This window comes from Copadichromis virginalis, linkage group LG7 (genome assembly GCF_057382275.1).
Source record: "Copadichromis virginalis isolate Kocher_CV1m ecotype Utaka linkage group LG7, C_Virginalis_male_GT1.1, whole genome shotgun sequence".
Classification (NCBI taxonomy): Eukaryota; Metazoa; Chordata; class Actinopteri; order Cichliformes; family Cichlidae; genus Copadichromis; species Copadichromis virginalis.
The window spans coordinates 23,933,015-24,221,372 of record NC_140624.1 but is presented as its reverse complement, the minus strand read 5'-3'; the positions used below and the strand labels follow the sequence as shown (position 1 = coordinate 24,221,372).

General features: G+C 39.6%; 4 protein-coding genes and 2 long non-coding RNA genes across 11 annotated transcripts; 4 read left to right on the top strand and 2 right to left on the bottom strand.

Annotated features, from left to right (window-relative positions):
• Positions 1–48,825: 48,825 nt before the first annotated feature.
• On the top strand, positions 48,826–196,991 carry LOC146705070 (alpha-1,3-mannosyl-glycoprotein 4-beta-N-acetylglucosaminyltransferase C-like). 2 transcript variants are annotated; one of them, XM_085462624.1, is made up of 7 exons: positions 48,826–49,186; positions 93,499–93,740; positions 126,675–126,745; positions 141,095–141,178; positions 190,115–190,266; positions 191,557–191,704; positions 192,378–196,991. In XM_085462624.1, exons 5-7 carry the CDS (start codon positions 190,138–190,140, stop codon positions 193,532–193,534), a joined length of 1,434 nt encoding a protein of 477 aa, XP_085318750.1. In that variant the 5' UTR covers positions 48,826–49,186; positions 93,499–93,740; positions 126,675–126,745; positions 141,095–141,178; positions 190,115–190,137; the 3' UTR covers positions 193,535–196,991. The 2 variants fall into 2 exon arrangements, with proteins under 2 accessions (XP_085318750.1, XP_085318751.1); XM_085462625.1 differs by lacking the exon at positions 93,499–93,740.
• A 1,436-nt stretch (positions 196,992–198,427) lies between these two features.
• LOC146705069 (uncharacterized) lies at positions 198,428–198,971 on the bottom strand. Its single transcript, XR_014921679.1, has 2 exons — positions 198,693–198,971; positions 198,428–198,602 (listed from the first exon to the last, which is right to left on the bottom strand). It is a non-coding gene; the product is annotated as an uncharacterized LOC146705069 (long non-coding RNA).
• Positions 198,972–212,370: 13,399 nt separating this feature from the next.
• On the bottom strand, positions 212,371–217,578 carry nts (neurotensin). Of its 2 annotated transcripts, none has more exons than XM_085465164.1 (4): positions 217,288–217,578; positions 215,729–215,790; positions 213,538–213,735; positions 212,371–212,814 (listed from the first exon to the last, which is right to left on the bottom strand). In XM_085465164.1, the coding sequence occupies exons 1-4, from the start codon at positions 217,346–217,348 to the stop codon at positions 212,671–212,673; spliced, it is 465 nt and encodes a 154-aa protein (XP_085321290.1). In that variant the 5' UTR covers positions 217,349–217,578; the 3' UTR covers positions 212,371–212,670. The 2 variants fall into 2 exon arrangements, with proteins under 2 accessions (XP_085321290.1, XP_085321291.1); XM_085465165.1 differs by lacking the exon at positions 217,288–217,578 and adding an exon at positions 216,149–216,250.
• Positions 217,579–221,217: 3,639 nt separating this feature from the next.
• On the top strand, positions 221,218–226,509 carry LOC146705067 (uncharacterized). 3 transcript variants are annotated; one of them, XR_014921281.1, is made up of 4 exons: positions 221,218–221,288; positions 222,742–222,930; positions 223,277–223,373; positions 225,639–226,509. It is a non-coding gene; the product is annotated as an uncharacterized LOC146705067 (long non-coding RNA). The 3 variants fall into 3 exon arrangements; XR_014921280.1 differs by having other exon boundaries at positions 222,742–222,944; XR_014921282.1 differs by lacking the exon at positions 221,218–221,288 and adding an exon at positions 221,316–221,810 and having other exon boundaries at positions 222,742–222,944.
• A 2,732-nt stretch (positions 226,510–229,241) lies between these two features.
• Positions 229,242–245,442, top strand: rassf9 (Ras association domain family member 9). Its single transcript, XM_085462622.1, has 2 exons — positions 229,242–229,483; positions 241,408–245,442. The coding sequence occupies exons 1-2, from the start codon at positions 229,437–229,439 to the stop codon at positions 242,666–242,668; spliced, it is 1,308 nt and encodes a 435-aa protein (XP_085318748.1). The 5' UTR covers positions 229,242–229,436; the 3' UTR covers positions 242,669–245,442.
• A 25,446-nt stretch (positions 245,443–270,888) lies between these two features.
• LOC146705065 (uncharacterized) lies at positions 270,889–273,863 on the top strand. Of its 2 annotated transcripts, XM_085462620.1 has the most exons (4): positions 270,889–271,010; positions 272,446–272,601; positions 272,835–272,930; positions 273,063–273,863. In XM_085462620.1, the coding sequence occupies exons 2-4, from the start codon at positions 272,530–272,532 to the stop codon at positions 273,300–273,302; spliced, it is 408 nt and encodes a 135-aa protein (XP_085318746.1). In that variant the 5' UTR covers positions 270,889–271,010; positions 272,446–272,529; the 3' UTR covers positions 273,303–273,863. The 2 variants fall into 2 exon arrangements, with proteins under 2 accessions (XP_085318746.1, XP_085318747.1); XM_085462621.1 differs by lacking the exon at positions 270,889–271,010 and having other exon boundaries at positions 272,436–272,601.
• Positions 273,864–288,358: the final 14,495 nt, after the last annotated feature.

The window sequence follows — 288,358 nt, the reverse complement described above, 5'->3', positions numbered from 1 at the left end:
TGGGAAGACACTCTGTACGCAGACAGCCAGTAGTCCTCGACTTAATCAAAGCATGAACAGATATTTTATAGCATCAGGGTTTGATTTACTGACGCCCCTTCATGCGTCACAGATACATTTTATACATAGATTTATACAAGATGATCTTCTGGCTTTTACCCCAGAAGATCATCTTCTATTTTCATGGCTGGCCCTTCCTGTCTACCTTTCAGTTCTTGTCTTGTTCCTCTTTCTTGCCGAGACAACAAGGAACGGTTCCTCTTTTACCGAGACACTTTTGCAGTTACAGCCAGACATGAGTAACCTCTTCTCTAAATAAATCTAACTAATGTGTGTGTGTGTGTGTTGACCTCACATGCTCTCTGTGTCACCTGTTGCACTTCTGACCTTTCACCAGAACGGAGGCTCACTGAGACTATGTGTATGTCTTCTACTAAATAAATGTTTTAATCAAGAACCTCTACTAAACATAATAACTGTGTGCATAAGCATCTTAAGGCCTTCTTAAAGCTATCTGTTACTTTGTTAAAGCAATGATCATTTTAAATAACCTAGTGATTCAAATGGCCTCGTCTGGGCTGCTCCTCAGAATAACTTAGACTTTGCTTTCACTTCTGCAAAACTCTCTGCAAGCCTGTTTCCTGTCCTGTTACTTTTAGCCTTTCTGAAAGACACACTGTTTAACCCCTGAATGCAATATAAACTCCAGATTATATTATTAATGCAATGGTAATGATGACAATTATTTAACAATAGCGGTAAAATAATTTCCCTGCTCCACAGCACCAAATTGCAACAACAGTTGCATCAAACTATTTTCCATTGCAAGGTAAACATGCTTCAATAATACAGAGAAAACAGAAAGAACCCCAACAGTCAGATGGCCCGCTAAGACCAAACACTTTGGCGACAGCGGGAAGGAAAAACTCCCTTTTAACCTCCAGGAGAACCAAGCTCAGGAAGGGGCAGCCGTGTGCCGTATTTGGGGTGAGGGGAGGAAGACAGGACGAAGACACACTGTGGAAGAGAGCCAGAGAAGAATAACTATGGATTAAATGAGTGGTGGTGTATAAACATAAACAACTGTAATGCAGCTGTATGAGTAATGGCAACATGATAACTTCAGCTTAGTAGCTAAAAACAAATGTTTACAGCGGTACCAAAGAATAACGAGTACAGTATTTACAAACCAAGTGATGCTGACATAGTTTTAATCTTACAAGTTAAAACAAAAGGTCGATTATACAGAAACAGAAAGGAAATATTAACCAGATCTTTCTTTAAAATCTATTCAGATATTGTAGATAAGCACAAATCATGCTTTGTGCATGTCATACAGCTCAGGAAAGGGCTGACAGACCTCACTGACTAGGAGCAACATTTCCCATAATTGGGAAAACAGCCCTGCATCCTCTGACCATGAAGCCACATTGATTTTCTATTTATCCATCCCTCTGTTCCTGCAATTCAGTAGTGCAGCCACTGCAGAGGAGAAGCAGCTCCCAGAATGTCTCACCTCCTCTGGGAGCAGCTGCACTCTGAGAAAGAGATGCTCCTGATGTAAACAGCAGGTTGGTGTGGATGTGTGTTTGTTAGTATGTGCTTGGATGTATGCGCCCTGGCTTCATCTGTCTTGCTCTTCATGTTAAGGGCAATGACTCATGCTACAGCAAGGGCCAAGAGACAAACATGGCACAAGCTGCAAGACCACCTGCTGGGCTGGAGAGCAGGGCAAAGGGAAGTGGCTCCATCTGACATCCATCTCGACTCTGATTCATTATCATCTTTATATGAGCAAAAGGTTGCCGTCTGTAGATTCGGTGGAAATAGCGTGTGATGCATTTGTCCGCCTACTATCCCCAAAGGCTCAGCAAACCTTCCCTCCCTCGCTGCCAGCTCTAAGCACTGTTATTTAGAGTGATGCATTTCCCTCTGCCTTCTTGCTGGAGTGGACTCTTCATCACCTACACAAACTCACACACACCAACAGTGGCATTCACGGCGTGAAGACACACATGATGGCTAACGCAAACAGACACACTAACACAAACCTACATAAACATCAGTGGCACTAGTGTGTAGTGCAGGAATTGGAGCACACATGTCAAAGTGTCCAGGGGCAGCAGATCCTCTCCTATGCAGCACAACTTTATTTGAAACAGCTTCGTACTTTGCTAAAGCAAAAGTCAAAGTCCTCCTGCTGACACTCTCTGACTGTGCACATACTGAAGGCAAAAGTTTCTAGGTTAAGGTTTTTCTGAAGAAACAGACATATAATTTTCTTGCTTAGCAGTGGGGAAAGTCTCAGTGGTTGCGTAAACTGAGGAGATCTGAAGTATATGTTTCTCGTGTATAAGATGTATTGTACCTTAGATTTAGAAAAAGGTAATAATCATGTTGGTTAACTCAGTAACTCACACTTTAGCCCAGAAGATTAACGCATCAATGTGAATGACCAACATTCGTGTTTGGTCAGAAATAATACATTTTGACTTATTTTAACCAGAAGGTGTTTAATTTATCACCACTGAATGCTCTTCTTACACACGTTTTTCAATTAATGTAAATAAATAAACAATCTGTATCATAAGTTGCAAATATACTGATACTGAACATAATGTTCACTGACATAAATATTTATTTTTTCTACTGAAATATCATGACTGTCAGTACAACATGAATCTGCAGGCCAAAAATGCTTTCATTCATTTCTTTTCTCATATTCAGCATTTTTCAAGGTTACATCTGACAGTATGTGATTAAGGTTAAGGAAAGATGAAGGCCTGGTCTAATACAGTGACAGTCTGCGATGACTTGAGACATTATGAATTTGTCCATGTTTAACCAGACTCCTGAACTTTTCTTAACCTCAAAGAGCTTTGGGGAGTCAGCCAGGACTATTTTGCACACCCAACCGTCCACTTCCGATTCCTAAAGCCAAATCTAATGAAGTTCATAAACATTTATTTATGAAAAGTTATTCAGCTACCAATCTTCTAAACCAGAGCTTCCCAAAGTGTGGGGCCCGCCTCCCGGGGGGGGGGGGGGGGGGGGGGGGCGCAGAGCCATTGCAGGAGGGGCACGGTATGAAAAGGAAAAAAAAACAAACACTGCTAGCACGGGGCACACAAACGCAAAGTAGGAGTTGAAGCGTCGCTGAATATGTTTCCAAACCAACTTCATTCTAAGCCAAAGACTAGAAAATCTGGTGAAGCATATCTGCCCTTTGGTTTCACCTGCACATGTGCCGAGGTAGGTCTCAGAATTGGTTTTCCCTTCCTCGGGAGCAGCGCTGGGCTCTTCAAATCACAGACACACAGTATCCCACATTCTTGATTTTTAGTTCACAAACACTTCTTATAATGACTAACTACTCCTGACATTTTGGAGATGTTAGCTCTTTATACAGTAAAGTTACAGCTGGATACAAATAATATCAGGCTGATCCTGCCACGATTTGTTTGTTCAAATCACAGACAAACAGTATCCCACGGTTGTTTATGTTTTTGAACCCATTTTGCACAGAGAGGCATTTTTTGAAAAATGTATTGATAGCAATGTTGAATATTATTACACAGGAAAAAAACAACTACACGTAAAATAATCACACCGTGACGCCTCTGCCTTTCTAAATAGAGGGACAGTAACTGCGTGTGTGTATGTAATCGTGTAAAACGCTTACATACAGATTAACAGTAACAATATTTTGTCTCTATCTGCCATTCTGCAATTCATCTCATGTAAACAATAATGTGGCGCACAGCATGACGTGAAAAAAGGTACAGACGAACTCTGTATTCCTCGTCCACACATAAACACAAAAAAGGAGTTTTAAAAAATCTCGTTTTCGGTGATTGGAAACGCCGTTTACGTGTGGATGAAACAGCTGCGTTTTCAAAAATACCCGTGTAGGTGCGGACGTAGCGTAAAAGAGTTAGTAGTTTACTTTCTTTCTACCTGTAATTTATTGCAGATTACTTGTATTTGCTTAATCGTTTACTAAGTAAGGCGCTATATAAATACAGGCCATTTACCATTTAAATGTTTGAGGTGTGAAATAAACGGCAATGGAGCAAAATATGGGTGTGTGTGGTTGGAGGATATGTTGGGGGTGGTGGGGGGGAGGGGGACATTTTTCTTGTAAAACAAAGGGGGGCCCAGTAAAAAAAGTTTAGGAACTGCTGTTCTAAACATTACAAATATACGATACAGACTTGCATTACAATAATGATTTTGAAAAAAATGTCACTGCTGGAATATACTTAAATACATATATTCAATATCTGGACATTGAAGGTGTTTTTGATTTACTTCAGTATTTCTAATGCAAGAAACTTTATACTTGTACACCGCTGCAGATGGAAGGAAAATTTTATTTTATAAATAATTTTTTTTTTATAACCTTTCAATGCAGATGATGAACGGCATTTTTCTTCACAGTGAGTGACTTTGAATTTTTCCTTTTTGTTTTTTTTGGATGGAGCACAGTTTTATGGGTTGAGAAGACTTTCGTGTATCCCAAGTTAAGTGCATTATTTGAAGGCCATGCTTGGAATCACCAGAAAGCACCTTCACTAACTCTAAATTTAGGATAGCTTTTCATAGCTCATTAATATTTTCGCTACAGATTTTATTCAATGGCAATGTTAACATATAATCATCTTGTAGAATATGATGCATTAGCGTATACTAGGGGTGTCAAACATAAGGCTCAGGGGCCAGAATCGGCCCTTCAAAGAGTCCTATCTGGCCCACTGGAAAGCTTTAGAAAATGTAAAGGAGTGCATAGAACTGTATGTCAGACGTTTTGCAGCTTTTCTTGTCAATAAAGTCTACAGCTGCATTGCCATCCATACCACACATGCTACAGCAGTTAAGTCATAGATAAGCAATTAAATGACAGAAAAGTTTTGCTTTTCCACTAGTGATACAGCACAAATACAGGACAATTTGGGTAATAAACTATCATAACTAACTAACTAACTAACTAACTAACTAACTAACTAACTAACTAACTATTTTCTGTCTTTTTACGAACTTCTCGTGTAAAGGAACTGAGAACTACTGTTAAATTGCACTTCTTTTACTTATATTAAAATGTCTAAGGGATTAAATGTTTAGTAAACTGTATTTGCACTGACAGAAAGGGCAGTTCGACTAGTCCAACCCACTTGAGATGAGGGTGGACTGTATCTGTCCCACACTGTAAAATGAGACTGAGCTATCCATCAAGTACAATCTTGAATACTCTAGTAATATGCAACTATTAAACATATTAAACACAACACAATTATGTAAAATGATTGTTAGTCTACATAAAAATGTTTACCTACAGGTAAGTTTTTCAGTGCAGTCTCTTTACTTTTATTATCATTATTTTCACACTAAGGCCACTGTTAGTGTTTCTTCAGATAATCCAAAGGAGACATCCACCTGGTTACAAATAAAGAGTCACTTTTATGAAGAAAAAGGTGAGTGAGAAGAAACGCAGAAGTGCATCTTGTTCACGTCTCTCTTCTAGTTTGAATTGGGGAATACAGGACTATAAAATGCACAGACAAGTAACTGAGTAATAGAACAGGGGTAAATTTAAGTAAGGCTGAGAAAGAAATCCTAAAGTCTTTTTAAAACTGAGACACATAAAGCAAAGAGAGATTTAAAAAAAAAAAAAAAGGTATATCGAGGAAAAATAAAATTTTCAAAAAGTGTAGACATAAAAGAAAATATAACATCTCATGTTAGTGTCTTGCTCAGTCTTTGAGACTCACTGAGAGCTCATATTGTTCTCTGTTGTAGTTTATCTCTTGTGATAGAAATAGACAGTCACACAAAGAGATGCGAGTTAAAGTTTGGATCTCAGCTTGAACATCTGGAAAATGAAGGTCTTTGCTTCAGGATAGAGTTCTTCGGATTTCTGCTCTGTTTTGGTTGAAGTTCTTCAGCTTTTCTAAGCAGCTCTTCTAGCCATATGGACCCATCTGCATTTCAGGGTCTGGCAGTCAGCGAGACACTCTGAGGAGCCTCCTTTAATGTTTCAGCATCCAGCAGCCTGGCTCTATAATTTTCCAGCCAGTGTGGCGGAGGGAGCTAAAGTGCTAAATTGCTGTCTGGAGATACTCAGGGATTCCTAAAAAAAGTAACCCCCTGATATGTTCGTGTGCAGGACTGCGCAACCTAGTGCATATTTAATCCCTAGTTAATCAGTGCAGGCGATAGTGCATGTAAACAGATTAGTCTGACCCTTATTCATCCATAACAGGGCAGATCAATGTCTGTCCATTTTGCTGGAGGAGATCACTGACATGTAACTGACGTGGTCCTTTACTTACCAATAAGATTTTTATAGAAAATGTAATTTTGATTCTAGTCTGCTATTATCTGCCTAATCCTTAGGCGGAATATCATCACTGTCTGGTGAGGACCATGTAGCACTTAAAATAAATAAATAAACAAAATTCTAAATTACGTTTTTTCTGAAAAAAAAAAAAGATCGGTAAAGTTCTTCCCTATCTGGAAACTAAAGATCCTAACAAAATGAAAATATTCTATGCAGATGTTATAGCTAGTGCTGTATATGAGCGCTTGAAAGCATGTAGAAAGCATGTAACTTTCATAAAGTTTCACGCCGCGAGAGAACATGAAACTCAAATTTTTGTAGCTCCAGAGACGAGTCCTCAGTCGCTGCACCCCTGGGAACATGCAGATTGTGAACAGAGAAAAGAGATGGAAATAGTTCCTTTAACAGATGGAAATAGATTTTTTTTGTTTTTTGTTAAATTAGTATCAAACTAAAATGCTACAAAGGGATTAAGGTGTTAGCAATGGTCAAACTGTACAATACACCATGTAAGGTTGCTCACAGTGCACAAAATATGACAATGGGATGAAAAACTGTCATCTCACAGCAACAGACACTGACATTAGAAATCTGCAGCCCTTTTAACATTTTTTTTTACTGGGTGTAACTTTTTTTTGGCTGCAATTCCCGGGTCATAGATTTACAGTTTTCATAAGCAATTTTAATCTTTTTTCAGATCGATACTTTGAAGTTGTTGCTCCTGTCAGTGACTTCTGACGCTCATCTTCCCTGTCACATATCATTTTCTGTAAAAGCAGTTTTTAATCTGTGTTCAGTTTGAAATAACTGAAAGTAAAAACATATAGAAGTGTCACTCGCCTCCATACCATTATATCGAATGTTAAATTCAAAAGGGAGTATTAGCCCAAGTATTAGAGTTCTTTTGTAGTCACAGAGGCTCAAGAAGAGGACTAATACACATAATCCTTAGAAGTTCCTTTATTCTGCCACCTTGCCTCTTTGTTGCCAAAAATAGACATCTCTTTTCTATTTTCAGATGTTTTGTTTTTTTGTTTTATAAAGTGAAACAGATCAACATACTCAAATAAAAAAAAAAGAAAGAAAACAACCTGAGCTACTCTTCAGAGATTACAACCAGAGGATGAGGCGCAAAATGCAGGAATATGATTAAAACCAAAGCAAGTAGCTGGGGTCAGAAGTCGTTTCACTTGCTAACTGAATATTCATCAATTTCACCCTTAAACCGTGCAGTGATTAATTGAACCTCCAGTGTGATTAAAATATGAATGCGTTCCTTTCAAAGCCTAAACTCTCAGGGGTGGCACATCCAAACTGAGCAGCTCATGTTTAATGCATGAGCTACTTATTGGTTTATCTTGGTGAGACCACTTACTCCTGCCAGGTAGTTTCTTTCCTCACTGTTCACCTCCACGAGCATAAATCACCAAGAGTTGTTTGTTCGTGGCCTCACTGTTTACCCCAGTCAGGTGTCTTTAGAGGCAAAAAATATAAAAGTCAATGCTGCTAATGAAAGAGGGGAAAAAAATGTGCAGAGCGTGCCATTTTTGGGAGCGCACAGAAGCTCCTTCATTGCCCTGGGCGTTGTGTCTCGGCCCAGTTGTGCAGCCAACCAACCTGTGGTTCTGTCCCACTTTCTGCCCTCATCCGTCACACTGAAAGTGTTACAGACTCTGATTCATTTCCCATGAATCCCATTTATTCCTCCCAGGCCGCTGTGTCATCACTGCAGACTTACCTGCTCTATCGTGCTGGAAGCAGGCAGGCTGCATTTGAATATTTCATTATAGCATGATAATACTTTAAATATGCCACAGGATATGATTTATACAGGTCACAGAAGATGTTCACACATTTCTGTGCCTGGGTGTAATTGCCACAGGTTGCGATCAGTGACCTGACATGAGAATGTAGTTTTATATGATGAATTATCAACTGTTAGAAAAGGGTTTGTTCCCTGAGAACAGTATATTTTTTATTCTTCTTGCAGATACCAAAACACATATGTGCATGAACCTGTAGCATTTACATTCACTAAGAGGAGCTGTAAAAAAAAAAAAAGGAAGGAAGAAAGAAAGAAAAAAAGAAAAGAACAAGAAACAAGCGCTGTGTTAATTTCTCTTCAAAATGATTAGTGGATTGGGGTGTTAATTTGACCCTTGAGGAGCTACACTTAGACAGAGACTCCCTGAGAGCCCCAGAAGAAGTCATCCATAAACCACACATCACCCAGCGGTTAGCCAGCCTGTCCCCTTCCTCCATACACTTCAGCTGCAGTCTGCTGTGGAAAGAAATTGAGCCCAACGTAATTGAATTCACATTATTCCCTAAAGAGCAAGAAAGAAAGAGAGGAAAAGATGACAAATAAGATGATAATGAAAAAAAAATCCAATTAAATCCTGACATTGTTGCTTAAAAACATGTTGTCCTTGTTGAGCACACAGCATCACACAAACATGTAGCATGATTACATGTTTCTCACATTTGAAAGAAAAGACAACAGATTTTTCAAACCCATTTCAGAAGATTTTGGGATGCTGTGTAAAACGCAGATTAAAACAGACTGCAGTGATTTGCAAAGCTCATGCAGCCATAGTTTATTCACAATAGAACATAAACAATGTATCAAATGCATTAGAAACACATTAGCTCATTTTGAATTTGATGGCAGCACAAAAAAAAAAAAAGTTGGGACATGGGCAACAAAAGTCTGGAAAAGCAAAACACCTGGAGGAACATTTGGCAGCTCCTTAGGTTACTTGACAAGAGGTCAGTAAGACGATTAGGTGAAAAAAGAGGGTCTGAGAGAGACAGGGCTTTTTTAGAAGTAAAGATGCTCAGTGTTACCAGTCTCCACAAAACTGTATATAGAAGCTACTCAGCTTGCACATCTGGATAGGCCCCATCTTTGGTGAGCCATGTGAATTGTAGCCTCCTGTTTCCTGTTCTTCGCTTACAGGAATGACCCATCCTGACCTTCTGCCACTACAGCCCAACTCTTTCAAGGTTCAACGCTGTACATTCAAAGAGTGGTTATGTGAATTACTGTTGCCTTCACTCAAAGCAGTCAGGCCATTATCTGACCTCTGGCATCAGCAAGGCATTTTCACCCAGAGAGCTGCCGCTCATTTGACATTTCCCTCTTTTGGACCCCTCTCTGTAAATCCGAGAGATATGAGGTGTTGGAAAATCCCAGCAAGCAGTTTCTGAAGCAGACTAGCACCGTCAACCATGTCATATTAGAAGTCAACTAAATCTCCTTTCATTAGCATTCTGTTTGAACTTCAGCAAGTTCACTTGAACATGACCATTTGTGTAAATATACTGAGTTACCGTCACGTGACTGTCTGATTAGATGTTTGTGCCAATTTGCTGTTGAACAGCCATATCTAATGAGGTGACCAGTGAGTGTAATTTCACTAAGATGCCAAAGCTTTGTAATGGCTTACATGATTGAAAAACCCAAGCTACCATAGGCCCAGGTGGATGGAGAACCTCTCATTATGTTCTCCTCTCCTTACTGTGTTTAATACTGCTATTTTTAATTTATTTTGTGTTTTTTCCTCTTAGGTTTTTTTTCATACCCTTTCTGCGGGTACACTATATAAACTATATGGGCCATACCTCTTAATCACTGAATTCACGTATTTTCAGTCCCAGTGTCCTATTGTAAAAGTCACGCCCCAAGCTATGCAATCTGCAAATGAGCTATTAGATCTGAACTGTGTTTGATGTCCTGTTTTACCTGGCTTTTAAAGAAACACCAACATTAGTGGTGAAAAAAAAGTAGACCACATTAAAACACATAAATCAACAAGGCATTTCTCAGGACAGATAGTGTCTAATATCTCAACTGCTCACTAATTTGACTGACTGAGATTCCAGATACACTGACTCTAATATAAGTGGCCACGGGAGAAACTGGTGGCCTGAGGGAAACACACACCGAGTTAGTAAGTGAAGGTTCATTGGTCATGATCAGGAACACCCTCAGAATGTCAAATGACTGCTGATGGCTGGATTTTTGTTTTGAGCTAAACCTGAAATACTTTTGTAACTAAAGCTTAGTCTAGCCAAAATCCTTTGCTTGATTATTAAACTTTTTTTCCCCAGCTGAAGTATAAAATGATTAAAAGGAAGAATTCCCCATTGATTTCCTGTTGGAAGCATCCTGAGACATGTTTTGTTTATTGCTATTCTGCAAATCAGTGGAGCACAGCAGGAAGAGAGCAATTACAAATGCAAATTCCCAATAAGGGCCTGGAAGGTATGTTGAAAGGTCCTCCAAAGGATATAATTACAGCCTGACTTGATTACATATAAAAAAGAGATGAGGAAGAAATATTGCTGAATTATTCAAGCAAACAAAAAACCCTCCAAGCCTGTGAGAAGGAAGAACTCACAGGCTTGAAGAAGAAGAAGAATTTTTTGTCTATCCTCAACTTAAAGATTGACATCAGTGCAATGATTACATACAAATCCTATCTTGATTGTTTGCCTAATGCATTTTTGGTTATTTCTCTCTAAACGCTTCATGTTCCTCATCAAAAATGCATCTCCACTAGAGGAAAATCATATCTTTTTTTTTCCAATAAATGAAGCTAGAACTGAGTTTTTATGAGGCCATCAAGCCACATTATACATTTTTTATTACCACTCCCCCTAACATTAGCTGAGATTAATGTGAAGTGGAGTCGTTGATTAAACTTCTCTCCAACTGGTCAGGAGTCACCATCAACCTCTTCACTCTTCTCTTCAGTGCCTGAACTGAGATGAGCGAGGCTAAAGTAGAATTTATTTAGTGTGAAACACCACAAGAAACCATTTAAACCCAAACCTTTGGCTTGGGTGTGTCTTTGTCATTTTGTCATATATTGGCTTTGAATGTCTGAAATGATTATTAACTTATACCCACTTCATGATTTTAAATTTGTAAAAAGGGCAGGGCAGCCTGTATCTGCAGCTGCTTTCTAAAGAATGTATTTATTCCATTGTATTAAATTAGTTTTATTTATATATATATATATATATATATATATATATATATATATATATATATATATATATATATATATATATATATATTTACACATATATATACACATATACATATATATATATATATATACACATATACATATATATATATATATATATATATATATATATATATATATATATATATATATATATTTACACATATATATACACATATACATATATATATATATATATATATATATATATATATATATATATATATATATATATGGGTTGCATCCTTCTCCCATATGCTCTTCCAGTATTGCTCCGTCTCCAGCCTTGGTGGTGCTGTTCTCTTATTGTTCCCTTGCCACTGAGAGTACACCTTTGCTGGTTCTGTGGAGAACAGCTGGTTTATTCTCCTGCCTTCTATCTCTCTGGTGTACCTCCTCAAGCGGCTGGCCAAGGCTGTGAGTCTTTGCTTGGCAGTTTCCAAGGCCTCAGGTATGGACAGCTTGCTGTATTTCTTAGGCACCTTATTTGTCGCACCTTGCTGCAACTCCGTTAGTTGGCTAACCTCCCTCCGTGCTACTTTGATCTTGCCCTCTAGCCTCCTTCTCCATGGAGGGTACTGCCCCTTGTCGCTTTTCAACTTGTAGCCAAGCATCTCACTGATCACTGCTGCCGTATTGTAGATCAGCTTGTTAGTGTCGTAATCGTGGTTGTAGGTATTGCCCGTAGTGCTGCATTAACATCATCTAGCAGACCTTCTGAGGGTACTTCACGTAATCTTGGTAACCGGCTACGGGGGATCCAGGTTTCAAGCTTGGCCATGACGGCAATGCTCAGTGGCTAGAGGATCTGAGGGCAGACCACAGCGACCTCCCTGAACAGGGTCCAGTAACCATCACAGTGGCAGATATCCAAGAAAGGGTCTCCAGTATGAAGAGTTGGACAGCACCAGGGCCCGACATGGTTCACGCCTACTGGCTGAAGAAGCTGACTGCACTCCACGAGCGTCTGGCAGCACAAATGAACCAGCTGCTAGTTAACGAGAGACACCCGGAATGGCTAACTGAAGGCCGGACGGTCCTGATCCCCAAGGACCCCAAGAAGGGACTGGTCCCCTCCAACTACCGACCAATAACCTGCCTCAGTACTACATGGAAGCTCCTGTCAGGCATCATATCGGCTAAGATGAACAGGCACATGGGTCAATACATGAGCGGGACACAGAAAGGAATTGGCAAGAATACCAGAGGCGAAAAACACCAGCTACTGGTAGACAGAACAATCAGCCGAGACTGCAAGACCAGACTGACCAACCTGTGCACTGCCTGGATTGATTACAAGAAGGCCTATGACTCAATGCCCCACAGCTGGATACTGGAATGCCTAGAATTGTACAAGATCAATGGGACCCTAAGAGCCTTCATCAGGAACTCAATGGGGATGTGGCGTACAACACTAGAGGCCAACTCCAAGCCCATAGCACAAGTCACCATCAAGTGCGGGATCTACCAAGGAGATGCTCTGTCCCCACTGCTGTTCTGCATAGGCCTGAACCCCCTCAGTGAGATCATTAACAAGACTGGCTACGGATACCGACTACGGAACGGAGCAGTTGTCAGCCACCTCCTGTACATGGATGACATCAAGCTGTATGCCAAGAGTGAACGAGACATCGATTCACTGATCCACACTACCAGGCTATACAGCAATGACATTGGAATGTCGTTCGGACTGGAGAAGTGTAGTCGGATGGTATCAAAGAGAGGGAAGGTAGTCAGAACTGAGGGGATTGAACTACCAGAAGGCAACATTGCAGACATAGAGGACAGTTACAAGTACCTGGGGATCCCGCAGGCGAATGGGAACCATGAAGAGGCCGCTAGAAAGGCTGCAACCACCAAGTACCTGCAGAGGGTCAGGCAAGTCCTGAGGAGTCAGCTGAATGGTAAGAACAAGATCCGGGCCATCAACACGTACGCCCTGCCCGTGATCAGGTACCCTGCTGGGGTAATAGGCTGGCCAAAGGAGGAGATAGAAGCCACTGACATAAAGACAAGAAAGCTCCTTACCATGCATGGAGGGTTTCACCCCAAGTCCAGCACCCTGAGGCTGTACGCTAAGCGGAAGGAAGGGGGCCGGGGACTGGTGAGTGTCAGCACCACAGTCCAGGATGAGACAAGGAACATCCAAGAATACATTGGGAAGATGGCCCCAACTGACCGAGTGCTCAGTGAATACCTCAGGCAGCAGAAACCCAAGAAAGAGGAGGGAGACGAGGAACCATCATGGAAGGACAGGCCCCTGCACGGTATGTACCACCGGCAGATAGAGGAGGTGGCTGATATCCAGAAATCCTACCAGTGGCTGGACAAAGCTGGACTGAAAGACAGCACAGAGGCACTAATCATGGCAGCACAAGAACAAGCTCTGAGCACAAGATCCACAGAGGCTGGGGTCTATCACACCAGGCAAGACCCCAGGTGCAGGCTGTGTAAAGATGCCCCAGAGACAATCCAGCACATAACAGCAGGGTGCAAGATGCTAGCAGGCAAGGCATACATGGAACGCCACAACCAAGTGGCCGGCATAGTGTACAGGAACATCTGTGCCGAGTATAACCTGGAAGTCCCGAGGTCAAAATGGGAGATGCCCCCAAGGGTGGTGGAGAATGACCGAGCTAAGATCCTGTGGGACTTCCAGATACAGACGGACAAAATGGTGGTGGCTAACCAACCGGACATAGTGGTGGTAGACAAACAGAAGAAGACGGCCGTAGTGATCGATGTAGCGGTTCCGAATGACAGCAATATCAGGAAGAAGGAACACGAGAAGCTGGAGAAATACCAAGGGCTCAGAGAAGAGCTCGAGAGGATGTGGAGGGTGAAGGTAATGGTGGTCCCCGTGGTAATCGGAGCACTAGGTGCGGTGACTCCCAAGCTAGGCGAGTGGCTCCAGCAGATCCCGGGAATAACATCGGAGATCTCTGTCCAGAAGAGCGCAGTCCTGGGAACAGCTAAGATACTGCGCAGGACCCTCAAGCTCCCAGGCCTCTGGTAGAGGACCCGAGCTTGAAGGATAAACCGCCCGCAGGGGCGTGCTGGGTGTTTTCATATTAGGGGTGCAACGATACACCGATCGGTTCGGTTCGATACTTTGGTGTCACGGATATTTTTCGATACAAAAAAATGTTCATGCTTTTTTAATTTTTCATTTATTAAAATTATAAATATATATTTTAACTCAAACGTACAGTTTTTAAATTTAATGTTGCTGAAACAGCAAAGGGATAAAATAATAAATCTATCTGATTGAGGAATCACTCATCTTTGGAAAAGAGAGTTTATTACAGAGAAATGGCTCTTTCCAAAATAAAAACTATACTATACGCTTCTTCTGGGCTATATTCTCAGCAGCATATTAAACATATCAGGTCCCCATAAGGAGAATCATGTGCTAACGGCTGTCTAAATGACTCGGGTAAAGTTTGTAGCATGCGTGCTTCTTGTTTTTGTCTGCTTCCACTTGTCTTTGCACTAGGATGATGTCGGCGTAAATGTGCAGTCATATTCATTGTGTTCCCACTAGTGCTGTCAGCGCTAATCTGAAATTACGTTAATGCCACAACACGGCAAATCTCCATTAACGAGCTACCGCAGATCGCCGGTGCGTGGGGCTGGACGGCGTCAACACGTTAACGAGCTAACTGCGCTAACGCAGTAGTTCCCACCATGTAAAAATATATGTCAATGCTTTTGCATTCTTGCACCCCTAATATATATATATATATATATATACATATATAAACCACTGAAAAGGTCAAATCTGGTCTAATTTCAAATTTCATTTGACCACATTCCATTAAAATTTACATACACAAGCTACATACATACAGAGTGTAGTTAAAAGTATGTTACATGAACAAGGCAACACACCACAGCATTTATAGGCTAAGCTACTTTGCAGTGCTGGTCCCTAGTTGGCCATTTACAGACTGCATATAAAAGCCTAGTGGTACGTGGATATGAAACTGGAAATTCTTATTGTAAATCAAGCTACATCGTCCAGACTGAGAGGGGGTGGGACCATCAGCACACAGTTCAAGCATCTGGGAGGCATGCAGAACTTGCACATCTTTAAAGGCACTGTTACTGAGCAACATGTGCTACCATCAAGACAAGATCTTTCAAAAGGGCTTTACATCTGCCACTCCAGCACAGTCATTAAAAGTTTTATTCTCAAAGTTCTTCCCAAAATGTTCATAAACATTCTAAAAAAGCAAATAAATGATGCAGAGTCATAAATATGGCCCTGTCATAACTTTTTGAAGCAACATTTCTCAGTTTCAGAATCTGGTATTTGGTTTTTGGATAATTTGTTGAGGATTTACAATATATACATATGTATATACTTGAATGAACTTTACAGAGTACCAGTTTCTTTGGAAATAGAATTGTAGGAAACAATAACACACCGTTTTACTGAGGCTAGTTTACACTATTGGATAAAACTAGTCTCAGTAAAACCGGACCTTTACTAGATTCCTGGATGCTTCTGATGACCTGAAGACCTTATTGCTTAACTTCAAACTTTTTTCTAAGCTCCAACTCAGCAAAACTAGCCTCAGTAAAACTAGACATTAAAGTGCTGAGTTAAGTATATATTAAGGCTATATCTTAGCTTGTCTGATTTTTAAGTTTTTCAGTGGGGTTCTTCCTCTTAGGAATATGAAATAGAAAACTTATTTAAGGCAAAGCCATGTCAAGGAAACTCAAGTTATAAAGAATTAATCTTATGCAGACAACAGAGGCAACAATAGTGGGCCTCACTCAAAGAGGATCTGCGGGAAGGGAGAGTGCTAATGGATGTTTCTGTCAATTTCTGGATGTTTTCACAGGCTTACCTGTCCCGGCACAGTGCTGGATCAAGAGAGGGGGGTGCTGGTGGGCAGAGTTCAGAGATAGAGAGAAAGCAACTCAGCAGAAAGTGGGCAGGCAGGCAGGTGGATTCCAGGTATGTCACTGTTTCAAAGGAGAGTTTCAACCAGTATGACAAGGCAGTTCTGAGCTGGCTGTGACTGTTTAGTTCTAGAGATTTATTAGTCTTTTATTTATCCAGGTAAAAAATCTCATTGAGATTAAATATTTCATTTCTAAGAGAGACCTGGTATCATGGCAACAAAAGTCAAAATACATGTACTTCATAAGTACATAACATTGAAAACAAATACAATATTGTTGTTATGTTACCATACAACAGATGGTAACAGGTAGGTTTCTTCAAAAGGGAGAGGCAAGAATTCCAGAGAGTTACTAGACGGAAGAAAATATATGGGAATAGCTTTTTGAACGTCAGCAGCTTTAGTGACAAAACGTTGCCCAAAGGGCGTAGAGACAACGATCTGACGGAGAATCACCACCATAGCCGAGCCTTAAGTACCCCAGCAGGTGTGCAGCAGCGAGTACGGGAAACAGCAGCTCTGCCCAGCTCTCCACCTGAGAGCGAGAGCAAGAGTGAGGGAGAAAAAAATGAAACGGGGGGAAAAAACCCAGCCTGCCCCGGATCTTACCCATACCATTAAAAAAAAGAGTCTTTAAGGACTATCAAATCACTTTTATCATGGCTCTGCTGATTTGTCTCACAAAATGCCAAAAAAATGAATAAAGAGATAAAATAAAAAGGAAATAAGGAAAGGAAAGGAAGTTCTGTCAAAAATGAAAAAATTCTAATGACCTTTAAGCAATATTGCAGAACTTTAATTTCTACATTTCAGTTGTGCTTAACAAAAGGAGGTGTCCGGTGTATCAACACAGAAATAGAGAAGATTAATCTCTGTGACCCATTTGGAGCAGTTTATGTGTGACTGAAGAAGTCAGTGTGACCTTTGGTGTAATGGTATGAATGCAGATAATGATGCTCTGCAGGGAGCCTCGTGTGTAAATTAGGGCTGCTTTTCAGTTTGTTATGGAGCATAATCAAGATTGTGCTCTGGCACCTCTGGATGGAAATTAGCATGGCTGAGGCGGTGAACTGTGAAGGGCTGGGGCATCTCGAGGACAGGTGCTCGCTCATACAGATAAGCTAACTCACTGATACACTTCCCATGTGCACAGACACACTTATTCACTTTGAGGCACATGCACTTGACCTACAGTGATGTTGTTCATCCAAGGTCTCGCTTCCTTTGAGATAAAGAATTCGAAATGTCGAGGGAGTCCAGTGACGTTTAGATCAGCAGGTACTTTTTAAACAGGTTACAGCAAGTGTTTAGTGTTGATTCAATACTAAGATCCTTTAAGTTGAAACCTGTAGTGTTGTGACTTCCTCTGGCAACGAGTAGGCAGGAGTAATGTTAGTGGGACAATGGTGTCCCACTAACTGTATTTGCATTAAAAAAGCCTGGCAATAGATTTACACCTTCATGTTGCTGACTCTTTTCTCAGGGATTCATAAGTAAAGTTATTCCTGCAGATTGTCAGGCTAGTTTTTTTGTTTCTATCAGACCTTCTATACACCTTATTCACAGGAGACAGGTACATGGCAATTAGACACCAGCATCCCTCACTGTACAAGTGTTTTATCTGCCTCTCTCTCAGCTTATAATTAAACTTATTTTTTGTCCACCGTACTGCCAATTAAATGTTTTATGAGAACAGAAACTCCTCCTTGAAATGTTGTTTTATGCTGCTGTAAGAAAAATGTTTCAAGCATGTATGTAAATGCCTCTGCATCGAAATGGCTATGTAAATTGAGAGTTTGTATAATGGAAAATTATGCATGTGAGGATGGCAACGCTAGAAAAAAGCAAGCATGCTCGATACACTTTTAAACGGAAGATTGAGGCTTAGAAGTAACACGAAGAGAATGATGCACACATCTCTTCCTTCTTATCAACTGCCACCCTCCTTGATCTGGCAAAGCCATGCCGAGGATCAAATGTGCTTACGAGCTGCCCTCTTTTCATTACCCATCATGTCAGCGTATGTCTCAGCATCTGACACCTGCACACCAAGCCCCCTGAGCCTCTGCTTTTTACACTGCACCTATTTTCACCTTCCCAACTGCCAATTGCAACCCCCCAAATCCCCCCTTCCACCTCCACCCTACCGCACTACTACTACTCCTTCTATTTGAACCTGTTATATTGCTCATTCAGCAAATTACTATTCATGCATGGAACAGTTTCTGCTTCAGGGATGTAGTCGTCCATCTGCACCACTTTATTGTTCACTCACAGCACAGCTTTTTGTGGAGAAGGAAGCATATTCTGTTCATGTCCACTCACCCTCAGCATTCCGGCAAAGGAGGACATGGTTTATCTGCCTGCCCTGCAGCGTGTTACTCAACAAGGACCTAGAGATGTTGTGTCACCTGAAGATGTGTATGAACTTGGTCCTTCTATTAAAGCAGTCCTATTGTTTTTGCCTTTTTCCCCTTAATCTGTTTCTGAGATAGTGCTGGAGCTGTTTGAGAAACAGAGCGGAGGGAGAGAATGCTAAGAGAATTTGTTTTGTCTCCATGCCAACATGTGGGGCCAGAGGTGGATATTTTAGCATTACAAAATATCAGTGGATTAAAAGATGGCCTGCATGCTGCCAAGGAAGGGCTTTAGTAAACTGAGTGGAAAAATACAGCACCTGTAAAACATGGTGCAATACATACTACAACATGTCAATTTTTTTGCGGGAGTTCACTGTTTGTGTGTCACGTCTTTTTTCATACAACTTGCCTCACATTTAATTTGTACAAATCGGGCAGATATTTTTGTCCAAAGCAGTGCACGAAGGCGCTATCTTCCAGGAGAATTTACATGTACAAAGGTGAATAAGTGCTGTTGGAAGAAGTGCTTCATTTTTATTATCAAGTGGTTCGAAGGCAAGAATTAGATTTTTCTGGGTTTTGCTAGTCATTATCCTTAGGCCTTCCAATTTCTGCCTTTCAGAGATGTTGCATTATATGTAAGATTTTTTTCTGTACCTCATTTCTGCATAGCAAGAAGCAGAATATGCCACAAATTAAGCTAACATGAACATTGCCCTCAAGTAAGCAAGTCTGAGAGAAAAAATAGCAATTTTAAGAGAGACCTGTGGTGACATGAAACAGCAATAATAAGTGTTTTTAGAAAATATAAAAGAGAGAATAATTTCATCACCTCGTGTGCAGTCAGTCATACTGCAGACAAAGCGAAGCCATTCACTTATCTTACATCACTTTAAAGCTGATGGATGTTAGCTTCCTGACCTTCCAGGCTCCTGGTTACCCAAGTGACCCTCTAATGTATTACCAGGTTATATTAGTAGCTTCATTTGTTTACATGAAAGCTGAGAAAATCTTATCTCAGGTCCTGCCCATTTTTTGTCATCTGCAGTTATTTTGGCCATGCTCACCTGAGTGTCACTTAGTCTATGTTGTTGCCATGTGGGTGCAAATTACTTAATGTTTGTAGCTTATGGCCCTAGTCACACAGCACACACACACACACACACACACACACACACACACACACACACATTAAATCTATTATTTCAGGCTCACTGAAACACATCAGGCAGTCACTTTGGAAAGGTTGAATTGTAACAATGAAAAATAAGAATTTTTATATAGTTTGCTCATTTTGTACAAAGAACCAAAAAATGTTCACTAATCAATATGAAGAAGAATTTTATGTGTTATGTTCTTCAGTTTCACTCTGAATATTTAAACTCAGGTTACCTGAAGTAGTTTCCGTCATACTTACTGAACAGTATGTAGTGAACCTTGAACCTTGAACCTTGAAAGCCAAAAGCTAATCTCTGTGGGCAGCAGTTTCTGTGCTGTTTTCAATTTCTGTTTGGCCGGTCATTATGTATTACAGTTTTTTACAGACGCTAGGACACATTTCCCAATACTTAGGTCACTTTTGCAAAACACTTCACACAATCCTCCTAACTGACCATCAGCTTGGCAAAGCAGTTCATTCCACATTCAAAATGCACTACAACTACCAAAACACTTCATTCAGGTCTCAAATAAACTCATTCTTCCAGAACACTAGCAAAGGTTGACAGCCGACAAACACACTTTGTCACCCACAAAACAATGACCTAAAAAACACTAACAACATGTAGCATTACACAGTGTTTTCTTGTGTAAAACAAGGACACATCTCTGTTTATAATTTCAATATATGTTACTGGAATGAATCAGACATCATGCAGAATTCGTTAATATTTGTTTATGTATTTTTATTTTTTTGCACTAAGTAATCCCAAAATACAAGAATTCGTATACACACCATCCACTGATACACATACAATAGTAATGCTAATCTACTCGGTCTTCTCTATTTGGCCACAGGTTCTCATGTCATCTAGGGCAATACACCTAGGAAATAATCTTCTGGCATGCCAGAATTGAAGGAGTTGAAAAATTGAAGGAGTAACACCTGTGTAGATGTTCATCTACAATGAGAATAAGCTGTGGCTGGTTAAACTGCATTTTTAGATTTAAAATATGTTTCAATAAAATATTGCTGTTGGATTTTGCTGTCTTTTTAAGTTTTGCATTATGTTATTGTTTTGGCCATAAGTTTAACAGTTTTGAAAACAGTATGTAAGCACATGCAAAATGTCCTGTCCGTACAAAGGTTTTTGGCAGTTGTTGTGTCTGAGTGAGAAGATAATTCATGAAATTTGAGAGATGTAGTCATTGAATGCATTTTGTGCCAAAACAATGATAACTGGTCCTCAGTTTAGCCCACATAGACTTCTGTTGTGCTCACTGTGTGAGGAGTTTTGCAAACGTGACCTAAGTATTGAGAAATGTGTCCTAGCGTCTGTAAAAAACTGTAATGGCACTAAATTAATATTAACTTATAAAAATGAAACTTGTTGTCAGTTGCTGTCATTCTTTTGCTCTCCACATCCAACAAATCCTTCCTCAGATATCACTGATTAATATCAACACAAGCAGGCTAAAAACCAGAATGCTTCAGGTACGGAAAATCTTGCCCCTTTTCTATAGATTCATTTACTGAATGCTTCAATAAAAATCTTTTGCAATGAAACATTGTTGTCCCAATGCTTAGATGATGTCATTTAAGTTTGTTGATGTTATCATGAAGCCTTAAATAGGGACTGGAACTGGGCCACAGAAGCACAAATTCGAAGCAACAAACAAAAAAGAATACAGCAGCTTTATTATAGTGGTGTTGCTGTCAGATCATATTATTATATTTATAAGTTCAAGTTCACGTAGATGTCTTCAGCTGTAGGCATAATATTTGTTCTCTCTGTAGTATCATGAATAAAAATCGCCATGAACACACATGCACACAGTTTTGTTTGTTTTACCTTCACTGTTTTGCATTTCAATTTGACATTTGCATTTGTTTTAAATTCTTGAGGGTCAAATATTAAAAACACATTTCATCTATCATTGAAGCATCTTTCCTGCACTCTTAGTTCTGGTAATGGGATACACTTCCTTCTTGTTATCTACCTCATCTGCTTACTTAACTGACCCATCAAGTCAATTCACATCAATTTAGTTTTACTTATATAGTGCTAAATCACAGCAAAAGTCACCCAAAGGTGCTTTGCATTGTAAGCTAAATACTATGCATAGTTTTTAAATCAATACACCCACAACAATTTATGTAAGCATACAGTACTTAATAAATGTTTACTTTATCCCACCTCAAAGCAATACAGATCACATATATGGTTAATAGCCTTTTAGGGGTTTTTTTCCCCTGGAGGTGTCTATGGGTGTTTTTTGCTTTCATTCAGTTGTTAACTATAAGCATCAGTGTTCAGAATCTCACCTCAATGCATTTGCATTGTTAATGAGTTAATGAGATGTTTCGTTCTCTGATCCAAAGCGTTTGTCTTCCATTGTAGAAATACCATTAATCCATTACTTACAGGTGGGTATTAAGTCCATGTGACACCTTTAGTAGTGTGGGGTGTACAGTTCAGTTTTAAGAGCAAAGACTCACCCTCGAGAAAAAGGAAGCGGGACAATGCCATCTTGGCCCTAAGCACTGTGGATATATATTTATAGTATTTACCAATTGTGCCCAGATCTTTTCGTCCAGCTCCTGTCTGTGTGCTTTCATTGTAGAACTGACGAACTCTTGGAAAGATACCACTGATGAAGTAAATGAGAAGAAAAGGCTGCGGTATGCCAACTTATTAGCTGAAGCAGAGGAGAGAGGATGGGATGTGAGGGTGGATCTATTGGAAGTGGGCTGCAGGGGCTTTGTTGCCAGCTCAACCATAAGGCTCCTGAAGGAGTTGGGGATAAGAGGGCAGGCTCGAAGAAAGGAAATAAAAGAGCTTGCCACTAACACAGAAAGGAGCATTCATTGGCTTTGGTTAATGTGGAAGACAGTGTGGACTGCAAAAGGACCACGTGAAACTACCATGTGACACGCACCAAGGTCTGATCAGCCTGTGGTGGGCCAGCCTCGGATGAGGGTATGTTGTAATAAACACCCAAAACACTCAATGAGTCCGGGGTATACAGATGATGTGTCAAACTGTCAACTTACAGAAGAGCTGCGATGTCCCATGTGGATTTGTAACACCTAAGGCCAGTCGAAACACAGGATTAGCTGGAGTGCTTGCCCCAGTTCCAACCCACCCAAGAATTGTTCTGATTATTTTAGGGATTCTAACACCCAGTGCTATCAAGCAATGTACACACAAAACATGCTACACGCATGCATATATGTGCTACCACAAGCTGTATAATATATCTTCAATCACAATGTACACCTGCAAGCAGGTGTTCTTCACATAACAATACAGATATAGACTCACATATACATAAACACGTGTATGTGAAGTTCAGAGAAAAGCGAGGTTGAAAAGAGAAATTTGTGTACTCATGGCCATGTCAATGGTCATTATAAGATTGGGGAAACCTGCAGTTAGCTGAGATTGCAGAAGTCACTTGGATGTGACGAAACATTTCTCCAATTAAAAACGTTACGTCCAGATGAACAGAATCAACTTTTTGGCACCAGGACTTTTCTTATTGCTTGCTGCCAAGCCAGTCTGAGTGAATGGGGTAGAAGGGCCTTAGTTAGGGAGGTGATCAAGAGCCCAGTGGTCACTCAGACAGAACTCAGATTAAACCTTTATGGTAGGGTGGCCCGACGAAGTCACTCCTCAGTAAAAGGCGCATGAAAAAGAAGGAATTACTCTTGGGACCACTTTGCCCAACAAAGTATTGAGAAAAGGCCGTGAATACTTCTGTTTATGATATATATACTTAAAGATATAATATAGAATACAATCATAATGATAAGGATGGTGTTATATGGATGAAAAATGGCACTCAACAACCCACGATATAAAAAATATCAGTGAAAATCCGTAAGGGCAAAGATGGCTCCTGCTCCTGCCCCAAAGAGCCAATCAACAGCTGATTCAGAAACATATGAGCCCATTGTGTTGTGGGACTGATGCAAGCAAACAATGGAAATTTATGACCGTTTTAAATGCTGGTGGACCTATACCTTTTTATACACTAATCAGTAGATACATGTTGTTATCACTTTTCTTGGCTTACTGTACCTATAATAAAATGGTGTATAATTTAAATTACACTACCAAGTTTAAAAAGTGTGGTAAAATAACTTGCCTGCTGCTACAGTAATGTGGGGAATTTGCTAATAACGACATTCATTTTGACTTCTTGACATTTTATAAACAATTTATACATTATTTTCCGCATGACTATACCGAATCTAAAAACTAAAGGCTCCTTTTCCCATTACTTTTTAAAAGAACATTTATTACACAAACATTGTTTGTAGTATTACAGTACGAAATATCATTAAGCTGCTCACATGACACGCAAAATAATTCAGTTGGAACAAAAATTGGATTCAGATCAACTTGCTTTATCAACTGCCATGATCATCATCTGCATTTTCTTAATAGGCCTGTTCCTCTGCAAAATAAAGAAATTTCACTCTCACAAGCGTGTTCACTCATTTTAAGGGATGACATGCTTCTAATGAAGATGACATTATGCCTTGCACAATGGAGATCCATTTAGACAAAAATGTATCTGTCACCCTGAACACTCATTTATCAAGGAAATAGTATGCATCTGTGTATATGTGTGTGTGTGTGTGTGTGTGTGTGTGTGTGTGTGTGTGTGTGTGCGTGCCTGTGTTTCCCATTACATGACAGTGAAATTCTAATAAGCTGGTGTTAACATGTGACTATACATCTAAAGCAAGTAATGTCGATTTATATTAGCACCCCACACAGACGAAGATCACAAAAGCTTTATAGAGCATACATTAACAGAAAAAAATAACTGCATATATATATATATATATATATATATATATATGCACATTTATATATTACACAAACCTTTCAAATTATCTTAGTAACAATATACCTGTTAAAAATGTATACTACATAAAGTATCTGCATTGGACCCGAGCCACACAAGTCTAGAGACAGTGACCAGTAGGTATTACCTGACCAGTTGGATAGCTCCAGGTTGTTGGCAGTCTAATAATAAAAATGGTTGACATACGAAAAATCTCCTTGTGATTACATAGTTTACATGGAAGCTGGTAACTTGTCTATACACGCAAACTGGCAGCTGTGTGGGAGCATAACTGTGAAAAGTGTGATGCAAACCACAAGCAGAGAATGTTTTCCTTCAAAGTGAAAGTTGTGCTTTACTGCTGCTACCAACCTGCTTCAAAAGTCAAGTTTTTAGTTTGTTCTCTTTTTCCAGTTTATGTCGTACTTTCTTAATTTTTACAGTCACTGCCAAGTTGGTGAATGTTTATAGACGCATCAGCATTTTCCACACAAACTATGGGCAAGGGGCCAATTTGTCAGGCTCCAAAGAAAACACAAGAAGGTTTAGGGTGCAGCAAGCGCTTTGCAGCTGATTTCATGTAGCAACAGACAGCAACCTCCAGCAACCAGAGCAGCGACAGGAGGTTCCAAGGGGACTGATGACAGGCCTCTGTGTGACAGTTGGTCAGTTAAAAGAATCTACAGAATCTGAAAATATCGGTAGAGCAGTCCACAGGTCAGACTGTAAAGCTCAGTTAACTCATCTTTGGATGGTTACACGTGACAGATGTGTATTTGGACTAACTAAGCAAAATGAGGGATGATGAAGATGACACGTGCGATGATACGATGAGCGTTTGCATGCTTTGTATGGAAAGATCACAATTTTAAATTATATCCTGAATGCAACTTGGAGCCCTGTGAAGAGATATAAATAATGGGGTGATATAATACTGTCTGTTTGTCCTATTAAGTACTCCAGCACGAGCATTCTTGATAGCATGCAAGTGATCAAAGGCTGACTCACTAAGTGAGAAGAAAAGTGCATTAGAGTAATCAATGCTAGGAGAAATAACAACATGCATAAGCGTCTTTAGCTCTTTGTAAAATATAGGTCTCAGTTTATTGATCCCAGAGAAAAAAACAAGTTCTACAATCAAAATTAACCCCCATTTAAACATACATATATAGTGTACTATGTAGTTGTATTGCACATCTAATGTGATGGTGATTATGGTTTATGTGCATCTTTGTGTGTGTTTCGGAGAAACTAGGGAACACTCATGGACATTATTGGCCACGACAGCTCTGGAGCTGAGCCCAGCCTTGAGCCACGTTAACTGATGCGTCAGGTGTTAGCATTTCTTTTTCCTACCATCTTGTCAGATCAACAGACAGATACAGTAAGTCAAGCTGTGCCAAGCAAATCCAAACCAGGCCTTTTCCACTCCACTGCTTTCAGCACACCAGTTTCTGCACTTGGTCAGCACTGACTGTCCCCCACCCGCATATTTTTGGGGGCTGTCAGAAGAGCACAGGGCATATCTAAAAGAGGCAACAAATTGGACAAGATTCTGAATCAGCTACTGGAAAAAGGATAAAAAAAGAATCTTATTGATTTAGGTTACTTTTATTCAACAAATCAGAATAATTTGAATCTTTACAAGGAACATTTACCTGAATTTATCATTTGGAAATAAATATTCCTAGACCTATATAAAATCTTTTAGAAATGATGCTATTGTGAATGGAGTGACAGAACAGATAAGAAAAAATAGATAGAAAAGACGTGTGGTATTGCTCGACAAAGACAAATCCAGATCATATAAATTCAGCAACGTTCATTGCTTCAGCAATAACAGGAGAAATGAAATAAACACTATAACCACTCCATTCACTGGTGTACTGTCGAGAAGGACAATTCCACTCTATCGTATTGATCTAACTATATTGCCACAACATGCTCCAGTGCCTTCCTTACATTTGTAAATGGATGAGCACTTGTAATCTCTAAATTCAGACACAGATTGCAGCCCTTTTTCACCAAAGGTTTATTGCTCACAAACGTAATATATTACAACAGCGCATCATGTCACACTTGCCTCAGGTACAGCAATGTACTGATTAGCAACAGGTGATTAGGATGAGGATAACACTTGGGCCAGACAGTATTTTGTCATGATTCTAATCCACGTGAAGATTGCATAATTAATCAAATAGTTTCTGCCTGACTATACACCACAAGGTGTGACTTAGGCATTTCTAGGTTGCAAACTAGAAATCTGATCCACTTCAGCATGTGATAGCAGAGCTAGGTGGTACCCCCACCCCCTCCCCTGATTTGGATGTTTATATCCAAGTCAGAAGAAGGAATTGTTGCCTGTCATATGTCTACGAGGGACATCATTTGTAACACTGATGATATTTTCATTTTCATCTTAGCTCTTTGAACTTCAACCTTTTGTTAGTTGGTCTTTCACAGGTGATTTCCGATGTACTGCAGGGACTTAAAAAGGAGAAGAGGTAAAAAAAAGGTTTTTCTTTCTTGCTGACTGGTAGGAGAACAAGTGAGCAGCTGAAGGAAGCTGAAGCTGTATACTGCATTGAGGATTGTCATATGATGTCATAGACACATTACTCAAGAGTTGGCAGCCATATTGGATTTGATACAACAACAAGTTGCAAGGTGTACTGCCCCATGCAGGGTTTCCTGGTTGTTACTGGCTGTTGCTATTTAAAACTGGTTGCAGAAGCTGCTGCACCAAAATCCTCCTAGTTATAGCTTTCCTTGCAATGCATTGCTTGCAAGGAGATCACTACAGTTTGCTTTTGATTATCATATCTGTCTTTTAAATTCACGCTAACTACTAGCCAAGTGGTAGTAAAACTTAAAAAAGTATGATGCAAAACCTGAAATGGAGGAGACTTGCATTTAAAGTAAAAAAAAAAACTACTTTAATGTTGCAGCCAATATGTTCCAAAGGACAAAAGTTTTACTATGAAGGCAAACAGTCTCCATTTTTGTGTCAATCTTAGCTAATTATAGGCCAATCCAAACTTCCTTTTCCTGAAAAGGAAGAGGGTGTCCTGATGGTCGTACTGGTGCTCAAGCACCCTCTGGGAGCACCCTCTGTCCTATACTGGGAGACTTCAAAGCTTATAGACATAAGAGTGTACAAAAGTGCACGTGGCACCAGGACATCCTAGGCCACAGGTCGATGATCCATTTTGTAATCATGTCGTCAGAGCTGCGGCCATATGTTCTGGACACTCGGATGAAGAGAGGGCCTGAGCTGTTAACTGATCACCACATGGTGGTGAGTTGGATCAGGTGGTATGATATGGATCAGGTGATTGACACATGGAAGGATCCTGGACAGACCTCCACAAGATCTTCAACACACACCAGCGGCAGAGCTTCTACAGCATTCCGAGGAATACTGAGGACACTGAGTCCGAATGGACCCTGTTTTAGCACCTCCATTGCTGAAACAGCTGCACTGAGCTGTGGCCGCCAGGTGGTTGGCGCCTGTCGTGGTGTTAATCCCTGAATCAAATGGTGGACACCAGAGTTGAAGGGAGCCACCAGTCCGAAGGAGGAGTTTTGGTTAGCCTGTGGGACTTGAAAGGCAGCTGACAGGTACCAACAGGCCAAGTGGAATGCGACTCAGGCAGTGATTGAAGCAAAAACTTGGGTGTGGAAGGAGTTCGGAAAAAGACTTTCTGACTGCCTTGAAGAAATTTTGCTAAACTGTTAGGCAACTCAGAAGAGGAAAGCGGTGCTCTACCTGCATTGTGTATAGTGCGGGTTGAGCACTGCTGACTTCAACAGAGAAAATTGTCAGGTTGTGGAGCAATCACGTCGAGGACCTCCTTAATCACACTGGCATGTCTCTTCCTTGGCACTCACGCCTCCTTAATCGTACTGGAGGAAGCAGAGTCTGGGGAGGAGGGAGACGATCTCCTGGGGTGAGGTCACTAAGACAGTTAAACAATTCCTTGGTGACAGGGGCCCTGGGGTTGATGAGGTTCGCCCTGAGTTCCTGAAGGCTCTGGATGTTGTAGGGCTCTCTTGATTGACACGCCTCTACAATGTTGAGTGGAAATCAGGGGCAGTACCTCTGGACTGGCAGACTTGAGTGGTGGAATCTTTAAGGAAGGTGGGTAATGGATTCTGCCAGTGACGCCCTGTGTAACAAATTCTGTTGATAATTTTTATGGATAGAATTTTCTATCCATAAAAATTATGGATAGACCGCTTGGGTGGTCACAGAATCTCATCTCTGCTTTTGCAGAGGATGTGGTTCTGTTGGCTTCAAGTGAAGGACTCCAGCTCGTACTGGAATGGTTCATAGCCGAGTGTGAAGCAGTGGAAATGAGAATCAGCACCTCCAAATCAGAGGCCATGGTCCTCAGCTGGAAAAGGGTTGAGAAGAGAATGGATGGATGGACGGACGGATGGATGAATGGATGGGTGGATGAATGGATGAATGGATGGATGGATGGATGGATGATTTGTTCTTGCATTTGCACAATAACTAAGACCCGTTTATGTATTTGTTACTTGTAGGCTGGACTATTGTAATTCATTATTATCTGGATGTCCTAGAAACTCCCTGAAAAACCTTCAGTTGATCCGAAATACTACAGCAAGAATACTGACAGCCATTAGAAAGAGAGAGCATATTTCTGCCATATTGGCTTTTCATCACTGATTCATAATCTGGCTCCATCATATCTTAAAGACCTCTTAGTACCGCATCACCCCAATAGTGTGCTTCGCTCTCCTGGCTTACTTGTAGTTCCTAGCATATTTAACAGTGGGAAGAAAGGCAGAACCTTCAGCTTTCAGGCCCCTGTTCTGTGGACCAAGCTCCCAGTGTGGATTCAAGAGATGGACGCCTTCTGTACTTCTAAAATCAAGCTATCCAGCAATCACTTGCAACCAGTCGGGGAACATTCATTTTTCCCTTGGGTTCACTGGGCCAAAATGACAGAAAAGTTAACATCACATGTTTAGTGGTCATATGTCTGCAAAAACCTCAGTAACAGGACAAAGATGATCAGACAAAAACACTGATACTGAGAGTGATACAGTATATACAGTATATTCATGGTGATATGGGTAGTTGTTATTCTCATGGGAGTGAGCAGCAACAGTGCAGATGACTGTGTGGTGAGGTCAAAAGAAAGTGTAAGACTGGAAAGATAGAAAGGGAATGCAATCATTGACACATAAACTGAATGTAGCTCCAAGACCATTTGGTTGCTTAAGAAAAAGTCCTTTGTTGTCTTGTACATATATCTAGTAAGATCTCTCTTTACCATTTCTCACTGCACTACATATATAGAATACATTAAATAATAACTTATGTGAACGATGCATGGACACAAACATGCTACTTGCTAATACAAACTTTGTCAGAGACAATATCAGATTTTTAGAGTTCAGACAGTCAGATCATTTCTTCAACAAGTTAACAGGATCTGAACAGGATCTGATATCTTTCTTTCCTCCCAATCGACAATTTCTAAAGTGCTAATGCATACACAAACACCTGAACAGACACACACACACAGAGGCATTTGACATCCCCAGAGTCCGCCATTATACACAGCTTCATTTGAACACAGTCCTGGGGATGAATAATGATGCAGAAGTGTGAGCACTTTGTCTGCTCACAGCAAGAGCAGCTCAGCTTACTTTCTGAGAGGCTGTCAGGGTAGTCAGCATTTCTCTTGTCATTGGACAACAGCACCCTGCTCTTAACATAAACCAACACAGACACATTTGCATCAGTATACACAAGGGACTTTTTCTGCCTACATCTACTCCTGAAACATTAACCCTTGATATTCAATATTTATTGCAAACGTAACCTCTTTGCTACCAATGTAGCCTTATCTTATAGAAAATGTTTGTATTTTTAAAGATATATAAAATATAAAAATGTTGTTTATGTAGGTTTTTAGCAAAATGACAGCAGATATTGGGGTGGACGCCACAATTCAACTTTTTTGCACATAACAGACATTTGTGAAGTTTGGAATTAGACAGATGTGACTTTGTGGTGAGAAATCCTTAACAGTGACCCTTCCCATAACCTTAACATATTGCGTCCTTACTCTGTCCAAACTGATCTTATATTAAAGGTTGAAAACTCAAGGTGATTTTCAAAGCCTAGCTAGTTACACACATACACACAATATGTGTCTACCCTGGACTCAGTGGGAGCCACTTTTTGAAGACTTCTTATTTGTATTTCAAGGTTGCACACTGCTCACATTGCTGGAGGGCAATGTCTTTGTGTTGATGGCACATTGGAGTTCATGGCAGAAACAGTGAAGTCACTCTGCTGTAAAATGAACAGCAAAATGAAAAGTTTGTAATTTCTTTAATAGTAAATGTAGATTATGTTTTCGGCTTCTATAGAGGAAAGATGGGCATGCTGCAGAGAGTGCACTGCTTGAATTAAATGTGAGACCGTATTATTACTTGAGAGACATTAAATTATTTTCCATTTACTGCAGTTTCATTTGCAGTGGGGTTTTTTTTTTTAGGTTTTATGTTTTCATTTTTTGAAAAAAGTAAATAATCCATCATGCCAACATTCAGAAGATAAATGCTGGCTAATAACACTCTCAGGAAAATAGCTGTTTTTCCCCATAATTTCTTTTTTTGTGACAATCCGCATTTTCATATTTTCCTCACGAGGAATGCAGAATCTGTAGAAGAGGTAAAGAGAAAAAACTTCAGGTTTTGCTTTAGGAAAACATACCAGAAATATGATTTCAGGGTTTTTAATTTAATTTAATTAATTTAATTTAATTTCATTATCTTGCACAAATGAGTCCTCCAAAATACACCATTTGAGAGCAGTTCAGTAATTATAAAATGCAATCATAAATGTCTTAGGAAAATAAGGCTCTGTTATACTTTTCAGCTGTGCCAGTCTTTCTAATATCGTGTACCTCGTCTGAATGCGGTAAACACCATCAATCTAGGTTAAAGAAAACATGAAAATTACAGAAACCATCTGAGGCCAGTAATAAGATATTATTTCAGTGTTCAGTGAAAAAAATAAATAAATAAATGTGCTACTAAAGTTAAAGAAAAAAAAGTCTCATTGTCTGTTTCATGGTGCATCATGGGTTCTTGTGCTTCAGGCATCCAGTCACATCATTTTGTAACTCTGAAATGTGGCACAGCTGTCGAAGCTAACAAAACTCCTCGAGTGTGTAAAGAGGTGATTAAATACACTTTCTTCTGCTTTATGAGACTTTGACGCGATACTAAGTTCATCTTCATTCACTGATCCTCAGGGCAATTTAAATGAAAGTGTTGAAAAGGGGTTATTGAGGTCAGGAAAGCAAATTTAAGAAATAAATATGAAGGTAATAAATTAACAAATAAAACGTATGTATCTTCATCATTTCGAACTTATATGTTTGATCTCCAAAGAGTTATAAGAAGTATCTTTTTTTTAAAGAGAAGAGGATTTACAAAATGCATCAATCCTGGTGTTGATTTAGGGTTAAAAGGACAAAATTTGTGTATTTAATTATGGTTACTAGAAAATAAAAAGGAGTAAATACGTTATTCCTATAATTTACTCACTTTGTCATTGAAAAGAGGAATGAAGTTGTCATGAAAACTGTGGCTGTAAGATGACTCTAAGAGCCTACTTGTTTTTTGTATTTTGTCCTGTACTTTCTTATTTAACTCCTACTGCTCCTCTATATGACATGAGGGGGGCTATAGCCTATAATATAATAATATATAGCCTAATATAAATTTAAAGCTATTTATACATGTAAATGTCTTTTCTTCACACAAACAAGTTACATAATGTCAAAAAACAACTAACTTTACCTTTCTGGGAATTAACATGACATTTTTGTTTTAGTCAAACATAAGATTCAGACTTGGAGATTGTGGCGGAGCCTTTAAAAACATTTTGAAATGGAAATAAAAGTCATGTCCTCTCTATATATCACATGTGTCTACAGCAGGTAGTGGGCTTTTTAATTACTTCCTCTTTTTCTAATTAGCAGGCGTTCTTGGAATTTTGTGCTGACAAGAAGAAAATAAACATTAGCAATCAATTATAAAGGGGTGTAGCTTTTGAAGCTCAAGGAAAACAGCAAAATGAAAAGTTTTTTCATTTCTTTGTTTACAAAAATATTAAACCTAAGCATATTTCTGGAGAGCTTAGCTGAATCTGTCATCTAGAAAGCAGTCATAGCTGACTTCTCTTTTTGAAACAAGTCAACCAGAGGTCACTGGAGCAGCGGTATTGCCATAGAAACTCATTCTGCGTGATATGAAACAAACATGGCCACCATGGTCATCCATCATCTCTCTAGTGAATCCCATCCATCATCGCAGACGCATGCTGACATCCACTTTGCTCTGGTTCCTCTCGGCTGGAGTGTGATTGGACGGTGTTAGGGAGCTGAGCTGCCTAAGTACACGGGTGCTTTCATGCTTGCAGAGCAGTGAAATGCCCAAACTGTACAACCTGACAGAAACACACTAATTTAGAAATCTATAGAGATGGGATTCATCAACCTTGGAATTCGGTTCACAAGAAAGATTTCTTTTTTCTCCTTTCAGACAAAAAGCAGTGTGATGACCATGAACACAACAGTAAAGTATTTTCTGATACACACCAGTGTATGTGGGTTTTTTTGTTTTTGTTTTTTAGGAAGATGAAAAATTCACTTTACCAGAGTTTTGGTGAGAAACATCAAAACTGGATAATTCCTACAGGGAAACACGTTACTACAGAAAATTTCAAACCACGTTAATAGCTCAATGCACTCCCCTTTCCTTCCCTTGAAGTTCACAAGCATTAATACATACTCAAAATATAGTTCAAATGTTGAAAAAATACATTTATATCTGTAGTAAATGAAAAGCAAATGTACTTTTGTTCAGAAAAAAAACTTTTTAAAAGTTTGTTCGTCCATGCATCCATTTACCCCGTGCTGGTGACTTACAAGAACTGCTATATCATTTTGCAGTCATGTAATTATAAAAAGCCATCCATCCATCCATGCTTGGTTTTTGTTTTATTTAAATTTTTCTGTTGGGGGAGGGGTGGTTTTAAAATGGAGTTTTGCAGCAATCTGACACTTCTAAGGCAGGAAAAAGAAGAAGGATGTGATTTAACAGAGAAAAGTGAACAAAAGCACTTGAGTTACAGATGCACACATGTCAAAGTTTCATCACAATGTCAGCAGACATTTACTGTAACAAAGTGACAGACTCAAAGCTGATTCCATGAGCAACTTACATTATTTATCTCTGCCATTAATAGTAAAAAGAAAACTACTGATGCTGACATTTCCTCAGCTGACAACAACAGTGCAAAGTGCCTTTTCTTTTCAACTTTCAGATAGACTACGTTTTTTCAGAGATGAAAGCAGCATGACTGGACCAGAACCCATCAAGGCATCCAGATAAGATCCAGCAGGAGATAAGTCAGAGTGAGCCCTTCATACAGGGTACAAAGAAAAGAAAAGCGCCAGTTTCAAATGCTTTTCTTTGAAATTCCACTGAATAAAATGACATTTGAATAACATAGCTATCTACATCTTTGGGAGTTCTGGGTTGTGAAGCTGGTTTTTATCACACCTCATTGTCAAACCATCTCCATAGGATGAATACCTAAAACACCTAAAACAGCCCCACATGCAATAGACACCTGTCATTTATGAATCAGTATTCTTATGATGTGCTGTGATGAGAAAGAAACTGTTCAGTGGGGAAACAAGATGAGAGTGCCTCAATGTTTGTGATGCAGAGCGCCAATCAATTAAGTGGATAAGATGTGAATGATTACTCTAAGAGAGTGGCAACTTAATAGCAACATAGACTTCTGCCAATTACGTTAATTACTTCATTTAATTTACAATGGTTTGTTGCAGATGGTGCATTAGCGTTGTGGCTAACAGGAATGGTGGACAGAGTGAAATCACGTAAATATAAACAGACCCCATTTTACTGAAACTTTGGTAAATGGACTGATTCTTATATAGCGCTTTCCTACTCTCCCGGAGTACTCAAAGCGCTCTATACAACATGCCTCATTCACCCATTCACACACACACTCATACAAGCACTTCTAAACTCAAGTGCAGCTAATAAACATTAACGCTCCGAGGGCAACCTTCCGATCAGTAGCTGATCTGCAGTGTTGGGAAGGTTACTTTTAAAATGTATTCCATTACAGAATACAGAATACATGCCCCAAAATGTATTCTGTAACGTATTCCGTTACGTTACTCAATGACAGTAACGTATTCTGAATACTTTGGATTACTTAATATATTATCATGCTTTTTACAACAACGTGAATGTACTATTGCTGTGTGATTTATTACTATTACTGAAGGTCCGCGACTCCGAACTGTAGTAAAGGGACCTCTGACTAATACGGCGGGGTCGCTGTCGGCTCGTAGCCCAAAACTAGCTTTACTTTGTTGTGTGGGTCAACTTTTCTTGCGAGAGACAGAGAGAGGTGTTGAAAGGCTGCTCCAACGGAACTTATTGTTTTCAGAGGAAAACACGAACACGGTGTACAGTCGAGTCTTAATAGCTTACTTACAACTGGGCTCGTCAGGCACTCTTCTTGGCTGCAGTGGTTATTATTATATTTACATGCTTCCAGCTCCCGTTTTTCCTCGATGACAACTCGTACCTTTCCACTCCCCTTTTTCTCCCTCCTCGCGCTCACAGACCCATAACGTGTATGGCAATCCATTCTCCCTGCAACACGGACTACACTGCCCATGATGCTACATTCTTTAGAGCTATGCTTGTAGCATTCTGCCTGTTAGCTTAGCACAACAACAACAACAACGAAAAGGCGCTCTCTCACCCAGGAAACACACAGTCGCATAGAGAGAGAGAGAGAGCGTCGCCCTGTAACCATGGCAACCGTAACGCTGCCGCCTGGAACAACAGCACGTAGCTGTCAAACAAAACCCAAACAGTCCTGACCAGCGACAATATGAAACAGGAAAGTACCGCAGTGTAATCCATTTATTTCAACAAAGTAACTGTATTCTAAATACCACCTTTTTAAACGGTAACTGTAACGGAATACAGTTACTCATATTTTGTATTTTAAATACGTAACGGCGGTACATGTATTCCGTTACTCCCCAACACTGCTGATCTGCTCTACGACCTGAGCCACAGCCACCTTTGAATTTAAAAGTTGAACAAAACATGAGCCACCTTTTTAAATTTTGAAGATGTTTAGCTTGTGTATTTTTCACTGCTAAGATAAGTGCAGACAATGGGTAGATTATGTGTTCCTACCTTGTACAGCTTATACTACTGACAGCTTCATATTGGATGTGAAAAAAATCACGACCAGCTGTTTTAACTGTATGTGACTGCAGGTATGTATTTTATCTAATAATTCGCATACCGCCAGAACAGGAGCACAGAGGATGCAGTCTCCATCGCACTGCACTCTGTCCTCTCACACCTGGACAACAACACCTACGCCAGAATGCTGTTTATAGACTTCAGTTCAGCGTTCAATACAATCCACCCCTCACAACTCATCAGGGAACTGACAGACCTGGGCATCAGTTCCCTCATCTGCAAATGGTTACTGGACTTCCTGACCAACCGCCCCCAACATGTCCAGCTGGATAACCGCTGCTCATCTACAATCACGATGAACACCGGTGTACCACAAGGCTGTGTGATGAGCCCTTTCCTCTACTCCCTCTTCACCCACGACTGCAGACCTGCTGATGGTTCCAACACCATCATTAAGTTTGCAGATGACACCACGGTGATTGGCCTCATCAGTGACAACGATGAGGCCGCCTACAGGGAGGAGGTGGATCGTCTGGCTGAGTGGTGCGACAGAAACAACCTGCTGCTTAACACCGAGAAGACCAAGGAGCTCATCGTGGACTACAGGAGGAATGCTGACCCACATCCACCCATCCACATTAAGGGGACGGCAGTGGAGCGTGTGAGCAGCTTCAAGTTCCTGGGAGTTCACATCTCCGAGGATCTCACCTGGACGACCAACTGCTCCAAGCTGGTCAAGAAGGCTCACCAGCGCCTCTTCTTCTTGAGGACTCTGAGGAAGAACCACCTGTCCTCAGACATCCTGGTGAACTTCTATCGCTGCACCATCGAGAGCATCCTGACCAACTGTATAACAGTCTGGTACAGGAACTGCTCTGCCTCAGACCGGAAGGCGTTGCAGAGGGTCGTGAAAACTGCCCAACGCATCGCCGGAGCACCACTTCCTGCCATAAAAGACATCTACAGGAAGCAGTGTCTGAAAAGGGCTGGGAAAATCATCAAAGACCCCAGTCACCCATCACATGGACTCTTCACCCTCCTGCCCTCTGGGAGGCGCCACAGGAGCCTCCGGACTAAGACCACCAGGTACCGGAACAGCTTCTTCCCCACAGCTGTCAGACTCCTGAACTCTGCCTCCTGACATCTGACCCACGTTAAACTCATGGACTGAACATACACACACACACAATGGACAACTGTACCCTCAAACACACAATAATAACATGGACTGAACCACCACTCACAACCACTAGCACTTTATATAGCCTCTGTAGGAATTATATCTCACTTATCTTAACTGCACTACTGTATAGCTCTGTGTAAATAATCATTCTGTACATTCGATAATCTTTAATCCTACAACCGTTTACAACTTGCATAGTTCCCATTTCTGTATAGCTGTATATCCCAGATTCTGTAAAGTTATTTATTTCATATTCTGTATAGTTTTTCATATTTATATCCTGTTCATATCCTGTACATAGCTTGTACTCACTACAGCCTGTACATACTTATAGTTATAGAATATTCACAACATACTTCATACCGTGTACATTAAAACATACCATAATAGACCCATTTCTGTAATATACTCACATATCTTTATTGTTGCTAATATATATTGTAATATATCTATATCACTAAAGCACTTCTGGATGGATGCAAACTGCATTTCGTTGCCCTGTACCTGTGCATGTGCAATGACAATAAAGTTGAATTCTATTCTATTCTATTCTATTCTATTCTATTCTAACACTGAATTTTTTTCTTGTGATAATATGAGGTCAATTTTTCATCCAACCTTTCATCTGTCCCAGCTGTAATTGTTGTTTCTTGCTCAGCATGCAAACATGTTAAACATGTTAAACATTACACTGTTGTACATTAGCTGTTAGTGTTGGGACTGACACCACATTAACATATTAACCACACTACAGTTTTACCAAACTTTGTAGTTCAGATTTAATGATGTTTATTTTTTCATTTGTTTGTTTACATTAACAGAACAATTTCAAAGATCCATAATTCAATAAGTAAATAGAAAGTAAGAAAGGCTGAAGTTCCCTTTTATTTAATATATGTAAATGGTTTTGCAGGTAATTATTGTGGTATAGTACCAAAAAAAAGTTATCAGTGAGAGGGTTTAATTTCTTTGAACAGATGTATATGAAGGTCATCACCCTCACAATCATTATCATTATCGTCTTAATTATTACCTCAATCAGCATTATCATTATCAGTAATACCCCACTCTCATCCCTGTCACTGTCTCCCCAGTCAAAGCTTTAAGAGGCTTCATATCATAAGGAAGTCAAGTAATAAATATTTATTGGATTTCAGACTCCGTCTTTTTTTCTCGAGGTTAATTATTCAGGAAAAAAAATTGTCATTTGTACATCCTGGTTTTGCATATATAGTAAATGTGCAAGAGAAATCATTATGTTTTAACAGACTTCTGGGTCACCCAGGTAATTTGGTAGAGGCTGAGCTATGCTAACTGTCGTAGCATACTTCCCAGAATCACATTAGTGTATACTGTAATGGGTTACCAGGTAATCTAAGAAAGGACGGAGCAGAAAGATTGCTGCCGTATTCAAAAACGTCAATAGAATTAACAAAATGCTGATCTGGATCCTGTTAGTCAGAGGTAGTGAATATGTCCTTACAATAGATTTTTCATATAATTGCCTGATTACTTGCATATTTTCTTGCCATTTTACTCAAGTGCTTCCATTCTAAAGCCCTGCGTACTTGGCCTGTTATTCAAAAACAAGGTGTGCCATTTTTTTGAAGGTTGCTAAGCATAGCCTTTCTCTACTAAGACTTAATATATCATTTGTTCTGCTTTATTTCTACTGCATCAACATGTCTTCCTATGTTTTCATGTCTTTTGATTATCCTAATTGTAGAGAGCACTTTGGTTAACACTTGTTGTTTTAAATGTGCTATATAGATAAATTTGACTTTGCCTGTCCAGATGGAGAACAGATGGAGAAGAGTGGAGGTCTTCACTAGTGCCCCAACGACTTCACTTCAGGTATAAGGACAAGTGAAGTGAATGGCCTGATGGTGAACACTGGTGACATTTCTTTTTTCAACACGACTCAATAAAATATGATTTGATGATATTTGGTCTGTTTACAATTTTAATGTAATTTTTTTTATCTCACACCCTATTCCCCGCCCCCTAAAATAGATAACCTGAAAGGTAAATTTAACATATGTTATTTTACTTCTATTTTATTCTTTTCCTATAAGATTTATAATGATTTACACCTAATTATACTTTTTATGGGTTTGACAAGCCATTAAAGTTCATGATGACTGTTGAGCAGCCAAATACTTTTTTTTTCCAAGTTAAATGCAAATACCCACTGCATTATATAAACTGTCATAAAAAAACAAAAAGTATAAATGATAATGATAGCTTTACATCCCTGCCAGATCAGCCAGTGTCAGGTCAGCTTAAAACTGCTCATTTGAGTTTATTGTGATTGGCAGAACATAGATTGATCTACCCCACTCCCTGGCAGTGAACTTTAACACTGCAATAGGCAGTGGACCACAGTGTGATGCAAATGCACGCCTACACTCTGTTACCCCGGTGGACAAGTGTCAACACTTTCTGTGAATATTGATCTTTGGACAACACTGGATTTAATATGCTTTGTACTTGTCAACAGCCACAAGAGAAGCATCGCCTTGGCTCTACTTACTGTGATTTGATGAACGTTTTGCCTTAAACTGAGAGGAGAAGTTCTATTTTGAGCACACACAGCAGCATCACAAGGCTTACACAAATATGCCATCCAATTGTAAATGCAATGATCTATCACAATGCCAATTCTGATTCGTTTTTTGGGTTTTTATTACAGTTTAAAATAATACTTTGTTGACTTGATTAACATCATTCTTTAGTATTTAGCTTAACAGCATTTATGAACATAAGTCGATAGACATACATGACAACGATATTTATACATCCGTTTTTAGATTATTTTATAATGTACAACAGAGGTTGCACAGGTAGTCCAACACATCAAGTCCAACACAAAAGCACTTTGAATCACCTTGTTATTGAATTGTGCTATACAAATAAACTTGCCTTGCCTTGCCATTGCCAGAAGATTTGTCGTGTCTCCCAGCAGAGTCTCAGGAATGAGGAAAAGATTGTAGGAGAGCTGGACAGGGACATTGAAGGTCCTAATCCCATGAGCAGAATGGTATCTGCTCCTTGGTGCAAGGAGGAACAGGATGACCTCCAGCAGGCCACTGGAGTGGGCTACCATCCTTGTTTGGTTGGGTATACACCCTGAATTCAATTAGGCCCTACCCTGAAGCTGTGGGTCCTGGGTTCCTTCTGGTGCACAACAATGCATAGGAGAACTACCAAGAACTACCTTCATACTGTGGCAATAGTGTGAAGGTAGTTCTTGGAGTTGGAAAAATACATATCATTGCTCATCCATGCTCATCTGACCTAATCCCAGTAGAACACTTCTGGGACATTATGTATTAGTCCTTCTGAGGCTTCAAACTGTCCTGGAGCACAGTGATGCATCCTTTCACACTTAACATATCACTCAGTCCATTTCAGTGTAGATATCCCGCACGAGGGTTTTCCCATTGAGATCTGATTCTGTGTTCTAAGTGTTCCTCTCCTTCGGGATTAATAAAGTATTCTGATTCTGATTTAATTTTGTTTGAGCAGTGTAGACTGATAAAACGAGACAGCAATTTAAATTACACATGTCTGGTCAATACTAGACCCTTCAATAAAGTCAGCATTGGTGCAGTCACTGATGCAGTGTATGTGACTGCTGCATTACTGCTTTTAAAGTAAAAATGTGTGGCATTTTCATCTGTCAGAGTCCTTGCTATTTATTTCTCTCTTGTCTGATCATTACAGCTTTTTCAGCCGTCATATACGACATGATAGCTTTCACAGTTTTACAGTTTTATAGTGATAGCAACATTATCACCATGGACATATAAAGCTATAGATACGTCTTCAACAGGAAAGCCATGGGGAAATAATTTCACAGCAATGTGCTCACTGTTTGACAGGTCCTCTGGGAAATGCAGCTCAGCAACATCACATTAAAAAAAAAACTGAAAATGCTATCAAATATTTAATATATTCTGTGAAATATATTTAATTAATTTATATTAAATAAAATTACTTTTCAACACAAGCAAAAGGGCAGCACGGTGGCATGGTGGCACTGTTGCCTCACTTCAAGAAGATCCTGAGTTCAATCCCACCATCAGGCCGGGGTCTTTCTGTGTGGCGTTTACATGTTCTCACTGTGTTTGCGTGGGTTCTCCCCGGGTACTCCGGGTTCCTCCTACAGTCCAAAGACATGCAGTTAGTGGGGTTAGGTTAACTGAAATCACTAAATTGCCCAAAGGTGTGAATGGGGGAGTGAATGTGACTGGTTGTTTGTGTCTATGTGTTAGACCTGCAACTATGAGGTGCCGTAAGGGACATTATTACTGAAACGCTCTCACACAGTGTGAGAGCGTTTCAGTAGTGTGTGTGAGAGCTAAAATTTCAGTAGTGTGTGTGAGAGCGTTTCAGTTGTGTGAGAGCGTTTCAGTAATAATGTCCCTTACGGCACCTCATATGCAACAGACTGGCGACCTGTCCAGGGTGTACCCCGCCTCTCACACTAAGACAGCTGGGATAGCGCCAGTGCCCCCCGTGACCCTGAAAAGAATAAGCAGAAACGAATGGATGGAACACAAACAATATTGCTGCTATTTATGACCATCCTCTTAATTATCACTAATCTTGCTTCTGTGGGTTTTTCTTTTTTTTTTTAGTAATTTTTTAGCTAATAGCTAAAAGCTGAAAAGCTAATGATTATATAGTGAAGAAACAGAAAAATTTAATAGCTATAGGGCCAGATTTTTTTAAGAGTTTGTGGTGTGAAAAACAAAAGATCCTTTAGAGATATGTTCATCAGTTTGACAGAAATATGCTAATATTGGTCTATGCCTGCCTGTTACAAATTTGCTTGCTAAACCATTAACATAACATGCCATGGATTCACGACCCCCAAAATGTTTCATATACAGATGAAGTATTATTCATTAGTAGCCAATATCAGTTAGCAATGACAGTTTTCTTGGGTGTTTTGTTTTGTGTTATTTTGTGATGCTTTCAGTTCTCTTGTGTAGAGCTACAACAAATGGACCTTGTTAGCTGCTTAGAGCAGAAGTGGACAACCTCTGCTCCTTTCTTGTCTTTTTGCTTTTTGTCTCTCTTATTGACTCTTGCTGTACACAATTATTTAAAGTGTTTCCTTTGTTTCATCACATTATATATTCATGTGCAAATGCCTCTCTCTCAGTCTCTCAGCCAGAGCAAGTTAATGTGAATCTACATTATTTATCCCTGAGCTGAATGAAGAGTTCTAGCTTCCCCAATTCACTGGAATATTACTTGTCCCAAAGTGTCAACACAAGCTCGGTTGTCGACATAATTACATCACATTATTAAATAGCCTAGCGTCATGCCTCATTCAGTTTTTGCATTTCTGCTTGTCTTTCTCTCATTTTATTAAACCCCATACTTTAATATTTCTTCAGTATCCAAGTGGCAGTTACTGATACTTGTCTAAAAATGTCCCCATCCGCAGCCTAAAGGTTTAACATTTATTTACATCACCTTCCAAATGAACAATTACTGGTGAAGGTAAAATTTGCCAAGCATGGTGGGTGGTGATTGTATGCCACACCAGTAATCAAAGGTAAAAATCTTCTCAGATTAAAGCAAGCACTTGCACAGTCCTCGTTGTGTCGATGTGCTGTCAGCTCAGCATGATGATAAATGTTTACGGCACTACATTAAGAGGAAATTACCTCTTTTTGCTAGAGGCCAGATCATTCATTCACAGGCGTAGCATGCCCATCGTCAGCCCTGTCGTAAATTAGTTTGCACCTTTCAGTAGGAAGAAAGGTGGGGAGGATTAGGAAGATCAATCTTTCAGACGGGCAGTTAAAATCATTATTTGGCTTCCTGCAGGACACAGGTTGCGCTAAGGAGTGACAAATTGTACCACACTGTCATAAACATCCCTATTCATGGCAACCCTGGGGTACGGTCGCTTTGTGTTCCTCTGTATGGAGATGACCAAAATAACATAGGGGAAGAGAGGAGACTGAGTTAGTGAGGTTATTAAGGCTTCTGGACCTCCACAGTTATTCTTAAGGAGAGAACATAACAAGCCCACTGTGGCTTTTCTAGCCAAAGATTTACAGTGTATTTTAAAAAATCCAGCCATATCTCCACAGAATCTATTATTTTGACTCCATCTCCTCTGTCAAGGTTGGGAACAGAGTTGAATGAAAGTCTTCCTCAGGCATTGCTTTGTGCATCATCTGTCTAAAATTAATCACAATTAGTTTGTTTTAAAGATGTTTTAAAAAGTCTTCATCGCTCTGTGACTGACAACGGTTGCATTCACGTTTTGTTTTGTTTTTTAAAGTAGAGATTTGGGTTTTTAATAAATATAGATCTAAACACTTTCCACACTGATACAATTCAGACCCACAGCAATCACTGCTCGGCCACATCATCTGTTTGCTAATCCAGTTAATCTTTCCATTGGCAACTGTTCTCGGAATGATGCTTTCCCTGTTATTTTAGGAGAACGATTAAGCATTGTGGAATTAACAATGGCTTAACCTCTTCACAAGATTCCTTTACATCCCCCTTGCAGAAGGCTTGGGAAAGTTTTCAATGCGGAGCTCTCCTGCTCTTGCTTCCTGCAGTGAAAACAATGTGAACCAAGATGTTCGGACCAATTACCAGATATAATTCACTGCACAAATGATACTGGGAGAAAAGGGCCTTTCGTCCTCTATTGTGAAATCTTGAATTCTTGTTAAGCGTTTGTTTGGCTGACGTGAATTATCTAGTGTTGTCCTTTCAGCACATAATACACCTTGTACTGTACATGCTCTGTGAGATATGAGGCACACGGTTCTTGTTAAATAAAAAAGCTTAATTATTGGTAATTAAGCTTTTTTAATTACAAGTAAGATCAATTTCCCTCTTTTGTAGCTCAGTAATGACTCATTCCAGGAAATCAATTGATATATTAAGAGGGCAACAGTAAAGTTACTGGAAGGACTTAAAAATAGACCAGATATTTTGCATACTTTGCACAAAGCACAAACCCATAAATTCAAATTAATGCATGGCGACTGGGCCAAACCTCTATGAAAGAATATATGGATCAAATTTAATATATTTGCTGTGTACTGTAGGTTACTGAGGTTTGCTGAAACATGCAGAGTATCTAGTGTCCTTTTTTCACGTGAATACAGCACAGGCCTATCATTACTGTAATTACTGCACTATGTCATCATGCTTTGTTTTTGGTGATAGCCACACTGTTGAATGATGAGAATAATACTTTCTCATTTAAACAAGATGTTTTTTGGATTAAACTTGTGTGAGGAGGAACTAGCAAGATGGTGTTATGTTTCAACCAGGCCCACAGCTTCATGCTTGAGATGGATTGCATCCCAAAGACTGGTCTTTGTCAGTCCATATATCAATAGATTGCTCAAGCGTACAGCTGAAAGCCTCTAAATGTTCATCTATATAAATGTTCTAAGGCAAACTGAGATCCATCCAGTCTTCGATCAGATCAGGCTGTGATCAATAATCTGCAGGCATTGTGAAATGATGTAAAATCATGTCAGATGAGGCCAGTTTGTGCAGCCTGCTTTCTGCTTCAAGTGATCTACTCATTTTTACCTCAGGACTTAATATAGTGTATGCATGTTTGTAATATTTTTGCATAACTCATTCTATCCACCCAGCTGTCTGTAGTAAAATATAATTTTTATTCTGTATAAGGATAAGATAAGAAGAATTCATAGATGTTGTGTTAACAATATTTGTTTTTGTAAAAGTAGTCACGAAGCAGTAAAGGACTTATCGTGATATTATGTAAGTCCATGAAACAGAAGTTAGTTCACATAAGAAATTTCTTTTGCATTGTCACCCTCCCTTAACCCCAACTAGTCGCAGCAGATGGCCGCCCCTCCCTGAGAATGGAAGTTTCTTTCTGTTAAAAGGGACTTTTTCCTTCCCACTGTGTGCTCATAGGGGGTCTTCTGATTTCTCTGTATTATTGTAGGCTCTTAATTTTTCAGAATAAAGCACCTTGAGCCAACTGTGTAGATAGATAGATAGATAGATAGATAGATAGATAGATAGATAGATAGATAGATAGATAGATAGATAGATAGATAGATAGATAGATAGATAGATAGATAGATAGATAGATATTTGTATTTCTTGCTGCTAAATTGTTTACAGTTGGTATATCAGAGCAAAGCCATTTCTCATACAAGAAGTTATGTGATCAACGCGTCCTGGTAGAATATTTACGATGGTGGCTTTAAAACAATAAATGATGTTAACAAAAATTTTCTTCTCAGCCATGTATATATTATATTGGCATACATTGCAACCACTTTGAAATGGAGTTTGATTTGTTTGGTTGTTTTGTTCTCTTTTTATAACAGTTTATAGAGCTTTTTTTAAAGCTTATAAGAACATAAGCTCTTCATAGTGTTTTAAAAGAAACTAAAAAAAATCAGGTCACATCTATGTTGATAATCAAGTTATGAATGCAGGCGATAAAATAATTTGAGTATTTTCTCCCTTTAAACTAAACTCTGACCTGGACATGGAAACAAGAAGTATCTGATTTCAGTGTCGAGAAAAGTATCAAATGTGTATGTAGTCCAGCTCTATTAAACCTCAAGAGAGCCAAACCAGATTCTCTTTCCCTGAGGTGCATAAAAACTTCTCTCTCTTCTTAGTTTTGTGCTGAAATAATCTCTGCTGAGAGCTGAGGGGCTGGAGAGGGCTTAGGATAAGTCAGAATGACAATTAGTGGAATGACACATCTTGACACATCAGACCTCCAAACACCCACTAATGAATCATAGGAGCATGTCCAGAAATAGCCCCTGCAGCCCCCGCAAAAGAACAGCCGAACGCCTGTGTCAACTCTGTTTTGCATCCTAACCTGAAACGGTATCCTTAAGCCATTTGTACTATCCTCTCATATATCAGGTATTTTAAGCAGAGGACCAGCGACTGATATTTTGGATTTGCTCAGTGAATTAATCAGAAAACAAAACAAAACACTTCTATCAATAATGAATTTCACAGCACTCTTAAAGTGGCATTAAAGCAAGTCGAACATCCTACTGATGCTTACAGAAAACTCAAACCTAAAACCCCAAATGCATTATATCTGACACACTCACTTACTTTTAAGCAATAAATTGCATAAAGATACCAGATGTAGCACAAATGATACAAATAAATCCAAATTTATATTTTGCTATTTTTTTTTTTTTTTGCATTTGTCAGAAGGTTCAGGTAACACTAAGCTTTTCACATTTAGAGTTCTTTAGCAATTATTTCATGGTTCACACTTTTAAGGGCTAATATGTGGACATGCATGTTAAGAAGTCCTGCCTGTCAGTAGAATATTTCAACACTGCTGTCAGAAGTGAAATACAAGAAAATACAATATTCGGTGACACAAGATTATATGCGACTCATGAGATCGCCTTACCTTACCCGCATCATCTATCAGTAACCATTTAATTTGTTTCAAAATGGATTAATAATTCAAATGTTTCTGTGGTTCATTTGTTATATACAGTGAAACAGTCGTTGATGACCACTGTTGGGGTTGGTGTTAGTCCCTCTGCTGTGTTCGTTCCTCATTTATTATGTAAGAGGCTGCTGTAAATGACCAGCAACAGGCTTGTGTGAATGCATAAAATAAAAGGCAGATCCCCTGTGCCCATGCCACACTGCAAGCATGCCCCTGTATTAGAACTAAACATGGAAGGCTGTTTACATTATTCTAAGAACCTCCAAAACTGTGAGGGGGAAGGGCTATTTCACGTCAGTGTAAGTCTCTACCACATCTTTCTGCATTCTCCGACGGTCTGTTTAGCTGCACAGACCTACAGCACCCTGTCTCTGGTTTAAAAGTACTAGTCTTTGGTGACTTTCCTGGTTAGGAGTCAGACAGTTACCATAAGAATATCAGTCAGTCACATATCATATGAACATATTATATTCTCATAATATGTGGGGGGATGAAATTATAACCACAGAGAAGGCAATTCTAATTTTTCTTGCTACCTTATTTTAATCGGAAAATGATAAATTTTTACAAAAAAAAAAAAAAAAGAAGCGCTTGCATCAGTGAACTTTATTAAAAAATGTTTTTTAAAAATGTACCAAAATACACTGAAATGCTTTTCTTGAGTAAAGACGTCTTATTTTCCACATTATATCTGCTGGAAAAGGAATGAAAACTTTGCCAAAGCCCAAATGTTAAGAGATGTACTGTTATCAAGCTAAACTTCCCACCGTTTTTGTATCACTTGCAGCGCTGATGTGATTTAGGAATATAGTACTAAGTAACAGTGGCTGTTTTTCTTTGTGTACCACAAAATAAATATTTACATCAACAGTGATACACAACTAAATGCTATAATGAAGGCATTTTCATGCACATTTACACCCCAGTATTATTCAGGAGGCTCAGTATTTCCATTTGGGCCATGAAAACAGTGTTTCCCATCTGGTATAAGCTCCCTTCACAATTATGTGCTGGGATAGGCTCAGGATATCCTAATGTTATTTTGCTGTCACACTAAGTTCTTTATCCATAATAATATCCAAAGTATTCAGCTCAATTATGTGTGCTGAGGTATTTGTGATTAGGATATGAATATGCATATAAACAGCTTAGCCCAAAAATGACCTCAAATGGAGCGTGAGCTGGTACCCAGCATTTTCTCTGAGTGACTGTGTTCTTTCGTGCAAAGTCATTTTCAGTGAAAATTTCCAATCAGCTTGACTTAATAGGCCCACCATGGATACTTGTGATTATAAACAGGCTAATATTTTCATGCTGCATATTTCTTTACTGATTAATGTCAGGGCTTTCACGCTGATATCAAAGTCACATTTTATGGATGATTAATTTTCTGCTTAGATATTGAGCAATTTATACATATAGTCAGAAGTCTGAAACTATACAGGCTCAAAACACAATCAAATTATTTTTCAATTTGACAGCTGTCATCATAAATCAGTTAAAGATGGTTTGAATCCTTTTTCCCACTTATTAATGTATTGCGATTTCAGTTATTGAATAGATAGATAGATAGATAGATAGATAGATAGATAGATAGATAGATAGATAGATAGATAGATAGATAGATAGATAGATAGATAGATAGATAGATAGATAGATAGACAGACATAAATGATATGAATATATGAATATATGGAAAATGGCAAAAGATAGTGCTTTCCAATCCAGGGCTCGGGGTCTTTAGGTTATTTCTGAGAGGTCACTATCAAATGAGATCTGAATTGATTTCTTTCACATAAAAATGTGAGCAATATGGCTCTAAGTTTAGTCAACGATTTCTTCTCTAACCTGGCGCACTCTACATCATGTAGAGGGTTTCTAAGCAAATTGCTGTTATTTGTTAAACTTCTCCCAGAGGAGGAGGGGGGTTGGACAAATGCTCATCTCTGTTGGATCAGAGATGGGATCTCCTAAAATGTTATCAGCGCCCCTGGACCCGAGAGTTATAGCCTGTGAGGTATGTCTCATAATCGGTGCATTTTGAATAGGACACATGCACTCTGTCTTGTGATAACGGTTGAATCCTGGAGCGTTCGTGCCACGCATGCACCACTGGAGCGCACGAACCCAGTCGCACCGCCCTCCTGTCCGCCTGCTGCCGGGAGGAGCTGAGGAGAGAGCAGACCGGAGCGCAGCGGTACCTTAGGGATGTGGCAGCAATGTTTTATGCTTAGAAATAACCTTCGAAATTGGCAAAGTTTGTCTTTTACTAGAGCTAAAAGAGAATATCAAACCGCGTGTGAGAGAAAAAACAAATGTCCATCGGTCGTTAGAGAAATTTCTTACGGTGCCTGCCCGCCTCCCTGGGCTCTGTCGTAGGAGATTACGAAGCGCATCGGAGCCGGTGTCCGCGCCAGTCTAACCATCAGAAGATAAGAAAGAGAAACAAAGAGAAAAACAAAGAGGTCGTTGGCTCTGCAGAGCCCCCGCTGACACCTGCCTTCGGTCCACGGTAGAGTCTGCCGGTGTGGAGGTGAGTGCAGATGTCATGTTTGTGGGATGTTGGCTGGTTTGATATCCAGTTGAGGTGACGGATGCTGAAGGTAAGGCCACGTGGGTACACTGATAACTGTACCAGCACGCTTGTTCTGGTTCTTATCAAGCTCTGCACAGCATGTCACCGAGATGCGAACCAAGTCATAACTTTTGCACATTACAGCCTCCCTCGCTGCACAGGCGTCACAGCATGTGGGGTTGCGTGTCTGATAACATCAAAAATGCAATAAGTCACACTCGGAGAGCGTGTGTGCAATTTCTATCCAGCCTAGCAACCAGGCAGCACCAGAGGGAAGGAGTTCACATCTTTAACTGTCTTAAAACACGCTGTGGGAGGCTTTTATTTATTTATTTATTTATTATCTTTTTTTTTAATCTAAAGAAATCACATAAACATCCGTGACATGCGATGTCATAGCTTCGGGCTGTGCCATATTTAAAAGATCATGGCTCAGAATTCGGTAATATTGATATTAGGTTAATAAACCATAGCCATCTATTGGAATATCAAGCACGTTTTAAATTGTTCAAAAATGTAAAAAATCTTCTACAAAAGGCTTGTTGTTATGAAGGTTTGGTATTTAAAAAAAAAACAAAACACAAATTATTATTATAAATTAAATGTCTTTGGACTATTTTCTGACCAAAGTAAGAAGTTTGGACAATTTCTTTTGTGTGTCTTCTTGTAAACTTCTTCACATTTTAAAGACTTAGTCGTTGTGTAACTGTAGTATTCAGTAGGTTATATAATTACATTTTAATTGGCTGAAACTGTTCTGCAAATCAAAACAGCATCTGCATCACCTGAATAATATAACTCAATAAAAGGAGCAATAAATATGAATATGAGTGTATTATTTCAAAGCATGAACAACTTTGTCACATACTATGATATCCACAATATGAAAAGCACAAGATGCGATTGCACTTCTGAAAGGCTGAATTAAAACTCTAACAGTAAGGCTTCACCAAAGGCATGCATTGTCCTTAAAGTCATCAAAGAATTGCATCATCTGCCAGAGTTGCTCATGGCCTGCGGTGCGAATGACAGCTCCATGGCTCATCTGAAAGGCCTGTAGCAAAACAGCAGCTCATTACAAGAGCAGCGGCTCGGGCTTCCTCTGGCGGGAGGCTGCTGGCTCATTAGGGGTCACAGAGGGGCGAGTCTCCCACTATGAGCTGCAACTTGTTACCACGGCACTTTGTGAAATCACTGGTATTTGGAATGAATTCATTTTTACAGAAAAACTGAAGAGACGCACAAAAACCAGTATAAAACTTGTGCTATAAATACAGTAGCTTTCAGTTTAAAGCTACAGTAAAAATGAACAAAACCCCAATGTGTGTACATATGTATGTCTATCTATCTATCTATCTATCTATATATATATATATATATATATATATATATGTATATATATATATATATATATATATATATATATATATATATATATATATATATATATATATATTTCATATATAGACACCTCTCTCCTAAATCCCTCCCATCAAACAAGCATGTCTAATATATGTGAAAATAAAGCCGATGCGATTGGCTTCACAGAATGTTCAACCCAGTGTGCGACTATCTTTATTCTATTTGATTTGATTTGATTTTATTGATTAGCATTCAAATTCAAATCTCAGTGAAAACAGTGAAAAAACAAACAAACAAACAGTGAAAACAGAACAAAAATCTACCATAAAGAAAGAAAGCATGAGACAAGGCTAATCAAAAGGTATTGGCTGAAGCATTTGCTTATTACGCCAACCCTTTTCACAAAATATCTTATCTATTCCATTTGTATTCTTTATACTTCTTTATTTTACTCATCTGATCTGGTCTGAAAAGACCTGTAATTGGCCAGCCTGACACTACATTTTTCCTCAAGTCTGAAAGTAGAGCCCAAAGGAGGAGAGAGAGTCGACTTCTCTCTAAGGCCTCTTGAATAACATATTGCTTATCCCAGCTTTAACAAGGCATCTTTGGTCATGGAAGTAGGCTTTGAATTAGATATATGGAACAACAACAACAACAAAATAGAATACTTCATCACTTCATCATGACATTAAAAAGAAAAATAAATAAATAAATAAATAAATAAATTATCCACTTACATACTGCAGGAGATGGTGCTTCTGATTGTCCAGTCCTCAGTGTAAATATGTGAAGTAGGACATTTCTGATTATTCAGTGTATAATGTTGCAACTGTTATCAGCTCGAAAATAAAATAAAAAAAACATTGTCAACCAGAAGACAGCAGAAGAGACAGGGCCAACTCCACAGAAGTCATCAAATAAAAATCACAGTGTACATACATTTACATAAGCTGTCTGACTGGTCACTGACCCACTGTTCAAGCCTACTACATGAAGACTTCATGAACATAAACTTTACACTGCCCTGTTTGGTACAGTAATACTAGGCAAATCTCACTCTTAAGTGTGAGCATGGAGTAGAAGTCTGGCTAGAACCAACAATGGAACTACACCCCCCCCACCCGCTCCACTCCTCCGCCTCCACCAGTTTATAAAATGACTAGACTCCCAAAAAAAATGAGTCATGCTTTTACATTCATTTCTACTGTCCAAGCAATTTAAATAAAGTCATACTTCTTTAAAGGGATAGAGAAACTGTGTGCTCAGGCAGAACGTAAACCTAAAATGCTCTAATCCTTTCTGCTTTCTGAATGGAATTACATGCAGGCTTATTTCTGTTGCCTTGCCACAGTTAATACAGACGTTCTATGTAGTGAAGATGGAAGTGTCCATCCTAGTAAGACATTTACACTTGAATCCATTCTCAGCTGTTTTTTTCCAAACATTGTCGGTATGACTTCACTCTTACTATAGCTTATTTGAGAATTTTCTAGAACTGGCAAGCGCAACTGAAAATGCTGTGAGGATATCCCTCCTATCGTTAGACTGTTTTCAGCTTCCAAAATAAAAGAAGCACTAATTAGATTTTTAAAAGAGTAACTTTATCCCTGTGTAAGATGCACTGAACTTTTAGCTGTCTGGAGACACTGAAAATTGCCACAGCATCCGCTAGTCTGGGCAGCCACTCACTTGATTTATCCGTGAAAGGTTAGACAAATGCCATAAATAATTGTTAGTCTGCCTCCTGACCATACTATTCCCCCTAGTGACTTACCATGTTGATTTTCTGAGGTGGCGCAGGTCATGGATTTCTGGGCAGCTCGAATCTATTGGACAGCCACTGAGCTTTGCTGTGACATGAAGGATGTGAGGTGTAAGCGTTGGAGTATGAAGGCTGCTTCAGTGATAGTGGGATCTTAGCTCTGGTATATGTTCAGTTGCTGTGAAGAAAAATCTTAATGTCAGTGCAATGACTGAATGACTGAGTTGCTGACTGGTTTCCTGGCTGGCTGAATGAGTGAAAAAATGGACTTTACTTACAGCATGCTTAACATCGATGCCAAGATTAGCACAGGAAGGAGATGAAACACTCTAGGCATGAATCCAGACTGTATATTCATACACTCAGAGATGCACTGATGTTGCTGTCAAGTGCTTAGCCGGTTCAGTGAGCATTGTGATGCAAAGCTTGAATATCATGTTTATTAAGAGAGGAGAGGAGGGGTCTCTGGCTGTGGGTATAATATTCAGCCCCATGTGCTCAGCATGTTTTCTTTGTTTTGTTTTGTTTTTATATCAGAGTGTTTAATTGAATTCACCTTAAATGTTGGCAGCTGTTCCTGGAGTTAAATGCAAAATTGACGTTTTATTTTAAATTGTACAGGACTTGGATGAATGTATTTAAGTTGCATGACATAAAAAAAGTCCCAAACAAATTAAAGCTATTTGAATTGAATCCACTTGTGGTTACATGTTTTAAAAAATTTTTTCCAACCATAGCAGAAAGAGTCGGCTTTAATGTGACAGTACTGAGCTACAAAATAGTTCAAGCAAGAACAGCTTATTAAATCCATACCAGGAAAAATACTTATACCTATTAGCTGAATTAAGTCTTATGTTTGGAGACTGACCCGAAACTCAGTGAAGTGTTCTTTTGCCTTTGTCCTGTTTACAACTATTTTCCTGCAGTTTTTCTCCTTGTGCTGCTCATTTATTATAATGTGACTTCTGGCCCAGTGGTGGCCAAGAAGAGTCATGCTCACAGTTTATTGCTGGATTTAGATTAATGAAGATAGACTATTCATTTTATAGGAAAATTTAGGTATTTCTAAAACTAGGCCCATTTTCTGGCATTTTTCATGGTCTAATATATTACATGGACCAAAAAACCTTTGGAATTGGTTCTATATTGCGTGAGATCATTATGACCTCAAAGTCCTGTCAGTGTAATCCCATGGAACAGCTGTCCATGTCAAAGTAAAGGTACTTGTTTTTTGCAGTGACAGGCTCAGATTGTTGAGCCAAAACATCAATATTATGGAAAGCATTACTACAGAGATCTGTCTAACATATTTCAGAAGTCAAGCTCATGTAGAAGTCTTGCTCTGAAATCTCACAGGAGTTGAGTTGTTGCAGGAAGACAACAAGACAACAAGAGTTGCAGAGAGCTAAAAGGCTCTCTGCAAAGAGAAGTGGAAAGGTATGTGTGTGTGTATATATATATATATATATATATATGTATATATATATATATATATATATATATATATATATTTGTGTGTGTGTGTGTGTGTGTGTGTGTGTGTGTGTGTGTGTAGAGAGAGACTACAGTAAAGTCAAGTTAGAGTAAAAAACAAATCGCATGTGGCTACTCTTTTTCTAAATTGTGGCAAACATAGCAATCAATACTGGTTCAATATCCTATTAACAACTTACAAATTTACAAAACAAAAAGAAATACCAAAATTTTCTTTAAAGGATTTATCTGTTGTGTTTGGAATATAGTCATCACCCAACAGTGCCTCTTTGTAACCTCTTTGGGTTTGGCTTGTAGTACCATAATGTATAAAACATTTAATTCTAATTAAAACTGTGCATATTAAAAATCTGATGTAATGACTAACCATACTCTTATACTCATCAAGTCAATAAAAATAACCTGAAGTGTATTGTCTCCCAATTATCATTTGACAGTATAAACCCAAGGCAACAGTTCTTCACAACAACACAGATTCCCATCCTAATGATAGTAGTGTTTACGTATGAACCCAAAACATGTAACCCTCACTGCTCATCACTGCCTTTGTTACCTGTTGAAGTTGTGGCTCTGGCTGCTGAACTGGGGTCAGCATTCAGCTTTATTATCACTTTGTGCTCTTGGCTAGCTTGGCTAGTATGTTAGTGTACTGTCTGTGCATATGCTTGCAAAGAGCTCAAGTTATGATTGCAGGACAATACAGTTGCTTCCACCCTTAATGCTGTTTGCCCTTTATCATTGTGCTATTGTGCTTTTGTGCAATAAAAGTAAAAGTAATGTCCATATTTCCATTCCTGAAAAACTGTAGACCACCCCACTATTACCCCCGTCCTGCACATGAAATGAAATCAGATGATTGAAGCAGAATGAAAAAGGCAACTTTGTTTGATGTTTTTTTGCTTTCTACGCATCCATCATGCAGGTAACTGAGAAGCTTTTCTAATGCAAGTAACAAATTGTAGCTGGAGTGTAATTAGTAAATTTTGTACATTAACGCATTACATTACTGCTTTACTGAAAAATGTGATTACACCCAACGCTTGCTTCATAAAATGATGTGAATACCAAGGAGCAAGACAGCATTACACTGTGGGGAACATCATCTACAATTTTCAAACAACTGCTAGTTTGTTCAGAAGTGGAACCTCAGTCGTTTCAAGGGCAAACTATTCTGTAGGCACTCTGCTACTGTTATTGTTACCAAACATTCACAACGAAGATATGCATGGGTGCCAGTAAAAGGGTTTTTTTTTTAAAGTAATGTGTTCTAAGTGGAAGGATCACAGAGACTTTCTGTCACAACAACATTAAACATGTTTGCTGTGGACCAGAAACTATTTTAATATGTGAGGTCTTCTTTCCTAAAGTTGAAATTGATCAAGAAGTGTACAATTTCTTTTAGGGATATAATCATTCTAAGCACATTAACGAGGTAAGATTATGAAATTTTCTAGTCAACATGGAACCTCTTGTGGGGGATGTTAAAATGTGTAGCACAAGCATGAAAGACTTTAAACATTGCACATAGCTAAATTATTTTTTCAGGTTAGTCAGCTATTTCATGTACTTACTTTGTCACGTCTCTAAATATTCATTTTTTAAATGCATCAGGTCTGTTTAAAGTGTATGAAATTACTTTAGCGGTATGTTTTATTCTAACAGTTAGAGAGCATTTTAGAGAGCAGAGCTGAGATGTAATATACAGTGTATTAGAGTTGTAAGAGACTTCTTGCTATCTCTGATAAAGACTGTAGAGATGATAATGGGCACTAATGTATTGCTAGACAGCAGCACCGAAGTGCCGAAGAATCAAAGCAAGACAGTGAATTCCCTTATGAAATATGCATCAATGACAATGAAATAAGACCAAAGGCAAGCTGTGTTTGTTTGGAAAATAGGGTGGAGTGCTGGTTGAAATAGGTTGCATAACCATACCATATTGCCATTCCTTTTTTGAAAATCTTCACACCAGCTGCTGATGAAGACACAAGCAGCTTTGATCAGCAAGAGTAGGTGCACTAACATTGACAGTGCAGATGTGGACCTGAAGGCAACTGACGCTGCCTGTCTTCTTGATTTATTTGTTTATTTATCCTAAAATAGTTTTTTTGCTATACATTTCTGTTTGGAAATTCAACCGAGGTAAATATTTTAAAGTTGAGTTTGATTGGTTAATTTCGTCCTAAGAAGTTTTGCTTTACTTCCCCACACTTAACAGTTAAAACTGTTAAAAGTGGTAAAAAGTATCGTGGGCCAGCCTGTTTTTTTAATATTCCGAGTGAATCATTTATATACAAATGCTGCCAGTTTATGCAGGTGTTATGCAAAACACATTCCAGGACACATTAAAGCTTTTATGAACTGCTTGTAGATTTTCTCCTAATAGAGTCACAAGGATTATCAAATAAATGACTGAAGAAGTGGCTGCATGTGCTGGTATTTTCAGTTAATAGGTCTGAGTGAGCTATTAAAAGCTGCTCACTAAAAGCTCAGATTGACAAAAGGTGCAAACTGCAAAACTCAGCATATGCACAAGGTGCCTTGGGAAGGAAATTCAAATAGCACAGTTGATGCACCTGCAATTGAAGCTGTTCGTTGCCATCACTAATTTATCAGTGTAATTTCAGGTAACACAGGTGTTCAGACAGTATGTGTAAGTCTGAAGACTTCTGCTGGATTTGATTCATAATGTGCTTCTGTAAATTTTCCTAAAATATTTTGACACATTTCTAACAGAATAATTTGAATAATACAGGTTGCCGGTTCAAGGCACACAGTCCTTTTTGGAGTTGTGTTAGGAAGGACATCTCAAACCCAAATTTAAACATGTGAAGTCACTCACTGTGGTGACCAGGCAGCAACCAAAAGGAGCTTTACAAATAAATACATTTAGTAGGTGATTGTTACACAGTTATATTTGACATCGAGTCTTTAGCAATGTAATTGACAATGACACCTGAAGCCGTTTGAATTTGATATATTTGATTTCTTTTTCCTTTTTAATAGAACACAAATATTGTCAAGACTTACACTGTCATAGCCTCCTGTTCAGGTGGAGCCCTTGTTACTTCAGTTTTTTTGTAGCTTTATTTTGAAATTGCTCCATTTGTTCATCTTTTAAAAGCTCAAAGCTTTGGTTTAAATGGTTATAAGATGATAAAATTAGCATTGTAACACTAGTTCATTACTAAGTAACAACATTTAATAACATTAGTCACTATGTACCACTGTGCACTACTTTCACTGTCCAACAAACAAAATATTTTCAGTCCTTAAAGGGTAAATTTTAAGGGATTAAAGAGCTCCCTATTCAGTGAGATTACATTGCTGGATTTAAATAAATGTCCAACTGTGATGACGCTGTTTGGAAAACTTGATGTTTTGAAGATTACCCTTAGTATTTTGGGCCTAAACCAAAATAGAAAATGTGCTTAAACATGCCCAGCACCAGGGGAGTGGTTTACATGTCATATTCTTTACACAGCAATTTAAAACAAAAAAGAGGTGCATCTAATGGTTGGAAGGATGCTTGAATGACTTGAACACATCAAACCTTAAGAACAAACCAAATCAATAACTTCTGTTATTTTTGACCTGAGTATTACATTAAAAAGCACTGATTTACCTTTTATTATTATGCCTAATGACTGATATATGAACAATATATTGTTTTTGTGGAAAGAAGATTTGATGAAGAAATCATAAATGGACACATTTCCTTTACGTAAGAGCTGTTCTACCAATCACACTGCTATCTAACTGCTTACTTGTCTCTTTTTTGAAAAATATGATTTCCCTGTTTGAATTAGTTAGAGGCCACACATACCTCCAGACCTCTTGATGCTGACAGATTTGTTCAGTTGCCAAAAGACTGATAAATGCAGGAGATTACTCGATAGCCTTTCATTTATGCCGTGTATATCGCCAGATACACACACACACATACACAGTGTCAACAGGGTGTCTCTAAGAAAACCTAATATTGCTCCTTCTGCAAGCTTCGCTACTTTAGGTACACATCTGCCGTCACCCTTTAAATTGAGCTCATGAATTATGGATGTCTGTCCCGCTGCTTCAACCCCTAAACTGTAATTAGTTTTGCCCAACACTTCTCATCATGACACACTTTGTGAGCTGCAAGAACAGAGAGGGGGCAGGGTTGAGGGGGTGTGAATACATTGTTCCTTTAAGACAGCAAAACAGGAGACCGGAGAAGAATAAGGTGGAATGAACCAATAAGAAACCATGGTTTGCAGAAGCTGTTAGTGACACCTTGACGAGGAGAGTAAGGCTGTGAGGGATAAAGAGGAAGGTGTGGTGGGACTTTTGGAGTGTGGGTGGGGGCTCTTGAGCTAGTCAGCAGATGCAGAAGACAGACTGGAGGGGGGGGTGGAACAGAATAATGAAAGAAAGAATGTCCACGCGCAGAAGTGAGAACACAAAACTATTGCCAGGCTACTCACTGCCATTACAATGATTGTTTATCCCACTTTTCTGAACGCCAATTATCTGTTCCCGCATGAATCATGGAGATCATTTAGACTGGTGGCGTGCGCAGAGCACCAGCAGAGCTCCCTCACGATACAAACACGGTAGGAATGACTGAGTGCAGAGGTGCATTTACATGCTTTAGGCAGGTGAGTGTGTGCTGATTATTTTCATGATGGTGCTGCTGCGAATGAGCGACGTGGTTCGATTCTCTGCATGCTGCTCCATATGTATGTTATTCCTAGTCTCATTGTCTTAACAGAGGAATATCCGAGTGCTCTCTGGCTGTGTGTCTCTCTATCTCACACTGTGCCTCTGCTCCCTTTCAAATGAAAATCCCTGATGTCCCTGTGGTGTTCAATACTCTGCTCCTCCACTCTGTAATTAGTGTGAATGCTTGAAAAGCATTCACAGTATTGTTCTTCTAATCTTTATTATTATATTTTATCTATTCCGTACGTTTTTTGAAAGCCTACTCCTTCAAAACCGTTCAACTTAGAAAAACCATTCAAACATCGTTAGATTCCTATTATTTTGGACAACATTGCTTCTATTTTTCTCATTTTTAACATTTATATTTTTAATTTTATTCAACTTTATTCAACAAAAATTTCCCATGTATTTCAATGGGGAGACCCTTCAAATTCTCATTCAACTTACTCATTTTTAAACTCTTACTACTTCAACATACGTTGACATAGAGCCACCATTCAAACTTTAAAACGAAGACAAGACATTCAACTATTCAACTTGTATTTATCTTTTCAATATCTATTATACTTTTTCTTCAGTTCCAGTTTAAGTTTCATGATGTTTTTTCACCCGTTTCAGAGTTTATAATGGGTGTGTATGGGACGGAATGTTGGGGCTAGAGTGAGGCAGCTCAACTGCTAGAGTGAGAGGAGCAAAAAAAATAATCTTAAAATCTTTTTTAAAACTGCTGCTGTGTCCACAGCGTTTGCTCTACAGGTATGATTTTACCCTCAAAACGTAGCCATGGCTGTCCTCTTTCATCCAATGTGTTTACTATTGTACTAGGTGTTATGGTTCTTTCATAAATGTCACCAATGCACAGCCTCCTCCCTCCAACTCTTCCATAGACTCTAATGTTAAAATGGCTCAGAAGGTTCGTTTGAAAATCAGAAGAGCATGGTGTCTTTCCACTGTCACCACGTCCATATAATAAACTCCACAGACATGAAAACTGAGAATTTGGTAGACTAGACATTGCTGTCGCTCACAGTGAAAGAATTTTGTCAATACGACTTTTACTTTTCATTTGGGAACGATTTGTTTGGGCCTGACTTTTCTGTTCATTTTAAGCAGCAAAAGTGAGGCGCATGTCTGTGTCCGTGTGTATGGAGCCATTGGGTGCGGTCACTATAGCAACCAGGCTCACACCTGCCTGCTTAACGAGCTCTCTCTGCCACTCTGCCAAAATTAATCTTAAGCACTTCTCTTTCAACTGCTGCTGTGTCCACAGTGTTAAAGCCATCATTTTACCCTCAAAACGTCGCCATCGTTGTTCTTTTTCCAACATCTTGTCTTTCAAAGCTCAGAGATGTAAACTTTTTAAACTGTGTGGGTCCAAGTGGAGGGATCACATTTTAGTCATTCAGTGATTCAAAGAATATGACCTTTTAATATTCTTTCAGATGTTTTCTGACTCTAAATGTTCTTTTCTCATTTCTTAGGTTTTTCTAATTTACAATTAAAACATTTTCAGCTTTTTTCCAACTTCTTCTTCTGTGTAACCTTCAGCTTTTAGCAGTTCAGCACTTTTGTTTTCAGGTTAAATTCGGGTTTTTTTTTTATCTCATTCAAAATTTTTAACTTAAATTCAGTAATTATTTCATTTCAATGCATACATTCAGATTCAAGCATTCACACTGCAGTTTCTTCAGAAAATGCACTTTCTAGTTAGTGTGAATGCTTGAAAAGCATTCACAGTATTGTTATTCGAATCTTTATTATTATTAGTGTGAATGCTTGAAAAGCATTCACAGTATTGTTCTTCTAATCTTTAAACTATTTTATTATCTATTCCGTACGTTTTTTGTACTCTATCTCCTTCAAAACCGTTAAACTTAGAAAAACCATTCAAACACCGTTAGATTCCTCTTCTTTTGGACATGACTGCTTCTATTTTTCTCATTTTTAACATTTATATTTTTAAAATTATTCAACTTTTTTCAACAAAAATTTCCCATGTATTTCAATGGAGAGACGCTTCAAATTCTCATTCAACTTACTCTTCTTTAAACTGTATCTACTTCCACATACATTGACATAGAGCCACCATTCAAACTTTAAAACGAAGACAAGACGTTCAACTATCCAACTTGTATTTATCTTTTCAATATCTATTATACTTTTTCTTCAGTTCCAGTTTAAGTTTCATGATGTCTTTTCACCCGTTTCAGAGTTTATAATGGGTGTGTATGGGACGGAATGTTGGGGCTAGAGTGAGACAGCTCAACTGCTAGAGTGAGAGGAGCAAAAAAATTAATCTTAAAATCTTTTTTAAAACTGCTGCTGTGTCCACAGCGTTTACTGTACAGGTATGATTTTACCCTCAAAACGTAGCCATCGCTGTCCTCTTTCATCCAATGTGTTTACTATTGTACTAGGTGTTATGGTTCTTTCATAAATGTCACCAATGCACAGCCTCCTCCCTCCAACTCTTCCATAGACTCTAATGTTAAAATGGCTCAGAAGGTTCGTTTGAAAATCAGAAGTACAGGGTGTCTTTACACTGTCACCACGTCCATATAATATACTCCACAGGCATGAAAACTGAGAATTCAGTAGACTAGACATTGCTGTCGCTCACGGTGAAAGAATTTCGTCAATACGACTTGTACTTTTCATTTGGGAGCGATTTGTTTGGGGCTGACTTTTCTGTTCATTTTAAGCAGCAAAAGTGAGGTGCATGTCTGTGTCCGTGTATGGAGCCATTGGGTGCAGTCACTATAGCAACCAGGCTCACACCTGCCTGCTTAACGAGCTCTCTCTCTCACTCTGCCAAGATTCATCTTAAACACTTCTCTTTCAACTGCTGCTGTGTCCACAGTGTTTGCTCTACAGCCATCATTTTACCCTCAAAACGTATCCATCGTTCTTCTCTTTCCAACACCGTGTCTTTCAAAAGCTCAGAGATGTAAACCTTTAAAACTGTGTGGATCCAAGTGGAGGGCTCACATTTTAGTCATTCAGTGATTCAAAGAATATGAACTTTTAATATTCATTCAGGTGTTTTCTGACTCTAAAGTTTCTTTTCTCATTTCTTAGATTTTTCTAATTTACAATTAAAACATTTTCAGCTTTTTTCCAACTTCTTCTTCTGTGTAACCTTCAGCTTTTAGCAGTTCAGCACTTTTGTTTTCACGTTAAATTCGGGTTTTTTTTTTTTTTATCATTCAACATTTTTAACTCAAAATTCAGCAATTAATTCATTTCAGTGCATACATTCAGATTCAAGCATTCACACTGCAGTTTCTTCAGAAAATGCACTTTCTAGTTAGTGTGAATGCTTGAAAAGCATTCACAGTATTGTTATTCGAATCTTTATTATTATTATTATTATTATATTTTATCTATTCCGTACGTTTTTTGTAATCCTATAACTTCAAAACCGTTCAACTTAGAAAAAACATTCAAACACCGTTAGATTCCTATTCTTTTGGACAACACTGCTTCTATTTTTCATATTTTTAACATTTATATTTTTAATTTTATTCAACTTTATTCAACAAAAATTTATAATGTATTTCAATGGGGAGACCCTTCAAATCCTCATTCAACTTACTCATTTTTAAACTCTTACTACTTCCACATACATTGACATAGAGCCACCATTCAAACTTTAAAACGAAGACAAGACATTCAACTATTCAACTTGTATTTATCTTTTCAATATCTATTATACTTTTTCTTCAGTTCCAGTTTAAGTTTCATAATGTTTTTTCACCCGTTTCAGAGTTTATAATGGGTGTGTATGGGACGGAATGTTGGGGCTAGAGTGAGGCAGCTCAACTGCTAGAGTGAGAGGAGCAAAAAAATTAATCTTAAAATATTTTTTAAAACTGCTGCTGTGTCCACAGCGTTTGCTCTACAGGTATGACTTTACCCTCAAAACGTAGCCATGGCTGTCCTCTTTCATCCAATGTGTTTACTATTGTACTAGGTGTTATGGTTCTTTCATAAATGTCACCAATGCACAGCCTCCTCCCTCCAACTCTTCCATAGACTCTAATGTTAAAATGGCTCAGAAGGTTGGTTTGAAAATCAGAAGAGCATGGTGTTTTTACACTGTCACCACGTCCATATATTAAACTCCACAGGCATGAAAACTGAGAATTAGGTAGACTAGACATTGCTGTCGCTCACGGTGAAAGAATTTTGTCAATACGACCTATACTTTTCATTTGGGAGCGATTTGTTTCGGCCTGACTTTTCTGTTCATTTTAAGCAGCAAAAGTGAGGCGCATGTCTGTGTACGTGTGTATGGAGCCATTGGGTGCAGTCACTATAGCAACCAGGCTCACACCTGCCTGCTTAACGAGCTCTGCCTGCCACTCTGCCAAGATTTATCTTAAACACTTCTCTTTCAACTGCTGCTGTGTCCACAGTGTTAAAGCCATCATTTTACCCTCAAAACGTAGCCATCGTTGTTCTCTTTCCAACACTGTTTTTCAAAGCTCAGACTTTTACATTTTTTAAACTGTGTGGATCCAAGCAGAGGGATCAGATTTTAGTCATTCAGTGATTCAAAGAATATGACCTTTTAATATTCATTCAGATGTTTTCTGACTCTAAATGTTCTTTTCTCATTTCTTAGGGTTTTCTAATTTACATTTAAAACATTTTCAGTTTTTTTCCAACTTCTTCTTCTGTGTAACGTTCAGCTTTTAGCAGTTCAGCACCTTTGTTTTCAGGTTAAATTCGTTTTTTTTTTTTTGTTTTTTTTTAATCTCATTCAATATTTTTAACTCAAAATTCAGCAATTAATTCATTTCAGTGCATACATTCAGATTCAAGCATTCACACTGCAGTTTCTTCAGAAAATGCACTTTCTAGTTAGTGTGAATGCTTGAAAAGCATTCACAGTATTGTTATTCTAATCTTTATTATTAGTGTGAATGCTTGAAAAGCATTCACAGTATTGTTCTTCTAATCTTTATTCTATTTTATTATTATGGATTCCGTACGTTTTTTGTAATCTATCTCCTTCAAAACCGTTCAACTTAGAAAAACCATTCAAACACCATTAGATTCCTATTCTTTTGGACATGACTGCTTCTATTTTTCTCATTTTTAACATTTATATTTTTAATTTTATTCAACTTTTTTCAACAAAAATTTCCCATGTATTTCAATGGGGAGACCCTTCAAATTCTCATTCAACTTCCTCCTCTTTAAACTGTATCTACTTCCACATACATTGACATAGAGCCACCATTCAAACTTTAAAACGAAGACAAGACATTCAACTATTCAACTTGTATTTATCTTTTCAATATCTATTATACTTTTTCTTCAGTTCCAGTTTAAGTTTCATGATGTTTTTTCACCCGTTTCAAAGTTTATAATGGGTGTGTATGGGACGGAATGTTGGGGCTAGAGTGAGACAGCTCAACTGCTAGAGTGAGAGGAGCAAAAAAATTAATCTTAAAATCTTTTTTAAAACTGCTGCTGTGTCCGCAGCGTTTGCTCTACAGGTGTGATTTTACCCTCAAAACGTAGCCATGGCTGTCCTCTTTCATCCAATGTGTTTACTATTGTCCTAGGTGTTATGGTTCTTTCATAAATGTCACCAATGCACAGCCTCCTCCCTCCAACTCTTCCATAGACTCTAATGTTAAAATGGCTCAGAAGGTTCGTTTGAAAATCAGAAGAGCATGGTGTCTTTCCACTGTCACCACGTCCATATAATAAACTCCACAGACATGAAAACTGAGAATTTGGTAGACTAGACATTGCTGTCGCTCACGGTGAAAGAATTTTGTCAATACGACTTTTACTTTTTATTTGGGAATGATTTGTTTCGGCCTGACTTTTCTGTTCATTTTAAGCAGCAAAAGTGAGGTGCATGTCTGTGTGCGTGTGTATGGAGCCATTGGGTGCGGTCACTATAGCAACCAGGCTCACACCTGCCTGCTTAACGAGCTCTGCCTGCCACTGTACCAAGATTCATCTTAAACACTTCTCTTTCAACTGCTGCTGTGTCCACAGTGTTAAAGCCATCATTTTACCCTCAAAACGTCGCCATCGTTGTTCTTTTTCCAACATCTTGTCTTTCAAAGCTCAGAGATGTAAACTTTTTAAACTGTGTGGGTCCAAGTGGAGGGATCACATTTTAGTCATTCAGTGATTCAAAGAATATGACCTTTTAATATTCTTTCAGATGTTTTCTGACTCTAAATGTTCTTTTCTCATTTCTTAGGTTTTTCTAATTTACATTTAAAACATTTTCAGTTTTTTTCCAACTTCTTCTTCTGTGTAACCTTCACCTTTTAGCAGTTCAGCACTTTTGTTTTCAGGTTAAATTCGTTTTTTTTTTTTATCTCATTCAAAATTTTTAACTTAAATTCTGTATTTAATTCATTTCAGTGCATACATTCAGATTCAAGCATTCACACTGCAGTTTCTTCAGAAAATGCACTTTCTAGTTAGTGTGAATGCTTGAAAAGCATTCACAGTATTGTTCTTCGAATCTTTATTCTATTTTATTATATTTTATTATTATGGATTCCGTACGTTTTTTGTAATCTATCTCCTTCAAAACCGTTCAACTTAGAAAAACCATTCAAACACCGTTAGATTCCTATTCTTTTGGACATGACTGCTTCTATTTTTCTCATTTTTAACATTTATATTTTTAATTTTATTCAACTTTTTTCAACAAAAATTTCCCATGTATTTCAATGGGGAGACCCTTCAAATTCTCATTCAACTTCCTCCTCTTTAAACTGTATCTACTTCCACATACATTGACATAGAGCCACCATTCAAACTTTAAAACGAAGACAAGACATTCAACTATTCAACTTGTATTTATCTTTTCAATATCTATTATACTTTTTCTTCAGTTCCAGTTTAAGTTTCATGATGTTTTTTCACCCGTTTCAGAGTTTATAATGGGTGTGTATGGGACGGAATGTTGGGGCTAGAGTGAGGCAGCTCAACTGCTAGAGTGAGAGGAGCAAAAAAATTAATCTTAAAATCTTTTTTAAAACTGCTGCTGTGTCCACAGCGTTTGCTCTACAGGTATGATTTTACCCTCAAAACGTAGCCATGGCTGTCCTCTTTCATCCAATGTGTTTACTATTGTACTAGGTGTTATGGTTCTTTCATAAATGTCACCAATGCACAGCCTCCTCCCTCCAACTCTTCCATAGACTCTAATGTTAAAATGGCTCAGAAGGTTCGTTTGAAAATCAGAAGAGCATGGTGTCTTTCCACTGTCACCACGTCCATATAATAAGCTCCACAGGCATGAAAACTGAGAATTAGGTAGACTAGACATTGCTGTCGCTCACAGTGAAAGAATTTTGTCAATACGACTTTTACTTTTCATTTGGGAGCGATTTGTTTCGGCCTGACTTTTCTGTTCATTTTAAGCAGCAAAAGTGAGGTGCATGTCTGTGTGCGTGTGTATGGAGCCATTGGGTGCGGTCACTATAGCAACCAGGCTCACACCTGCCTGCTTAACGAGCTCTCTCTGCCACTGTACCAAGATTCATCTTAAACACTTCTCTTTCAACTGCTGCTGTGTCCACAGTGTTAAAGCCATCATTTTACCCTCAAAACGTTGCCATCGTTGTTCTTTTTCCAACATCTTGTCTTTCAAAGCTCAGAGATGTAAACTTTTTAAACTGTGTGGGTCCAAGTGGAGGGATCACATTTTAGTCATTCAGTGATTCAAAGAATATGACCTTTTAATATTCTTTCAGATGTTTTCTGACTCTAAATGTTCTTTTCTCATTTCTTAGGTTTTTCTAATTTACAATTAAAACATTTTCAGCTTTTTTCCAACTTCTTCTTCTGTGTAACCTTCAGCTTTTAGCAGTTCAGCACCTTTGTTTTCAGGTTGAATTCGTTTTTTTTTGTTTGTTTTTTTTATCTCATTCAATATTTTTAACTCAAAATTCAGCAATTAATTCATTTCAGTGCATACATTCAGATTCAAGCATTCACACTGCAGTTTCTTCAGAAAATGCACTTTCTAGTTATTATTATTATATATTCCGTACGTTTTTTGGCATCTCACTCCTTCAAAACCGTTCAACTTAGAAAAACCATTCAAACACCGTTAGATTCCTATTCTTTTGGACAACACTGCTTCTATTTTTCATATTTTTAACATTTATATTTTTAATTTTATTCAACTTTATTCAACAAAAATTTATAATGTATTTCAATGGGGAGACCCTTCAAATCCTCATTCAACTTACTCATTTTTAAACTCTTACTACTTCCACATACATTGACATAGAGCCACCATTCAAACTTTAAAACGAAGCCAAGACATTCAACTATTCAACTTGTATTTATCTTTTCAATATCTATTATACTTTTTCTTCAGTTCCAGTTTAAGTTTCATGATGTTTTTTCACCCGTTTCAGAGTTTATAATGGGTGTGTATGGGACGGAATGTTGGGGCTAGAGTGAGACAGCTCAACTGCTAGAGTGAGAGGAGCAAAAAAATTAATCTTAAAATCTTTTTTAAAACTGCTGCTGTGTCCGCAGCGTTTGCTCTACAGGTATGATTTTACCCTCAAAACGTAGCCATGGCTGTCCTCTTTCATCCAATGTGTTTACTATTGTCCTAGGTGTTATGGTTCTTTCATAAATGTCACCAATGCACAGCCTCCTCCCTCCAACTCTTCCATAGACTCTAATGTTAAAATGGCTCAGAAGGTTCGTTTGAAAATCAGAAGAGCATGGTGTCTTTACACTGTCACCACGTCCATATAATAAACTCCACAGGCATGAAAACTGAGAATTCAGTAGACTAGAAGCTGCTGTCGCTCACGGTGAAAGAATTTAGTCAATACGACTTTTACTTTTCATTTGGGAACGATTTGTTTCGGCCTGACTTTTCTGTTCATTTTAAGCAGCAAAAGTGAGGCGCATGTCTGTGTACGTGTGTATGGAGCCATTGGGTGCGGTCACTATAGCAACCAGGCTCACACCTGCCTGCTTAACGAGCTCTGCCTGCCACTCTGCCAAGATTCATCTTAAGCACTTCTCTTTCAACTGCTGCTGTGTCCACAGTGTTAAAGCCATCATTTTACCCTCAAAACGTCGCCATCGTTGTTCTCTTTCCAACATCTTGTCTTTCAAAGCTCAGACATTTAAACTTTTTAAACTGTGTGGATCCAAGTGGAGGGATCACATTTTAGTCATTCAGTGATTCAAAGAATATGACCTTTTAATATTCTTTCAGATGTTTTCTGACTCTAAATGTTCTTTTCTCATTTCTTAGGTTTTTCTAATTTGCAATTAAAACATTTTCAGCTTTTTTCCAACTTCTTCTTCTGTGTAACGTCCAGCTTTTAGCAGTTCAGCACCTTTGTTTTCAGGTTAAATTCATTTTTTTTTGTTTTGTTTTTTTATCTCATTCAATATTTTTAACTCAAAATTCAGCAATTAATTCATTTCAGTGCATACATTCAGATTCAAGCATTCACACTGCAGTTTCTTCAGAAAATGCACTTTCTAGTTATTATTAGTGTGAATGCTTGAAAAGCATTCACAGTATTGTTCTTCTAATCTTTATTAGTGTGAATGCTTGAAAAGCATTCACAGTATTGTTCTTCTAATCTTTATTATTATATTTTCTTATTCCGTACGTTTTTTGAAAGCCTACTCCTTCAAAACCGTTCAACTTAGAAAAACCATTCAAACATCGTTAGATTCCTATTATTTTGGACATGACTGCTTCTATTTTTCTCATTTTTAACATTTATATTTTTAATTTTATTCAACTTTATTCAACAAAAATTTCCCATGTATTTCAATGGGGAGACCCTTCAAATTCTCATTCAACTTACTCATTTTTAAACTCTTACTACTTCCACATACATTGACATAGAGCCACCATTCAAACTTTAAAACGAAGACAAGACATTCAACTATTCAACTTGTATTTATCTTTTCAATATCTATTATACTTTTTCTTCAGTTCCAGTTTAAGTTTCATGATGTTTTTTCACCCGTTTCAGAGTTTATAATGGGTGTGTATGGGACGGAATGTTGGGGCTAGAGTGAGGCAGCTCAACTGCTAGAGTGAGAGGAGCAAAAAAATTAATCTTAAAATCTTTTTTAAAACTGCTGCTGTGTCCGCAGCGTTTGCTCTACAGGTATGATTTTACCCTCAAAACGTAGCCATGGCTGTCCTCTTTCATCCAATGTGTTTACTATTGTCCTAGGTGTTATGGTTCTTTCATAAATGTCACCAATGCACAGCCTCCTCCCTCCAACTCTTCCATAGACTCTAATGTTAAAATGGCTCAGAAGGTTCGTTTGAAAATCAGAAGAGCATGGTGTCTTTACACTGTCACCACGTCCATATAATAAGCTCCACAGGCATGAAAACTGAGAATTAGGTAGACTAGACATGGCTGTCGCTCACGGTGAAAGAATTTTGTCAGTACGACATGTACTTTTCATTTGGGAACGATTTGTTTGGGCCTGACTTTTCTGTTCATTTTAAGGAGCAAAAGTGAGGTGCATGTCTGTGTCGTGTGTATGGAGCCATTGGGTGCGGTCACTATAGCAACCAGGCTCACACCTGCCTGCTTAATGAGCTCTGCCTGCCACTCTGCCAAGATTCATCTTAAGCACTTCTCTTTCAACTGCTGCTGTGTCCACAGTGTTACAGCCATCATTTTACCCTCAAATTGTCGCCATTATTGTTCTCTTTCCAACACCGTGTCTTTCAAAGCTCAGGCATTTAAACTTTTTAAACTGTGTGGATCAAAGTGGAGGGATCACATTTTAGTCATTCAGTGATTCAAAGAATATGACCTTTTAATATTCTTTCAGATGTTTTCTGACTAAATGTTCTTTTCTCATTTCTTAGGTTTTTCTAATTTACAATTAAAACATTTTCAGCTTTTTTCCAACTTCTTCTTCTGTGTAACCTTCAGCTTTTAGCAGTTCAGCACTTTTGTTTTCAGGTTAAATTCGGGGTTTTTTTTAAATCTCATTCAAAATTTTTAAGTTAAATTCAGTAATTATTTCATTTCAATGCATACATTCAGATTCAAGCATTCACACTGCAGTTTCTTCAGAAAATGCACTTTCTAGTTAGTGTGAATGCTTGAAAAGCATTCACAGTATTGTTCTTCTAATCTTTATTATTATTAGTGTGAATGCTTGAAAAGCATTCACAGTATTGTTCTTCTAATCTTTATTATTATATTTTCTTATTCCGTACGTTTTTTGAAAGCCTACTCCTTCAAAACCGTTCAACTTAGAAAAACCATTCAAACATCGTTAGATTCCTATTATTTTGGACATGACTGCTTCTATTTTTCTCATTTTTAACATTTATATTTTTAATTTTATTCAACTTTATTCAACAAAAATTTCCCATGTATTTCAATGGGGAGACCCTTCAAATTCTCATTCAACTTACTCATTTTTAAACTCTTACTACTTCCACATACATTGACATAGAGCCACCATTCAAACTTTAAAACGAAGACAAGACATTCAACTATTCAACTTGTATTTATCTTTTCAATATCTATTATACTTTTTCTTCAGTTCCAGTTTAAGTTTCATGATGTTTTTTCACCCGTTTCAGAGTTTATAATGGGTGTGTATGGGACGGAATGTTGGGGCTAGAGTGAGGCAGCTCAACTGCTAGAGTGAGAGGAGCAAAAAAATTAATCTTAAAATCTTTTTTAAAACTGCTGCTGTGTCCGCAGCGTTTGCTCTACAGGTATGATTTTACCCTCAAAACGTAGCCATGGCTGTCCTCTTTCATCCAATGTGTTTACTATTGTACTAGGTGTTATGGTTCTTTCATAAATGTCACCAATGCACAGCCTCCTCCCTCCAACTCTTCCATAGACTCTAATGTTAAAATGGCTCAGAAGGTTCGTTTGAAAATCAGAAGAGCATGGTGTCTTTACACTGTCACCACGTCCATATAATAAGCTCCACAGGCATGAAAACTGAGAATTAGGTAGACTAGACATTGCTGTCGCTCACGGTGAAAGAATTTTGTCAATACGACTTTTACTTTTCATTTGGGAGCGATTTGTTTCGGCCTGACTTTTCTGTTCATTTTAAGCAGCAAAAGTGAGGTGCATGTCTGTGTACGTGTGTATGGAGCCATTGGGTGCAGTCACTATAGCAACCAGGCTCACACCTGCCTGCTTAACGAGCTCTGCCTGCCACTGTACCAAGATTCATCTTTAGCACTTCTCTTTCAACTGCTGCTGTGTCCACAGTGTTACAGCCATCATTTTACCCTCAAATTGTCGCCATTATTGTTCTCTTTCCAACACCGTGTCTTTCAAAGCTCAGGCATTTAAACTTTTTAAACTGTGTGGATCAAAGTGGAGGGATCACATTTGAGTCATTCAGTGATTCAAAGAATATGACCTTTTAATATTCATTCAGATGTTTTCTGACTCTAAATGTTCTTTTCTCATTTCTTAGGGTTTTCTAATTTACAATTAAAACATTTTCAGCTTTTTTCCAACTTCTTCTTCTGTGTAACCTTCAGCTTTTAGCAGTTCAGCACTTTTGTTTTCAGGTTAAATTCGGGTTTTTTTTTATCTCATTCAATATTTTTAACTCAAAATTCAGTAATTAATTCATTTCAGTGCATACATTCAGATTCAAGCATTCACACTGCAGTTTCTTCAGAAAATGCACTTTCTAGTTCTATTTTATTTATTATTATTCTGTATTCCGTACGTTTTTTGTAATCTATCTCCTTCAAAACCGTTCAACTTAGAAAAACCATTCAAACACCGTTAGATTCCTATTCTTTTGGACAACACTGCTTCTATTTTTCTCATTTTTAACATTTATATTTTTTATTTTATTCAACTTTATTCAACAAAAATTTATAATGTATTTCAATGGGGAGACCCTTCAAATTCTCATTCAAATTCCTCCTCTTTAAACTGTATCTACTTCCACATACATTGACATAGAGCCACCATTCCAACTTTAAAACGAAGACAAGACATTCAACTATTCAACTTGTATTTATCTTTTCAATATCTATTATACTTTTTCTTCAGTTCCAGTTTAAGTTTCATGATGTTTTTTCACCCGTTTCAGAGTTTATAATGGGTGTGTATGGGACGGAATGTTGGGGCTAGAGTGAGACAGCTCAACTGCTAGAGTGAGAGGAGCAAAAAAATTAATCTTAAAATCTTTTTTAAAACTGCTGCTGTGTCCGCAGCATTTGCTCTACAGGTATGATTTTACCCTCAAAACGTAGCCATCGCTGTCCTCTTTCATCCAATGTGTTTACTATTTTACTAGGTGTTATGGTTCTTTCATAAATGTCACCAATGCACAGCCTCCTCCCTCCAACTCTTCCATAGACTCTAATGTTAAAATGGCTCAGAAGGTTCGTTTGAAAATCAGAAGAGCATGGTGTCTTTACACTGTCACCACGTCCATATAATAAGCTCCACAGGCATGAAAACTGAGAATTACGTAGACTAGACATTGCTGTCGCTCACGGTGAAAGAATTTCGTCAATACGACTTTTACTTTTCATTTGGGAGCGATTTGTTTCGGCCTGACTTTTCTGTTCATTTTAAGCAGCAAAAGTGAGGCGCATGTCTGTGTACGTGTGTATGGAGCCATTGGGTGCGGTCACTATAGCAACCAGGCTCACACCTGCCTGCTTAACGAGCTCTCTCTCTCTCTCTCTCTCTCTCTCTGCCAAGATTTATCTTAAACACTTCTCTTTCAACTGCTGCTGTGTCCACAGTGTCACAGCCATCATTTTACCCTCAAAACGTCGCCATCGTTGTTCTTTTTCCAACATCTTGTCGTTCAAAGCTCAGAGATGTAAACTTTTTAAACTGTGTGGGTCCAAGTGGAGGGATCACATTTGAGTCATTCAGTGATTCAAAGAATATGACCTTTTAATATTCATTCAGATGTTTTCTGACTCTAAATGTTCTTTTCTCATTTCTTAGGGTTTTCTAATTTACAATTAAAACATTTTCAGTTTTTTTCCAACTTCTTCTGTGTAACGTTCAGCTTTTAGCAGTTCAGCACCTTTGTTTTCAGGTTAAATTCGTTTTTTTTTTTTTTATCTCATTCAATATTTTTAACTCAAAATTCAGCAATTAATTCATTTCAGTCCATACATTCAGATTCAAGCATTCACACTGCAGTTTCTTCAGAAAATGCACTTTCTAGTTAGTGTGAATGCTTGAAAAGCATTCACAGTATTGTTCTTCTAATCTTTATTATTATTTTTTCCTATTCCGTACGTTTTTCGCCGACTATCTCCTTCAAAACCGTTCAACTTAGAAAAACCATTCAAACACCATTAGATTCCTCTTCTTTTGGAATGGTGTGCTTCTATTTTTCTCATTTTTAACATTTATATTTTTAATTTTATTTAACTTTTTTCAACAAAAATTTCCCATGTATTTCAATGGGGAGACCCTTCAAATTCTCATTCAATTTACTCATTTTTAAACTCTTACTACTTCCACATACGTTGACATAGAGCCACCATTCAAACTTTAAAACGAAGACAAGACATTCAACTATTCACCTTGTATTTATCTTTTCAATATCTATTATACTTTTTCTTTAGTTCCAGTTTAAGTTTCATGATGTTTTTTCACCTGTTTCAGAGTTTATAATGGGTGTGTATGGGACGGAATGTTGGGGCTAGAGTGAGGCAGCTCAACTGCTAGAGTGAGAGGAGCAAAAAAATTAATCTTAAAATCTTTTTTAAAACTGCTGCTGTGTCCGCAGCGTTTGCTCTACAGGTATGATTTTACCCTCAAAACGTAGCCATCGCTGTCCTCTTTCATCCAATGTGTTTACTATTGTCCTAGGTGTTATGGTTCTTTCGTAAATGTCACCAATGCACAGCCTCCTCCCTCCAACTCTTCCATAGACTCTAATGTTAAAATGGCTCAGAAGGTTCGTTTGAAAATCAGAAGAGCATGGTGTCTTTCCACTGTCACCACGTCCATATAATAAGCTCCACAGGCATGAAAACTGATAATTAGGTAGACTAGACATTGCTGTCGCTCACGGTGAAAGAATTTTGTCAATACGACTTTTACTTTTCATTTGGGAACGATTTGTTTCGGCCTGACTTTTCTGTTCATTTTAAGCAGCAAAAGTGAGGCGCATGTCTGTGTACGTGTGTATGGAGCCATTGGGTGCGGTCACTATAGCAACCAGGCTCACACCTGCCTGCTTAACGAGCTCTGCCTGCCACTGTACCAAGATTCATCTTAAGCACTTCTCTTTCAACTGCTGCTGTGTCCACAGTGTCACAGCCATCATTTTACCCTCAAATTGTCGCCATTATTGTTCTCTTTCCAACACCGTATCTTTCAAAGCTCAGGCATTTAAACTTTTTAAACTGTGTGGATCAAAGTGGAGGGATCACATTTGAGTCATTCAGTGATTCAAAGAATATGACATTTTAATATTCATTCAGATGTTTTCTGACTCTAAATGTTCTTTTCTCATTTCTTAGGGTTTTCTAATTTACATTTAAAACATTTTCAGTTTTTTTCCAACTCCTTCTTCTGTGTAACCTTCAGCTTTTAGCAGTTCAGCACCTTTGTTTTCAGGTTAAATTCGTTTTTTTTTTTTTGTTTTTTTTTAATCTCATTCAATATTTTTAACTCAAAATTCAGCAATTAATTCATTTCAGTGCATACATTCAGATTCAAGCATTCACACTGCAGTTTCTTCAGAAAATGCACTTTCTAGTTATTATTATATTTTATCTATTCCGTACGTTTTTTGTAATCCTATAACTTCAAAACCGTTCAACTTAGAAAAACCATTCAAACACCGTTAGATTCCTATTCTTTTGGACAACACTGCTTCTATTTTTCATATTTTTAACATTTATATTTTTAATTTTATTCAACTTTATTCAACAAAAATTTATAATGTATTTCAATGGGGAGACCCTTCAAATCCTCATTCAACTTACTCATTTTTAAACTCTTACTACTTCCACATACATTGACATAGAGCCACCATTCAAACTTTAAAACGAAGACAAGACATTCAACTATTCAACTTGTATTTATCTTTTCAATATCTATTATACTTTTTCTTCAGTTCCAGTTTAAGTTTCATGATGTTTTTTCACCCGTTTCAGAGTTTATAATGGGTGTGTATGGGACGGAATGTTGGGGCTAGAGTGAGGCAGCTCAACTGCTAGAGTGAGAGGAGCAAAAAAATTAATCTTAAAATCTTTTTTAAAACTGCTGCTGTGTCCGCAGCGTTTGCTCTACAGGTATGATTTTACCCTCAAAACGTAGCCATGGCTGTCCTCTTTCATCCAATGTGTTTACTATTGTCCTAGGTGTTACGGTTCTCTCATAAATGTCATCAATGCACAGCCTCCTCCCTCCAACTCTTCCATAGACTCTAATGTTAAAATGGCTCAGAAGGTTCGTTTGAAAATCAGAAGAGCATGGTGTCTTTCCACTGTCACCACGTCCATATAATAAACTCCACAGACATGAAAACTGAGAATTAGGTAGACTAGACATTGCTGTCGCTCACGGTGAAAGAATTTTGTCAATACGACTTTTACTTTTCATTTGGGAGCGATTTGTTTGGGCCTGACTTTTCTGTTCATTTTAAGCAGCAAAAGTGAGGTGCATGTCTGTGTACGTGTGTATGGAGCCCTTGGGTGCAGTCACTATAGCAACCAGGCTCACACCTGCCTGCTTAACGAGCTCTCTCTCTCACTCTGCCAAGATTCATCTTAAACACTTCTCTTTCAACTGCTGCTGTGTCCACAGTGTTAAAGCCATCATTTTACCCTCAAAACGTCGCCATCGTTGTTCTTTTTCCAACATCTTGTCTTTCAAAGCTCAGAGATGTAAACTTTTTAAACTGTGTGGGTCCAAGTGGAGGGATCACATTTTAGTCATTCAGTGATTCAAAGAATATGACCTTTTAATATTCTTTCAGATGTTTTCTGACTCTAAATGTTCTTTTCTCATTTCTTAGGTTTTTCTAATTTACAATTAAAACATTTTCAGCTTTTTTCCAACTTCTTCTTCTGTGTAACCTTCAGCTTTTAGCAGTTCAGCACTGTTGTTTTCAGGTTAAATTCAGGTTGTTTTTTTTTTATTTTTATCTCATTCAAAATTTTTAACTCAAAATTCAGCAATTAATTCATTTCAGTCCATACATTCAGATTCAAGCATTCACACTGCAGTTTCTTCAGAAAATGCACTTTCTAGTTAGTGTGAATGCTTGAAAAGCATTCACAGTATTGTTCTTCTAATCTTTATTCTATTTTATTCTTCCGTACGTTTTTTGAAAGCCTACTCCTTCAAAACCGTTCAACTTAGAAAAACCATTCAAACATCGTTAGATTCCTATTATTTTGGACATGACTGCTTCTATTTTTCTCATTTTTAACATTTATATTTTTAATTTTATTCAACTTTATTCAACAAAAATTTCCCATGTATTTCAATGGGGAGACCCTTCAAATCCTCATTCAACTTACTCATTTTTAAACTCTTACTACTTCCACATACATTGACATAGAGCCACCATTCAAACTTTAAAACGAAGACAAGACATTCAACTATTCAACTTGTATTTATCTTTTCAATATCTATTATACTTTTTCTTCAGTTCCAGTTTAAGTTTCATGATGTTTTTTCACCCGTTTCAGAGTTTATAATGGGTGTGTATGGGACGGAATGTTGGGGCTAGAGTGAGGCAGCTCAACTGCTAGAGTGAGAGGAGCAAAAAAATTAATCTTAAAATCTTTTTTAAAACTGCTGCTGTGTCCACAGCGTTTGCTCTACAGGTATGATTTTACCCTCAAAACGTAGCCATCGCTGTCCTCTTTCATCCAATGTGTTTACTATTGTACTAGGTGTTATGGTTCTTTCATAAATGTCACCAATGCACAGCCTCCTCCCTCCAACTCTTCCATAGACTCTAATGTTAAAATGGCTCAGAAGGTTCGTTTGAAAATCAGAAGAGCATGGTGTCTTTACACTGTCACCACGTCCATATAATAAACTCCACAGGCATGAAAACTGAGAATTTGGTAGACTAGACATGGCTGTCGCTCACGGTGAAAGAATTTTGTCAATACGACCTATACTTTTCATTTGGGAGCGATTTGTTTCGGCCTGACTTTTCTGTTCATTTTAAGCAGCAAAAGTGAGGCGCATGTCTGTGTACGTGTGTATGGAGCCATTGGGTGCAGTCACTATAGCAACCAGGCTCACACCTGCCTGCTTAACGAGCTCTGCCTGCCACTGTACCAAGATTCATCTTAAGCACTTCTCTTTCAACTGCTGCTGTGTCCACAGTGTTACAGCCATCATTTTACCCTCAAATTGTCGCCATTATTGTTCTCTTTCCAACACCGTGTCTTTCAAAGCTCAGGCATTTAAACTTTTTAAACTGTGTGGATCAAAGTGGAGGGATCACATTTGAGTCATTCAGTGATTCAAAGAATATGACCTTTTAATATTCATTCAGATGTTTTCTGACTCTAAATGTTCTTTTCTCATTTCTTAGGGTTTTCTAATTTACATTTAAAACATTTTCAGTTTTTTTCCAACTTCTTCTTCTGTGTAACGTTCAGCTTTTAGCAGTTCAGCACCTTTGTTTTCAGGTTAAATTCGGGTTTTTTTTGTTTTGTTTTTTTAATCTCATTCAATATTTTTAACTCAAAATTCAGCAATTAATTCATTTCAGTGCATACATTCAGATTCAAGCATTCACACTGCAGTTTCTTCAGAAAATGCACTTTCTAGTTAGTGTGAATGCTTGAAAAGCATTCACAGTATTGTTATTCTAATCTTTATTATTATTATATTTTATTTTTCCGTACGTTTTTTGAAAGCCTACTCCTTCAAAACCGTTCAACTTAGAAAAACCATTCAAACACCGTTAGATTCCTATTCTTTTGGACAACATTGCTTCTATTTTTCTCATTTTTAACATTTATATTTTTAATTTTATTCAACTTTTTTCAACAAAAATTTATAATGTATTTCAATGGGGAGACCCTTCAAATTCTCATTCAACTTACTCATTTTTAAACTCTTACTACTTCCACATACGTTGACATAGAGCCACCATTCAAACTTTAAAACGAAGACAAGACATTCAACTATTGAACTTGTATTTATCTTTTCAATATCTATTATACTTTTTCTTCAGTTCCAGTTTAAGTTTCATGATGTTTTTTCACCCGTTTCAGAGTTTATAATGGGTGTGTATGGGACGGAATGTTGGGGCTAGAGTGAGGCAGCCCAACTGCTAGAGTGAGAGGAGCAAAAAAATTAATCTTAAAATCTTTTTTAAAACTGCTGCTGTGTCCGCAGCGTTTGCTCTACAGGTATGATTTTACCCTCAAAACGTAGCCATCGCTGTCCTCTTTCATCCAATGTGTTTACTATTGTACTAGGTGTTATGGTTCTTTCATAAATGTCACCAATGCACAGCCTCCTCCCTCCAACTCTTCCATAGACTCTAATGTTAAATTGGCTCAGAAGGTTGGTTTGAAAATCAGAAGAGCATGGTGTTTTTACACTGTCACCACGTCCATATAATAAGCTCCACAGGCATGAAAACTGAGAATTAGGTAGACTAGACATTGCTGTCGCTCACGGTGAAAGAATTTTGTCAATACGACTTTTACTTTTCATTTGGGAGCGATTTGTTTCGGCCTGACTTTTCTGTTCATTTTAAGCAGCAAAAGTGAGGTGCATGTCTGTGTGCGTGTGTATGGAGCCATTGGGTGCGGTCACTATAGCAACCAGGCTCACACCTGCCTGCTTAACGAGCTCTGCCTGCCACTCTGCCAAGATTCATCTTAAACACTTCTCTTTCAACTGCTGCTGTGTCCACAGTGTTAAAGCCATCATTTTACCCTCAAAACGTCGCCATCGTTGTTCTTTTTCCAACATCTTGTCTTTCAAAGCTCAGAGATGTAAACTTTTTAAACTGTGTGGGTCCAAGTGGAGGGATCACATTTTAGTCATTCAGTGATTCAAAGAATATGACTTTTTAATATTCTTTCAGATGTTTTCTGACTCTAAATGTTCTTTTCTCATTTCTTAGGTTTTTCTAATTTACAATTAAAACATTTTCAGCTTTTTTCCAACTTCTTCTTCTGTGTAACCTTCAGCTTTTAGCAGTTCAGCACTTTTGTTTTCAGGTTAAATTCGGGTTTTTTTTTTAAATCTCATTCAAGATTTTTAACTTAAATTCAGTAATTAATTCATTTCAGTGCATACATTCAGATTCAAGCATTCACACTGCAGTTTCTTCAGAAAATGCACTTTCTAGTTATTATATTTTATCTATTCCGTACGTTTTTTGAAAGCCTACTCCTTCAAAACCGTTCAACTTAGAAAAACCATTCAAACATCGTTAGATTCCTATTATTTTGGACAACATTGCTTCTATTTTTCTCATTTTTAACATTTATATTTTTAATTTTATTCAACTTTATTCAACAAAAATTTCCCATGTATTTCAATGGGGAGACCCTTCAAATTCTCATTCAACTTACTCATTTTTAAACTCTTACTACTTCAACATACGTTGACATAGAGCCACCATTCAAACTTTAAAACGAAGACAAGACATTCAACTATTCAACTTGTATTTATCTTTTCAATATCTATTATACTTTTTCTTCAGTTCCAGTTTAAGTTTCATGATGTTTTTTCACCCGTTTCAGAGTTTATAATGGGTGTGTATGGGACGGAATGTTGGGGCTAGAGTGAGGCAGCTCAACTGCTAGAGTGAGAGGAGCAAAAAAATTAATCTTAAAATATTTTTTAAAACTGCTGCTGTGTCCGCAGCGTTTGCTCTACAGGTATGATTTTACCCTCAAAACGTAGCCATCGTTGTCCTCTTTCATCCAATGTGTTTACTATTGTCCTAGGTGTTATGGTTCTTTCATAAATGTCACCAATGCACAGCCTCCTCCCTCCAACTCTTCCATAGACTCTAATGTTAAAATGGCTCAGAAGGTTCGTTTGAAAATCAGAAGAGCATGGTGTCTTTCCACTGTCACCACGTCCATATAATAAACTCCACAGGCATGAAAACTGAGAATTCAGTAGACTAGAAGCTGCTGTCGCTCACGGTGAAAGAATTTTGTCAATACGACTTTTACTTTTCATTTGGGAACGATTTGTTTCGGCCTGACTTTTCTGTTCATTTTAAGCAGCAAAAGTGAGGCGCATGTCTGTGTACGTGTGTATGGAGCCATTGGGTGCGGTCACTATAGCAACCAGGCTCACACCTGCCTGCTTAACGAGCTCTGCCTGCCACTGTACCAAGATTCATCTTAAGCACTTCTCTTTCAACTGCTGCTGTGTCCACAGTGTTACAGCCATCATTTTACCCTCAAATTGTCGCCATTATTGTTCTCTTTCCAACACCGTATCTTTCAAAGCTCAGGCATTTAAACTTTTTAAACTGTGTGGATCAAAGTGGAGGGATCACATTTGAGTCATTCAGTGATTCAAAGAATATGAACTTTTAATATTCATTCAGATGTTTTCTGACTCTAAATGTTCTTTTCTCATTTCTTAGGGTTTTCTAATTTACATTTAAAACATTTTCAGTTTTTTTCCAACTCCTTCTTCTGTGTAACCTTCAGCTTTTAGCAGTTCAGCACCTTTGTTTTCAGGTTAAATTCGGGGTTTTTTTTGTTTTTTTTTTTAATCTCATTCAATATTTTTAACTCAAAATTCAGCAATTAATTCATTTCAGTGCATACATTCAGATTCAAGCATTCACACTGCAGTTTCTTCAGAAAATGCACTTTCTAGTTTCCTTTTGTTTTTTCCTCTTTTGCCACTGACATTGTCAAGATGTCATTATGTCTGATCCAGACGTAATAAGTCATCTGAGACATATGGTGCTTTCCATGCTGCAACAGTTAACCTGCATAGTCGTGCTGCGATGTGCAATGTTTGATGACCCAAGTTTTTAGTCTCAGAGTCATGTGCTCTGTTCATCAAATTAATTAAGATGCCTTATTTTACGTCCAACATTTACCTTTGCAAACATGGCTGGAGGCATAAATACAAAGCTGTATCATCGCGTCATATTTGTCTTGTCGTTCCAGTGAGGTTTCTTCACGTACCTCAAGCTCAGCCCCTCTTACCCTGACCTGCACTGGCTCATTCCATACATCGAAAACTTCATTTAACTTTGCAAAAGTTACCAAACAGGTAAACCTCGGCTGTCTCGCCGAGTCCTTTAGCAATAGCAATGAATTGCCTTCCTGGCCTGCTTGACTCTATTTCATACTATTGTCGGCTCATGGTGATTAACTGCCTGCGCTTGTGGCTCGGGTGATTTCTGCTTTGTGTTGAGAGCTGGGCTGCGGCCGGAGGACAGGCCTGTGAGCAGGGGACGGCTGCCAGGATTGGAGGGTCAGCTGATCAGCTCTGAGGTGCGGGAGATTTATGACCCCCCACAACAAAGCTGTGTCTGCTGAGGGACCATAAACCATAAATCAGGAAGAAGTGGGTCAGTGCTCATCTGCTTGCTGCGGATCTGCTCGCTGTTTTCCTAAAAGTTTTTTTTTTTTTTTTTGCAGCTGACTTTGTGACATTATAAGTGACTTCCAGCCTTTGCTCTTCAACAACAAGGCCTGCTATGTTAATCGCGGTTTTATTTTCTCCGCTGTTAAATTCACTGATTTTTCAACTGCCAATCACATTTACTAATGAATTCCTGTTTTCTATTTTAAAAACCCATTAAGCTTCTCTGAGTGAATCACCCCTAATCCTTTTATTATCTCAAGCTATGTTAACACTGTTGGCCTTTAGTCTCTGCTCATCTTAATCATCCTAATTACACAATGTTTGTCTTTTAAGAGGGTGATGAGAATGAAATGGCATTGAGGCAGCGACTTGTTACTGATTGTACAAGAGGCATTATACCGTCCTCTGTCTGAATCCAGTCTGTTTGATTCTGATCGCTGGTTTGACTAGTTTTGTGATTTGTCTTCCTAAGGGCAGCTAAGGCCAAAGTGAAAAATTGATTTTCTGCAGAAGGATTAGTGGTGGGGTTATAGCTATAGGCATGCATTACATTACAATGATTTATGCGGCATCTGCACACCAAAGCAAGCAAAACAAATTCTTTATTAGCAGTTGTATAAGACTTTTATTTTACAAAAACATGCACAGGCGTGGAGACGACTGTAGTCTTTACTGTCAAGGCAGTGGGCGATGAGTATGGGAATAGCAATGAATAACTTGAAGCTGTGTTTTCGAAGTTCAGACAGCTTGAGTAGGGAGATAAATAATCTCTGCCAGGAAGGACGGATCTTAATTTATTTGTGTCTGTATTGTTGCACAAAGAGGCATTGCAGACTGCTGCTGGAAATCAAACAAATGCAAATGCTGGCTGTGGAATGGAAATGACTGTGAAACATCAGAAGTCTCTCAGTATGACTGCCATAACAGCAGGGATTTGTACTTTTGTTTACGACAACACTGATAATATTTTCTCCCATTTTAGTTTGAACAGGAATTAAGCATGAATGCAGAGGGGGCTGTGTTAATGTTTTTCACTGTTATCCTATCACCTGACATGTTTACATTATGTATAGTGTTGTCATGTGCATGTGTACGTGTTGTGAGAAGAGAAATATTGAAAAAATGTTGCTTTAAATAAGTGTACATAACAAGTGTTGCTCATATCTTTAAAATGAAAAAAAAAATCCTTTTCCAAGCAAAATGTTAATTTTTAAAATATTTGAAAAGCTACTGAAATGATTAGAGAGTGAAGTTTTGCTGCTATGATAGCTTTTATTGTCAGAGTTGCTATAATGAGTAACACAAATGCCACAGCCAAGTCTCCAGGGTCAGCTATTTGGCCAGTGATTGCTTTATTACTGCAGTCCATTCTTACAGTTATCAGTAGTTTGGATGTAGGACTTTACTGGAAAATTGTTTTCTTGCCCATTAAAACGAATTCCCACAGCAGTTTAGCAGCATTATTATATGGTAATGTACAGCTCAAAGCTGCAGTGCTTTTATGACCATCTCAACAGTGAAGAGTAAATGAGAAAAACAAAATGGTAACATGTGCACTTGGCAATTTATCATTTTAATGTGCGTTCTCTGAATAGCACACTTGGCTTGTCCCTGCTGAACACTTTGGAACCGTAATCTGGTTTTAGAAGTAGTTTACATATTTCTCCTAGGTGTACTCTTTATTTCAATGTAAAGATCTGAATTTAACTCACCGAAATGAAAAAAAAAAAAAGAATACTGAAGGATTTTTTTTCAACATAGCAGGAGAGTTTACGTTTAATGGGGGAGAATTTTCTGTCATAAATCAATGATCATCAGACCACATTGAAAACATGCACAGCACTATTCACTATTCTTGAGCTACCCTTTGTTTCTTTATGTTTTCCTTGAAAAATGGGAACTTGGTGCTGCAGTTTATTGAAACATGCAATCATACAAGGGAATACAATATATATGGCTAAAACAAAGTTGGTACAAGACTAATGAGCTTGAAAGTCAATATTTGTTATCGCCACCTTGTTTTTTCAGTATATCCTAATAATTTCCTTCGGAATTAATAAAGTATTCTGATTCTGATTCTGAAACTCTGTTGGACAAACTTTCTTCTCATTTCTTCAAGTAGTCTTTAGAAATAGATTCTTGAAGGATACTCTGAAGCTCTTCTTCAGATTTTGTCTTCCTTTTTTGTGTTCTCTGCCAAGACGATCCCACGCTGCTCTAGTAATATCTGGGTGGGGCTGGATGTTCACAGTGTTTCATTGTGTGCATTTTCTATCCAGGTATGCCTTTACTGCATTGGCAGTATGCTGAAAAAAACCCATTGCCAATCTAACATTTTCTAGATGGTATTACACAGTGGATTAAAATCTGATGTCATTTTTCTACAATCATAATTCTGCCAGTTTTCACAAGATCACCAACATCACTGGCTGAAAGCAGCCACAAACCATGACAGAGCCTCCACTGTGTTTTACATATAGTTGTAGACATTCGCTGTTGTACTTCTCTCCTGACTTCCTCTGTACATATTCAGCCAAAATGTTCAAATTTGGATTCTTCTTCCATTTCTTGTGGTATTTGGTATAGCTCAGGCTATTTCCTTTCCTTAAGAATGGCTTCTTGACGGGCACCATCCAACTGAGACCATTTCTGATGAGGCTTGAGTATTCAAAAATACTATTTTATGGCTGTCAAACATTGTTATCCTCTTGCCATTTCTCATGGGTTCAGCTAATGAAATGGGGACAAAATATGTTTTTTGCAGCAGGCTGCTATTAACAAAGTTCCCAATTGGTACTTTGCTATGTTTTTTGTTATGTGCAGACAAAGCACACCAACTTGAGTTAGGTTATTTTTCTTGAACAATTCATAGGTCAGTTTTGTAAGTGGCTTAACAAGCAAGCAAAACATTCTTCTGAAAATGGTTGGTTACTGCACTGAAAACCAGTCAAAAAGCAGCAAATATCCAAAGACAAGCATTGAACTTCAGACTTCAGATATCCTGGAGAACTATTGTTCAATACCACATTAGAAGTAGTGGTTCAATAATCTTTTGTACAATACTATATATATACGGTATATGTATTACATAACATTCACAAAACTGTTGACTCTCCTCTGTACCTAGCAGGTTTCCCCCACAGAGCCTGGTGAGCTTGGAATAAAAAAAATTGTCGTGCTTTGAATTTAACGTCAGCCCTGCATCACTTCTATGGGTTTAATTCATAGAACATCATAAGGCATCATAATTTCTCCCCAGACAGCCTTGAATGAGCAATAATGTCATATGCAGCAAAGTGATGGCCTTATGTTTAGTGGGGAATAAATCATTGTGCCATTTTAAAATTACAGTGTAAGACAGAGCTGCCAGTAGTCACTTATCTAAAGAATTTTAGGTATTTTTGGACACGTTAAAGCCATGCCTTTCCAAAAGGACATTACAGTGCATTCAAAATAAGTAGCTAATGAATTGAAGTTATTTTAATCACAATTTGTCCTCAGCTGAATGGATCAGATCGACAGGTCAGGTATTATGCACAGCACAAGACTTTAAAAACCTCTGTAGGAACTGGGAGATAAGATAAATGGCTATAAAAGCCTCATTTCAGTACATTCCTGCACAATTGAGCTCAGATTTGCTGACAGATTTTAGCATTACTTCTAATGAAAGTGAAGCAGAACAAAAGGAATGAATAGATGTAGTTCAAAGTCTTCATAGTTGTTATGCTGTGATTAATGGATTTCTGTTTTAACATTAAAATTAAATGTGAAACAGACTTTACCAATACTATGCTGGGGCGATCGTGGCTCAAGAGTTTGGAGTTCGCCATGTAATCGGAAGGTCGCCGGTTCGAGCCCCAGCTCGGCCAGTCTCGGTCGCTGTGTCCTTGGGCAAGAAACTTCACCTACTGCCTACTGGTGTTGGCCAGAAGGGCTGATGGTGCAATATGCCTTGTTTCTGTCAGTCTACCCCAGGGCAGCTGTGGCTACAACTGTAGCTTGCCTCCACCAGTGTGTGAATGGGTGGATGACTGGGTGTGTAAAGTGCCTTGGGGTCCCTAGGGGGGACTAGTAAAAGCGCTATACAAATACAGGCCATTTACCATATGAAAATATTTACAATATTGCAAAAAAAAAAAATTTGACGGGTAATGTTTGCAAGATTCAACTAATTATAGCCATCACAGGCATCTGTTACCTTCTTTGATGCTGTGAATGAATTGGAAGCCTTTAAGGTATATCTTAATTTACAAGTAATTTACAATATTGAAACTTAATGGGAGTATAGTAGTTAGTCAGTTTCACTCATGAGTGCGATTACGCACGCTCAGAACAGATATCAAACTAAAGTTCCACTAAATGCCTGGACTACTCATTAGACGTGAACACACTGTGCGCTGCTGTAGAAGAATAAGCTATTAACAGCAATAAATATATAGCTATAAGTAGGTAAAAATCAATCATTAAATCCAAGAAGGCCAATCGGTGAGCTCAAAACTAAACCAATGAATCAACTCTTACTGAATACTAACATTAATAGTACTAGATCTCTCTCTTTTGTTCGTTGTTAGATTTAGTGTCATCTTCTGCATCTTAAGGCTTTGTGGCCAGCAAACCATGGTAAGTCTAAACGCATCTTGAGCTAAATTTGCTACAGATTTTAACAGAATACAGTCAGAAAAGTAAATAACGTCATGATGATAGAGAACATGTATAAAGTTAGTATACAGCTAAATGGATGATCAACAGGATATATGAACTTTATGGTGTTGTTTCTGTAATTAGATGAGTGCATAGATGCCCACAACAATCGGTATGGCTCTGTCTACAGTGAAAATAGCTAGAAAACATGTTTTTGGCATCAATTGCCCCTGAAAGAAAAAGGCCCTTTAGATTATGCTAATTCAAGTGGTCTGAGTGGTGTATGGGCTGTGTTTTTCGGTTTTAGAAAATCTAGTTGATGATGTGAGACTTTGGGCAATCACAGGTATTTTCAGAGCTTGTAAAGCAAGTATAAAGTAACAGCACAATAGCTATAGCTGAAGGAAATGTCTATATAGAAAAAGGATTCATTTTATTAAATATTAAGCAGGGTTTTTACCTGGAGCAGTAGGGATAGTATCAGTTATTTTAGCTTAGCTATTGTAATTGTCAGAAGTTTGTAACTAATTTCAGTCAAGGTTTTAATTTCTGTTTTATCAGTGCTGCAATGTTTCTGGCAGCCTTCAAGTATGTTGGTGTCCTATAAAGGTGTCCAATACTAATGAGTTGAAAGCATGAGTTTTGTTAATTTAGGCTAAATTAGCATTTTTCACATTGCAGATTTTAAGGCAAATTATACTTCTCTGCTTGCCAAATTCTAGTCTGCTGCTGAAATAAACATTTTCTCTGCTCTTGAGTAACAGTGGGATTTGACACTTTTAAAAAGAACACGTTAGCATTTCAGGAGCCAAAGTAATGCATTTTTAGCAAAAAGCTCCTCTTTCTGTATTGATTAGCAGTTTATCCATAATTTGTGCTTCAGCTTCACTGTGTTTCACTTTTGCAGCTTATTCTGAGCTTACATGAACCAAAAATGGATATAAACATGTATATGAAAATAGTTGACAGCAATGAATCTTGTTCTGTATCAATACTACTTACACAGCATTCACATTCAGTCCTCCTCCAAACCTATATTTATAGATTATGAGTACGGTATTGAAAAACACACCGGAGCACTTTCAATTAAACAAATACCAGTTAAACCTTGGCTGACATTCCACCTGTTAATACAGGATTAGATGTAAATATTTTGTTTTTATAGGATGTTTTGCACACACACCTTCACAAATATGTTAATTGATTGTTGGACTAGCCAACTTTAATGTACCCTATATTGCATACATTGCATACATATAACGCAGATAAAACAAATATCTGCCTTCACACACATATGATGTCAGCCCAACCTATGCAGCTATAACAGCTTCAACTCTTCTTGGAAGGCTTTCCACAAGGTCTATGAGTGTATTTATGGGAATTTTGATCATTGGGGCGATCGTGGCTCAAGAGTTAGGAGTTCGCCTTGTAATCGGAAGGTTGCCGGTTCGAGCCCCGGCTTGGACAGTCTCGGTCGTTGTGTCCTTGGGCAAGACACTTCACCTGTTGCCTACTGGTGGTGGTCAGAGGGCCCGGTGGCGCCAGTGTCCGGCAGCCTCGCCTCTGTCAGTGCGCCCCAGGGTGGCTGTGGTTACAATGTAGCTTGCCATCACCAGTGTGCGAATGTGTGTGTGAATGGGTGGATGACTGGATATGTAAAGCGCTTTGGGGTCCTTAGGGACTAGTAAAGCGCTATATAAATACAGGCCATTTACCATTCTTCCAGAAGTACAATTGTGAGTTCAGACACTGATTGTGAAGGAGAAGGCCTGGCTTGCAGTTTGCACTCTAATTAATCTCAAAATGCTCTTTTGTGTTGAGGTCAGGACTGTGCAGACCAGTTAAGTTCTTCCACACCACACTCACTCATCCAACTCTGTACGGAGCTTGCGTTGTGCACTGGTATGTGGTCATGTTGGAGCAGGAAGGGGCCATCCTCAAACTATTCCCACAAAGTTAGGAGCATGAAATGTTTGAAATTGTCTTACTGAACCATTAAGAGCATTAGGAGTTTCGTTAGTTGGAACACAGGGCCAAAGCCTCATGAAAAACAACCGCACATCACCACTGCATCTGACACGCTTGCACCTCATGATGTAAGGCTTGGATACAGTTGCTCAGCCATGGAAACAAACTCCATGAAGCTCTTAACACACTGTTCATTAACTACCCACAAGACCACATGAAGTTTGAAGGTCTGTGACTGACTCTGCAGAAAGTTGGCAACCTCTGCACACTGTGCCTTAGCATCTGCTGACCATGCTTTGTGATTTTGCACCTACCACTTCATGGCTGGGTTGCTGTCATTCCCAATCATTTACACTTTGTTATAATACCACTAATAGTTGACTGTGGAATATTATATAATGATGAAGAAATATCATGACTTGACTTGTTCCATGAGACATCTGATCACGCTGACATTAACTGAGCTCCAGAAAGCGACCCATTCGTTCACAAATGTTTGTAGAAGCAGTCCTCATCATTAGCTGCTTGATTATAAACACCTGTGACCATGGAAGTGACTGGAACACCTGAATTCAATGATTTGGATGGGTGAGCGAATACTTCTGACAATATAGTGTACAAGTGTGTTTCTGTGACCACAACAAATTGGTATGTTCAGTAACAATACCTCGACCGCAGTAGGTTATAAATGACATTTTTATAGTCTGACTTTTTTATAGTCTCTATTTTCAGTGTTTGCTGCAAAGGAATGTTCAGACTGCGCCTCAAAATTCAGGCCATGTGCCAGCAGTTTTCAGCAGGTTTCAGATGCAGGATTACTTTGCAGCACCATCTACCACTGAGGTAGTTCCTATTCCTGGGCTTCCCGTTGCCTTTGTATCCTGCGTAGGATAGTGTGAGCAGATAGAGACAGAGCAGCGGAATGAATGGGCGGCAGAGGCAGCAGCGAGGTGGACTAGAGAGATTAACTGGGAAATTGACACTGACAAATCTCATACATTAAGGCTTCCTGGGAGGCAGGTATCGGTTGAATAGGCGGCAGGTACCATATCCCATAAATGGCACTGGGTTTCTTTAATGCTCGGCTCACAGCATGTAAAAAAGCTGAACCACCCTGTTGTCGACAGCAGAAAAGATAAGAAAGCCAGGTGTGCTCAGAGACATTTCATTTGACTAATGTGTTTACTGCTAGAATAATGAATAGAATGAAGAAGATGAGAGTAATTAATTTGAGCTGTGCTAGCTAAATAACAAAGCAAATATGGGTAAAACTGTTTCATATCCCTTTGGAAATGATTTTTTTTCTCACTTTCTTGCCTGTTTTAATGAGATAAAGCCAGGCTTCTTTGATAAGGAGTCCTTTTTACTGTTGTTAGTAGCATAGTAGCCTTTTGATCTGTTCTAAGGGTATTTGTTCACTGTTTCATGATGAAAAGGATATAACCATCAACACAATTTACATTTTACACCCTAAACAATTAACTCCATTTTGGAAAAACAGAAATATGTATTGCTGTTTTCAAAATATGAAATGTAAGATTTGACCTTAATAGGTCATCATTGTCCTACTCACACGCTGTAATCCTTTTAGAAAATGTTGCTATTCTGTATGTTTCTTTCCTTCGTAAGAGTAAAGAGTCTCGATACTAAACATAAGAAAACCACTTTGGCCTCTGCAGCCACAGTACTTGATGTTGACTGAGTGTTATTCCCAGCGACTTAACCCCGCTCAAGAGGTTCATGGTGTCTTCCTTCTATCTTTATTTATTTTGGACAGTGAAGTTGTTTTCCCGAAAAAGGACTGGTGCCCTTGCTGTTGCCTGGCAACTGCGTGAGTCCACGGACTTAGCATCTTGCAGGATCTTTCTAAATACCTTGAAAGTCTCCTCTTTAGGCGTGAGAAGAAAGTTTGAGTATTCATTATTGTGCATGACTAATGAAGTACCATTTACAATAATGAAAAAAAATTAGGCCAGTTGATAGTCGCATTATTCAAAGCTCACCACAGGTTTAAACGTGTGATTTCCCTTCTCAATAAAAATTGCTGTGAATTAATTTGATTAAGGCTGCCAGAGTACATGTGGATGTGTGAAGTTTTTTAAAGTGCAAGTCATTTAAAATGCTCCTTGCTGTATTAATAGAAAATAGACGTCTTGTTTTCTAAGACCCATTACTATTATACAGACATATTGTACAGCACTGTCTTGGTAGCAGCAGCATTGCATTGGCATTTTTTCCACTCAGATAGTGAATTCATCAGACTTTTTACTGTTAGCTGTTAAATATTCATGGAGCTGTTGTGTTGTTAAAATAAGCCTCATTAGCACTTCCAGCCTCTTTTCAAGTTCCGCCTTTCTCTTGTCACTCTCAAAAGAGCAACACAAACATGTTATTCATCTCTCACAATCTCTGCACCCAAACTGGGTTAAAACATAACACCAAGCCTTTGTGTTGAAATCAGACTTGCTGTAATACTGTCTCATCATATTTTCATTCTGTTATTTTATAAGAATATTGACTGAATACAGGGTGGATTCTTAAATTAATGTCACCATATGGTCTTAAGAGGATATGTGTGTAGTCCTACTATAATATAGCCATTTAACCTGAGTACACTGAGAATAGGATTTAACCCACTACAGTACTGGGATGCTATAGCAGGTTGTAGCCCCCTGTATCCTACCAATGCTAAGCATAGTAATGCAAAAAAAAATATTGGACAGACATTAAGATTCCTTGGACTGCACTGTTTTAATCCACCGTTTGTTTTTGCACTCATCAAAATGACTGAAAAGAAATTCTGACATAAGCCCAAAAAATATATTTGCTTCAAAGTCAAACAGTTTAGTTAAATATTATTTTAATAATTGATTTCAGTACTTTGGGTCTGTACTCCACCATCAGTCCTAGCTATAGTAGTTTTATTTCTTTTTTATCACCCCAAAAATCACTATATGATGAATAACCCGTTTTAGGAAAAATCATACATAAGAGATGATGGAGTTTTATTCTAGCAGAGTTACATCACTTTTAAAATGCCAAGAGGTCAAAATTACCCCCTTGGTAGTTTTAGTTTTCAGCCACTGTAGATGTCCAGATGGATTCCTCTAATGCAACCTTCTCGTTTATGTTTTTAGTTGACATTAGTTATAAAAGTTTAATATTACGTGTAGTTTTGGAATTGTGTAGTTTTGCACCTGTGGCTTTGATATCATTGTTTAGCAGTGTGTGAATCTGAAGCCTGTTATTGAGTGTACAATTAGAGAGAGACGGCAATAAGTATGTGGGTAATGACTATCCATTACTTTTTAAATGTTTTACTAATCCATCTGTTGGATACTGTGCAAACTCTACAGCTCCACATTTGTTTCATTAAGGACAGATTTGGTATATTACACAGTTACACATGCACTTGTCTCTTTAATAGTTGTTTCTGCTGGAGAGGGGCTCACCTCACTTAGAGGCTTGGTGCACCCATAGGCAACCTATTAACATCCACTTTATCCGCCCTTCCATATTTCATGAACTAGTTCATCAAACTTTAATGCAGTTCTGCTTCTCTCTCTTTTTTTTTAATGGAAAGCCTTGTCTGAATTGAAAGCCTCACCTATAAGTCGTTTGCTGGAATCTTTACCACAGCTCAAAGGAAATTATATATATACTCTTTTGAAGCAAGGTTACTTTTCACCTGTTCCTGTGCACGCTGTCAATGGGCTATCTAAAAAAATTGGGAATGGATGGATTATGGCTTGTGAAAGAACATGTTTAGAGATGTGAAATGATTTCACAAAGCCAAAAACCAGCTGAAAGAAACTGATGGGCCAAGCACCAGTGGTTTCTCACTCTCCATGGACATGGCATTCAAGCTGCTATGCCACACCAGAGTATGTCTGGGATAATGTGCTACTCTCAGATTGTTGGAGTCTTAATGAGCCTGTGGGACACATGATTAGCCTGTGCCCAGACCTGATATCCAGTAATCAGAGCCAAGCACCAGTAGATGAATAGAAAGAACTGGAGAAGATTGGAAAGGACAAAAGTAGGCCCAGTATAGATGTGTGTGCCCATAATATGTAGGAAACACTGTCGGTGTTTGAGCATTTTTTGTACTGAAGCAAAAATCCATTTGCCACTGAATTATTGTGTGTGTGTGTGTGTTTGGTGGGGGTGGTGGTGGTGGTGTGTGTGTGTGTGTGTGTGTGTGTGTGTGTGTGTGTGTGTGTGTGTGTGTGCGCGCGCGCGCGCGTGTGGTGGTGGTGGGCTCCAAGACCGTTTCATTGTGAATGAAAATGATTTTAAAAGGGTGCACTGAATACGGCAATCACTATGAACAAACTGCATTTACAGCTTTACTGTATGCTACTGATGATTTCAGTTCGACTCCAGGTCAGTGTGCTGTATTTTGAAATGATTTTCCTGGTAGCAGAGCAAGGGCGGACATGTAGTCTGGAAGTCTAAGAGGTGTTGGGCTTAGTTTATGGTCCCTGCATTCTGGTTACCTTTGATTTTAAGCTTATACAAAAAGAAGAAAAAAAACATTGTCTTTGGTGTTCAGACTCAAACAAATGCTGTGTTACCAATTTTTTTATAAGCTTCATTTTGTCCATCCATCCATTCGCTTATCTTTTTCAGGGCCACTGGACCCTATCCCAGCTGTCATAGGGCGAGAGGCAGGGTATACTCTGGACAGGTCACCAGTCTAACACACAGAGACAGACAACCATTCACACCTTTGGGCAATTTGGATTAATCAATTAACTTATCCCCACAAACTGCATATCTTTGGATGGTGGGAGAAAGCCGGAATACTCAGAGGGAACCCACGCAAACACGGGGAGAACATGCAAACTCCACACAGAAAGGCCCTGGCCTGATGGTGGAATTGAACTCAGGACCTTCTTGCTGTGCGGCAACAGTGCTAACCACCGTGCCACCGTACTGCCGTTCTGCTGCGTTTTGTTAATTGATATAATGTTTCAGTGCTTGCATTGTAGAACATAATCACTAAAAACCAAACCTTTTACTGGTTGCACTCATACAAACAAGAACTAGAATGCCTTTATTAGTAGTAATTATTAATTTAGTTTTTAAATGTTGTTTTGGTGCTAAGTAATATAACAGATTATTTGATAACTGATTATTTGATTTGTTTTCGGCGATAAAGTAATTGTCTGCACATACTCTATCAACTGTCACTTTAAAATAATATCTTTGGATTTGGACAAACCTGTATAAAAGACAATGCAGGTTGTTTGTTAGTCCATTTGTCTCGTATATACTGCTTCCCCTGTCGATTATGGCCAGTTAGAGTCAGTTAGGCAAGTAAAGGCATGCTATAAGCGGATTAGCTGTAAACCAACTGGGACTGAAAAATATACGCCCACAATGAATAATTGAGAGTTTAATGAGATGAGGCAGAGCTAAAGAAGTGACCTAGTTGGTGGTTAAGTGAGTAGAGAAATGAAAAACTCAGTATGGCTACCTCTTTGTTATGCATAAATTAGAGAGCCATACCTCAGTCATATGTCTCAGTCAGTGTTTAGTTTACTGCTTAGTCTTTTTTCAAAGAGGGAGTTTACTAACATCTGATCAATATTGTAGACATAATTACAATAATTACAATTATTAAATCAAATATTTTCCTGTTTGGAATATCTTTAAAAGGGCACTCAGGGCACTCAGGATACCTGAGGACTCTTTTTCTGGCACATTATCAAGAGAAAACACAGGTAAGGCAAAATTGTCCTCAACTTATGCTATACGTTGTCTCCCCTACCCATTAGGTTACACATCAAGAAAGAAAGGGGACCGGAGGACCGGGGGGAACCAGCACCCCAGTCTGCCAATCCAGAGGTACCGCCCCTCATCTCCACTCAACATTGTAGAGGCATTGTAGAGGTGTGTCAACCAAGACAGCTCTACAACATCCAGAGCCTTCAGGAACTCAGGTGGACCTCATCCACCCCAGAGGCTCTGCAACCAAGGAGCTGTTTAACTGCCTTAGTGACCTTGCTCCTGGAGATAGGTGAGTCATCCCCTTCATCCCCAGACTCTGCTTCCTCCATGGAAGACGTGCCAGTGGGATTAAGGAGGTCCTCGAAGTATTCCTTCAGCCCGACAATTTTCTCAGTCAAAGTCAGCAGGTAGAGCACTTCTTTCTCCTCCTGAGTTGCCTGATGGTTTGCCAGAATCTCTTCAATGCTATCCAAAAGTCTTTTTCCATGGCCTCTCTGAACTCCTCCCACACTCAAGTTATTGCTTCAGCCACTGCCCGAGCCGCTTTCTGTATGGCCCATCGGTAGCTATGATATGATAAGCCTGATAGTTAGTCCCACAGGCTATCCAAGCCCGATAGGACTCCTTCAGCCTGGTCGCTCCCTTCACCTCTGGTGTCCACCATTTGGTTTGGAGGTTACCAGCACGACAGGCATCAACCACCTTGTGCAGCTCAGTACAGTGGCTTCGGCAATGGAGGTGCTGAACATGGTCCATTTGGTCTCAATGTCCCCACTCTCTCTTGGAATGCTGTTGAAGGTCCTCCAGAGCTCTGCTGGATATACAGTGGTCCCTCGTTTATCACTGTAGTTACGTTCTAAAACTAAGCCGCGATAGGTGAAATCCGTGAAGTAGCCAACTTTATTTTTAACAGTTATTATAGATGTTTTAAAGCTGTAAACCAGACAGGCGTGAAAATTTTCACACTTTTCTGTCTTGTTTAAACACTCTCAAAATTCAAACTTTCGTAGAAAAATAAGTCCAGTATTATAGAATGAAGCCAAAGACACCCACAGGTTCCTTTGACGGTGGAAAACGTTTCATCGACATTGTTGTGTTTTTTGGGGAGAAAACTTGCAAACATACAGTACAGCACTTCAGAGTCACACTGCTAGCGATAGAAGATGTATGTAATTTTAACAAGCTGAATGCATTCTGTACTGTACAGGACCACAGCATGAGATTGACTGACAATGGTCTACAGCCAATCAGGACACAGAACACAATCCGCTGTAAAAAAAAAAAAAAAATCATGCAAAATTGCACAAAAAGAAAAAAATCCGCAAAACAGCGAGGCTGCAAAAGGTGAACCGCGTTATAGTGACTATGTCCATCTAACTGGCTATGGCGCTTCATGTATGTTATGTGCTGGATTCTCTCACGGGCAACTTTACACAGGCTGCAGCTGAGGTCTTGCCTGGTGTGGTAAATCCCATCCTCTATCGATCTTGTCCTGAGAGCTTGTTCCTGTGCTGCCATGGTTAGTGCATCTGTGCTGTCTTTCAGTCCAGCTTTGTCCAGCCACTGGTAGGATTTCTGCATATCTGACACTTTTTCTATGTGCCTGTCATACATACCGTGCAGGGGCCTGTTCTTTCATGATGGTTCTTCTCCTTCCTCCTCTTCTTTCTCATGTTTCTGCTGCCTGAGGTATTCTCTAATTGCATGGTTGGTTGTGGCCATCTTTCTGATGTACCAATGAATCTTTGTTGTCTCATCCTGGACAATGGTTCTGACACTCACCAGTCCACATCCTCCATATTTTCAGTTAGGGTACAGTCTCAGAGTGCTGGACTTGACTTGAAACCCTCCATGCATGGTCAGGAGCTTCCTTGTCTTGATGTCAGTAGCTTCTACCTCCGCTTTGGCCACCTTATTATTATTATTCCAGGGGGTTATCTGATTACCAACAGAGTGTAGGTGTTAACTGCCCAAATCTTGTTCTTTCCATTCACCTGACTCCTCAGGACACGCCTTTCCCTCTGCAGGTAATTGGCAGTTGCGGCTTTCCTAGAGGCCTCTTCATGATTCCCATTTGCCTGTGGGATTCCCAGGTACTTGTAGCTGTCCTCAACTACATTCTACAGCTAGTCTTGTCAATGATCTCACTGAGGGGGTTCGGGCCTATGTAGAACAGCAGTTGGGATGGAGTATCACCTATATAGCTCTCGCACTTCATGATGATTTGTCCAGTTGGCTTAAATTGTTCACTAGTGTTGTTCCCCACATCCCCATTAATTTACTGATGAAGGCTCTTCGTGTCCTGTTGATCTTTTACACTGCGAGGCATTCCAGGATCCATGTGTGGAGCACTGAGTCATAGGCTTTCTTGTAGTTAATCCAGTTGATGAACAGGTTGGTCAGTCTGGTCTTGCAGTCTCAGTCTACTGCTCTGTCTACTAGTCTGTTGTAGATAGAGCTCATGTATTGAGCCATGTGCCTGTCCGTCTTACCCACTATGATGTCTGACAGGAGCTTCTATGTGGTACTGAGGCAGGTTATTGGACGGTAGTTGGATGGGTCAATCCTGATGTCCTGCCTTCAGTTAGCCATTCCAGGTGTGCCTCATCTATTATCAGCTGGTTCATGTGTGCTGCCAGGTGCTCATGGAGTGCAGAGAGCTTCTCCGCCAGTAGGCATGAATCATGTCAGGGCCTGATGCTGTCCAATTCTTCATCCTGGAGACCCTTTCTTAGATGTCTGCCACTGTGATGGTTGCCCGTAATGCTGCATTCACGTCTTCTAGTAGACCTTCAGAGGATACTTCACATAGTCTCAGTAATGAGCTATGGAGGGTTCAGGTTTCCAGTTTTCCCATGATCTTATCTTTCCGGTCACCTGCTCTCGCACTCAACAATCCTTCTGTTGTACTTGAATCTTGGTACGTTTTTTTACACTTTCTCACCAGCATTGATAAAAGTTGCCTCCCATGCACCTTTTAACACCCCACTCTTTAGTAAACTGTCATTGTCACCCAGCCTGTTGGTATGTTTTTATTTTCCCAATATCCCTCTATAGGCTTTAACCATTTATATCATTTATAGGCAATATGCACAAGCACACAGACATTCACACAAAAGTGTCCAAAGGGAACTGAAGACAATAGCAGTTAAATGATCTGGATTCCTCCAGGACACAGTGGCATTCAATCACCGGAGACAGTCCAGCCCCAAGAAATGCACACAATAATAGCACATTATGGAGAGGAAAATGGAGAAATATACAGGGCTTCACAAACAACAGTTTGCTCTGATTCCATGATGCCCTCCGACTACCAGTATAACCCATTAATTATCATTGTGGACTCATAACATGGTTGATTAGTGCCTTAAATGGGCTCTGCAGCCATGGACCCACAGTTGTTTGTACAGTAAAATTATGAACACAATGAAAAGTGTGGCAATAGTGGTGATTGATGGTGTTCTTTTTCTTTGAGTCTGTTCATGAATCCATTAGTTTTCAAATGCGCTTAATGTAAAATTGAACTGGAGAATTCTTTGAAAAAAGGAAGAAAAAAAAGCTAATGCAACTTAGGAATAAAAAGGCCATAAAATATTGCAATGTACCATACTTAAAATAGTTTTTTCTCCATGCGGTGCATTGGGTCATTAAAATATAATATTAAATTTATACAGAACTCCAAACATGTAAATTTGATATTATCTACTTTGTTTCTTTTGAAACACTGTTACTTTGTCCATCTTCGTGTTTTATATTTCTAGATTTTCTAAATAAAGTTCTCTTAACAGACAAAGATGCTGTTTATTGATGAACAGGACTTCTGCTCCTGCTGGTCTTTCCATGCCACTGACCACCACCTTCTGAGCGCCTCCTTACGCCTCATTGCTTCCTTGTGGTCCATGGTGTGGTAACTGGCATGCCACTTCCTCTCATCCCCATATCTACCTGTGGGGTGATTGAAACAAGAGTGAGCTCTTGTCAGGGCCTCGGCCACCATGTAATTGAATTCTTCCTTGTTTCACAGAGTGCAACAAAGCATAGCACTGGATAGAGGGTAAATATACTCAGCACTTAGAGGCAAACCTAGATGACTGTTCAACAACAAACAGTACTACAAAAGGGTATTGCTTGGCATCATTTACAGACTTGGTGTTACCTTTAGAGTAAAACACTGACATAGGGCTGGTAGAGATAGTAGTATAGTAGTGATAAGTATAAATCAATAGTCAATATGAAAATAAAATAGCTTTTTCTGTCAAGCTTAAAATGTCATTTTTACTCCTAACTGAAGTTATACTTTATAGTTAATTTAGATTTTAAATATTTGTTTTCTGTTCTGTCAGAATTTGAACATGATAAGTGTGCTGTAGAACATTACAGAACAGTATTTTAAATAATAATATTAGGTATTAGTTATATATAATAAACAAAATCCTAATTCTGGCTGGTCTAAAATGTGAAGTCTTTCTTTGGTCAGTTTCAAATAAATAACCTAAATATGAATGCAAAATAAAATCACAAAAAGAATTATACTGTGGTAAATTGTTGGAAAACAAACCCCCCAAAAATTCATGAAATCTTTCTTTATATATCCTCATAAAAAATTCAAGAAGCTTTCAAATGTAAACAAAGCAGAATATTAACAAACCTGAAATAGTCACTCAGCTGTGCTCCGCTTATCCTCCCAGACAAAGAATAAATTAAATTAAAAAGAATAAATAAAAAGACAGCTATTCAGTGGACTGTGCACACCATGTGTAAGTTGTAAGGGCCATTAGAAGAGAAATGTTTGTAGAGTTGGTAACAACAATTAATTAATTTAATCAGCCCGCTTAAATCAGACATTTTTGCCTGTGCTTACTAGGATAATGTATTTTGCAATACAGTAGGCTGTTAGAGTTGTGGTCTCACTATGTCTCTTTTTTAATACTCCTCTTAGTTTCTGAGCCATGTAAAATCATACTATGCAGCTTTGGGCAACAGAAAAAATAACCATTAGGTATTGAAAGTATTTATTATCAGTTACTGACTATAGAAACCCTAAAAATGTGATGATGTGATGACACTGAGTTGAATATATAAATGAGTAAGTCTACAATCATTTGTCTTCTAATTAAGCTGTATTTTAGATGTACAGTAGATCTACAGTATGTATATGTAAAGGTTTAGTTAACATTCTGCAACAGCTAAGGTCATACTCACAAGCAAAGTGACCTTCAAAGTCCAGTTTGTTTGTCTACTATGATCTCTGTGTGTCATGCCCAGGCACAGCAAAGCAAACTGTCCCCGGTCGGGTAGGTAAGCCCCGGAGAGCTTCAGTTGCACTAGAGCACATAGATCATATAGTGTGATCGCTACTCCACAAATTCCTAGACAACAGCTTCCTCTGTGAAAACTGATGAGTTTGGTAAATAACAAATCTATAGTACCTATGAGAGGATGGAGCCGCAAAGTGCACAAAATCATGAACTTGATTTTGCTCAGCATGAGGCCTTTTCAAGTGTGTATACACGAAGAGAGAGACGGAAAGTGCAAGAGCGGCATGCATACTTGGCCTGGAAGAAGTAGAAGTAGCGCGATCTTAAAATTTTCCCATTTCAGTTGTTAATGGCTGTGTGAGGCTTACAGGCAAGTGGCAAGAATAGACAATGGTACAAACAAATTGAACAAAGCAACTGTGCCTAGTGCGAGCACAATTACAATGCGGTCTAGTCTTATCTTTGCCTAGTGGGAAAGTATGTATCCTTTGTATGTTTTTGTAAAAAATAAAAAAAGGTTAGATGGAAGCACAACTCCAATTTTCAGAAGGGAAAATGGTACTATATTGTCAGGCCTGCTTCAAGGCATTGCATATGTCATTCCACCCAGGCAGGAGGCTTGAAGCAGGCTTGAAACAGTCATTGGCCTGTTTGCTGTTGGCTAATCTAAAGAGATGGATTCTCAGTGTGGGTCTCACTCTGGCTACTGTGCTTAATGGATCTGACTCCCCAGGACATCGTTTCAATCTAAAGGTCACCGTGGTCTTAACTCTAACTGAGCACCTCAAAATCCAGACTAATTTGCTTCTGAACCATATTTCCCACTATACTTGAGAGGGTTCTGTTACAACTTTTGAAGTATTTCTGAGAACATTACTATGATCACCAGTGTGTGAATGTGAGAGTGAATGAATAGTGGAATTGTAAAGTGCTTTGAGGGCCCTGAAAAGCGCTATATAAATGCAATCCAGTATTATTATTATTATTATTATTATTGTTATTATTATCTTCAATATATGAGCGGCAATACCTTAAAAGCATTTAGAAACAATATCTTTATTAGAATGATAAGTCAGGACATCTTATACTTTTGGTTCATTTCCAGTTGTTAAGTCCCCTTAACAACTCTGACCTGTCACTAAAGTACAGCTGATTTCAGTACTTGGTCCTTACATTACAAAAACAGAAATGAATAATTTAATTAACAAATCAGGTAGCACTGCCTGAAGGTTGTCAGTAAGACACAGTCCAGTCTGGTAAGTTCAGTGTTAATAAGAACAAATTATTAAAAAAATAAATGAAAGTTATATAACAGAAACAGTCGCTGTTCGAATTATTGACCACTGATTTGTCAAATCAGCATACTATGTGCAAATTGTTAAGTCAGACTGCTGCCAGACTTTGTCACTTGTATCAGAATTATGGCATGAGGTGTAAATTGCCTTTATCTAGTATAAAAAGGATGAATTATGCAGAGACAGTGGCTTAATGAGCAACAAACAGAAGAAGAAAGAGAAATGATTGTCTTCTCCACTTGCTTATTATTTTAATCCTACTTCACTGAGGAATTCAGAGAGCAGTTACTTTGTGGTCAAAACTTATGTGAATATGATTCATTACATTTTTTTCTTAGAATGCAGATGAACAAGAAACTTTATAGGGGAGTCTTTTCTTTTCAAAAAGGCCAAAAATAAACAATGCTAACTTGGTTGGTTGCTTTGAAACTCGACTGTACTGTACAGTTGGGTTTTCCTCCTGTCAGTATGTTGGTGCACCGCGCTTCTTTTAGAAGTCTCCCACTGCTTGGTAATAGAACTCAGCTGCTTTCTGCCATGTTTTGGTTTCATGCCACCTCTAAGGTGACATGTGGCTTATAAGGCCTCAAATAAAGGTCTAACAGAGTCCACTTGCCTACTCTAATTTATCTAAGGGATTTCTTGTGCTGCATATATTTTGTTCCTTGAGCAGTCAAGCATTAAATTGCTTTCCATTGGGAACAGCTCGTATGCCAGGGTCGCCAAAGCTGTGGCTGGTTTCCAATGAGATGGTTTGGCAGCAAAGCCAACACTGTAATTAGGGTCACCCGGCTCTGGAGCTGCTGCAGGGGTAAAGGGTCTTCATGGTTGCATAGTGCATTTGAAAGTCACTACTAAGCTGGAGGATGATAACACGTAACTTCCTAGATCATAAATCAACAGAACACTAATGTGGTATATTATCCAAACTTTTTTTCTATTAAGGAAAAAAACTATATATGCATTCAGAGAACTTTTCAGGAAATAATTATTTATTATCTCAGATAGTTATGTAGGCAAATTCTTTGAATTGCTACTATATAACAATAAAATGAAAGGAGGAAGACTAAGGTAGATTTGACAGATCGAGGTAAGGTGTGAATATTGAATGTGCCATATATAAGTAGTAGCCAGCTTTGTTGCATTTTGCCAGAAGCGGACTTCAGCAGCCTCTATCATTTGAGCTGTCAATAAAGCTTCCTGCCTGTAGAGTGTACCTCCCCAAATGTAGCCTGTGGTGCTTTTTCATAAGAAGGCAACACAGCATGTGACCATCTGCAAAGCTCTTCAGTGTGTCCAGTGGGATAAAATAGAAGTCACTGTCATTCTTAGGCAATAGAAAGTGCAGGTGCTTCTGCAAAACGTGTAGAGAAGAAACATTTGAAGAGGAGCTGCTCATAAGAATTTTTAGTGTCTTGACTTTGTTGTAACTTGTGATTTCTATGTGAAATTGGATAAGCAGAAGAAAATGGATGACGTGGATGGATCTTAACCATAAGTGTTAAAGAGACTGTTTCTTGAAATATGTCTTTTTTAAAGGTACAGTGTGTAAAATCTCACAACTAGATGGCAGTAGATTGCAAATTGCAAGCAACTGAATTCTGTTTTCTTATTCCTCCCAATTTAATTGTATAATCCGAGCTACGGTGGGCAATGTAGGACAAACAACTATGCCATTAATCTGTCATGAGTGTAGGACGAGTGTCCACATCTATTTACTCTGGAAGAAGATGTAAAACTTCATGAAAGAATCCCAAAACACGTCTAAATGAGTCACTGAGGTGAATTATTGAATTTTCCTGTCAGTAAGCGCTGCTGTGTTAGTGAAACTTTCTTTGAAGTGGATACAATGAAATCAAACTGTTTACCATTACCATTGTCAGTGTTGTCAGAGACGGTAGGGTCTAAGTAAGTTCTGCACAACAGAACTGAAGAAACTGGAAAGGACTCTAAACTGTGAAAGCTTAACTAAATGGACTGAGAAACTGTTGAAACAGCTTTACTGCTGAATTGTAGTGTTGAATTAATGTGTTCTGTTTCAATAAAACAAGATACAACAAGATCAAAGATCTTAGCTTTCTCTTGTAGAATTAGTGGTTAAATATACATTGTTACACAATTTGACTTGATTTGAAAGCTTGGAAATGTAACTCAGTCACCAAAGAATTTTTGTAATTGGACAGTTAAATATCCGAGTTAGAATGCAAGTCACGTTGCATTATGATTTATTAAATATATTTTAGCTTAAACAAATCCTGAAAAGCAAAAATGAATTTTGCTAGTTGGCAAACAAATTTGTAGGGAGCGCTACAGCCAGCAACACCTGCACACCCCTCTAAAGCAGATAAAAGACCACCTTCCTCAGCTCTGCTGTGATTGTTCTAAGGAATTCAGCTTATTAAAAAATAAATATTTATCACCTTTCAGAAAACCCACAACACTGCACACCAAGCATATTTTAAAAACTAGCTTGCGTTCTCTACCCGCTCTTGTTGAATTATTAATCCATTCATTTTGAATGGTACCAGCCAGTGTTTAAAGTTGTGATTAATTGCGGTTACAATATTTTGACAAAAGCATTCTCACATATTATCTTACCATAAATACATATAGTGGTGTTCGACAGTAAACAGATGCTCATATAAACGACACCATCCCAAGTGGCTGGCTTAAATTAAGCAGCATCAGAGGAGCAGCAATTTATTATGCTTTTATGCTCAGATATCTACACACCCACACAACATATGTCTGTTACAGTTTTTTCTGAATGCTTAAACCCTAACTGTGATTCCTGTAGCACAATCTCTAAAACTATTCAGACTTATAGCAAAACCACTCACTGAGTTTGCAAAACTAAAAGCACAAAAACTGCTTTGCACTCAGTTTGCAATTTTGTAACACACACTTTGCAAAACTGTAGGCACAATTCACTGCACAACACTCAATTACCAAATTTCCAACACACTCCTAGCAAAAGTATACACATGTATGGCTATCATTAACACTAATTTGCCAACTGTCTGGCACACTTTCACATGTCAAAACTTTCTTAGATAATTAGTTCACTTTGCAATCAGCCTAAGCACTATAATACAGGTAAGCTGTGTGTGCGGAGTACAATGGAGGGAGCAGAAAGAGTGAGAAGTAGAGGAGGCCGAGGAAGAGGACGTGGAGGTGAAGAAGTAGGATGAAGAGGACGACAAGGACAAGGAGGAGCAAGAGGAAGACGAGGAGGGGGGAGAGGAAGGGTAGGAAGAGTAAGAAATAGAATTGCTGATGACATCAGAGCTACAATAGTGGACCATGTAATCAACCGTGGAATGACCCTGAGGGTAGCTGGCCAACGGGTCCAGCCTAACTCGAGCCGCTACACTGTAGCAAGTATCATAAGGACATCTTGAAATGAGAATCAGTTAGTACAGTCACTTCGCACAAAGATTTGTAGCACTGCCATATGCCAATGAGAAACACACCAATACCACTGATGTAAAAATACTGAAATTGTTACTTTACAGAATTGCTAGATGACCAGATGCTGGGGGCAGAGGAAGCATGTTCACTGCAGACCAAGTAACCCATATAGTCATTATGGCGATTGCAAATAATCCTATACTTGGAAATAAACACTTGTGTTTGTTTTGATGTGTTTGAATAAACACCAGTACTTGAAGTTTGGATCCCTCTATGCTTATGGATCTATGACAGAAGTATGAGCTCAAACTGACATAGCCTACCTTGTGCACAGAGAAAGCAAAAGCCAGATGTGTTTTGTATTCATACCATCAGTGTGCAGTTGGCGCATTGTGTGCTTAGTAGATGATGGCTTGTGTGTACTGTTTGATACGGAAACACCATTTTTACGAAGGTGTGAAGAGTTCATCTAGCTGTGTTCGCTTTTGCAAGAGAACTACAATGTTTTGATGATTGGGTGACAGGTTTTCTTATTTGTGTGAAGAGTTTTGCAAAATTAGCCAATGGTTACAAAAAATGTGCTTAAGCAATCAGAAAAAACTGTAATACACAGTGACAGTAATGGTGGCTTTAGCTGTCCGGGCAAATCGATGAACATAAGAGATTACTTTGCATTATTGTCAATTTATAATGCTAGAAATTACATTACCAGGGTCATTTTGACCGTGCCCTGTGACAACAATGGCAAAGAGGTCATTTCCTGAGGAAGTGGCATTTTCATTGGATTTTCTAATTATCTAATTATAAAAAAGATTAGATTAGAAGTATTTAAGATAATGTTGCAGAAGGTTTATTAGTTTTGCAAATTTTATATATTATTAATTAAATACCATTATTTATTACATCATAAAGTTAAATATAAATTTGAATTCACTAATAAATAGGTACATCACAACACAATTGCTAAAACAGCTAAAATATGTAGTAGAAGAAAATATTATGGAAAAGTTGAAAAATGAATTTTAGATGATGTGTCATTTTGGTTGCACTAAAATAAAGAGGGTATAAAACAAAGATCACTCACTGTGAAATAGATTAAAGAGGTGACATGCCTATGCTTTATAAACACCCTCACAGTTGGCTGAAGCAAAATAAGAAACAAATAATAAGTTAATTATTGCAATGAAGGTTTTTCAAAAACTCATCTTTGCCACACCTCCATCTCTCTCATCATCTATCCCCACTGCTCCACCTCAGGTCTGCTCCTCTGACCGACTCGGCTGCTCTCCTTTGGTTTTTCTGTTTATTTGCTTGGATTAGAAGTCCAGACTCTGAACTCTCTGCTCAGTTTGGCTAAGGTTGTTCTGATGCTCTACACAGCCTGCAACTCTCCCTGGGATGTGTTCAGATAAAAATTATCTGTCAAGACTGTCTGGAGGAGCAGCACTCTCTAAAAAAAACTTCTTACATTTCTCACCATGTTCCACCGCCTGTCAAATATATTTAAAAAAAGAGCTGTCAAACTTGTGTTAGTCCTCCCCTCTACTAGGACTGGTCACATTAAGGTTCAGCACTTCAGAAGTGAGATACTTTATTAAGATATGTTATTTATTTCCTCCATATTTAATGAGGAGCCACCCTGGGAAGCAGATGGTATGTTAGCTGTAATAAACCAGAGTTGACTTAAGTGGTTTTGTGAGGAATTGAGCTGTTAAGCTTTGCTATTTCACACCCCACATTGTTGAAGGGTCAAAAGGTGTGCAGTGTGTGGGTGTGTATTCACTCAAAGAGTGTGTGTTCATTCACCAGGCACAAATAGATTACTTTTATAACTCTGGACAGGTTCTCATTGCCCCCAGTGAAGCATCATATATTGATGCAGAGAGAACAAAAATTACTGTAAGCTCTGACCCCGTTGTTCACAGAGCCAGCATTAAAGTTGCTGAGTAAGGGTTTCACAGTTCAGCTGTGTTTTATTGTTACGCTCAGCAGAAGTGATGCGAGTGTACACACATGCACAAACTCAGACGGAGATTCACCGAGAGCACACGATCACACGAGTGTCCTCTGAGATTTCTGTGAAGTTCTGGAAATGAAGGAAGTTACAGGTGTTTTGGTCATCAGAAAATAAAACATGATTCTTTATTCTCACAGTGAGAGAACTAACAGATGAATCTTGCTAATCTATGGCTTAGTCCAAAAAATATTTAAAAAAATACATGAAACAGATGGTCTTTTATAGGTGCATCAGGATGAAAATATGATGGCTGCCAATTCTTAAAAACTACATCTGGCAATGAGCATTTTCCCCTAAAGTTACCTATGTGATTGGTGATTTCTTTAAGTGCTTAGCCCACAGATGGTGGGTTGTAGCTTTCTGTGATGTCTGAGTATATTTCACGTCTTCAGTTCACTCTGAAGACTCTGAGAGAGGCTGGAAACTGGCGGCAGCTGTCTGAGCCTGAATATTCCCATCGTCTCTGGCTAATGTCGATAATTAAGGAGTAAATACATTTTAGGAAGTCCCTGGTGTGTAGTAGCTTCTACTTTCAACCTCGACCTGTCGCAGGGCACCTTGAAGGTAAATCCGAGCAGGTTTTGGGGACGTTGGAAAGTGAAGAGTGGGTTGAAATGATTCCTCGTCTCAACTAGGTACTTTCACAAAGTGAGACAAAGGATGTGTGTGGAAAAAAATATCCACTTAGTGCTGCATATTAAATAGAGGCCTGATGAGTAAAACATGAATGTTTAAGCTTATTTCTACTGATACAATCCAGCAATTACGGCCCCAGGGTTGCAGATAGAGCTGGGCGATAGAACGATAACGATATGTATTGCGAAATAACTTTTTCTCGATAGAAAAATTTAACTATTGCGATAGGCCTCACCGCTCTTGTCCTCTTAAATAAAAAAGAACAGCCAATCCAAATTAAGTAGCGCAGAGCCGAACCAATCACAGCCGCAGCGTCACGTCACGTGACTTGTTACGTACAGCACAAGTGCCAAGCCGCACATGTGTATTTGTTTGGGAAGCAGCCAGCCGCCGTGCCGCCCGGGTGTGCCGACTAGAGAAAAATCAACCGAGAGTGTGACCGAAGGTTACCGAAGAGAAAACAGTTGATGGTTCCAATGCCGGAGAGATTGTCGAACGGAAGAGCCATAGACGTTCCGTAGTGTGAAAGTATTTCGGCTATTTCAAGTCTGACAAAAAACAGAGTAGCGCGCACTGTAAATTGTGCCGAAAGCAAGTCTGGAAATACAATAAAGCGGTGCATGCTCAATCTCTGACTGGAAGCGCTAATTCGTCATTCGGCTTTTGTCAGACTAAAGTAACTGTTAAAACTGTTTGAAAAGCTAAGCTATACAACAAGGAGAGATTGAGAATTTCCTTTTAGTTCTCAGTTTATTTGATATTGACAAAAGTTAGTCAGTTTTGTCTGTTCTTCTGTAAAACAAACTAAGATTTATTTTTAGAATTAATATTTTGTTTCTAAGTGGAATTGACAATTTAGTCTGTTTCGTTTGTTCTATTTTGAAACTGAAACGCTTTAGCGGCTGCCTTTTGTGTAGTTCAACAGGGTAGATGTACTTAAGGAACAGGAGACTTTTTCAGATAAATAAAGGCAAATATTGCAAACTTATTATGGGAAATAAATATTTAAATCAAAACAAGCTGATTATTTCACATTTTACTTGTGAGCAACGGCACATTTAAATCTTACAAATATAGTTATTTGGCTTATCGTGATAGATATCGTTATCGCCTGAAATGAAAAAAAAACAACATATCATGATATGAAAAAATCTTATATCGCCCAGGTCTAGTTGCAGACTGCCGGGGCTGACCGTGTGTACTTATTTTCAGACAAATACCATTGTTAAAGGGACAGAGAAGAGATCTTAACAACTTAAAGGAACCTCCCACGAGATGGACTGGGAAAGAGAAGGAGGGCTGATGGGATGGAAAACAGGGGATCACCACAGTGTGCTATTGAGAAGAATGAATGAATAAATTGGAAGCGATGGCATTCCTGGCGATCTTCAAGGCAATGAGACATTATTGATTTCGAAGGAGAAAACGCATTCTTAATGTGTCCAGGGATCCAGGCCTTCTTTTTCATTCTGCTTGTTGTCCTTGCTCTTTTTCTACAGCTTTGTATTCCCAAAAAAAATGTCTGAGGAGTGAAAGCAAGATGTAAAATCCTAATGTAGCTCATGACGTGTCAGTCTAGCTGCTGGAACACTGAGCACTCGTCTCAATTGACAGTGAAGGTACTGTATACTGCACCACAGCCATCTGTTCCCTTTTGATACAATGCAGTGAATCAGCACTTGAGTTTTTTGAACGGGTGCATCCTAAAAGCCTTTTATCTGCAAGGATGGAGGCAGGGAATGGCTGTGAAGACGGTAATTTGTGTTGATATTAAGAGGAAGGGAACAATAAATTGTGCTATTGCTACTGCACCCACTTTCTTAAAAAATATTGTGAGGCAAACAAGCTTTTTGTTTTGATTTTTAACTCTCAACAACATGATGGTCCATTGGTATATGGTTATCACCCACCCACTTTTTTCTGCTTACCCTTATCAGGGTTGCAGGGGGGCTGAAGCCAATCCCAACTGTCATAGGAGAAAGAAAGAGTACACCCTGGAGAGGTTTCCAGTCTATCGCATGGCTAACACAGGGAGACAGGCAACCATTCGCACTCACATTAACACCTGTGGCCAATTCACCTCTTTGGACTGTGGGAGGAAGCCAGAGTACCCGGAGAGAACCAACACAAACACGGGGAACACATGCAAACTTCACACAGAAAGGCCCTGGCCAGATGTTGGAGTCAAACTAAGGACCTTCTTGCTGTGAGGCAACAGTGCTAACCATGCCACTGTGCTGCCCCCCACCGGTATATGCTTACCTCCAGCAAAATAGTATTTTTAGTATTTTTTTCAACAAAATGCTTCTTGTGAATAAATGAATGAATGAACGAATGAATGAATATATGATTCTGACATTATCTGCCACAGTGTGTACATTTTACCATTTTATGACGCCCTGCCTTGGGTCTGAGTGTTAGCTGTACTTTTCCTTCTGGGCGCCGCTCCAGGGTAAAAGATTCTAATGTGAGGTGGTAAGCCATAGATTAAAGATCATATCAAACCCAGCAAATAGACAAAGTGTCTCAAGTATGATGGCACAGTCAGGAAACGCAGACAAAGTTTGAGGTGATATGGAGTACAGCCTTGTATTTATCATATAGCGCAACAATAGCCAGTGTATAGCAATCAAGGAGATGGTGTGCTGTGCGGGATGGACTCAGAAAATGTTTACGTTCAAGGACACAGAGTTATGTAGGCGTGTAAAGCCTCTGTTTGAGGCTGTAATATTGTCCCGTTTTTCTGCCTCACACTTTTTATATGTAAAGATACAAAAGAAGAATGGGGTCTTTGTTGCGGGACCTTTAAGCCGACTGCGGAGATATGGACATTTGTGTAAGTGGAAGAGCTGGCATCTCAGACTGCCATTGCTGTTGTGTAAGGTGTTATGCCCCCTATATTCCACATCATATGAAAAATCGCCCACTGGAGAGGAATTACACTGGCTTGGTGTGGGTTAGTCTGGACAAGCTAAGGCCTCATGAAGAGCTCATCTGAATGCCGTTAAGCCAAAACCTCTGTATAAAAAGGGATTAAGTAAGTTTATGGTGTATCAAAACATCATTTAGTACACAGTGGTGAGTGGAGTCTGTATAAGGGGCTTTGAAGTAATATTAGAACAGTATGTACCTAAAAGGCAGGGAAATGTTTAGTACTTCAAGCTATATTAGATTTGGAGACAATGCTCTAAAGAAAATCCAGAATCGTTAGCTACATGGTACGGTATTGCTGTTGGACAGTCTGATGTGTTTAATGTTTTGTTTTCTAAAGGAAGCTGATTTTATGATGTTGACTGAGGTCTTTATGTCAGTCAAGGTGGCCCACTTGGAACTGGCACATAGGGGAAACTTGACATTGGTAGTGGCACTTGGACTCAAACAAAGAGCACTTGATGAGTACTTAGCCTAGAGGGGCACTTGGGCCACTTTGATTCCCATCTGATGTGACATAAATAGATAAAAAGAAATCTTGGTCAGTTCAGTCCAACAGTGCATTAAGTAGCTGTACTATAACAATTTTGATGTCATCATGGAAGAAATTCCTTTTCATGTATTTTGGAAGGTGGGTAAATTCATTTCCCTTGAATAGCTGTATATCCAAGAATCGCTTAGCAAAGAGAAGATTAAGTGCACACATTAATCCAGCAGTCAGAGCAATCTTGTAATCCACTCAGTATGCTAATTGCCTGTTCTTTCTCCAGCAAAGGGGTTTACAGGCCATTAAATGGCACTGAGCAGTTGACAAAGGATAGCCAGCATGCTCCCCCAGCCACTTTCCCTCTTTCTCTATTTCTCACTTGGACAGGCTGTTGCACACCCACACAACGCTCCTCTAAAGAAATATGCAGAATCTAAAAAGTCTGCCACTGTGTGATTCCAAAGCACTTATTTATTTTACACCGTTAACGTAGAAATACCAAGCCAGGTTTCTGTTGATTCTGACAATGACAAAAGTGGATGTCTTGGTTGCTGCTGAAACTTTTTATCTTCCTGACTTTGAGGAGTTGTCGTTGGGCAATCTTCACCAGCATGCCAACGTTTTTGTTTGTTTTTTGTTTGTAATATTTGTCCATATCTGACAGTTGGACAAGTAAATAATGAAAGATAGTTGCTATTGTCTCCATCACAGCGCACATGCCTCTCTTTCTCTCCCCACAAGGGGATCATGCCAAGGTAAAGTGCAATTCGTAGCGCACTACTGCCTGTGTAGTCCCTCAAGTGGCCTTGGCAGCCTTAACATGATGGATGTTGTTCCAGATTGGGTTTCTCGCTACACTGATAAAACAGCCTTGTCAAAACACATTCACTACCAATGTAAGCATATAAAGATAGCTGCAGATAATTAGAAGATTTGTGCTTTGCGTCATTTCTAGTGCCAACTGCCAAGGAACAGGGCTGTGACGGATGACTCAAAAAAGAGAATTCGGCTTGAAGCCTGACTGCAAATGTTGCTAGTAATGACCAGAGTGTGTTTTTCAGATGCAGCTAATGAGCACGGCCATTAGACATAAATGACATTTTAAAAACCTGGGGAGTAAGGAAATGAAGAAATACTTGACTGCCTGTAGGCAACAAATATGGCAAGAGCATCTGGAGGATGCAGTGCTCTGTTCACATAGATGACCTCCATCCAGAATGTTGATGCTGTCAGTCATTGTACTGCTAGTAACTGTGAAGATGAGCGCTTGTTACAGTGAAATTCTTTAAGCCGTGTTCCTGTCAGTATGTGCATGGCCTCTCAGAGATATGTGAAAGTGACACTTATCCTTACATGACTGCAGAAAACATGGACTGCCCAACGGCAGCCCCAAAGTGAAGCCAAAATGTCGCCCCCTGGTGTTTGGGTGCAGTATAGGTCGTAAACCCGCTATCTCCATGCTAGTGGATGAGACTTGGATCAACTTAAAAGAAAAGAAGGTTTCCCAAAGATGCTTTCTGCCATTGTTAATTGTGCTCATCATGCTGATTTGGGTTAACTGGGTCACTTTTTCTGATTTGATTTTAATTGTTAACATTATGCTGTGAAATGTCATGATGACAGCTTTGATTAGCAGTTGCAGTTACGGAGAAACTTGCATATCCCTGTTCAGGAATTGCAGATAGAGTAGGGCCACTGAAAGGAGGTCCAGTGTTTACTTTCCATAACCACCACTGTGGGCTTCAAACTGACAGACTGAGGTATTCCGCACTAAACCGGACAAATCAATATAAGGGATTTAAGGGATCGTCACAGTTTTTCATTAGGTAAATGTGTGATATCTAGCCTAATCAGTAATTAACATTATTGGCTAGTTAGCTAAGATGACCAGTCAGCTATTGGGAGGAAGCTGATGTTTGGAAGCTAATCTGTCTACATTAATGAATTTACCTTGACTAAAGAATGGTAAATGGCCTGTATTTATATAGCGCTTTACTAGTCCCTAAGGACCCCAAAGCGCTTTACATATCCAGTCATCCACACACTGGTGATGGCAAGCTACATTGTAGCCACAGCCACCCTGGGACGCACTGACAGAGGCGAGGCTGCCGGACACTGGCGCCACCGGGCCCTCTGACCACCACCAGTAGGCAACGGGTGAAGTGTCTTGCCCAAGGACACAACGACCGAGACTGTCCAAGCCGGGGCTCGAACCGGCAACCTTCCGATTACAAGGCGAACTCCCAACTCTTGAGCCACGATCGCCCCAAAGAAATCTCTGATGTGCTTAAATGTTAATTAAAAGTCAGTGATGTAGTTTAGATATTAACGTTGTATATCTATGCGCTTACCTGCTGCTCCTTGGCAGGTAGCTCCATGCCCTCCTGGGTTTTAATTGCACCTTAGAACACATATGCATCAACACTACAATGAGCGGGTGGAGGGAGGTTTGGAGTCTTCTCCCACCCCCATTCTCTGCGGCCTGCTGGAGCGGGAGGGCTAGTAGGAGGAGTTGGCCGTCCGACTGCGGTCTGGGGTGTGGGGCCTCCCTGCTGCTGCGGAGTCGGGGTGGTCTGCCTCTCCCCACCGCAGGGAAAAGGGTAACACCACCTGGGTCTGGGTGCAATTCCCCCCTCCAGGGGCAAGGGTACCTAGACCCGGTTTGTAGAGTACGCTTGGGGAGTGTGATTGTGTGTACAGCGTCTCTTTATGTCTGTCTCCACGTTGGTTGAGTGTGGAGTGAGTGCATATGAGAGCATGAGGGTGGGAATGGATGTTTGTGTCTGTGTGTGCCTGTATGTCTGTGTCTATATGTCAGGTTGGGTATCAGACGCCACCTCTCTGGGGACACCCCAGGCCCTCCAAGGTTTGGAGGCCTATCTCCACCCACCACCACTTCCCCTGCCGGTGGCGGACTCCCTCAGGTGTCGGTGTGTTGGTGGTTCTTTGTGTCTGGGGGTGGGCGTCCGGGTACACACCGGCTCACTCCTTGGCGGCCGCTTGTCGGGGCCTGGGGCCTGGGGCTCGCTCGGGCCACTTCGGAGGTGGGGTGCCCCCGGCCTCTCGGCCTAGGGCTCGGTCACTCAGGCGCAGCTGGGGGCCGGCGGAGCTCACGGGCGCGTCACTGCAACCCCCCCTGGCTTCTGCTCCGCGGCTGCTGAGTGAGCCCTCATCTGGGACTCTCCTCAGCTCTTACTGGAACAGTGGCGCGGCTGCCCCTCTGTTGGTCTTCCATGGTCTCTTGTGTTCTGGGGGCCTCTGGATGTCTGGAGTTTTGATCTCCTCCATACCCGCTTCACACCCTGGAGGACGGGGCTGAGGCCCCCCCACACTCCCTAGCAGATCATTACATGGAGAAACCTTTGGAATGCAAGCATGCTGATCCACACAGGTATGCACACATGGGTATTCACAGACGCGGACTAAAGCTTTCTTGGCTGCTGCCTCAAAGCACACTGTGCGCTGTCTATCTTGCGTGCTGCACAATATCGTTTATTACTTAGTAAATACTGATATCTATGACTAGCTAGTTTATTGTGATGGTGCTTTGTTTTCTCTATTATTATGTTGCTCTTTGTTGTTTGCTGTCTCCTCTGTTTGTTTGTTTGTTTGTTTGTTTGTTTTTTTTCTCCATACAGGTGACCCAGGAGTTTTTGTTTTTTTTTGTCTCTCTTCCCCCCCCTTCTCACCGTCTCTTCTCCCCTTGGGTTTTCTTTCTTTCTCTCCCCCTCTCTCTCTCATTCATTCCCCCTGTCCTATTTATTAAAAAAAAAAAAAAAAAAAAAAAAAAAAAAAAAAATGACAAAGGATGAACTGAAGCTCTGCCATCACGTAATGTCGCATACTGCTGTTTCTGATGTCATTTAAAAAAAAAAAAAAAAAAAAAAAAAAAAAAAAAAAAACGTTGTATATCTGACTACAATATACTGAAGGATGTTCAGACCTGTAGCAGGCAGCCAAAGATGGGGCACTGCATTGATTTATATGTGAAGCAGAGAAAAATCTGCAGGCCTACACAGTCACTGGCTTACGCTACTGTTACTGTATTTTTATTAGTAGTATTACACTGCAAGAGCAACAGGCTGGACTTTTTTTCAGCTGCTGTCCAGAAGAATATTATTACATATCTAAAAACAGCTGTGTGAGCATGTCAGTAGAACTGCAGACTGAAAAAAAGGAAGCGCAGAGCTACAGAACCTGAAGTCTGTGAGATGTTCTACAGTTTGTGATGGTTTTCTCTTTCTGATTGTAGGAGCTCCTCTCAGATTCAGACCTGAGTACCACCCAGTGACAAGAGACAAAAGTACTAAATACATTTATTTGTTGTAATATTGGTGTAAATTTGCAGTAACTCCATAGTTAATTGATTTAAAAAAATAGTACATATACTAAGCTAACATATTATGTACTGTGGGTGAAACTGGCAATACATAAAATGATATGTAGATTTTTTTTTTTGACAGCATAAACAAATAAATAAATAAAACAAGAGGTAAAAAGTATAGGGTAAAAAAATTCTTCATGTGTATGTGCCAAAAAGCTTTAATATGAAATTATTTCACACTGTGTTTTGCTAATAGTGTGTTATTTACCATAAAGTAATTAAGAAGCATTCATGCCAAAGTAACCAGGGAGTATAATAGATATTTTAAATCTACTATTTTCTGCAGGAGGGAACAACATAATTTGGCAAAACTCCAGAGCCTCTGTGATGATGTAACAATGTTCAGTACTTCTAGCATTACACAAATGAAAGGTTGCTACCACACTGTTCATAATGCGATTTGTCCTTCTTCTCAACTGAGCCTACGCTGGGGCTCTAAAAAAGAAGATTTTACTTTGAGTCCTGCTTGGTACCTGCAATGAGTTTCAGTTCTCCTGATTTTTCTGACACGATATCTGCCTCACTGGGTCAACAGATCATTTAGTACAGGAAGTCTATGATGGAAAAAAAAGGGAGGGCATTTCTGCAAACCTCTCAATCCAGGAATCCATGCTCGGTTTGGTGCCGATGGTCTACCTCACTCATTTTTCCCCCCAGGGTGTAGCTGTTAATAATAATCTGGACTCTGGGTCCTGTTGTTAACCCTTGTATGGTGTTCGGGTCTGTGAGACCTGTTTTCAGTTTTTTTCAAAAGAAAAATTAAACAATTAATTATTTTTTCAACCTGAAATTCATTGGCTTTGGCTTATTTTCTGTATAGAACATAAATCCGAACTAATTTTCAATGACCTCATACTGTACCTTCCCCCACGCATTTACATTACATACAAGGTGTTCGGGTCCACTGGACCCAGGTCTAATAAAAGTGTTGAAAGTGAAGGTCCTGTGTTCCCATACTCTGTCTTCCTCCTTTCTGGTGCTGCTGATAGTGTTTTCTTCTCCTCCTGCTCCCGCACAAAGTTGCAACATTGTTGAAAATTCAACTATCAACACCGTCTGCTCTTACATTCCCGCACATTTTACCCTCTTTCTTTAGGGATCCAAATTTTATTTTCTCATACCCTGTCCCACCTGCAAATTAGGGGCATAATACTATAAATAAGACTTTGCCAGTGTGGTTCTTTATCACAACTGATCAAGATGGCAAAAGATTATCTGCTGCGAGGGCCATCCAATTGATTTTTGGAAGAGAGAGGTGCTTCGGATGATGATGTTGACAAAGAGGTTTCAGAATATTTCACATTTCTGAAAATTCAGAGTCTGACAGTGACTTTGAAGAAGAGGATGAGGTTGAGCACCATTTAGTAACAAAACGAAGACGAGTACCCCATCTGCAGCCAGCTCCAGGACCAGAACAAGCCCACCAGACAGCAAGTGAAGAAATATGGATGTCAATAACTGGTGAAATTGAATGGTCTTCTTGCCCAAGAAATGAGCCACCCTGCAGAGCTGCTACTGTGATAAGCCAGGGCCAACACGGCTGACAGTTACTCATGTGCAGGACATCAAGTCTTCATTTGAGCTTTTCATCCCAGATTCCATCCAGAAAATGATTCTGGATTGCAGTAATCTAGAAGGAAGGTGTGTTTTTGGAGAGAGGTGGAAGGAGATGGACCAAATCCATCTAAGAATCCCAAAGGCCTACTTTGGGGTTCTTATCCTCGCAGGAGTTTTCAGGTCCAAAGGGGAATCCACAGAATCCCTGTGGGATGCAGAAACCGGCAAGAAACTTTCCGTGCATCAATGTCTCTGGAAAACTTCCACAAAATTTCCAGGATTATCCATTTTGATAACCGAGACGACAGACCAGCTCGACGGCAGAGAGACAAGCTTGCTGCCATCAGGACAGTGTTGGATAAGTGTGTGCACCACCTCCCCCTGTTTTACAACTCTGGGCCTAATGTCACCATTGATGAGCAGCTGATCCCATTTAGTTGTGAAACATATTGCTTCACGTGTAAATGTGTTGTCTTTCCACTCACTCCACTTGATTATAACTGATTTATTTTTTTAATAACATTTTATAAAAAAAAAAAAAAAACGAGAAGCACATTAATTCATAAATGTGATCTAACAAAGGTAAAGGGAAAAACCATGTTTGCTGTTCATATGGCTTGTAATTGGGATGAAGTAAACATCTCTTGAGTGATTTAACATATAATTGTTTGATAGTGTTAATTTGAAAAGCCAAAACTCTAGCGGGTCCACCAGACCCAAGAACACTGGTTGAGTAACAAAAATATGAACACCACACAAGGGTTAAATGGAAAGAACAAATTACACTTCTTTGAAACCTTTGACGGATGTGCTTTTAAATGTAACATTTTATTTAAAGTTTTCTATTTTCTGTTTTTATATGTTACCAGGATATAGAGTGCTCTGTGAGTAATGGATGTAAAACTGTTTACATCATCCTCAGTCTAATATTAAAATCTCAGAAATCAACATTTCATTTCCAGATAATTCTAATATTTACAATAACTCTGGGCCTCATCAAGGTACCAGTGATGAGAGAAACACAAGTGTGTAGACTTGCTGACTAGTCTACACACTAGTGTAGATGGCGCCAGTGTGTACGGCTTGCTGTCTGATTCTGTTTGTACTAGTGTTTTATTTTTACTTTGTTTTAAAACATGCTAACTCTCTGTTTGTATATGATCGTCAAATGCTGCTGGCTATAAGATCCTCTCAGTTAAAAACTCTTTATTGCAATCGTGGATATCAGGGAACCGTCTCCCCACCACTCCTGTCAGGAGTTCCAGCTTGTATCCGTTGCGTTCCGGCGCTACCTCAACTGAGAGGGCGCCGTAGACGCCGTGGGAAACGCAGTGGCTTATTGGTGAGAATGAAGGCTACCTGGACACGATTTCGAAAAATACCTCACCCTATCCCAACTGGATTTGACCGCGTCAACTACTGGCACTCTCTGGACACGGCTTACACCTGCCTGACACCTGTTGACGGGCTTACGACAATAACCCCGCGCCAGCGTCCCCCCCGTCTTCGCTCAGGTGGAGTAAACCCTCAGAATCTACGGCCGATAGGTCGGGCACCCACATCGGCCGCTGAGCCACCTGTACCACTGAGATTAAGTCTTGTTAATGCACGATCGCTAGCAAATAAAACTTTTATTCTTAAGGACTTCTTTACCGATCGGGAACTGGATCTAATGCTTTTAACGGAAACTTGGCAGAGAGTCGGTGAGTCCAGTTGTTTTACTGAACTTTTCCTATGGGCTCAAAATGTGGTCATAAATATTTTGTACTTGTAAAAAAGATTTGTATGTGTAAAAAGAATTTGTGTATGCGTAAAAAAGATTTGTATGTGTAAAAAAGATTTGTGTGTGCGTAAAAAAGATTTGTGTGTGCGTAAAAAAGATTTGTGTGTGCGTAAAAAAGATTTGTATGTGTAAAAAAGATTTGTGTGTGCATAAAAAAGATTTGTGTGTGCATAAAAAAGATTTGTGTGTGGACTTAGAAAAAAAACCCCTGCAAGTTACAAGTATGGATTTTGACCCTATTTTTCTTCCTTTCATCTGATTGGTCAATGTCATGTCAATCACAAATGTAACAATCCAATCAGAGAACAGATGGGTTTGGCTGTCAGAGGGGCCCTTTTTTTCCTTGAAGGGTGATACAGTTGAAAGCTGGAGGATCTCTATCTGGTTGTTCAGTGATGACGCGACGAATCCTACTTCCGGGTCTAAAGTAGTCTGCGTTTAATATGGCTTTTGTGTTGTTAACATGTTTAATGCTATGTATTTTCTTCTATTTGATCTCAAAAAGCTCCTAAAACAGTCAGTGATCACTGTTGACCTCCCTCGGCTTTTATTACCACTAATCATTTATTTAAGCTCAGTTTTTAAAACCTTAGGATGTAACTACAGCCCAGCCCATGCAGCAGTATATGAATGACTAACCTCGTATTGTGGATGGATTATCTCAGTTGTTCTCCTGGCTGAAGTTTGGTCCTTTTACAGCATCCTGCCATGCGATTACATTTGTTCCTGACCACCGAGAACACTCACGTTAACTTTTATCGAGTGGAAAAAAAGTTAGCTTGTTTATATTATGCTAACATAGCTGTGTCGCTAGCGGTCACGTAGCACATCATTATATTCCAGCTAGCCCAACTTCAGTAACCCTACAAACGTCACTGCTGTTTAGTTTTCTGTCTTAATTTATGCTGGAAGTGATAGCAGAGCTGTACGTTTTAATTTGTTTCCAAAACCCCGCAGTCAGGACATGCTATATTGTATTTAGATAGAAGCTAGCGAGCTAACTCCCTGCTAACTTCTAACTCCGTTAAATGTCATAAATTCCGTTTTCATGGATGCCTGGATGTTAAACTCAATTGTTACACCTGGTAGAGCAGAACGCTGATCATTTTATTAAAGATGAAAGACTTTAGATAGTTTTTCAACTCTCAGTAATGCCATAGTGATCGTTTGATATATGGACCTGCAGCGGAGTTTAGACCCAGACACGGCTAGTGACGTCAGACTGAACAATCGGATATAAATATCCGATAGCAGCTAGGTCCCCTAACTTTCAGTAGCTGTTGAAAGGAAAAAGTTGTGGTATATCAGTGGTTAGAAATACCATTATTACTTTAGGATTAGTTTAACACAAAGTCAGGGCTGACCCAGGACCATTGCTGTGAGTCACAGTGCACAGCATAAAAGTCCTTTCACATTGGACGCAGGATGTGCTGGTAATGCTAACTGCTAACTAAAAGCAAAGGATCCAGAATTTGTTGCGCTGGCTGCTGAGCTCTGTGGGTTTTTGCAGCAGCTCTACCTGTACTAGATGCACCTGCTCCTTGTCTTTTCTATCTCTGACTTTATGTCCTCTACAAGAGTTTCTGTTTTTTTTGCTGGTTCCTTAAATGTTCAATAAAAACATGTATGCTAATTCATAACGAAGAAAGCTTTGTAATGAAGACTGTCATTTCCAAAACACTGCCCGCCCCCACCCCGCGGTCCGCAGCGCTGTTGAAAAGGCTGTGGAAGTCCCTGTATTAAACACGTAGACCTGTGACACAAAAATCACCAAACTCTGACGACCACAGACTGTTTTCCTTCGTGGTGATGAAGGAAAACGCTGGGTTGGCATGTAAAAGGGCATTTATTCCTACGGTGGCCCCTAGAGACAAAGCACGTACAAACTCCAAAACACTTGCAAACTCCAAAGCACATGCAAACTCCAAAACACATGCAAATTCCAAAACACATGCAAAGTCAAAACACTTGCAAACTAAAAAACACATGCAAACTCCAAAACACGTACAAACTCCAAAACACTTGCAAAATCCAAAACACTTGCAAACTCAAAAACACATGCAAACTCCAAAACACGTACAAAATCCAAAACACTTGCAAAATCCAAAACACTTGCAAACTCAAAAACACTTGCAAACTCAAAAACACATGCAAATTCCAAAACACAACGGAAGTGCTCCAGGACGCTAGGGGCAGTGTTGAGCTCGAATTGCAAAATAAACGGCAAGTTTGTCTGTATGGAACGGTCTAGTCTCCGTCGCGCTTCCCAGGTTGCCTAGCAACCATGATACTAACCGCTGGAAACATGTCATACAACTTGGTTTGACAGAAATGAGGGAGAACATATTTTGTTCATTTGTTTGTTTGTTTCTACAAGAGCTTTGTGTGATTTGATAAGTATCTGAGGCTGAGACCACAGGACAGTAAAACATGATTTTTGGGCTTCATTTCTGTACTGAACAGTTATTTCAAGATTAGTTAGTAAATAACAATTAGCTAATGTTGTTCATGAGACTAAAGTCATATCACTTTGGTAATGTAAATATAATATGGCCAATATTATAGTTATTATATTAATCATTATTAGCTATTACAGCAGTGAACATGAACTCTGTGTCAAATACTGAGCTTCAGTACAGATTCAAGTTGCAGTTATTTATATGTCTTATCACCTTAAATCTTCACTCAAAGACAAGTATCTTTGACAGTGCATATATAGGTGTATCATATATAAGAGACAAATGTTGTTCCTTCAGTATGTTGGCATTACTAAATTTGGCTCATTGCTTACATATATTTATAAAAAGAAAACATACAAGCTGTGATAACTGTTTCTGATAAAATGAAGAGTAGACTGATATATGAAATATTCCTTTATTGGGTGAGAAAATCAGACCATGTCATAACTGCTTTAAGTCATACAGAATAGATATCAGAGCCTTAAACAGGCTGGCTTCTGCTAAATGGGTCAAACTGGGCAGAAAGTATACAAACACATAACATCCTTATAGAATATGATGTAACACTATAGATCAACTTACCTCAGAATATATAAAGCATATAAACAATTACAGCAATATGATGCAACAAACACAGCAGTGCTACTGATCCAAAATACTCAAAGCTTCATAGAACTGAAACAAACATTTATTTTTAGCTCCATTCTGCTGCTGATACATACTTTAGGTTTCTAAACATTACACTTGTTGCTGCCTTTCATAGTGTGTAACCTGAAGGCCCTGAGTACTTTCTCCCACACTGAAAACACTGGGATGATCAAATTATTTGAACATTACCTAATAAGACTAATTCAGGACAGACAATTAGTTATTTTAAACTTTTCTAGCAGTCCTTCACAAACAGGGAACAGTCTGTCTATTCTCTCCATCTGTCAGCTGCTGCTGGCTCTTCCTCCTCCTCTTCCTCACACACTGTTGAGTTTGTCCTGGTGGATCATCAGGGGCGCAAAGCCTCACAGATGATGTGCAGCAGTGTGTCCCTCAGTCTGTCCTCACTCTGGACACTTGCAGGTGTCACACATGGAAATCAAATGTGTGATAAGCTGCAGGATTCAAACACAAGTGTAACTTATAAGCACATGTTCATACTTTTATTACACAATCAGAGAGAAAGAAAAAGAGAGCGAGTGCAGGACAGACAGACAGGTGACAGTCTCAGGTGTACACACTGCTACAAAACAGCACAAAAGAAGGAGGATTTAGTGTTTGTGTTATTAAGAAACAAGAAGAGTTCCCAGATGGTGCAGTGGACACATGTGTGACCCCTGTGATTAAAGCATCTTTCTTTCAGCTTAACGAGTGAACCGTCAGCTCGTTCAAACACACGTTAAAGTCTGTTTGGCTCGACACCACCGAACAGAGGCAGCAATATAACATAGCTAACATTAACAGTGCAGTGGATCCTGCTTGTGCCGTGATATTCAGGACTGCAAACCGAGCAGCATCACTGACTTTCAGCTTGTTGTGTTTGTGGATATATGACTGACTTTAATTAGCCACAAAATCATCACAATCTCTGTAAGATTAAGGTCGACTATATATATATTTTTTGAAGTAAAGGCTTTAAAACCAAGTTAATTCTGAAAGTACAGACATCGCTAATGTCACATAACTTTCCCGACATGTGGCCAACAAGAATGGTTTAATGTTCTTCATTAAAAAAATATTTGCGCATAAATAAGTGACATAATATTCAGTACTTACTTCTGAAAGTTTACTCTTCCTCCGCTCCGCTTCCACCGTTTTTTTTTCGGCAAAATTATCCACACCACCACCGCACTATGAAGTCTGGGATATGTTGGGCCATGAAGGCTACACTGACCCATCCTTAAAATTCAGGGAAATTAAGGACGCATTTGAGGGCCGCATTTCGAGCAGCCTTTGAATTGGGAAAGCCTTCTCTTGTGGCTGTGACGTAATCGGCCTTAAAATGCGGCCTTTAAGGCTGCAAACCCCAAATCCGGTCATTGGTACTTCCTGGCTTGTGTAGTTACTAGGTAACAAAAGCTCAACACTGCCTCTAGCGTCCTGGAGCACTTCCGTTGTGTTTTGGAATTTGCATGTGTTTTTGAGTTTGCAAGTGTTTTGGAGTTTGCAAGTGTTTTGGAGTTTGTACATGTTTTGGAGTTTGCATGTGTTTTTTAGTTTGCAAGTGTTTTGGATTTTGCAAGTGTTTTGGAGTTTGTACGTGTTTTGGAGTTTGCATGTGTTTTTTAGTTTGCAAGTGTTTTGGAGTTTGCATGTGTTTTGGAATTTGCATGTGTTTTGGAGTTTGCATGTGCTTTGGAGTTTGTACATGTTTTGGAGTTTTATGGAGTTAAATCAGGGCCATAATGTTTGTGTAGTTAAAAGAAAAATTTGAAATCAAAAATATGTAAACTGAAAGCAAAAGTCACATTTTTCGAGTGAACTTTTTAAAAGAAAGAGTTGGATTTAAAATAAAATCAAACGTTTTGAATATTTGTATTAACTGAAAACCCAATGGTTCTTTTATCTATTTCTCTGAGTAGACTTTATTTAAAAATTTTCAGTAATCTTTTTTTCATTATTATTATTTTTAAAAAAATCTATTCAGTCTCAGATTACATTTTTTCAGATTCAGATCTTTTAAATTAATGTACAAAAAAAAATTCTTCAGGTTGTATTCTTGTACAGCACTTTGGTCAACGCTCCTGTTGTAATTAAATGTGCTATATAAGTAATTAAACTATTAACTAAACTAAACTAACAAATGTTTTCTTACACAGTGCATGTGCTAACTGCTAGCTTAACTGTAGCTTAACACAAAGGAGCTTGCAAAGAAAAGCGTCTGGACTTCTTTAAGTTGCTTGAAGACGTTTCACCTCTCATCCAAGAAGCTTCTTCAGTTCTAAGGTCAAATGGTGGAGAGTCCCAGATATAAACCTAGTGGGAGTAACCCCCCACAGAGGGACAAAAGGACCCCCTGATGATCCTCTAATCGCCTGAGCCAAGGTGTGAAACTGGGTGTGGGTCCCAATCAGCCAGAGTTTCGGGTGTGTTCATTGTGAAACCTGGCCCCACCTTATCATGCGAATTCCTGAGGTCAGTCCAGACGCTTTTTTTTGCACACACCCGAAACTCTGGCTGATTGGGACCCACACCCAGTTTCACACCTTGGCTCAGGCGATTAGAGGATCATCAGGGGGTCCTTTTGTCCCTCTGTGGGGGGTTACTCCCACTAGGTTTATATCTGGGACTCTCCACCATTTGACCTTAGAACTGAAGAAGCTTCTCGGATGAGAGGTGAAACGTCTTCAAGCAACTTAAAGAAGTCCAGACGCTTTTCTTTGCAAGCTCCTTTGACTACGATGACCTGGATGACTGAGAACCTTCACAGACATGTAGCTTAACACATTAACTGTAAGAGCTTCGGAATGATTTTAATGCTGTATAAACTATAGTATGTTAAGATTTTTGTGTTTTTAAATCTAGTGTCAATGTTATATTTGTCATGATTTAAGAAGCTGTCAATTGCATAAAACTATCAGCAGTCAATCATTAAAAAGCTGGGTGTGTCGCAGTCACATCCAGCAGGTAAGTGAGTGGGCTCTTGCTCCAAAAATGCAAGATAGCCCCCATAAGATCCGACATCACAGTTTATAATTTGAGACAGTATGTTGATTCAGTCGCAAGGAAAATGCTGCCTCTAGAAATACAGAAAAGAGAATGCTGCACAAAAGAACTCACCAGATGGACTGGTTTTCTTCTGTTTAAACAGTACCTCTAAAGCATGTGCTACTTAATCTCAAGAATCTGCAGCTAATTTTTGCAACCAATCACCATGCACACACCCATCTATAACTGAATGTGTGCACATAAGGATGAAAGCAGGCAGATTTAACTTTTAAAAAGGTTGCAAATATATAATTCTAGTTATGTAGTTCGTTGTTATGATGTAGGTTTAACAATACTGATTCTGGTCCGGTGAGATCTTTTAAAAGCTTTTTTTTTAAAAGAACTGGTTGTGATATTTTTCTTCACATAAGGCTGTTCTGTTGTGTTCATAACTATCTATCTCCTCTTTTTTATTTGTATTTCTTTCTACATTGTAGATACAAACTGAAGATGTGAAATATATCAAGTAAGATATATGGAATAATGTAGCAAAGAAAAAATTAATAAATAACTCTAATAATAACTAAATATGTCTTATATTTTAGATTCCTGAACGTAGTCACCCTTTGCTTTTTTGACAGCACTGCAAACCCTTGGCTTTCTCTCAATTAGCTTCATGATGTAGTTGCCTGAAATGGTTTTAATTTCACAGGTGTGCCTTGTTAGGGTGTTTGTGGAATTTCTTGCCTTCTTAAAGGGGTTGGAACCATCGGTTGTGTTGTGCAAAAGTGCATAATCTGAAGAGATTTGTTTGGGCCAAGAAACACAAGGGATGAACATTGGACCAGTGGAAATCTGTTCTTTGGTCTGATTAGTCTAATTAAGATCTTTGGTTCCACCTGCTGTGTCTTTGTGTGACGCAGAAAAGGTGAACGGATGGTCTCAACATTCATGGTTCCCACCGTGAAGCAGGGAGCAGGATGTGGGTTGGTGTGGGGATGCTTTGCTGGTGACACTGTTGGGGATTTATTCAAAATTGAAGGCACACTGAGCCGGCATGGCTACCACAGCTTCTGCAGCAACATGCCATCGCATCCAGTTTGCGTTTAGTTGGACCATCATTTATTTGTCAAGAGAATAATGACTCCAAACACACCTCCAGGCTGTGTAAAGGCTGTTTGACCAAGAAGGAGAGTGATGGAGTGCAGCACCAGATGGCCTGGCCTCCACAGTCACCTGACCTAAACCCAATCGAGATGGTTTGGGATTGGATGGGCTGCAGGGTGAAGGCAAAAGGGCCAACAAGTGCATCTCTGGGAACTCCTTCAAGACTAGGCAATTGCATTAACAAGCAGTTGAGCAGGTGTACAAAGTGGCTGGTGAATGCATATTGCTAATAAGCGCATTCCTGTGCCTACATTTAGACAACATCCACTTACCATAAAACAAAAGTTCTAGCATGCTGACTGCTAGAAATATGTTTTGTGTATCTGTGTATTTGTTACACCAGTGTGTAACAATATCACAGTAATAATAGCAATGTAAGACATGGAACATGTCTTTTTTGCATGTGTAGGTGTATGTGTTTTAATTTGTTTTGCTCATGAAACCCTCGCTAAAGGATATTTTCCTGAAAATGATAACCTTCAAGTATCCCCTTGGTATTTCTGAAGGTATTCTGAGGTGCTATCGTTCTGTTGCTCTGAATAAAGGGCAGTGGGTTGGGGGTATTATAAAGTGCAGATGAGTTGCTAAGGTAGGACTGTATGTGGGTGGTTGTCTCTCAGGAGTTTTTCTGGAAGCTATGGAGGTCACAGTAGAAAGGTGCAGTAAATATGCTTTGTGCCAGCACAATGTTGGGAGTAAAATCCTTCTCTGCTCACTCGATGAGAATATGATTTTTTGCACTGAAGCTTGCTTAATCCATCCCACATACCTTAGCTAAAAACAGTCAAGCCTCTATTTATCATTTGGTTCAGTTCAGTTTAAATTTTATATCTCCAAACCAGAGCATAAGTAAAATTTAGACACCTTACATATGTAAAGTCAAAAGACCCTAAATAATGGCAATGCACCCGTTAAAGATCCAAACTTTCTAACAGGAACGGACTACGGAGACCTTGCTAACAACTTGTACTAACAGGTGGAGAAATAATAACAACCTAACAGGGACAGCTCACAAATTTCTGACTTACAAGACATCACAAGGGTAGAGATTGTTACATTTTAAAATATATAAAACTGTGTTTTAGTATATTGCCATGGAATTAAACATTTCTGAGGTCTGATTGGTTCACAGTTGCATCCTTTATACCCTGACTGTAGATATTAATGCCACAGAAGAATAAAACACCATTAATTGTAATTGTAATTTACTTTTTACAAACATGCCTCAGGACAAAAGCTGTTAAGTGACAAATGCAAGTGTTCAAAGGTTATATAATTTTCACTCAGAACAGTGGAAAAGGAGCCTATTAAATTACTTGTGCATTTTACATTAAAAATCTCACATTATCTTACCTTGCAGAGAGATTGGGCTCAACTGATGGTCCCAGGGACATGCTAACAAGTAGCTCATTAGTTAGCAGTGATTGAAGCTACAAAATAAAATACACATAGCACCTTTAAAGCTTTCAGGCAGTTACAAAAACTGATCTGTCAGAGAGGTCCCTCTTAAAGACAGTAGCATTTTGTATAATTCTGAAGGTACTGCGCTCATTTCATTCTCCCTGACAGTAATCCCAGCCCTAACCCTTTAAAGAAAAACATCAGATCAACAGAAATCACACAAATTTGGATTTGAAACTGATTTTCGCCAAAATATGACATGTTTGTATCCCAGCGATTTAAACTGATACAATGTAATGTGTAAATAAAAATACTCCTAATATTGCAAAAATATATATGTAATGTCTATATAAATTATGTTTTAGAGGGAAAAAGGAAGGAAGAGTACTGTAGAAACAGTAACCACCTTAATTCTTGGGCCACAAAAACCAAGTGAGTGAGAAGCACTTTGTAAAATGAGGTCATCCCCACACATCCTTTGATCCCTCCATTCTTCATCTTGGAGGCAAGTGGCATATAAGAGGATCTATCTTTGTGAACAGTTTTGAGCCTCCAAAATTACAAACAAACTAAAGGCAGGGGATCGATACAGTGTGTCTCACAGAATGATGAAGTGGCACTTCAGAGGGTGAAAATCAATGTCGCGTTCCCTTTCTCTCCTTCTCCTCTCGCCATCCTTCTTTGTGGGTCCTAACCTAGCTTCACAGTCCTTATACCACGGTGTTAAAGTGTGTATGTTGCTTGGAGCTTGGTCTCACACTGTGATTTAATAGTCCTTTGTTTTTTTTTATTCCTTTTTAGCCTGGAAGACCCCTGCCACTATGATGTGTGAGCACACCCACCAATAATGGCCCATAGGATACACAGTGAAAGTAAGTGCTTCTGGTCTGATTTATGATTGGAATGTTCCTTCACCCTTTACTGTCCTTCTGAACCTCAGCTCATTTGTTGAGGCAGTATCGATCAGGATTACATAGCAATCATTAAATCATAGCATGGCACTTGACATGAAACTGCCAGCATGAAAGCAAATATTTAGTACAACACATGCACTGGACAAACAAGTTCATTTCTGTGCATTTTTATAGCTCATGAAGTGTTGGAAGTGAAGAAGCCATTTACAACTTTGGAAAAATAAAAGGAAGTTGATTATATATATTAAACAAAGAATTAACAAAGCTTCCCAAGGAGAAAATTGGATTTCAAGTGCTCTGGCAGTGGCTAGAAATTAATTGTAGCACTGTGGCAACTTTTGAAGATCGCATTCACAGCAGAAGGAAGCATATTTTGCCTCAATACTGGGACATTGTCCCCAAAGAAGTATAGGATTAGGTTTTGTTATGTGTTACTTACTGCTTGAGTTGAACAGTTTCAGTATCTGTTTTGCATTTACTGCTTTCGGTTAAGAAGGAGTTTTTCAATTACTGGAGCATGATTATATTTGGGTTGGGATTTTCAGGTTATGGCATAGACTAATGTACATCATTCATGTTTGTCTTAGTAATATTGTCTCAATATCAGTTCCCATTTAAATGTAGTACTTTTTGTGATGGATTCTATCAGAAACATTGGTAAGTTGTTTGATGAGCATGTACTGTACAAATATGTACAAAAAGAAAAAAACTGTCTAAAGTAGCTGACAGTTTGTGGTGTAGGTAAACATATGGCAGTTTCAGGCTGCTGGTTGGCACATCTGTAAATCTGATCAATATATTTATGGTCCTCACAAGGATTAGGGTTCATTGATTAGAACAAATATATCAAACTGAAGTAGTACAGGTAGTTAGTATAGATAGTGTGTAAACTGTTTGCCCACTTCCTGATTTCCTGTATTTTGTATGTTTGTCACACTTAATGTTTCAGCTCATAAAGCAAATTTAAATATTTAAATCACTTTTTCACACAGGGCCATGTAAGATTGGATTTTTGTTTCCCACTTAATCGTAAACAACTTCATTTAGAAACAGCATTTTTGTTTTTATTTGCGTTATCTTTGTCTGATATTTAAATGTGTTTGATGAGCTGAAAGATCTAAGTGGGACAAACACACAAAAAAAAGAAAAAAAAAAAGAAGCACAACTGTAGATTTCAGTTGTGGCCTGATGATACATCCCTATAGTTTCAAGAGGTTTTATCTAACAAAACCAGCAGGACGGTGTATGCAAAAAGAAAACATTGCCAGCATTGTGTACTGTGATTTACAGTTCTTGTAGTGATGAGTTATTATTTGCACTGATAACCGTGTCACTTCAACATCATCAACATTGTCTCAAAATTTCTTTAGTACCTTGAATGTAGTCATGTTCCCTTTTTCTTGTACAGTCTTTGCATTACTTGTCTCGATGTGTGGATGTATAGGACGTAATCTGCATGCACATAATCTGTATGAGTGAATGTATTCTGTGTTTGAGAGGAGTCTGCAATACTGTTCAGGGCGTTACTTGCTTTTGTGATGTTGGTGAGCTCTGAGACAGCCCCTGTTGGTGCTGGAAGGCAGCGCTGTCAGCTATCTTCCTGTCAGCCCTGCCTCAAGTTCTAGAGCTGAAAGATGAAGCCTGAGACAGGTATCCACGTAGTGAAGTAGTTGGGGGAAATAGATATGCATTTATCTTACTCCCCATCTATAGTTATCTATATACCGTATGTAGCTACAGAGTCTATTTGTCTTCTTTTGTTTGTCTTTGTCTCTCTCCAGGGGTGCAGCATGGGGTGAAAGGCTGCTGTGTTTCAGCAGTGAAATATTCATAGTATGTGCAGGGAGTTTGACGAGGAGCACTTGACACTTCCATAGTCACCACCCTCATTTTCATTTCCTCTCTGGCGCTGGCACTTTACCTCAGAGCTCCGCTGGTCTTTCATTCAACACTGTATTATAGAGGCTCAGTACATGATGAAAACAAGGCCACAGCACGCTGCTTTCACATTTCATCGCTGAGTGAATGTGATGTTAAACAAAGAAAAATACTGCATATTAGTGAATATTTTAGCTGTAAATCTCAAATATGAATTTTTATTACTATTCTCTGAAGGTTTTCATGGTAAAATTGTTCATTGAGATGCTTTTTGCCATCCCTCTTGTGCTGCGATAATAGCAACTTGGGAACATTTTCAGTTTAAATTCAAAACGGATGATATATTCAACATCGGTTGTACCTGACTTCCAACATTTCCCTGTCTTACATCATCAGTCAAAAAACTCAGCCAAACACACCCAGTTGGATTACAGGTTTAATTACAGAATATCACGATAAAATAGAAATAGAATTCATATTAACAAGACAGGATTGGTCTAGTGAAAAAAGTCTGACCTCTTTCTAAAGCTGCATTGCACCTTGCCCCTGAATTATGGAATTATTGATTTGGTGCGTCTCTGTAAAGAATTCAACATTTTCTACCTTTTTATTCTCTTGTATAGTGATAGTATCTTAACAGCATCTTATCTAAATATAGGCATCTATCCCAGAAATAAGGAAGTAACTCAACCAAAAAGGTTTCAATATAAATAACAATTTTTCCAGTTTAGATTTCTATAAAAATTCATGTGAGAAGGTTTAACAACAACAAACCACAGGATCATAAGCTCTTTTTTTAAGGAATTATGTGCAAAAATCTCATGTCATCTTTCATTTTTTTATATTTTGCTAATAAAATGGAAACTACCTGCTGTGATTTATTGAAACACCTGCAGACATGCATGGTACTAAACATATAAAGCAAAATATATAATATAGAAGTTTGTACTCATTGGCAGGCAGCATGGTGGCACGGTGGTTAGCACTGTTGCCGCACAGCAAGAAGGTCCTGAGTTCAATTCCACCATCAGGGCCGGGGTCTTTCTGTGTGGAGTTTGCATGTTCTCCCCGTGTCTGCGTGGGTTCCCTCCGGGTACTCCGGCTTCCTCCCACCGTCCAAAGACATGCAGTTTGTGGGGAAAGGTTAATTGGATAATCCAAATTGCCACTAGGTGTGAATGTGCGAGTGAATGTGAGTATGAATGGTTGTCTGTCCTTGTGTTTTAGCCCTGCGACAGACTGGCGACCTGTCCAGGGTGTACCCCGCCTCTCGCCCTATGACAGCTGGGATAGGCTCCAGCGCCCCCCGCCACCCTGAAAAGGATAAGCGGTAGCGAATGGATGGATGGATGGGTACTCATTGGAAATGCAAAAGTACTATTTTATCACTGTCAAACTGTTATCGTTTTTCATAGACTAAAGATATGGACAACAGAGAAGTACCTAGAGATACAGTTTTTATTTGGTTCTTTGCCAAGTTGTCCATTATGCATAGACACAACATTAGTTCATTCCTTGACTTAGGTGCTTTTTCTTGAATGATCTATAGGGCAGTGTTAAGTGGCTTAAACCAAAAACAGTGGTAAGGTACACAGAATGGACTAAAATGAGTAAAGAAGCAGTTATCAAAAAAATAAATAAAAAATTATGAGACTTTGTGGCTTTTTGGAAGCAAAATCTAAAGAAAGAGGGTTGACTCAGGAGATTTGCACATTACTGTATGTAAGTACTGTGTGTAAGACATTCTGTAAAATAAAGTTTTACATTTGACAGTATGTGCAACAGTTTCAGTTATTTCATTTTGTGTAAAGGCTCATGAAATTACATTTAATCTACTGATTTTTGTTAAGAGACCTGACATTTCCTTTAGTGTGTAAATGCATACAGATATGTTTCATGTCATAAACTCAAACCTCTTGTTTTACTTTATGCCCACTGCACAAAGTGATGCGGCTTCTTGAGCTAAAACAACAGTGAGCAGTTGGTCGGTGTGATTTTACCAACCTGCTGAGCATCGACAAAGACTGTCGAGCAGATAGTCAAGTTCATACATACACACTTGCACAAACTTCTCATAATGTGCCTGGCAACTTCTCTCAGTCCTGCTACCGTTCACAAACACACACACTTCCTCTTACAAAGCTCTTCACAATAAAATGAGCCATGTATAATGCAAATGCTCTTTTAAATGTATTAAACATATTGCACTCCTTTTAAAAGGAATTGCAAAAAATTTTCTGAAAACTTTCATCGTGATTATTTTACCATTATTATTACAAATTATAAGTTGATTGATAAAAATAAATAAACCAGTTAAAGAACAACAGGAAGATGTGAAATAACAGATAAAAAACAAAAACCCACATATACTGAATAAATCAATAGCCTAACACATAATAGTTCTTGTTTGTTTATACAAAATCAGTATTCATATGCATCATGTTGAAAACAACAATGTTGATATTTGTAAATAAAAAATATTACATTTATTAATCATGTAAATTTCCTGCACCTGTCATAGACGTCCACATGATGCCCAAAAAAATTACCCAGTCCAAAGTTCAAATGTTGAACATCTTGATGTCGAGGCTGTGTCATGGTTGCATGTCCAAATTGCGAAGTTCGGATGTCGTCTAGATGTCCAGAATTGGTCATGGACCAACGGACACAATATAGACACGTTTATCCAACGTCCATTGTTTAGCAGGTAGGAACCTGAGCCAATAGGTGTGCTATTTAAGCTGTTTTAGTCTGCTTACAGCTGCTGTGCATCTGCAACTCACTTTGCAACCCACTGCATCTGTATCTGTTGTAATCATTGTCACATCTGTTGTCACTGATGCCTGCTTTGTTGCTGCTGCTCTCTTTGCTTCGAGGCTTCCATGGTTTAACATGAAAGGCTGGTGAGGTCTGCTATCAGGACATCTTGTCAATATATACTTTTCACCAAATAAAAATAGCAGTCGACCATTCGCCTTTTGACTTAACTCTGACTTTTAGGTTTCCTGGGAACCTGTTGGGTGTCAAGTAAATATACTTCCAATTTAATTATATTTAGCTTCAAAGTTTTTCTGACTGTCAAATAATATTTAGTACAATAGTATTCATGTACACAAACAGCAGTATTACCTTTTTGACACTATCATGTTTTGCTAAGAGATGCTGTGCTTTTTTAGCAGGTGCTTTAGTCTTCTATCCATCCACTTTCGCTTAACAATACTCTCATCATTACAGGCAGATGTGAAATGTAAACATGAGATCCGAGGTTAAATGTCACATGATATTTCAATGCAAACTATAACGTGATATCTATCATATATTAGCATAGTTTCCTTTTTTTTATGACTCAGATTAGATTTTAATATACAACCCCCCCCCCCCCCCCAAAAAAAAAACCACCCAAAAGACAGCAGAATGGACATTCCCAGTAACAGCAACAGAACAAATTGAGAATCAATGCATATTTCCATCCCCCCCCCCCCCCCCCCAAAAAAAAAAAAAAGATGCCAACATTTCACATAGACCAGATTACAGCTATCCTATTTAGTCCGACCTTAACTACTTTAGCTGGATACGTCACTGACCTGTATGTAGAAAGTAGTTAGCCCACTTATCATTATAGTCGTCCAGTCTATTTAGCAGTCTATATGATAATCTTTCATAAGCTGCCACTTGTCCCAAAGAGGTATACCACTGAGAGAAGGTAGGAGTCGATGAGGCCTTCCACTCTTCCACCAACAGCTTCCTCCCCAGCATAATCGCCGTTTGTACCCAATGAGCAAGAGAAGTGGATAAGTGACTCAAAGCTGAAGGGTCTCCTAATACATAAAGACTGTTCATAAATGGGACCCCTTGACCTACAACCTTCTCTACTACAGTGTGAATATGAATCCAATAATCTTGGACTTTGGAGCACCCCCAGAGCAAATGTTAAAGTGTGCCACTTCCTTGCTGGCATTTCCAGCATGCATCATCAGTCGCTAGACCCACCTTATGTAACCGTGAGGGTGTCCAGTATACTCTATTTAAAATCTTAAATTGAACCAATCTTGAACGCAATTCGCGGGACATTTTTTTCAGATTCCTGAGGATGCCATTCCATTCCTCCACTGTAAAGTTGAGATTTAAGTCCATTTCCTACGTTCTTTTGAGGGACAGTGTGTTAGGATCAGAAGCTAATAAAAGCATTTTGTAATAAGCTGATGCCTCTTGTCCACGCCCAAAGGTTTTTTTTATTTCCTCCAGAAAGTCTCAGCTTAAAGGGAACTTTGCGAATGAACCACATGTATTGGCCATCAAATTTCTTAGTTGCAGGTATTTCCAAAATTCCTGTCTAGGTAAATCAAATTCTTCTGCAAGTTTTCCATGTGATTTAAATATACTATTTTTGTAAAGATCCCCCAACACTGTTATACCTCTCTGAAACCAGAGCTTCCAAAAGAAGGGTAGTTTAGCAATAGAAAGTTGGGGATTATACCAAATACCAGCAGATTGGTTAAGATATGGATCAAATGTGAATAATTTGGACATTCTTTTCCATACTTCTTTCAAATGAGAAAGTGCCGGATGTGATTGGATACGGGGGGACAAATTAGTTGATAAGCTATATAATGGTGTAAATGGCGAGCAAGCAGTACTTTCAATGGAAAACCAAGGAGGCGCTTTCTCAGGGGGTAAGAACCAATGTGCCAAATGCCAAAGAGAAAAAGCATAATGATATAAAAGTAGATTAGGCATCCCTAACCCACCTCTGTCCACTGGTTTCTGCTGTTTTCTCAGATTCAATCTAGGCTTTTTATTATTCCATATAAATGCCTTACAGAGCTGGTCAAATTGTTTGGTGTATTTCAAAGGAACATGAATTGGTAGAGCCTGCAACAAATAATTGAACTTAGGTGTACATACCATTTTGATTACGTTTACCTTTCCCCACATTGAGAGATACATCTGAGACCAACGCTCAATATTAATTTTCATATCGCTGAGTAAAGGTTCAAAATGTATCTTTATCAGGTCTGACAAATGAGGCGGGAAGGTGATGCCTAAATACTTAATGCCCTTCTGAGGCCAGGAAAACATACAGGTTTGAAAAAGTGACCTAGGACAATAACTAGTTAACGGAAGGGCCTCTGATTTGGTCCAATTCACCTTATAACCAGAAATAGCTGAAAACGTATTTATTATTGCCTGCAAGGAGTTTAAAGACTTTTCTGGGTCTGATATAAAAAGCAAAATGTCATCGGCGTAAAACATCAGTTTATGACAGTCTCCCCCTATACTGACACCTGGAAAATTGGGCTCCCTACGAATAGCCACTGCCAGCGGCTCAAGGGCCAGAGCAAAAAGAAATGGAGAGAGGGGATCCCCCTGCCTGGTTCCTCTACCTAGTTCAAAAGAAGGCCCTATTATTCCATTTGTGAGTACTGATGCCTTGGGGTGTACATATATAAGCTGAATCCAATTAATAAAGCTTTTGGTAAAACCGAAACACTCCAAAGTGGCGAATAAATATCTCCACTTGACTCTGTCGAATGCCTTTTCGGAATCCAGCGAAATCGCAGCTATGGGAGAATGGCTGTCCTGAACCGCCCACATAATATCAATTAACCTCCTAATATTATCAGCTGAAGAGCGTGAGCTTATGAAACCAACTTGATCTACATGTACAAGAGAGGTTATTACCCGGTTTAATCGATTAGCCAGAATTTTAGATAAAATCTTACTATCATAGGAGGTCAGACTTATTGGTCTGTAGCTTTTACAGTCAGTGGGGTCATTATCCTTCTTTAGGATAAGTGTAATGATGGCTTCAGATAGTGAAGGTGGGAGCCTACCCTCTTGAAAAGATTCATTATAAGTGTTTAAAAGCAGTGGCGCTAGATCTTCTGGAAAGGATTTATAAAATTCAGCCGTATATCCATCCAGGCCTGGTGCTTTATCAGAGGGCAGGTGTTTAATAACTCCCACTATCTCTTCAACGGTAATGGGAGCGTCCAAATATTTCAGTTGATCCACTGTCACCTTAGGAAGATTTAAAGATAACAAAGATTTCTTTATATCACTCTCTGAAATGCTTGATTCCGAGCTATAAAGATCTTTATAAAGGTTACTAAATATTGTATTAATTTCTTTAGGTTTAAAGAAAAGACGTCCATTATTATCTTTAACAGCTGAGATCATAGCCATAGTCTCTCTCTGTTTAATATATATTAGCATAGTTTCCTAAATGTTGCCAATACAATCAAAGGCAGCTAAATTTGACGCATAGGTTTAAACATTTTTTGTTTTTATAAAAGTTTGACCTTATTTGACTTCGAAGATGAAATCAGAGGTCTAAAGTTACATATTTAGAGACCCCATAATATCATAATACCCCAGCAGGCCTATATGCTGTCAATATAAATAAAATAGATAAATAAAATAGTTCTGTATAGCATTAATATCATGTTGACCTTTAAATCAGTCTGTTGACCATAAAGGGGAGGTCAGAGGTCAAATGTGACATCATACTTTAAATATTATAAGATACTTTCTTCATGTTGGCAATATACACCTGACTTGTAAGAATCATAGTTTTTAAGTCATAAAAAAAACCAATAAATCATTAAGCTAACCTTGAAGAAATTGGCTGTAAGCCAAATTTTAATGGATTGTTAACATGACCTCACTCGATATCCCTTTCATTCATAGCTTTTTGAGCTTACAGATAGACACACACACACACACACTTAAACGCTAACAAATCCTTAACCCACTTGGCAAAGGTAATAAATATAGAATTGAAGTATATAAACTTACATTAAATTTCTCCACGTGTCAAAAGCAGAAAACGAGCTTTCATGACAGGAGATTTGTTAAAATCCACGACTCTTGCTGCAAGATGGCATTGAACTGCTCTTTGCTCGCTGCATAATTCTCGCTGCATCGTACTACTGTAAAATTAGTCTCAGAGGGAAAAGTAAACAGAGCCTGGTAAAAGTTGAAAATCACATCGTCATTATATTTTTATGCCGCCACCCTCGTAAGTCATCCTCACAGAGTCCAGGCCTCTTGTTCTGAACACTGCAGAAATATCAATATGGATTTACTCCCTGAAGCAAGGTCCTCAGCTAATTAAATCTGTAATCACTTTGTACTGTAAAAACACAAGCAGGGGAGGTGAACAGAGGGCTATGTGGTGGTTTAAATGCAGGCCGGTGGAGTTTTATTTAACAAAGACGGCTAATTGGGTCAGAGCTCTTTATCCTCATAAAGTTCCAAGGTTTCTTGCTATTTGGACAACTTATGGCACTTCTGACGACATCTAAGAAAGTGAGAGAAAAGAAGAGAGGTTAAGTCGGAGATGGAAAACAGCCACTGTTGTCAAGGCTACTGCAAACAGCTATTTGATATTGTCTTCGGGGTTTGAAGTCTGTTGTACAATGTAGAATGTAATGAAATACACAGGAGCTGCGTGGCAAGAATGCATTTAGCGGGAGATGTTACAGAGGTGTACAATATCATGAACTCCTTCCATCTTTAATTTCTAGAAGGAGAACCATTCAGCCATGTTGTAAATATGATCCAGTCATTATCAGGTCAGCTTCATTCAGTCTTCAGGCATCTCGAAATTCTCAAAGATTACTGCCTTGTGTGGTATCTGCATTTTATCACACCTTCTTTAATCACTTTATATGATGATATTTGTGCAAAATCAATGAATGAAATTAAAAACTAAAAATAAAGTAATAATACATAATCAAATTGACTGGAGCTGGTGATAAAGGTTTAGGGATATGAAGTATAACTAATTAAAGTATTTGAAACTAACTGATTAAACTTTGTTTCTCCTACTCGTTGACACTAGTAATACCTGCCTTGGATTTTTTTTTTTTTTTTTTTTTGGCCTTTTAACTGGCTTTATTGATAGAAACAGAGAAGATTGACAGGAAAGCGTAGAGAAAGAAAGAGGGGAAGATGTGCAGCAAAGAGCCACTGGTCGGACTTGAACCAGGGCCGGCTGCTTTCAGCCATGCGGTATATGGGCACCTGCTCATAACTGAGCTGAACCAGCGCCTAAAGCCATCTTCTTTAGCTAATTATTAATATCATCAATACACAGTAATAGTTAACTATCCACTGCAGTGCAATTGTTCCAGTAATAGGTTATAAATGAGGAATGTGGATTATGTAACAGGTGACATCTATAAAAGCAGCATGATTTAGCATAATTTTGATGTAATAAATATGGCTGTCTGCATAGACGGGCATAAAAACCGAAGGATTGTGTGAAAGCCTAAGTATTTTATATTTTGCTAACACAGAGACAGATTTTTAAAAAATGATCTTGAGCAGTAATCCTGCAAGCTTTGTGATAGTCTTTCAAAGTTTTTCTTCAGACAATGGCTGCTTTTTCACTTCTTTTCAATCCAGTCCTTGTACCTGGCCATTTTCAGCCATATGTTTGTTTGTTAAGCCACTTCCATGAAATATGTTGTTCCCATTTAGTTAAATATATTATACATGAGTTAAAAAGGCATAAAATATCATTTTTGCACCATGAATGTGAATCCCAAACAGCTATTAGCTGAAAACTTGACATGACATGCATGAATGGTGTGCAGTGTGTTCTTAAAAAATTTGAGGAATCTGGACAATGAGAACAGCAGATGAACATTATCTGTTCTCACAGAAATAGAAAAAGAGAACAGCAGATGAACAGTATCTGTTCTCACAGAAATAGAAAAAAATACAGCCATGACACAGAGCCAAAGAGATCCATTTGGCCTTTCAGTTGATCCATCTACTGTTTGTGGCTGAATGGCTGTCAAGGAGTCATTCTGAAGTCTTTATTTTAGAAGCGAGACAAAATTTTAGAGAAAAAATTCAAACAGTTCTGGAAAGAAGAGAAGGCTAGCTTTATGGGGATATTTAGTGTATCATGGTAGCACAAGGTATTCACAAGGTACTACCGTCTTAAAATGGACAGAAAGAAACGAGCTCTGCCTAGATTTTACCTTGTGCTCTACATATTACCATACTCCTTAACCATTTTGTGCTAGAGAAATATTTAAAATGGTTCCTCAAAGATGAGAATTTTCTTTCTTTTTGCATTTTACAACCAAAATCCAAAGCAAAGTTTCTTGTTGTTGAAGAAATTTGCAATTCTATGTAAGCAGTTTAGATATTAAACATGTCATACCTCCTGTTTACAGTAAATAGCTGCAAAGCACACTTCATTAAAACTTTAGAGAGCGAAGTCAAATTAAGAAACAAAAGGAGGCTCTTTCTATGGATGTTCTCACTATTTGCTCTCTTTTCCCTCTGAATTTTAAGCCTTAAGGAGTCACTATGTATCTGCGATTACCATTTGAGCTGCAGCTCTGAGGTGCTGACCTCATGCTGCCTCCATTCTCTGTGTTACTCACATTTGTGTCTGTCCCCAGGGCTCTTCGTCTAAAGAGCCTCGACTGAAGAGGCAGGCGGGCCAAGCACAGTATGGCGGGGTTAGACCTGCCCTGGAGAAATCTTTACAGCGACCTGATTTCACTCAGTTGCTCCCCTTATTCCCCAGATCTCACGCTCATATTCACCTGATCCTGTGTCAGAGCCATTTTGGGTGGAAAAACTTCTTTAACAACAGTTAAACTAGAGCAAGATTTCAGAATCCAGTGATTGTTCATGCGCTGCAGCCACAGTCCTTGTCCCCGAGATCTTCGTTTCTGTTTAATCTAGCACATAATTTCATTCATTGTTCGAAATCTATCTTAATGTCTGAGAGATCTGATCGTGACCATTTTCACGAATCTCCCTCAAAATTGCACATTTTCAGTATCAGCCCAAAAGCAATGTGTTGAAAAGAATCTCTCATCCCAGCTTGTTACATGTATCTCACAGGGATCTGAATTAATATTAGCGATTGGTCCCCAAGTCACGTTCATCCCCATCTTTTCACTCTAGCATCTGGATTTAATTGGTGCTACGCCGTAAAGCCACAGCTGCTCTTCCTGTTAGAACAATAAATTATCCCAATTAGGAGTTGAACAAAAGAGGCTGTCTGACACAGCAGCCCACTGCCATGCCTAGAGATTGGACTGCGATGGAATGAGGCTTCTCGCTGACATGAAGCCGCACCAAAACACCTGCCCCATCATCTCTCTGATCAAAATACAGTTCCAGTCCAGGGAATATATAGAACAGAAAGAGACTGCTTTGCATGACTTGCAAACATGAGAGCTTCTTGTATATAAATGAAACAGAAAAAGAATCACTGTGTTTGAAATTAGTGAAAGGTATATTGTGTAATTGCTGGGCGGATGATTAATTGGTGTTTGGATGATGGGTTGTGGATACAGCCGGGTTTTCTGGCAGCTGCCTTCCATATCGATGGCACCAGTAATGAAGGCAATATTGACATAGGGTTCAGAAAGATGTGGAATGGGAGGAACAATAGGAGCATCTGTGCCTCTCAGTAGTTACGAGTATAATTGAGACCATATTTTAGCTTGCTCTTTGAAAACTAGCCTTACTATATTTCCCTTCTCCTTCCCTGACAGACGAGACATATTTATTTGCCACAATGTCACGTTCAGGAGCTTTGGCAACTCAGGCGATCTACCGTTTAAAAGAATGTAGGCTATCCACCACTACGATGGCGGCCTGTTTTGTGATTGACACTACTTCCACATGCTGGCCTGGCCACACCATCTCTTTGTCTCACCACTTGCTGTGAACATGCCATTAAGCCAGTCAAAGTTTGACAAGAAAAATGAAGTGTGCCGGTTCCTGTGGCCTCGAGTGTCTCTCTGAATAATGAGCACATTGCCTGTACCCCCCTGTCTCCACTCCGTGCCATCAGTTTTACTCTTCCCCTTGAAGTTCTAGTCTGCTGAGAGAGTGAAGGGGTCTTTAGGTTGTCGTGTGTCCAGGAAGAAAAATGTGGTCATGCAAATCTGTCAAACTAAATCTGTAAAACCCAGAAAAGAAGCGTATGATGAATGAAGTATATTTTTATTGATATAATTCCCCCATTTCATTTTACGGCATTAGGACGGGGAGTTCTGTTTCATAGGAGCTGTCCAATATGAGGGAGCGTCATAAGATGTCGCAAACAGCTGCAATTTTGCGAGCCAAATTAGCTGGCACTGTTTTCCTTGTTGACTTTATTTCACTGCTTTTTAAAACACAACAAACGGCTGAGCAGCGCTGCTGGATCATAGCATCATAGCTGCCTTGCACAGCAAGCACTGAGAAGAAAGGGCAGCTCCACTGCTACTTCCTTACCCAGCCTTATTTCTCCCAATTACCAGCGTGTGAGCAAACAGTATGACATGACTGACCTCCTCTCAGAGAGCTGTGGTCATGACTGCGAGGCTCTCTCAGCTTATTATGACAGAAGTGTTATGGTAATAGAAGGAAAGTCTGTGCCGTGGTGATAGCACCTCAGGAGCGCATAGCCTATTATCCTCCACTGTGTAGTGGTAGTAATGGTGAGACAGAGGGCATCCTATCTGTTATGGTGATGATGCATTTTGAATGGGTAGTGCCTATTATATATCAGTGGATGATAATGCCATGGAAGAGCATCCTCTGGGTATGGTCATGATGCCAAGAAATGGGTGAAAGGGTCTGAACAGAATATACAATGTGCCATATCAGGTTTATGGTGATAGATTAAAGAGAATGGCAGGATCTTTTTTTTTTTTGAGCTATGAAAATTGGAGGCTAGCCCCTGTGTTCAAAGAGCGTGAATATCCAGGGAAAGGAAGACAATGAGGAGCATGTGTGTACGTGTGCATACAACAAACAAGAGCCACGCAGTCAAAGGAGAATCTTAGTTAGCTGTCTGCTTGGCGCTTCGCCGCCCCTGTGATGTATGTTTATGGCCCATCATCTCTAGCCAATTACCCTGCCTCAGTGTGGGAGCACTGCACCTTCTCATCACAGCCGTCAGTGTCTGAGTGTGGAGAGAGACGGTGACAGTTAACGTTCCTGGACATCTCCTGGCAAAGTGCTGTTTTCCTTAGGGGACTCTTGAGATTCATCTTTAAAAGTAAGCCACTGGGTAACAGAGTGTGTTGAGCCTTATAGCTGCTTTGGGAATTGAATGCTTGTTTATTGTATGTATGTTTGTGTGTGCATATGTGCGTGTGCGTGTGTGTGTGTGTGTGTGTGTGTGTGTGTGTGTGTGTGTGTGTGGACGGTGGGTGGGGGGTGCTAACGCATGTGTCTGTAGGTGTGCATGAGTGCTGTGTGGGTGCTGTAAGTTGGAACAGTATCTCTGTAAACTTTGTAAATCTCATGTTTCCCACGCACTCCTGTTTCCATCATTATGGCATTATAGGATATGTGGATAACTCACTGCTCTCTATATTGATGTGTGCATAAGGCTACATGCTGTAAATGATGTGTGAAATAACCTTGGCATTTTGGGTGTCTTTGTTTTTCCAGATATAGCTGAGGTAGACGTGCTCATGTATCCCGTCCATGTCAACCTGCAGACTTTCTCCTACAGACACATCTGACTTTTACAAGGTGCGTTTAAATGCCTTTTTTGTTTTTGCATGTGTGTCGCAAATCTGCAGTGTGCTTGTGTCTAGTCAAAGTAAATGTAAATCCCCTGCAGAGCAGTGACATTAGAAAAGGTAAAGCAAATCAGACTCGCAGCTCAGGAGCAATGAAGGCTAATTTAGTTTTAGGAGAAATCGGAAACATTTTTGGGAGTGCTTAAACTTTGTTTCGATGATTCCTTTGTAAAACTGAGAATGCACAGTGACAAGAAAAGGATTTGCAATGATAATATTTATTTATTTATTTTTGGCTCCATATTCATACTGTGTGACAGATTGAAGCTGCAAAGCTGTGTTTGCGTTGGCTAGACTAAGGAGCGCTTCTGCCCAGAGGGTTTATCAGGGAGAGAAAATATTGACCGCGAACAGTTGCACTTTGGTGGTGTTATTGCTTTTCACACTTGTGTGATACAGACAGCAGTCGCCAAGTACAACAATTGTAAACCCGCAGCCATATCGACGGTCGCATTGCTCTTCTGTACAGGACAACATATTCCACTTGTGGTGTTTACATTTTAGTTTATTTCACTGGAGTGCTTTTTGCAGATAGATGGTGTAAGATTACAGGAACCTGGTAAAAAGAAAAGGAAGTACTTATTGTTTAGGTGAAATGCAAAAACCCAAAGTGGCCTCTTAATTTGATTCTGAAATATGAATGCAAAACAACGTGACAAGACAAATCTGTGTTTGTGCACATGTGGTGTGATTTTTCATTAATATATACTGGGATTTCACTTGTTAAATCAGCTGTGTTTACTTCCTTATTATTATTATTATTCCTTACTGGCTAGTGCACAATTGAAGTTTATCACCTCAGTTTTAGAGTAGCATCGAGCTATTAGCTATCTCCACAGGTGTGCATGATTCTCTGAATGAGATACTGATGTTACTATGATTATATGACACTGATAAGTTTATTGGTACTGTAACAATGTGTACTCTACAATAAAAAAGCCAAACTGTTGCACCTAATTCTTGTCTTTTTAAGTGATATAATAACTGATATATGTACATATGCTTACTAAATCTGAGAACCATTTAATGCCAAAAATTCATTAAACAAAGGCATTTTAACCCATTAATCATTCTTTAATTCTTTGTTATTAATTCTTTAATAACAAATCATGCTTCTTAATTGTGTGGCACCTCACATGCAGTATCAACATTGCTCGTTATACTTCAGAAAATGAAAAGCAAATTTAAATAGACAGATGTTAAATACGATATGAAAACATGTTACCACAAAATTTAGCATATTGTAAAATTAAAAAAAAGTATTATAAAATCTGACAAATTACTTTCCAGAAAACTGAAGAAGGATCTCCTAACCACTTCCTCAAGCTTATCTGGGGAAATGTTGAGCCAGTGGGGCCAGAGTCTACCATGGGTCCTGCTACCAGTAGGACATGCCCAGTCAGAACACCTTACCCAGGAAAAGCCCACTTCAGCTGCCTCCTTTCGATGTGTAGCAGCGGCTCTACTCTGTGCTCCACCCAAACGACTGAACTCCTCTTTCTATCGCTAAGGGAAAGCCCATCCACCTTTCAGATAAAGCTTGTTTATGATGGTTGTCTCCGAAATCTAATGTTTAGCCTTTAATTGAAGTAGTGATAATAGTGTTAACAAAAAGGCCCCGTTGAGATTAAAGGATTCATGGCGTTTCTCAACAGTGATGCTCCATCTGGTGGCAGATGGCTGCATAAGATGAGAACACAATTATTTACCTGCCTTGGGTATCAATAAAAATGCAAAACAATTAGATTAAAGTATACTATGTCTCGTACCAACTACAATATATATATATATATATATAATATATATATATATATATATATATATATATATATATATACATATATATATATATATATATATATATATATATATATATATATATATATATATATATATATATATATATATATTAGGGGTGCAACGATACACAAAATTCACGGTTCGGTTCGGTTCGATACTTTGGTGTCACGGTTCGATATTTTTTCGATACAAAAAAATGTTCATGCATTTTTAATTTGTCATTTATTAAAATTATAAATATATATTTTAACTCAAAAGTACAGTTTTTAAATTTAACCCTAACCCTTGTGCGTGTTTTTCATTTTGACAGCGAATGCGCACCTGCGGACCACTTATGTGCAGCCCTGGTTATTTAGCTCATCATATTGCAGCCACAGAAATTCTTTTGTCCATGAAACCATAAAGCTGCACTTTCTTTTTGCCTTATACTCTGATTTGTCATAACTTCTCCGTTTTGTGGTAAGCTTTTCTTTGGCTGTCACTTCTTCACCCTGACCTGTCTTATTTGGCTCAGCAGAACTGAAATGCTTTCACACACGCACTCACATAAGCTCAGCGATTCTCTGCGCGATCAACCTCTCACATGTTTAAGCTTGCTGCGGGAGATTTCACTTGTCATGTTTGCATAGTAAGCTAACGATTAATAAGACGATGTCAGAGGAATTGGTGCGCAAATTATCATCACTCACAGATCAGTGCTGTCGCTCTCTATACACAGTTCGCACGATTGCAAAGTGAAAGCAAAAAAACAAGCTCAAATTCAAACGCGACTTCAATATGTCACATATTGACAGTGGCTCACCGATGCCAATGACATAATTACCCAGCTACATTTCTGAAAGAATGCAAAAGCACTGACATATATTTTTCCTTCCTACAATAGCCCGACGGGCAGGGAAGAGATAGATTTTGGTAGCCCGACTGAAAAAATCGCTAGCTCCGGGACGTCGGGCTAGCGATTTTGCGAGCCCTGTATCTGATTGAGGAATCACTCATCTTTGGAAAAGAGACTTTATTACAGAGAAATGTCTCTTTCCAAAATAAAAGCTATACTATCCGCTTCTTCTGGGCCCCGTGCGTGGGGCTAGACGGCTAACACGTTAACGAGCTAACTGCGCTAACACACTAGTTCCCACCCATGTAATTGAGCATTGCGTGGCACATCCAACATACTGTTTTACTTTTGCCCATGACGCGCTTACCTTCAGGGTCATACGTCACATGAAAACCAAAATAGTTCCAAACGCCAGATCTGAATGAGGGTAGGGGAGGTTCAATTTGCCATGTTGCAAGGAGAGCTTAACTGCTGTCTCGCTAGCTTCCCCTGCACTCAGTGAATCTGCGTTCGACTACTCCGCCTAGGCTGCACTGTCGAGCGCAGATCCACTGAGCGCTCAACACAGACAGCATCATCAGAAGGAAAGTTGATAAAATAAATTTAAAATTTTGTATTGTTTGATACATATGCGTACCGAACCGATACAAGTATTGTTGCACCCCTAATATATATATATATATATATACGTGTATCACTGTACTGTATGTGCCACAGTTTGAGTAAACTGTTGTTGCTGTTGTTGCTTTGCTAACCTATAACATTTTTAAGTGGCGCTCTCCAGAAAATGAGGCATTTGACATTCTGAAATGGCAGGGACTTCAAATAGCTTAAATCAAGGATTGAGGTGATCCTCCACATTCTCATCTGTTGAAATGGCATACCAGTGTGGGTGTACATTAAACATTCATGCAAACAGCTGTTTCTTCTACAGGACAGCATGGCACAGAGCATGGCTTAGATTTCAAATCAGGCAAGTCTAGAAGAGCTGGGTTTGAAGAATATCACATGCAGTGTCGTGTATGAGGACAGGAAATTAACATATGCTTGGCTCTACTATCAGCAAAAGAAACACATTTTTTGAAACTGGCTGCAGGAATCCATAAATTTCCTGCAGGAAAGAAAATTGTGTTTACAGTAGAGTTTGGTAAAACTGACTCAAATTTGCTAAAACAGACCAATTAAGCAACAGTCTACTTTATGATCCTCGGTGATTCTGATCTGAAACCACTGAATAAGTGAAACGTATTCATGGAAACACACATCATAGAGCCCAAATAAGTTATTTTCACAGAACACATTGCAATAACATTTTAATTCATGTTAAATTGATGCAACATGGTCACAGACAGCTTGAAAGGATGCCATAATTTCAATGCATTTCCAACACGTTTCAGCTGACATTTTAAGGATGTTTCACAATAGATGCAGTGATAATGAATGCTAGTTCTAGGCAGCTATGTTGTGAGTGTTAGGTATGAGGTACACATTCACAGCAAATGCATTGCTATCATCATGCCTTCTCTTTCTTGTGCCCACATGCACCCTTACTCTCATGATTACTCTCATATTTGTTCAGTTTTCTGTCTCTGCGTGAAATATCTGCATCAGTAGCGCTAAAATCCAAACACAGCAAAGATGAAAGCACAAGGTGTGTGTTTACTTTTCCATATGTCTGCAATCTACTCTTCGTACCTCCCAAATGATCTTTAAAAGTGTACCATAGGTCACAAGCCTGATCTCTTCACAGGAGCTTTGCAGTGACCATTTGAATAGCACTGTGACAGACAGATTACCAATTTACAGCCCACACAAAACCAGCACACCAGTAAATCAAAGTGCAGCTCTGTAATGACAAACACACACAAAGAAAATACAGCTGGCTCCTGTTGAACATTATCTCCTTTCCCCCTTCTTCATCTTTAAAATTATACTGAGTGTGAAAAAAGATTGAGAATGTTAGTGACTAAAACAAAAAAGACATTGTCACCTATTACCACAAAGTCACACCTCACTCTAAACCACCCGCCATGCCAAATAATATGATGGCAAGCCATTCCTGCTGCATAGTGCAGGAATAAGCAAATTATCCGCTTTAGAAATAACAGCTGGTTGTGTTTTTTCTAATGGTGAGTCTCCATCACTGCCCGTCACTCCTCATTCATCAGCAGCTGTTAGCCATCACGCTCACCCTTCTGCTGGAGTGCAGTTTTTTATTGGCACATATCAGTTTGGATAAATGCATCATAACACAAACATTAAGGTGGATGAGGACAATTTCTGCACAAGTAGTTTGCAGAAACATGGCTACCTAGTCCGTTTCTAATAACAGTTGATCAACTGAACAAAGTAGCTGTTTCTGATGAGGTTATGAGTAGAAGGAACGGTATTGATTCCAGCTTTTGAAATTACATGTCTTTGTTAGAACGTTTTTATGCATGCTGAACCACCAGACATATTAGAAACCCTTAATGTTTGTTAAGCTTTTCATTTTCTAATTAAATTTGAACCCCACCAGGAGAATTCATAGCTTAGACATATAACATGCTTTCATTGCAAATTAAAATTGCCTCTAAATCTTAACATTCCCTTTTTCAGCTGAGTGAAAGTTACTCTTGAAAGCTATTTCTTTTTTCTTGCTTCTAATAGAGTTTTGTGAACTATTGTTCACTGACTATACTTAAATGTCTAATTTTTAGTGTCAGTTACTCACACCCCATGACTTCTGTCTTAACATATTTTCCACATTCATCACTCACAAAGACAGAAATTCATCATAAGAGGAGACAAACACATTTTTACATCATTTGCAACCTCATAGTCTCCTAATGATTGTGATAACATCTTAACAAGATTTGCTACTTTCTTACTTCAGTGTGTCTTAACTGCAGGAGACGGCCTTTTATCAAGGTTATTTAGTTTCATTTTAGAAAAATAATTTAACAATATCCGTAAGTGTTAAAGTTAACGCATTAAAGTGTGGATTTTTCTTGGAGGTGCACATCAGAGATGTGTAAAGCTTGCCCCTAGATTGTTGGAATGGCGCTATCTTTAGCGTACACCCACATATTTTTCTGCATGCTGGTAACCCTCTCAGCCTTCTTCATTTCTCTCAGCTCGGTGTGAGAAGAGACTTGACAAGTCAACCCCATATGAATCTTGATTCCCACCAATGCTCGTTGACTTATGGTAGCATCTTGCCCCAGTGTCAGGAAAAAGGAGAGGAGAAACAGAGCGAAGGAGTGAAGACTATGAGCTTAATGTAGATCTGTCATCAGCTGGCTGCAGATCAAAAGAGCAGCATTGGCAGGCGGAGCACAGAATCCACCGGAACCTCCTCTCTATGCCAAGCTTCGGCTTCTCTGAGGTAGACTAGCACAGAGGGGCCTGGCTCCAGGCGAGGCGTGTGCATATCTGCTTTCATTGTGTTTATGTATGTGTATTTTAGGAGGTGGAGAGGTGTGGGCACATGCACGCTGTCTCAAGGCAAGGATCTGGCACTGTGAAAATGTTACCGAAATCCCAGAAACACACTAGAAAAAAGGAAGAAACATGAAGAGAATGGAGAAAGTGTGATGAGCAGACGCATTTGCTCTGGGAGGTGTGGGATTTGGAGACTATGAAAGGCTGAACCGTTCTCACAGAGTGGGAGATTGGGAGAAATAAAAACAATGGCACAAAGACAGAGAGATGCAGGCTGTTTTAGGCTATACAGTGTGCAAGTGTTAAGTGGATTCAAGGACGTATCTAAATTTCAGCCTTCAGAGGGTTGCAAGTGATTTCTTGCTTTCAACTATTGATATAAGAAATATCTTTGAATTCGCCGGTTCACTGTGCACTTCAGCGTGTCATTTTAAAATCAGACAAACCAGCAGATACGTTTTCTGTCTGGATGACCAAATTGATTTCAAATATTTAATCATTTGTTCATTAGCCAACTCTCAAATGCAATTTCTGTAACATAATACCAATTTGATACATCATCATGCTTCAGTTTTGCTGTGAGTGAAATGGCAAGGGGTATTTCAATTCAGTGCTTGAGTATTGCATATTGTGCCCATAGTGATCCTCAAAGCAAAACAGTGTGTAATTATGTCTTTCAACAAATGGATCCATTCTCATAAATTTAGAATTAATTCATTAAAAATACATAAGAGTGGATTTGCGGTTTGCGGACTACGCCATGTTCCCCCACCATATTGGAATACAGTGGATACAATAGGTCTTTCTTTCAACTAATCAAATTTTATGTGAGTGGCTAGAGACCAGCCACATATTAATAACATTAAAGATTGAGAAGAAGAGAAGTCATAGGAGCCGTGGAGGAACATTTCAATTTGTGTCTGCAGGAACGGAAAGAAACAATGCCAGCAGCAATAAAATCCTCTTCCTTCTCACCTCAACCCTCATTTCCTGATCTGAAGTGAGGGCTTTAAACAACAACTACAGCAAGTTATAAGCTAAACATTACGAAATTATAAGCATTATAAGCTAACATTATGCCAGCTAATGGTAGGCTTGAAGTCACACTTTCCATCTGATAAACCGTTTGATTACTTTCTCACATAGCATAGTTCATTCATTTAGTGTCAAAGTCAAACAAAGTTACATTCACTTCAAAGACAGTTTCACTAACAGCGGCTAACAGAGGCTGATAATAGCAAAAACAGCCGTCTTACTGACAGAAAACTTCAGCATATCCTCAGCTACTCACCTCACTATCGCTGTCATCATTTAGAAAAGAGGTAAACATTGGACTGACATCTTTCCACAGACAGGGAAAAACGCTGGAGCGAATGTAGATCTGGATCCAGTCTTCGGCTGCAGCTATCGGTTATTTTAGTTATCGAGTCTTTTGTTGATTATTCCATTGATTAATTGAGTAATCGAATAAGAAATACATTGGTCTTATTAATGAGCAATAATAAATATTCAAAAGAGTTTAAAGGCAGAAAACATCTGTAAAAAAAACAACTCAACCCTTTGAATGTGTGTTATGTGCTATATTAAATTTTAATGAAAACATTTTCTCAACATAATCTCAAGGACAGTAAAAGGTCAAATAAAATATAAGCAATCCAAACTAAGGCAGAAAACATTTACCTTTACTCTGACGTTAATAGGAGGGAAAACAAGTTCTGACAGTGTTTTTTTCTCCTGGATGAGGTAGATTGGTGTGTGTTCATGTTTATGAGTTTTTGTGCATGTTTTAGTGTGTAAGTGAATAAGTGAGTTTGTATCTGTAAGCCTTTCAAAGATAATGTGGTGGCTACAATGAAGAAAAGTGAGGATATCAGCATTCTGAAGTTTGCCCTGTGCTTTGATGCAAAGTTTTTGTGTAGCTGAAGACATAAAATTATGATAGTGTAAATGCTAATGAATATTAATAATAATTCAATGTCTAATTTAACAACTTACTAGCAACAAGTTGTCCGTAGCTCATAATTACTGGCCCATTTACAATATTATTGGTTTGTGAAAAAGGTTTTTCACACACAATTTGTATTATGTCAATTTCAATCTGAAAAAGTTTACAAAAGCCTTGTAATTAACTCATTCACTGCCATTGACGTCTATAGACGTCAATTGAAAAACTTACGTTGACTGCCATTGACGTCTATAGACGTCAATTACGTTTTTCAATGGGAGGGGCTAGAATACATTTTATTTTTTCATATATTTGTAAATAAATTGTTTTGATAAAACATAACCTTTCTCAGTGTTATTTCTGTTTTATAGAAGTGAAAAACTATTTTATATGTTAGAGGTGTCACAAAGCAAGAAATATTAGCACTTTTCTGCTTGAAATGTATTTTTCACAAAAAGCTCGTTTTCTCCCTTTTTTTGGTCAAAACAGGCATTTTTGGTGGAACCCACCTCTCTTCTACAGCTGATTACTAAAGAATGGAAAATGGTAGAAACAAGCTTTTTTTTTTGGATGAAAGAAGAGAGTCTGTTCTTCATTTTGGTAGGTTCAGCGTTTATATGATCATAACACACAGTTTTCTGTGGCTCTTCAAAAATGAGTAAAAATGCTCAAAAACCCTGGCAGTGGGGAGTTACCTGATTTGAAAATGGCTGGCAGTGAACGAGTTAATAGGGTCTAGTACACCCCGTGGCCCCTTTAGACTCACCCCTGTTTGTTGCAGGTATCGCTTCCATGTAAAATAGGACGGCTACCGTGAGCCTTCAGCAAGCTGTATAATTTAAACATGGTGTTAAACAGTAATCTGCATAGTTGAATACAAATACAAATACAAATTGTGAATTTGACTGAAAACAAGCTAATAAAAAACTAAAAGAACTTCCAGTAAGGTTTGTGTCTTACCTGTGAGTTTCTTCTTTATTATAGCAAGGAGGAATTGGATTATCTCAGGACTTCTACAACTGTCTTAATGTGAGATTTTGCAGAAAGTTGAACAAGTAAGGATGGAGTAAAATGGCAACAATTGAAATACCTAATTTCCAATATACACCTTTAATAATGATTACTTCAAATGAATATTTTTTATGATTTTCACACTGAAATATCTCAGAAAACATTTCATTTCAGAAAAAACTTACAGGTAAAACGAAACTTTTTAAGGCAATTTGTGAAAATTACAGAAAATCACTTTTCATTAACACTTAAGACATTTTTTCTGTCTATTGATAATATTTTGACTTATCCAGTTAAAGGAGGACATTTCCAAACTTCTCTCAGCAGATAAATGTAATTTTCAACAATCAGCAAAATGAAGCTAGAATTCTCAATCTGGCTTTTATTCATGGCCAGATTTCCGTTCTGCTCAAATGTAGACAAATGCTGCCTAATTTCCAAAAGAATGTTATCAGTTGAGGGTTCGAGTTAATGTTTGCTGTTGGCAATTTTCTGTTTTATTATTCCATGCAATGTGCATCTGTAAACTGAGCAAATAATCTGCAGGGATTTGAGCTCTTTTGTTGATAACGTAGATGTGCAGGTTAGGCAAATTACTACTGTAAGCAGCAGATACTAAAAGGGGAGAATCTGTGACAACAAAGATGTGTGAGCAGCACACTGTGTACATGTTTATCTCTGTAGCCTGAAGAGTTTTTAAAGAGTTGGTTGCTGAAATCACAGCTTGTCCTTACCAATCTTGCCCCAAAGTGTTAGTGTAAAGGTGCAACAAAGGAAGTGTGTGCGAGGGAAAATGCAGACATTTGTTTTTTAAAGTGTGTGTATGTGCGTTTGTGTGTGTGTGTGTGTGTGTGTGTGTGTGTGTGTGTGTGTGTGTGAGACTCGTGTGTTCTGACGTTTACTCGAACTCAATGTCAAACCTATTTCCAAACCACTGATTCAGCTGGTTGTGGAGATATACAGTGGTGCTGCCAGTGCTAACCTTTAGAGATTACGGTGACATTAAAAGCTGCATATGGCGAGTGGTGAGACCCAACCACTCGGCACCTCATCTGATGCAAATGTCCTCTCTCACCTCTATCAGCAAAAGTAATTATGGCAAACCACTGTGACATCTCAGGCTGCACAAAAGAGGGGAAGTGTACCTAGTATAGGTCACAGAAATACACCCGTCTCGCTGGGTAAGGAGGTGACAATTATCTTTCCATGTGGAGAGGATAGAGGTGTGGAGGGAGGAGCTCTTTAGCCCTCCAACTCCATCATTTCTCAAACGGAAGTATCTTTTGTGCCATCAGCCTCGAAGGACTCTGTTGAGAAACTGACACTGATGCTAACATGCTCGGGGCTAAGAAGCTGCATCTGTATATTTGTACTTTCCCTCTTGGTTACTGGGGTTCATTATGTTGCCAACAAATGTATTAGGTTTAGATTTTATAATACATTTTTTTTTCAGTCACCACACAAATATGAAAATGGAAAGCACTCTGGCAGTGTCTCTGCTGCAGTAATCAAATGTTGAAAAAGTGTCTGAGCAGAACAAACGTGCAGCATTTACTCATGTAAATTGTACTTTTTGAAAATCTTTCGTGTTTAAGCTGTGTGATAAATAGATAACAGATAAAACTGCACATTTTCCATGCTTGAAGCAGCCGTAATCCTCTTGAAAGGTTTTTTTGTTTTGTTTTGTTTTTTTGTTTTTCCCCCCTCCAGTTATCATGTTTGTGTTGCTTGTGTGTTTTTTGTTGGAGTGCTTTATCAAGCAGAGGGGTTCTACAGCCCCGCCGCTGACCTTACGGTTCAGAGTCAGTGGGCTGTGGTGGCCCAGAGTGGCTTACGCTAACCTCTAACCCCCTGGCAGTCGCTGCTGGCTTTGCCAAACAAGTCAGCTGGGCTTTGTGCCCGAAAGATCCGACCTGTGTAAGTGTCATCTGCCCCTGTGGCGAGATCCCCTGCACCTGAGGGTGAGCCTCACCACATTATCCAATTCACTCGTGAGACAAGGTGGCATGGTACTTTACAAGGCTGGCCTGTTCAGCCAGTAAATGTAAGTATAAATATATTATTTTTTTAGTCATAGCTACATTTAAATTAGTTAATGTTAATGTAAATGCACCCAGGATATATCATCTTTTAGTCCAATGAAATTGTGGAGAACTATTACATGTCTGCATTTATTTCAACCTCCTCTATAAACTTAGGACTCCTGCATTTATGCAGATTATACCTAAACTATCCTAGTGCTGGAAAATACTGTAAGCTTTGGTTTTCTGCCACTGGCTTTATGCAAAAAGTTTTGTAACCACAGTGTCGTCACCCATTGGTATATGGACTATAATCTTTAAGCATGAAATTGCAAATTTTGTGTGATTTATCTTGGGCTTTTCATTTGTTTGTTTTTATTTATTTATTATTTTTTTAAATCTGAGGTTTCAAGTGGCAGGGGAAATGGAGAAACTGAGAGCAAACTATGTTCAAATTTTCAATCACACTGTTGCCATGTCCTTAATTATACACGGTTTTATTGTGCTGTTATATTTTAAATCAAACCAGAATTTACAAAATGAACACTGTGCTGTAATAAACAAGACTCATCATTTTATTTTTCCATAGCTGTCAGTCGCTTATGAAAGCCCGTTTCCACCACTTGAAAACAAAAACAAAAAAAACAAGTATCCATAACTCGAAATTTTGACTTATTAACTCAAAATTTCAACTAATTAACTCGAAATTTCGAGTTAGCCCTGCCAATCAGTAATCTACGTGAATGAGGTCACTTTCTTGTTACCCTGAAGCATATGGCGCAGAGTAACGCGCGCTCAAAACCAGATCACAACAAATTGGCTCTTTCGCGAGTACATTGGCTGATAGTAACGCCATGTGATTCAGCTAATAATACAAGGATTTCATAATTTTTGAAGCCACGCTGAAAATACTCAGCAAACTGTGCATTCATGACTGGATGTAATACCGGTAGCTTAGCTGTAGCATTTGTAGCTGAGGGCTTCAGCTTCCGGGTAACAAGGAAATGATGTTATTCACGTAGATTACTGATTGGCAGCGCTAACTCGAAATTTCAAGTTTTCAAGTTTCAAGTTGCTTTAATAAGTTGAAATTTTGAGAAAATAACTCGAGATTTCAGGAAAATAACTCGAAATCTCGAGTTATGGATCCTTTTTTTTTGTGGCGGAAACGGGCTTCCATAGTCGCTTGTGAAATCAACTTTAGCAGCAATAATTTTAACTAATCCTTTTCTGTGAGACTTTGTGGCATCTCTGCCACTCTGCTTTTACGCCATTGCACCAGTTCATTGAGATTTGCACACATTCATTTATGCACGTCTGTCTTTTTTTTTTTTTTTTTCTTCTTTTTTTCTCTTTTTTTTTCTCTTTTTTCTCTTTTTTTTCTCTTTTTTTTCCTTTTTTTTCCCTTTTTTTTTTTCTCTTTTTTTTTTTTCCCTTTTTTTTTTTCCGCCTGTCCCATTTGGTTCTTTAGCCATCCGAATTGTTGTCTGAAGACCAACAAGGATACCCAATGGATTTACTTTGCCAAATGGATCATCGTGGCATTGCCGTATTGGTCCATTTGGGCGATCTTTGTTTTTATTATTTATTATATTTTATTTTCAGATGTTACAGGCGGGACAGACATGAGTGAGAGATAGGAAAGGGAGAAAGAAAGAGGAAGGAAAGGAAAAACAGAAGGGGAGAGGGACAGTGGGAAAGGGGGGGAGAAAAAAAATAAAAATCTCCTGGATCACCTGTTGAGAGAAGAATAGAAAACAAGCAAAAAAAGACAAAAAAAACAAAAAACAAAGCAACATACTAAACACAACACCATCGCATTAATCTAGCTAAGTGTAAACAGCAGTAAATACTAAATATTCAATGTTGTTGTGCAGCACGCAGGACAGATGTGCTTCGAAGTAGCAGCCAAGAAAGGTGTAATTTGGGTCTACGAGCAGTGAACACCCGTGTGCATACCTGTGTGGATCAGCGCGCTTGTATTCCAAAGGTTTCTCCATGTAACGATCTGCTAGGGAGTGTGGGGGGGCCACAGCCCCGTCCTCCAGGGTGTGAAGCAGGTATGGAGGAGATCAAAACTCCAGACATCCAGAGGCCCCCAGAACACAAGAAACCATGGAAGACCAACAGAGGGGCAGCCGCGCCACTGTTCCAGTAAGAGCTGAGGAGAGTCCCAGATGAGGGCTCACTCAGCAGCCGCACGTCTGTCTTAAAGTCCTGCCACGGTATTTCTGTCGAGTTGAGGTCTGGACTTTGACTTGGCCGTTGCAACAGCTTGATCCCTTTATTTTAGCCATTCGGTTGTAGATTTGCTGCTGCGTTTGTTGTTGTTGATCTGTTTAAATAACTCAGACATGTATTCAGTTTAATTGTCACTAAGCCAATTTAGACCAAGCTTTAGCTTTGAAACTGACTGATGACTTCAGACTGATTAAGCATAACTGAAGAGTTCATGGTTGTGTCTGCAAAACAAGCCCAAATCATCACCTCTCCAAAACTGTGCTGGATAGTCGATATGAGGCGTTCGTGCTAACTGGGTGTTTGATTTTTTCACCAAATTGTCTAAAGGACATCGTTGCAACAGTATTGTGGTTTGTTCAGTTTAAATTGGCAAGCATGGCAAATCTAGACCATGCTGCTGTTTTTCTAAGAGAAAAGTGCTAAGATGCACCTGAATGCTCCATACAAGAAAAATTCCAAAAGTTCTGTACTGATAGGTGGAAACCAGCTGATGATTGGTTTATCAAATGCATTCAATTAGCAGCATCTGGCTGCTACTCTTAATTCCTACAGAAGCAGTAAGGGTGCAGTTAGTTTTCACAGACGTGCACAGAGTCCTGTGAAAACTTTCTTTTTCACATGACTGTATACAGTATACTACAGCCATTTTCCTCCAATTCACATTGTTCTCTTTTTTTGGTAATTATATTAGTTGCATCATAGTTCTGCAATTTCATAAATGCAGTAAAAATATAATAAAATATTGTAAAAGTGAAAAGCACCAAATAATCATAAATAGCTCACTGCATAAAAAGATTTTTATTTTTATGTCTTAGTATAATTTATACTTAATAAGTTCTTTATTGGCAAAAGGAGAAAAAGTGTACGATCTTATTTTTTAACAACTAAGTCGTTTTTGTTTTATGCAGGGACTATGTTTCAAAACTTTTCTGCTTTTTCTCTTGCAGAATTACAATATGCAAAATGTTAATAAATGAAAAAGAAAAATAGTTTTATCAAGTCAAATAAAAGTTTACTTCACTAGTGTTTTTTTGATTTGTTCTGCATGATTTGCCCCATCTAAGAATAATTTGTTCAAGCTGGATATGGAAAGTTATACATTTGAAACCGCAGTTAATGCAGAGGCTGCCTGATAATAGATTGTGGTTAATCCGGTGTACTGTTGTGTAGAGTAAACACATATTTCTCATGTTCGGGTTGTCGGTTCCAAGTAAAACACTTGCCATATTAATTTTGACTGTGTTGGAAGAGTGGGGGCGTTCAGGCAGTCTGTCCAATTAGTTATTGCACTGAGTGAGGAAAAGCATCACATTCATTATGTGAAAATATGGCCACCATGAAGGAGCCTCTTGAATTGTAATGAAGGAGGTCCCTTGATAGCCATGAATTCACCAATTAAGGTTCTCATATAACGTTCAAATTATGTGCATTTTAACGACTAGTTTTGCCACGGAAACACTTGCGTTTTCCTTTGGTTTCAAGGAGCTTTCCTGCTCGCAATTGTACAAGTAATTAGAATAATTAAAGCTTTTGATGTTCCGCATAGAATGTGACGCATGACAATATAGAGAAAATGCAAAAAAGTTGTAATTAATTTTAAAGCTTTGTGCTCCTGTTCTCTCCCAGTAAAGCAGCTCTTATTGTCTGAGATCCCATTTTCATTCAGTGAAACAATTCTTATTAGTTGGGGAGAAAATGGCAGCTTCATTTTCCAGAATTAACAACTTTGTCTCTTTCACATGTCAACTCAATAGCTGAAGTAACTCTATTAGAGGAATCCAAAGTAAATTGCTTTTCTTTAAACTTTTTTTTCTTCTGGGAATGTTTTATTTTTCTTATCTATTTATTTTTTTCTGAACACACACTTATTTCTCCCACTCAGGCCCTCTTGATATGTGGTTATATCATAAACACAGTCTGACCCCACTATTTCGCTGCTGACAGCAGAACAAAGCATAAAGTTTAGCTGTGAAACATCCAGTGCCAACCACAGGTTTCGCTACATGTTTTTTAACTCAGTTTTGTCCCTGATATGTCCTTATTTCCATGCTTTGTAACGTGATGGCTATTTTAAAGCAAGAAATAACATCTTCCTGAGATCAGCTGAACGCATGGGCCTACATCATGTATGCGTGATATATGTGTGAGAAAGAAAGAGACAGCAGAAAGAGGCAGGAGAGCTCCCTCCCTGAGTTTTTATCATCCTTAAGTATACCAAAATGAGTCTTGGGGAAAAACGAAGCTGTGTGTCTTTTGAAGGATTAATAAGCCTGTCTCATTTGAATGTGTGTAGCGTCTCGGACAGTGTGTGGAAGCCCCAGTTCCACACTTTCCTGACAGCGCCTTTGATGAGCACTGATAACGTACAACGACTCCCAGGGAGTGAGGCATCCAACAATGGGGGTAGAGTCAGTGGAGGCTGGCTGCGCTGATCCTGACTGAGCTTTATTATCTGGCCTCTCTCCAGCTAAGTAGTGCATTAGGTATTCCCGAGACAAAGTATTTGGTACAGAGTGTGTGCCCATTGTTCTCTGCTTCTACTCAAGGAAATCTCTTACTCTCACAGAGGTCATTGGTTTCCTCACCTGGTGGGTGCTGTCTCTTTATCACATGGGTATTTGTTAAATCCTCTTTGTGTAGCATTGCATCCTTAGCATTGTTTGGGTTTGTCTTGAAGCTTTTTTGCAATTTGAAGAAAAAAAAGTCAAATTTTCAAAACAGAATCTACTTTGACATGAATTTAATTGGATGGCATTTGCAATTTAAAGGGTGTTTTGGCACACTGTGTAGATTCAGAGGCCCTCTCCGTTATCTATTCACTTCCAAATTATAGTTCACATCCAGTGTTGAGTTTTCCCACTTGTCATGTCATGTCTATTTAGTGTCACATTAATGTGGTTTGAGGAAGGGTGTGATTAGTGCTATTGTGATAAAAGCTACCATCCAGAAAATTTCATAAAGCGCGATGAGTCAGAGGCCCAGAAATGGGTTTCGGCAAACAAAATGAGTGGGCAGAGGTGCCACTGAAGCAGGTACATAACTATGAGCCCTTGCCAAGTAATTTTCTACTCTGTGACTCATAACCTACAGGAAATGACAAAAAGCATTATCTGCCTTTGTTGGGGACAATTTTGTGATTATGGGGTTGATAGGTACATTTTGCCATTTGATAGCAGACACATCTGCTCATTTTAGCTCTAGTTTGGCCAGCTCTTTTTGCACCAGCTTCACCCCCCAAAAGTGCCCCTCCATCCTTTCATCCTTACATGTTTGTTACTCTAATTACTGCTTTCTGTGTTTAGAGCATGATAAAGTAGCCAGAGGAGAAGATTCAGCTTAAAAGTTTTGAAAAGCACAATTTCTTTGATGTGAGGCTCTCGGTGAAGCTGCACTGATGGAGTTTGTGCATCTCCAGTGTGTTTATCTGTATTTACTGTACATGTGGCTAGCTATATAATTTGGGCGGTTTTAATATTTATGTGTTCTGACTTCCATATAGTCTTTGATGAGCTGTGACGATAAGCAACAACGATTTGATCCAGTTTGGAAAAGCTAGAAGATGTGCTTGTGTGTACATAAGAAAACACATTCATTGAGTACATCTGCTCAAGTTTCTTCATCTATGTATCTGAACTCCACCAGGTTCTGGCAAAAATACTAATGAAAGCAGTGGGGTATTTTCCCAAGGTCAATTAAAGTATATCTGCATTTAATTTACTGATGCAGCCAGACTCTAAATATGATCATTTCTGAGATGGTTCGCTGCATACATTTCAACCTCACCTGAAACATACTTGTTACATCAAAACGAAAATTTGACAAGGAGCCCTGGGGAAAGCTAGCCTGTGACCCTGTTTTAATATGTTGCCTCGGGCAATTTCTCTGCTGCAATAACATTCACTCACACTGGTAACTTGACAGGTGATGTGAAGGCCAAGGAAAAAAATGCAATCTACCCGCAGAATGCTGGGAACCATCCATAGGAGAAGGACAGTACATATAAATAAGCCTTGAGGGACATTTTTAAAGAACTAAACTTTCTAATTGACCAGAAGAGGGGAAAAGTTTCCTGTCTGGCCAGATACTTTAACATAAAGCTGAAGTGAGTGGCACTTGTTGGTGGCAAGGTTATTATAATAAAGTAAAGTAAAAACTTACTCTATTTTAGTTGACTAAAAATCATTTTAGTCAACTAAAATATGTTAATAAACTATCTGAAATCATTTTGTGAACTTGGAAAACGAACTAAAGTAAAATCAAAATGTAGAGGAAATATCCTTTTTAGTTTTAGTATCAGTTAGTTTGGTAAACACTAAATTACAACTTGCCTTGATGAAGCGTTGACTGAGATGTTTATTGGGACTCTGGGTGTCTAAAAGACTGATTTCAAGAAGTTGTGTTTTATTTGAATATTATGTGAATACTTATGCAGATTTTTCTAAATCTGTCCTCTGATATATTTCCTCAGGACAATAATAATTAAAAACTCTAAACCTAACAATGAAAGAAAACTAAAACTAAACATTTTCAAACAATAAAAACAAAACTGAAAAAAAAGGAAAACAAACTCTGGGAACTAACTGAATTGAAACTGAATTAAAAACAAAAATTCACAAATTAAAAACAAATACAAAACTATGACTATGTAATAACTCTTGCTTACTTGCTTAAAGTAATCACGCCATTCCACAACTTGATAACCAGGAAGTTGTTATCATGTAAATGAAAATAACATAACCAAAGGCCTGGATAATGGGAAACAGCAAGTAGGCTTAAATGAAAGTGAGCCATAAGCAGGATATTGACATGAAGAGCAAAATTGGAATTGATTTGTGGGGGAAATGGGGTTGCCTTCTTCTAGAAGCAGCAGCTCCTATGAATTCCTAATCCAGCAGAACCGGGCTCCCATTTCTCTCACAGACAGTCCTGCAATCTGTAGGAGATTGGAAGCTTGACAAGCATCAGCCTGTATTAAGATTCAACCCCTCTGCGATGTTGGCAGACCACAGGTCTGACAGGAGTCTTGTAAACAGGCAGCTCACCAGCGGGCATCTGGGTACAGAACATTTAAAACTTAAAAAAAGAAGGGAAAAAAAGAAAATCTGTCCATATAACTCATCAGCAACACATATTTGCTCTGAGCTGTTTTACTTTGCTGTGTTTAAATGCGGTTTTCTGTTTTGCTGATGAATATTTTTTAATAATACACATTGAGAAAGACTCAGTGGAAAGACTGTTCTACTGCTTTGTGTCAACATCTTGCAGAGACACGGGCCCTGCTACTCAGCGGAAAGTTGTTTTTTAATCCCTCGTCCCCTACAGTGTTAATTGGGCAGCAGGTCCACAACAACAGACAGAACTCCCACCGCAGGAGCTTTAGTGCAAGGCTGCAGGGAGGCAGTGAAATCTAAACTGAAGTGACACTGAGTGACTGGGCCATGGGGAAGGGAAAATGAGCTTTTCCTGGAGAAAGGGGAAATCTTTGAATAGGCAGATTGACAGGTTGAGCAGTCGGAGGAGATGGAAAGCACTTGTTGCTGCTCAGATGCACCGAGAGGTCAGATGCCAGGGTTGACAGCTTTGCCGGAGTGGCGGCCGTTTTCCATGTGACATTCTTGTCAAATGTTTGGCTGCTGGATCTCTCACAACAAACACAGCGGTAAGCTGACGGTTAATCTAATTTCAGCGGCCACAATCATGCGCGTGGCCTCAGGGGGTTGTTTTGCCTCGATAAGATGTTAGAGGGGATGTAGACAGAAGTCTCGGCTGTGCTGTGTGCTTGGCGGTGGTTTGTTTGAGAGGAAACCTTTAAAGTGATACGAGGAAGTATATATCAAAATGAAAAATTCACCTGTTATTGCTCCTGTGTGTCAGACTGCGTTGATACGACAGAGAAAATTGCTTTTATCATGGAAACACCACAAGCAATACAGTGCAGGGAACAAAGAAAAATCATGACATATGTCACTTAGAAGAGAATAAAGAAAACCGCTGTCAGTGCTAGTGGCAAGCTGCACTCAGAGGAGGTGTCGGGTACGACTCCGGTGTGTAAGAAAGGACTCTTTAAACTAGGAGATGGGATTTAAAAGCAAAAAATCCCACATTAAAGTGCGTTTTGTGGTTTGTGAAAAGACAAATTAATTTTTTCCTGACTGTTTGTCAGTAACCCAGCAACATCAGTCAGTACTGTTGTATCTAACAATGGATCAAAAAAAAATATCCTCCATTAGAAAATCAGAGAAAATCACTAAGAGACATTTCCGCATTTTGATGTCAATACTTAACTAAAACTTTACTAGGTACACAAACACAACAGTCAGCCACATCATTAAACCTATTGACATGGCACTGCCCTGGCTTCCCCACCAGGCTATTGCACCAAAAATGAGAGAAAAACTACTCAAGAACATCATGAAGAACATGACAAAGTGCACAGGGCTCTGTCTCAGCCTCCAACCCCCCCACTAATTTAACCTCTGCTGGAATCATGAGAGCACAGAAATGCCACCCCCTCAAGACCAAAACCATCAGTCAGAGAAGGGTTGATGACACAACAGAGACCCAGACAATATTAGACTGGTGGTTTTTGTTGCGGCTCGTTTGTGTGTGTATTGGAGCCATGTGTCTGCTAGCTTGTTTTAGAGCTACAGGGAGTGCAGAATTATTAGGCAAATGAGTATTTTGTCCACATCATCCTCTTCATGCATGTTGTCTTACTCCAAGCTGTATAGGCTCGAAAGCCTACTACCAATTAAGCATATTAGGTGATGTGCATCTCTGTAATGAGAAGGGGTGTGGTCTAATGACATCAACACCCTATATCAGGTGTGCATAATTATTAGGCAACTTCCTTTTCTTTGGCAAAATGGGTCAAAAGAAGGACTTGACAGGCTCAGAAAAGTCAAAAATAGTGAGATATCTTGCAGAGGGATGCAGCAGTCTCAAAACTGCAAAGCTTCTGAAGCGTGATCATCGAACAATCAAGCGTTTCATTCAAAATAGTCAACAGGGTCGCAAGAAGCGTGTGGAAAAACCAAGGCGCAAAATAACTGCCCATGAACTGAGAAAAGTCAAGCGTGCAGCTGCCAAGATGCCACTTGCCACCAGTTTGGCCATATTTCAGAGCTGCAACATCACTGGAGTGCCCAAAAGCACAAGGTGTGCAATACTCAGAGACATGGCCAAGGTAAGAAAGGCTGAAAGACGACCACCACTGAACAAGACACACAAGCTGAAACGTCAAGACTGGGCCAAGAAATATCTCAAGACTGGTTTTTCTAAGGTTTTATGGACTGATGAAATGAGAGTGAGTCTTGATGGGCCAGATGGATGGGCCCGTGGCTGGATTGGTAAAGGGCAGAGAGCTCCAGTCCGACTCAGACGCCAGCAAGGTGGAGGTGGAGTACTGGTTTGGGCTGGTATCATCAAAGATGAGCTTGTGGGGCCTTTTCGGGTTGAGGATGGAGTCAAGCTCAACTCCCAGTCCTACTGCCAGTTTCTGGAAGACACCTTCTTCAAGCAGTGGTACAGGAAGAAGTCTGCATCCTTCAAGAAAAACATGATTTTCATGCAGGACAATGCTCCATCACACGTGTCCAAGTACTCCACAGCGTGGCTGGCAAGAAAGGGTATAAAAGAAGAAAAACTAATGACATGGCCACCTTGTTCACCTGATCTGAACCCCATTGAGAACCTGTGGTCCATCATCAAATGTGAGATTTACAAGGAGGGAAAACAGTACACCTCTCTGAACAGTGTCTGGGAGGCTGTGGTTGCTGCTGCACGCAATGTTGATGGTGAACAGATCAAAACACTGACAGAATCCATGGATGGCAGGCTTTGGGTGTCCTTGCAAAGAAAGGTGGCTATATTGGTCACTGATTTGTTTTTGTTTTGTTTTTGAATGTCAGAAATGTATATTTGTGAATGTGGAGATGTTATATTGGTGTCACTGGTAAAAATAAATAATTGAAATGGGTATATATTTGTTTTTTGTTAAGTTGCCTAATAATTATGCACAGTAATAGTCACCTTCACACACAGATATCCCCCTAAAATAGCTAAAACTAAAAACAAACTAAAAACTACTTCCAAAAACATTCAGCTTTGATATTAATGAGTTTTTTGGGTTCATTGAGAACATGGTTGTTGTTCAATAATAACATTATTCCTCAAAAATACAACTTGCCTAATTATTCTGCACTCCCTGTAGTCTGCGAAACCGTTACTGAGAGGTTTTTGACATTATTAAGTTGGTGGATATTAATGGAGTCACATATTGTTTGGGTATATAACATATTTGCAAAAATGCAGTCACAAATGGTGTCACTCATTTGTCATAATTGGGTCAAATATGCCCTTGGAGGCAGGGCAGAGGAAGAACCTAAACAAAGTAATTATGTTTTAGTTTACTTGGTCGTCTGCTTTTCCAGCAGAGCTGCCAGGGGATGTTTGATAAACAGCAATGAGACGACTGCTCCAGGTTCATTTGATACAGCGCTGCCTCAGCCTCTGAAATAAGCTGATAGTGGGAATGGATGCCGTCCTTATAATTTATAAAGCCTCCATTATGTTGTGTTCTTGACAGGATTTACCTTGAAAGTGTTCCCTTGGCGCTGCACGGGAAGTTGAAAACCTACTTTTTAAATGACAAATATTCCCAAACATGTAACAGTATCTCTTTCATCTTTTCGTGCTCACAGTTCAATGTTGTACACCTAACTCTTAATCCAAAAACAAACAGAGGACATAAAGGGAGGAAGAAGAATATTTGTTGCTCTCAAAGTGCATTAGTGACCCACTGATACATTAATCAAAAGCATTAAAGGAAGGAGGTCTTTATCTTCCACTGAACTTACAGTTTATTTAATTTGCAAACACTGGAGGCATACAGCTCTGTATGAAATCGCTGTTGAACAAAAAAATGTAAAAAAAAAAGATTTGATAGAGCATATTTTACATAAAAGCCATAGTGCTGAGAAATTTAAGAATTAATATGCATAACTGATGCACTTACAACATCCCAGATTGGCATTTTAATTCTCCCATTATCTGCTGAGGGAGAGACAGCTCCCATGTGCAGCTGATCTTGCTGACTTGCGTAAAACTGCGTGTGCTAATGCTGGATGAAAAGCCAGAAAGGCAGAAAACAAATCATGAAAAATCGTTAATTAGTAAATAAAACAGAGTGCTTTGAGAGTTTCAAGCATAAGAAAGTCAAATTATTGTTATTTAGAGAATCCACCACTGATCCAGTGTCTCAAATCTGAACAGACTCTTTGCAACAGTTAGCAACTTTAATGGTCATCAGGGATCCACAGTGTTTCCATTCAATCCAAGTCAAATGAGCTATTACAAAAGCATAGGCTACAACTGAGGCATTTAACAGCACAATTAAATTCCAATGGCCTAGTATCTATTGAGCAATTAACCTTTGGTAAACCAATTATTATTTAGTGTATGATGACAAAAGTTAGGTCCTGGAGGAGCCATGTCCTGTTTTAATAGACGGTCTTATGCCCTATAAAAGATGGAAATGTGGAGCCATTTTAGTACCCCATTAGCTTAGCTGTGCTGAAAAGCTGCCAGCTTACTTCAGCCGTAAGTATTGATTAATCGGCGCAGAACGTCTCACTGTCTGGGTTGGCAGGAAGGAGACAATGAATAGATAAAAAAAACACACAAAAAAACGTCCAATCCACCCAGAGCTGGTACAACGCATCAAACTCTTCTCATTCCCAAGGTAACTTATATTGCTATTTTGTTATAGCTTCTGCCATCTCTGATCCATGTACCGACTATTGCAATATTTGACAGCGACACTTTGAAAGTGCCACCAAGACTCTATAAGACGGCATCAGTCAGCAAACTGTCCTCCTCGAGACTGTAGGTTCCACCACCTGTTTTTACACTTAGTTTGGTTTTATTTTCACTTGCTTTTTACTTTGGATGTCATAGTTGTTGCTTGGTAAGACATAAAATACATAAAAAACCATGTACACTGAAAAATATCACAATGCAATAAATTGCTGCCAAGGGGGTCTGACCAAGTGTCCATATGTCAGTTAGGAATAAAGTTGACCAGCTGTTCTGTTGTCCATCAAGGGCCGTCCTGTTAAGTAAAGTTTCCAAAGCCTCTTACATCAAGTCTTTGGAAGCAGCTCTGCTCCCCTCTTGTCTTACTGACAGCAGTTCCGTAAGTTTGACAGCTCTCTGTACAGCCCGTCTGTTCACGCAGCATTGTGTAAATATAATGCATCGACTGCCATTACAGCACACTTAGTCATTTGAATGACATTGTAAATGACGTTGTTGATTGTCACTGGCGGGTCATTTGTCATTTTAGTTGTGACTCCAACAATCTGGACAATTCCCAGCCCGTTATATCCCCCATGGAACATGGAGGAGCTCAGCCATAAATTTATCACCAGCAATGCCATTACCTTTAGCTTGACGGCCCTCAAGCAATGGCAGTGCAATAATAGAGAATAGATTTTATCCCGTACGGAGCCGAGGCTTTCGCTTGTGCTTTATTTCCTCCTTCCAGCCTCTGAGATAAAGGAGAAAATAAGGTAGCCACTGAAGTGTTATACCTACCTTAATGAAAGGTTTTAAACTGATACTGATATTGACTCAGAAGCCCCAGGAGCATCCCTGTATATCAGATTCAGTGTCATAAATGAAGATCAAGAATCCTGTTAACTTTCCCTTACACTAACCTAAAGGAAAAACAAATCAAGCACTGCACTGATGAGCCTTCTAATTATATTTTCTGTTGCGATACGCAGTGATTCTTCGGTGAGATCATAAGAGACGATGAAATGCCTCACATCATGAAAATGTTTAATCTCGTGATGGTCTCTGACAGCTCACAAAATCGCCAGCAAACACAGCAACTCAGATTTCTTTTATATAAATGGACTTAAATAGCGGTCCCCCCTGATTTGTCTTGTAGATCGATAATGATAATGGAGGATGATCAATAGCTAACCGTTGGGACTCTGTGTCAGAGTTGATGTCGATTTGTGATGCATTGTGTGTGAGACGTCAGCTGGGATATTGATATGAGTGCTCATTTCCTGTTTACCACCAGCACTTTGGTGACGATATGAGCCGTTAATGAAAAAAATCAGTGGAGCTTGTCAACTGTCATCATGACCAAATGAGGCAAAAAAGAGGAGTGAGAGGTGGGGGATTTAATAAAGCACACATTTTCCTTTTAGTCCATATATGTAGCACAATCTAGATATTTGTTTTAAAAAATAGAATTTAATAATGGATTGCATTTATATAGCGCTTTTCGGGGCCCTCAAAGCGCTTTACAATTCCACTATTCATTCACACACTGGTGGAGGCAGCTACAGTTGTAGCCACAGCTGCCCTGGGGCAGACTGACAGAAGCAAGGCTGCCATATCGCGCCATTGGCCCCTCTGGCCATCACCAGTAGGTGAAGTGTCTTGCCCAAGGACACAACGACCGAGACTGTCCGATCCGGGGCTCGAGCAACCTTCCGGTTACAAGACGAACTGCCAACTCTTTGAGCCGCGATCGCCCCAATTTGTGATGTTTTTTTTTTTTTTTTCAAGTGGAAATCGCATCAGAACTTTAAAGAGAACCTGCTAAGGCACATATTTTTCTGCCAACACAAATTACGACATCTAAGGTTACAAGATATCCTTTCATTGCTTTATTTGATTTTCTGGGTTCTTTTTTTCTCACATTTTTAGGCTGACTTGCAAAGAGATTTTAGATGTGCCGTGATTACATGATTATGTGGTTTCTGAGGACTATGCGCTGATTATTTTTATAGGGGAAATACTGCAGCCACTCCAGACCATTTTCTCCAGCCTGTTAAATGCTTCTCCTATTGTTATCTCTATCTGCTGTTTTTACTCCTAGCTTGCTGTTCGAGATAGCAAAACTCCTGCTGTACTTCCCCAAAAACTAATCTGATAATGTATGTGGGCAGGAAATAAGACACTGTCCACTGGCCAGACTCAAGAGCATAAGAACGTGCACTCTCCATGTCACACTTCTTGCTGCCTTATTAGCATAAATTCATTTGTTTCTTGTTAATTATGCATTAATCTCAACCTACTAATGAAGGCGAGGTCGAGGCACTGGTAAAAGATTCCAGCAGTGAATACACCCAAAGGAAATTAAGAATTTCAAGACAGGGAATTCTTGAATATTTCTCACATTCGGTGACTGCTCAGTACCTTCGAGTGCAGGCATCATGGGATGATAGGTGTGCTCGTTAAAGGTTGCATAGAGCTACCGGGCTCGCTGTCATCACAGCGCCTGTTCTTCCATTCCTCTCTCTATCTCTCGTATTCTTTTTCTCTCAGTCTGACTGAATCTGAACCCGGTGCAGAGCATTCGCTGCCGTGCCCTAGCCTGAAAACAGCACGGCTTCTTTCCTCGCTACACCTCTACTCCCTCATTATCGGCCACCATCTGCCCGACCTTAGCCGCACATCACCCCCCCCCCCACCCCCATAGCAAGCCCATCAACACTCCCCTCTCACTCTCCACTGGCACCTTGGCTCACAAGGCAGCCCCAACTGCCATTTCTCTCCCAGTCACACATTTGTCCTCTTCAGCCATGTTTTTTCCCCTCTGTAATACCTCTGTTTTGAGACCCTCATACGTGAACAAGCTGTTTGTTCTAAATTAGTCTTTTTGTCAGTACTTACATTTTTACCCTTCAGCCTGAAAGGCTCATAACCCCACTGGTTGGATGGCCAGTTGGGTGGCTTTTACACCAAACTCTGAGAACACAGTAACTTGAATAAAAGGCAATTTAGGATTTTGAAATTAATAAAATAGCTTAGAGGCTAGAGCTCATTTTACTAAATGAGTCCCTTATGGATAAATTTTGACTTCTAATACCTATAAAGAAAACCTTGTGAATAAGTTAAGTACATTTCATGAACTCGATCTCTAAAACAAAAATAAATAAATAAATAATTATTATTCAGTGTTTCCACTTTTAGCTAGTCTAAATGTAACACACGGACAGGTTATTTTCATAAAGCAGCACAGCCGGGTGTCTACAGTCTAAGAAATCAATCTATAAACGTACAGAAAATGTATGTAACAATCGCTGAAGTCATGGAAAAAGTCGTATCTGTTGAATGAAATCGTATATAGTCCATTGATTCATCCATGATGAAAACCCACCTAATTCTTTGTTTTTTGATGGTGTGTCTACTTATATTGGTGTAGCACGGCAGGCCAGTGATGGTTTCTTTGACAGTAAGAAGGTAAAAATGATGAAGATTCAAACCTGTGGACCATCAGTTTGGACTCTGATGACATGATGTATTCTTAAGGACAAAGGCCAAATACATCTGTGACACCCCCATCACACATGTATCTACTAAAAACCTTGGAACACTTTTTTCAGTGGTCTGGGCGTCAACGTTAAGGCTAGAGGTCAAGTACTACTAAAAATCTTATGAACATAAAAGCTTGAGAAGAACGTCCTGTGCTGTCCTGGGTAAGCCACAACTGACCAAACTTCTTGGCACAGCCACTTTTTCTATCAGCCCTGTCTTTCTGTCTTCATGTTGTCTAAGACTTTGTCAACCCAGAGAGCTTACAGGCAGAACTGGGAGAAAATGGGGCCCTACAGCCGCTCATCCTGACAGATAAACAGGATTTTGTGCCTGGCAAGCTGAAGATTGTCAGCTTCAATCTCTGCAGAGAATTACAACCGGCAGTCAATGCTGGGACACTGGCTCAACAGACAGAGCATCAGACCCTGTGTACCAACGAGTGGGAGACGCTGACTCCTTCATCATGATAGCACAGCATGGTTTATTCATGGCTGACAGAGCCAAGGGTACAGTTCACAGTATCAACATCTCTGTTTTTCAGTGCCCAAACGGCCCTTTTAGAAACACATTAGAAAAGGACAGAATGTAAATGTCACCGCGTTTGTGTAAAAACTAATAACTTGAGCTTGAATTCAAGAAAACAGGTAGCTGACAAGGCATCGCAGCTCATGCTTCATGATTTATGAGCTTTTTATATTTTAACCTTTCATCTGCGCCTCTTTATCTTCAGGCACCGTCTACTGTGCCACCTAGTAGTCTATACAACACTGGCAGTGAAAGAACAATGGCTTTAATTGCATAAGTAGCATTAACGTTTAACAAATAGCCTTCACAGTCAGAACTCAGCTTGTGAGCGCTCGAATCCAGCTTTTGACCCCTTTTTCTTTGAATGGAGCCCTGGAGGTTGCATTGTTGTCTTTATTAAATGCCAGCAGTTAGCGTCTCAAAGCAATGTCGGCAGTTTAAACTATGCAGGGTGGATAAACGCTTGCCTCTGTGTCACTGAGTGCTTTAACCAGGTTGTTGCTTCCTTTCATAAAGGTGGTGAGTTTTTGATGCTCTCTAAATCAATTGGAACCAGTTGGCTGCGAGGCCCCTTTGGTGTTGAGTGGCATTACCCAGAGATAAGGGAGCTCAGACGTGACAAGCAATGTTAACCAGAAAGCTCTCCTCCCAGTTGGATCATTGCTGTGCAGCTCGTGTGCAGGAGGGAGCCTACTGTCTAATTGAACAGTCTGAATTTCTGTTGACAAGACTATAATTTCTACATATCAGCAAGGAAAACACTTGTCTTGTTTCTCTGCTCGTGCGCCAAGGCTCTGATAAATGTGGGCTAATTTCTATTTGTGAAGACATACCTCATTCACGTCAGAAACAAGGTTTGGTTCGAGATAATTTACTGGAAAGGGTAAGAGGGCTGTGGATGGGGGCTAAGCGGATCTATATCCATATCTTTAGCCTACCCAAAGCTCAGATGTTAATCTAATTTGATGTCTGGGGGGGAGGAAGCACAGACTAGACTGGAGGATGAATTATATCGGATGTCATTGGGAACATGACACAATAATTTCGTTACCAACGTGTGGAATGATATTTATTGGATTGTGACAGGCGTTTTTTAGAAAGAGTAGTTAGTACCTGTCTGACCTTCCACTGCAAAAATGTTTATTATGGGGAAGCGAAACAGTCATGAAAGCAAGGAAACTTCAATTGAACCTCAGTTTTACAGCATTTCATAAGACAGTTGCTTCTTGTCACCCATGACCAGCTGTTCTGGTTGTTTTGTTGTTCAGTTCACCAAGCAGTTGGTGTCATTGGGAAGGAAGAAGCAGGGAGGGAGGGGCAGCCATCGGCCGTAAGTGGTTGGAGGGGAGGGGAGGGTGAAAAGGCAAAAGAAAAACTGTGGAAGAGAGACAGTTTAACAATAACAAATGATTAAATGCAAAGTGGTGTTTAAACACGCAGAGAGTTCTGGCTGGATGCTATTTGTTTCTCCTGTTTTCGATTGAAACCTGGATGGATTTTTTTAGTACATCTGTGTGTGCGTCTATGTGCGTGTGCCTGTGTGTGGGTATAAAATATTATTTTTCAATTTTTAAGATTGTTGTGCTTCCTCTGAAGGTTTTCTTCAAATAATTAACGTAATCAAAGCATTTATGGTTGTTATTCACAGTTCAGTTCGTTTGCCAACACATTTCATTCCTAGGCATCACAATCCAGTCGATTATAGTAAAGTCAGTCATAATCATTTGCCTGCTGCTGTTGTCGTCTGCTAGCTTTTTATGATGTAATTTATGAGAGCATGAGATTTTTCACTCATCCACAGAGGTGTGGTGCTATTTGTTTGAGTAGCGGAGTGCATCGGTCACGTGCACGCCCCTACACACGCGCATGTTTGAGTTGTAATTTGTTTCTAAGGCTGTTTCCTCACAGTGACAGGTTTACAATATTCAACTATAAGTGAGCAAAGTGGTCAAATGTCAGTCTGAATTTAAGAACATAAAGATGTCTTCATCAGCTTGCAGCTCTGTCCTCCCGGGTCTTCTTGGCGCTCGTCTCGCTCCTTCACTTATTTTCTTGTGAATTTTGAATTTTACCATTTTTCACAGAGTTAACGTCACAGTTACAGATATATCTGTCAGCTGTGGTCGAGACAGGATTTATCCAGAGGTGAGCTGCTTTATGACAAACTATTCCACTGTTTAAATCCTCAAATCTGTGTTACAGCTGACCTGTGCAGGGTGCTGTACGTTGTTTTGGTGTCTGCTATTTAAACTTTTTCACATTGTCTTTATGGGGTATTGTGTGTGTGTGTGTGTGTGTGTGTGTGTGTGTGTGTGTGTGTGTGTGTGTGTGTGTGTGTGTGTGTGTGTGTAGGAGGGCAGTTTTATAAAAGTGCACAGTCTCGTGTGTATGTAGTGTATATTCAGAGAAGTGAATAAAAAGTCTGATGGCCACACATCCACAGCCTGCTTTGGGTCACTACACAGTTGTGTGTGTATGCGAATTAATGTGTGAAGTCCTTGCTTTAAAGCTGTCAGGCTCAGGAAAGAAAGCTATCAGCACCATCAGAAAACTGTGTCTACAGCAATGTTTCAATATTTTGCATGCTCTCCCTCCCATATGGCGTGCTATTTCCTTCATGAAGAGCCCACCATGCATATTATTGTCTTCTGTTTTGAGAGACTCCCCACTGTGGAGTGTGTGGAGTGAAATGTAGGGGGTTTTACCAAAGTCTGTCCCCACCAGGGCCAGCCCTACAGCAGCTGTGACTGATAAAGCGGATCCTCTCCACAACAGGAAAAAACTTGTTCTCTGCTCCCACTCGACTCTCAACCCACTCCTCCTGTCCTGTCCCTGAGGCATAAACGTCCAACTTCCAAATGCCAACTCAGTCAGGAGTTATTGCCACCATTTCCCAAGTGAAAAATGTCAGATGGATGGTGATTTTCTGCTTTATGATTTCACAGGAGGGGTGACTGTACAGTGTGAGGGAGATACTCTGTCCCAGTTTGATAAGTGGGGCATAATAATGAAAATGGCTTTTAGACAACTAAAGTAAACCTCATTTAAGCTCTGGCAGTGGTCATCTGAAACGGTAAAGAACAGTGTTTACCACACATTTCCAATTGTTAGCCTTTTTTTTTCATCCTTAATACTGCGTGCACATTTTTGCTAGGATGTCATAAATATAGCAGCGGCCTTCTCTGAGCTTTGTTGTCGCACAAATTGTTCGTTATGGGTATATTTCACAGCCGGTGAGACACAAATGAAACACAGAGCAGTCCATGGCTCAGCAGCCATTCTCACTCTTCCTGAAAACAAGGCAATAATCGCCCATGCATCCACAAACTCGAGACGAGAATAAAAAGGTGAGAAAATAAGTCTCAAGGCACCACTGCAGGGGGATGAAATGTGAAAGGATACTCAATGACACGCCTTCTACATTTAGCATCACTGCACTTGTTAAAAGTTATATATTTCGCAGTTATCCGAGTCCAGCAGCATTAGGACCCTAAAAACAAGACTGCACTTTTCTCCTGATGGCTATGCGGAGTGAAGTGGTCACAAAGTGAATACAGTGATTCCAGTGTAGGTTAATATATACTGTCACAGCGGAAGCTACCTAAAGCTGTTACAGTCAGATCTGACTGCTATTTGTCACGTTTCTTTTTAAGACATGAATGGAGCACAGAGAAGAGGCTTACTGGGTATTTTTAGACTCTCTTTGATGGCTTATTAGCTGGACTGGTATGCTTCGACTTGCTTAAATCCACATATGAATATATCACAATGATGGAAAAGGACCAAAAATAACTTACTATTTCTGTGACTGTCAGCAGAAGAAGGAAAACGAAGGAAATGATTACTTCAAAATTAAAAGAATTTCTATTCTCTGTGATTGCAAGACCACTGTTAGCCTTGAAACACTGGTGTATTTGATGTCCAGTACATGCCATTTTGCTTGTTTCAGTGCTTTTTAAAAACCTTTAGAATCTTAAGAGCCCTTTGGTCTCCTAATTCACAAAGGTCTTCTCTATCCACGACTTACATTGTAAAAATAATTCTGGATTCACTAGCAAAGACCCCTAATCCCAAGTGCGAGTGAAAAATATTTGTTAATAATGAAGCAGCGAGCTTGGCCGGAGGCTGCGGTTTGAGGAAGGATCATTGAGTATCCCTCTGATACCTTTGAGACAAGTGAACAAACAGAAAAAAAGAGGATGGACGAGTGAGCGGCAACAGGTTTGTGTCCAAGTCTGATTTATAAGGTTGGGTTGACCATCTGCTGCTTCCAAACGTATAAACCTTTCTTTAAAGTAAGGTTTGTTACATTTGTGTGATATTGTTCCATGGTGACTTGTACATCCTATACATGCTTGGAGATGGTGGAAACTGATGGTATTTGTCAAGGCGAGGTAAAACTCCTCTGCTTAGGATTAAGACTGTCACATATTTTTTTTATTTTACCTCTATACGTCACCACAGTGGATTTCAGATAAAACAAATAAAACAATCTGGAGTGCACAATTGCAGATTTAATTCAGTGGTTTAAGAAATGTATTGGAATAACTTTTAAAGAATTTACAGCCATTTTTATACATAGTGTCCCATTTCAGATGTAAAAGTAACTCAGCAGTTGACTACCACAGGGGTCTCCAGAAATCTGGACCCTATATGCAAGTATTCTCTTTGGGCCCCCTTATTAAAGTAAATGAATTTAACAAGAGGGAATTTTCCACAAGTTCAGTTTTATTTATACAATGCCCAATCACAACAACAGTCGCCTCAAGGTGATTTATATTATAAGGTAGATCCTACAATAATATTGTAGCAAGGACCACGATCTGACACACTGTTTCGTGTTAATTCTGTCAATTTTATTGGTGACGATACTGTTTTTGCTGTTCTTCAGCTCAGCACCTGCTTCAGCTTTTCAGCTGGCCTCCAGCACACACGCTGTCTCTTCTCTGGGCTCCAGCTTCACTATATAAGGGAGAAACATCATCAGTTTGATTTTGTGCCCCTTGCACCGCCCCTTGAGTTAACTGCAGCACCCCTCCCCTGCAGCTCAGCCAGGGACCACACCTCCACCACTAATACATGCAGAGAAAAACCCAACAATCATATGACCCCTTATGAGCAAGCACTTTGGCGACAGTGGGAAGGAAAAACTCCCTTTTAACAGGAAGAACCCGGCTCAGGCAGGGGTGGCCATCTGCCATGACCGGTTGGGGTGAGAGAAGGAAGACAGGATAAAAGACATGCTGTGGAAGAGAGACAGAGGTTAATAACAGATATGATTCAATGCAGAGAGGTCTATTAACACATAGTGGGAAAGGTGACTGAAGAAGAAATACTCAATGCATCATGGAAATCTCCCAGCAGCCTACACCTATTGCAGCATAACTAAGGGAGGATTCAGGGTCACCTGATCCAGCCCTAACTATATGCTTTAGCAAAAAGGAAAGTTTAAAGCCTAATCTTAAAAGTAGAGATAGTGTCTGTCTCCCAAATCCAAACTGGAAGTATCATCATATAACTTTCTTTCATTTTTTAATAATGGACAAACTGTCTTTGTGATATTTGAAACTGAAATTTCATTGGCAGAATGCACACTGACTTCTTCAAAATACCCTGCTTGTTTCATGACATACTGTTTGAGACCCACTGGTTTAATATACAATGCTGCAGTTGTGTTCTATCAGGGCAAAGTCAAATCTAAAAACACATTAGTTAAACATTTCAAAGTAAAGCAGTTTAGCTGTTGTCACTGAAAGCTGTGCTTGGTTGTGCGACCGTGTCCCATTAATGATGACTTGAACTATAGGCGAGCTGACCAACCAGCAGCTTTTTTCTGGTGGTTTGCGAATTCACATTGTCGTTAAACTTGGAGGAAACTGATGGTAGACCAGCGTCCCAGGCAAGCTGCCTTTGGCTCTGCTTTCACTGCTCGGTGATCAGTTACGTTCTGCGCTTTGTATGAAAACAGAGCTAGCATTAGCAAGTAAATGGGATCCAGTGATTTATCAACATCACAGATGACTTTCCACTTGCTAACACCAAAATGTGTGATGTAGAAAAAATGGAAATTTGTGTGATGATAGTATCTGAAAAAACGGAGGTTCAACTGATACTAATTGTCAGGCCACCTGCCTGCTCAACTGATCTGCTAATATTAGCTATTTCACGATGTATTAATAACAGGCTAAAAAAAATTTAAGTAAAGAAACAAGACGAGAGAAAAAACACCCTTCAACTATGTCATGAGTTATGGTGCATAGTTTGTCTAGCAGAGGGTATCAGCAGCTTCCCTGTTGGCAACTGATCCATGCAGTTACACAAAGTGTACACAAGTTATCCACAACTTTAAACTGTGTTGTAATATTATCTAGAAAGAACTCATAAATAGCTGCATAAAGCAAATGTTAAGGAAATCAGTTTATGTTTTGTGTGTCAGAAAGAAACAAAATTAGAACTAAGATTGAAAATTTTTAAATCACAAGATACAGGTATCACTTTAATTCTTGAAAGTTCTATAGGCCACAGCCTGTTTACCTAACCTCCATCCATGAGCTCATCTCTAAAACAAAAAGAATGAAATAATAAATTACCCACCTATTTTCCTGTTTTGTGATTGTGTTTCTAGTATTTATTTTGGTGTAGCATGGCAGGCTGGGGAGGATTTCTTAGTGAGTAAGAAGGCTGTAAAAACAACAACAATTCAAAACTCTGACCCATCAGTTTGGACTCTCATGACTTGATCATTTCTTCAGCACAAAATGCAGTGAAGAGTTCACATTTACACCTTACTTCATACTTCTTCTTCACAATTTTCACATTTTTACTTCCTTTTCACAATTTTCAAAGCCATCTACTGAGCCGCCCCGGGCCATATGTTCGACACCCCTGCTACTAGGCAACCCCTGAAGACCTCTCTCCACCCTGTAATAGATACACGGTAAAATACCGGAGCAGTCCAACTCTATGCATTCATTTTCATGCACAGATCGCCCAGTACACTCTTATTATCTCTCATTTAGTGAGTGTCTCCCTGAATACCAAGCAATCTGGAAAGAGTACAAGTCAGATACTGTAGCATAACATGCGGTACTGAACCACCCAGTGAATGAGAGGTATGTGACACTTTTCTAAGATGATGCAAGAACACCTCCCACAGCTATTCAAATCTGCACCCTTTATGTTCTTTTCTTTCTGTGAGGGCAGGTGAGGATGCAGTGCCTTTGCACAAATGCATATACAGACCACACAGCAACAGAGTAGAGGTCATGAATATTTGAGGTGGGAAGAATAAAGCTTTGAGAACTTTAAGGCGAACTCACTGGTCTCCATGCATATTTAATCGGGTCTGTCCCTCTTGTTGGACAGCAGGAAAAGGATAACTGCGGGGACCCAGAGTTTGAGAAAGTGGTTGGCCCTCTCCACCTTGATGAATAAGTAAACACATTCAACCAGGCAGAGATGGAGTCAGCAGCCTTTGAGTCAATAACAAGTAGATTTGTTTTCTTCTGAAAGCAGCATTGTTTACAAGCTACCGATTAGCCCTCAAATTTGATCCATCTCTCAACAGTTTTAGTCCAGCCGCCTTCTCCTTTCAGCTTGTCCACACGGCAGCATTTGAAAGGTGTATTTCATGGTGCAATAAAAAAGAAATTAGGTTGCAACTTCTCTGAGCTCGTGTTTATGAGGTTCCCATAAATATTTTCTGTCTAAACTCGTGTCAGTTCTAAAGCTGTTTCCTCCTATGGAGACAAACTTGAATTTCTGGAGCCAATATAATATTCACAGCATATACTTGAGATGCACAGCGCTCAAGGTTATTTTCAATAAATGTTAAATGTGAAATCCGTCTCTGCATAAACTGAAAAAAAGAAAACTTTACATACAAGTGTGCATTTCTACTCAAGTAACAATAACCTCTGTGAATTGTAAGCTGCACAATCCAAGTCAAAAGGCACATTTTCTTCAAGTCAGACATTGATAAGTGTTTTATTTTTCCCAAAATCCAATTCGTTCCATTGCATGCATGTCATCAAACAAATAAACAATAATGTTTACCAAATGGCTTTGTTGTACAACATACCCGCTTATTAAAATGGCATCTCATTAGAAGCATTGAGCAGCCGTTTTACATGAGATTAATTGGGTTTTTTGAAAGCACTTTCTCCTCATTATCATTCTGTCTTGCAAATGGATTCACAGCAAAGGCAATGCATATTCATTTTACAGGAAGCTTGAAAATTGTTCAGAAATGAGCCAAAGGTGGAGCTGGGCTGGTGTGCAGACTTATGTTGAATAATAAACCACTAGAGCCTCTGCTCTGGAGGTGAATGAGAATGGCTGTCTGTAGAATATATTTGTGCTGGAAACACGACTCTCCCCTTCTGTAAAAAGGTTGCAGTTAATGTGCTTAAGCCTTTATTTGTGATAATTTTATCAGGCCTGATGTGATTTTAACTCATTATTATTTAGAATACAATTGTGTACGTTGTAAACATTTGTGAATTTTAGACTCAAAATGGTCAAAATGTTTGGTTTTTGTTTCGCATGAAGCCTAAAAAAGATTTGGATTCAAGGCATATTCTTGGATAGTTCTTTCACTATACAGGCATTAATAATGCAGACAGACAAGCTTTTAGTGGATTCTGATTTGCTTTTTCAAAAGGCAGGAGGAAATGTGCGGCATCCTTTCTTGATAGAGTAGGAGTTGCACTTTCATGATATGAGCGGGGTTGTTTCTGTGCCTCTCTCTCTCTCTTTGACATACTATTTTGTATGTGCAATGTGTATATTTCAACATCAGAGGAGCCCACTTGGTTTGAAAACCTGCCCGAGGCAAGGAACCAAACAAAAAGTTTTCCTTTTTGCCAAGTTATGGACACTTTTACCTGAGGCAAGATGAAGTACTTCAAAGGTAAAGGGCATCCTTTGTCAGCATCTCAAAATGACAGAAACAGATCCTCCTCAAGAGTAATTGTAGACAACTGCTGTTTAAAAAAACACTCCCATTGGCTCCACATTCATAAACAAGAGGCACAATTTGTCAGAACCATAATCCATAACCATAACCATAATCATAGATGCTTGACCTCAGCAGGCTCGGTGAAGGCTCGTTGGTGGGAAAAGGTCATTTAATAATACTCTCTGTAAATTGTATGAATTAACATGCTCACATGCATGTCACCATCCATCCATTCTCCAATTCAGGGTTGCAGTGGGGCTGGAGCCTATCCCCGCTACTATAGGGCAAAAGCAGGATACATCCCGGACAGGTCCCCAGTCTGTCACAGAGCTAACAGACAGACAGAGAACCATTGGCACTCACTGCAGGGCCATTCAGAATCACCAATTAACCTAAGCCCACTCACTGCATGTCTTTGGACTGTGGGAGGAAGCCAGAGTACCCACTCACACACAGATAGAACATGCAAACAGCACACAGAAACACCCTAGGGAGGTGGTGGATTAGAGCCCTGTTTGTATGATTGTAATACAATCATACAAACAACTGCACTGAGAATTTTAAATGCTCTTTTAACTGACAGGATGGCCTTCAACCTGAGTTGAAAAACGAAAGGAATCAGAGCTAGAAAATGTACCAGTGTCTTCTTTGTGGAGACATCAATGTTTAGTGCTTTGCATAAATGTCACTGAACAGTAAAACTCATTAATTAAAGTGTAATTGTGTTACAGTTGGTTCGGTGCCTCGTTTACTTCGATCTGATTATAGCCATAAACTGCCACTATAGTTTCATATATGACTGACAAAAAGCTTTTGTGTTAGTGTGTAACAAGGGATGCAGTCAAATAATCAACATTATGTTGAATCACACATGACTTCGGGTTTCTTTCCTCACCCCCTTAGAGGCTTTGATGCATTTGAAGTCAAATGATATAAATTAATAAGAGTGGCTCAACGATGACCATGCTTTTTCAGATTTCAAGAGAAACTAAATCTGGCAGGGGAAATGTAACATTTTTCCATATTATTTCACAGTTTTCCACTCTCACTCTTTGTAGATCGGAAGAGCTGCGTCAGAATAGTGGTGAAAGGTGCTCTATATAAGGATCGTTAAAGGCCTACAGAATCTGTATCAGGTTTTATGAGGGCCTGTAAGCTCATTTCTCTCAGCAGAAATGCCAGTGTTTTGCATAACCAAGGTTATAAAATGATGGGAAACAAAAGGTCTGAGGAATGACTGCAGGAATTTGCTGAACATTCTGCAATGTTGCTGTAGCACAAACAGGGTCGTTGAGGTTGAATGAGTACAGACACAAGTCCAAGAATTGCTAATTAATAGACTACATGTGCTCCTGAAGACTCGTGGGAAGCCAGACAGCAAACACAGGCGGGTTAGCTGTACAATAATATACGTCTCACTTTTACATTTCCTTGGTAGAGAGAAATATGAATCTAACATTTAAAAATGAATATGTCTCATCTTTGTATCAAGTTTGAATCCTAATGCATTCTCAGTCTTCCATGCATATATTATAGCAGTATCGCTGATTCTCATGAAAAGGCCCTTTTTTCATCCATGAAACGTTTGTTTTTGATTACCAGCAGAGAAGCTCAGCAAGGGCTGCCCAGTCATGGGTATTGGAGATAAACGTCTTTTAGTGATTGGCACACACATCCCTCATCAAATATTCATGATGGAGACTTGGGAGAATTCAGAGGATGCAGGGATATGGGATATTCTCCCATCAGTCTAGCACTGGGATAGGTAGTCAATTGATCAACAGAGAGCTGCCTCCAGGAGAACTCTGTTATTCAAGACTGGTGAGGCTGGCAGGAAACATGTGCTTCTCTGCTCAGGTAATGTGCTGTTCATCTCACTTTCTGCTGGTTTTTCATTCTCTTGCTTTCAGGAGGGAAGAATTTGTGATTTGCAGGACTGTGGAGATTGCTTTTGAAGTTATAAATCTTTAAAGATTACAGATTTCTTGATTCATTCCTTGATAAAAACCGCTGCGTCAGCCCACTGTAAGGGGTGATATTTTGCTTCCACAATCCACACAAGATGCAATTTACTCATTGTGACAATAACAGTGTTATCAACTGAAGAGCTATTAAAGATTTTATTAAAATGTTGATTTTTTACATCAAACTGCTTTCACTCCAAATGATGTTAGCTGCTTCAAATGTATCTGTATGCTCATTAAAAATGAACAAGTTCCCATCACCTTTAAAGCTGTGTTGATCACAGAGATTTGCCATGATTTATTACTCGCTAGCTAATCCCGCAGTTGCTCAACAGAACATCAGTTAACAATGAGGAAGATGCTGGAACACTGCAGCCTTAATTAAACATGACTAGTACAACCTGGGGGTCATCTTGTAAGTCAAGGTCGCAATAAGCACTTTTTGGATGCTACACAAGCTGAAAAGGAAGAGCTAATATTGCCCATACAGTTGCTGCGGCTAATAGTTTAGCAAACAGTTATCACTTAAAATGACATTCTGCGCCACTTCCTCTGTTTAGCTGTTTGTCATCGGCTAATTATAAATATATCTAATTCTCTAGCTTTGATGCTGCGTTATGGAGTGAGTGTACAAAGTGTAAGTACAGTAGAAAAGAAGAACCCTAAGAGTCTGACTGTGCAAGCACAAGATAAGACCAGTATTAGATGACTTCTGTTAAATGATATATGGCTGATATTTACGGTGGCCCTTAAAGGTCAAACGTATAGCTTAGGAAAACACCAGAACACAAAAGCACACAAAACACAACGGAAGTCACATAAAAAACAAAAGAAATAGAAAAATTGCACCACTGCACAGCAGAAGTGTCCCCAACGACACTGAAGAATCCTCCGCTTCTTTTAAGCGTGTCTCAGTGCAGTCTTTCATATGTTTTGGTTTCATCAGAGTGAGGTGATATTGCTTTACACACAATAGACACTACTGAGTCACACATTGATTAAAGCAGTGACGTCCATCTGCAGCTATTACAAATCACTGTGGGACTCCAGGTGATGCTGCTGTTTTGTGCAAACAGGGCTTATATGTTATGGGCACATTTTATGAGTCACAGCTGCAAGCCCTGTACTTAAATAGGCATAATTTTGTTGGTATATATTTCACAGAAGTTCATGAGCCCCCAATGTCAAGAGATAATTCAGCATCAATGGCCCATTTCCAAACACCTGATAACATCAATTCAGGTTTTACTACTCCAATTTGCACCTTAGGGAGAGAGTGGATGTTCACTCTATGTGACTCTGAGAATTTCAGTTGAGTTCTAGGATTCATTTCCTTAATGGTAACAACAGCTCCTGACTTAAATTGAAGGACAAGGATGTGGCTTTAAATTTACCTGAGTGATTAAATGCAAAAACCCAGTTGTGTGAGCTCACATTCGGCTCTTTGGCTCTCCACTATCTGCTTGACCAAAAGCCTCATTCTCTAAGAGCACTTCAATGTATGCGCTGTCATACTTGGTGAAAGTGGGCCATCTTATTGTGTCTCCAGTCCTTATTTCAACCTCTTTTGTTTTGAAAAGTCTGCCAGTGCCTCATCCTCCACTGCACTAAATGTGTAGGGGAAAGATAGTGCATTCTCATGTTATCTGCTGCTGGCCTATTGCCCCTTCAGCTATTTTCTCATTTCACAGATTTGACCAGGAGGTGACCTTGGTTTTTTAAGTGCTTTTAAGGCAGAGCCAAGTCTCCTTTTTGCTGTCTCCCAAATGGAGACAGAGAGAGGGGAGGAACGGGAGAGGGGGTTTCTTCCTGGTACTTTTTTTTTTAAATGGCCGTTTTCCCTCTATTGTTTTCCATTCTCCGTCTTGCCCTTGGCACAGTCCAGTTTTTTTTGTTTTTAAGAATAGACACGATGACAGGATGCTGTCGGCTAATTCACATGGGTCTGTGTTTTTAATGTAGAAAATGGCCTCAGGGGAGCAGCAGCATATGTTTATGACACATGACGTCAGGCACAGAGGATAGATGTGGAGTTTGAAGTCGAGATGCCGCACGGTCCATTAGTGGATTGCGGTATAACAAAGAACTAATTGAATATCTTTGCCCTGGAGAGAAATTCACAGTATCCCAATACTAATCATCTTGTGTTACAGATAGAGATACTACGTAATACTTGATATCAAAAATAAAACCAGTATGCAAGCGTCTGCATGTGCTCAGGGAGTGAACATATGTCAAGAGTGTTTTCTTGTGGAAATAAGCAGACACTATCGTAGTCCTCCATTGCCATGCCTCCCAAGTGCACCTCTGACAGAGTGCTAATCTAGGTCAAAGTGCTAAGTGGTTAGAAGGGCCTAGGAGAGACCAAATTATTTCTCACACTTCACTGTCCTCTTTATGTTCACTGCCTCTGGAACCATAAAAAGCTTTTCAAAATTCCCTCTAACCTTACATCCAGAATATACTTCAAATATACGCTGTTTAACGTAGCTTCAGTAGGAGCCATACATCATATATCTCTGTGTATCACTGTAGAGTGTGAGTGCGTCTATGTCATGAAGCGTGTGTATGTTGCCACCTTATCAGCACATTACGCTCCTTGATTGCACTCAGTTTGTGTTTCGTGATAAATGCAGTCTCCCTTTCACAGTGCTGCTAAAGTTAAGGGTTGGCTGCACAGAGATGGCACAAGTGGATTGAAAGCTATAAAATTATGAGACGCCTCTTCTCCATCCAGTAAAATAAATAATTTAAACAAAATATATATGGACCGATCTGATGAGGCTCTGCACAATCACATTTCAGTTACGGACCATGAATAATCTGCACAGTTGTACCGCGGCAGAGCGAGTGCCAGAGCTGTTTGTTCCGACTGTTTTGATGCTTGATTGCTCTGAAGCTAGCATCAATGGGATGCGCATGCTTAACATTTCATGAGAATGTATTCGAGTAGCTTGCGCCACCTGTGCCAGTGCTGATGAATTGAAAGCCTTTACTGGCGTCTCCAACATATACTGGAACTAGAACAATGGACTGGCCTCTCATTGTGTGAGCTTACAGAGGCAAGAACACGAGGGTGGGTGTGCGAGGGCTGGTGGGGGTCTTGGTGGAGGCTGGAAATATTCTAGTGTCAGAGCACCTGACAGGATGACGAGCTGAGACCATTTGGGGTTTTTAAAGCGTCATGGCTTGTCTTGCACACCAGCTCTTTATGAGGGAACAGCTGGAAGTGCCATTGTCACTGGTCTGCATGTTTCTCCCACGAGGGCCACGGCGGTGGTAGCAGTGGCAGTCGGTGGTGGTGGGGGAGGGTGGCACACTTGGACAGTATGTCCACGGGGAATGCATCACATTCAGCACTCACTCTCCCCTCTGCTGCCACCGCAATACTCAACCCCCCCCCCATTAGAGTGAGTGAGCTCAGCCTGCTGACAGCAGTGACAGGCCCAGCACAGGGAGACAATGGGGGGAGGGTAGGGCTGCCTCTGTGCTGGGGTGTTACATCTGTTTGGATCCTTGGCATAGCAGCCTGGCAAAGCGAACCGTCTGACTCGGTTTTATGATCAGAGATCTGCTTGGCAGTTTACAGAGGGAATATAGGAGTGTTCTCCCTTTGGAAGAATACCTTTGTGGAGATGACAGGTTGTCAAACGTGATTGGCTGTTGTGATACGCAGGGTTTGTTGGAATTACATTTGCATCTCGATAATTAAGATCATTTCTGTGTTTCCCTAACAGCCGTGGCTCTCTGACAAGGGTCTGTGGACTTTGTAGATGACAGATTCCTTTCTCTGGCATGCTGCGAGAATGCAGTAATTGGTAAACTGTTTGACCAGTTAGATTAATAAAAGACTCATTTCATAATAAACAGATTTATTATTCCACTGCATGCCACAATTTTGTTATCAACAAAAGCCTCTGTTACTCTCGGCTTTTTATCGAGAACGAAAATCCATTGAAAGTGGCTGAAGGCCTGACACAAAGCAACTGCTGAATACCTGCAAATCTCCCGGCTTAATTGATTATTTGTGCAGAGCTGTATATCTGCAAGGTGCAGGATACCCAGGGGAAATAATGTAAAACAGATAACAAGATGAAATGTGGGAGAATTGCTTTCTGCTGCCCATTTTATTAATCTGTTCCCCTTTTCTTATTCACAATAAGTTTCCCATTTAGGTTTTCCCATTACAGAAATGCTTCTTCACTCTTCTAAAAACGTGGCCTAAATTGAATGTTGAAAGTTGATTCAAGCTGGCAAGAAATGTGTTTGTTAGGAGGTTATTTTGATTTTTGAATAGCACGTGGAGGGGCTTGCTGCTGTGTGTACCTGAGATTCCCAGAGGAGAACATTTTATTTTCAAATCTCTTCTTCATTATTCGGCCTTTTCCCAGTTCGCTGCCTGCATTCAGAAAAATAAATTCATTAAGCTGATAGTATACACCAACTATGTTTTGTTTTTTTTAAAGCTATCCATTCAAATTATTCTCAAATTCAGGTTAGCAGGTGTTACGCTTCAACCAAGCTACGTGTCCTCCAAGGTGCAGTGGTATCGCCACAATGGAAGTGACTTTGATAAAACAACCTCCGGAAGATGGGATGTGAAATTACTGTGGAGCTCAACTCATGTTTGTGTCACTGCCGCTCTGCACCGTCCTATACCTTGTTTCATTTACTCCGGCCGAGCTCTTCGTTTTCCTTTCACAGCACTTGACAAAAAGAAAGTGGTATCGTTGGCATGCAGGACTGCTGCCACTCTGCACCAATCAAGCCACTGCAAATGGAGGAAGACATGAAAGCCTTTTGTTTTTGTTGTTTTTTCTCTAGTTTTTTTCTTTCTGTTTTTTTTTTGCCATCATATCGAAAGCTTGGCATTAGAGCTGCACATCAGGCTGGACCACACAATTGCCTTCTTCGCGCGGGGCAGCTGCTTGGTTTCCATTTGCAGTTGGCCTCTGTCAGATTTCACCATTAGAGGATGTGGAGGATGGGGGACAATTTCTGAATAAGTCATGTCGTATGCACTGCCACAGAAACGTGGAGGACGTTGAGGATGAATGCAGAGATTGCTTGTCAAGGTAGTTTAAGTCTAGATACATGAAAAAAGGGATATCGCTTACGAAACATGTAAAAGCTCGCTTTAAAATTCTCGCCCTTCATGATATTGTTTCAACTAATAGAAGTGTTGCATAATGAATCTGTTATTTGTTATGTGTTTTTTTTTGTCTCTTTATTGTGGTAAATTTTACAACTTTTACTTAGACTGTGGATTATTATTATTATTATTATTACTAATATTAACTCATTCACTGCCAGCCATTGGCAGTGAATGAGTTAAACCCATTGACTCATTCACTGCCATTGACGGCTATAGACGTCAATGGCAGTGAATGAGTCAATATTATTATCCTCATTGAATAAATAAACCAGTTCCAGCCTATAAGCCTTTAATATTACTCTCCATTAACTTCAGTGTATCGATGCTCCCATTCAGTCAAGATTCACTATATGCTCTTGATTGTTGAACATAAATTTTTCATCTTCATTTTGTGACCGGTTCACATTAGAGGTCTTCTCATAATTTTCCAAGCCCCTTTGTTTACCATTTTTTCTTCCTCTGGTGATCATCTTTCTGCACAACAACATAAGCTTCATAAGCTCGCTGTGACGTCAAAGATTGATGGGCGAAAGATTTCCAGCTGAGAGCCATTTCCAACCCCTAAGGCTCTGGTGTGATACAACCAGGTGATAGTTTCCTTGGAGGATTTTTGAAGGGGCATATTTTCTATCTTATCTCATCCAGGAGCAACCGAAGCATCGATCTTAAAGGATTTTTGCAGACTGCTTGTTATAGAATACAAAGCAAAGTATGCTGAACAAAAATTACAAGGCTTGAGAAGTTTTGATCACGCTGAGCATTTAGTGGCCTAATGCCTAAATCAAATTTGGGAGGTCTTTACGGCCAGAGTGCTTGGCTTTTGTGACAGTTTTGTTGCCACCGAGCCCTTTATGCCTGTGTAACAGGATTTAACTTCTTATTGAGAGCACGGTTTTCAAAAGGCGTTTGGGACAGGCAGTTGATGCGACTTCAGTGCACAACGCACTGCTAGGCAAAAGCAAGCAGAGGGGCGGTATTGTGGTTTATTTGGTCCAGTTCACACACAGCGCATAATGGATATTTAACAGCCCCAGCTTGCTGGAAGTATACTGTGTCCCAAAATGGTGCTGAGGACATCCGAGGGGCTGTGTGACTGCCAGGATGACACACCCATTAAAATACACTTAGTGCATTTCACTGCTGCAGCTCCACTCTGGATTCATGCCACAAGAATAAACACAACAAGCCGCACATCCCACCCACTTGTTATTGGAAGCTATCGGTGAATTCATACAGCATGCCAGCGTATACCTGGTCTATGTTCTAGCGAATTCTCAGAGTAAGGAGGTGACACTGTTTTAGATGTTCTGCTGTGTAAAATAAAATAAAATAAAATAAAGAAGTGAAATCTAGGGTAGCAGAAGTGAGCATGTTTCCCAGCTGTGCCTGTGGCAGGAGGAGGATCTCATCCTCTTCCTGCTCTGAGACCATACTGAATTATTGAAATAAGAGGCGCCTTTCTTTGTCTTGTAACTTGATGACAGACACTCAAGTCTCCATCCAGAGGCATAAACTCCTCCCCAACATTGGAATAGAAAGTTGTCTAATTGTAGCGTTCACACGGGATTGTCCAAAGAATTTAATTTGATTTAATTGTATGCAAAACGTCCCAACACAGCTTATGTTTGTGCAGATATCGAAAGATCTGCTGCTGATATCTCACTAAGGAGGTTCTAAGAAGCAAAGAGAGTTACCTGAGCTGTGCCGTCAGGAGGACTCTTGTACTTGTAGCCATCAGCTGAGATTTCTCCAGAGTCGGCCTAATGATTCTTCTCATCATCGTGCTCCACTCAGCTTCCTCACACAATATGCAAGCTGTTTTGCATCAACCATAGTTCTGCACGGTTATACAAGATGCATTTCAGACAGCTAGCATATTCCTTTCAGATATTATCTGTACTGCAGTAGCTCATGAAGCGTTCATGAAGATTGCAATTCCTCTTTTTGCAGATAAAATATTAACTCAGGTGTTCAGACTGCATATATTAGAGAAATATCTAGCAAAATGTTTCTTATGTGATAAAAGATATCGCCCCCTACAACTCAGACTGAACTGATTACAGTTCATTCAATAATATCTCAAGATGTGGTCTTACTAGAAGGATGTTGTGCTGCTGCAGCTCAAACAGCACAGTTTGTTAATCTGTAATGACGTCATAACCAAGCAGTTCACAACAAATGCAGATGTGTTCATCCACATCAGTGTTTTATATATAAAAAATAAGGACATTTGTGTTTGATGAGTTATTTCTTTGTTATAACAATGCTTTTTTGGCATCTTATACCATTTTCCTATACTATTCTATTCCTATACTATTTCCTATACTATCCCACATTTGTGAGGAGAATGTATTTGTGGGTTGAGCAGCAGACTTGAGTATGTGGGTTGCGCCCATTAAAACCTTGCCAAATCTTCTCTGTCAATGCCAGCCAACCTATTCTGTGACCAGAACAACCACATTGGCTGACTTGCGATAAATGCTGGTTGAAAAATGGGATGCCATCCTACAGCAATGTGTGACCGAGCTGGTGAGCAACATGAGGAGGAGGTGCCAGGCTGTTTTGACTGTGTATGGTTCTTCCACATGCTTCTGAGGTCCCCGTTATTTAAGTTAGTAAAACCTCAATCATCCGGTCCAATAAATAACACCAAACAAGAGGCAATAGTAGAATAAGCAGGTTGGCACTGACAGATAAGGTTTGGAAAGTTTTACATACTCAATATAGGGTGCAAGATGCTAGCAGGCAAGGCATACATGGAACGCCATAACCAAGTGGCCGGCATAGTGTACAGGAACATCTGTGCCGAGTATAACCTGGAAGTCCCGAGGTCAAAATGGGAGATGCCCCCAAGGGTGGTGGAGAATGACCGAGCTAAGATCCTGTGGGACTTCCAGATACAGACGGACAAAATGGTGGTGGCTAACCAACCGGACATAGTGGTGGTAGACAAACAGAAGAAGACGGCCGTAGTGATCGATGTAGCGGTTCCGAATGACAGCAATATCAGGAAGAAGGAACACGAGAAGCTGGAGAAATACCAAGGGCTCAGAGAAGAGCTCGAGAGGATGTGGAGGGTGAAGGTAACGGTGGTCCCCGTGGTAATCGGAGCACTAGGTGCGGTGACTCCCAAGCTAGGCGAGTGGCTCCAGCAGATCCCGGGAACAACATCGGAGATCTCTGTCCAGAAGAGCGCAGTCCTGGGAACAGCTAAGATACTGCGCAGGAACCTCAAGCTCCCAGGCCTCTGGTAGAGGACCCGAGCTTGAAGGATAAACCGCCCGCAGGGGCGTGCTGGGTGTTTTATATATATATATATATATATATACACACATATACACACACACACACACACACACACACACACATATATATATATGTGTGTGTGTGTGTGTGTGTGTGTGTGTGTGTGTGTGTGTGTGTGTGTGTGTGTGTATATATATACACACACAGTTATGGCTGAACCACAGTGAGGTGAAAATTGCAGAGAACAGGCCGGACAGATATGTTAAATTTAGTTTTCAAGTGTGCAAAAAGAGGTATTGACTAGTCAAAACCCCAGTGAAGCTGACTCTTGGTGTGGGTGATTGATTTGTACGTGGTCATTGAACTGAGCTTAGAGGTAGTTTGTATTCTATTAGACATCTCATGGGCTTTGCAACAAGGGAACAAAAGGGAATGCTGATGCCTAATTGCTGGCAAACAAAAGGACAGACACCACTTGCATCATGTCTGTGGACTGTTACTTCTGCTGCCGCTGTTTATAGGCTTTTTCTCCCTCAGTAGGTTTCACTTGTACATGTGCTTTGAGAGCTTTCTGTTCCCGTTGTGACTGAAGCTAGTGTGTATGGCTCTGTTCTAGCTGAAAGCTGTGTTTGATGTAGCTTTTATTTGTTGAATTGTCCATGTACCAACATTACACAAACTGTGTTCTGTATTTCTTGTACTATTAACGTCGGCAATAGAGAAATGCCACAATTCATACAACAAAACTGATTTGTTGAACGGAGAAACTGTGTGCGGAACAAACAACACATAAGTATAACTTAAGCTTCTTAAAAGTCATATTTAGATATATATTACATTTGATTGCACAGGTCTATAAATGGTGCTATATTGTGCTTCTCCTCTTCCTTCATAATCCCACTGTTGTCCTTGCACTGTTAGTAATAGTAGTTAAAATAGTAGTTAAAAGCAGACATTGAGAATGGCTTACAGGATTCAATAAAGATTGTGAATGTGAGTGCTTGCTTGGCAACCAAGGTCACCATTTCCTAGTTCATCATAGTACTAAAATAAAACCTAAAATGTCTTTATATAAAATTATAAGTTTTTGACCCGAAGCCTGAGATTTCGTAGATAACTAGCAGTTATAATAAGTAATTGTAACAAGACAGACTGATAGATAGATGTATCTATAGCTTTTAAAGGATGAAGAAACTGTTTTGTGCATCACCATTAAAAATTATTCAGTTCCTGACGCGTCACTCTGGGAACCCATTGGCTAATCTGTTAACTCAGCAGATTTTGGGGGCTTTTGGGCCAGTGTATCCAATCCAGATTTGTTTTTTAAGTTCACTAGTTAATGTTTAGGAATGTGTGATGCTATACGCATGTGCTGCTTTAAGGGTGGCTGTAGCTCAGGAGACAGAGCAGGTCATCCACTAATTGGAAGGTTGGTGGTTTGATCCCTGGCTGCTCCACTCTGCACGCAATTTGAACCCCAAGTTGCTCTCTGATGTGTGATTGTTAGATAGAAAGCACTTAGGTGTAGAAAAAATTGCTTTAGGTGAATTTGGGAAGGTTGTATAAAGTGCTTTGAGTGCTATAGACGAACCAATCCATTTACTGCATGCAACCAAAGCTGCCTTAAATCTGATTGGTTAATTGAACAAAACCAACAATAATGTCCTTTGGATAAAAACCAGTAGTAGTACCAGTAACGCAGAACAGAAAATGCAGTGACAGTTCTAAAATGTTTTGACTTTTTGCCTTTTTTACAGATTCAGTACTTTTGAATTTTGCACTGACTTTAGCTACGATGGGAAGCAAAAACACGTCATTGTAGTTAATAGATTATTGAAAGTACTTATTTTTTTGCAGCTTTAGAAAATACCTATGTACTGACTAGCTATGAAAAACCTTTCACCCATTTTGCTCTCTCTTCTTTTGCCCTCTGTGTCTTTTAATTTCTTTCTTTTATCGACCAGAAATCGGAAATAAAGAGACATGATTGAAAATTGAATTTTCCTCTCCTCTTGAGTGATGGTGGCCTGTAATCTACAAACATTATTCCACTATGAAGGAGTTTGCTAGCTGATGAGAGCAGGCAGAAGCATTGTTTTCTTTGACCAAGAAAGCACTGAAATGTGTGCTGTCAGAAATGGCATGAGCCTTCATCACTGAAGACCTAAAAATAGATTAAAGGGGAACGGGAACAGAACAAATTTACTGCTCAGTGTATATTAATGTATTTGTGTACAATAAAAAAAACATTACCCATTACACTTGTGGGGGATAATAATACATGAAAGATGGTCTTATGTTGCTAAAATCTCACAACAGTCTGCTAAAGGCAAATTATCTGCAGAATCGTGGCTGATGAAATTCAAAGCATACACTTCTGTCTTGTGTGATGTGTTTTTGCTCATGTTTATTTCGTGCAGATCTCAGCAATACTGTGTAGAGCATGAGGCTGATGTGGAAATCCCTGGACAAGATGAGATGTCTGAGGAAACGCTCCACTATTCCCTTCCTCGGCTTCCTCATCACCTTCCTCCTCTTCCTGAACCTTTACATTGAAGATGGCTACGTGCTGGTTAGTCAATTGTTCTACGTATGCGCATTTGCAGAAGTATTTTTACAGAGCATTAGACACTTTATGTTTGTATTTCTTCTGGATGTCTTCTTGATGCACACTTGACCACATTTCCAGACGTGCTTCCTGTTTGATGTGCAGTTGCTCTTTTGTAAGAGAGACATATTTAAATGTTAATGAGGTGGACACATTGAGATCATCTTTATGATTTATCATTTATTCATGATGCCAGCAACTCTTGTTGATCTCAGTATATTATCAGTGTTTGTTCTTTAAAATATTAAGGTGGTTTGGCGGCTTTTTCTCCTCACTGCCTGCAGGGGTTTAAACAAACCTTCTGAAATGGAGGTTTAGTTGTGTCATGTCAATAGATTTGATATCAATATAAAGAAAGAAATGTGTTTTCCGAGGCAACACTTGAGAAAATAGTGTTTTAAGCTACTTAGCTAAATTTGAATACTTGAAAAAATGTATATAATATGAAGTTTCACAACACAGGGGTATGTCTGCTGAGGATGAACTGCACAAAATAGTCAAATGGTCCTGGTCAAACACAGATTTGGGGTGTGTGAGGGGCTTCACTGTCAACTGCAATGTTTTTCATCAGTTTAAGGCTGTTTCAGTGGTTCTGTATGTTTAGAAGCCTTGTAAAGTTTTACCCAGTACTGAAATGATCAGCAGTATCCTAATATACACAAACCCTAATACACATGCTATACATAGCTAGTTTTCTCAGCTATCCATCAACCTGGCTCTTCACAAAATGAATCTAGTTCTTCTTCTTCTGATCAGGAAAATAGGAAAATAGTTCTTTTAATTTTTGCACATAAAGAAGCTCAATTACAGGATAAAAGTACTGCTAGCTACTAAGCTATACACTTTAAAAACACCTTGAAGCAACTCTTGTTGTGATTTGGCGCTGTTGCGATTGTACATAAAATTGACTTGAACTGAATTTAAACCGAATACTCTGAAAATCAATAGATGTTAATGCATGTCATAGAGCTTCAATAATGATGGGAATGGTTTCAGTCTTAAACTTTACAGGCTTTCCATGTTTTTTGCGGAAATGTTTAAATATGTATAATATGCCAAGACACAAATTTTTTACTTTTCATTTACTTGTCAAAAGAAACATCTGATGTCCACCTTATTTGATGCTGAGATGTGAAATACTTTATTTATTTGATAATTGGGAACTTTAATAATTTGCATAATTAGATTTTTTTTTCCAGATTTTTTTGTGTGCATCAGTTGATAATGTGTTTTTTTTTTAATGTTTTGCTCCAGGAAGGGGATAAAAGGCAGCTTAGGGAAACATCAGTCCACCCTTCAAGCTCAGAACGATACGTCCACACCTTCAGAGACCTGAGTAATTTCTCTGGATCCATCAACGTCACATATCGCTATCTCGCTGGTACCCCACTGAACCGCAAGAGTAAGTTTACTGTTTCTTTTTAATAGAAATTTACATTGAGTCTTTCATGGGCCGGGGCAAATTACAGTGAATTGTATTTGCAAGAAGAGGATGCAAAATTAAATTTAAAATCTGTGACATTGGGATTTAATGCATAGCAATAAACAGAAACTGCTCCACAGGGGCTTCTTTACCTCAACATTAAATTCTTCTTTAGTGCTTTGTGCTTTATTCACAAAGCTTTTATGTCTATTTTCCCTCATAGACAATAACTGTGTGCTGTTAAATAAGTGAGCACTGAGCACAATTGTTTATTCAGCAAAAATATTTAGAAAATGCTTTAGAAAAATACAAATGCATTTAAAAATTTGTATTACGTTTATTTTCTCAAATAATACTGGTGGACTTTGACATAGTTTGAATTCAAAGTGACTTTCAACTACGCTGGAACTTTGGTCATGTGATAAGGGCTGATTGTAAATAAAGATCAGCTGATGACCATTTGAAGGCTCAGGAAGCAACTAATAAGCAGACCTTGAAATAAATTTACTTAAACTCTAATTTCACGTTTACAATTTTAGGAGTATATTTTCTCAGACAGCGTTGAAACTTATGCAGTTCATCTGAAACCTGTCCTTTAAAGATGTTTTTGGAAATAGTGATCAAAGTTGACATTCATATTTTTTATTCACAGAGTATCTCACCATCGGACTCTCATCTGTCAAAAGAAAAAGAGGAAACTACCTCCTGGAAACGATCAAATCCATATTTGATCAGTCCAGTTACGAGGAACTGAAAGAGATTGTGGTTGTCGTCCATCTGGCGGACTTTGACCTGGTCTGGTGTGAGAACCTGGTGCAGGAAATCACCAGGAAGTTTGCACACCACATCATAGCTGGACGTCTCTTAGTAATCCAAGCTCCAGAGGAGTACTATCCGTCTCTGGACGGATTGAAAAGGAACTACAACGACCCAGAGGACAGGGTCCGTTTCCGCTCCAAGCAGAACGTGGACTACGCTTTCCTGCTCAACTTCTGCACAAACCTCTCCGACTTCTACATGATGTTAGAGGACGATGTGCGCTGCTCCAGGAACTTCCTGACAGCACTGAAGAAGGTGATCACCTCCAGAGAAGGTTCCTACTGGGTGATGTTGGAATTCTCCAAGCTGGGCTACATCGGGAAGCTGTATCACTCCAGAGACCTGCCGCGCTTGGCTCATTTCCTGCTCATGTTCTACCAGGAAATGCCCTGCGACTGGCTCCTCATCCACTTCAGAGGCCTGCTTGCACAGAAGGACGTGATCCGCTTCAAGCCTTCACTGTTCCAGCACATGGGCTACTACTCCTCTTATAAAGGTGCCGAGAACAAGCTGAAGGACGATGACTTTGAGGAAGACTCCATAGACATTCCCGACAACCCCCCCGCCAGCCTTTACACAAACATCAATGTCTTTGAAAACTATGACGCCACCAAGGCTTACAGCACAGTGGACGAATACTTTTGGGGAAAACCTCCCTCCACTGGAGATTTCTTTATTGTAGTCTTTAACAAATCTACCAAAATCAGTAAAATTAAGATTGTTACTGGGTCTGATGACCGGCAGAATGACATTCTTCATCACGGAGCTCTGGAAGTAGGAGAGAAATTAGTTGGGACTAAAAAAGGCAAACAGTGTTCCTCTTATATCACATTAGGAGAGTTTAAAAATGGCAACATTGAGGTCCATGACGTAGACCACAAAATAGCCTTTGACATTGAGTGTGTACGCATTGTGGTCACAGGCAGCCAGAAAGAATGGCTCATTATCAGAAGTATAAGTTTATGGACTACGCAACCCCCCAGCCAATGATGACTATACAGAGACTTTTAATATGTCATAAAGGCAAAGGTTTTTATTATTATTTAGTAATGTATGTATTTCCAGATTTATTTATTCATTTTATATGTATTTATTGATACTCGTTTTGATTGCCAAATCAATCTATAGTTTTTTACCTGCAAGTTGTACTCTTAGTGGAGCATCTTCACAGTCATTCTCAAGGACTGTTCAGCTGACCTCAAAGTGTTCATTAACACATGTTGAAGTGTTACAGGAGTTTATCCATTTCAGCTTTTGATAGCGATCCTTAATACACGGCTGGGTGATAATTCACTGTTATTGTTTAGCAGCTTTAAGTAATATCATGTCACAATGTTCTGATTGTTGGGTTTTTGTTTAGCTTTGTTTTGACTATTCTCCTGCCCAAAGGAAAATATGGTTTACAATTTCAGTATTTTGTTTCTGTAACAAAATTCCATGAAAAGACTAAAACATACTATTTTGTACTCTCTATCTCCAGTGTGATATACAGCATGTTGTTTCTCAGTGTCGTTAAGCTCAGTTATCCAAAATATCATTTTACCCTGTTTCTGCTCTTACATGGTTGCCAAAGCACTAAATACAAAATAATGTATCCTTTGCTTACAGCGCCCAGCAGTAACAGCACTGGAGTTTTTGGAAAGTTTTGAGAGATCGAGCAGAGTTTTTGTGTTGGCTTTTTTTTTTTCATGGGATTTGTTGACAATAACAAAGTTGTGGGGAAATTCAGTTGAAAGTGTAGTCATTAAGAGTTTTTCTTCATACATTCACACATTTAATATGCTCAAAATGATAACTGTGAAAGACGAGCACCGCATTGAACACCGTCAAGGTCATAAATGCATGATTATGCGTCCATTTGGTGTACAGTATCATTCATATTTAATAACTGTCAAATTTTAGAAACTGTTGAGCTGATACTACGCTCAGTCATCACACCCACTCACCCATTAGTAATTCAAATAACTATATATTATTTAGGAATGTTTTTGAAAGCTTTTCAGGAAGGCACTTCATGTAAATGATGAACACAAATTTTATTTGTAGGACACTGTACTACTGATTTGCTGCAGTTTTTTGTTTCGGAGTATTATGAAGTACTAATTTATAATTGAAGGACTTATTATTAAGTGTAACATGGTATTCTTTAAACAACCACCTTATTGAAAATCCTGTAGGGTTTTTTTTGTTGTTTGTTTCTTTGTTTTTGTTTTTGTTTTTATCATGACGGACAATGAACTGGCAAAAGTGTAGCCCTTGGATTTCTCTCTGAGGATGTCCCCTCTTGACCCTTAATCATTTTCCAGCTCGAAATCTCATCAGGAAGTGTCAGAGGTCATTGTTGCCTTGAATATTCATCAAGTAACACCAGATTTCTCTGCTTTAAATATTCTTTCCTGTTTAATCGTCTTCTTAGTTACGGGTAAGGCAGATGTGTGACTGAGTTGAGCTCTTTTTCAAACACTGTATATCCTGTCAGCGCTGCTGATGGGAGAGCACTGTTTGTGTTCGCCCATCTTCTCCAAGAGCTGAGATTAGATTGCACAGTGAGAAATGGGCCAGGTCTGCTCATACGACTCTTTCTTTTTTTTTCCTTTCTTTTTTAACAACACAGTTTTCCTCCTAGTAAATTGGTCTGTGTTTGCCTCACTCTCTACACCAGCAAAACCACATCTTCCCTGGAGCTATAAGATCTCAATTCGTTCTTTCCCCAGTGCTGGGCTCTCACTCCTTCACTGTTTCTGCTCTTACATGGTTGCTTCTCTGTGATCTTTGATCTCTGTTCATACAGTTTCTTTTGGGGGAACTTGCTTGAGTTTCCCCTGAAGATGCTTTTGGGCTCATTGCTCAATATTGTTAAACAGCTAACCTTCTGAGAATTAAGCAGACACATGGCATGTTAACTTATCATTGCCATGATACCCAAAGCAGTTCAGTACCATGCTTTAAAAGTAACCTTGTTGTGTGATCAGAATCTGCTATATGTCACATTAGTTTCTAAATTGAAGTGGTGGCAAGAAATGTTTACATTGTACCGATGTTCTTTAGGAACATGCAGCGCACGCAGGTCATCATTAAGCATGCTGGAACAGTTTTGTACAGCTTTGTTCCGCTTGTGTGATAGCCACCTGTTTCGTGTTTTCCCTCAAGGTCTTGTTCAGTGTTACAGATCGAGACCTTTCACAGATTGGCTTGTACTGCAATCTTGAAATTCTCCCTGAGCAAATCCCCCATGTACTATCTGAAATGAAATTAGAATGCCCACCACCTTACAATACAGCTTATTGTTTTTCCTCAACATTTCCCTGGGAAAACCACTATTCATTTTAGTAAATGATTCCAGGACCTGCATGGATCAGCTCCTTGGAGGGGATGTTGTTTGAATGGATGATGCTTGGAAGCACAATTTACATTGTGCTGTGCGTGTGTGTGTGGCATTCTTCGTGACACACATTGCGGTGCCAATTCAACCCAGTGTTACCTGCTTATTACCTGCCTATGAGCTATAAACACATGATGTTATCACAGGGCAGTTAGCTGTTGCACAAGTGGTAATGGATAGCTTTAATAAGCCTCATCTCCAAGCAGTGCAACCATGTTGTGAAGGTGATATTTGTGGAGGAGAAATTGCTGTCTGGTCTTTATATGAAATAAGATGTCAGATAAAAGTAGCCGCACACTGCAGAATTATGGACAGATTTACATCTTGAGGCTCAACAAAGCCTGAATAAATTCCTCAAAAGAATATCAGCAAACTGCTGTGCAGAGCATTCTTTGCTATTGGCAATATGTTTGGAAACCTCAGTTCATACTATGGCCTTGGGTGAACCGCGTGAAAAGGATCCATTATACATTTGTCTTAATACTTAAAGGGCCCTTTAATTTTCTTAAGGTTACAATTGTCTAAAATCAAAGAGTAACTGCATCAAACCTCACCGGACCTGTGAGGGAAAAAGCAGAACTTTATGATTCACCTGCAGGAAACTAACTATCTAAGTTGTTCAGTTATATTGGCTTTGAAGGTCTAGTCCCCAAAGCTCTGAGCAAATGATGACTGTGTGAACGTGATGTGTGGGAGTTATATGAAATGTGAGCTGTCTTCCAGTGGAGCATGTACAAAGTGCATGAACAAAAGCATTTTCAGTGGATAAAACAACTCCTTTTGTATGTAAGGATCTATGAATTATTGTTCAGCTTCTGCTAATGAAATTGTTCTGAGTCTGTACGTAGAAGCCTACCATTCACCAAGTTTAGAGTTGACATGCTGTATATTGTTAAGTGGAGCGGGTGTGTTAAGATGTTGTTTCTGTGTCTGTTTTACTTTCCATCGTTCTCTAATTGGTACTGTATTGTAAGATGACATATATTTTTTTATACATATCATTTCAAATGTTGTATTGTAAATGCTGTATTTAAAAATAAGTTAGATTAAACAAATGAATGCTTACTTTGTTGTGCACTGACTTCTAAGACACACCAGTAAGCTCAATGGATCACAACATACTGAATATATGTCTGCAGTGTGTCGGGGCTTGAATCGTTGCTTTGAAAGCCCAGCGGATAACTAAACAGCATTTACATGACTCTAAATCAAGAACTAGTTTTGCTTCAGTGTGACGAACGACATTAAAAAAAGATCATACTCTTACAACATACATTTTCACTAAAACTAATAATTGACATTTGAAGTTTCTTTAAATTTGCAGCAAGAGCGAGCCTGCTTTACTCAGATGCAGTTGTAGCTTAAAGCAGAAAACATACATTATTCATTTCAATATTCATAAGCTTTCTGCTCTTTTTCCTGCATACTTAATGAAAGTGTACAGATGATCCCAGAGAAATTGGGGGTGGTGTGTGAGGGGGTACTGTAACGTGTAAAGCTTTGTGCTCTTGGGCCATTGGTCAACACGAGTCACATATTTTCTGAAAATGCACTGTCAGGCAAAAATGCATTCTGAAGCAAACAGTGTTGTTAAAGTGGGACTTTATACAGTCTAACATGCTGTATAAGTTTTATGGCCGGTGTAAATGGATACATAAGCCTCTGTACGGTAAGTGTCTGTTTAACATGTGCCCAGTGCATTAAAAACAACACCATCTTTTATATATATATAAATACAGGCATTTTACAATTTACAGTGTTATCAGCAGTGTTATCTCCACTTAGTAGATATACACTTAAACAATCTATTTAAACCCATCTCTTAGAACATTTTTATTTTGTAGAACGTTGTACAACAAAATGTACAAATTATGACAAAAAATAAAACTAATTAAATAAAGAAAAACTCCACTCCATGTTTGATTATATGAATGGGTGAATGAGGCATATTGTATAGGGTGCCTTAAGTGCTCAAATACAGTAGAAATCCCCATATAAGAAACAGCCCATTTACCATTTACTATGGGAAAATAAACAGGTTTTCCAACAACTATAAGATTAATTGCCAAGAAGCACTGTTACAACAACAATGCAAGAAATGATCAACCCAACATAAATTCCTTTACTTTTTCTAAGTTCATATGAAGAGCCAAGATAATATTGTTCAATGATAGCAGGAATAACAATGAGACCACAGAAGGTGGGCTGAAAACATTTTACACATTCCTAGGCCATAAAATGATACATCAGCACAACCTGCTGATTCTACTTTTTTATTTTATTTTTTATTTAGAAACTAAACGTTTATGTATGTTTATACACATGCATACGTACAATAAAAAAAATCAAGTTCAAAGTCCATTTCCCTTCACTTCAAACAGAGTTTAATTCATCAAATGAAGACAATTAGTGATCATCACTTGAACAAAATATGGAGGTTGTCACGGTCTCGCTGGCAGACCGTGGGGATGTGGGGAAGGAGGAGGACCCAGGCGCGGTGCTCTATGTATAAACAGTGTGTTTATTTACAGAGTGGAACAAAAACAACAATAAATCCCCGTGTTCTCCCAGACTCCCGTGTCGTGTCTCTGCGTGAATAGTTCGTGTCTCTGTGCTCTCCGCTCCCGTGTCAGCACCCCCCGGTGCTCGCTGCTCTTCGTGCCTTCCACGCTCCTCCTGCGGGAAACAATAGACGCAGCCGTCAGGACACAAATAACCGCGGGCATACACTTACACACATTAACTCAATTCAATGGGACGACTAACGTGGAGTCTCAAGGAAATGATCCCGCGTCGGTGGGAGCTCCAACTCTCTCCTAAGTAGCTCCCCCGACGAGGCCTGATCAGCAGCAGGTGTGTGACTTCGGGTGTGGCCAGTCCTTCCGCAGGGCCACACCCCTCAGGCCTGCAGGTGGCTGAGCTCCATCCTCCAAGCATACCCGCAGACACACACACACACACACACACACACACACACACACACACACACACTCACATCTACAAGCATGGAGAAGAGCAGCAGCAACACCAAAATACATATAATAATAATAATAATATAATACATGACTGCTCAGGGATCCTGGGTCGCCCAGTCCCAGGACCCTGACAGAGGTGGCTGTCATGAACATTTATTATCTCATATGTATGTTTTTTTATGTATGTGTTGTTGGTTTTGGGGGGGGGGGGGGTTTAACCAGAAATTAGTAATTTCAGAATTCAAGAGATCACATAATCAGAAGTGTCTCGGTAGCTGTAACCTAAATAAAGCTGAACTCCTGGAGAAAAAGCCACACAGGCATGTAAAGAACATGCAAACTGCACACAGAAGGAGGCTATCCTGGATCAAACTCTCTTGCTGTGAGGCTGCTGTCAAGTTTAAAAACAACACGTTTAAAAAAGTGTTCTTGGGGGATTTTCACTTTTCTGCAAGAATCCGATGAAACACGAGTGACAAGGTTATTTCCCAGCAGTGCGTGAGTGAATGAACATTTTATAAAGTTTTACAAAACCAAAATGAACAATGTCACTCTTATCTATAAAACCTTTCACTGAATCAGTGAGAGTCCATGAAGTTGGGAGATACAGGGACTGCTTTTAAAATATAGAGAAGCATAACATATTAATTAGAAGGAGTGGAATAATTCTCACTGACAACTGGAGTTTATTTAATCAGGAACGTCAAACAATGCTAAAGATTTAGATTTCAAATTTGGATGCAAACTAACTTTTTTTTTTATAGAGGAATGGTACAGAATCAATAAATATTAGGAGTTTCATGACATGTTTAATAAAGGAGTTGGGACTTGATAGCACTGGCTCTGTTTCAGAGCCTCTGAGTGTTTTGTCACAGTCGTCTCTGTCTCGCTCCACATGCTGCCCTTCAAAGTCATCCAGAACCAAATGAAAGGTAAGCATACATGACGACCTGGCGCCCGAGAAACCACGGCTAATACACACCATGAAGGAGCCAGGGAGGCAAGTAAAAAACCAATATCCCACATAACAAGACCTGCGCTGTGCACAGTGGGAGACATCGGCCAATCAATGCTGTGGTTGCCATGGTGCTGCCAGCACGAACCTGCACAGGAGGAAAAACCCCACATGATATCAAACTGATATGGATTGTGTGGATTTCCTCATTTGCCTCTTGATCTGTCCTGCACTCTCTGGGAATTCAACATTGTAGATGGATTTTAATTCCACCTCACATGTCTATTAAGAAGCTGCAGCAATGTGTTCAGCAAATCAAAAGAACAATGGGCGAGGCTTGTTTGTTATTTTGGCTGCTTCTTCTCTTAAGGTGCAGATGCAATATGCTGTCATGCACACAGTAGTGCAGCATCAAAGCTTGTATATAGCTTTTGATTGGGTCCATTTTGTGCCTTGTGTTTTATGGAGCTCTTACAGCACAGACCCACGAGCCAGGTGCACTGGCTGAGGTTGGGCCAAGCTGGGGAAATGGTGGAGGAGAGATAAAAGACATATTGAGGAAGCTGAAAAGAAGTGTAATGAACAGGCAAATGGGCAAGTACGGGGGATTTGAAAGCACTGAATTTGAAGCAAAGCTTAAGGTAGAGAAACACAAAGCAGGCCCAGATGATGAATGACTCGTAATAACCTGGCTAGCAACCTGTGATTGTGTGCCTTTCAGTGATGGAGGAGTCCCCGAGCATTTTGGTGCTATCGTGTTGATGAGAAGCCAGTTACAATAGATGCTGAGATGCCTGAGCCAGCCTGTGCTGCTGGTTGTGGAATCAGAGTGCATTCCTAACAGCCAAAACTATGATGAAAACGGCTGAGGGTAAACAAAAAAAAACATATGACGCATTTGATCATCTTTTGTTTTCAGATGGTGGAAAAGCGAAGCAATGAGAAGTAGAATCTACTTGTGCTGACTGGGGGCTTCAGCTTTCATCAGCAACTGTATGTAAACAGCAGTATACTGGTATTCTTAACATGAGAAGTACGATTGATTGACGGCATGAATGGAAGGAGTGGTGGAATGCATTTATCTTGCATGTAAAGTTTCAGTGTACTCATACTTTCTATGCTATAATACTTTGCACTATATTTTTGGATGCAAATATTTCACTTTCTGACCTCTGTGCAGATTATTCAGACCTAAATTTGCTGCTCTTACACTGACGTTTGTATCCCAGTATCAGGTGGGTCTCCCACTTTGGATATGACAGGGTAGCATTAGCAATTTATAGCCATGAGACTGTGTTGTTTATGTTCTTTATCTTTCTCTGTCACACCAACCCTCTGCATATCCTCCCTCAATACATCTATGACTCTTCTCTGTGATCTTCCTATTTTCCTTCTGCCCAGCATCTCTATATTCAATACCCTTTGTCCAATATATCTACCATCCCTCCTCTGCACATTTCCAAACCATCTCACCCTTGCCTCTCTAGCTTTGTCTCCAAACAGCTCAACCTTAGCTCTCCCTCTGATGTACTCATTTCTAGATCATAGCAGGTCTAGCACCACTATTATCTTGTAAAACTTCCCTCTCACTCTTGCTTCTGTCCTTCTGTCACAAATCCCCTCTGACACTCGTCCTCACCCAGTCCACCCTGCCTGCACTCTCTTCTTTCACCTCTCTTTTGTAGTTGGTTTGGGTGGTTGACCCCAGGTATTTAAACGTATCTACCTTCATGACCTCTGCTCCTTGCATCTCCACTGTTAGTCTCATTCGCACACATGTATTCTGTCTTGCTTTGTTTCCTCTTATCTGCAGAGCATACCTCCACCTCTCCAGGTTCTCTCTCACCTTCTTTCTACTCTCAGTACAAATCCCAAAGTCGGCTCCAAACCTCAGTACACAGAGACTCCTGCCTGAGTCTCATACTTTAATACTGTTAATATACAGTTTCATCACGTGAGTTCTTTATGCAGTTCTCTGGAGGAGAGGAGTAGCTCTAGTTTTGTTGTTGTTTTTGATTTTTAAATGTCATCATGAGAGTCTGGAGTGGTTGATTTGCTTTTAGAGCAAACTTCAAGTGACCAGTTGAGGAACTGGCTGTCACACATGGGGGAAAAAAAAAAAAAAAGTAACGGCATATAACTGTGTAGGTCATGAGTTTAATTACATGGGCTAAGCCACAATCTCACTGCATAGATTATCCATTGCAAGGGCAGGCAACCTCAAGAAAATTCTTTTCATTTGCCATCATGATGTTGAACATTAACCACGAACCCGCCCAGCAGAACACTGCGTGCTTCCCTTTAACAACTCCCATGGCATTTACAGGGTCTTCTTGAGGAGTGGAGATAAAAGGGACTGTGCTGCAGGCGCTGCTGGAGCCAGCTTCTGCCTCAAAGTGTATAGTCCCTACGGCGAATGAGAGTTTAATCGCTCCCAATTGCTTTGCTTCACAAAGGTGTGACCCCCCCGCACCCCTCCCGTCCCCCCTCTCCTGTTCCCACCACCACCCTCCCATCTGTCTCTCATTGTTGCCAGCGAATAAATCTTGCCGCAGGGAGATGTGCTGCTACTTTTCCTCAGTCTCCTCTTCCCTAAAACCTTCACTTTCAGTTTTGTAATGCTTTCATCCAACTGGGAACAGGGAAAGGAGTAATCAAAACAATTACCCAAGTCCCATTTCATTTCATATGAGACTTGTCTTTTTTCATGTGAATTGTCTGCCAGGATGAAACAGGTTGTGTCTTGGGGACTTTTTGTGGAACATCACACAGGCAGCAGCTGTCACAACACAAGAACAGCTTCAGTGGCATGCTGGTTTTACCAGCAGGTTTATCACTTGGCTCTTTCGACAAACAATTACCAAAAACAAAATGAAAAAGAAGAAGTGCAAAAAAAATTCACTTTAGTTATCAGAAGACCTTCATGGTAGAACTTATAGCACTGTGTAGAAAACAGACAACGACAGTGCGCGTTTCACTATTATTACCTCTGGGGATTGTTATCTATTTTCTCAAATGATACAAAAAAAAGCTTCCTCAGTGACAAGCTTACCTCATAGTGTGCCTCATGATTAGCCAAACAGATGAGAAAAAGGAAAAAAATAAATAAATTTTAAAAAGCCAGGCAATATTTTGGCAGATCAACAGAGCTTTGACTTTGATGAGACAAAATGAGCTCACCACAAGATATAACATATTTCCTGGCCCTCCCCACTGCTCATATCTATCCACTACAGTAACTCTCACACTCTCAGGCATGTCGTCCGAAATTGTAAAGGCCTTAATTAAAGATTAATGTCAGGGTTTCTTGCATGCGCCGCTTAGATAACACATTTCCCAGGGCGCAAAGCTTAAAATCGCACAGGCTGGACACCAGATTTTTCAGCTTTCAGAACAAAAGCTCTCAGTTCTCTGGCCAACCAGATCTTTTCAGTTGAAGGACAAGCAATAACAGCTCCGCTACTGTCTTTTGCAATGCCACCAGTGTGACTGAGGATGGGGGGGTGGTGGGGGGGGGGGGGGGTGTTTTAATTATCATAGACAGTCACAGTGACACAATCAGCCAGTTGAAGACCCACTGCACCAACCGCACGTCCCTCTTCCCCCTCGAAACAATTACTGATCCTTGTCTTATTCATGAAGCCTGCTTATAATGCCAGGGCATCCTGCAGAGTGGAGGGATCTGTCTGTGAGAATCAGCCTTGTGAATGCCTTTCCACACACAATGGCGTACATGTATGCACAGGAAGCAATTCAACCACATGTATGCATGTGTGCTTATGTAAACATGTGTTTCAGCACTGTCAGACAGATGTAGATGAGATCTGACCAGCTCCAGTGGAGCGCCCCGCAGTGCCGGCAGTGCTGCAGTGGGGCTTGTTGCTTTAACTGTCACCTGACAAACAACATCTCCCATCATCTCTTCTTTGAGGACAATAAGATCCACAAACAGTGTCACAGCAACCACACAGGGACATAAACGTACATGTTCAAAATCAATATACTAAGTCTTATTGTGAGAGAGCTTGTGTAGGTGCAAGTGAGATAACTCTGATGGTTTGAAAGCCATGTAATATAGCCCTTTCTGAACACCTACACTGTAGCCGTCTCTAAATAACAAGTGTTAAAAGAACAAGAAAGAAAGAGACTTTCATAAAGTAGTGAGAGAACTCTGCAATAACCAGCAGCTGTCTTAGCCATAAGATAACAAATAGTTCTGCAGCACAGAGTGTCATATTTACTTAACTTTTCTGGAGTTAGAGAGACTATGTTACTGCCGACACTTTTACTGTGAGAGCACATCTTGAGCCTTAAACTTAGAGTGAATGCCAGTTTCAGTCATTAGTTTAGTTTGGTATCGCCTTTGTAGCTGTTAAGGTGATGGTTCAGTTTGCCCCGTTCAGCAGCGACTTCTGTGTGGTACTGGCATAATTATACAGGTGAACTATGAAACTGTGTCAGTGATCATACAGTATCCATAGCTGTAGTTCTATGGAGAATGCATATACATCGCCAATTTGCTTGTTTCATTAGCAATAACACCAGGAATAGAAAAGCCAGAGATGGCGTTGAATGGGTGAGGTCCATTGGTTTCCTTTATCAGAATGTGTGAAAGGACTTTCTGATAAGCCACTGACAATTACCAAAGAAACAGAGAATAGCCTTTGTTTAATTAACTCAAGTCAGATTAGCAAGAACATTTACTGAAAACGTACCTAGTAGACCCTGGTTGTGTTATCCTTGCAAAAAAGACCGGATTAACACTCTGCCAAGCCAAATACCCATGGCTGCCTAAAGCTCAAAACTCATTATCTGTGAACTGCTTAATTCGATTAACATTTGCTTAAATTAAACATTTAATTAGTTATAGACATGTGATAGTTGTAGACATATAAGACATCCTGGGTAATATGTTATCCAGGCATGCAAACAAACATATCAGGCATTTCTGGCAGGCACTTACCCCCTTTCCTCCAACAGTGCCATGAGCAAGACCATTGTCTTGCTAATCATGTCAGTCATGTCAAGTGTCAAGTTTCTCCTAAGTATTAAAGCTCCTAATCCCTTCTTAGCACATCTTAGTAACATCGGTTGAATTCAGTTTTATTTATACAGCACAACAGTCGTCGCCTCAAGGTGCTTACAGTAAAAAAAAAAAAACCCATTTGGCAAGGGTGAGAAGGAAAAACTCCCTTTTAACAGGACGAAACCCCTGCCAGCCATCTGTCGCAACTATTTGGGAGTAATGGATAACTATAGGCCAACCTTTAAAGGTTCTGACTGCCTCTGTTAACTTAAATAAATGTCATGGGGTTTTTTGACTTGGCATTTTGTTTGTGTTCTCCAGTGGTGGCGAACACTGAACTGAGTCTCTTAAGCCTTTTTTTTTTTTGTTGCCCTTTGTCTCTGTCTGCTGTCTAACTAACCAGGGAGCATTATTCACAACTGACATTGACAGCCTTACCTGTGACAATAAACTGCATTGACATGGCTCTCCCTTCACTGCCCTTGCTGAAGGCTTCGGTAATGCAGCCCATATGCAAGCCCTAATTACTTTCTCCGATGGCCCCTGCAACAAGGTCACACTTGTTATGCCACTGTCCCATCCACACAATCAGATTTTTTACAAAGGAAGCTAATCTCATTCCTTCACAAGCCATTATCTTGATCGGACTGGCTTTTTACGCAATTTGCAACGCTGTCCAGATGAGAGAATGACTTTCCTTTAGGAGTGAAGACGCTCCTATCAGCATCCCAGTGAGAAGCTTCAAGCTGTCAGCCAACATCCACCAACTCCAAATTGGAGTTAAATTGAAGAGGCGTTCGGCTGGAGAAAGGCCAAGACAAGCAGGCCAGAGCACTGCTGCAGCGGCAGATGTCGATGAAGGTTTTTAATGGAGTTGAATTAATTCACGCAGGGTGTAATTTGTCCCGTGGATGTGGGAGGCGTACTAAGCCTGAACTTTTTCAGGGTCACAAGAGTCGTTATATTGATAAACATCTGCTGAGGCAGCCTGCAAATTTGCAAAAACTGACAGATCTGTTCTGATGTTGAGATAATGATAAATAGCATTCCTCCAGCGCGAGGCTTGTTGTAAAGCCAGAGCTGCACCCTCACATACAGTTGTGGTCAAAAGTTTACATACACTTGTAAAGAATATAATATAATGGCTCTACCGAGTGTCCCGTTATTTCTAAAACTCTAATTTTTCTCTGATAGAGTGATTGGAACAGATACTTCTTTGTCACAAAAAACATTCATGAAGTTTGGTTCTTTAATGACTTTATTATGGGTTAACAGAAAAAAGTGATCACATCTGCTGGTCAAAAATATACATACAGCAGTGCTAATATTTGGTTACATGTCCCTTAGCCATTTTCACTTCAATTAGGCGCTTTTGGTAGCCATCCACAAGCTTCTGGTTGAATCTTTGACCACTCCTCTTGACAGAATTAGTGCAGTTCAGTTAAATTTGATGGCTTTCTGACATGGACTTGTTTCTTCAGCATTGTCCACATGTTTTCAATGGGGTTTAAGTCAGGACTTTGGGAAGGCCATTCTAAAACCCTTATTCTAGCCTGACTTAGCCATTCCTTTACCACTTTTGATGTGTGTTTGGGATCATTGTCCTGTTGGAACACCCAACTGTGCCCAAGACCCAACCTTCGTGCTGATGATTTTAGGTTATGTTGAAGAATGTGAAGGTAATCCTCCTTCTTCATTGTCCCATTTACTCTCTGTAAAGCACCAGTTCCATTGGCAGCAAAACAGCCCCACAGCATAATACTCCCACCACCATGCTTGATTGTAGGCATGGTGTTCTTGGGGTCAAAGGCCTCACCTTTTCTCCTCCAAACATATCGCTGGGCATTGTGGCCAAAAAGCTCGATTTTTGTTTCGTCTGACCACAGAACTTTCCTCCAGAAGGTCTTATCTTTGTCCATGTGATCAGCAGCAAACTTCAGTCGAACCTTAAGGTGCCGCTTTTGGAACTAGGGCTTCCTTCTTGCACGGCAGCCTCTCAGTCCATGGAGATGCAAAACACGTATGACTGTGGACAATAACACCTGTGTTCCAGCAGCTTCTAATTCTTGGCAGATCTGCTTTTTGGTGATTCTTGGTTGACTCTTCACCCTCCTGACCAATTTTCTCTCAGCAGCAGGTGATAGCTTGCGTTTTCTTCCTGATCTTGGCAGTGACGAAACAGTGCCATGCACTTTATACTTACAAACAATTGTTTGCACTGTTGCTCTTGGGACATGCAGCTGCTTTGAAATGGCCCCAAGTGACTTTCCTGACTTGTTCAAGTTAATAATTCGCTTTTTCAGATCCATGCTGAGCTCCTTTGACTTTCCCATTGTAGCGTTTGTGGGCGTTTGTATCCAATGAGCCCTATTTAACTGGCCTAAGAGAAGTCAGCAGATGTAGTCACTCATAATCACTCACAAGAAGTTAAGAGGCCATGCTATGAAGCTCAGTTCACTGACAACTTTGTAAGTCACCAAAATTGCTAATTCATGTTGCTGTATGTATATTTTTGACCCAGCAAATGTGATCACTTTTTTCTGTTAACCCATAATAAAGTCATTAAAGAACCAAACTTCATGAATGTTTTTTGTGACAAAGAAGTATCTGTTCCAATCACTCTATCAGAGAAAAATCAGAGTTTTAGAAATAACGGGACACTCGGTAGAGCCATTATATTATATTCTTTACAAGTGTATGTAAACTTTTGACCACAACTGTATGTTTGCCCAATACTGAGTAAATAGAGAGCGTTAAAGTAAATAACTGCCGATTTACTCTCCTAGTTAATTTTCCAAATTTAAATTGGCCAATTTATTGTTGAGTGAATTCTGTGCACCATACCGTGGAAAGGTTTTGGCTCTACAAGTAAGGAGGATTTCAAATGCATGTAAATGAAAGACCTTTAATCTACCAGTTGTTAAACAGCAGAAGTTCTTCTAAGCAGTTTCTGAAAGTGTTTAGCTTTTAGCTCTCTAACTGTCTAACGTCAGCCACCACACTTCTGTTACAGGAGTCCTTGTTCTTGTAGTTGAAGATAGTGTATGACTCTGGTTGTATATCTCGAGTCAGTGACATCCTGTAGAAAATTACATGAAGAATCTGATCATCTGAGGTGCCAAAAGCCTTTGCATAGTACTTTATCTTTATATTAAAGCTAAAAGTCCAATCCACATTTGTTTTTTCTATTCAGAAACATTTGAGAAAGGTTGTCTGTCTCTATTTGTTAGCCCTGCAACAGACTGGCAACCTGTCCAGGGTGTACCCCGCCTCTCGCCTTATGGCAGCTGCCGTGTTCCCCTCATGTTTGCTCACCACTCTTTTTTTTTTTTTTTTTTTTTTTTGTGGTGTACATATTGTGGAGCCTTCCCGTCATCCTTTGTCCTGTCATCCACACTGCCTTCTGTTTCCCTTGCTCTGATTTCTCTGAGTTTCCCAAGCGTGTGTGGGATGTTTGGATTCTTTGTTATCTTTTGGATTTGGAACTTTGTAATTTTCTGGACCAAGGAGCATTAAAGCTTGTTTTAAAGTTTATTCCTGCCCCAAGAGTCAAGATTTGGGCCCATAAAGGTTTGTCAGCCTTATAGTGTTTCATGGCACTGCACAGCAGTCAAGTGTCTGTAGCATTTATGAGGCTTGATGTAACAGTACCAATCTAAAGAGAATTTGTAGAGCTCTATTTGACACTGAAATAAAGTTCTCATTCTTTCCTAATAGTTGGAAGCACACTGTTGCAGAATGTGATTAAAATGAACCAGTTGTAGTAATCACTGGAGAAAGACAACATTTGTTTATTAAGAACATTTCTTGTTCATTTGTTGTGTGATTGTTAGACTTCTCTTTCTAATAACTGCAGGATTTGTATCTCACAACATACATGCCTTGAAATGGCTACTGCTGTTACCTGGCACTGTGTGCATAAAACTGAATTAACTGAATAGAACTGAATTAAAATCAAATGACCATTTCAGGATTCTGACTAAAATCTATTTAAGCAGGAAATTATTACTAAAGAAGAACCAAAGGTCAGTCTTGAAATGATTCATGTCATCTTCTTGCCTCTTCCCACACCAGTATAATAAGTGGTCTGGATTAGCTTTGTGATGTACTGCCATCTGCTGGTAGTGAACGTGCATGTGCACAACTAACAAAATGAAACATTTTGATTTGTTTACAATCCATCTTTTGAAATACATTTTTCCTGATTGGAGCTAGGTTGGAGTATAGTAAACCAAGAAACAGACCAGTTTAATATAATCATAATATCTGTTATTATGTATCATGATGGGTAAAAGCCTGCAGGATATTGCTATTGCTTTTTGAACTCCTAGTTTTTACAATATCCACAACTAAATCACTTAAAAGGTTTCCTTGATCGCAACACAAACAAGAAACACTGCACTTTGACATTTTCACTCGTTTTATTAAAAATAAACATGCAGTTAAAATGTGTTGCTGAATGTAAGTCGCAAGAGCCTTCACAATTGTGAACGTAACATCACAGGGTCATTTCTTGCATTGATATGACTTATTTTGTTAAGCTTTGAACATTTTTGTTTATACAGAATATTCAAACAAGTATAAGCATGGTTGTAGACTTAACTGATTTCCAGATGTTAACAGCTGTGAGGCTGTGAGGCCACAAAACACCACAATACTGCCCTGCTACAAAACCTGTTTCAGTTTAAAGCTACAACTACAATTACAGAATTGTGTTTTCATTGACGTGTCATAGTATGTGAAAAAATATCATTCCAGTTTTTCTTAAACAGCATATACTTTTCTGTTAAAATTTAAAGTTGACCAAAAAAATCCCAATGCTCTCACTTTATGATGCAGATTTCTACAAAGATTTTGTGACTGTTCTTTCTTTTTTCTTTTTTTTCTCTTGATATGTGACTCTTCCCCCTAAAGGTATACTTGAATTTCTGACAGCAGCCATTCACACAGTAAATCTGAAGTAGTTACACAACACCGCCATCCACTGCCCGTGATGGGCGCATACAGTGTTGGTGGCCACTGACTTGAAAAGAATAATAATGAAGGTTGTCTATATGATATATTTTTAACCTTTGTTCATGCAAAGTTTGACCTTTCCTTGTTACACCTGATGTATTTGATGTATTCAAATGGAGCTATTTGAAACATTCTGGGGCATTCAGCTGTGCAGAACTACCTGGTTTAAAGGTGCGCCGGCAGTAATTTTGGTATGAAAGTTTAAATGGCAGCTTTAAAACTAACTGACTTAATAAATACCTGCAGTAACTGGAGTGAATGAAAAGCTAGAACGATGATGGCTGCATATTATTTCATCTCAGCGATGTAATTTAAGTTCAGAGGACCTTTTACCTTTTTTGTGTTACATTCAGAAAAAGATACCAAATGAACTCAGTTGGTAAATATCATAAAAAAGAAATTCGACATCCACCTGTATCCAGGAGCACAGTTAGATTTCGTTTCACATGTGGGACTTTGAGCTATCTGTCTCTGATATTTCATCTGTCACCCCAATACAAAGGAGGTGAACATCATTTTCCTTTTAGGTACTCAAAAATTGAGAAATTACATTTGAAGATTTTCTTGTAACCTTTCCCTGACAGAGAAATGGTTCCACTGAAATATGACCACATCGGGGTCTGGGGATTATCCCTGTTATCCGAAACGCTTTTTTAAAGGAGATAATGAGTCCATACCCAAGTATGACCCTTTACTATCAGCAAGGCTGGACATAGCTGTCCCGCTTAGAAATGCAGTTTTGCTTTTTGATTCTTTTTCGTACGGGATTACGTGTTGTAAGCATGTTTTGAGGGGACTGAGTTCAGGTGAAATATCAGGTGTTGATGGTAACATGAATTTTTTGTGCCTGATTTCTCACTTACCTTCATCTCAAAAAGTGTTACCAAAACTTTTGTAGAACAAAGAAATCCTTTGTACCTAATTGTTTGGCCCAAACGTGTTTTGAATAAAAACAGCTTTTCCTTTGCGTCAAACTCCAAATCTAATCTTCTCACATCACCTGCTCTCTCAGGCAACAAGATGAAGCCATCCCAAATGCGTGTTTGATTGTGTGTTGCACGTCATCCAAGTGCTTTGGCTGTCAAGGTTAAGAACCAAGTTTCAAAGAACACCAAAGCTTTTTGATTTAGAGAGGAAACTGCCATTTATTAAGGCCAAGACCTCTCATTCGCTGTAGTAAAGGTGTATTTCATCTGCTGAAGTCAAAGGGCCTCTGTGCTCCTTTGAAAAATGCTCAGCATAGCACATGCTATTAAGATCAATGTGTTGATATTAAAGGCGCCACAAGCTGAATTTTAACATCAAGAAATCATTACGGCATCAGTGTTCAGACCTGACTGTAGTTGCAAGTGGATCCCAAGTCAAAGAGTGGCAGCATTTATTGGGCTGTTTTTCATTATATTATAGATTTTTCATCAATCTATAAAAGTTATAAAAGGAGACAAACGCCGTTAATAAGAAATTACATTGCAACAATGCTGCTACCGGCAAAGTCTACTATTTTTTCCAAATTATAAATGTATTTTAGGATATGTAAAATTCCATCACTGATATTTGTATAAATGACTGATTTGAATTCCAAACAAAAAAAGACATAAATCAAGATCTCAGATTGCATTATTATACATAAGAATGGATGTCTAAAGAACAAGGTCGTTCTATATTTCCATACTAAGAAATATAGAATAACCTTTTTGGTCTTATGGAAGACCAAAAACCAACAGCATGTTTGTACTTTTTCTTTTTTTTTTTTTTTAAAAAAATGATTAAGCATAGCTAACATTTTAGGCACTATTTGTGTTTCATTTCTAATTTGTTGGGATTTTTCTAAATGCATATCAATCCATATTTAGGATCTAGCAGCCCAATTGTGCATAAAGAAAAGATAACTTTTATCTTATCTTTTTGCACAATTTTATGTACAATAAAGTACTGAGTCCTAAACTAAACTGTGTTCATTGAGATTAAAGTTGATAAAGAATGAGGACAGATGAGAAATTAAAGCGAAAATATGGATCCTGGGCTTAATGCCGTGGGAGCAGTTTGATTTCACAGTATGGGTCCACAGAGACATTTTTCTATGCTGATGAGAGTGATCTTTTCCAAGATGACAAAACCTCTATCCATGGCGCGCAGTGGGACTGAATTAATGATGAAGGTGAATAATATGCTGTGGCCTTTGCAGTAACCAATTTTCAACCGGTTGAACAGTGTTGCTTCTACTCTGTGTTTCCATGCATGTCAAAGTAGAGTTGCAGAGACTTGGAGAGTTTGTGCTAAACCGACTGAAGCTACTGGTGACACTTAGGGAGACATAAAGTGTCTCCTGGTTTTGTTTGGTCAGAGGAGTAATTTGTTGTAGGTTGTGATCCTGTGAATGCTAATTAAGTATTATAAAGGATGAAATATGACACAACTTAGCTAAGTCATTACATAAATAGAAAAAGCAGATTGTGACATTGCGCTGGTTTTGTATCATGAATCCTTTAATTTCTGAAACAAAATAGATTTATTTTGTAGTGAATAAATAGCATACATAAATACAGTTTCTCAGAGATACACTATTTCTTTGATGCTAAGGATTTTATTTTCAGGAGCAGGATAAAGACAGGCCTCTCTGTTGGACATACAATCAAAGGGTCTGATTGGATAAAAAGGAACAGGAAAAAAAAAAAGACTGCATCTACAAGAAGACAGAAAATAAACACAATCACATAATTACACAAAACATGTGGTCCGGTCCCTTAAAATGGTGCTGCGGTCTCTGGGATGTCAGTAAAATGTACTTCGTTTTAAGATGTACGGCCGCCGAGTCTTAGTGATGTGCCCCACTTGCCTCTTCAATATGTAGGGTGACTTTCGTTTCAGTGGAGCGTCGCTGTTCTCCTCTGAATACTCTAGAGAGTCTTGGAGTAGCTGTGAGGAGTGAAGGGAGACACAGCAGAGGATGAGTGTCACGCAACATGAGGGAGTGTGAGGGGGGCGGGCGGCAGGCAAACATGTTTTGGTACTGACTGCTAATCTGCAGGTGTTGTGTTAACATTTAAAAAAAGAGAAATGCCACAGTGCGAGGAGCCAAAAGTGGAGAGAAAAACGATGACAGCGAGTGAGGAAGAGATGAGGAGGCGAAGTGGGGGAGAGGGGAGATTTAATGAAGTGTGTTTGCTTTAGGGGAGAACACACATACTCCTGTGTGTTCTGGCGATGTGAGTGAGTAAGTGTGTATGTACACAAGTCTGTGTATTTGTTTTGACTGGGCTTTTGGTTGACAGTTACTTCTCAACAAGTAGCTTAGGTAGGAGATTAGGACTTTTGAGAATTTCCTTAGCTATCCATAATTTCCCATATGGAAAAGAAATAGTAAAAACTTATATGTGATTACTTATGAAAGTGGCCACTTTCTCATTACTTTCATACATTGTTTTAGTAAGTATCCAAAACATACAAGTTTCATTATATCATTTTTCAAGGGATCTTATATCTGTTTTCACACTTATATGCTTTTCATACAAGTTTCACACAAGACAGATACAAACTTTATAAGATTTATATATATCTTTTCCATATGGGTATGCAATGTTGTTATTTGAAAAGTAGCCCACACAGCAAAAGAAAGTAAGTTAAAGATGATTGTCTGACCCTCTCCTCCCGGCTCTGCAGTACTCGGCAGATGTGTTGCAAGTTGTACATTTCATCCAGCAGCTGGAGGCTCCCCTCCCTCAGACCCCCATCCTCCTCCTCCCCACTCCACGCCTCCTGGCGCAGGGCGCTCAGCATCTTACAGAGGTTGGCCAGAGACACGCGCCAATAGGGGGCACTCTGCTTATTCTGTTTCATCTGCACAGAGGGCACAAGATACCAGGATGAGACAGTTAAATGGATTGAGTGGTTGGGTTTTTAACACTCAGAGTGCATCACTTAATCAGATTCCTGCTTTGAGCAATATTTTCGTTGGTGTTTTCGTGTATTTTGTGAACTTGGGTGAAGTGAAAACTGTACTGACCACTCAAGAGGCTGATGTTTCAGGTGGTTTAGAAGCTTTTTGGTTTAATGGGGATTGTTTTCTCTCGTGAAACATTTATATTGACAGAAATGATCTGACTGAAAAATGACATTTTCAGGTATTACTCAATCCGCGTCCTCAACACTGTAAGTACAAACTGTGGCCATAATTTTAAAATTCAGCCAAACTGTTGATTCAATACCTCGATCTGACTTAATCATTTTGATATTTGTCATTTCATAGCTTATGTTTAAGCAAACAGAATACAGTCAGTATTGTGAACTACATCTTAGTCTCACTTTTAATGTTGTACATTTTGCATTTGCAGCAGTAAACACTCAGGTAGTTCCTTTAAAAAGGGACTGAGGATTCTGCATGTGAGACTTTTACAATGTAATCTAAGCACCTATTATTTCTTAAAGACACATGCACTCAGAGTGAACAGAGTGAGACTACTGAGTTATAATCTAGTGTCTCTAGAGTGCAGTGAGATGGTAAAGAGCCCCCAGAATCCTCTGTGTGTACTGGCTGTCACGTGCATGTTGCAGTCAAAGATGTCAGTGTCAGGGAGGCTCACTCATCATTTATGACCAGTGGAAGTATCCTCAAATATAAAGACGAAAACTCTTTTTGTTTGCCAGGCAGGAGACGTGGATAAAAGCTTTAGTGGCATCAAATGAACAAGCGTCAGGATCAAACATAGGCAGCTGACATTTGGAAATTGCCCATGCACAAAAGACAAACTAGCTGAGTTAGTGTGGCCATGCAATTGTGCTGTAATGTCATATGAAAGATTGTGGTGCTTCACTGGAAATTTCTACCTTAACGTTAGTCTCCTGGGCTCTTTAGCGTTCACAAACTTGCATTTTATAGAGACGCAAAAGTTCAATCTAAATTCCAGCATCGGAACAACTAACGATACTGAACACAGAGGTCAGTGACTCACTATGCAGAGTAATAAGAAGGTAATTTAGTTGTATTCAGTAGAGAATGAAAAACCACAATGGAGCATTAACCGTGGTATCTAATCAGATGAAAGGAAGGGAGGAGTATATCAGTCAATTTTATTGTCAAATATATAGTGTGTAGATAAAGAGCCACAATTAGGTCTATCTTCCACCATACTGCACTTTCCAGCCTCTTGAGCAGTCTGTCAGTCATGCAGCAAGTTATTATTACAATCATCACCCCTGAGCAACCTCTGAGCATCGGCAGCTATGAATCAAATGGCTGATTTGTCACCGTCATGTCTCCGTGTGAGCATCGCAGTTTTTCATCAGCAAGAACGGTAAAAGATGTGTCGTAACTATACTGCCAGGTCCATCTGAATCCTATTAGGATCGGCCATCCGTCTGTGCGTGCCTTTGGTTCCACATTCACTGATTTCATACCTGATCTTTGCATAGCCTCAGGCAGACATCAGATAAATGTGATAAAAAGCTCAAGGTTACAACTGAATTAGAATGCCCAATCTCAGCTCTTATTTTCTCCTCGTTTCAAAGCACTGCAGCAAATGGAAAGGTGATTATTTGTTATTTTTCTGAGCACATTTGAACTGGATACACTTTTAAAAAGAGCAAATTGACTTAAAAAAAACAAAGTAAATGCTCAGGCAGCCTGAGTGGCATAAAAAGCCTCTTGTGGTAAATTATTTATCTCCCACTCAGCATGAGCACAACCGCAAGCTGAGGTTGCCACTGAAGCGTGGATGTAGATTTCATGAAAGAACACCTGGAAAGCCTTTATCGGCGAGGTCAGAGACCGACCCGGCAGGATGAAGCTTTTCTTTCCAGTCTCTGATATCACAGATGTAAAAAGACCAGATACCTTGGAAGTGAAGAGACTGCTGAGTAGTTCCTCTTCTAGCGCTCGCTGCTCCTGGTCAACATCTGTCAGTTACAGAAAAACAGCTTTACAACATTCAGATTTCACACAAATAAAAACACAAAACAAAAGATAAAACATAAACAAAAAACATAAATAAAACATAAACATAAATCAGTATAATTAAAACAAATATACTAGGTCTAATCTAAATGTATACTCAGTCGGTTTCATTTGAACTGATTCCATTAAATTTAATGTTTTACATTCTACTTGTGTAACAACATAAAAAAATTGACATGTTATCCAACTACTTAAAGAAGTCAGTATTTTGGGCATAAATATTTTTGGAGTGTAGTTTAGTTCAGTCCTCAATGAAATGTTATTTAAATTAACAATTAAGTATAGTTTCTCATCATTTACATTTGAATAGTAAAGTGGTGAAGAAACCCAGCCCTCGGTATCTGATGGTGGTCATCTTCATCACTATTGATAACAGAGTCCCCGTGCACCCTGACAGTGACAAAAAGCAACACATAATATCAATAAGAATTCCATGTGCATCTCTCTCTCTCTCCCTATATATATATATATATATATATATATATATTTATATATATATATATATATATATATATATATATATATATATATATATATATATATATATATATATATATATATATATATATATATATATATATATATATATATGTGTGTGTGTGTGTGTGTGTGTGTGTGTGTGTGTGTGTGTGTGTGTGTGTGTGTGTGTGTGTGTTATGTGCGCGCATGCATAAAAGTTGTCCTTTATTTGGTTATTGATCCAAAAGTAACTATCATCTAGTAACAATCCATTCTCATTTTGAGTATTGGAAATAGTTCAGTGTAAACTGCATTTAATGTAAAATAAATGAAACTAATTAAGTTTCATTTCCCTAACATAAGATCAAACAAAGAATGAGAACAATAGTGTAAGTTACATTAATAGTTACATTAATAGTTTTTTCTGCTGTGCCGTGTTTGGAAGAGGTGAAGTGAAACTGTCATAAAAGCCCATATTCACATGTGACTATGGCCACTTTTAAGCTTTCAACAGGTGACACTATTGATCAGCCTGAGTCCCAGTGCACCCTGACAGTTAAACAAAGCACAAATTATGCATGGATTTAAAAGAATGGAAGAGGCAATTGATCTTTGAGGGGGAAAGGGGTTTTATAGTAGCCTAAAAGAGCTGTAATCCTTGAGCAAAATTAAGATTTTCACTTATACAGTTATTTTTTTTAATAAACCGAGGTTTAAAAGTTAGCTATGTCATGAAGTCACACGCCATTCTCTGATTTTTCCCGAGAGAACAAATCAGGTTATTTCAGTATTTAATCTAAAGGACCAAACTCAAAACCATCCTGTTTAACCAACTTTGCCATTCAAGGTTTTTCAGAAATATTTGCAGTAATTTTTCCTTCTTTTATGCACATGCAACATTTCAGTATGATGCACCTGTTTTGTGAATAAATCCATAAAGTTCTACATAGAAAACCTGTTGAAAGAACACCAGTGCTTACCTGTACAAAGTGCACCACATGTTAAACAGAGGAGAAGCATACACGCCAACTGTGTCTGCATCTTGATCAGAACAAAAAAATCTGAAAAGAAATACCCCAAAAGAACAAAAAAAGGATCCCACACTGAAGAATTCACCTGAGGAGGAATCTAGTCCATAAGGTTAGGGGCCAGACACAGACAAAGAGAGGCTGGAGACACAATTTAGTGAAGCTGCTGTTTTGTTTTTTCTTGTTCTTCTTCTTCAGATCTATACACACTTAAGCAGTTTCTGCTGCTGGGATGTGAAGCACAGTGGGCTCCATTCCCTGGGTATATAAGAGCCAAAATGATGTCACAGCATCTGCCCCCCCCCCCCTTACCCCACCCACACAGACACACATCTCCATCCCCACCTTCCCACCCATTACCACATCCCACTCATTCTCCTGTGTCATCAGATGTTTCATCCGACGACACTCCGGCATCATGACGTGAAAGGTTTTTGCGTCAAGGTTTTGAAGATGTGGTTATTTCCCTTCATGAATGCACACAGTCCGAGGTTAGTTTTGCCTCATGTTCCACTGATGGGTACCAGCAGTGATGAGGCAGGATGAACGAATCAGGCTCACTTTTTGCTTCACAGTTTGAACAGTCTTTTCATTTTTTTTCTAATTCACCAGGTTGTTGTCTTGGTTAACAAACAAAACCACTACATGCTAAAGGCTCAAATATTGGTGACGATTACAATTTAATTAACGTGAAGGCACAACTCTGTCCATGTTTCTCTAAAGCAGGTTTTACTTTGTAATAGTTTTTTTTTCTACTATAAATTCCCGCTGACATAAATGTAATCCATAAACCAACAAATAGCTTGAAATTTATTACTGCATTGCATGATCATCACAATCAGTCCACAACCTGCAGATGTTGGGATTTCTGTTTTTGACTTTAATAATAAAAAGCTTTTTCACTGGAGCTTAACCTGGCTTTTACAACTTGTTAAGAGGACCTTGGAAACAATGACTAAGAAAATAATCTTACCACCAGGTCTGTTTGGTAGATTTTTGAAAGCTTTCCATCAAATATCCTCCAACTTTATTTCTCTTTTTAGGATTATATTTTTGCTTAATTCCATAGAAAACACTTTTAAATCAGCATACTTACTCTATGAACTTAAGAGCAAATATAAACTCATGCACTAATTTCTGATTCATTTTGTTAGTGTAGTTTAAATAGAGCTGTTTTCTGGTTTTGTTGCCAGAGATGGGCAGTAACGCGTTACAAGTAACAAGTAACAAGTAACGCGTTACTGTAATCCAATTACTTTTTTCAAGTAACGAGTAAAGTAAGGGATTACTATTGCAAAAACGGGAATTAGATTACCGTTACTTTCCCGTAGGAACGCTGCGTTACTGCGTTACTGCGTTACTAAAACCGTGATTTTTTGCGAGAATGTCTCATGACAGTGACGTGCGAAGTTCGTGGCAACAGCTGTGTGCAGATCAACAATGGATCACATATCGATTGTGGGAGAGAGTATGAGCGTGCAGCGTTTAAAGCGTGGAAGTACTGACCTTACTTTGAGTTTGATCCCATAAAAAGTGACAAAAACATTAGCGTCCATCGTGCGTGGGAAGAAAACTTCTTTTTACAGCAAAAAAACCCCTAAACTTCCAAGCAAGCACCGAGTGCGCTACGACATAATGGGAAATTCACAGAGAAACTCGTGGATTCTTCCACTGACTGCTGCGGCACACCTGCACCAGGGTAAACCTCCACCTACCCCACTCCTGCTTTACTCCTGCTTTACAGCTCTATCCATAGAGCAACAGGACCGCTAGTCTTTGATTTTATTTATTTTCTGCTGTGTTTTACTTGCATCTATTTGAAAGACTGAGTGTAAACACACACAAAAAAATATTTTATGTGCTGGAATGTGCAGAAAATAGGTTTAAATATTAAACAAATTTCTTCCAGTCAGAGAATGTTGCATATAATTTAATTTTTGCTTGATGCATAAAGTTAAAAGATTAAAAATAATAAAACAAGTTTTAAAAAGGGACCTTTCCGTTTGATAACATTTTGTATGATGGATTATGCAGAAAAAGTAGAATTGGGCTGAAAGATCTATCACTTTATCACCTATTCAGGTTGTAAATCGTGTTTTTAAAAAGTAACTAAGTAACTAGGTAATTAATTACTTTTGAAAATAAGTAATCAGTAAAGTAACAGGATTACTTTTTTGGGGAAGTAATCAGTAATTAGTTACTGATTACTTTTTTCAAGTAACTTGACCAACACTGTTTGTTGCACAAAATTGTAAAGGGGGAGCCATTTGTTGTGACCGGTTGAGCCTGAGGAAAAAACATGAGATGAGGTAAGTGAAGAAGAAGCCTTCTGGGAGCCTAACTCTATTGCAGCTAACCAATGGATGGTCCATGGTCACCTGATCCAGCCCTTACTATAGGCTACATCAAAAGGGAAGTTTTAAGCCTAATTTTAAAAGTGAAGAACCTGTCTGTCTCCCAAACTGGGAACCGATTAAGGTCAAATTAGTTCAATTTAATTTTATTTATATAGCATCAAATCACAACAGTTGCCTCAATGTGGTTTATAGACCCTCTGATAATACAGAGAAAAACTTCTCAATCAGATGTCACACTCTGGTGACAGTGGGAAGGAAAAACTCCCGTTTAACAGGAATAAACCTCTGGCAGAACCCGGCTCAGGGAGGGGCGGCCATCTGCAACAACCGGCTGTAAGTGAGGAGAGGAAGACAGGATGAAGACATGCTGAGAGAGCCAGAGATTAATAATAAATAACGATTAAATTCAAGGAGACAGAAGAGGGACCTGATAGCTGAAAGTTCCACCTCAAATTCTCCTTTAAAGATTTGTATGTGAGGAGAAGAATTTTAACTTCTTTATTTAACAGGGAGCCAGTGAAGAGAGGCCGATGTAGAAAAATAGGATTTCTCTTTCTAGTCCCTGTCAGAATTCTCACTGCAGCCTTCTGATGTAACATTTAACTGCAAATGTGTCTGCAGAAGCAGACACCGACAACCATTAATGGGTTTAACGTGTTTATTGAACAGATAGTAAAGGGTAGGTGAGTGACTTAGAATGCTACAACCTTTATGGGAGTCTCTACTGAAGGAGACAGAGTGCATGCAGGTAAGTCTCTGTAAGTTATTAGAGGTGAGAGAAAATTCTTACTTGTAATTTGCTTGAACAGGGATTTAAGAGGGACTGCTGGCACACAGACACAATACCTTAGGAGTAGTGAGTGGGTTGGTGGAAAGTGGGGAGGCAGGTGAGATGAGGGTGAGTCCTTCTGTCTTCAAAGCTCAGATGATGTCTGTAGAACTCCTTGGTGAAGCATGGATCAGGAAACTTGAACAGAAGAAAGACAGCACAGGCCGAGAGTGGACATAGGGAGGCAAAGCAGAGAGAGAAAGAAAGACAGACCAAGAAGAAAACCCCACATCTGCCCAACCATAACATCTGGATCAAATGAAAACCTTTTCAGGGAGCTTCTGAACGAGCAGATAATAATTATTTACAGGAGTCCAGTCATTGTAGGTAGTCCTATATATACCTGTTACGGCCCTAGCAGGGCCTCCTCCTGAAGGTGCCTGTGTGGGCGTGTCCCACCACCTCTTCTGCCTGAGGTGCCACACTCTAAAAAGTAATTAATGGGATCTTTAGTCATTACTTACATATATATGTTGTTGTGAAATGAAAAATCAAGTTCATAAATACTGTTAGACTTCCTAATTAAAATTTTTATTTTATTGAGTTCGGGTGACACATAAATTATGCCTCTTTACTCAATATATAATCGTGATTTGTCTGAATTTAAAATCTTCTTTTAATCAAAAAACAATATAATTTTAAGTTCTGTCGATGTAAAATACAACTTGATGATGTGTAAACAGCTCATAGTTCCCTTCTTCTACACAAGCGGACATATTCAACAGCACGTGTTCAAGGTTTATCAAGAGCTGTGTTCGTCGCGAACGGTGAGTAATTTTATGCGAAATTACACATATCTGCAGTCGCTCTGGATTTTGTTAGTTTACTTTAAAACAACGACGTAACATACATAACATACATCTTAGCTTGCCCCCGCGTTTGTGTGTTTTAATATACACACAGCAGCTAATTCCGCGATAGCATAAATTGTTGGGCTCTTTTTGGAAAATTTAACACTGACGTTACTCTAATGCAGACCACTGTAATTGTCTTATAATTTTTAAAAGATAGCGGACGTTGTTCGCCCCGGCGCAAACTACTATGCTAACGTAGCTAGCCAAGCTAAGTTGTGTTCACTGTGATTTTATTTTTGAAATGTGAAATTTATTTTTTGAAGGGAAGCATTTTATGTTAGTAATTGTTAAGAAACGCTTCTAAATTTTCGTAACGTTACGGGGTGAAGTTCAACCCCATTGGCTTCTGCGCAGGAAGTGCGGTCGCCATTAGTCCGGTGTGTCTGTTGACCGCTAAGAGCGGTTCTTCACCGGCTGCTCGGCCTATTTTCACAGGTAAAAGACCAGACTTAAGTGCACTGTGCCGCATATGGTAGGCTAGTTAGCTGTCCCTAATTTTTGGGTACTTTCCGTGTTTTGTAGAGACGTAGAGGCGACGTGCATTGGCACTGGCTGTAACATTGATATGCCTCAATAAAGGTTGAAAGTAAGAAAAAAATCAATAGCGGGCCGCCATCTTGGTTGGGTCCCCATTCGCCACCAGTGCATTTTTTCTACTGAGGAATGTATTCACCCATGGTAAATAAGGAAAATGTTTAAATATTTTTCCAAACAGATAAGGCAAGAAAGGTCAATAATCCCACATATGGTTTCAGTAGTATGCCAGTTTTTGCAACACTAGGGTGCACAAAAATGACCATAGCTGCTGACTCAGCATTGATTCCAATTTGGTTTTGGAGAATGAAATGAAAACAGATCAAGTGGGATTATTGACATTGTAGCTTGTGTATAAAAAAGTTTGGGTTTTTTTTCGTATTTACTGTCAGAAATGATTCTGTCCTGTCATGCCACACCTTATGTTTGCTTTTGTTGATAAAAAAAAAACTATATATATATATATATATATATATATATATATATATATATATATATATATATATAATTTTATTTTATTTATTTATTTATTTATTTTTTGAGTTAACACATTCCTCAGTAGAAATACATGCACTGGGGGCGAGTGGAGACCCCTCCAAGATCGCGGTCGTTGGGGATACACGCTCCAACAGACTGGCCCAGTCCATGTCACCTCTATGTATATTTGATCTATGGAAAGCCACGTTAGGCCTTCCAGCACCCAGTGTATTCAGGTCTATGTAGTTTTGAATGTTTGGTTCTAGCTCACACAGCTTTGACAGGTGAAACTTATTCACTGTATTGAAGACTCACAGGTGAAGTTGAAAATACCATCTTTTGTATTTTTGTGCAGGCACAACTTTCTGGTGTTATACACTGTCCTGGCGTTGCAGATCTAGGGGTTCCAGTTAAGACGTGGTCAGCCTTCTAAAGAAAGTGGGAATCTCACCGAAATATTCAGTTACTTTGCTGTGTTTCTTGCCAGGACAAAGGCTCAAACCATCATCTTCTCCTGGTATCGAATACCAAGGGACCTTCTGAAGTAAGCTTTAACAAGTAAGCTTGAATTGAGTAATTCAGAATCATGAAGTATGGATTGGCCTTGCAAAATCTGTAAATTTGCAACCTCCACTAAGGAAGAGCTGATGAAACATTATAGGTTACGCCATATCCCCAGTGTACAGCCTCTGCCATGTCCTTACCTAGATTGTTTTTGTTCATTTAAGTCATGGGGTAGCCAAAAATCACACAGATCAAGGAAACACTCAACTCACTCAACAATGAGAACCTCTGAAATACTCAGTTTCTGTTGCCAGTTCTGTAATGTGGGCACATTTTCCACTGAAAAAGAGTATTTTGAACACCTTCTATTTTTTTCTATCAATCAGGACAACACAGTTGAAAAGCGCAGAGAAATTGCTATTCGCTGCCTCATAGTCTATCTTGGAGAGAAGGAGGAGGATCTTTTCAAACAATACAGCGCAAGTACTTGAGTTGGTTTTTAATTTTTTGTTTAGTTTTGAATGCATGTCTCTGTTGGGTCTTTGTGTTTTGTTCATTGGATTTTCTGTTCAGGGTTGAGTATTTAAGTCATTCAGTGCCATAGACGTCTTTAGACGTCAAAATGAATCCGAACGCTCAGTGCCATAGACGCCTCTTGAGCTTTTTATTGAATTGAGAAGGTGGTGGAGTTGATTACATGGATAAAATCCCACCAGCGTGACAGTCGGCTCTACTGAGAACGAGTATTGTGGCGCGATTTTTGATCCAGCTCGTCATTTCGAGCTTGAGGTGTCTGCAGCCTGACGTCATGGTTTTTCTAGCGATTCCAGTGAACATGAACCGGATTTATCTGACCAGTATCTCCTGTTAGAAACTTCTGAAGGCAGCAGGGACCAGAATAATGAACGATTTGCTGCATAAAACGCACAGAAATTGTTGATAGACGAACCGATGGCCGGGTGGGGGGTGAACAGACTAAGTCGCGCACTCACTTGTGCGGGAGTAACACACACACACAGACTCTCTGAATCATAAATCAGTCGCTTTTTTCTTATATATTTTTCAAATGTTGAAATTGTCTATAAACAACTATTTTTATACAAAAAATAATCTGCCAAAAGTACATTTTTACAGGTGATTTTTTTACTTCATAGTAGTAAAACATAGTTGAGATGTTGCATGAATCATTGAAACACGAAATATTTACATCAAAGTCACTGATCTGCTAGAAAAACCTATTTACACAAAGCGCTTTTGATCCAGAAACAGGTGTTTTGTCATGAAAGTTTCTCTTTTCTACTGCAGATTTCTAAATAACAGAGGTAGAAACATTTTTTTTTGCTGCTGAAAGAAGAGAGACTCATTTTTGTCATGGTGGTTTCAGAATTCACATAGTCATAGAACAAAATATTCTGTGAGCCTTCAAAATCAGTGAAAAAGCTAAATATCTCTGGCACTGAGGGGAGTATGAAATCTGAGAGTGGCTGGCACTGAATGAGTTAAGGGACATTCCAACCCTAAGTGAAGATATGTCTATTGCCATGTATAAGTGAGAAAAAAGCATTTCAGAATTACAATCTGAAGATGTTTATTGCCATTGTCATTGAACATAATTTGCTGAATAGAAACCTGTTTCTGTGATAAGGTGCAACATAAACACACAGGATAAAAAATTTTGTAGCCAGCGCAGTCATTTTCCTGATCTGGCAGCAGCTTTAGCAGAGCATAAACAATGGAAGTGAATGGCAGGTACTAGCATTTTGTGTGCAAAAGTGATTAAAATCACTCAATAATGATACCAAGTATTCCTGGGGAGCTCAACAATCATGCTGACTGCAAATGAAAAGTATGAATTGACATGAAGGATTTTCAGGAGCCGATTTAGACTTGGGACTACATTACGACAAAGCACTGCTGTAAGCCTCCACATGGTTATAACACAGCAGTTGAAGCCACTGCCGACCAGTGTCTATAAACCAACATGCTATTTGTGCAATATTTCTTCAACAAATCAAAGACCCATCCATTGTTACTGCAGCTTACCATGCTTGTATAGTAGTGGCTGTGTGTGTTTGTTTATGGAAGCTGGAGGCTTTTCCAACTGTTGCGTTATATCCATGCACCATGCAGTGGATGTTTACAGCGGTGTTTGTCGTAACTGCAATGTAGTCTCAAGTCTAAATCAGCTTCTGCAAATCTTCCGTGTTACTTTTGCACTTTTCATTTGCCGTGAACATGATTACTGAGCTCCCAAGAAATATTTGTTTTCATTACTGTTTTCATTTTTGTTAGTCATTTTAATCACTTTTGCACACAACATGCTAGCACCTGCTATTCACTTCCATTGTTTGTGCTCTGCTAAAGCAAATGGATTGCTTCCGGATCAGGAGAATTAGTGTGCTGTTTACAAAAGGCTTGTTTCTCACTTTCTAACTGTGGCAATATGGCAATAGATAAAATTTCACTTAGAAGTGGAATAACCCTTAAAAATGATTTATTAGATTTTCTTTTCAAAGTGGAAAAACAAAACTGTGAAAAACAAGACATTTTTTATTTTAAACGTTGGATTATGGTTTAATTTAGCTTTTAAAAATTACAGAATGACAAAGTAAAATCACTGAAAAACACAAAAGACAACCTGTTTTAGCTTATTTTCCTACCTGTAGTAGTTCATTCCCTTATGCACGTCATCCTGAAGTGCTTGAGCTATGTATTTTATACATCCTAACATTTAATTTCTCCTACAAGGATGAGGAGGAGCTCAACGCAGACCTTGCAATGCAAATCATGAAGATTGCTATCATTGGTGATGGGCCTCCAACCATCATCGTTGAGGGATCCAAGATCCTGGAGAGGACTGATGTTGCCAGATCCTGTGCTTTGATGATGGGAGTAATCTACGCTCTGAACCTTACCTATCCCAAGCAGCTGAAATTTACCTTTGAGGTATTTCAAAAGCTATGCCTTGAGCTTGATGGACAAAAAGCCAGCTCTAAAGTAATGAATCTTTAGTTTGGTATTTTCTAGAGCAGACTTGATAGACCATTCGTGAGTGAGTTTCACAAAAACCTTATTCCTGCATTTCTGGCACTACTTCATTGTGTTTTACTAAATTTTAAAGCGCTGTTCTTAAGTCTTCTGAGTTAATGGTTTGCTGTGTCTTAAATGCTGTTATTTGCACATTTTTAAGGAATGCGTTTAATTTCTCCCATGACCTGTGTTCTGAGGGTATTGGTGTGTTTTAAAGTTTGTGTAATGCCCTCTTTAGCTGGCCTTAATCTTGAGGGTGAAAAGTCAAATATGGAAGAGAATCAAGAATACTTTGTAAGAGTGCTGACAAAGTTGAATGAAAGAAGCTTTGCTCATTTTATGTTTAAATTAGTGCATTTAATGTATAGCAGCCTGTCATCTTTTGTTTTGATTCACTGTCACATGTTAAAGTAAAAAAAAGAGGATTCAAGTAGTAGGTTTTATTACAATTTTAATACACAGTTCCTTAAGTTTCAGCGGGCAATTTGTGTTCTAGGAAACTGAAGCCCACAAATCTTGCACTTCGCATGCACGTTAAAGAATTGTGATGTTTGTTATTGTAATTAAATGGGTCTAACTCATTTGAATACATCTGTCTGAATTTCTATTCTTTCTGAGCACCAGGTACGAGTCCGTTAGCTGATGTCCAGGTATTTGGCATCACATCTGCCGCATTCAAACAAATACACACAACATCCATTTCTTTTTTCTGAAGGTCATGACACAAGCGCACACACAGCCCATGTTAAGGCTGACGTTCGTTTGGGGAAAAAAGTGATCGACAAGTTTCTAAGGTCTTAGAACCTTGACTTCTTTGTGGGCAGGCACCACCATGCATGAGCCTGCCTACGCGGTAGTCATGGTTATAAGACACAGCCAAATGATCAAGGTTGTATTTTGGAGCGAATTAGCCTGCTGGGAAACAGGTAAATACCCTTATAGAATCTCCTGTGGGACCAAAAAATTACTACACTGTAACCAAAATATCATATTTGACCAACATAAATACTATTTATGCCGACAGTTAAGTTCATTTTAATTATAAATGTGTTTTATTTTGATCAAAAAGTTACTTCACCATACATAAATATAATCTTGGATCAACTTAAATTCCTGTGTATTTGTTGACAATTATTAAGTTCATGTTACTCAGAATGTGTTTTTTTTTTGTGGCCAAAAAGTAACTTCACTATACATAAAATTCACGTTGGATCAACTTAAATTTTTGTGTTCTAGTCGAAAATTATTAAGTTAATTTTACTTAAGAATGTTTTTAATTGTGGCCAAAAAAGCTACTTCACCATACTCAAAAATATTGCTTTGAATTAATGTTATTCTGCCAGAAGTTGGCTTAACTCAAAAATTCTAGTGGAAAACGTTAACATGTTTTTTTTATTTGAACCAATGTTTTACTTATTAGAGTGCACCTTTCCCTTTTGTGCAGCTGACTCTCGTCAGTAATCAAGGAGATTTAAGCCCAGGGAAAGGTGAGCTCTGGGCCAGAGTGCCAGTAGTGTGGTTGCAGCTAGTGAGCTGTATGTTTGTGTGGTTACAGCTAGTGAGCTGAGTGTTTGGTGTATTTGCAGTTAGTGAGCTGCTCTTTCTTTTTAGCTTACGTTTTACTTTATTGACCAACGCCTGAGTTTTGTTTGTTTTCTTAAATGGTGATAGCGGCTTGTCCGTCTCTTTTAGTTGAGCTACTTTAATAAAACTCTTTAATTTAACCCTCATACCTTCTTGTCTCCTTTTTCTGACCCGGACACTTTTCGTTACTTCCCCCTCACCGCCTAGACCCCTCAGGGGAACGTAACAATACCTTTAATATGCACACTGAAGGATATATGAAAGAATAAGTGAATATATCAAAGATTCCTTGCAGTGTTATTGGAGCCCAAGGTAGTACCATCAAGGCTTACATGTCTATTAGGCACATCTGAAGGTTCAGTAATTGATTTGTATCTCCTGCCTTCATGAGAAACTGAGTTTTATCAACATAGCAATGAAAGTTTTTGCAGTTATTTCTACTAACATTGTCTAAGGGAAGCATGTGCTGTCAATAGTATTGATCCCAGCCCAGAACCCAGAAGAATTTTCCCCTAATGGTTAATTTTATTTGTAAAGAAATTCATGAAGTCATTAGCAGTTAAGGTCAAAGGAATACTTGGGTCAGCAGAGCTCTGACTCTTTGCCTGGCTGCTCTGCTGAACAGAAACTGTTTTCCTCTATCAGATGTCTAATCATTGAGGGCTTTTTAAAGAGTAGCAAAATATTTTTTCCAGATCAGAAGAAGGTCTTCTAATTTAGTGAAATGCCATTTCCTCCCTAGTTTAAAAGTTGCCTGCTTTAAGACAGGTGTGACTTATACAAAGCTGTACGTTTCTCTGCTTTGTTGAGTCATAGTTGGGCTGTTACATAGGTAACAAGATAATCTGTCTCTGAAGGAGTAAGATTCAGGTAGCTGCTCGCATCATGAGTCAGTACATGGTATTATTGAAGATAACAGTGCAAGGATCATGTCTTTAAACTTTGTTACAGCACTTTCAGAGAGACCTCCACTGTAATGAAATGTATTCCCATTATTGTAAATTTACATTTAAAAAATGGTCAGACAAGACATGTTTTCAGGGAATACTGTTAAATACTCAGTTTCTATGATGTACCATATGTCAGGACAAGATTCAGAGTGTTTTTAAAATGACGAGTCAGTTCATTTACATTCTGAAAGAAGCTAATTGTGTTTAAATCACATACAGTGTGGAGGCTGTTGCTCTCAGCATTTACACTAATGTTAAAATCACTTTCAACGATGAGTTTAAGTAATGCTCAGTCAGTTGTTTTAGCTGTGTGTTTTTGTGGCTACCCTATTTAGTAATTAACCCCCAAAAACAATTAAATAATTTCAATATGTGTTAGGACAGCTTGAAAAACCACGTGCTCTTTGAGAGATTTACAGCGTCAAACACTCTTAGACTTTTTTTTTTTTAAACAGGCTGTTTCATCTCAATGTAACATTTGTTGATCCAGAAAGGAAGACCATTTATCAAAACCCAACATGTTACATTTTCCTGGGTTGTAATGTAAACATGTTGTAACATTACATTACAGCTTTTTTTTATGTCGTCAGCAGGGTGGATACATGAAAATAAATGCTGTTATTCTGTGCCTTATCTGCTCTATATTTTATATTATAGTTCCGCTAATATTTCAACATAATCTACAATGTTCTCTAATTGTTACGTTATTTCGTATTTCTGCAGAGCTGAGTATCCTTTTGAAGAAAGTGTTTCGTTTAGTCGTTCAGGTTGTTCCTGCAGGTGGAAGGGGGCAGAGTTTCACCATTAAATCTCGTTTGGCTGTAGGAAACACCTCCCTCCGCTTTTCGGATGGGGCGGATAGAGTTGCACCCGGGACACCCGTCAACTTTTCTGAAACATTCCGATAAGTGTCCGACGTCCTACAATGCCTGGACTGTAACTCACTTTGGATCGCCGGTCTGTTTTCTTGTGCTCCTGAGTCATGGCTCCATTTGGAAAAAACTTCCTTAAAGCCCGAATGAAAAACAGGTAACTTGATCAGATGAGTATGAGCTTTCTTTAAACCTGTTGAGTGTGTTTCCCCCCAACTTCGAGCATTAAAAAAAGACGTTACAATGAAATGCGTGAGGGAGACGATTTACGCTCAACTCGGCGCGCATCGAACTACGAATGAGCAGCACAAAATAAAACGCAGTTAAGTTGTTAATTTAGTTCTGCATATCATCTTTTTGACTATTATTATTGTTTTAAAAAATGATGTCTCCCCGGTCCAGTTAGAAAAACTGACAAACCTCCATACTGAATTCCAAGGAAATAATATACACTTCCGTGGAATATGAGATTTTGAGCGTCCTTTTTTTCATCAAGGTTATTACTATCTTAAACCAATTCATTCTTAATTTCCTTAATACTATTTGGGGAGTAATATATATTAATTTTACTAATACTATACATGAACGATTTTATCAGTGTGCCAATGAGTGATGTGCCTTTTAGTGGTGGTCTTTGTTTGTTTACAACACTGCAGGCCTACTGTACATTAGCTTGTAAACGTTTGGACTTTCTTCTGCTATTATAAAAAAACGCACACACATATGTACACGTACAAAGTAGTAGAGATCATGTAATCTGTATTACCATAATTTGCTTTTTGCAATTTCCCTAAGAGCGTAGCTTGGCCTTTTGATGTGCTTCTCTCTGCAGCTGGGGTCCAGCTACAGTTCTGTAAAGGCAAGGAGGAAAGTAGAGTTACTGAGCCACAAGCTGTCGTCTCTTATTGGTGTAGACATTCTGCTTCTTTTGTTGACTACAGACTTTTGTTGTGCAGAGCTGGTAAACAGAGTTCTCTTTCTGAGTATCTAGGTCATGATTGAATCCCTTGCTGCCAAGATCAAGACAAGGAAAGTTAAAGGGTTTTAATTATCTTTACTCATTAAGGGTCTCAATTAACACCAAACACAGCAACAACGCTGAGAGGTATGGTAGTGTACAGTGCTAAATTACAACACTTTGACAGAGGCACCATCAGCAGAATTGATGCATTTTCACATCACACAGAGCTGAGATGAATTATCTTTGATAACTTCAAACAGTCTGACTGAAGTTGTCTCCAGTGGCTGTCTTATTTTTTTTTTTCTTGCATAGTAATTATCATTGAGGCACCTATAATTATCTCAAGTGTTTAGATCTTTAGACATGTCAAACGCTTCACTTCGGAGACACCTGAGGCTGGCTCCTACTCGAGGTGAAACTTTGAGCTGGATGTTGACAACATGTGCAGTCGGAGCAAGCCGAAGCATCAAAATATTCACAAAATAAGAAAACGTTAATGTTGATTTGGTAAATGTAAAAAATATTGGAATATTCCATACTAAAATCAGGGAGTCTGATCCTTCAAACAACAGGAAATACAAGCCTCAGAATTATGTGACCAAAGCAATGTAGTGACCACTTGCACTAAGCCACCACTATAGCATTGTTAATTAGTTTTTAACATTGCTAGATTAATACAAATTTGCAGGCTGCTGAAAGCAATAAAAAAAAGACAGTTTGTGTTTAAAAAGGACAGGGGAAGTCATTTCTTTTAATGAGAAAGGGTTGTTATGGTGATTTAGATACTTCCTGTGGGCAAAAGATAATAGGGGTGGGCGATTTCACATAGGAAAGGAACAAACAGGGTGTGTTGTGTCTCTGCTCACAGATGCTTATCAGGGAAGGAGTCTTCCCAGAGATCAACATATCCAGATAAAAAAGTCACATTATTTCCTCAGCAATCCCTCATTCTTATCCTCAGATAAGAACAAGAGGAAACGTCTCCTGTCCAGCATCCAATAGTTTCTCTTCTGCATTCTCTGTGTTAAAGCCAAGCCAGACAGACACTTTGTAGATACTTTAGACTAGTATGATTTATTTGTTTTGGCTTGGATTTCTATATCTTACCTTTTTTAGTAAACCCCTATTGTTTTATATACACCAGTCAAACCTATAATTTGTTAGATAAACTACAAGTGTTGGTCTCGAAGAAAGAGAAACTTTGATTAGTGTAGGAAATGCAAATGCAAGCTTCTTATTGTCCCCTTTCACTTGTCTGATATTATTGACATTTATGTTTTTGAAGAAAAAAAAAGTGCAGAGGTCATGAGTCTGCAGTGCATTGTGTCATATCCTGCAGCGCACATTCAGTTTCCTTTTAAAGGAAATACAGCTGAAAAATGTCTTCACTTCATCTCTAGTTGATCCAGTCACCCACAACTTTTTATCAGAACTTGTTCTTCCAGTCAGCATTAGTTTAGTCATAAAATCAGGATGAGTAAGTAAGAAATGTTGGATTGCACATAGGCCTTTTTTTCTGGTTTTAACTTGAGGTTAGCATTTGTGATTTGAGGATTTATGTTTACTTATTTGATTGTACTTAGCTTGGCTTAACTGAACAGATCAAGATGCCAGTAAAATTCATGACTTTTCCATCAACCTCGTGTTAAGTGCTAATTATGAGGTATTACAGCTATGAAAACCACAAACAAAATGAAGGCGTTAGCATAAATCACACAGATTTTAATTTTGAATTGGTTGATGCTGCATAGAAGGTGAATTAATCTATCTGGGGTAAGTTTGATCGTTTCACTCAGGACTGTTTTGAGCTGTAAAAGCAAACCTGTGATCTTATCAGCAGCAAATATAATCAAATCCAAATATACTCACGATTCCATAGTGAGACGTGTTGACAGCAGAGGTTAAAGGTGTCACGGCTGCCGAGGCGAGCCGTGTGGATATAGAAGGAGGACCCAAGATGCAGGCAGTGGATGAGATACCGGTGGTTTTATTTACAGAGGTGTAGTGGCAAACAAACAGTGGGGCATAACAAACAACTAAAGACACAGACTGACACGGAGGAACACAGACGAACCGGCAACAGGCAGGAGAACACACAGGGCTTAAATACACACACCAGTAATCAGGGGATGAGAGACAGGAGGGCAACACAGCTGGGAGGAATCTGGGCTGACGGGACAGGGGAAAAGTAAACTGATCACACTCACATACGACGCGGACCTTCACAATAAAACAGGAAACTCAGATACATGGAACCAGACAAGACATTGAACTAAACAGACAGATTCAGATGCGGACTCAGAGGCAGATCGAAAATATAACACACAGAACTCAAACAATAATAATCATCATCATCATCATCATAAACTAGAAAATGATAACTAAAAGCGCTGGGTCACCGACCCAGGACCATGACAGTACCCCCCCCTCAAGGGCTGGCTCCAGACAGCCCAGCAGAAACACAAAAACGGACCAAAACCAAAAAAGAAAAAAACACCCGACCAGGGTGGGCGGAGGGGGCCCAGGACGGAGGGACAGAGTCCAAAAGGCCCAGATGGTCAAGTTCAGGAGGCCGACCATGCGAACGGCAGCGGGGCCGGTCCCGATGCCGGCCACGCAGTAGGCAGTGGCGTGGAAACAGTTCTGGGGGCCGACCGTGCGGACGGCAACAGCGGCGTGGAAACAGTTCTGGGGGCCGACCGTGCGGACGACAACAGCGGCGTGGAAACAGTTCTGGGGGCCGACCGTGCGGACGGCAACAGCGGCGTGGAAACAAGTCCGGAGGCCGGCCACGTGGAAGGCAGTGGCGGCGTTCAGGAGGGCGTCCACGGTGGCGGAGATGCCCAACAGGCGGCCAGGCAGATGACCGACGATGTGGAGGTGGTAGTAGGGGACCTGAAGGCTGCGTGGCCCCTGCAGCCCCAGGTGAAGCGGAGGCTGGACCAGACGAGGCGGAAGCTGAAGCGGAGGCTGGACCAGACGAGGAGGAGGCTGAAACCGGGCCAGGCGACGCTGCTGATGAGGAGGCTGAAGCCGGACCAGGCGACGCTGCTGATGAGGAGGCTGAAGCCGGACCAGGCGACGCTGCTGATGAGGAGGCTGAAGCCGGACCAGACGAGGATGAAGACGCAGAGGCTGAAGCCGGACCAGACGAGGATGAAGACGCAGAGGCTGGACCAGACGAGGATGAAGACGCAGAGGCTGGACCAGACGATGAGGAAGACGCAGAGGCTGGACCAGACGGGGATGCAGAGGCTGGACCAGACGGGGATGCGGAGGCCGGACCAGGCAAAGCAGCTGATGAGGATGCTGAAGCTGGACCAGGCAAAGCAGCTGATGAGGATGCTGAAGCTGGACCAGGCAAAGCAGCTGATGAGGATGCTGAAGCTGGACCAGGCAAAGCAGCTGATGAGGAAGCTGAAGAGGAGGCCACTGCAGGTGATGCGGAGGCTGGACCAGACGAGGATGAAGACGCAGAGGCTGGACCAGACGAGGATGAAGACGCAGAGGCTGGACCAGACGATGAGGAAGACGCAGAGGCTGGACCAGACGAGGATGAAGACGCAGAGGCTGGACCAGACGATGAGGAAGACGCAGAGGCTGGACCAGACGATGAGGAAGATGCAGAGGCTGGACCAGACGATGAGGAAGATGCAGAGGCTGGACCAGACGGGGATGCAGAGGCTGGACCAGACGGGGATGCGGAGGCCGGACCAGACGGGGATGCGGAGGCCGGACCAGACGGGGATGCGGAGGCCGGACCAGACGGGGATGCGGAGGCCGGACCAGGCAAAGCAGCTGATGAGGATGCTGAAGCTGGACCAGGCAAAGCAGCTGATGAGGATGCTGAAGCTGGACCAGGCAAAGCAGCTGATGAGGATGCTGAAGCTGGACCAGGCAAAGCAGCTGATGAGGATGCTGAAGCTGGACCAGGCAAAGCAGCTGATGAGGAAGCTGAAGAGGAGGCCACTGCAGGTGATGCGGAGGCTGGACCAGGCGAGGATGAAGACACGGAGGCTGGACCAGGCGAGGATGAAGCAGTGGCTGGACCAGGCGAGGATGAAGCAGTGGCTGGACCAGGTGAAGCGGATGAAGCCGAAGCATGCGCTGGACCAGGCGACGCTGAGGATGCTGAATCCGGACCAGGCGACGGCGTGGAGGATGCAGCAGAGGCCGGGCCAGGCAACGGCGTGGAGGATGCAGACGGAGGCGCTGCAGCAGATGGCGGCATGGATGAAACTGCTGCTGCAAGCGTGGATGAGGCTGCTGGTGGAGCAGCTGGTGGCTGGATGGGCTCCTCGGGCCCCCCAGCTGACGAGGCAGATGGCTGGACGGGCTCCTCGGGCCCCCCAGCAAAAACAGTCTCAGAACCAGTGGGCACTGGAGCCCCTGGCACACACAGAACAGAACCAGCAGGTGCGGAGACTTCTGGCAGGAACGCAACAGAACCAGCAGGTGCGGAGACCTCTGGCAGGAACGCAACAGGACCAGCAGGCACACGGGCCTCTGGCAGGAACGCAACAGGACCAGCAGGCACACGGGCCTCTGGCAGGGACAGAACAGGACCAGCAGGCACACGGGCCTCTGGCAGGGACAGAACAGGACCAGCAGGCACACGGGCCTCTGGCAAACACATAGCGGCCTGCAGCTGCGCAGAGCATTGACCCTGCTCAGACAGCGACAGCTCTGTGCAGTCCTCAGCTGGCTTCTTAAACTCCAGGGGTCCAGAGTCTGATGGGGGCTGAAACCCAGCCTCTGGGGAGGCCCTGGAGTGCATCTCAGTCTCAGAACTGGCCAGCCTTTGAGGAATGTTGACATTGTTCTTGGGTTTGTCTCTCTGCTTAGAGTACGGAGTTGTTGAACTGTCCGTTATGGGTTGGACTGACATGGCTTGCTGTACAGGAGGAGTAGGTGAAGGTGATGGCTGAACAGGTGGTGGAGCAACTGACACAGGATGCAGGGCTGGTGACTGCTGAACAGGAGGCTGAACTGAGGATAAAGCTAATGATTCTTCTGCTAACCGGGCTACTGACTGGGCCATGGATTGTAACAGGGTTTGTAATAAGTCTGGCTGTGACTGTAATTGAGCTATGGATTGTGAGGCTGAATGTGGCGGAGGTGGCGACTGGGCTTCCGGCTGGGCGGCTAACTGAGCTTCCGGCCGGGCGGCTAACTGAGCTACCTGCTGGGCAGCTGGCTCAACAAACACAGCCCCGGAATAAACAGTCATTCGAGCTGGCGAAACAGACGGAGTGTCTTTTCCACTCACCACAGCCGGCAGTTCTGAAGTCCTACTCTCCGGCTGTGGGGCGACGCGCCGACGGCGCGATCGTCGCTTCCTCCCGGGCGAAACCTCCGGCGGGCTGGGCAAAACCTCCGGCGGGCCGGGCAAAACCTCCGGCGGGCCGGGCAAAATCTTCACCGGCGGGCCGGGCAAAATCTTCACCGCCAGGCTGGGTTGGGAAGCGGTAGCGGCTGGAGGGCGAAGGTGCAGCTCATGAAGGAGGAAGTCCCGTGCCAGCGGGTGAAGCGAGTCTAGCAGCCAGGAGTGCGCAGAGAGTAGCTGCTGTAGCCTGGCTTCTACAGCGCGGTGGAACTCTTCTTCCTCCTGCTCAAGCCACAGGTTTACCAACCTTGCGACCGTGTCGGTTACCTCCTCCCGAAACTCCTGGGTAGGTGCAAATGCTGCTGGGTCCATGTTGGCCGGTTCGTACTGTCACGGCTGCCGAGGCGAGCCGTGTGGATATAGAAGGAGGACCCAAGATGCAGGCAGTGGATGAGATACCGGTGGTTTTATTTACAGAGGTGTAGTGGCAAACAAACAGTGGGGCATAACAAACAACTAAAGACACCTAAACTGGGAGAACTAAAATAACAGACCTGGGAGCATATGACAACGGATGATGAATAGCAGAGAGACGCAGACGAGGAACAGGACTCCGTGGAACACAGGGTAACAGACTGACACAGAGTTACACAGACTGACACGGAGGAACACAGACGAACCGGCAACAGGCAGGAGAACACACAGGGCTTAAATACACACACCAGTAATCAGGGGATGAGAGACAGGAGGGCAACACAGCTGGGAGGAATCTGGGCTGACGGGACAGGGGAAACCTAAACTGATCACACTCACATACGACGCGGACCTTCACAATAAAACAGGAAACTCAGATACATGGAACCAGACAAGACATTGAACTAAACAGACAGATTCAGATGCAGACTCAGAGGCAGATCGAAAATATAACACACAGAACTCAAACAATAATAATCATCATCATCATAAACTAGAAAATGATAACTAAAAGCGCTGGGTCACCGACCCAGGACCATGACAAAAGGACATGTTTGCCTATCTGCTATCAAAGCTTTGTTTCTGTTGAGCATATTTGCATCTCTTTTTCGTCATTGATCTGCCAAAACATGTCGGGACACTTTAGAGCTATAACTCTGTCATTTGCTATGACTTGCTCAAACCACCAGCATACAGGCCTCTGTGGTAACTTGTACCTTGCAAACTTATCACACAAGTGGGAACTGTTAATTCCTTCCAGGTTGTCATTATGAGCATTACAATATGCTACCGCAATGCAGCCGTAACGTAATCATCCAACACAGAAGCTGGTACGGAAATTCCTATAATTTAAGGTTAAACTGAACTTAGACGTGTGGGTAGTTTCCTCCCGCACGTCCCAGTTCTAACTGGATATCTCTGCCTCTAAGTTCAAGGTGAGGTCAAGTGGGTCTGCTCAGGTTTCTCGGGTTCATTCAAGTGTGAATTTAAAGTCGAACCTGTACTGTGCCAGTTGCCGTGCAACATCCGTCTTCACCCATAAGGGCTTTATATTTTAGTTTTTCTTGAAAGTATGTGTCATCTGAAGCTGTAATTCAACATTAGCTTTGAGTTCATTACACTATCAGTGTCAGCTTTGTCATTTACCACCCAGCAGTGTGACCTATGAAGGCACCCTCATTTGCTGCGTCTGGAACTGCTGTGTAATCCCAAGCTATGAATATCAAATGGCACCCAAAGTGACAGCCCTCATAAAGTATGTGGTGCGATGCAATCAGCGCAGCAGTGCATGCACTACTTGTGTATCTCTTGTCAGAGTCCTAACAGTTTGCCATGCATCTAATTGTTTGCTCTTAAAAAACACCGCAAAGTTCTGGTTAACTACATTTCAGCCAGTACAGTAAGTCAAAGTGGTGATGTCTGTGAGGCTAAGCCAGCACAATTCAAGTTGCCATTAATGGAGTCATATTCCTGCAGTATTCTTTCCAAAATAAACACAGCAGAAGAATCATTGTTCTATGAGGTAGAGCTTTAAAGAAAAAATATGCTATCGTTTAGGCTGAGGGGCTAGTGTACAGCCGTCTTTAATACCCTTTAGTACCCTGATAAAAATTGCTGTTTTCCTCAATAAGAAGCAATGTAAAAAGCCATAAAAGTGCAAGTTAGGTACTGTTTACAAGGTTGTGTCAGTGACAGAAAACTTCCAGGAATTGCTGGGAGTTTATGTGGATTTTGATGTACTAGCAGTTGACTCACAACCCTGAGGCTTACAGGGGCCTTAAATGTAAGTGATAATGCTGTTAGCTGCAGAAATGCAAAGCAGGATACCAAGAGCTTTCAATAAGTTCTGCCACAGCAGGACACAGACTTCACATCTACTAACTGCTGGGAATCATTGAGGCTTTGCCATTTTGGCTGCATTGCATAAGCTACAGTGTTTAGACATTCTCCAAGTCAATTCACACTGGCATTAGTTGCAGCATGTGTATCTGGACCTTAACAATCAAAGAACTCTAACAATAAATATTCCTTTAACTAATTTGGAAACTAAATTAGACTCATAAAAGTCATTCTCATGAATAAATGAAATATTTATTTCTTTTTCGTCCAAATAAATCATTTGCTTTCAGTTCCAATGTGTTCCAGTGATAACGCATAATAGAAACTGTTAGCTCTTTCTTCACAGTAGAATGAAAATTAAAAGTAACCATAGTGAGCAACATGGAATCTCTTTTCCTCCCTTCCTCCTACAGTGCATAAAACTATAGTGGCAGGATGTTGCCTGAGTGCTGGTGATTGTGGCCTGAGACAAATACAGGTGTTTCCCTGCCTAACTGTACTGTCTTCCTGCACAGCTGTGGCCTTGGGTCACCCTTTCTGAAATAGCCAGTGTATGTACAGCATGTTTATTCGCCTGCAAGATTAGAAATGAGGACAGTGTGTGACAGGTTCAGGTTTATTGGAAACATCTGCATTGTGTATTTACAGATGTGTAGTATAGCTATGCTGCACTGAACATGTAATGATTTTGTTCCCTTTTCCTTTACCTTTCTTCTTTCGTGCCCTTGCACTTCTTGCCTCAGCCATTCTTTCATCCTTGCAATACAGTATAACAGTGGCTCACAAAATATTTTTTGGCCCCATATAATGAAATTGCTCTGATTTTTGGATTCCTCATCACATGCTGAGAAGGTGGGAGAGGTTTTGACCCATTAATGCACATGTGAAAGTAACCTTTAAGTATTGTTTTATCAATAATAAATAAAATATGCATAATTGGTCAGGTTTACCACTCGTAATTCATCCAAATGAATTTGTTTTGTACATAGCATTTTAATTTAAGCTGACAACGACACTATGTTTAATAAAAGTAATGGGTTAAAAAGTGAAATAATGTATTGTATTATATTATAATAAGACTTTTTCAAACACACCACAAACTTGCCACAGTTGATGCCATGGTTCATGCCCTAACACATATTGACTGCTCTATGATGTTGAGCTGTTGTGTCAGATAAGCTCATTTTTTAAGCATGTGGCCACTATGTACGGTGTACTGGGTACACCGCCTGTTTTCTTTCCTGTGCAGCAGTAGCACTGGGGCTGTATTGTATTGGGTGAAGTTGGAAATTCCATGGTCAAAGCAACAAGGGTTGTTGTCTATTAAATGCTTGAGGCATGTTGGAATTGTTTGGCCTACACATAGCTCAGGTATTTGCTTTGCTCCGGTTTTCTCCTAGAGTCTCAATAACCATTAACCAACCTATGAATTGCATTCCTGAGACCTTATTCGCCAGATGTTTACACTATGCTCCAGTTGGGTGTCCATGTGTTATGTGGGAACCAATACATTGTGGTATCAGTCTGTCAAATCTACAAACTGAGAGATAAGCCTCTTTCTCCCTTTGAATAATATACACAATGTCTTAGACATGCAGGTTGGGGTATCCTATCTTAATAGGATGTGGCTTGTTTTTTGTTTTTTTTGGTTTGGTTGGTTGGTTTTTTTGCTTCCTCCCGCATTGGTGACGTAAATTAGCATAAGTTGCATTCGGCCAAGGTTATCAGAACAAATAAAGGCAAAGCAGGTACATGATGTAGGGTTTAGATGTGAAGACGTTGCTGCATACCAACCTGAGGAACAACACTGAACTTTGATAGCTGGGCTAAACAAAGGACTTGATTTTAATCCCAAAGTCTGTTTTAATACATTGTAAATATAGATAAGACTTCAGATTTATCTAGATAGTAAAGTGAAATATAATTTTAAAAGGCTTAGATGAAAATCCCACTTCCAGACAAGTGTGTTGGCCCATTCCTTTTACCCATCAGTGTCACTATATCAAATTTCCTGAGAAGCTACAGCCAGATTTCCTTGTTGATGTTTTCTGCTTTTGTTATTTAAGGCTAATTTTTTCAACCTTTTTTTATTCGTAGATGTGATATTATCCAGGATTAGAAGAATGTTTTTCTCTATTACTGTGAACTGACTAAAGAAGTATTGTCTTTTGGGTTGAAAAACCACAGACCAACATTCCTTTAACCCACAAAAATCAGTCTGCAGTTAAACCATCAAAGGAGGAGTTCTACTTTTTTGTGTCTGTGATTTTTATGTGGATAATCTTTCTCTGGGTTTCTTTGCGATTAAACTGTCTGCAATTATAGGAGTATTATGTGTCACTTATTTTTCCCTGAAGACTAGAATTTAACTTTAAATAATTCACCAAGACAGAAACTTGGCAGTCAGAGATTCCCTAATGAAACACATGAATCGCAGAATGTTCCTAACATGTTATCTTTCATATAAATAATAGAGTGATACATCATTCTTTATCCTGAAATCAGATTTAAATGTCTGGTGATGTTATCTTCTTATTTGTGGCCGTCTGCATTGCCGGTGCCTATCATTTAATGACTGGATATTAGGTCCTGAATATTACCGGTGGTTCATTAAGGATGTAAAAAATGAATATCTTCGGCCCATCAGAGGTCAATTTTTGAACAGGTTTTACGATCCATGCAAAAACTTAATGAGGGCCTTGAGGTTAAATAGCTCAGAACTGAACCATTAAGTGATCATCTCTGATGAGTAAGACGATGAGAAACAGTAATAGAATCAAGCCAGGAAGCACAAAATGACTGAATGTAGTTTTCTGCTCATTGACCTAATGGAAAGCCATCAAATAAGGATGCATTCATAAAAACATACTACTTAGAATAGGAAAACAACTTTTAAAGTATTATAGAGAGAGAGACTTATTTTACTTCAGATGGCAAGTATGTTGAAATATGGCTGTCTAAATTTCCTTTTGGGATTATTTATCTAACTACATTTTTTTTAACCCTTTTGTTGAACTGCTGTCTAGAAAGGAGCATTTCTAATCCCCAAATGCACGTGTCTAGAATTGAATTTGTGAACATAACTACTACTATCACTAAAAATGTATTCCAATTCAATTTATAAAGCACCAAAACACAACACCAAGTTAAAGACTTACAATAATACAGAGAAAACAGAGAAAACTTCAAAAATCAGATGTCGCACTTTAGTGACTGTGGGAAGGAAAAACTCCATATTTACAGGAAGAAACCTGCGGCAGAACCAGGCTCAGTGGGGGCCAGCCATCTGCCCCAACTGGTTGGAGGTGAGGGGAAGGAAACACGACCAGCAATCCAAACCCGCCTTAATGCAATGAAACATGAAGGGTTATATTTTAATGTCACAGAGTGTAAACATTGTAGAGCATTAACTTAAGAAAGCATTTCCAAGTTTTCATGCATAGCCAAAGTTGTAACTTTTGTTTTTTTGTCTTCTGCATAGGACAAAAGATGCAGAGCCTGTGGTAGGAAAGGAGATCCAAGTTACTGTCTGCAATGAAGAGAAGGTTGTCTGTGGAGTAACAAAGCATACGACATGTGCAGATATGATTCAGGCATTGCTGGATGATCACAAGTCAGTCCCAGAGAGCAAGCGGCTACTGGATGGAGAACCCAAAGACTTCTGTCTCGTTGAACGGTGGAAGGGTTTCGAGAGAGCTTTGCCACCTCTTACCAGAATACTGAGACTCTGGTATGCTTGGGGTGATCAGAGGCCCTTCATACAGTTTATTCTAGTTAAAACCAGTGATTTCGTGCCTCAGCCTGCTAAGAAAGGTGGAAAGTGCAAAGGGGCCAAGCTGAAGCGATGTGAGCACGGTCGTGCTCAGTATTCCCAGTCTCTGCCAGCGGAAAAACAAAAGCGCATGGTAAAAAAAGCTTTCCGAAAGCTGGAGAAACTTCATATGGAGAGCAAAAGCTCCCTAGGTGCAGAGGAGATCGACCAGATGGTGCAACTTATTCTCAACCAGGACCACACAATTAGAGAGCAGATCCAGCGGATAAGGGAGCTAGATTCAGAGATTGAGCGGATTGAGCTGCAAGTCCAGCAAGAAACCAAGTCGGAGACTTCCTTGGCTCAGGCCTGCAGTCCAAATTCCGAGGCACACATTGAGGAGCAGCTGCAAGAATACTTGTACACCAGCGATGGGGTTGTACAGCTGGACATGGAGGTTCAGAGGCACCAGGAACTCATCCTCCAGTTGTCCCATGAAATTGACGCTGAGCTTAGGAAGGCCAGCCTCGCTCTGGCTCAAGATGAAGACCAGGAAGGAATGGCCACTGGTTCCTGGATCCCCGCTGACACAGACGAAGCATTTTATACTGCTGAAATCGAGAGGCTGCGGGGCGAACTGAATCACAGCCTCTTCACCGGTGTTTCCATTCACAACCAAGCTGCTGAAATAGACAAGCAGATAAAGTACTTTGACAATACACTGGTTTCTAAGGATCAAGAGTGCTGGCAGCTAGCCGCCCAGCTGAGCTCATTGCAAATCACGGACAGCACAGAGGAGGAGCAGCCCATAACAGTCCAAGGGAAAAGTGAGACCCAGTGCGGCATTTCTCAGACAGTGAAACTCAAACACACCCTGTCCCCTCTAGACATTACAGACACAGACTCAGACACTGGGATTAGCTCCACACACAGTCAGGACTCTCTGTCACCGTGTCTCGATTTCCCTCCCCCGCTGGACACAGACGTTTGAAGAACCCGGTTCACTCAGCAATGTGTTCTTCTTCAGTCACCAGCTGCAGTTTTTTACTCCTCACATGTGCTCTTTGTTTCATGCTCTGTGCTTGCAAAATTAGCAAAAAGACACATTTTCTGCAATTTTTAGTGTCTCCGGAACTTTGTTGCATCGTCATCACACCATGCCAAAAAGAAGAATGTAAGAAATGTCAACTTGGGTTCCAACAAATTAATACAAGAGTACTGTGGTTGATTCTTAAACGTGTTCACAGAAAATTGGTCAAAAATGTTTTTGCAAAGAGTTTGCAAGATGCAAAACATATCCTTGTTTAATATGAATAATTTTCTCAGGTATCAAAGTAACAGATGGTTAGGTATCAGTGTAACATGAAATAATACATGCAAGACACTAACTGAGGCTGTGCGTGCGCTACTTATAATCCTACATTATTGATAGAAGGTTTTCCCATTTTTAATTGCCAACAGAGATGCAAAGACCAATTTTTAGATGTTTAGATTTGTCACTTTAGATGATAGTAAATAAGCTTTTTGCTTTTTGTAAAGTCCTCAAGCTATTTATTAAGTTGCACTTCTTACACACTTAAGGCTATTAACAATGTTTTATATTAAAACAAAAAGATAATAGTTTTGATGTAGTATTTGTAAAAGAAAAATATACTTTAAACACTGTTCTTGACTATTCTGTAAATACAAACCTAGTTTGCCCGATTTCAAATGGTAATTGCTCCTTCTTGATATATCATTATTTAACTGTGATTAGATGACATCTTTCTGTCTAGAAAGGGCTACAAAGTCATTTCTAAGGCTTTCATGATTCAACACTAAGAAAGAGAATAGATAAAAATGGCATCCATTGCAGAGTTCCAAGGTGAAAATCACTGCTGACCAAAAAGAACACAAAACCTTGTGTCACATCTACCAAAAACAACTTGATTCCCGAATATTCTGTGGATTGATTAGACAAAAGCAGAACTTTCTGAAAGGTTTGCATCCTGTTACACCTGACGTAAAAGGTAGCACAGCATTTCATAAGGAAAACATCATACCAACAGTCAAACGCAGTGGTGGTAGTGTGATGGTCTAGGGCTGCTTTCCTGCATCAAGGCTTTGGCAACTCTCTACCAAACAGACTCTATCCTGGCAGACGGCATCACCTGGAACTCAAGTGCACTGAGGTTATGCAGCAGGACAATGATCCAAAGTACGCCACTGAATGGCTTAAATACACACAAAGAGCAATGAGCTCACAAGGAGTCCAAACTGAAATCTAATTGAGATGTTTTGGCATAACATCTCAATTAGTTCATGCTCAAAAATATTCCAGTGGGGCTTAATTAAAACAATTCTGCAAAGAAGAGTAGAACAAAGTTCCTCCACAGTGATGTGAAGGACTCATTGCCAGTTATTGCTAATGTGTAATTGCAGTCCATGCTGCTAAGATTGGCACAACCTGTTATTGGGTTTAGGGGTTTCGTTTTTGACACAAGACCTTGTTGCATTTAGTTATTTTACCTTAATAGATAAAATCATCATTTAAAAAGTGCATTTTGTATTTACCCGGGTTATCTTTGTCTAATGTTTAAAACAGTGTGACAAATATGCAGAAATATAAGATATCAGGAAGGAGGCAAATACTTTTTCGCAGCACCTTATGCTTCTGCAAGTAATATAAGTAATTACTGAGAAAGGCACAATTGTAAAAGAAAAGCTTATTTATTTACTGTAGTTACCAAACTACCAGTTACCAGAATTTTGGGACATTGTGTAAAATTCAAGTAAAAATAAAATGCAATGGGTTCATGAGATCTGCAAATCTTGTAAACCCATTTTGCTCGTAAACATTTCAAACATTTTAATATTTCATGAAAATATTATCTCATTTTGGATTTGGTGACAGCAGCATGTCTCAGAAAAGTTGGTGAAGGGCAAACGAAATTCAAGTTACAACAATTTCTGGTACATAAATAGCTGGTGGGACATTTTTCAGATAATTTGGCAACAGGTCAGTAAAATGACACAGTCTGAAAACATGGGAAGCCAAAAATATGACAAAGAAGACAAAGAATCTTATATCAAATAAGAATGGGAAAACATTCCTCTCCCACGAGTCCAGCAACCGTTCTCCTGAGTTCCCACATGTTTACAGACTTAGGGGAAGCTACACAGCATAAACGTGGCTCTCTTCCAACTTTTTTGTCATGCAGAGATGTGTTGCTGCAGTCAATTTCAAAATGAGCTAATATCTTTTTCTTAAAATGCCACATTTTTCTCAGTTTAAGCATTGAACGTGTATCCTCTTGTTAATTAAATATGGGTTTATGAGATTTGCTTATCACTGCATTGTTTTTGTTTGCAATTTTCACAACGTTCCAGCTTATTTGGAAATGGGTTTGTATTTTTCAGATGTAATTTTGTGACAAATCACTATTCGCTACCTGCCTAATCAAACACTATATTCACTATCCACCAAATTCAATTCACACGCCCTGTGTTTTAACCACTTAAAACATAAGCTATTATAAAGAACAATGTACATCTTGACTTTCATAATAAAAGCTAATACTTTAAATAACTAAAAACACTGTCGTTGGGTTTTTCGGCACCATTTGTTTAGGATTTGATTGTCTTATAAATAAAGCCTAGCAACAGCGCTGACTAAGGAAGGGTATCTTCTTATACAAATCATAGGATTTGAAATCATAGGGCTGCTTGCCACATTTCCAACAGTTTCACATCTAGTTAGGGTCTTTAAACACTTACAAATTGGTTTTGATCAAACACAAATCTACGCCTGGAGACTGGCGTAGTTTTGTGTCCTTTTTGGGAAGAATACATCTTCCAATGTTTTTTATCATTATTATTATTATTTTAGTTGCCATTTGTATAGGCACAAAATCTTGGGTTATTAAAAATGCAAAAAAAAAAAATAGTTAAGCACTGGGCTGCTTCTAGAAAATCTTTATTCTAAGGTTAAAAGGGGGAAAAAACTAGTGTGTCATACCCATTGAATTGAATTAAGCTCTCAGTCACCATAGAGATATGACACAGTTACCTCAGAGTCCTCAGGCACCATATAATCAGACGAGATGGTCACCAGGCTAGCACAAACAACAGCGAACACTCTCCTCATGTCTAGGTACTGCTGACAGATGAACACTTTGTGCTCAGGGCAGAGCTGGGCTGGAAAAAAGCAGAGGATATCTATTTCACACACTAATTGACTCACCCACCCTGCCCTCTGTCTTTGCTCCTTCAAGCTACCAAGTAACCAAGCATGAAAGGCCTGAGAGCTTACAGTTCGAAGCAATCTTGCACTGGCATCCCCAACCTGTTGATGAAATGGAGGTTTATGGTGTTATGGACCAGGCTTTCTATAGCTCCTTTCTACTCCTTTCTGAGAACTCAAGCACTTTCTTCTAGTGTCAATCACATTATCATACATGCACATAGTGGTTTTATCTATACAAAAGCACTTTTATCTAACTCACTCACACTCCGATGGATACATCAGGGAAAACTTGGGGTTTAGTATCTTGCCCATCTTGCTCTTTGAGACATGGGGAACACAGAAATATCTGGGGATTGATCTGACCAGACAGTCTGCTATCCAACTACTAACCAAGCGCTAACATTTTCCAAAATCCGACAAGATCGGATTAGTTTTATTAAACTTTTAAGAAATATACTTTTGGCGCATTTGAAGGAAATGATCAAATAAAGAGCCACAGACCAAATAGTTTTCATTGTGTCATAATAAAGTTTGATTTCCCTCTGATCTATAGAGAGAGCCCAAGCTGTTTTTTGATACTGCATTTTGTAAGTGACCCCACTGATTGTGGCCACAGCAGACTCACTCACTATGAGTCACAGCATCTAGATAGAAGAGCTAGATTGCTTAGCTGTCTGCCGCTGAGGCAGATAAAAGACAGACTGTGGCTACAGCCATGGTTGTACTTTGGTTCTTATGATTACGCATATGACACATTAGCTTATAATGAGTGTTGCACTACGTGCAGAGGTTTTATGACGTATGGAGTGAAAATCATGATTGTGCTAACTAGGCATTGTATTAAACTACTGTGTTCTTTAACGGCTTAGGTGGATTGGTAGCAAATCTTTCATATGTAATGAGAATAACTTTTGTGGCTAACATGCAGGTTAATGCCAACAGGACCACTGAAGGACAGTCACAGCACAACACACACTGAACCGAAGTTACATGTGCTTGAATGATATTGATGTGGATTGTGCTTTGATCAGAGCCACCAGTGCACATTTAAAATGCCACAAAGGCTGGTCCAACCGTAAGTGAAAATATCACGAGGGCCCCCTCACTGAAAAAAAGCATGCAAAAATAAGAACAGGTTGAAACCAAAGTCAGAAAAATCAGCCGTGTCTATGTTGAAAGATCAAATTAAAAATGATAATAATGGTTTACAAGTGCAATGCCGGAGGGTGAAATTTCACTGCATGAGTCATCAGTGCTCTTAATACCTCAGGGGGAGCAACAGAATCAAACTCCTTTGTTTACAAGCATCAATAAATTTAAGAGTTTGAGCATGTGAAGCAATAACTTCCTGAAAAAGTCATGGACACACGAGGAGAATGTGGGTGTTTCTGACAGCAAGTCTGAATTTGGATGAGCCAAATTTTCAAAAATAAAATCTGTTCACATCAAGAGCACAGTGTCGTGCCTCAGACACCACATGATCAACGTAAGCCAGAAAACAGGTTCTCAGATACTAGCAGGAGAATGTGGGGTTCAGAATCAAGGGCTTCAAGTACCTCTGGAACAGCCACATGTGTTGAAGCAGAAGCTTATATGGCTGCTCTTCTTGCTCCAAGACTGTTTAAAGCCAAATATCATTTGGTCCCACAATAACAGGAAATAGGAAAAAGAAATGAGCGATTCAAGTGTTGACAACAGCCTCACTTGCTCTTATAAACCCCCTTCTCAAGTCAATAAGAGCCTCAAGAAGCCATGTGCAAAGCAGCGTGTTCAATAGATGTAATTATAAGGTATCCTATTTCAACAATATAGAGAGCGAGGATCTAATGGCCTTGCTGCTGTTCATTCTTATGGTTGAGGAGAATGTTGAAGTCCAAACTGTCTGTGAGTCTCATATGAGAGGGTCTATGTTCCTGGCAGGGCTCTGCTGGGCTGTTTGTGATTGAATGAATTTAGGAGGCATTAAAACACAAAGCTGGATGTTGAAATCTCAGTTTGGTACTGGCTAGCATTGGAAGTAATAATCATTTAAAGTCTGAACCATGAAATTATGGCCAGAATATTCAAATTCTTTGTAATTGAAGCATTTTGTTGTTTTGTTTTTTTAAACCTTCCATCAATTTTTAAGAATAAAACACGTTTGGTTTGCTTAGAAATGCAATGTGCAATTTATTGTGCCTTTTTTTTTGGGGGGGGGGGGGGGGGGGGTCATACCGATGTTGTTAAAGTCTCAAAAACTTAAAAAAAAACTTGTGTATGAAATATGATGCACTAGGCATTAAGGGGAAAATGTATGATCTGTGATAACCAACCAAAATTAAATAACTGCTATGCTAATAGATTTCAGAAAGCTCATAAGTGAGCAGCAGGCCACGACACAGAAGAGCTGCAGCGGTGGTTATAGCAAGTGGCTGCATACTTTAACATCTCCATTTGAAATAATTTAGCACATCAAGCGTTACATAATTACACTTTGCACTGTACGATGAACTGAAATGTAAAAGTTCTGGATTAGGTCGAATAAAACAAAAATACTAAGAGGAAGCCAAAAGAAAGTAGATCCAAAATAAAAAATTTCCATTGCAACCTCTGCAGGGGTCTATTGAAAATGGCAAATAGAGGTCTTAAAATACAAACTCACCTCTTTCTGCAGTTAAACGTGTTCAGGCACCTACTGTGCTCAAATGGCAGTAAATATTAAAATGAACAGAGATTTTGGCTCTGGTTCTTTAGGGTGTTAAGGAGCTGCTTGTTCTTTCGCAAACTATTTGCTGCCAAGGCAGCTGACGCACCAAAAGACATTTAACAAAGATTGGGTATACATTTCCAATCATGGGCAGGCTGAAAAGCCTCAGAAGCAGTGCTTAAGCTGAAAGGGGTAAAAGAAAACTCCATTTACTGTCAAGGTGCCTTGAAAATATGCAATGTTTTAAATACTTCCCACAGAAATACTTTTTTTGTTTGAAGGACGCTGCAGGTAACATTTACCTCTTCTCTCTGCTGCAGATCAGCAATTCAAAGACTTACCAGCTCACAAGTGTGTTTGCTGACAACAATAATTACATCTACCAAAATGACAATTAGAGACACTGCAAACCTGTCTTTGTTCAGTCCATCCAGTTACTACAACTGGGCAGTTTGAGTAAACCATAATCTGGCATCAGCTGCCTGTGCTGAAGATGAGAGCTGATTTTTTAATGTATATTTTTGTGTGTAGTATATCTTTACCCAGAAACATAGTATCTCAAATTACAGACAAACAAAAACATGCTTGTCAAAAAGATCAAAGAGGAATTTACTAAATGTATTAAATCTATTACATCTATCTGATGTTTTTATCTCAGCCTTGAGAAAACCAGATCTTTTAAACTCAGAAAAAAGTGAATCAATAGTGAGGAAAACAATGTGCACACCGTCGTATGCAAAGTGTGCTGCAGCTATGGTTTGTTAAGCAGCGTTCAAAACCTGGGAGTATCAAGATGAACTGATAATTGTCATTTCAAGTTTGCGAATGGTTGACTGAGTGAGCTCAGGAAGCAGCTTCCAACCCACAATTCTTGTGTCTTGGAGCAAACCTAACAACATGAAGAGCTGGTTTAAATAATTACTTAACTGTCACACTCCTGTCCTGTGAAAACAGGTTTTAAAGGCACAACCCTCTGCTTTTAAGATCATGTTCAGAGTGAAAAATACTTAATTAGGCTTTTTCCAGATGGCTCGGGTAACTGCAAAGTGCCGGTTACCATAGCTATAACTAATGGCTCATGCTACTGAGGGACTTCTTGTGATGCATCAAACATTTCTGCTTCACCCCCACTTTTTGTCATTAAATATTATTTAATTTCTCTCTCTCTTCCGTCCAATAGTTTGCACAGTTTGTAGTGCATTTTCTCTCTTTTCTGACCTTGTCCCCAACTACTCTAGAGGGTTTTTTCCTGTTAAGCTGATGTTTTTTGTCCCCACCGTCTTCAAGTGCCTTCTCATGGGGGAACACTTGATTCCTTGAGGTTGTAGGTTCTTTACAATAGAAAACACCCAGATAGGACTGCTATTTGAATTGAAGCTTTTGTTTGATCTCAAAGGCACAGTAAATTGCCAGCAAGGACACTGACATGATTCCTTTTCACTGGAATAATACTGTAAAATTCTTACAGACGCCATTACTACTCCGAGTTTGTGGCAGATGAGGTGAGACAGAAAAATCCAGCTGACTACCGTGCCTAATTGTTGAGTGAAATGAACAAATTCTAAATCATCACTGTAAGTTCAGTGGCTTGTAAAGCGGGGAAATGATTGAAGAAGCGTGCAAAACACATTCAGTTTTTGTTTCCACGTGTTTGTGTGGAGAAACATTACCACAGTACACCCAGCAGTAAATGTAGTTTTATTATACTAAAATCAAAGTATCTGTGTCTGTTTGTGTAACTTCCCTCTCGCTATACATACTGAATTCAGACTGGGGAAGTTTATTTTATGAGTATGACCTGGAATTAAAGCAAAACACATCAGGATCGTTTCTTGCATCAAATGCTGTTTATGTGGCATTCCAACAGTCCCAGCAGCCAGCCCCAGTCAGTCACATCTGAGTTCACCTTGGACAAATTGGGACCTGTCAAAGTAGTTTAAATGCCTTGGGCTTAATTGCCTTAATCAAAGCACTTTTGTAGTGCCACCCATCCAAAAGCCATGAAGCCAAGTCATGAGTCACCCTATAAAAAAGCCCAAAGTGCAATAAACTATGACTGCTGCCAGATAAAAGCAAGAGTGCAAACAGGGAACCGCGCGAGTGAGTGTGTGTGCACGGTGTGTTAAAGATAAAATTTCAGAAATGTGATCTGGGTCGTGCGGTTGTTTACTGCAGAAAATTTTTTAATTTGTTCCCCAACATTAATGTTTCTTTGCAAATCCTTTGAATCCTCCCACCACCACTTCTCTCCTTGTAGCTCCTGTAAACACATTTTCTTTTGGCGTGGATGTTAATTTTCCTCTTTATTAGAGTTGCTGCCCTGGCCTTTCGACAGGTGTTCTCTGATGCTGCTCGCTGCCCCCGCAGACGTTTATTACAAGACTGCCACTCAGACAGTCAAAGGCACAGACAGAAAACATGGTTCCAGTTGGTTCAAACAGAGGAAGAAATGGAGAAACGAAAAGTTGGATTTTGCTCTGTGGCTGAGCTGCTCTAGAAGCAGAAATAATCCAAGTGGGAGAATGAAAGCTCAGTGGGCACAATCAAACAAAATCACATTCTTCTGGCAAAGTAACATTAGACTGGAGGTCCAGTTCAGTCAGGTCAGAGATGTAAGAGCCACCTTTAGTATAAAGCCCTTCAGATAAAAGCCAAAAAGCACATTTTAAAGCTGCATTAAGGTAGAATTCCTAAGGATTTAATCCTAAACCGGTTAGTACTCACATTCTTGTGAGTCAGCAGGTATACAATTATTGTCTGATTTATTTAAACTGTGTGTGTTGATCTTAATTCAGGGTAACCTTTTACAGTTGTACAATATCATCTTTCAAAGAAGTGGGCTCCACAACAGTTATTATTTATATTAATATCAGGCCATTTACCTGGCTGAATGAATCAGAATCTAGTCTAATCTAGTGCTCTTAAAGCATCTGGCATAGGATCAATTAGTTCCATATTTTCATATAATTTCCAGATTTATTTAATCATATTTGTATTTCTTGGGCGAGCATTTCTGAGCGACATCGGTTGTCTCACAGAAAAATTGCATATTTAGCTCAGATTAAAAGATCATCAGCATGACAATGACCAGAATGTCAGTGTCAAAATTATTCTTAAAAAGCACATTTTGAACCAAAAGCACTGGTAAGAGGTCCTGAACAATAATTTCCTTGGGAAGTTGGGTGAATAATAGGAATTTGTGAAGAAAGAATGTGATAACACCTAAAGCCATGCACCTGTGACGAAACAACGGTTTGTTGAACAAAACGACTTACATGCATGAGGACCTAGTGGCAGGTGCAGACATGTTTTAGGTGTGAGTTATCCTTCAAGAGTGACAGATGGTTCAACCAGTCACCTGCCAAGGATTTGCATGCTCTGTTGCAAACGGCTTCTAAAGAATATTTCTCAGATTAGTCTATAACAAAAGACCCAGAACAACAGGTTTGGTTGCCATTATTATTATAGCGCAATATGAAAACTTTTTACATTTTTTTAAATTATACCTAATTTGGTCCCATCAAGGCTGTCTCCTTGTACCTCTGAGGAACACATCCTGCATAGTGTGTCACGAGTTATGCAATGTGGCCCCAATATAATATAAATATAAGCAGAAGACACAATGGGGATGATAACGGGAACACGATGGAAGGATAACAGACGTTATGACAAAGGCCAAGGGGAGAACTGAGTCTGTAAATACACACAGGGTGATTAGGACAAAGGGCAATAGATGGGTAAACAAGCCGGTGCAACAGCTTAAGATAAATAAGATACAGGAAGTAAAACTAAAACATGATGCCAGAGTCTGAAACAAGGAGCAGTTTGGAGGATTGGCCAGATGGCCTGTGGCAGGGACTAAGCAGTTCACGGAGCCAACCAGAAGGCCAGCACAGGGGCCAAAACAGTTCAGAGGGTCGACAGGAGGCCAGCAAGGGAGACCCTCTGGTAGCTTACCTTATTTCACTCCTACACAGCAGTCATTAGGATTCTTGTGTTTAATGAATGGCCAGGGTCAGCTCATATAGGTCAGGTCATCGTAGTCTAAGGAGCTTGGAAAGAAAAGCCATCTATGTCCACCGTGAATGACCAGAGGTGGAGGAACAGAGGTGGTGGCTTACGACACCAACTGTCTGCCCTCTGTAATCCAGTGTTGAGATCCCAGATGCCTTAACGCCCACTCACATCCACTCACTAAATCACATGATAAGGTGGGGCTAGGTTTCACAATGGTTTCACCTGAAACCTTGGCTGATTGTGACCCAAACCTGTTTTCATACCTTGGCTCGTGTGATTAGGTAGAGGATCAACAGGGGGTCCATGACCCTCTTGGGCGCACTCCCATAGGGCTTAAAAAACGAGATGCTCCACCAATTGCTCTTAGAACTGAAGAAGCTTCTCGGATGAGAGGTGAAACGTCGTCAAGAAACTTAAAGAAGTCCAGATGCTGCATATATGTGCAGTGATGCAGATTCTTGTAGGCTCAGAACTGGACTGTTATACTGCAGCGACTGATACACAGTTGGATAGGCAGTGACATCATACACAGAAGTAAAAAACATTTAAAAAGTTGTAACAAGTAAAACTTCTTCTTCTAAACATTACTCAAAGAAAGAATTCCGGCCCTATTTTAGAGCAGGTATTAGTTAAATTAAAACAAAAATCTCCAGCCACCCTACCAGCTGTTTTACGCAGTAGCTTTCTTTGAGCTAAATCACCATACTAACATGCATGCTGCTATCATTTACAAGATTTACTAATTACCACTAAACAAAGATCACACAGGAGACTGATACGAATCTAGTTTGTTTTGCAGTTTTGTCTTTGGTAATACGTATCAGACAAATTAGAATTAGAATTATTATATGATTATAGTGTTAAGAGATACAGTCCAGTTACCATAAATATAGCAATCGATTAATTGGATTCGATTCAATTAATCACCATAACAGTTGCCCCTAGGTACTTTATATTGTAAGGTAAAGACCCTACAATAATCCAAAGAAAGCAGAGAAAACCCCAACAACCATATTGCCCCCAGTGAGCATGATCTTTGGCAACAGTGGGAAGGAAAAACTCTCTTTTAACAGGAAGAAACCTCCAGCAGAACCAGGCTCAGGGAGGGGCGGCTGGTTGTCTGCTGCAACCGGTTGGGGTGAGAGAAGGAAAACAGGATAGAAGACATGCTGTGGAAGAGAGTCAGAGATAAATAATAACAGTTATGATTATGATTAAATGCAGTAAGGTGTATAAACACACAGTGAGTGAATCATGGGAATCCCCCAGCCTAGACCTACTGCAGCATAACTAAAGGAAGATTCACCCGATCCAGCCCTAACCATATGTTTTATCGAAAAGTAAAGTTTTAAGTCTAATCTTAAAAGTAGAGATAGTGTCTGTATCCCAAATCCAAACTGGAAGCTGGTTCCACAGAAGAGGGGCCTGAAAACTGAAGGCTCTGCCTCCCATTCTACTTCTAAATACTCTGGGAACAACAAGTAGGCCTGCAGTGCGAGAGCGAAGTGCTCTAATGGGGTGATACGGTACTTTGTGGTCATTACGATAAGATGGGGCCTGATTATTTAAGACCTTGTACATGAGGAGCAGGATTTAGTCCAGCCTAGAAGTAATAACTGCATGAACTAGTTTTTCAGTGTCACTCTGAGACAGGATATTTCTAATTTTAGAGATATTGCGCAAATGGAAGAAAGCAGCCCTACATATTTTTTTATATGTGCACTGAAGGACATATACTGGTTAAAAAAAAAAAAAAAACCTCCAAGTTTCCTCACAATGCTACTGGAAGCCAGGGTAATGCCATTAATGCCAGTAAGAATATGATTATAAATCGATTTTTCAAGATTTTTAGGGCCGAGTACAAGAACCTCAGTTTTATCTGAATTTAGAAGCAGGAAATTAGAAGTCTTTATATCTTTGAGACATTACTGCTGATTAACTAATTGGTGTGTGTTATCTGGCTTCACGGATAGATGGAAGTCGGGTGTCATCCGCATAGCGGTGAAAATATATGCTATACCTTCTAAAGGAAGGATGTATAATGTAAGCACCTTAGAAAAGTAATTTGTATATGGCGGAAAACATATTCCAAGTTATTTCAAGTTCAACTATCATACAGAGAATAGGAGGGTGGAGGGAGGTACTGAGTTACATGTTGCTGTTAAAAAGAACAATCAGGATAATACACTTCTGATTCAAAAAGAAGCAAGCAAAAAAGAAGACTTTGAAGAACTAGCTTGACTCGCAAAAGGTTTGAAGTGACAAACTACTGACGACCGATTCTTTGAGTTGAGATCTGCTGTGGCTTTGATGGTGGGCAAGAGGCTCTCTTTTTTCCTGTGCCATGTTGAGCCTAGATGACAGGACTAATCTAGACATACTTCCCCCTCCAGGGCTTGCACTTTGAAGACCCCTGCCTGAGAGATTATGATTTGGGCCTTACTTACAGAGAGGGTCCTGTTATTGCAAAGTCACTCAGACATACAGTACATCCTGTACACTAATGCACATATAGAGCATTCACAGACATGTATATGCCTACTACTTGTACAAGTAAACAAAAAAGCCCACAATCTACAGCAGCTGTTTCCTCCACAACTCATCGCCATGGGGACTGAAAGCACACTGAGCTCCTTGGCAGTTAAGCCCAGCTCTGTACTTGTGAAAAGGTGCAAAAGTCCCAATGGAAAAAGCTCAGAAACCTTGTTCTGTTACAGTCTGTTCACTGTAACCAAACTTTCTCCATATTTTCTGCTGCCAATTGCAGGTTTGACTTTTTTCTATTATTATCATAAAGATCCAAAATGTTCTAAACTGAATTTTTAGAATTCACCATTTAAATAAATAGTCAGATTCAGACTCGACTATAAATCCAATACACCTGTTTTGCATGTCAAGAAAAAGAGACAAAAGCTATGATTTGAGGTTGTGCTGACTCTGACACAAAGAGCTGCATTCCTCTCGCTTCGCTGTATGACGGAGCAGGGCCCAACCTGGACTGGTGGGCCGAGGCCTCTTCCTGTTGCTCCTGTGCGCTCGTGGGTAGTGGCTTCCTGCTATGTTTCCTGTCAAATGGGGGGCTTTCAGGGCAGCAGTTACTGCCCTTTGGGAGGAATGCAAAAGATAAGAAATGAGCTGGCCATTGACATGGGCTCAAAAATATTTACAAACAGTAATTTTTTTACGGGTTGTTATTGTCTTCATATGCGTACACACTGTGGGAGAAGGCAATAAACGTCACAGTAATAAAGCATGGAATTCAAATTCATAGTTTTCATTGTAAGCAACAAGACAATATGTTGAAATAAAGCATATCAATCAGGCTCAAAATTAGACCCATTGATAGGCTTCTTGCTCAAGTCCACTGAAGAAACTTGTGTAAATTTGTAAAATGCAACTAAATCAATTGCTTTGTGTGAACAGATCAGATCCTCTGTCTGATCTTCCTGCATTTGTTCGCTCATGCAACACTCATGCAGACATTACAGTTTTCTCTTAAAATTTAGCAAATTAAGACGCAGATAAAAACCATCACAGTCACACTGTGTGACAGATGAGTGTTTACTCTGATCACCAATATCCCAAATCCAATACGGCAAACGTGCCCGCATGGAGAGTTGGCCACTGAGAAAAGATGAGATGCATCATATTATAATTGTACATTTGAATAGAGATCCGATGGTGAGGAATACCCCTACATTTTTTTTTACTTTGTACGTATATTTCTAACATTACTAATTCTAAGAAAAAATGGAAGGCTGTTCCATAAACTCCATGAGGATGGTGCCAGGCAGCACAGGAACTCAAGGAAGTGGCATGTTTTTGCAGAGAAAGGTCAGCAGTCAAAGTGGAGCCTAACTGTATGTATTCTGGAGGACTGCACTGACAATCAGCAGTTACAGGAGACAGACATGCTTAGGCACTTGAGAGTCTCTTTCTGTGTGAAAACAGAGAAAACAGAGATATAACACAGTGTTTCATGTGGTTCAGTCCAAAGGAAAACATAATGGAACACTGAACTGCTTGTCTTGTTTACAAATGCCCAGATAAACATGAAACTTTAACTGGTTATTTCTAATGTCATCATCATCTCAAGGGAAAAGTGTCTCAATTTACACATCCTGGCTCAGACTAAACTGTGAAGAAATGTGATTTTTCATGTTTCATGTTGTAACTATAGAGCAAAGTTGAAGATTACTGCCTTATTACATTTACTATTTATAAATTTTACAATTACTTTACTGGGCAGATTGATATAGAGTATTTTAGGATGTAAGTCTTTCTTCTGTCATGTAGACGCATCTTATTATAACTTTTTTTCACTGCACACACTCTTTGGATTTCACTAAAATGTTTAAAACTGTGAGGAAATGTGAAGAATGTTGAAGGCTTTGAACAATTTCTTAGCATAATTGATTAAATGTACTGACCAGTGAGCACGCGGTCACAGCTCTGTGTAGATCCATTAGTGTGCAAAGTCATTTATTTTAAAAAGCAAGTGATTTTCCACCATCCCAAGAATATTATAACCTGCATATCAAAAGTTTGGTTTTCATTATAGTGGCAATCAGGCAACTGATAGAAAGAAGAGTTCATTCTAATGCAGCACTGGTATGAAACTTTAAATCAAATGAGTGATTCATGCCCACTGGGATCGTTCCTGTCTGTGAAGGTTGTGGTATTGAAAAAGAATATAATATCACTGTAGACACTGTGTAGCGAGAACAGACAGTTAACCTTTAACACGGCCTTACATAATATTATACAGGTCGGGTCATCTGGTCTCCCTCGTTCATATGAGTCAGAATGCTGATCACATGATTAAAACTCAGCTACCACTAAGATTGCCGCTCTGCCTGTTGTCATTAATCTTATACAGGCATTTCTCAGATTGCATAGAATGCGAATTTCAGTAATTTAAAGACTCCTATTTTTATTATCTCATTTATTTATTGAGGTAAAAATCTTATTGAGAGTAGTAAATCACTTTTTCAAAAGTATTTTTTAACTTTTCGAAAGTCAGGAAGATTATTCTTGTCATATGAAGTTAATTATAGCAAACGCAGTTGCTATGAATGATATACGCATTGGGTTTCTTTTTTTGACAGGAGGTGCTTGCTGGCTATAATACTTAATACTATAATACTGTTGGTGTTGTTCAATGAAGTAGCGCAGTTAAAAAGTATTGTCAAATATCTAAATATGTGTGTATTTTCTGATATCACATTTGATAATACTACGTAATACTACTTCCTGTTTTACGGATCAAAAACAGTGAAAATGCTTTAAAAAGTTCACACATTCACTAGATTAACGACATTTTTGCTCATGCTTTGTAGAGTAGAATTAGTAGAACTAGAATTTAATTAGAATTTAGTTTCTCTTAATTTCCAAGTGTTATCAATTATAAGTATCCTGAAAGTCCAAAAAGTCCCCAGATTTGTAATCGTTTTGCTGTTAATCTTTGTCCTTTGCACTCCTGATCCTACATCCTCTCACTCCTCTGAGTCTTTATCTGGTTTTCAGCTGTGCCTGCTCTTTCACTAGAATTTGATTATGTCGGGGGTGTAGCGCCACATTTGCTGTATTTGGATACGAAATAACTGGAACAGTGGAAAATCCCCCGTTTATGATCACCTTTCCTGGAACAGGCCTATCAGACTCTTCTCTTACGCAACAGATTGAAGTGCACATAAGTTTAGGACAGCAGGGAATTCAATTACCTGAGAACAACAGCAGCACAGCTTTGAAAAACCTGTTGATTTTCTTGCAATAGCCAAGAGCCAACAAGCCCAATGTAAAGAGTATTTTTGGGGGGGTGGGGGGGTTGCAATCTTCTCTTGGGTTAGCACAAGCTTATAGAGGGAGAAAGGCTTGTGCAGCGTATTGAATGTTGAGAAGCTCCCAAGGCTGTAAAGATCCAGCTAAAACAATGCTAATGAAGTACTAGTATAAATAGGGTACATGTATGGGCATGTATAGTTGACAGTGATTTCCCAGTGGTTGATTTGCCAACAGAACCTGGACCGATTCCACCCGAAATGTCAATGCAGAGGGGCCTGGTCTGCCCACCACCCTCAATATCCAAATATCCAGAGCAGGCGTCTGTGAGAGTAGATGGAAACTTTAAATTTATTAGCAATGGCTTCACTGTTAAGTCAAAGAAAAGCACCAACTACAGTATCATATTGATAAAAGGATCAGAGCAAAAAGCATCACAGTAAAATAAAGCACATGAGTCACTGGATATAAAGTTAGCTGGGCAGTTCACTTTAGAACTACTTTATATTCCCCACGAGTATAACAGGAGCAATTGCCATTATTGTGTTCAATGACTTTCATGACCTTTATGACCATGACACTTTGCAAAAAGAAAAAACAACTCCTGCCTTCCTGGACTCTGCAGGAATGTGCTTTTTCTTCCCCCTTTTAAAACTGAATCATGTCCGCAGTGTTTCCATTAGCTCTGACAGTCACATTAACTCTCTCCAGGGAGACGTGGGATGTTGTAAACACTGGCCCCTGCAGGACCAGTGACATCACTTTTTTTCTCTGTCCATCCCCTCCCTCAGACTTGATCCAAAACCTCTGGTCTTAATTATCACTTCACTGAAGCCTCACAGTGGAGATGAACAACCCCTGCAGACAGTAAACAAACAAGTGAGCTTCTTTCATGAAGCATCATCACAAAAGTTGATTGCACCACAGAAGTGCTCACTCCCAACAGTAAACAGCAATTACAGCACTCATGGCTTTTTATCTCTTTCAAACATATTTCAAGAGCTCCTCCCTCACAAAAGCTTCATCAGTGGCCTTTTTGAATGCTTTATTACTCATTTGGGGTAATTTTAGAAACTTTAGACCACAAAAGTGTCAGAGGGTTTGAAAAGCTGGATAAATAAATGTGGAAGTGAAAAAACCATCCACAGTGGTCAGCCGACTGTCCACAAAACATAAACACTTCCTCTGTCGGCCTATCCAGAACACAAAGGCAGAATTTAAACACCAGACTGACATTGCCAAGCCCCCTTGACAGTCGTGGCAATACGAGCCAGCTGCCTGTGGGTAAACGATAGGTTTAAACATGACCCTTTCCCACTGCCAGAAAAGCTCCTTACAGTCCACTGAAACCTGCTTGTCTCAGTGAGCGAGAGCACAGTTAAAACCGGAATGCAATTACCCACTCCGATAACGTGACAAGTAAACAGTTTATTCTTAAAGAAGTTTCTGGCAGAGAGCCCATTGCTTAGGATTTTGGCTTCAATTTTAAGCTCAGTCAGTTACGCATTATTATACTTTTTTGAATATATAATCCTTGTTTCTCATGTTAATAAGGGTCAGAAAGAAAAAGGCATGTAATCCTATATTGCTAAAGAAAAATCCTCTCCAGAGTTACTGCTTTTTACATCAAATGTACACAGAAATTCAGCAAATGACTTTTTCAAGTACACTGTTAGGGCCGCAGTCCGGTGGCTGCCATTTTTCTGCTTCAGGTGATTAATTAGATTTTGACTTAGCATGTAAGAGAAATGTTTTATTCAAGGCCTGATACGGAAAATTATGAGTAAAGTGCCTTACAAACAACAGCCAAAGTAGTAATGATAGTAACAAGCCTTTGGATAATAATAATAATAATAATAATAATAATAATAATAATAATAATAATAATAATAATAATAATGATAAGCAATTCTGTTCATTTCAATTCATTCATGTGACTTCATGGCGTACTTTCACCTAACAAGTAAAAAACCCTCAGTTTGAAACCAGGAGGAGACAGAAACCCCTTTTGATTGGTTCTGGTGTAAAAACCTGCCAAATAAAACATGCTAAGCTACATGTTGTGGTGCCCCCTTATGAATAAGTTAACAGCTGAAAGCAGATGTTTTCCAGTGGAAAGCAAACATAGTTAGTCTCCTGTAAGTCTAATATTGGACTACATTTTCATTCAGATTAAGCTTCTGTAATTTTTATCAAGTTTCGGTTCATATTTGCAAACTTGTTTGTCTGGACTGTCGCAGGAAGTCAGCAGGGCTGTGACGTGTACCATTTTTTGACTGCTGTGTGTTCTTCTGGCTTTAAAGAGTGTGGAAACAAAAAACAGATAATAGAGACTGGCAGTAATTGGGAAAGCATTCATTTTGCAACACATGGGATAAGCAAACATCCATACTGCAGACAGTTCATATCAAAGTCTTAGCAGTAATCAGGTAATAAGTTTATGCTGCTTTTCTAAAATGCCTACAAAAGACATTCACAATAAAGGAGGAGCCCCATATGCCGTCCAAGTGTGGCTCAATGCTTATGAAATCAAAGCACTATTGAGACAGCCCACCACACATGTATTTTAACATCTCACTCCCACATTGTTTTTGGTCTGCTTTCTTTGGCTTCGGCACAGCCTAATAATGCTACGCTTTGGGATATGATGTCAGGGCAGACGTAGGGAGCACCTGTTGATTTACGCACAGAGGCGGGGAGCGAGCTGATAGGTTCATGACCCCTACCGGCACTTACGTGGAAGCATCTGGATGCAACGACTGCCCAGCCAATTATGTGCATAGAGTGTACGTTACTGTGGTCAGAGTGAAGCACATCTATGCAACGCTAGATGTTATTAAAGCACGATAACTGCCAGATTCAAATGCACAAACACTGCAGATGCACTCCCTCAGTAATCAGAGGAAGGTGGTAGAAGGCTTGCTTTGATTCCAACAGGAAATACCCTCCATTGTTCTTCTATGGTAGCTAACCCACACCCACGGTCTGCCCTCTCATTAAAAAGTCATTTTTACACCATTGTTCCTTGCTCTGACAGGTATTTGTGTTTTAATATAGTCCCTCTTATCCCGTTGTACATTCCAATTCCATTTTAGGCAAGAGGCTGACGCCGAAAAGCTTTAAGAGATGCTGCACGTTGTCCTTAAAAAATGTCTGAAAATAACCAGTTAGCAGGTAAATCCAGTGACCCCAAGGATCACATCAAGACTATGTCAGTTAAAAACTATGTAAGTTTAGCTCAAAAGTGTCCCCATATGTGTGTGTGTATATATAGATATATATATAACCACTTCTATAAATCATATTATAGAAGGGGTTTATGCTCCCCACATTCATTTCTTATGTTTCTAAATGTATTGCTTATTTTTTCACTTTTCTTCATGTTTCATTTATGCAAAAAACACAAGGATGCAAACTATATGAAATATTTTTTAAAAAACAGATATTTTTTAAATATAAAGGTTATATTGTTGTTGTTTAAATTCATTAATAATGATTAGAAAGTAAAATTTACTGTGTAAACCTTGTCACATAAAATTATAAAAGCTATTTATAAAAAATTTGACATGCTGCGTTTTATCAAATAAGACCCAAAAACCTGTGTGAAGGACTTGTTAGCGTCTTGATGAACCACACCTACTTTATTGTATTACCTCCATCCTAATCTATTTTCCACACAAATTTCAAAACAGTATTAGACTCCAGTATTAGAGTTTTGTAGAAGTATATGAACACATTTAATCCAAACATAAATGAATAAAATAAATTATTAAAAGTTACAATAAAATTTCCAGATCTTCCGAGTCTTTGGCATTAAATGATGAGGCCACGCAGATAATAAGGCCATTTCCTCCAAGTGAAGTCTGAAAACACTGTATTCTGTGGAACATGACGTGCCAGTGTAGTAGATCTTGTTATTCATCCTTGCTCCTAATTATGTTGCAGAATCTTACACATTACACTGACTTCCTGTTTGTATTTTTCTCACCTATCTTCAGGCTGTATCTTATCTTAGACTGTCCCAGAGGACTGGCCAATCAGCAGCTTGACTCATCAAACGTGCATCTCGAAAGAGGGTGCCCACGCTAGGAACTGATTCCCACAGTATGAAAATCCCATTCCCAATACATTGCTGAGAACCTCTACATGTAAAGCAAGTGGGTGAGTATGCTTCATGAAAATTCAGCAGCCGCCTCCAAGCAAGATATAAGCGCAACAAGATAGAAATCCAGCTCTGTAATATACATTTTATATACATTCATTGAGCTTTTGTGAAAGCAATCAAACATGGGTGCTGGTCATGTCTCCTATTTATACTTTTCTATAATGGACTGGCAAATAAGTCACATTTGGAGTACCCATTAGAGTTCGCACTGGTTAACTGAAGTTAACTGGTTAACTGCCTGCAGAAAAAAGTAGTTGAAGCAAGAGCACTAAACACATTATTTATTTAGTTATCACTATTATTGTTCTATTTATTTATCTATAAATTTATTTGATTGTTGCTTTTGGTGGATGAACAAATACAAAAATGAATGTTGGCCTTTAAGAACCATACCAAATTCTGAAAGTGCATTATTCTACCAACTTGTTCTGCACAGAACCAATGAGATAGCTAAAAGCACAACACACACAAGTAATTGTGTAATTTCAGGTAGTTGCAAAAACAAACTAAGCTCTGAATCAATTTCCTTTACTTTGAGTAAACTCTGAATTTTCCAAAATGCAAGGTTCCGGGAATGTGAAGTGGCAAACAAATCCACAACATGCCCCAGGCCCTGCCTGTGCCACAGAAGGTGATAGCTTTGTCTAAAGAAGTCTCTGTTCTTAATCTCACTAAGGCTAAAGAGTGTCTGGTGTCTGTTAAGAACCACACTGTCTATAGGGGTGAAATGGGAGGTCTTGTTTTGACACCATGGGATAGTTTGCTTTGTTCTTACTTATCTCTCCCTTTTGTAGCTAACCCCTACGTGCTGTTTCCCTGTGATGTCTGGGTGTAAGATACCAGACTATGAAAACACGACCTGCTCATCTCAGAGAGCAGCAGAGCTCCTCTTCTGATTGGGAATTTATCTATACTTATATAATAAATCCTTATTAGAAATCTATGGGACAAAAACAGATATCAGATACAAACTACAGTGACTTACGGTCAGTACTGAATTTTCTTTTTCTTTGCATATCAATATCATGAATTAGCATGTTCAAGCGATGTTGCTCCACAAATGTACAAAAAAGCTAAAATAATGGATTAGCAAGTAATTTTTGGTTCTTAAGCACTTCTTTTGCTTGCTTTGGCACTGTGTTGTATTAAGATTCCTGTCAGGAGTTCTTTCTAGGACCACTTGCAGAAAGCTATTAATCTGTTTAATGATATACAAATCCCATTACGATATTGTCCTCCTTCGATTTCACGACCTGTGTCACACAGTTTATGTATTGTTTCAATATTGAAACTGTCAAAGCCTTGCATGTACTCATAACAATCCATATCAGTTACCTTATCTTATGAGCATTCACCCCCTCTACTCACTCCCCATTTACACTACCTGGGTGTATTGTTTCCTGGAGAGCCCATGTGATTTGCTGTGCTGAGCTTAAGATTGTATTTCAGCCTGAGGCGCTAGAGTGGCCGTACATCTTGGGAGAGTGAGAATTAGCTCCACGGGGGGAGGCCAAACAAGTAACTGCCGACCAGTTCAAGTTCTAATCCTATTGAATGGCAGTAAGAGGTGAGAAACTCTACCGCACATAAAAAGACAGAGGCCTCATTTTACACACTCTGCTCAAAGATCTCAGCCTCCCACAGCCTGTCTACAATGGGAATTAATGGATTTGTGGCTTTCCACAGCAATGTTTGGCCTAAACACCTTAAGATTTGCATGAGAGCTTTTCATCAAGAAGCTGGAGTGCACGACTTGGTGCCCAATATAGCTTAACTGTACTGAGCAAAGGATTAACTAAACTTGTATAACGGTGTTTGACTTCCTTTGCCTGGCCTGACTCACAACGAGCCCACAACTAAGAGTGTGTTCCAACTCATCGTCACAATCTAACTGAGCTGTGTTTTCTGTATTTCTTGCTGCACAAAACAAAAGGGAAACATATCTGCATACAGATCGGTTTTTGCTTTCAAAATTAAATTAATCTGACGCTTATCTCCAGACGCCGTGCATCCAGGAAATGGTGGAGTTACAGCTGCAAAACAATGAAAACTAATTATGAGACTAACAAGAGCTTCAGGAATATTTCAAAAAGATTACATTTTGAATTTCTTCATCGAGACATTTGGACTAACAGTTTGCTAACAAGTTGGAGAAATCTAGCCAGTGTTAAAACTATGACAAAAGATGTCATATTGTTTATGTGCGACACTTCTAAGACTTTTACTTTAATTAATATTATAATTTAAATGCTGCTACAACTGTTACAACTGTAACTAATTTTAACTTCTGTAATAATATGGGGCGATCGTAGCTCAAGAGTTGGCACTTCGTCAAGTAATCGGCAACAATGGAGCTTGCCATCACCAGGGTGTGGATGGGTGGATGACTGAAAGTAGTGTAAAGCACTTTGGGGTCCATTGAGACTAAGTAAAGCGCTATACAAATACAGACCATTTACATTTACCATTATTGAAACTGTCTGTCAATCTTATCCAATCGAGGCCCAGAAAAAGTGAAAACAACAATAAATGAAGCAAAAATCTTTTTCAATTGTAACTTATGAAGGTTGAACTTTAAATAAACCTTTAAAATGAATATAATGTCTGCCAAAAAAGAAAAGTTAGAAAAACAGAAGACTGACAACTAGAAGTCATTAAAGACGTATGCTGTAAAATCTTTGGATAAAAAGAAGAGTTCAGAGAAATCATTAAAGCCCCAAATGACCGTGACATTTAAGTAAACTTCTGACCACAACTGTAACTTTTAAAATTGCTTCTGTGAGCGGGGTTCTCCACTGTGATGACTCTGTTGATTGTGCTACTCAAGGATATAAAAGCTCAATGCAGTGTGTCTTCATAACGCACGACTGGCACGCTAAAATGGTATCCAGGAGCTTATTATTTCCAGCTTATTAGCAACCTTAGAAAGCGCGTGTAGTTCTTGTACGAGTAAATTGATACTAAGTGGTGAGATTAACCCAGTGTTATACTGACAAATTAGTTTTGGCTTTGTCTTTTATTCCATTCCATCCTCTACAAATGATAGAGTCTGAAAGGCAGAAAATATAATGAGTGAATGTGAGAAATGGGTGTTCTCTATGAAGAACACTGAAAACCTTTTGTACTTTAAGATAAAAACATGTGTTGCACATCAGTGAGGAATTAGCCTGAACAGTTCACAGGTGTACAGGTCCGGACGTATTCAAAGTTTCTGATTTGCCTTTAGGTGGTTAGACAAGTTTTTTTTATTACCGATGCCAGCCAAGAGAAAACTGCTGTTAGGAGAAGTGAAAAGAAAAACAAATCTCTTCAAAATTCACCTCAAATAACTGAAATGTGGTTTATAAACTTTGCCAGTGTTCAGTCTCTGCCAAGACCTCATACAGTGCTGTGAAAAAAAAAACTATTTCCCCCTATCTGATTTCTTATTTCTTGCATATTTGTCACTTTTACATGTTTCAAATAATCAAAAAAAAGTAATAATTGAATACAATGACAAAAATGATAACCCAATTTATTATTGTTAGTTACTATAAAATGCATAAAATTCTATTTTTTTTAAATGATTTAATGTATTGAGGACAAGCCTACTTGGCCCTTAGTTGTAACACCTTTGGCAGCAAGAACTGCAATCACCCATTTGTGACAACTGTCAGTGAGTCTTTCACGTAGGTTTGGAAGAATTTTCACCTGCTCTGCTTTGGCCGACTCAGAATCATTTCAAATCAACCACATTGGAGCTAAAGCTTCTCAACTGGATTTCAGACCATGTTTTGACTAGGCCACTCCAATGCCAGGTACTGGTGTGTTTCAGATCCATAACGCCAGTGGGATGGGGCTTCAGGGCATGCATTGGTGGCCAAACATCAGTTGCAGCAAGTTATCCAGATCCTGAAACAGGAAAGCAGCCCTACTCCATAACACCACATCTATGCTTGACTCTCAGTGTGATATTCTTTTTATGAAATGCTGTTTTAGTTTTACACCAGATGTTCATCTATTCATTCTTTCTTTAGCTTGAGCCTATCACAGCTGCCATACGCAGAGAGGTCTGGCACACCCTGAACAGCTCGTCAGTCTGTTACACACTGAAAAAAGTGATATTGGCTCCTTTTAGTAGGGGTGCAACGATATTCGTATCGATATTGAACCGTTCGATACAGTGCTTTCGGTTCGGTACGCATATGTATCGAACAATACAAAATTTGTAATTTATTTTATCAACTTTCCTTCTGACGATGCTGTCTGTGTTGAGCGCTCAGTGAATCTGCGTTCGACTACTCCGCCTAGGGTCGACAGTGCAGCCTAGGCGGAGTAGTCGAACGCAGATTCACTGAGCGCTCAACACAGACAGCATCGTCAGAAGGAAGAGCGCAGGGCAAGCTAGCGAGACAGAAGTTAAGCTCTCCTTACAACATGGACCTCCCCCACCCTCATTCAGATCTGGCGTTTGGAATTATTTTGGTTTTCATGTGATGTATGACCCTGAAGGTAAGCAGTCATGGACTAAAGTAAAACAGTATGTTGGATGTGCCGTGCAATGCTCAATTACATGGGTGGGAGCTAGTGTGTTAGCGCAGTTAGCTCGTTAACGTGTTGGCCGTCTAGCCCCATGCACGGGGCGATCGGCGGTAGCTCGTTAACGGAGATTTGCCGTGTTGTGGCGTTAAGGTCATTTCAACGAGATTAACCTGAAAGCACTAGTGGGAACACAACGAATATGACTGCACATTTACGCCGACATCATCCTAGTGCAAAGACAAGTGGAAGCAGAAAAAAAACAAGCAAGCATGCTACTAACTTTAGCCGAGTCATTTAGACAGCTGTTAGCACATGATTCTCCTTATATGTTTAATATGCTGCTGAGAATATAGCCCAGAAGAAGCGGATAGTATAGCTTTTATTTTGGAAAGAGCCATTTCTCTGTAATAAACTCTCTTTTTCCAAAGATGAGTGATTCCTCAATCAGATACAGGGCTCGCAATATCGCTAGCCCGAAGTCCCGGGGCTAGCGATTTTTCCAGTCGGGTTACCAAAATCTATCTCTGCCCTGCCCGTCGGGCTATTGTAGGAAGGAAAAATATATGTCAGTGCTTTTGCATTCTTTCAGAAATGTAGCTGGGTAATTATGTCATTGGCATCGGTGAGCCACTGTCAATATGTGACATATTGAAATCGCGTTTGAATTTGCGCTTGTTTTTTTGCTTTCACTTTGCAATCACGCGAACTGTGTATAGAGAGCGACAGCACTGATCTGTGAGTGATGATAATTTGCGCACCAATTCCTCTGACATCGTCTTATTAATTGTTAGCTTACTGTGCAAACATGACAAGTGAAATCTCCCGCAGCTTAAACATGTGAGAGGTTGATCGCGCAGAGAATCGCTGAGCTTATGTGAGTACAAGCAGCAGGATTTATATTTGACTATGATGACCTGGATGATTGAGAACCTTCACAGACAGATATATATTTTAGTTCTGCTGAGCCAAATAAGACAGGTCGGGGTGAAGAAGTGACAGCCAAAGAAAAGCTTACCACAAAACGGAGAAGTTATGACAAATCAGACTATAAGGCAAAAAGAAAGTGCAGCTTTATGGTTTCATGGACAAAAGAATTTCTGTGGCTGCAATATGACGAGCTATATAACCAGGGCTGCACATAAGTGGTCCGCAGGTGCGCATTCGCTGTCAAAATAAAAAACACGCACAAGGGTTAGGGTTAAATTTAAAAACTGTACTTTTGAGTTAAAATATATATTTATAATTTTAATAAATGCCAAATTAAAAAGGCATGAACATTTTTTTGTATCGAAAAAATATCGAACCGTGACACCAAAGTATCGAACCGAACCGAACCGTGAATTTTGTGTATCGTTGCACCCCTACCTTTTAGATATAGCATATTATATTTTGGTATATCTTTTCAATTCAAATGAGTAATTCCTGTCTACATATATAATTCGAGTAACTCCAGAATACATTCCCTGCGTTATAATCCAATTAATTTTAGTTAATTAAATGTAGCTCAAAATGCTTAAGTATGTTATTCATAGCATCCTGCTGGGCCATTTTGCGCATGCGTTAGGACAGGCCACCATTTTGCGGGCGGACTGAAAAAGCGGACGCTGTGTGCTGCAAGCGGGCTCAAGTTAATCACACAACTTCGTGTAAAGGTGGTCTAGCTTCGGTAAGTAAACCTTTTACGGTCGTTTTTGTTTTATTTTTTTACCTCAGTCAAAGCATGTTGACTCTTTAAGATGTGTGCACATGGAGAAAGAAGTCTAAGTAGTTGTACACCTCTGAACTTTGTCGTGATTTGACTTAAGCTAGCTATGTGCTCTATTAGCTACTGCTCTATTAAAAGAGTAATTGTATTGATGCGTTAAAATGTCATATGTTTTTAGCTTAGTTCTGGTGGCACACTTTGTACTAACAAATTATGGAACGAGGCAATTTCTCTGTAGTTAGCTGTAAAGTTCACTGTACAGTCGCCTGCAGTTTTAAATTGAGAAATCGTCCCTCCCGCCACAACATTGGCATTAAGGAATAGTCGGGCGGGGGAGGGGGCTTCTGAACGCACCTGCACAGTCAGGGGTGCAGTAGGAAATAAATAAGTAGGATTGGCGTTGCACAACGTCTTTTGTGCAGAAACAAATAATGGTTGTAAACTGTGGAGGAGAATAACTCAGTGGTTGGCAAAAATGTGAGACTGAGAGTGATGTTTGTCAGGACTGAAATTAACTCAGAAAATAATTTGCTTCACGTGATAGAGCTGTTGAGTGCGAGACCTGTCAGCGGCCTGGTTTAGCATTTGAAGCCTCGCTACGTGCTTCCAAACCGCTGCATTTAATCTCAGAGAAAACTAACACAGAGAAGTAAAGCAAGTGTGTAAGTTCATCTCTTTATGTTTGCATAGTATTTCCATGTTGAGCTTAACAACCGATGTATGGAGCCACAGCTGGACTGGCTGTCGGAGTTTTGTATTGAGGGGGAAAGGAAGCAATTTGTTTCGTACTTCAGCTACAATGAAAAAAGACACAAAGCTGGAGTTATTCGGTGTCTTCATGCTGAACAGCTAAAACTTCTTCTCTCATTCTCCCCCCTCCCTCTCCTGTTGCTACTTCAATCATGAAACTGATCAATTATCAGGTGATCAGCTTTTCTGTCGCTAGTCTCTCTCATTTGTTATTCACCCAGTTTGCGCTAGAAAGAGGAAAACGGCAGATAAACAACAGCAGCACGTTTAAGCTTGATAAGCTGTTGCTAGAATTTTTTTTAATATTACTTCTAGTATCCGCTTATGTTTTCTGAAGGCAAAGCTGTAATAGCTGCTGGTCATGATATCGGTTTGGTTATGTGGAAACGTGAAGGTGAAACCAGGAGAAGTTTTTACTGAATCATTAGAGCTGAACAGGTGATGGAGAAACAGGTTTACATTTTAGTTAACATGAATGAGTTGAAGGGAAGTTATGAACTGTTTCTGAGAGACAAATAACACCAGGATCCTTTTCTATGTAGCTGACATCTGGTAACTGTGCAGGGGCGGATCTAGCAAAGTGTTGCCAGGGGGCAGGTAGGGCATTAACAGGGAGAGGGAGACACAAAGACATAATTTTCTTTCTTATTCTCATTTAAAATGTCTAGCTTTTAATAAATAATTATTCTAAATCTTAACACCAAAGTGGTGATCTGGTTAAATAGAGATCCATTATTGTATGTAGTAAATATTAAGTCTAATATATACCCTAGTAATAGTAGTACATATAGCACTTTTTCCTTTGGGAAGGTACCATCTGGGCTGTCTGCAACTGTATTGAAGAAAAATGTTGAATCTAATTATTATAGAAAAATAATTGATTTCTGTGCATTAAAGTAGATTACGTCAATTAAGCATTATCAGGCAGAGGGTGCGGGCTGGTTTCCTAATATTTTTGCTGGGAGTTGGCAGTCCTATTAGTTAGGTTGTTTAATATTTCTATGTACTGTTTAGAATACCTGAATAAGGAGGATGGTGTAAGTTTTTTAGGTTGATCAGTAATGCTGAAGTATAAAATATTTTGGGTGCAGTGTATTTTTTGCATACAGGTATAACAGAATAGCTTTAATGTTTGTTTTTAAAACTGAGTATGAACTTATACAAAATGCAGCAAAATATTTATAAAAACAGTTATTTATTATAAAATGCACTATATCGGATTCATATCGGCATCGGCAGATAATCAAATTTATGATATCGGTATCGGACATAAAAAAGTGGTATCGTGCCATCTGTAGTTTGTACAGAGGCACAAGTAAGATTTGTTTTGTTACAAGGGAGTATCATGAAGTAATGCACTAATGGCTTGGAAACGGTAATTGTTTGTCTTTCTAAAGTTTATTTTTTTTATTTGTCTTCCTTTTCTGGCAGATTTTCTTCCCCTTATGTGTTACTGTTTATTCAAGAAGATGGTGTTATTTTGGTAAGTACATGCAAATTCCTTACATATTTATCACGACAGTATTTGTCACGGTCCGCTGTGGCAGACCGTGTGGAGGACTCGGGTGCAGACACAGGCATGGACACGAAACTGAGTTCGAACGAAAAGCGAGCCTTTATTGTGGCTGATGACAAGGAGTGCAAACAAGGCAGAAGCGCAGTGACAAAACTAAACTATAACTAAACTGGGAAAGTGATACCAGGATAAACTATGAAGACACAGGAAACCATAACTATGAATACAAAAGACTGGCTGTGACAACATGGAGGGTGGGAACACAGACGACACGACACAGACTGTATGAAACACAGACTAAATACACATGAGGGATAATCAGGGGAAGTGGCCACACATGGGAGCACAGCTGACACACATGAACCTAACGACAGGACAGGAGAAGTGAAACTAAATACACAGACATTGAATACAGACTTTCAAAGTAAAACAGGAAACATGGAGATTAGACATGACATGAACTAAACATAACCACGCAGACATGACGCATGAACCAGGGAGACTTAGTACAAGGGGAGATGACATAAACAGTTAAGGAACAAGACTAAACTGCAATCTAGAAATTAACTAGGTGAACTAAGCTAGGCACAAATGAATACAAAAGATGCATAAAACTCAAACACTGGGTCGCTCGACCCAGGACCATGACAGTATTGCAGGGACAAGTTTATCTATCTCATCTTAAGGGTTCTTGTGATTATTAATATTGATATTAATTAATATCAATTAATATATATGATTAAATTTCTTTTATTCAGGACAAAAGGAAAAAAAAACTTGCGAAAGTGAAATGAAAAACAGGAATTTAGTTCTTGTGAGTTAAGAGGATGCAGAGCATAGGGTTAGATGGAGGTGGATCATTCACTGTGGTGATCCCTGTAGGAAACAGCCAAGAGAAAGAGGATCAGATTGCAAAAAAAATGTGGTTTGTGTGCATACATGAGTCTTTACGGACTTTACAGGACTTCTGAAGTACAAGTACTCTGAAGTTTGCAGAGCAATTTCAGAGATGTTTGGGGCTTACATGGCAAGCATGTTTTTAGTTGCACCTCTAAATTTTCTCTGCTCTCTGTTGCTGACGGCAGAGTTCTGCCCCGCTGACCTCACAGGTGAGACACTCCCACCAGTGGACAAAGAGCACAGGAAAATGTGTTGCCAACCACCTGAAACAGACAAATATCTGCTTTTTAAAACCCTTTAAACCCGTTAAATGGACTGATGCCATTCATTTCTTCTTTGATTAACAGTAGTAACATCCTTCATGCACTGTATACTAACCCATATGCTAATCATGCTTTATGTAGTGATGGCAATTGGATTGTAGCATTTAATGAAGAAATAACAAAATAATCATACCAATGATTAAGCACCAGTCTTCTTTTTTTCTGTGTGTGTGATACAGGTAAATGCTGAATTCCAGTGTATTACAACACTTCAACTGGAGACGACCTTCGCGGCACAGTTAGACAGAATTACACCTCGGCTGATGGCAGTTTTCCAGAAGAAGGGCGGTGTTTCTGGGCAGAAACTTGCCCACCACTTGCAGATCATGCAAGAGGTAAATCTGAATATTGCAAATTCTATTAGGATTTCTTTTGTCTTAAGTGGCAGGTCACTGGTGAGTCAAATAAGCCATTTTAGGTGACCAGCCAAGCAATCTAAATTTTGAAATTTCATATATAAATTTTATTTACTATGTTTGAACTGACATATGATAAAACTTACTTATTGCGAATGTCAGACATTGTTCTTTTTTCCAAATTGGTTTAATCAGCAACTCTCTTTAAACAGGCTGAAAGTGATGTTAAAGTGAAAAGGGAAGCAGTTCTCAGGGCACTTTGCCTCTACCTTGGTGAAGAGGACGGAAGCCTTATTCGGGAGTACTTGGTAAGTCATTTAAGTCATTGTAAGCAAGTCACACACACACACACACCTTTTAGATAGACACACAAACGACTAGATTGGAATTTAATTGTAGAGTTAATTATTTTTTCTTTTACCTTTTTATTAAATGTTTAGGACATTGAAGGAGATGATATCCAGAGAGACCTGAAGAAGCACACCATGGGCATTTATGTCATCAACAAGGAGGATGGACAAAATGGACATTATGATGACATTGGAATATTTGTTAAAGGGGAGATAGTCATGGACAACATTGGATCTCTGGCCCAAGCTTGTGCATTGATGCTTGGAGTAATCTATGCACTAAACCTAGCCTTCCCCAAGGAATTGAAGGACTATTATGAATCCATTTAGAAAGTGTTGATGGGATTGGATGGTGAAAAGCTCTCCCCCAAAGTCCTTGGGCTGAAGAACAAAATTGCTACTGGATAGGAAGATTTCTAAAACCACACATCAAGAGAATGCTGTTATATAAATTACCAATGACTGGTGCTCTTGTGAATAGGAGGGAAGGACTAGAATGGAAAGACAGTGGTTAATAAGCAGTAAGGAAAACACAAGTTTAGTTTTAAGTCTAATTACCTTATTAAAATGCAATTTCTAAATGTGGATCGCAGAACACAAAGTCTGAAACTGGTTAGTTTGTGGATGCATCAGTTTCTAATTGTGATACTTTATACTGCTGGCAGTGTTTTATTCTTTTATGTAAGCAGTTTTTTCTTTTTTAGAGGAAGAGAAACATTGGTTAACATTTCTCTTGTCTGTTGTTTCTGTTTTGTTTGAATAGAGCTTTTTAAAGCTACTAGTTCATAGGCAAAAGTTTTGTAATTTGTATTATACAAATTGCAGCAATTTCCCCTAGAGATGTGGATTCTTATTCTGTTTGCAACAAATTTTGCATTAATAAATGATGTGAAAGAATTTTGTAGTTTTCATTATTGACGTTTTTAAAAACTACAAATCAGGGTAAGCAATTTTTTTTTTTTTTTTTTTAAGTAAACTTAACTTAATTGAAATAGAGAGAAATTAACAATTTGATTTGAATATAAGTTTGGGACATAAGTGTAAAGGAAACAAATTATTCTGGTACACTTAACACGACCTTAGTTGGAATTACTAATAATATTTGACTAAGTTGTATCCACAACAGTTAAGTTAAAGTAGCTTTAAAAATATATGTTGGTTTTACTCGCTTAAATTAAATTCAGTGTACTTAAAAAGTATTTCTGAATTCAAACAAATTTATTTCGTGCAACCACTTGTCATAAAAAAATTGAGTAAATTGAACAAAACATTTTTTTCAGTGCAGGGCTAACTCAGAGAGACATAACCATTCAACTGATATTCACATCTATGGACAATTTACTTAACCCTAAAAACTGTTTGTCTTTGGACTGTGGGAGGAAGCCAAAGTACCTGGAGACAGCCCACATTAGAAAGGCCCCAGCCTCGATTTGAACCCAAGACCGTCTTGCTGTGAGGCAATAATGCTAATCACCAGATACACCAGATGCATGGGGCAGATATTTATGAGATGTAATGTGAGCCAAACAGCCAAACATCTCAAAATATTCAACTTTTGTCTTGTCAGTCCACAGAATATTTCCCCAAAAGTCCTAGGGATCATCGTTTTCTGCCAATTTTAAGACAAGTCTGTGTTTTTTATGGCCAGCAGTGGTTTTCACCTTGGAACTCTCCCATGGATGCCATTTTTGCCCAGTCTCTTTACTGTCGTTGAATCATGAACACTGACCTAAACTGAGGCATTAAGGTCTCAGACATTGTTCTGGGTTCTTTTATGACCTCCTGGATGAGTCAACAATGTGCTCTTAGAGCGATTTTGGTAGACTGGCCACTCCTTTCCATTTGTGGATAATGGTTTCTACAAATTGTCATTTATCACAGTTAATTAATGATTTAACAAATTAATGAGTGATGTCTTTATTTAAAAACTCCAATTTGTATTTATTTCTAATATTTGTTTGATGATCTGAAGCATTTAAATGTGACAGGTATAGGTAACTTTGTGAAAGTACTTTATCACAGTACTGTAAAGCACAAATACCATTCTAGTTTCAAACTGCTCAAAGTGGTTATCATAAAGTCTCTTTGCACCATTGTGGATAGACTGACTGATCAATGTAATGTGCACACAACTGCAGTCAGTGGGTGTTGGCTTCATACTCTGAAAACTTGTAATTTGTTGCTGAGAAGAGCTGTGACTCAAAGACTGTGAGCACTCAGCCAGACTGGTCATATTAGAGCATATGTTTCCATCCCTTTTGCATTGTCCAGAGATGTTAGTCCAACTGCATACGTTTGTTTTCTGGAAAGTGGTTCAAGGTCTGAGACAATTACATTTTCTTCCCTATGGAAAAGTTATTCTTTTTTTTGTTGTTGTTGTTTTGAGCCTTGCCAATTTTAGGACACTGGCAAGCAACCAGGAAATATAAAAATATCAAAGAAACTTCACTTTTGGACATCTAACACAGTGAAAGTCCCGTTCTGCTAAAATGTATCTAAACACCAGCAACATATAAAACATATTTCAGCTCCATATTAAGGATTAAATGATTCACGCAGGTGTTCGATTAAGCTTCAGTGCCACATTCAGGTACGCACAACTGCACATTTCTTTCAGCGTTAACTTGAAGCTGTCCATGCATTAAATCACTTCTTACTTCATTCTTGACCTGCAGCTTTAATGTGCATTAATAAAGCGCAGCTGGGTGTGTCTGAAGTTGCTTTTCTGGTGTTGTGACTTCTTCGTCTGGGGTTGTCAAATCATTATTAAACAAAGAAAGCCGCTTTACAGGCTTTATTAGGCCATAGCTCGTTGAAGTCATGTTTTACACTGTGTAAGTCAAACATATGAATTTATAACAAGACAAAACTAGAAAAAAATTTTATCAGTGTTACCGTGTAAATCTTACAGGATCTTGTGACAAAATTAACTCCTAAAGGTTTTTAAAATTTAATAAAGTAAGATAAAATGAGGCACTGCAGACTAATGAACTGCAGTATAAAAAATACAAGCTTTCAGTACGGCTGTGTTTATTAAGATAAAGATTTTCTTAATGACCATTATTTTATAACTCCAGATTTCAACCCAGTCACGAGGAGGCCACAAGCCAGTGTGCTCAAATAAATGAAGAGTGATGAGTAAGGAAGGGCAGCTGGCATAAAATCTTGGCCAAGTATGGGCCGGGGTTAACAACGACTACCTTTGATGGTGCTGGCCAGGAGGATGCTGGTGGAGAGTACTGAGCTCCTGTTTAATTAAGACAAAGGAAGAGGAACGGGAGCGCATGTTAGGAGGCAGTGGTAGTGAAGGAAAGATAGGAGTGTGGAGATGAGAGTAAGGACTTTAAATGTAAGGTCTATGCCTGGTAAAGAGCTGCCAGGAAGAAAGGAAAGTGGAATACCGCAAAGAATAGTCATGTACGTGTTGAAGGAGGACATCCAAAGGGCTGGTATGATCATGCTCTAAGTGTTTACCTAGGTCAAGATCCCAGAGGACCTATATACCAAATTCTAGGCAACTTATTTTTAAAACCACAGATGGCGCCCTCTTATGGCTATTAGAATGAATGCAGACTTAAGAAGTGTCTGCGTTCATTTCACTTTTAATAACTGGAAGCTATGTCTATCTTTTACATACAGCCTATGGTGTCATTAAGTACCAGATAGTCAAAGCACAATGATCTGTTCTGGTAGCACGTGATGACGCAGTGTGTTACTTTTTTGTTAACTTGTATGGATGTGTGGTTTTATTTTTATTTGATTTTATGGACCACCCATTATGAGTCTCATCTCTTGTAAATCTGCTTAAAAGTTCCAAACAGTCATATCAAAAAAGGGTAAGTGTATAAAAGATAAGTGGAGAGCTGAAAATATTTTTTTATTCCATTTGTAGATTATTTGTACATCATAATTGTTCCAATAACAAGGGAAAAAAGATGGGCTGAAAAAAACCTATGTGATATATAAAAAAAACACCCAGCATGCCCCTGCGGGCGGTTTATCCTTCAAGCTCGGGTCCTCTACCAGAGGCCTGGGAGCTTGAGGGTCCTGCGCAGTATCTTAGCTGTTCCCAGGACTGCGCTCTTCTGGACAGAGATCTCCGATGTTGTTCCTGGGATCTGCTGGAGCCACTCGCCTAGCTTGGGAGTCACCGCACCTAGTGCTCCGATTACCACGGGGACCACCGTTACCTTCACCCTCCACATCCTCTCGAGCTCTTCTCTGAGCCCTTGGTATTTCTCCAGCTTCTCGTGTTCCTTCTTCCTGATATTGCTGTCATTCGGAACCGCTACATCGATCACTACGGCCATCTTCTTCTGTTTGTCTACCACCACTATGTCCGGTTGGTTAGCCACCACCATTTTGTCCCTCTGTATCTGGAAGTCCCACAGGATCTTAGCTCGGTCATTCTCCACCACCCTTGGGGGCATCTCCCATTTTGACCTCGGGACTTCCAGGTTATACTCGGCACAGATGTTCCTGTACACTATGCCGGCCACTTGGTTATGGCGTTCCATGTATGCCTTGCCTGCTAGCATCTTGCACCCTGCTGTTATGTGCTGGATTGTCTCTGGGGCATCTTTACACAGCCTGCACCTGGGGTCTTGCCTGGTGTGATAGACCCCAGCCTCTATGGATCTTGTGCTCAGAGCTTGTTCTTGTGCTGCCATGATTAGTGCCTCTGTGCTGTCTTTCAGTCCAGCTTTGTCCAGCCACTGGTAGGATTTCTGGATATCAGCCACCTCCTCTATCTGCCGGTGGTACATACCGTGCAGGGGCCTGTCCTTCCATGATGGTTCCTCGTCTCCCTCCTCTTTCTTGAGGTATTCACTGAGCACTCGGTCAGTTGGGGCCATCTTCCCAATGTATTCTTGGATGTTCGTTGTCTCATCCTGGACTGTGGTGCTGACACTCACCAGTCCCCGGCCCCCTTCCTTCCGCTTAGCGTACAGCCTCAGGGTGCTGGATTTGGGGTGAAACCCTCCATGCATGGTAAGGAGCTTTCTTGTCTTTATGTCAGTGGCTTCTATCTCCTCCTTTGGCCAGCCTATTACCCCAGCAGGGTACCTGATCACGGGCAGGGCGTACGTGTTGATGGCCCGGATCTTGTTCTTACCATTCAGCTGACTCCTCAGGACTTGCCTGACCCTCTGCAGGTACTTGGTGGTTGCAGCTTTTCTAGCGGCCTCTTCATGGTTCCCATTCGCCTGTGGGATCCCCAAGTACTTGTAACTGTCCTCTATGTCTGCAATGTTGCCTTCTGGTAGTTCAATCCCCTCAGTTCTGACTACCTTCCCTCTCTTTGTTACCATCCGACTACACTTCTCCAGTCCGAACGACATTCCAATGTCATTGCTGTATAGCCTGGTAGTGTGGATCAGTGAATCGATGTCTCGTTCACTCTTGGCATACAGCTTGATGTCATCCATGTACAGGAGGTGGCTGACAACTGCTCCGTTCTGTAGTCGGTATCCGTAGCCAGTCTTGTTAATGATCTCACTGAGGGGGTTCAGGCCTATGCAGAACAGCAGTGGGGACAGAGCATCTCCTTGGTAGATCCCGCACTTGATGGTGACTTGTGCTATGGGCTTGGAGTTGGCCTCTAGTGTTGTACGCCACATCCCCATTGAGTTCCTGATGAAGGCTCTTAGGGTCCCATTGATCTTGTACAATTCTAGGCATTCCAGTATCCAGCTGTGGGGCATTGAGTCATAGGCCTTCTTGTAATCAATCCAGGCAGTGCACAGGTTGGTCAGTCTGGTCTTGCAGTCTCGGCTGATTGTTCTGTCTACCAGTAGCTGGTGTTTTGCGCCTCTGGTATTCTTGCCAATTCCTTTCTGTGTCCCGCTCATGTATTGACCCATGTGCCTGTTCATCTTAGCCGATATGATGCCTGACAGGAGCTTCCATGTAGTACTGAGGCAGGTTATTGGTCGGTAGTTGGAGGGGACCGGTCCCTTCTTGGGGTCCTTGGGGATCAGGACCGTCCGGCCTTCAGTTAGCCATTCCGGGTGTCTCTCGTTAACTAGCAGCTGGTTCATTTGTGCTGCCAGACGCTCGTGGAGTGCAGTCAGCTTCTTCAGCCAGTAGGCGTGAACCATGTCGGGCCCTGGTGCTGTCCAACTCTTCATACTGGAGACCCTTTCTTGGATATCTGCCACTGTGATGGTTACTGGACCCTGTTCAGGGAGGTCGCTGTGGTCAGCCCTCAGATCCTCTAGCCACTGAGCATTGCCGTTATGGGTTGCATCCTTCTCCCATATGCTCTTCCAGTATTGCTCCGTCTCCAGCCTTGGTGGTGCTGTTCTCTTATTGTTCCCTTGCCACTGAGAGTACACCTTTGCTGGTTCTGTGGAGAACAGCTGGTTTATTCTCCTGCCTTCTATCTCTCTGGTGTACCTCCTCAAGCGGCTGGCCAAGGCTGTGAGTCTTTGCTTGGCAGTTTCCAAGGCCTCAGGTATGGACAGCTTGCTGTATTTCTTAGGCACCTTATTTGTCGCACCTTTCTGCAACTCCGTTAGTTGGCTAACCTCCCTCCGTGCTACTTTGATCTTGCCCTCTAGCCTCCTTCTCCATGGAGGGTACTACCCCTTGTCGCTGTTCAACTTGTAGCCAAGCATCTCACTGATCACTGTTGCCGTATTGTAGATCAGCTTGTTAGTGTCGGTAATCGTGGTTGTAGGTATTGTCCGTAGTGCTGCATTAACATCATCTAGCAGACCTTCTGAGGGAACTTCACGTAATCTTGGTAACCGGCTACGCGGGATCCAGGTTTCAAGCTTGGCCATGATCCTATTTTTCAGGTCAGTTCCTCTCGCACTCAACGATCCTTCTCCTATCGCACTTGGGGCTATGTACCCAATCTCGGGTGGGGGTGATGATATCTCCCCCCTGACCTGGCGTCCTGACTCCTCCTTGCCGTAGCATTTGTGTTGTACCTCGTCAATCTCTAGCTGTGAGAGCAGTCCCTTCTTTCGAATGTTGGAACACTGAGCTACTAGTTGTTTCGCCGTCATTGTGGATGTTGGGTATCGAAGAATCCATAGGTCCCTCATCCTATTCATGTAGCCCCTTCCGCCGGGGTTACTTGCATAGTAGCATTCCAACAACGCCCTGTTTTCGTCTCTTGCCCACCGATGCCTTCTTGTTCCAGTAGCCCACTTTTCGTCAGGGTGCCCTGGTTCCTCAACACCTGACGCGGACCTTGTTGATCCGGGCGACGTCCGAGCCGGCATGCCTTCATATTTATCTGTCTCGCTCATGTCTGCGGTAGGCTTGCTTAGCATAGGGGGTCTAGCCTTAGGACCCTTACTGGATACAGACGCCCCAGGCAGGAATCGAACTTGCGATCCTCTGTTCCAAAGGCGTGTAGTCTAACCACTATATAAAAAAAAAAAAAAACACCCAGCACGCCCCTGCGGGCGGTTTATCCTTCAAGCTCGGGTCCTCTACCAGAGGCCTGGGAGCTTGAGGGTCCTGCGCAGTATCTTAGCTGTTCCCAGGACTGCGCTCTTCTGGACAGAGATCTCCGATGTTGTTCCCGGGATCTGCTGGAGCCACTCGCTCCAGCAGATCCCAGTGGGCTACTGGAACAAGAAGGCATCGGTGGGCAAGAGATATATATATATATATATATATATATATATATATATATATATATATATATATATATAATTATTTCAATTTAATAGGGCAACTTATATCCAACATTGTTTTTAAACAAAGCCGAGCTCTTCTCTCACAGATTTCCCAGTGCTCCCAGGGCTGTGAGTAAATCAGAGCAGCAATCAGGCAATGTGTTTTGACTGATATTAGGTTAATCAAAGCACACAGATGTGCGTTATGCAAAGCGTTTCTGCTAATTTACTTAATTGTTTGCTGAGGAATAAAGCCAGGAGAGGAAACACTTTATGTGATTAATTTGTAATTTCCAGTATGTGTCAGGACTACATGGGTGTTAATTCACAGTTTTGAGAAAGCACCATCTTTCATCACCTCCACGGAAGCCTGTGTGCCATATAAACTGAGTCTTAACATGTCAGCTAAAAGGAAATTTGTAACATCAAGTCACACCCAAAAGAAGTATAATATGTTCTCAATGTGTAAGCTATGCCTTTATATTAACTCCCAGCACACGCTAAAACTTGAACATGGTATTTACTTGTGCTGACTACTCATTCATTTTGTCTTGCCTGCCACTTTGGACAAGACTGAATTCAACCAGCACCATCAGCAAAATTTTACACGATTTGTAGTTTGGTTAAAGCACAGATATAGGCAGCAACTATTAAAGTGTTCATCAGCCTAAACTGTGCATTTCCTTAAGCATGGTAGCTAGTTTTAATCAAACTAAACTAAAATAGTGACCATTGTTGACTATGCCTGCTAAATACTAAATATTTTAGCATTGTTAGCATTCCATATGTTTGCAAATGGGATGAGTGAAGATACATGGCTTTAAATTTGACTGAAAATTCATAGTGCAGAATCCTGTGGGAACCAAGGGACTTTCTGTGCTGTGCATATTTTGTGCAACATTTTTGGGCTAAGACTCCTTGTTGACACAGTATTAGCAAAGATACTGCTGTAATGATTCTCTCACACTTGTACTGACTATGCTAATGTAGTGATAGGCTGCTCTCACACTCTAAAAGTTAGCCACTATCTTGACTACATACTTGAGGAGGTGTGAACACCAACCAATTTACAGCCAGTCAGAAGAAAATAGCAGGTTTAGCAACCCGTACCAGCTAGTTAGCTAAAAGAGGGAGACTTTTCAGTGATGTGTGGTGGTGCTGTTTGATGTTTATGCATGTTTGTTTTTTCATGCAGAAATAGGTTTGAAAAGTAAATGTTCACAAATGTGACAACTAGCACAACAATCAGGATCAACTTCTAGAACTACTGCTTAGTTCCCAGCAGCCAGGAGTACAGCTTTTGTCCTACTGTAACAGAGACCAATTTAGGTTAAAAAGGTTAAATCAGAGGAAGTTTAACTTACAAAAACATGCAGATATAAACCTCTGAAGTGCTGAGGAGGTTCACTGGGTGTTACGGTCAATGTAAAACTCCTTTACAGTTGGTTATACTACTTCTGGCAAGAGCTTTAGGCTTTTAAGATGCGGTTGAGATGTTGCGAAAACAATGAGGTCAAGTAGAGGACCCTGAGATTATATTTAAATCATTTCTCTGTCTCTCTCACACTCTCTCTGCCATTACATCTCAGAAGCTGAATAATTTCCACGTTTATAACAGCCCCATAAATCTATCACAGAGTGAAGTGAAAGTAAGCTACTGAAGAAACTGTGCAACAATAGGCATATTTATAGTGCCTTTTTTCTCTCTGCTCTGTTGGGAAGGGACTCACTGCATCACGCTTCTGATTAAAAGCATTAAGTCAATTCAGTTCAGTTTAATTCAATTCAATATAGTACCAATTTAGTACAGCTGCCTCAAAGTGCTTCAACACAACAGCTCTGCAGGATAATTTTTTATTCTTTAGAGCTTCTGAATAGCTACAAAATTTTTAACAGTGAAAACAACTTGTATTTTAAAGATGAAGCTGACACTGATGTATGTGTCGCTTACCGTCTGTTGAACCTAGAGGCATCTCAGTCAAAAGTTTTTTGTTGTAAACATTTAATAAAAACAATGTTTGCATATTTTCAGCTTGTGGGATGGCAATGTGAATATATCTGTTTATATCTGGCCGACACAAAGCAACTATACAAGTTAAACATACTAGATAAGAGTCCGTTTTCACTGTGGAGGGTTAAGCCTAGGAAAAAGCCACTGATAACTTAACCTAACTTACTATTGCTGTTAGGGAACTTGACCATTTGCTTTTAGGTGCCTAAACCTAACCCACAAATGAAAGCAAAAGTGAAAAAACAAGTAAAAAAAACAGATTACGTTAAAATTAATAAAAACGAGTGGACTCTGAAGTAAGACCCAAGAGGGGGCTTTAGTTGCCCAAACAATTCTTTATATGTTCTGATGGTTTGCTATATTCTAAACTTCAAAAAGTGAAAATAACTTCTAACATTCTGTTCATGATGGTGACTCGTTCCTATTATCTTTAAGAGAGTCCATGAATCATCATTGGTTACGTCCAGCAGGAACATCTTTGCCAGGTTCCTCACCTCCGAAAACTCTATTTTCATGGCTCTAAATTTAACTACAGCTACGGCAGGAAACGCACATTAGTGTTTTATAACAGAGTTTGAAATGTCTGAACTCTGACCAACTAAAACTTCTAAATGCTGCAGATGGAAGTGCCTCTTCCACATAATGAAGCACCATATTTGGAGAAACACATCCATGTGCCTAACACCAGGTGCTAAAACATTTTTACTGAATTATTATTTATTTGATGCACAAGAGGGAAAATTAGGCACACCATGCTAGGGGGGTCGGGGGGGGGGGGGGGGGGGGGGGGGCACATCCTTTTCAAGGATCACTGCCAAGGCACTCAGACCAAACAAAGCCACAGTAATTATTGCATATTTGAGTGTATCAAACATTGTTCCCTTAAACAGCATGGTAGATTTCTTTAAATCACATTTTCGTGATTTCGTCTTCATCATCCTTCTTCTTCCAGCAGAAAACACTAAGTATCACGTCTGTATGGATTATTGTAGGGTCTACCCTGCAACATAAAGCGCCTTGAGGCAACTGTTGTTGTCATGTGGCACTGTATAAATAAAACTGAATTGAATTGAAGTGTTGAAATAAACTGTTGAAGTAAAACTAAAACTAGACCAGAAAAACGGATGGCATGGGGATGAAGTGGTTAGCATACTGCAAGAAGGATCTGGTTTCGAACCCCAAAGGAAGCCCTTGTGTTCCATTTGCATTTTCTGTGTGTGTGTGTGTGTGTGTGTGTGTGTTTGTTTCTTCTGGGCAATCCGGTTTCATCTCACAGTTCAAAATCATGTATGTTAGGCTAAAAGTGTCTTCTAAATTGGCTAAAGACTAAAGAACTGTATGAATGTAAATGTGACTTCTAATCTAAAGCACCTTGAATGATCAGTAAGACTAAACAACTATTTTATATGCATTTTAAGTCCAATCCAGTGCAAGGAGTCAAACTAAAATTAAACTTATTTGAAAACAAAAAAATTAAAAATCTATTTTTTTTTTTTTTTTTTTTTTTTTTTTGGGGGGGGGGTATTTATGTTTTTTTTTTAATTTAATCTGTCACCCTATCTGCAGTTTCAGCACATTTGACTTTGAGATAAGAAACAGTCACAATACTAAGACTGACGAGTTTTATATATTATCACAATCGTAACTCTGCTGTTTCTGTGGCATTTGCACTCAGGCTGTTTGACTAACACATTCTGTGCATGCCATTTAAAAGTCAATTATGGGTTTCTCCAGTGTTGAAAAAGGGGAACAGTGAACTCCAAAGAAAGACATCTAATCTCTCACCTCTCACTTGAGGTTCCTGGTAACAGTATTTCCTGCAGACTTCAGATTCCACAGACATCAAAAGCTGTAGTGGTATTTGCTTCTTGCTGTTTCCCTGGTATTATTTTAACTAGGGGAAATTTGGTGACAGCAATCTCCCCCTCTGCAGACATGTGCTTTGCTCCAGTTAGGACTCCACTGTAATGGAAGACTTTGGTTGACTACAAGAAGAGAGTATTTCTTGTTGTGACAGCCTTTCTTTGTATATACTTCAGACCTATTCAGCACATCTATGAGCTTTTTTTCCTCCTCTGTAGTGTGAGACCATTTATTGGGCTTTGAAGAGTGTATTCAGCCCTTCTTGTGGCGACTATGCTCATTTCTTATAGACTGAAAAGGAGCACTGAATGCGGTGGGAGAGTGTTCAAGTGTTTATACCCACACATCCTCCCCTGGGCGTTCTTACAGTCGAAGCAGCAGCTAAATCTATTTCAAAAGCTTATGTAAGGCAAATCGTGGCCACAGAGCCAAGTCCCATCAAACCTGTGGGGGTGCCCAGTGGATGAATAACATTTGAGAGAGGAGATGGTGAATATGTTTGACCTTTTGCGAGGCACACACAGAGGGCCTGCCTTCTGAGCTCTCTGGGGCATTAACCTTATCTTAGAGTCGTATAATAGCCTATTGACTGCTGCACATTATCTATCCTGTGGCTCAAAGTTCAATTTGTTGCTAATGTAGTTTTTTTTTTCTCTGGGAGAACTTTTTGGTACAGCCTGACACTACATGGATTAAAGGTACACGTCCAAAAGCACTCGTAATTTGTTTCAATTTTAAGAAATACCTCTGTATAAAAGTTGGGTAACTGTTGTAATTATTTAAACAATGCAATAGACTTTCAAAGAGCTTTCTCTGAATTTAAATGATGAATTAATAAAAAAGTACATTCTAAGATTTTAGTGCTGTCCTCCAACAACCAACTGAATCCTGATTTAAAAAGAAAATAGGACAAAAAACAGAGAAGTGTATGGCAAAAGTAAACACAGAACTTTAACACTGACACTGGAAGCCCATGCACATGTAATGTTACACTGATGACTGACTTGAGGCTCGCAGTAGTGAGTCAGATTAGACTGAAGCACACACAGCTAAGTGTGTGCTTCAGTCTAATCTGAGTCATGTTCTCTTGACATTTAATTGGATGTTAGTTTTGTCACGTTATATTATCTGTAACATTAGAAAATACCTGTTATGCATAACCTTTGGATTCATCATTAATTGTGTTTTTATAGAATGTAAATCCCAGAGCTGGGTTGTGCCAGCTGAGTTTCCCTTGAGGATAAAGAACTGTTTCACTTTATAAGCGCTCTATAATTGCCTCATCTTGCCCAAAACCCCTAATCTGTCAGACACGCCACATACTGTAAATACAATGTCTCCCATTATTGGATCAAATATCCAGGTTTGCAGTTCAAATTTAGGAAAATAAAGAGTTCGTCCTACATCCCATTTATTAGAGCATATTTTTCTCATGTTTTGCTTTCCATACAGAAAGTTTTTCAATCCCAAATGAAAAAGTAAGAAAAATACATGAAATATTGAAACTTGAATTCCTTAAATCCAGAACATGCTGTAATATATTTTTAATTCCTTATGCACAAAGCAAAAAATCAAGAAAAATTGAATTTAATAAAGAAAACCTTAAATGTAAAAAAGCATAAACCTAGAGGATGAGACGATGACCAATTTTACATTGACATAATCCATGAGGCGTTTTTATCCCATTAAAGACGTCATACTACTGCATTGCTAATGATCAATAACGCTTTGACATTATTGCCAGAGCTGACTAGTCATCTCATGCATCTGAAGTTGAATCTTAATTGACTGCTTTGTGTTTGCAGAGGAGTCCTCCGGAGACCGAATCTCCAGCTGAGACCCACCAAACCCAGCACTAGTTTCTGTGTGTAAACAGAGGCCTATTAAAATGATGACCTATTATATTTAGTATTTCCAAATTAGATGCATCACCTTTGGCAATTTAACAACTGGTAGCAATTTAAGCATGAGTAAAATATTGGAAGGACAGGTAATACATATAAATATGTATTATATGTATACATACAGGACCAATAAACACGCTCTCTTCTAGAAAAATGGTATTCAGCATTCCCCTGGTTATAAAGCTTCGATGTTTTGAACACTGTGCATTTTTTGTTTGGACTAATTTCGTGCTGGATTACAAATCAATCAGGGAACATAACCATTCCATTCCCTACAATTCAATATCATATGATGAAATAATAAACAACACTCAAAAAATATTCACATTATTTTTTAATTACCTTATTGAATCCTAGTTAAGCAAAAATCTTACCCTCTAAAGGCAAGTGAAAAAACAACTCTGTATGGATTCTTTAAATACTGAATATTGAATGCAGGAGTACTCATAGCATAAATGTTAGCCCAGCTTCAGTCAGTGTTCCTCAAAGGAACACTTTACAGTAAGCAAATCCCTTAAGGAATTAAGAGATTTTGAACCACTTGAATGAACATGAGCCTCATATTAACTTTTTTAACTGCAAAACCGATTTTGGTTCATTTATTGCATAGTTGTTGATTTTCTCCAAAGAAACGCCAAAAAAGCACAAAACTGGAGGAGAAATATACAGTGGGGCAAAAAAGTATTTAGTCAGCCACCGATTGTGCAAGTTCCCCCACCTAAAATGATGACAGAGGTCAGTAATTTGCACCAGAGGTACACTTCAACTGTGAGAGACAGAATGTGAAAAAAAAATATCCATGAATCCACATGGTAGGATTTGTAAAGAATTTATTCGTAAATTAGGGTGGAAAATAAGTATTTGGTCACCTCAAACAAGGAAAATCTCTGGCTCTCACAGACCTGTAACGTCTTCTGTAAGAAGCTTTTCTGTCCCCCACTCGTTACCTGTATGAATGGCACCTGTTTGAACTCATCATCTGTATAAAAGACACCTGTCCACAGCCTCAAACAGTCAGACTCCAAACTCCGCCATGGCCAAGACCAAAGAGCTTTCGAAGGACACCAGGAAAAGTATTGTAGACCTGCACCAGACTGGGAAGAGTGAATCTACAATAGGCAAGCAGCTTGGTGTGAAAAAATCAACTGTGGGAGCAATCATCAGAAAATGGAAGACATACAAGACCACTGATAATCTCCCTCGATCTGGGGCTCCATGCAAGATCTCATCCCGTGGGGTCAAAATGATCATGAGAACGGTGAGCAAAGATCCCAGAACCACACGGGGGGACCTGAATGACCTGCAGAGAGCTGGGACCAAAGTAACAAAGGTCACCATCAGTAACACACTACAACGGCAGGGAATCAAATCCCGCAGTGCCAGACGTGTTCCGCTGCTGAAGCCAGTGCATGTCCAGGCCCGTCTGAAGTTTGCCAGAAAGCACATGGATGATACAGCAGAGGATTGGGAGAATGTCATGTGGTCAGATGAAACCAAAGTAGAACTTTTTGGTATAAACTCAACTCGTCGTGTTTGGAGGAAGAAGAATACTGAGTTGCATCCCAAGAACACCATACCTACTGTGAAGCATGGGGGTGGAAACATCATGCTATGGGGCTGTTTTTCTGCCAAGGGGACAGGACGACTGATCCGTGTTAAGGACAGAATGAATGGGGCCATGTATCGTGAGATTTTGAGCCAAAACCTCCTTCCATCAATGAGAACTTTGAAGATGAAACGAGGCTGGGTCTTCCAACATGACAATGATCCAAAACACACCGCCCGGGCAACAAAGGAGTGGCTCTGTAAGAAGCATTTGAAAGTCCTGGAGTGGCCTAGCCAGTCTCCAGACCTCAACCCCATAGAAAATCTGTGGCGGGAGTTGAAAGTCCGTGTTGCTCGGCGACAGCCCCAAAACATCACTGCTCTCGAGAAGATCTGCATGGAGGAATGGGCCAAAATACCAGCTAC

Coding starts and splice junctions, on each gene's coding strand:
- LOC146705070 (XM_085462625.1), top strand. CDS start 190,138: ATGAGGCTGATGTGGAAATCCCTGGACAAGATGAGATGTCTGAGGAAA. Junction 190,267..191,556: donor TTGAAGATGGCTACGTGCTG/GTTAGTCAATTG, acceptor GTTTTGCTCCAG/GAAGGGGATAAAAGGCAGCT. Junction 191,705..192,377: donor TACCCCACTGAACCGCAAGA/GTAAGTTTACTG, acceptor TTTTATTCACAG/AGTATCTCACCATCGGACTC.
- nts (XM_085465164.1), bottom strand. CDS start 217,348: ATGCAGACACAGTTGGCGTGTATGCTTCTCCTCTGTTTAACATGTGGT. Junction 213,736..215,728: donor GCAGTCTCTTCACTTCCAAG/GTATCTGGTCTT, acceptor CCCTCTGTGCAG/ATGAAACAGAATAAGCAGAG. Junction 212,815..213,537: donor TGCAGAGCCGGGAGGAGAGG/GTCAGACAATCA, acceptor CACTCCTCACAG/CTACTCCAAGACTCTCTAGA.
- rassf9 (XM_085462622.1), top strand. CDS start 229,437: ATGGCTCCATTTGGAAAAAACTTCCTTAAAGCCCGAATGAAAAACAG. Junction 229,484..241,407: donor AAAGCCCGAATGAAAAACAG/GTAACTTGATCA, acceptor TCTTCTGCATAG/GACAAAAGATGCAGAGCCTG.
- LOC146705065 (XM_085462620.1), top strand. CDS start 272,530: ATGGCAGTTTTCCAGAAGAAGGGCGGTGTTTCTGGGCAGAAACTTGCC. Junction 272,602..272,834: donor ACTTGCAGATCATGCAAGAG/GTAAATCTGAAT, acceptor CTCTTTAAACAG/GCTGAAAGTGATGTTAAAGT. Junction 272,931..273,062: donor GCCTTATTCGGGAGTACTTG/GTAAGTCATTTA, acceptor TTAAATGTTTAG/GACATTGAAGGAGATGATAT.